At 49.0% G+C, this 243,793-nt stretch overlaps 2 protein-coding genes across 6 annotated transcripts; one reads left to right on the top strand and one right to left on the bottom strand.

Moving 5' to 3' along the window:
* The first annotated feature begins 16,876 nt into the window (after window positions 1-16,876).
* Window positions 16,877-44,381, top strand: SMAD7 (SMAD family member 7). Of its 2 annotated transcripts, none has more exons than XM_049794688.1 (4): window positions 16,877-17,677; window positions 18,261-18,314; window positions 23,422-23,493; window positions 42,671-44,381. In XM_049794688.1, exons 1-4 carry the CDS (start codon window positions 17,128-17,130, stop codon window positions 43,207-43,209), a joined length of 1,215 nt encoding a protein of 404 aa, XP_049650645.1. In that variant the 5' UTR covers window positions 16,877-17,127; the 3' UTR covers window positions 43,210-44,381. The 2 variants fall into 2 exon arrangements, with proteins under 2 accessions (XP_049650645.1, XP_049650644.1); XM_049794687.1 differs by having other exon boundaries at window positions 23,419-23,493.
* Window positions 44,382-68,765: 24,384 nt separating this feature from the next.
* On the bottom strand, window positions 68,766-210,369 carry CTIF (cap binding complex dependent translation initiation factor). 4 transcript variants are annotated; one of them, XM_049794680.1, is made up of 13 exons: window positions 210,129-210,369; window positions 182,009-182,221; window positions 177,720-177,803; window positions 166,927-167,049; window positions 162,473-162,546; window positions 161,460-161,564; window positions 158,170-158,245; window positions 132,035-132,111; window positions 107,636-108,077; window positions 105,566-105,895; window positions 88,186-88,341; window positions 73,431-73,484; window positions 68,766-71,625 (listed from the first exon to the last, which is right to left on the bottom strand). In XM_049794680.1, exons 2-13 carry the CDS (start codon window positions 182,186-182,188, stop codon window positions 71,410-71,412), a joined length of 1,917 nt encoding a protein of 638 aa, XP_049650637.1. In that variant the 5' UTR covers window positions 182,189-182,221; window positions 210,129-210,369; the 3' UTR covers window positions 68,766-71,409. The 4 variants fall into 4 exon arrangements, with proteins under 4 accessions (XP_049650637.1, XP_049650638.1, XP_049650639.1 ...); XM_049794681.1 differs by having other exon boundaries at window positions 105,566-105,865; XM_049794682.1 differs by lacking the exon at window positions 166,927-167,049.
* Window positions 210,370-243,793: the final 33,424 nt, after the last annotated feature.

Below are 243,793 nucleotides of genomic sequence, written 5' to 3'. Positions count from 1 at the left end.
GCTCCTGAAGCACGAGAGAAATAGCTGTCAGTGCTTACACAAGGAAGAGTTTGTTAGGTAAATCTGAATGCAAAAATAGCAAGATACATGTCAAAATCATGTACTGGGGCTCAGTACATACAAATCCCGGTATAAAGATAAGCCAGCCTAACCATCTGGATACGTATGTCATACAACAATCTATGCAATTTGGTTTTTGCTCTTAAATCCTTCTGTCCTTAAAAAAAAAAAAAAAAAAAAAAAAAGCAAGTTAACTTTAAACAGGTTTTTTCTACCACAAACATCTAAATTGGAAAATCCTCGAGCAAGCTGTTCCTTTTCTATTCCAAATCTTAAAAAAAAACCCCAAACCCCTGAACAATTAAATTTTGCCACAGAAATCAATGCAGACAGGCCTCCTCTCAATGCTAGGTATTTGTTTTCCTGTATTAAGTGTTCCTAGTAGACGCGTGAAAGAAAATATCTCAATTTTTGCCTTTCACAATGTGACTTCTAAGAAGCATTTTTTCAGTGCCAAGAAAGATCAGTACATTATCGCTGGCAGTAAGTAGCACTCCCACAAGCTGTTAAATTCTTTACCTGCAGACGAGTGGCTCTTGAATAGGTAAAAAAACTATTTCCTGCCTTTTGAAGATATGAAAGAGACCCAAAAGGATTATGAAATCGCTGTAACTGATAACCTTCAGACAGCAGCGTTATCAAAAGGCAAGGATAAATGACGAAATTCATCCAACATCTAACTGTTTAAAGTCAGTAAGTTCAAACTGGAGATGAATTGCCTTCAGCAAAGCCAGGGTCTACAAGGTGTTGTGTTAATGAGTACAGCGAAAGGATAGCAGATATTATGATTGACAGCAGTAGTATATATATATATATATATATAAAAATATATGTGTGTGTGTGTATATATATAAATCTGGAAATAGCATACAACACTTCAGAGGAATGAAACCACAGATCTGGGGTAAAATTAACAAAGGTGCCAGCATGATACAGGAGCCTATTTCCTGATTTAAAAGGAAAAAACCCTACAGTCTAGACTGGGAGTCTGGAGCCAAGAAACTCCTGGGGTCGCTTTGTCCAGAAGAAGAGACAAGCTCGCCCACAGCGTGCCAGCTCAGAAAGCGTTCATTCGTTGTGCCTATCCTACAATCACATACCACCAGGCGGTTACCCGAAAAGATTTTTGATGGGTTACTGTTGTATTAAAGCCCGTAAGTCCAAGTCCTACGCCTGCGGTGAGCGTTGGGACTGGAATTGGGCTGTAGACGTGTCTCTCCCCTCCTTCTTGCTAGGACCTACCACCTTCGTTGCTCGTTTCATTTATGGCTGGCCCATGGTTACCCATCTGCCAGTAAGGTCAACATCAGGAAAATGAGGTCCGTGCCACCATGCACTCCTCATGGCGTGACACAGACCAAACCCAACTTTGCAGGCAGGGACGGCTCTATCTTTAAAAGCGCTGTGCCCCCAACAAAAGTTGTAAATACTTTCAAGGTCTCCCTGATATCGGCAGTAATTGAGGACGCTCTACCTCCCATGGGAACAAGCTTTGTTTCCAGGCATATTAAAAGCGCTTCAGGTTATTTTGGCATCTCATTTGAAATAATCCCATTGGGCTCTTGCTTTGACCATGCATACTAGGTTTGTCCGGCACTCCACAGAGCACGAGGCTACGGCACGAGGACTAAGTAACTCAATCCTCTGCTTCTGTGTTATCGTCCTCTCACCCGTGATATTTTGAAAATTCACAAGAAAACCATAACTGGTGTTATTTATTATCTGTCAGTGTTAGCACCCTCACAATTCTGGAGGATTTCTTCATTCTCAAGAGGCAGCAGTTCCTGCTCCAGAAATGGCTTAGCATCCAAGTGGCTGGGCAAGTCAACAGAGGACTGTGAACCAACACCTTGGAAATTAAAAGAAAGAAAGTGGCCTGTTGATAAGGCTTGAGGTTTTCTTGGCAGAGCTAACGTGTATCAGCAGAAATATCCTCGCAGTGGCGTAAACTTTGATTATCAACACAGACAGGTAGGTCCTCCTGTTCTTCTAGCTCATGCCATTTGGAAGATCAGTTTAAGCTACACATGAGGAAGAGTTTTAAAGTCCCCATTTCCCGAGCGAGGGGTATCTGGTTGCAATGGTACAGTTCTGCTGCTAACTCCTCTAAACATCAGCAAACCCAGTTCCTGCCCTACCTAGCCTCACCTGGAGGGCTAAATCTGCTGAAAAGGCCTGAATTCAGAACGATTCACCTGGAGCCACACCTGACCGGAGTTTGCACCAACGACCGAGCCAGAAAAAGGGCAGACCAGGCAGGGAGAGGGACTGGGGGAAGAGGCACTTTGCAAGGACCCTATAAGCAGAGCTGCAGGAGGGCAAGGAGAAGCCCTGGTGACAACCAGCATGTTTTCAGATGTCCTTTGATCCCAGTCCAGATGTTCTTCTCTCTGTGCCGTCCACATTGCTCCAGGAACGAGCTCTGGATGAGTGAAGCTGAGCGAAGGATGGCCTATGCTTGCCTTCACAGAGGATGAACCGTGTACCAGCAGGTAAGAGCAGGCCAGCAGTTAGAGATTAATATTCTGGTAGCTAATATTTTATCTGTCATAGCTAACAGGGGACTTGCAGACAGATGTGTCGCCTGCAGTGACAAATGAACTCGTATTTTGAAGCTAGCAGCTTCCCTTGTGTTCCTCTCTATACCATAGACTGCCATCACGTTATGGACGTCTTCTCTTGAGCCACCCCTATCAGAAAGACTGGATTTATTATTATATCACAAAGTGACAGGAGGAGATAGTGATACGTGTCCCCTCTACATGCCATTTCCCACGAGGCCTAGAAAAGATCCTCATACTTTATTTTATGATCGGTGGGTCATTTATCTATATCTGCTTTGAAGCCACAGTAGACTTTTTGCCAATCACTAATAGAAACTAAATAAACACAGCCAAACAGTGTCATCTATCTGTGTAGTGAGTAATTATGAGGGATTCCTCTTTAAATAGATGCTTAAGTAAATATAGAAATATCATTTTACAAATGCTGGCTCAAGAAGAGATGTTGGGGAATTACAAAGAAGGGACACCTCACGTATGTACATATATAAGTGCAAACGTGAGCCTACGCTGATATCAAGTACACAGCAAAGGAATTTATTTCTACTTTTATAGTCATATGTGTGCTTTCTTCAATGCACCATGTTCAAGATGGAAAAGTACTTTTCTATTTCCAAAGCTTCATTCATAAAAATGACCTTTTCATTGAATGTTTTCGTTCTAGTATGCAACATTATTTAATTCCCAAGGAGGCTACTGGGGGACTATTTCATATAATACATTATGAGTTTGTGCAGTACGATGGAGGGTTATAACGCAGCTGTATGATCCTTCTATACCCTATATAGATATATATGTGTGTGTGTGTTCATTAATGACCTTGTAGCACTGAGCCCAAAGCACTGGGTGTTCTGGCTGACCCAAATTATGTTGCTCTGCCCACTGCAGTCCTCCCTCCGTGTCACCGGGACGCGGTATTCGCCCTCATCTCTGCTCCTGCAACGTCAGGCTGGGCTGCGGGCCGAGGTGTGGACGTTTCTCAGCGCCATGCGGAGCCGTTTGCTACCTGTAACGCAGTAATTTAAATATTAAGGATGGGTTGGTTTGGGAAGTTCAGCTCTTGGTGAGCAAAACTCAATTCACTGCGGGAAGAGGGAAGCAGGAATAGGGAAGGGGAAGCAAGAAGGGTTTCAAATGCCTCCGTAATCGCCTGCGGATCAGACGAGTGACTGGTGACTCCCATTGACGCCTGCCAGCATAACACCACGCTGGCTCACCCGGCCAGCTGAGTTCGACTGAAAGATTTATCTCCCAGACAAAGAATGGAGGTGGTGGTATAGAGGGAATGGGCAGACGCGCAAGAGAGAGCGGGGCACGGAGAACCGCTGCCAGGCGGAAAACCAGGGCACCCCAATCTGGAGAGAGAAGGGAACGGGTCCCTGCCATGGGCAAGCGAATGGATGAGCTTGGAGCATCGGGGGGTTGAGCATTGACTGACGTTGTATTTCTACCGTCGTTGTTCTTCCCCTCCGCAGCTCAGTCCCTTCAACCTCCGTGCGCTCACGGTCCCCTGCTATTCCTACTGATAAAACTCTTGAACCAGAAAGGAAGAAAAATGCAGACCTTTTGCAATATCGCGGCCGTGGCATGAAAATAAGTTGGCAGGGAAGCCAGGAGTCAGGATTCCTGGGACTCGCAGCCACGCAGAGGGAGACGGCAATAGGGCACGGACTATTGCGAGAAGACGTCCCCGCTTCTCCAGCGCTCGGTGGCTCTGAGCTCAGCAGGATTACGTGGCGAAACACCATATCATCGTGTGCTTTCCATCAAACGGGGCTGTGCCATCACTTTTTTTTTTTAGGGAAACAGCTGCTTTCTGACTGCCTGCAGCTGTGGCTGGGGACACGGGCCAGGCACAGCCCGGACTGTGACCAGCAGGTTGATGGAGGGGATTCTGTTCCGCTCTGGTGAGAGCCCACCTGCGGGACTGCATCCAGCTCTGGGGCCCTTGGCACAGGGAAGACGTGGACCTGTTGGAGCAAGTCCAGGGGAAGGCCACGAAGATGATCGGAGGGCTGGAGCGGCTCTCCTGTGAGGACAGGCTGAGAGAGTTGGGGTTGTTCAGCCTGGAGAAGAGAAGGCTCCGGGGAGATCTTGTAGTTGCCTTCCGGTACCTAAAAAGAGCTTGGAAGGAAGATGGGCACAGTGGTTTTAGTAGGGCCTGTAGCGATAGGGCAAGGGGTAATGGTTTTAAACTAAAAGAAGGGAGATTTAGACTAGGTATATAAGGAAGAAATGTTTTACAATGAGGGTGGTGAGGCACTGGGAGAGGTTGCCCAGAGAGGTGGTAGATGCCCCATCCCTGGGAACGTTCCAGGTCAGGTTGGACGGGGCTCTGAGCAACCTGATCTAGTGGAAGATGTCCCCACTCACGGCAGCGGGGTTGGACGAGATGACCTTCAGAGATCCCTTCCCACCCAAACCGTTCCGTGATTCTGTGAAAGAGCTGCTCCCAGCTGGGCAGCGGTACCATCTCCCCCCACGCTGCAGCAGACCTCCCGCGCATCTCCTGGGAACGAGCAGGATGCCACCAAGGGTGCCTCACCCATGCTGTGATGGGTGTTGAGGAGAAGGGAGAGGAATTGCCCTCTGGAGGGATTTGTCTCCTCTTAGGGACCCTGAAGAGATCCTAGATGACAGTAGACCAGAAATCTAACTTTCTTCTGGCCAAATTTAGGTAAGGTGAACACCATCTTATAAATGGCTCGGCCAGGTAAGTACCAATAGTGACATTAATTATTTCAATCAATGTCACACGGTCTGTGAGTTAATTGAGTTTTTCCTATCGAGTCTAGAGAGTAGAGATGAAGTGCCTTGGAAGATGCTGGAACAGAAATACACACTGCCCTCAGGGGTGCATATAATGGCATGGGATTACTGTACGTTACAACATTCCTTTAAAACCATGTCATCTAATGACAGACTTTCTTCTCTTTGTTTGGGGGGAGGGAGAGAGAAATTAGCTTTGTTATACGATTCCCTCCCTCTTAGCTATTTCTCATTTTAGTTTTCAGACAAATGCACGCCATAGAACGCGTGTTAACTGCAAATAAAAAATATGTTCTGCTTTGTAGTACCTGCCTTTTGAGAGTCTTGGGGGAGTAACTGCATCTCTGGACTGCAAGCAGTTCATCAGCCTTGGAGTAATAACTCGGCGAGGTGCCTGTTAGTAAGCAAGGTTACAGCCTGGTAAACTGAGGCAGGGGTTTGGCCCTATTAAAAAGGGGTCTCATGGACCAGGGATTAAACCAGCAATTCTGTAGAATGTATGAAAATCTCTCTGAATGTATGAAAATCTCTATGAATCTTAAGTTATTTAATACAGTACGACATACTTTCAATCTGAAATGAATATTTATTTTTTTTTTTAATATTTACCTGCTTCCCCCCACACCAGGGCAGTCAATATTCCTTCTTAAACGCCGTGACAATTCCACCCCAGCAATGCAGCAGCATTCCCCAGTCCCACCAGCGCCAGCAGGGCTGCACCAGCCAGCGATTGCTCAGACAGACGGACGACAGACAGACCCCGCAGTGGGGCCGGGGAGGCAGTGGTGGTTCTCCCCACCCAAAATAAGACCCGATGGGCAGGTGGTCACTGGTTCAAGCTGCACCCAGACTGGCAGGGGTCATGTGTGGGGCTGAGCAAGGCAAGTACCATCGGTGGTAATTTTATTATATGTTAAATAAAAAATAACTAATTTTATTATTTAGCTTGCCAAATACTTCATGTTTGTGCAACTGAAAGGTGCTCTGAAGGCGTGGAGCAGCTTACACCTGGGGTTGCATCCCAACTGGTGCTGTGCAAGAGCCTTGGGGGGGTGCTGTCAGCAAAATTTTGTCCATGGGGAGGTAGCACTTAAAATAGTTCAGACCTATAGAAAGCACATCCTTGCTTCTGCGACTCCGAGTAGCCTTGTGTTCACGGTAAGTCAAAGCAATTAAGAGGGCTTTCTGGCTTTACTTAATCTAATTTACCACATTTTTCTGTAATGAATATGTTGCAAAATAGTTTAACTAGTCCAAACGAAACGAACCTTCAAATCGATGCCAATTTACCTTACCTGCTGTTCTCGCTCACCAGTGCGAGATGGAGGAAGATGATGCGCTCAGACTCACCCTAACACTCACCAGAGGAATCGGGACAGCGTGTCGTGATGTTTCTAGCCTGAACTTAGAAGCTGAGGTCTTGCTGTCCCTTCTTTTTCTCTCTGTTCAAATTTTGCGTTGAATTTATGGATTCAGTTATTGGAGCGGAACGCGAAAAGTTTGCAAGCATAACCGGCCAGCTGTATATTTGCTTGCCGTATATATGGGTCAAATCTGTAACCAGGCTGATGTAACCGGTCCTATCAATTAAGGCCGTGTTGGAATTGGTGCTGCAGTCTAACAAAACTATCTCCCTAAGCAGGACCTTGCTGGTGGGGAAGCCCTGAGAGCTCTCAGCTCCCATTGACACCCTTTGGAGGTGAGGCTACTCCCAGTAGGAGTCACTATGGTCTTGAGAAACCTGAGCTGCAGACTTCCTAGCACATCCCTATAAACAAAGGGACTAATAGTAGTAATAATAATAATACTTAGCGCGTAAGGACAATAGCTGTTGGGGCTGTGAATGGGATGGTTCTCGCAAACCTCTCTCTGTGGTGCCGGTGATATCACTCCGTCTGGCGGGAGGGCTGCTGCTCCCATTTCTTAAGGCCTTCAGGAGGTGGGAATTGTCTCACTTTTGCTTTAAACACAGTGTTAATTATGTTTTTTTAACAATGGCTATGAACTTGTCCTTTAATTCTTTGGAAAGTGCTCTTCCCTGTCTCTATGATTTGGGGGGGTGAGTTGTTGGAAGGCATTGGGGGGGGGGGGGGGGGTTACAGTGAAATACATTACTAGGGCCATCAAAGGAGGAAAAAAACCCAACCCTTTTTAATTTTGCCCATTGTAGTTGATACGCTTTAATCTCAAAGTTGTGTCCTTCTTTGAACTTGAAGGCACAGTTAGCATAGGATTCATTACAGCGCACTTTCCCTCTTTGCTTCAAATTGGTTTTCTCCTCTATTCCATGGATGATGTTGGGTGGTTCAACTTTGTGTCATTAAATTATGCCAGCATCCCCCCCCCCAAATCATAAAATGGGGGGGGGGGGGGGAAGTGCCTGTAATATCCTTTGGATATTTCAGATCCAAGGTTACTTTTATGGCTTTGGAAAAACAAATATTAATACGTTTGGGAAATGGTGGGCCATGTTCTGCAGTCCCCAGAAGATCCATCCAGCAGCCCACAGGTATCTCGACCAGTATGGCTGCTTTTGCCTTCTCACAGACTGTGTAATTTTTCCTCTTAAACAAGGAGAACAAGTCTGGGCCTCCTTTGGATTAATCATTGCTATCAGATGGCATGCCTTCTTCCCTCCAGATGAAATGAATGTGCAGGTTTGGGTAATGTGCTTTTGAAAATCCAATCTTTAAATTACACTTTACTATTAATATCTTTTTTTTCTGCAGTTTATGCAATTTGAATTGTGAAATCAGGGTAGCCGGTTCCTGTCCGATCCTATATTTCTTGTTTACCTGAAACTCCCTCCTTTCAGGTTCAAAGGAAATGTCTCGTCCTGGAGGCAGCGACTATCAGATCGGGTCCCAATTTCATTTCAGTGCCGCTCTCCACTTCTCAGGCAATTTCTGTCACTTGGATATTTTAGAGAAAAAATTCAGTTCCGAGCAGGTTGTTTTCCCTGGAACTGAGCCATGTGGAAGACTGTCATGAAAGCATTTCTGTTGGGTTTAATATTTATAAAAAGCTATTAAAAAATCCCAACCCTACATTTAGACAAATGAGGACTTTTCAATTATCTGTTTTAATACACTGGCTCTACTAATTCATAAATTATCGGGTATGAAGGGCTATTCCTACTGTCTAGACTACCCACCCGAGTAACTCAGGGCAGAAAGACTCCCTGCATCCGTACAGGTTTAAACCAGCTGAAGCTCATCTTCTGAATACCACCAAAACCTCACTTCAAAATAATTATTGACAGAGCATCCACCACAACCAGTGGTTAATTACTCTACCTGGATCGTTACCGGTGAAAAATGATGTTTTGTTTCTCACTTGTATTCTCCTAGCAGAACATCCAGCTTTTGGTTCATCCTGTATCTTTGAGAGACTCAAGAAACCATTATCAAAGCCTTTTCTTTTTTTTTTTTTTTTTTTTCTCCCCCCCCCCCCCCCCCGCAGATATTTTGTGACTAAGTCATTGCAGACTTCTAGATAAAAGACATTACTTGTCTGCAATTGTCCTGATTTTGGAGCATCTTTTAATTATTTGGTTGCAGTTCCCTCTTAAGCGCATCATAGGGGTGTATCATACAGAGCCCAAAATGTTGTCATATAGAATGCTCCCATAAAAATGCAATATAAAGAAGCATCCAAGAATTTGTTATTTAAAATGAGAATTTGTATTGGATTTAAGGACAAGAAACCTAAAACATGTTCTTTAAAGCAGACTGTTGCACAACGTAACTGCAATGCACTACACTTAAAATGTCAGTGCTTTATAAAGTGCTTGCATTGCAGATTCCTGATCGTTGAATTTTTTCTTTTTTTTTTTTTTATGTCAAGCTGTAGGTCAGTATGAGGAACACCGATCCCAAACAACCCATCATAAACATGAGAATTTTCTTTTTTACAACAGGCTGATCCCAGTCTCCCTCTGGATCAAATTCCCATTAGCCTCAGTGGGAATTTTCCCTGGGAAAGTCAATGAAAAGCATAAGCTGGTATCTCGCCGCCCGTGAGGACATGGCTAATGTCTGAGGAAGAGAAACCACCTCCACAATGCATCTGGCCAGGCCGCCGCAATAAATACAGAAAGACACATAAATGATGGTAAGGTTATGACCTATCCCATTAAAAAGGAAGGAACTCCAAAATTACACCCCTACCTGCTAGCAATAGGAAATACAGAAGCTGGCCATTTTCCTCTTGCTTTGCCTGCTACTCTCCCATCCCCTTTACAACGATTTCCTTCTGCCAAAAAAGGGGTTCGGTAGTTTTGTTTGATCTTAAGGAAGGAACTGTGGGTTCCTCCCGCTGGTAAACTGGTGTGCAGAGCGGTGGTGCCACCTCAGTCCCCTCTTTCTGGGTAAGCAGCTGATGCTGAAGAAGGGCACAGCCCTGCCTTGTGGCTGCCAGCCCAGCAGCCCCACTTTCAGGATCTGATAAATTCCCCTAAAGCTCGATACCTCCCACCAGAAGTCAGGGAGCAGCTTGATAACGTTAGGACTGAAATGCTGCTTTTAAGTGATGGACACCCCCACCCTTCCTCAGCCCCCTTGGGCATAGGTGTTGCAATGTGGTATAGACCATATATTCAGCCGTTCCACGTGTGGGATGTACCCTGAGGTCCACAGGCAAATTGGGACCACTGGTTGAAACCAGAAAGTAGCTGTCTCCATCTCCACTCTGGACTCTAGAGGTTTCAGGGGAAAGGAATTGTAGGGTAACAGACCCCCACCCCCCTATTTCCCATGTCAGCCCCAGTTCTTTATGTGTACCCCATTATTTGGTCCAGAGCTTGCCATAGGTAATTACAAATAAAACATTGCAGTTCATTGTACTTACTTGAAACAGGATTTTGATTTATGCCACTGAAACTAAAATGCTGAAAGGGGGATACCGGCTATATTGTCCCCTTGTGCCTGCCTTTCAACTGTGCCAGCAAAGCCACTTTGCTTTCTGTTACCCTATAGAAAAAAAAAAAAAAAAAATCCCTTTTTGAGAGCTTACACACCAAAACAAGTCTGAAAACATATATTTACTATTTCAGACAGCTGAAACACAGAAGTACAGGTACAATACCAATGAAGCAAGAGTTACAAGTAAGGTGGTGCATTAGGGCTGTATATTTCATATTAATATTGAGCCTCCCACTCTGCAAGATCCTAAGGCGCTCCACAGAATACACGCAGATCCCAAAGGCATGGGGATCTCTGGGTCGGACTGCCGGAGGAAGAAGCCGGTCTCTTCCTCAGCATAGTATGTCCCAGGCAAAAGGGATTTGCAGGCTGTCCTTCACCTGTAAAGTTCAATATTGCTCCCGAACGGCGTCACGCTCTCCTGCGCTGCCATCCCCGGCTCCTGGGTCATCCCCTCCCAGACTGCCTGACCTAAATCCTTTTCCTCTCACCTCCCGGTCACAAATCCCACCGGTGACATTCAGGGGGAGCTGGGGGCCGAACCTCGACCCCCACTAGTGACACGGCGCCGCGGTCGCGGGTTATGTGGGGGGACGGCGGTGTGACGTGGGCAAAGACGTAGATGTGACACGGATTAAGGGATGCTACGGCTGTGAGCGACTGCCGGAGATGCCACGAAGGGCAGGCACGGCTCCTCCTGCCCACCTCGGCTACCCCAGATTCTTTTTTGCGGCTCCGACGCCAGCCCCCGTTCGTTCGTCCCTTCCCTTCGTAGAGCGCTGGGTCCGGCCTGATCCCTGCACCGTGTATATTCCTCTTGGATGGGCGTCGTTATACCAGCGTCTTCTGTTCAAACCAGCAAACTGGGGAGAGATTGTACCGATTTAATGTATATTTTTATATATATAATTTCCTTTATGTTGGCATGAGGGAGTCCAGGTAAGGAGACTGCCTTGCGTTTAACCCCTCTCTAGCCAGAAAACCTAAGCAACACAACATTTGTGTGGTCGAACCATAAAGCGAACAAAATTTCAGCGAGCAAAGCACATATGTAAAGTCAGGCACGTGTGAGTGCGTTGACGGATCCAGGTATTCCCGTGACTGATGAGTCCTCCCGAGCCAGTGCCGATGGACCACTCGATTTGGCTGGAGAAAGGAGTTGTTTTCCCCATGCCTGATCAGCAAAGGCAAGGGTCCACCTCGCTACGCCTTTTTCTTTTGGCTCATTTATTCTACTCCCTTGCAGTGAATCTCTTTCCAACAGATGCAGCCTTGGAGTGGCTGAGAGCACCCAAGAGCACCAGCACCGAAATGATGATTTTTTTTTTTTTTTTTTTTTTTTTTCCACTTGCAGCGAATCTCTTTCCAACAGATGCAGCCTTGGAGTGGCTGAGAGCACCGGCACCAAAATGATGATTTTTTTCGCTTGCCGCGATGGGTGAGAAGAGCGAGAGCGTGTGAGGTCCGCGTGTCCCCGTGACCTACCGCTCAGCACGTAGCAAGGTTGCCCGGCGAAGAGTTTTCTTTGCAGACCTGAGGTCTCGCAGCTTGAATTCGCTGTGTCGGTGGGAGCTGCTGGAGCCGAAGGAGACCTCGGATACAGCCAAAATGGCATCGTAACCCAGACTTTGAACGTTGCTTGAGAGCTCTGCTCTGAAAATAATGCGTAAAAATAGAAGCAGGGCCACAAGCTTAGCTATTCCTAATGTGCACAAAAGGATGGGAGAGTGCCAGGAGCCTGCCTGCACTGCCTCTGCCCTGCCTTCAGCCCGGGTTGTTCTCTCCTACCTCCCCTGAATGGCTTTTCAGCGCTGTTAAAAAAGAGAGACATACCCCCAAAAGAGCAAAGTGTGTTTGTTATTGACCCTCGCCTCGAAAGAGTATGAAGAGGGATCAGCTCTGTTTGTTTGTACCCGGTAATGATGTCAGTAAATGTTTTTTTTTTTCTTTTTTTTTTTTTTTTTTTTTTTTTTTCCCCCCCCCCAAGTCTGGTTTTATCCCCTTTGTTGGAAGTGCCTTTGGTGAGTCTCACACCCTGGTGCTGTTAGCAAAACAATTAGGTTAACAGTGCCTTGGCTCCAACTGTCTGTCAAAGGCTGAATTGCAATGCAAATGAACTCGGCTTTAGCTCTTCAAAGACAGCTGGGTTCAGGAAAGGTCCCCAGAAACCTCCATGAGAATTGAGGGCTAGGGATGGGGAGCGTGGGCTCGGTGGGATTTTACACGCGGGACCTAATGCATTTCGCGTGAGGGATGCGATACCTTACACAAATACGTTATACAAATGCGATATATCATACAAATCCTTCCAGTACCTAGAGGGGGCTTAGCAGAAAGATGGGGACAGAGTTTTTAGTAGGGCCTGTAGCGAGAGGACGAGGGTAATGGATTTAAATTAAAAGAGGGGAGATTCAGGCGAGACAGAAGGAAGAAATGTTTTACGATGAGGGTGGCGAGGCACTGGGAGAGGTTGCCCAGAGAGGTGGTGGATGCCCCGTCCCTGGGAACGTTCCAGGTCAGGTTGGACGGGGCTCCGAGCAACCTGATCTAGTGGAAGATGTCCCTGCTCATGGCAGGGGGGCTGGACTAGGTGACCTTCAGAGGTCCCTTCCGACCCAAACCCTTCCGTGATTCAAACAGGTTTTATTCCTTCTCTTGGGTTAGCAGCAACCCCGATACGTTTTGGGAGAGGTTTCTGGTCCGGGCTGACATTTACCTGCCCGTGAGCAATGCGGGGTATCGCCCCGCTTTCAGAGCATCTCCCCAACCCAGGTCCCATGCTCTTTTTTTATCGGCTTCATTACGCTTATTTCTGTATTTTCCATATGGGCACGTACATATGGTCTGTTTAAACAAGTTTGCAAGGTTAATTAGAAAAGAGTTCTTTACCAGTTATTTTTTAGCACTTTTGGAGTAATTTTCACCTGCAGACATCACGATGACAGCTGTACGGATGGGCAACCAGAGCTGCCAGAGCCCAGCTCACGGGGAAAGGGATGTGCCCAAGATCCCCTAAAGTACCTATGGCAGGGCCCAAAAAAAATGTATTATTAACTCCCGGACCCCCGTTCCTATTCTCCGTCCCTTCACAGCATACACCACGCTATGCTTTTTGTCACTCCGCTCATGACAATAACCGCGGTCATCAAGTCATCGGTGAGGCAAGAGGACCGCAAAAGGGAAAAATAAAAAAAACCCCTAAAGCCATCAATCTCATTTATAACAGCCTGGAAAGTTTTTAAAATTTAAAAAGTATAATGCATGTATTAATGGGCATGTCCAGCGTGTCTTTCACCAGCAGATACGGGAATGAGAAGGAACTCTTCTCCCTCCCCCCCCCCCCCCCATCAATTTACCATATGCATCACAGTGGAAAAGGGATTGAGGTTCTCTAAGGAAACAGGGAAATCGGCCTCGGTGTACGCGAGGTCACTCCGGAGGCTGGTGAACAAGATGTTAAACTAAAAAATGTTATCAAATTGCCATTTTTCAGGATGCAGAAGTGACCATTTTAAAACCAACGGGATTTTTCCGGCGAGCGCGGCAGACCCAGGCGCTGATGCCGGTCCGGCTTTGGCACCTTCCTCCGTCGCCCCAAGGCCAGATGGCTGCAGCCCCCCCGACCTCTGAATCGGCCTCGGCTGCAGCATCAGTAGCTCCAGAATTCGATGGGTCGTTTCATGAGCAGCTTATACTCGGGCCGTTAATTATTTGGAGGCGAAGAAGTGAGGAGGAGTCCATCCCCTTCCTCGGACTCCGGCGCGATAACGCACCAGCCTGAATTTTTTATTTTTTTTTTTAAGATGCCGGTAAATAAGGTTCTTACTCTCCTCAATTTTTTTTCATACTATTTATCGCAAAGCAGATTCCGGGCCTGGGCAGGTGTAATCTCCTCAACATTTAATAAGGCTGCCCCAAAATCTAGCCCCTTTCTCCCTAATTTAGCTCCAGATTCAGCCAAATCCCTGAGCCTCCCCGGCCCGCTCATGTGAATATTTGCAAGATGGGGCTCTAAAATTATCCCTGCGCTCCTGCCTGCAGCAAAGGAGAGAGAACCCCGGGAATACCTGTGTTTTACGGCTGGTCTCTTGTTTAGTTGGGTGCAATTGTTTTAGAATTGGATTTGCTTATAGCAGCCGTGATTTAAGAGCCTTGGCTCCTACTTCCACCGCGATAACTGCCTTCCCGAGTGACCTTAAGCAACTTCTCCGCCCGCGTTTATGAGATGAAAAAGGAGCTACTCCTCCGTGGGAGCGCGCGTGGGATGGGGACCCTCCGGGACTTCTCCCGTCCCGCAAAGCCTGGCGCTGGGAATTCTTAGCCTCGTGTGCTGGACGAGCCGCGCAGCCTCTTGGTGGCTCAGTTTCCCCATCCTCTGCAGGTTCTCGCGGGCAGAATCGGGCCGGGGGATCGGTGGAAGTACCCCCGGGGACGCCAAAAATGATGCCGGCTGGGAGGACCCGTAACCGGACCGGTCCTAGCGCTACGTGCTCATCGTTTCTGCTTCTCCTTTCGTGAGGATCGGGAGTAGACTTACGCTCGACGAAATACTTTCCCTTCTTTTGGCGACAGGTGCCGTAAAAGCGCAAAGTATTATTAGCGCGATCGCTTTTTGCGCCGTGCCCTCTTTCGATGCCCAGAATCGTATATATGTGGGTTGTTCGGTTTTGTTTTTTTTTAATTTTTTTTATGGCCGGATCGGCTTTAATACTTCAATATTTACAACCTCTCCAAGTTTCGGGGGCTCAAACCCCCCTTCCCCCCCTTCCCCTTTCCCTGGGGTGCAAGCGTGGAGGAAGCACCCACAACCTTTCAGCAACCCGAGCAGCCGCTTGGGTTTGAGATAAATATAAAATATATATATATATAATTTTTTTTTTTTTTTTTTTTTTTTTTTTTCCCGGAGCGACACGGTGTCTAGACGCCCACGTGACGGGGCCGGGGCCGGGGCCGTGCCGCTGCGCACTGCGAGCCGCCGCCGGGGCGGGCGGGGGCGGCGGAGGGAACCGGCCCCGGGGCGGGGGGGGGGGGGGGCGCGGCCGAAGTGCGGAATTACCGCGGGTGCTGTGGGATCCGCTGCCGGGGCTTCCCCCCCCCCCCCCTCCCTTAAAGGGGGAAAGAAGAAGGAGGCGGTGGTGCGGGGAGGAGGGAGTTGTGATTGAAGAGAGCGGAGGGAAGGAAGGAGGGGAGGAGAAGAGAGGAGGGGAAAGGGAAAAAAAAAAAAAAAAAAAAGAAGAAAAAAAAAAAACCAACCCAAAAAAAACAACCAACCCAAGAAAGGAGGAGGAGGAGGAGGAGAGGCAGGAAGGAGGAGAGAGAAGGGAAAAAAAAAAAAAAAAAAAAATCGGAAAAAAAAAAAAAAAAAAAAAGAACCACCGAGCCAGACGCGCCGGCAGCACGGAGAGGGTCGCCGGCGGGCTGCCCCCGCACCCACGTAAGTCCCGCCGGGGACCGCGGAGGGAGGGAGAGGCGGCTGACAGCGGCCCCGGCGCGGAGGGGCGCGGAGCCGGGGGCGGGCAGGCCGGCTCTGCCCCCCCCACCCCCCCCCACCCCGTCTCCGCCGGCGGTAGGCTGCTGGGGAAGGAGGGGACACAGCCCCACTTTTTCTTTTTCTTTTTTTTATATTTCTTTTCTTTTCGTAGCAGCCGGATCAAGACTCCGTGTGTGTGTGTGCGTGGATTAAAACCTTTGGGAAGAAGGAGGAAAAAAAAAAAAAAACCAAACCAAAACCAAACCAAAAACCAAACAAACCCCAAACCCCGCATCAGGACGACCTGGGCTTTAAAAAGGGATACAACACTCTGGATGCGCTCGTTCTTCTCTTTTGTGACAGATGCTTGAACCGAATCCGACGTCCAAATCTTAGGGTTGGTGTTTTGGGCTTGCTTTTTTTTTTTTTTTTTTTTTTTCCCCCCCCCACCCCCCAATTTTTGACGATTTTTTTTTTTTTTTTAAACAGGCATCGCTTTGGCTTTTTTTTTTTGTTTTAATTTTTGTATCTTTCGATTCTGCCCTGCGCCGCATCAATCCCGGCTCTCTCTCTCTCTCTCCCCCCCCCCCCCCACCCACCCCGACCCCCCCACCCCTCCGCCAACCTCCGCCTCTCCACCCCCCCCCCCCCCCGAACACCCCCCCCCTCCTTTCCCCAGCACTGGCGGGTTGATGGGAGCTGCGGCCCCCGGGAGGCCGAGGATCCCCCGCGGCTCCAGCCGCGCTCCGCAGCCGCGCAGGGCGGCGCGGCGCCGGCAACCTCAACCCGCCTCCCCCAGCGCGATGCGCCCCACACTGTAGACGGGGCTTTTTTTTGTTTTTAATTCTTCTTCTTTTTTTCTTTTCGGTTTTGCGGCCAAAGCCAGAGCGCGCAGCGGCTCCCCCCTCCCCTCCCCTCCCCCTCCTTTTTTTTTTTTTTTTCCTCTCCCTCCCCTATTAAATTTTGGGTTTTAATTTTTCATTTTTATTTTTTTTTTTCTTTTTTTTCCGCCCCGATTTTTCTTTCCTTTTGGGTGGTGGTTGGTTTTTTTTTTTGGTTTTTTTTTTTTTTTTTGGTGGTTTTTTTTTTTTTTTTTTGGAAGGGGGGGGGGGGTGTCTTGGCAGCGGGCAGAGGCGCGGGCCGACGCAGCCCCCCCCCCGCGGGAAAGGCGGCGGGACCCGCGGCCCCAGCGCGGAGACTGGCGCATGCCACAGCCCGCCTCGGCCCCGCCGCCTGCCGCTGCCCGCCGCCGCCGCCGCCGCCGCCGCGTCTCGGCTCCCGGCCCCTTCATGCGCGGCGGACGACATGCCCGTTTTGTAGCCGGGGGCCCCTCCTCTCGTCCCGCATGTTCAGGACCAAACGCTCGGTGCTCGTTCGGCGGCTTTGGAGGAGCCGTGCGCCCGGCGGTGAGGAGGAGGAGGAGGAGGCGGCGGCGGGGGAACCCGGCCCGGCGGCGGCGGTGGTGGTGGCCGAGGCCCGGGCGCATGTCTGCGGCGGCGGCGGCGGCGGCGGCGGCGGCGGCGGGGGGCGAGGGTGCTGCCCGGGCAAGGCGGGCCGAGGCGGGCGGGCGTCCGCGGGCGCGGAGGCGGAATTGAAGGCGCTGACCCACGCCGTGTTGAAGCGGTTGAAGGAACGGCAGCTGGAAGGTTTGCTGCACGCCGTGGAATCCCGCGGCGGGGCGCGGACCCCTTGCTTACTGCTCCCCGCTAAGGCCGACTCCCGGTTGGGGCAACACTGGTACCCGTTGCCGGTGCTGCTCTGTAAGGTGTTCCGCTGGCCCGACCTCCGCCACTGCTCCGAAGTGAAGCGGTTATGTTGCTGTGAATCCTACGGCAAGGCTCACCCCGAGCTCGTCTGCTGCAACCCGCACCACCTCAGCCGGCTCTGCGAGCTAGGTAGGCGGCGGGGATGGAGCTGGGTTGGGGAGAGGGGGGGGGGGGGGGGGGATGCACTCAACTTTAATTTTTTTCCAATGAAAACCAAAAAAACCCACCCCCAACCCTCAACCCCCAACAAACTTCCCGTCGCCGTGCTTCGCGTGTATATATATATTTTTTTTTTTGTAATTATTATTTATTTAGGGGAGGGGGTGGCACACACACACACCACCCCCCCCCCCGCCCCGGCTTCGTCCCCCGTCCCCGCTCGGTGCCGGGGGATTAGGGGCCGCCTGGCGCGGGGTTGGCCGGGCCCCGGCGCTGCCGCGGCTCCGGCGAGAGCCAAGGAGGCCCCGATCAGACAGCCCGAGCGGCAGATAGCAGGGAGACTGGCGCCAGACGGCCCCTTTTGTTTATCTGACAGCTAAATATCAAGGCAATCACCGCCTCGCTGCCCTGCCTCCAACCCCCAGAGCTAAGACAAACAGTTTTGCTAAAAGAATGCCACTGTTATCATAAGTTCCTATCTTTTTTCTTTTTTTTTTTTTTTTTTCTTTCTCATGGCTCTGCCTTTATTTTCTCTGTACTTTTCTAATTCCAGAGTCTCCCCCTCCACCCTACTCCAGATATCCAATGGATTTTCTCAAACCAACTGGTAAGTGGACTTTTTCAATGCAGACTGCAGACTTAAAAAAAAAAAAAAAAAAAGGGGGAAAACGGCCTCTTTTCTCAGGGGAAACGTCTCCCCGCTTTTGTCACGCCGTGACGCGTTTCGCTTTTGGGCTGCTTGCGTGCTTCTGCGCCTCCTGATACCCCTGGAAGAATGAACATGTCATTTATCTGAGACACCCTCTGCACAAAGTAGGATTTTAAAAACTCTGGCAGGAAACTTTAGGAGGGATTGCAATGCAGCGCAGGCCTTCGCTGCTCCGAGTCACTTGGAAAGCCGGGAAAAACCCTGGGCTCCACTTGTAAATGGCAGTGCTCCGGCACCCCTGCGCTGAATTTGTAGGGATTTAGGTTGGGATCCAGCACAGCTCGCGTTAGCATCTCCCTGATGGCTGGGAATCCCAGTCAGCCTTGGCAAATGGAGTTGGTAGAAAACTGTCTGTGTTTTAAAGGAGCCTCATCCCGCCTCATCAGGCTAAAAAAATTTGGAAAAGGGGTTTGAAAAGTTGGTTTTTTTGGTTTTTTTTTTTTTTTTTTTTTTTTTTTTGCATGCCTGTTGCTTGTAATTGAATGTCAGGGTGCCAGGGGAGAAGCCCATTTGAGGCTGGCACCAGCTCTTTTGCGGTTGTCTGCATAAACTCATGGTTGGCAGCGAGCTCACCGGGTGTGAGATAAATCGGCCTGGAAGAAGGAGGAGAGGTGGGGAGAATGGGAAAACGGGGGGGGGGGGGTGGGGGGTGCTGGGGGATGAGCAGCTCCTGGCTCCCCGAGGATTAGCGGGTCTGGAGCGTTGGCTGGAGCGCGGTGGTCTCTGTGATCGAGTCCCTCGGTCCCAGCAGGCAGGAGGGACACGGTGGTGCAGAGAGATGGCTTTCTGCAGACCGATACCATTTTTATTTTTTTAATTTTTTTTATGGGCCAAAAAAGCAGTTTCTGTAAAATTACCGCTCCTCAGTTTCTCAGGACTAGAAGAAACCCCAAACTTGAGGTTGCTTTGGACACATTGGGGTACCGTTGCGGGGTCCCATCCTGCCCGCTACTCCCTCGGAGGCTGGACTGTTGTTTTTCCCCTCTGCAAACTCTTCAGAAAGGCTTAACGAGTCTTTTTGTGCCTTGTGGAAATAAGCAAAGCTGTTTAACAAACAGTCGGGTCGCGAAGACTGAAATATTTTGTCTCGGCGTGAAAAACCAGGAGATAAAGGCTCGCGAATGAAAGAGGGTTATCGGGAGGAGGTTCAACATCCCGAGCACGTGCTGGGATGCAGAAGGGTTGTTGCCTGAAAGACTCTATGAGGGTCCGCTGGGTCGCAAGGTTTCGTGGGTTTGGGCGAGATTGGCATCGCCTTCGCCTGCGTCCCTGCCGGGGGACGCTTCCCCAAAAGTTTACATTTCTGCCTTTGGAAGCCTTTTCTTTCCACCCAGCGATGATCCCGGCGGGGGATGCGAAGGGGTTTGGAGGTGCAGGAGAGAAGGGTTAAAGCTTGCCTTGGGTTTCCTGTAAAGATGTTAGGATAAATCTATTAGCAGGGTTTAAACATCCAATCTGCCGCTGCCAGGACCTCATTTTCAGTTAGCCGAGTGATATATTTATTCATTAGCAAGTGTTGACATAAGGTAGCAAAATGTGTGTAAACAGAAAAGCCGCAGAACATGAATGTGCCATTTCGAAAGGAAAAGTTATTCCTATCGGCCAATAGGAAGTGATTAACGCTGCCCATCGGAAACGCAGAAACAACTGGGTTACTCACCAAAAAGTCCTCCTTTTTTTTCCTTTTTAAAAGAAAAATCCACTTGGCAGCTGAACTCTGACTAACGGGGCCGCGACAGGCACAAAGCGGAGCCTGGGAGTCTGTTGTTGCAGGTGGGTTTTGCAAGCTCAGGGTTTCTCGGCGTTTCCTCTGCGGAGGGACCGAGGGTTTCCCGTCCCGGCACCGGTGCCATCTCCTGCGGCACTTTCCCAGCTGGATGTCGAGGATTGCTCGCCGCGGGCTGGCTAGAGGGAAGAGGGACGGTAGATGACGATGGGAAGGTGTGAAGCCTTTTACCTGGCTGATGCCCGTGAGCCGTCTTCTCCCCTGGGACCTCGGGTGGGAACGGTCCCACCTTTTACACTTGGGCCGCTGCATCTGCCAGTGGAGCTGGGAACGTGCATCCAGCGGGAAACTTGCGCTTTTTCCATCAAGCGTGATGGTGGTCATAAAAATATTTAAGCATTTAGCGCTAGGTCTTGTAAGTGCTTCGTATGGGCAGGCGGACAGGAATGCCTGGACCAGCGTGGGCTCTGGCAGCGGTCGCCGGTGCCCATGATCCTAGAATCACGGAACGGTTTGGGTGGGAAGGGACCTCTGAAGGTCACCTCGTCCAACGCCCCTGCCACGAGCAGGGACATCTTCCACTAGATCAGGTTGCTCAGAGCCCCGTCCAACCTGACCTGGAACGTTCCCGGGGATGGGGCATCCACCGCCTCTCTGGGCAACCTCTCCCAGTGCCTCGCCACCCTCATCGTAAAACATTTCTTCCTTCTATCTAGTCTGAATCTCCCCTCTTTTAGGTTAAAACCATTGTGATGGAGATCACAGTCTTTTTTGGAGGTGATGGAGGTTGGGAGAGGCTGTGTCGCTGGCTGGAGGAAAGCAGGGATGGGCAGGGAGCTGCGGGCAGTGAGATGGTCATACTGGTCTGTGTGCTGCTAGGATAGATCTGGTGTTTGTATGCTTGCCGTAGAATGGAAGGATCTACCCTTGACAGCCGGTTTATCTGCGGGCAGGCTGTAGGACCAGGCTGGCTTGCTCTTTCATCAAGGAGAGGACTTCTCTTCTCACAAGGGCCGGTTGCAGGGATGGATGGCGGTGGCTTGCACGGGGCCAGGCTGGCTCTGCAGTGCTGGAGGCTTGTGGGCGCTCAGCATCCCCGCTATCCCGGCAGGAGCTGCCGCCTGGGGCTGTGCTGGAAGCGAGATGGATGGCGGTGCCCCCAAATAATTTGAGCACATCTTCTGACCCATCGTTAAGTGCGACAAGGGGCTGCAAGTCGCTGTGTCCATCGTGCTCCAGGGTGGCTGGTCATGGTGGTGCTGGATGACGCACTGAGATGTCGCTGCAGAGCCCAGTGCCCTCCCGTAGCATTGATTTTTCCGGGGAGTTGGAGGTTTGGCAGCCTCCAGGAACTATTGGGCCCCTTGCAAGGTTGGGCTGGTGACCACCAGGAATAATTGTATGTCTGAGATGGTTTTATATTGCGGGGAGGCAGTTTTGGGAGGAGATTCCCAGGCAGTTGGCTTGATCCTACCTCTGATCCTGCGACCTCTCTTGTGCTGAAAATAAAACAAGCCCAAGGACCCGCTACTAGCGAGAGCCCTCGACAGATCTGTGGGTGACGGGAAGAGCGCGAGGATGAAACCAGCCACGCGTAGGGCAGAGAGCCCAGGAGGGTCCTGCTTTTGGGCTTATCCCGCACCTGGCCATCATGCTTGGTCTAGAGTGAAGGTGCCTCAGCTCTGTGTTCTCTAAAAGAGTCTTCAGAGGGTAATTAAGTGATCAAGGGCACCGGCTGTTGGATGATGGGACACGGGGAGGGAGCCGACGGCTGTAAAGAAGTCATGAAAGCGCCTCACCCCATCGCTAGGGTTATGCATTTTAAGTCGGGGTAGGATTCTCTCCTGCCATCCTGTCCGATGTGCTAACAGAAGACCTGGTCGCGTACGATGCCTAGAGCAAGAGAACGTGGAAAAGGCAAATGATGTCCTTTATCCCGGAGGGACTCTCCTCAGGGAGCTGTAACTGGGGGCAGACGGAGCCCAGCGCGGGGCAGGGTGGTCCAGCCTGCCTTCAAAAAGCATCTGTAGTAGCCCAGGCAGTGGAAGGCAGCTCAGGGAAAGGGCGTGGGGAGTCTGCTGTCTGGCTTAGAAAGGGTTAAAAAAGGAAAAAACCATACTTCTTTGAAGCATAGAAAGCACTACAAGGCATTTAGAGAGTGTATCGTATACAGTATTTCACAAGTAAGTCCATTTCCTGTCTCCCCTATTGTTTTCGGTTTGATTAAGTATATCCTGTTAAACTGTATATTCCTGTTAGGGCTTCTACTTTGCTCTGATAAAATGAGGTTATGCGGACAGGAATTTCTTTTTCGCTGGGATTTCAGGGATGAAATCTGCAAAAATGACTTTTATCAGTAAGGAGAAAGTTATCTCGGCTCTCCTGGTGGTGGCCCTCGCTTTGAGATACAGCCGTGAGCAAAATGATGTCGTCAGGGAGCCCAAATTTGATGAAAGCCAAAGTCCCCGAGAACCTGCTGAGGACCAGAAGGTTCCGTGAACTTCACGGATCTTCTCGGGCTTGTCCTTGAGCTTGTCTCCCCCGTGGTAGTGACCGAAAAGCTGGAGTTTGCCCGTAGGACCAGGGGGGATCGGTGTTGGCTCGTGGCTGTTGTCGCCCGGAGGACCGGGCTTGGGGTGGAAAGGTCCAAACCTTGAGCTCGAACACCTCCATGGCACGAGGAGAAACCTCTGATGGGGCGGCCGGTCTTCCCCTGCCCTTGCCCTTTGGGGGTGCACGGAGGGGTAGATCCAGTCGCCCACTGGAGGTGACAGCAGGGTGTAAGATCTGCCAGCAGCTGGCGGTGACAAAAATTGAGCGGGGGAACGCAAACGTAGACCGCTTGCCGCAAAAGGGCGGCGATGAGACATTTCCCTTTCGGTTCCCATTTCGGTGAGTTACAGGTGTTGACTAAATCGGGTGCGTAAAGCCACGATTTAAGCATTTTTGGGAGCTTGCTTACATCAGAACGACGACAACCTTGATCTCGTTACCCGGTGACTTGGCCGGAGAGGTGGCAGCCAGTCTGTAATTTTTGCCGGTCTATAATCAGCGTTGGCTGGTGATGAAGCGCAGCGCGCAGCCTTGATTGAGGCGACGAGTTAGGGTGGATGCTTCTTGATGAACTACCGTCTCTGAGCGGACAATTAGTAATCGCTTCCTGCTAAACCCTTTGGAATGTGTGTTCTGCTCGCGGCGATGCTGGGAGCCTGCGAAGAACCGCCTATATACTGATTTTTTTTATTTTTTTATTTTTTTTCTTTTCCTCTGCTCCAGCAGATTGTCCAGACTCTGTGCCTTCCTCCACTGAAACAGGGGGAACTAATTGTCTAGCCCCTGGGGGGCTTTCAGGTAAGACATCTCTTGTTGCCCTTGATTTTTGGCCGCGGGTTGCGTTGAGCGAGGGTCCTGACGGAAGGCGAAGTGATGCCGGGGAGTTTTTGGGGATGCGCGTCGTTGAGAAAGGCATGCTCGAAGGGGGAGTTAGGTTTCGTTTCAGTAGCAGCCGCGTGCCTCTCGTGCAGAGGATGTGTTGAAATCCCAGGCGAGGTTCTCCATCCCCGAAAGCCCATATTTCCTTTGAATTCCAGCCTTAACGCTCCATTAATTTTCGGAGCGAGGCAGGAAGAGGCGTGTTGGGGAAGGCTAAGCGATGTCGGCCACCCGTTCATTCGGATGCATGGATTATTGGAGCAGGTGCGGTCGTGCCGTGCAGAAGGATTTGGCGTCAAGCTCTCCTTGACTTGGTGGTGGTGGTGGTGGCACCTCTTGTCTCTGGGACGAGAGCCGGGCTTGGGCTTTGCTCCTTGTAGGGTAACCGGCGTCCCACATCTCACGTGTGAGGCCCGTGGTGCCTGGGGAGGAAAGGTGACCCTGTTTTTTGTAGAGGGAGTTGGACTCGATGATCCCTATGGGTCCCTTCCAACTTGAGACATTCTGTGATTTTTCCCTTGTTTTCCCGTTCGCCATCTCCTTTGGCCTCCAGGTGCCGTTACGGGATGGGGGTTCGGAGTGTGGTTCCCCCACCCTTCTTGGGCTTTTCATGGAATGCTTTGGCTTGGAAGGGACCTTGAATGGTCATCTCGTCCAACTCCCAACACCTCTTCCAAGGTGCGATGTCTCCAACACCTCATCTCCCACCCCATCCCGGCCGACGCTGTGGCTGGGCTCCGTCTCAACCAGGATTAAAGCGTCTGAAACCATGTACCTGCGTGTACTCGCTGATGTTTGAAGGTGCTTCCCTTTGTGGGGATGTCTCCCTGATTTATGATTTATTCATCGCCCTGGAACTGGAATTTCAGAAATAGGTCGGCGGCGGCCGCACGCGTGTGTGCATCTGCCCCTGCCTCTCTCCAGGAATTGCGTTTGGTGTGGATGTCTTTAAGTGAGCCTTGTTTGTTTTTCTTTGGGTGTAATATATACCCTGTCTGTTATTTGAGAGGGGAGCATATTGTTTGTTCAAAGGCCCTAATGAGAATTAATCAAACGGAGGGGGAGAGGGAACAGAGAAACTTGTCGCTGTTGCTTTTTTCTTTTTTTTTTTTTAAATGCAGAAGTCTTTGGGGTTTTTCTTTACTTTTTGCTATTGGAGCCTATAGCTTTAGGGAAGAAAAAAAAAGAGGCTGTAAGAAGAAAAAAGACAAGAAGCAAAACAACACAATAAGGATGTTGTTAGATCCTTTTTTTTTTTTTTTTTTTCCTTTTTCCTCCTGAAATACACCCGTTGCGGAGGGGAGGAGAGAGTTCAGTTCCACAGGATACCACATGAAATAAGCAGAGGAAGTACTCGCTTTTAAAAGGGGGCTTTCTGTAAGGTTCAGCCTATTGATAACATCTCGTCTGGCTGCTCTGCTCCCGAAGGGAAGGCGGGAGGTGGGGGCTTGGGCTGCAGGAAATAACACGGCTCGTTCCTGGTGCCTCCCGAAGGGCCGCGGGAAGGGGAGCCCCAGCTCCTTGGTAGACCCTCCTCCCCAAAAGAAAGCATGTTCCCCCCGGAAAATGCCTTTTTTTTTTTTTTTTTCTTATTATATTTTTATTATTTCATTGGATTGGGGTTGGTTTTTTTTTTTTTCCCTGGTCTTCCTTATCAAAGGTTCCCCCCCTCAGAGCCTGGAAACAGAACCTTTTACGATCATTAACCGCTCTTTTTTCCTCCCCAAATGTAATTGTAGCCATTTAGTTTAATGAGGAGCTGATAGGAGAGTTGACTCATGAAGGGATACGGTTAGCTACCCAAGCCCTGAAACAAAGCCGAATGCCTCCACATGAAAGAGCATTTGTTTTGAATTTGCTCTGATTTACTGGCATCTCCCTTCCGCGCGCAGAAGTGCAGCGCTGAAAATTCCCAACTGGAGAGACCCAGTGGAGAAAGGAAAATAAACGCACTTTGCAGCAATCCTCCAAAGCTCACTTTCTTCTTTTTTCTACCCCCTCTGCATATTTTAGTTAGCAGAAGGGTGTATTTGAAGAGGGCTTTAATGAGTTATTGGCAGGGTACGTGGGGAGCGCTTCGGCTTGGTCTTCTCTGTAGGTTTGGGCATCTGGGGATCGGTGATGCCAGGTGGAGAATCCAGCATCCCTCATCCCCTCCGGACCAAGGCTGGATTTGCGGTTCCTTGACGAAAGGATGGCTTTAAGAAAAGCAAAAAACCACCCCCCCGCCCCCCCAATTTTAGTAGATTTGGAGCAGAAGGCGGTGGGAGCTATTGTGGGTGGATGGTGGTGGTGGGTTCCTGTAGCATCATGGGCAGGTTTGGCTTTGGCCACCAGCGATGGGCGGTGGATGCTGATATGGTAGCGGTGTTCCAAGTCAGTAGACCCGTTTTAACGTCTCGAAGCTGGAAGGGTAGGATTTAGTGAGGCAGATCTCTCTCTAAGCACTGAGAATTTGGGAATGGGGCCAGCCTGGGGTTCACAGCTCCTCTGGCAGGGAAACGGCATGGTGGGGTCGAAAGGACGATGGCAAGAGGAGCATTAAAAAGGGGAACGAAGCGAGCGCCCTTGCAGCTCTCCATGAGGATTCTTTGATGATGAGGAGTCTCGGGTCCGGCCACCGTTGGGGTCGCAATCTCCTTCTGGAGGCCGAAGGCAGTTTCACTGATGGATACCAGAGGCGCTGGAGGATGTGGGAGGGGGACCGGCACGGCCAGGGGGGATGTATGGGGAGTGTTTTCCCTGTGCGATAACTGATCCGAGCCGCTCTTGCCCTCCCTCCTCTTTTTGTTCTCCTTTCTGGCCCAGGAATGCGATATTGAGTAGTCCTTCACGCCGTGCTGGTGTCTTCTTCTCATCCCACCTCTGCTGTCTCGTCCCCAGGCATCCCCTTCTCCAGCTGATGCACCCCTCGCTCCCGCCGAGGCGCTGGCTCTCACTTCCAGATTCTTGCCTTTATTTATTTTCTTATATCTATTTTTATTGGTGGTGGCTCCGTGGGTAGGTCAGTTCTCCTCGCTCACGGTGTCTCCCACCGAGATGGTCGTGCTCAGGTATTACCAGTCCAGATCCTTTCTATCCTTGACGTGGTTAAAGAAGAGAGCAAAAATACCCCATTGGAGATAAAAATAATTTCTGTAAATAGGAGACGGAGGGTGTTTTTTTCCTGTATTTTGAGCTGACTCGTTCTCAGCAGGTGTGTTTGGTTATGACTCTTCTTTCAAACAAGCAAAGCCATGCTTGGAGAACCTGGAGGTTACCGGCCCGTAGTCCGGTGGCATCTGATCGGTGAGAGCCGAATTCCCGTACGACCCACGGAGGAGCTCTGCTCCGAGGGTAGAAGTGAGCTGATGGTGCTTGATGGTGTTGGTGCTGGGTCTTCATGGGATGCTCTCCACCCAGCCCTGGATGTTTTCCTCTTGACCTGTATGTGGCATGGGACTGGTGGCTCTTGGCTGATGGAAGGTTGTGGTGCCCGTGGTGGGTGAGAAGGTGGTTCTCCTGCAGGACGGACGAATGGTGCTGGACCTGCTGGTAGAGCGAAGCTCTCCAAGGCCATCAGAGAGGGAAAGCAAGATGAGCTGGCTTGTGTTCTTGCTACCTCCACTGCTTTTTTATTTATACGGGTTAGTCGTAAAATACCAAAATCAAGAGTTTACCCAGATTTCAGCCCAATCCTGTTGACTTGCCCCGACTCTGGAACCACCCCAGGGTCTCCTGGAGCCAGTGGACGTTGAGGGACGATGCTTGGTGGGTGCTGGACCATGGTTCTGCAAGGCTTGAGGCTGGGAGACCTGCAAGGCTCTTCTGGGGCAAGCGTAGCCTCAGTTTCTCCCTTCTGACTCCTCTGCACCGAATAGTTGGGAAAAGACCACCGGAGGTGGGAGAAGCATCAGCATCGCTCCCTGCTCCGCCTCTCCTGGCGGTGGGACCTCGTCTGGTTGAAGGGACCGCTTGGCCGAGTGACATTTCATTCCGAAATTGTGAGCAGGCTGGGAATGTTTCACTATGCCTCTTATCCCCGCTGGTATCTGCTCGCTGGGGAAGAAGCACCTTGTCCAAATCCGGAGCTATTCGCCCCCCGATGCGGCTCCCCATCGCTTCCCCCCCTCCCCCCCCCCGCCATGTAAACAGGATCCCACACGGTTTCTCCGGCAGAGTCCTGCCTGTGTTTTCCCATTTCCCCCCTCCTTCCACCTCCCTCTCGGACAGAGTTTATAACCTCCTGTGAAATGCCTTTATTTACAAATTGGCATCCTATTATAATCTGAAATTGAGACATCTTCCTGTGGAACTAGGATTGTATATTTGTCCCAGGGATAAACAATTGCTTGGGTATTTTTTTAAATTTTTTTTTTAAAGTCACTTCTTCTCGGTTTATTTTTGAGCATACGTCCTTTTTATTTATATATATATATATATTTTTTTTTTTTTTTTTTAATTTGCTTTGAGCATCGCAGGGCATCGCACCCTTTCCTTCCCAGCCTCGTTGAATCCGCGACCCCCTACCCCGCTTACCTAAAAAAAACCCACCGTCCCGTCCTGGAAAGGACAAGGTTATCAGGGGTTAAAGCCAAGATGACAGCACTGGAGCCTCTGGAGCAAAGCAGGCTGCCTGCCAGGCTAGGAGCCTCCCGGCTCGCCTCGCACATCATCTGACCGTGGCCGGCGGGGAGGAGGGAGCCGGCGCTTGGCACGGACCCCGGGGCTCTTGGCTTGGCCGCCCGCTCCGGCTCCTTCGGCCCCGTGGGTTTTTTTGGGCTTTTTTTTGTTGTTTTTTTTTTTATTAAGGAGGATTTCACCCTGCGGGGACCCCCCCGGGGACACGGTCGGGATAGCCCCCGTGCTGCTGTGGGGATGCTGGGGGTATCGTCCTCCTGGCTCTCAGCTACTTAAAATCCCCCCGCAAGCAAATAGGACCCATTTAATAATTAATTTTAAGTCTTCCAGAGCCTTCTGATCCTTTCCTAGATACTCTTTGAGGATGGGTTTTAAAAAAAAACCCTGATGGCAAAGTGCTCCCCCCATTAAAGACCGGGTGTTCCAATCCATCCCTGTACAACCATTAAACCCATTTTGCCGGCCGCCGGCGGATTTTCCCACCCAAACGGCGCCTCGAGAGCGGTTGACGATAAAACGCAGAAGACGACCCCCACCGCCGACGAGCCCTTCGTGGCGGGGACCACGACGGGGACCGCTCGGGTTTTTGTCCCGGCAACCTGGCGCTTTTTAGGGAGGCAGAGGAAAAAAAAGGTGAATTTTGGAAAGTTGGGCGTCAATTCAAACCAGGCGCTGCTCGCAGAAGATGAGCGCCGGCAACTTGATCGTTGGGGACATTTAAAACTCGGTGGGACAAAAACACTCGTAGGGGAGCAGCCCCGGGCTGGCAGGGATGCGGGCTGCATCGTTTCCATCCCCGCTGTCTGCCAGCGGGTATCACTTACGCTAGAGGAACCAGTAACATTAACCACATGCATTTCCCCGCCGCCGGCATGGGGAGGGAGGGGGATATGCCTATTTCTAACCGCGGCGGCCAAGACCGTAAACGTCGACGCTGGGTTAGAACGGGGCGCGTCCCCGGTTTTGGGGGCACGGGGGGAAGACTGGGGCGTACCGAGCATCCCACCCAGCTTTAACTGGGTGCTGTGGGGTGGGTGGCGGGTGCTGGCCGGAGCCCGGCGCGGGTGGGTGCCAGCCCCACCGCCGTCCCCGGCCGGCTTGAATGACCCACGCCGCAGGCTGGCCGCCTGCCTACTGTCACAAAGGAGCTTCCTTTCCAGTTTATTTTCAGCACGGAGATATTATTAACCGCTGAGGCACGGTCTCTGTTCTAACCACCCTCGCTTTTTGCCTAAATCGCTTTGTTTTCACCCCCCCGTCGGCGTGCCGAAGCCGCCGGCTTGGCTCCGGTGCCGCCGGGGTACCGGCTGCGTCACGGCTGCTGTTGAGGAACGGGAGGGCACGGAGAAGCGAGCGGCCTGATCCTGCACGGGGCTGAGGTCGGGGAAGGGAAGGAGCTCGGCGTCTCGCAGGATTTCCGCCCGCTGGCTTTGGATTAGCCCCTTGGTTTTGGTTGTTTCTTTTTCTTTTTTTCTTTTTTTTTTAAATTTTTTAACTACTTCTTTCAAGAAAAGCAGCATCTTGGGTGTTGCCGGCTGCTTCTTTCTCTGCAGTTTATATTATTTTATTTATTTATTTACCTTTTTCTTTTTTTTCTTTTTTCTCTTCTTCTTTTTTCTCTTTTTCTTTTCCTTCATTTCTTTTTCCTTCATTTCTTTTTCCTTCATTTCTTTTTCCTTCATTTCTTTTTCCTTCCTTCTTTTTCCTTCCTTCTTTTTCCTTCCTTTCTTTTTCCTTCCTTCTTTTTCCTTCCTTTCTTTTTCCTTCCTTTCTTTTTCCTTCCTTTCTTTTTCCTTCCTTTCTTTTTCCTTCCTTTCTTTTTCCTTCCTTTCTTTTTCCTTCCTTTCTTTTTCCTTCCTTTTCCTTCTCTTTTTTTTGAGAAAAGAGCTTTTCTGGGCAGGAGGTGCAGGGATTTTCCATCCCCTTCCAGGGCAGGGTGGGGGCTCGCATCCCCTGTGCACGGACCTGCCGCAGGAGCCACCCTTCGGGGGGTCTTTGCCAACGGGCTCAAGTCCGTGGATCCTTTTTCCAGGGGAGTTTGTGCTGTTGGGGATGTGATGTGGTGTTTGCTAACAGCCAGCCCTTCTCTCCCCTTTCTCTTTTTTATTTTCCTTTTTATTTTTCCCTTGGTTTTTTCCCCTCCCCTCTTTTGGGTAGCCATTTAAATACGTGATGATAACTTTCACCCTGTTAATTAACAGGAAACATTGGGACAAGACAGGAAATTACATCAGTCTTTTATGAGGAAAGAGCCAAGAAAAAAAAAATACAAGAAAACATAGTTATTAGTGAAAGCAAAGAAAGTGCTGGGGGAGGAGGAGAAAGAAAAGGAGAGAAAAGGAGAAAAAAAAACCATTCCATGGGCCCCGCTTTTCCGAGGGAGACTGCTCCGGTACTTGATTTTATTTTTATTATGTCGAAAAATATTTGACTAGCAGGGTCACCTTTGCTTGAGCGCGACGCTTGAGCTTCCCGAGGAATCTTTTTTTTTTTTTTTTTCATGCCTTTTCTCAGCTTCCTTCCCCAAACTGTGAGGCCTAGGAAGCTCTTGGCCGGGAGACTAATTTTGGTTTGGCTGCTCAGCCCTTCAAATTGGTCCCCACCCAGTGTCATTATCTTGGTTTTAACTTGCAAGGGGAAAAAAAAACCCAAAAAAAAAACACCCTGTAAGAGCTGGCTCAGCCCTTCTCTACCCTTTTAACCTCGCTGCATAAAAAAACCTCCCGGCTTCAGCTCCCCGGTTGGGTTGTGCCGGCAGCGCTGAAGAACCCCCGGGGTGGTTGCAGGAGGTCCCGGTGATGCTCTCAGTGATGCTCCTCCATGGTCCTTCCTCATCCTCCCTCAGGGATGAAGTAAGATGCCTGGTGGGGTGATTGCAGGAGGTCCTGGTGATGCTCCCGGTGATGCTTCTCTGCGTGCGATGGCCGGTACCCGGCTCTGTGGTCCTTCCTCATCCTCAGGGATGAAGATGCCTGGTGGGGTGGTTGTAGGAAATCCCGGTGATGCTTTCGGAGATGCTCGTCCATGTGCAATAGCCGGTAGCCGGTACCTGGCTCTGTGGTCCTTCCTCATCCTCCCTCGGGGATGAAGTAACACGCCCGGTGGGGTGCTGGGTTTTGGCGAGCCGTCTTTGGGGTGAAGTCTTGGCTCCCGTGGGCTTTCCTGGCTTTTCCCTGAATACCTGAGCAGGTGGAAAGGCAAATTCGGGCATTAAATGAATAACTCGGAACCACTCAGGCTGTTAAGCCTTGTTGCAAGTATGTACCCTATATGTGTTCACAATAAGCGAGGCTATAGATGGTTATATATTCAACAAAATCTATTCAACCTATATATAGGTATAGGTTGAATATATATCTCTCAAATCTATTCAATATATTGAATATGTGTAATTATATATAATATGTAGGATATATTAAATATATAATGAGTATTTGTATATATAATTATATAGCTTGAATATACTATATACATATAATTATATATAACATATATATAGGTTGAATAGATTTCGTTGGTAGAGCCACCAAAACTGCAACAGTAAGAGCTGTCTTTGCATTGGAGAAACTCAGATGTTGGGAAGGTGGTGGAAGTTCACACATCCTTTGCTTTTACAACAGGTGAAGTTGGCTCCGGATCTGGTGATTTTTGGTGACAGAAACTGGTGGGTCGAATTTATAGATGCTAAAAATTGCCGGGCATCGCTGCTGAGGGGGAGCACCCTCCATGGCGGGTGATGCAAAATAATACTGGAGGGGTTGTGTGTCTGTTTGCACGTTGGTGTGCAAGGTGAGGTTTTGAGTAGAAAAGCAGGGAAAATAGCAAAATAGTTGAGGAATTAAACTGTAAGATGGGGTGCTGGTCGCCCACGCGGGACGGCTGCTGGTGACCCCGTGGCTGGGCTCTGGCGGCACCTTCCTGGGCAGAGCGGATGGAGTAAATAACTCCATAAAATCATCCTTCGAGCAGAAATCAAATAACAGGAGTTTTATTTGGAAAAGGAGTTGGGAGCCTGAAGTTACATCACTGCGTTTGAACTGATGAATTCATTTTCTTTGGAAGCCGGGCTGAGACTTTTTAGCTCATTATAAGAAACAAACCCATAAATCTTCATATGCAGAGGCCCATAGTTTTCCTGTTCTTTGTCACTGCCGAGCATGGAAAATGTATCCCGGGTGTCAAGAGCACGAAGCCGTGACACACCTGAGATGTCGCACCACGGTTATTTTCTGGAGCAGGCGGCGTGGTGCTGGGTTTGCCGAGCGGCGGTGCCGAGCCCCAGATCCCCTGGGCTTTGTCCCCATGGGAGGATGCCGTTGGGTCTTGGTGATGTCCCAGATTCCCTGGGCTTTGTCCCCATGGGATGATGCTGCTGGGTCTTGGTGATGTCCCAAGTCCCCTGGGCTTTGTCCCCATGGGATGCTGCTGCTGGGTCTTGGTGATGTCCCAAATTCCCTGGGCTTTGTCCCCATGGGATGCTGCTGCTGGGTCTTGATGATGTCCCAAATTCCCTGGACTTTGTCCCCATGGGAGGATGCTCCTGGGTCTCCGTGATGTCCCAAATTCCCTGGACTTTGTCCCCATGGGAGGATGCTGCTGGGTCTTGGTGATGCCACCCCGGCTGCGGCGTGGTCCCCGCCTGGGACAGGGCTCTGCCGCTGCCACCAAAAGCGGGGTGGGATGAGCACAAGGAGCTTTCTGGGGTTTTGTTGGTGGGGTTTTTTTTGTTGGGTTTTTTTTTTTTTTTTTCAATCTGGGTGCTGCCGACCTGCCCCGTTTTATAGCCTGGGGCAAACTTCTGCCGGCCTCCGTCTGCAAAAGGGGGGTGCCAACTCCGCCGGAGCGCCGGGAGGGTTAATTACTTAATGAATGTAATATTCTCTGTAATTGCTAAGCGTTATTAATCCAGAGCAAAGTGAGAGGTGAGGGGAGGGGTGCGTGCGTGGCCAGGCTTGTGAACTCCATCCAAACACCGTCCATCCCTTACTTGCCCCCGACCCGGGTAGGGACTGATGCCATCCGTCCGTCCGTCCATCGGTCCGTCTGTCCGTCCGTCCGTCCCTGGGCGGCGACCCTGCCTGTCCGCGAGCGTGCTTTGCCGCCTGCTCTTAGGAATAGGCGTGATTAGATTATGAAGGCAGACAGAAGTAATGATTAACTTTTTCAGTCTGCATGCTGTCTCCAGTCTGGCGCTGGGTGTTTTTTTTTCCCCCTAAGTAGGCCCTGGCCCCGCGTCGACAGGGTATTAGGTTGTAAAGAAAGCCAGGAGGAATGAAGGCAAAGGAGGGAGGGGAAAGGGGGGGGAGCCTTTTCCATCGGATCCGGGACTGGAATTTATTGGCAGGAATGCAGTAAATGCTCCAAATGCCAGCCCAGCTAAACAGTTTTCATAATTGTTACGGAGCGGGGCACGACGAGCGTGAAAAGGACTTTTGTTCCAACCCTGCTTTTTCCATGGGTTTACGTCCCTGTGAGGGATGCTGCTCTGGGAAAGGGAGCTGGGGGAGGTGGCTTCTTTTTTTTGGAAGTGGGGGGGAACATATATTTATGTCTGTTTTTAGTCTTTGGGGAGAATTCTAGGTCGGTGTGCTGTGGGGAGAGGCTTTTTTTTTTTTTTTTTTTTTTTTGGTATTGAAACGAGAGCGGCAGCGATGCCGCGTGTGTGTGCGTGGAATGCAGTTGGGGGGGGGGGGGGGGAAATCCTAACACACATCTGTGTATTAGGTATCCGTTTGGAAATCCTAGACTGCTCTGCTTCAGGTTTTATTAAGGTCTTTACAAGGTTTTTAACGTGTAACCCACATAGCTACATGTTGTCAGTGGAGAGCTGCGGCTTTCCTGGGGGCTGTATCCCTGTCTTCCCCAGGGCATCACCGGGTACCAGGCGACCTCCTCCCCTCACCAACAGCGGAGCTTTATTTTTAATTGCAAAAAGTCTTCATCCTCTAAAACCGAGCTCGGTGGCCACGTTGAGGGGGGGTGGCATGGCTTGGTGGCTTCTTCTGGTGGCTTCAGCATCCGCGTCGGTGATTTATCCCCGCGCCGAGGGTGATGGGCAGGATGCTGTCACGGGAACCTCCGGCACAACCCAAGCCAGGAGAAATATTTTGGCAAGCTCATCCTCGGGTCTGATCGGTGTCGTCGTAAGTCAGGAGCCCTTCGTGTGCTGGTTTCTCCTTCTCGGAAGGTTTCTGGTTGAGATCTGGGTTGGGTATGGGTGGAGAAGAGGTGTGTCTTGGTTGCTGCTGAGGACGAAGCATGGAGGTGTTTGCTCATTTTGGGGAGCTGGGGCTGGTACCAACCCCCAGTCGCTTGGTGGTTGTGTGGCAGCATCTCATGAATGCTGGCTTGGGCTCCCTGTGTTTTCCAGAGGAGCCTCTTGGCTGATTGGCATTAAAATGCGATTATTCTGGGTTGCTATCAAGGCGGGGGAGGAGGTCGGAGGGTGCATGGGGCTGCGGAGCATCTTGCAACACCTCCCGAGCCAGCAAATCCTCCCAGGACATCCCCACCAGCACAGGGGAACAGCAATGGGGACACGTGCAGCAAAAATAGGATTTCTGGGGGTTTTTTTCCATGTGGACCTGCATGCCGTCATGCCTATCTGGGTGGCCTGGGGGTCTTAAAATCCTCATGGATGTTGGGAGCACCCCTCTGGAAGGGTCTCCCCTCTTGAAGCGTCCCTTCGTCCTACCTCCTACCCAGCCACCGGGTTGGAGCTTGGGGAAGGGATTCCCGTCCTACTGCTTTTTTGAAACAAGGGAAAAGTTTTCCCACACCTTTGAGGAGTGCAGGAGGAGAGGCAGATAAAGAAGGTTCTTTAAATTAAAACTTCAAAAATAATTAGACTGACTGTATACTAAACAACAGCAAAGAGGCCCATTTACTGTAAATATTATGAATGGATTTGGCTGGCTTCTTCATCCCCACCCTTCCTCTAAGGCTTTTCTCTGAGCCGAGTCGAAATTCGGCCTTCAGACAGCACGGTACTCTATAATTTGCATGGCTGATGAGGCCCGAAGCCTGGTACGGAGGAAACTGGAGTCAGCTGGCTCCTCTCTAACCGCTGGAGACAGGCAGACAGGCATTTTTGGTGTGTGCCTGCGTATTTTTTTTTCTCCCTCCTTGTAGCTGCAGCCTTGCTTGGGTTTTAAAGAAAATGGGCACAAAAAAAGGTTCGTCTCTTTCTCGAGTTGTTTTTAGCCATGGTAATTGATTAATCACCCTAATTAGACAGTAGCAGTGACTAATAGGATGTTTATGAATCAAATTTCTGGTTTGGTGGACTCCATGAACTCAGCAGTTTCACTTTGGTTCTTTCTTTGCCATCCTTCGATGCAGGGGACATCGGGGAGCTGGGCTTCCTTCACACATATATATTGGTCACCCTGTATTTCTCTTGGACATCCCTCCTGGGCCAGCCTTGGCGTTTGCCATACTGGTGCCCGCTCCTGAGGCTTTGTAGGTCTGCCACAACGTGCTGGCAGGGACCCTTTTTTGGTTTGTTTTCTTGCTTTTGTGTCCCATCCCTGAATTAACCCTCAAAAGGTCAGGGCTGAGTTCCAGGCTGGGAGAAGGTCGACTCAAGGCGCCACCAAGTTGGGTTGGGAACCTTAGGGAATGTCCTCAGGGATCAGTCATCTCTACCCACTGTCTAACCCGACCTCGTTTTTGTCCTGATTTCACAAGAGGGGTTTCCCAGCCATGGTGAGGGCGATGGAAGTTCTTGGTTGGGTCACCAGGGGACCGAGCAGAGCGCTCCCAAGCTTGTAGGTCGCCGCTACTGTGAGTGAACCGAAGCCCTAATTACAAATACCGGGAGACCCCAGGCTCCTTCCCCTGATGGGCTTCTGCCAGATTTTATCCTCTGTCTCCCCATCAGACTCGCAAGGTTTCAAATCTGGTGGCTTCTGGATACCAGCCCTTTGAAAACTCCAGCAAACTGAAGTCTTGCGGGGGGAACTGAGGTGGACGTTTATTTTCGTGCAAGGTTGACTTACTTTGTTGGGAGCGAGGAGGCATTTCAGTGATTGGGTGGACAACTTGTTAGTAAATTAAAGAAATAATCTTAAGGCTCTTTAGCCTGCATGACTACTGTGTATGTTGAGTAATAAGAGCTGCCTAATTAGACATAGACACAAATTTATGGTCTAGCCTGTCAATCCGCGGATTAAGGACTCCATAAGTACCTACTGACATGATGGGCTGTAATGGCTCCTAAAGAGATGTTATGGTCTATCGTGTCAATAATCCACAGATTAAGGGCTCCCTAAGCATGTGTTGACGCGACTGACTGTCCCAGCTCTTTGGGGGCTCTTGTGTTGGCGCGGTGGAGGGACCCCATGGGCCAGCTTGGGTGGTGGCATCCCTGCCGTAGGTAAGGGTTTATTTTCTCTGCAAACAACAGGAGCTTAACACATGACCATCCTCTAAATTAGCCTTTCAGAAATCATCCCAGCCATCACAAGCAGGGGGAGGGTGAGGAAGCCGAAGCTGTCTAGGCCTTGTGTGCAGGGAGATATAAAAGGGTTGGGGCAAACATTGCCGTGGGTGGTGTCTCCAGGCTGCCCACAAACTCCGTTAAAGGCACAAAGGCCCTTTTCTGCAGCAGGATATATCCTTTAATTTGGATATTTTATTTTTTTTCTCTTTGCTTTTGCAAAGCATACCTGGAAATCTGGCTTTGAAGGATTTTTCTTGGGTTTTTTTTTTGTTTGTTCCCCCGCCCAAGTAGCCTGTAAATCACCCAAGAGACTAGAAAGGAAGTAAAATTTCCCTTTTTGGTGCCCGTTTTTCTTTGCTTTGATGAGCTGCGTGGTTGCACGTCATGCTCGGTGTTCTCCTCACCTTGATGTAATGCCGGTTCGCTTCTCGAGTAGGAGTCGAGGGGTGTGTTTTTCCTCAGATCCCGCAGAAACAGCATTTGCCAGTAACACAAGGGGCAAAACTGCAACTGGCGTGCCCCAAGCTGCCCTGAGGACCCTCAAGAAGAGCACGCAAAACCCCATAAAAAGCTCAGGGGTTTGCGTCTCCATCTCTTCCATCTCGACGAGCAGGAGAAGATGGGGCCATGGCTCTGCTCCGGGCTCGCAAATGCCGCTTAAGGTCAGCCAAGAGAGATTACCGGGCGCGAGACGTGCTGAGCTTGGTCTCAGCCTTGGCCCTGGCCAGACGACACATTGTGCTGACATCAGTCCAGCCAATTTTTTTTTAAGCACAGATGCCCTCTGTGTGTGCTGTCGGATAAAGAAGGAAGGACCGTAGGTTCATCTGCTCATCGGCGGTGCCCACATCGCTCGTTTTCCAGCAGAAAGCTGCCTCCTGGGAAGCCAGGCAGGGATCTCGCCACTTCTCCAGGTCTCCTTGGTGGCCCAGGAGCCTACGTCTGGGTCCTGGTCCTTTGAGTAAAGGTCCATAAGACCAATTTTTTGGTGCTACGATTTCTTGGTGGACATCTACATTAATTTATCTGTTGCCTTTACCAATTTGTGTTGGGTTATCGGTCATGCCTGCGGTGTCACCTCCGCAGGTGGCTCAGGTGAAGGTAGCGCAGAACCCGAGCAACCTGATCTAGTGGAGGATGTCCTCGCTCATTGCAGAGGGGTTGGACTAGATGACCTTTAAAGGTCCCTTCCAACCCAAACTATTCTACGATTCTGTGAAAACGAGGAGACTTTTGTTAGCGGTTCAGGTTAGGTGATGCCACGTTGAGTATTGCGTCAGGGTTGATGTTTGGTGGGAAATCCAGCCGCAGGGATCACAGAGGAATGAGGGAGAGGAGGGGGTGTGATAGTGAGAAATTGAAGAAGAGCATGAGAAGATGCTCTGGGTCAAAGCTGCTCTTGAAAAAAAAAGAATAATCTATTAATACATATATTAAAAAAAGTAAAAATACATAGTTTGAAACACTTCTACAGTTGGATAATTTAATTTGCGTCTAATCCTAATACCACTGAGGAAAGATCCAATTACAGGCATTTAAAAACCTAATCAGGAGCGCAGTTGTATTCCCATTTTCAGCGACAAGTTGTTATTATCGCAGATATCCGTGACAATTTAGATAGCTCTTGACTTGATCAGATGGGAGTAGTCCCGGCGGGTGAGATAGCTCAGTGTGTGTTAAACTTGCTGTTTTCTTTAGAGGTCGGTTGATTACAGGAAAACCTTTAGCTATGTCAAAACAAAACAAAGCAAAACAAAAGATCCCCAGCCCACCTCCCCTCTACGTTCATGAACTTGGCACTGGGACAAGGCTGAGATCCAAAAGCTGGCCAGGAGCTGTGGTGTTGTTGGTTTGTTGTTGTGTTTTTTTTTTAAATCCAATTTTGCTGAAATGTTTCAGTTCCTTCTGAATGAAAAAAGAACTTTTTCATCCCAAACTCCTAATAAAACTGCCAGAGCTCAGAAAGAAAAAGTACAGATGATACGGTTTTATCATCTTAAAAGCGTTCATGTGTTGAGGAGAAAAGCCACACCAGAAATTTCATGCCGCTTCCAAGCGACATGAGATGCGAGTCCTCCTGCCACAGCTTGGGAGAACCAAGCTATTACTGATAAATTTGGGTGTTTCCGTGGTGTGAATCTCTCATACCTACCTTCATCTGGACCTCCTTGGTCTCAGCAGCTTTCAGGTTTGGGGGGTTATTGCTTGTGGTGTCCCATCCTCCAGGATTTCTGTATGGATGTAGCTTTTCCCGCAGCATCCCTCCCTGGAGCAGGATGATGCCCCGAGCCCACAGGCAGCACGTGTACATCCAAAGCTAGAGAAATCCTGGCTGTGGCCTTTTATTGAGCAATTTTGGGCAGGACTTGGTGTTCACGAGGGTCAAGGCGGGTGCTGGGGATCCTCGTAGCCTCCCGTGCTGGTTGGTGTGTTGGGAAGAAGCTGGGATGATGCTTTTGTGGAGGACACTCCTTCTTCTCCAAGGGATGCACCAGTAAAAGTCAGGGCAGCCCTTTCAGAGGGTGTAAAAAATAGGGGAAAAAAAAATCAGTTTTTCAGTGGGAATGTAATGTTGAATAACATGGTTGTGCTGGGGCACCGCCGTCTTCGTCACCATCCACACAAACCTTCCAAAAAATATTATGCCAAAGACTTTGGGGTACCAAACTATCGCCTTAATTTCTCCCTTTCATGCAGAAGGGTGCTCTGCTTCAGATGGCTGTTCTCTGTAGACCCAACTATAAGTGATCAATACGACCAATTCTCTAAATTCCTGAGGGCAGACTTGCTTTATTTTCAGTTATTTCTTTTTTTCTTTTTTTTTTTCCTCACAATAAGCTTGCACAATGCGCTGGGGGGAGCCTGGTGGAGCCCCTAGGCAGGCTGTAATGCAAACCATGGAAAATACTAATAAACCAGCGATAGCAGCAAATGGAGGGATGCTTAATAATGAAATAATAGTGCGGATGTTTATAGCATTAAACATTATCATTGTTTGCTGGAATATGGGAACGCTCCCGGTTTGCTGGGAATTTTCCAGGCATTTAGAAAGGGAGGTATTTGCTCCAAGGAGCTCATAAAAACGATGCTTTTAACTCAAAACAAGAATCCCAACGCGTTTCTCAGCCGTTTCTGGGCTGTCACACACGAGGATACGTTGCGGGTGATGTGGCCGCAAATTTCCCAGTATCTGGGTTTTGTGGGGGTTTGCGGCAGGTGGAGATGGGCGTTGGATGGTGGGTCCACATGAACCCAGCGTGGCGTTTTGGGGCAAAATCCACTATTTGCTTCATTTGCCCACACCCATGGTCATTGCCACCAAAAAAAAGCCTTTTGGGGGAAAAAAAAAAAAAAATCTCCATCGCTGCAGGAAACATCTCTGCGTCAATTTTTTCTCCTCTCCTGCAACCTCCTCTCCTGCCTCTGCCGCCCGAGTGATCCCGCCGGCTTTTCCCACCCCTTTTCCCAGCAGATGCCAAAATCAGGGAGGCGGGTGGGAGTGGGGAGGCTCCGCTGGGGTCCCAACAACCATGAAAAGCAGCTTTGGTGGTGGCTGGCAGGGAGGCCTGATCCTGTTTATCCGAGCTCAAGCCTTATATTCTCATGGCTTTTTGACTAGACATCCAGTCAACAGCCGAATCCCGCAAACGGAAGAGGCTCTGGCATATTTATACTGTGTGCTGGCATTGGCTCCTTAAAAAAAAAAAAAAAAAAAATCCCGGATTACCTAAGACTTGTCCTTGAGGTCTGGTCACCCCATGTCATTGAAAAACCTAGTGGGATTCATTCATGAACTTCCAGCCCTCCATAAAGGTCTGTTCATTCATAGCCAAGGCAGTTTTCTTTTTTTTTTTTTTTTTTTTTTTTTTTTTTTTTTTTTAGGTTTTTTTTTAATGCGCTGGCAATTAAATAACTCTTTGTAAGCGGCAATGAGCTACTTGTTAAGTGGTCTTCACTAATGCAAGCACAAATATCAGGTGAAAAAGTCTTTTTTTTTTTTTTTTTCCCCTGCCTCCTCCTGAAAGGGATGCTTTTATGTTCATATAAATGAAAACCTATAGGAATTTCAGCAGGGTTCAATGGCTGCTGCTCCAAAATTCCCTCAGCTGATGTAAAACAAAAAAAAACCCAAGAAGCTCTGGGCATCGCTGGCAGGCAGTCGGCGGGGAGGGTGCGGCGGAGGGGGGCGATGGGTGCACGAGATGGGGACGGATCCGGAAGCATCTTCCCCCTGGATGCAGGAGCATCCCCCTCCCAAATTCCTCTCTCTCTCCTGGGCATCCTCCTCCCAAATTCCTCTATCTCCCGGGCAGGTGGCGGAAACACCATCCTGGGGGTGTTTCTTGCCCCACTGGGTGCACCCTTGGGTGGGGGGCACCCCATTTTGGGTTAGGGAGGAGGTAACCCATGCCGCCAAGTCTGTCCCCCTTCGGTCCCTCGCACGATGCCAGCTTTCAGCAGGATGTAAAGTTATCCGCAACAAAGTCTTGGGAGGCACGGAAAAGGGGGGATGGAAGGACAAACCGGGGCAGACCTCGAGAGATGCTGTCCCGGGGACTCCCCCCCCCCCCCCCCCCCTGCTTCTCACACCGCCGGAGCCCCCATCCCCGGTTTCACCTGGGAGCGAGGGTCCTATTTTGGGGCGTAGACAGTCAGGCCCATTTTTAGTAGCTGCCTCCAGCAACTGGAGAAATATTTTCCTTGCTGGCATAGAAATGAGGAAATTAAAAGTGTGTGGCTGGGCTTTTTTTTTTTTTTTTTTTCTTTTTTTTCTTTAAAAGCACAGTGCAGGGCTTGAAGCACGATTCGGAGACGGGAGAAGAACGCCTGGGCTGGGGAAACTGGCTTATTAATAGCAAAAAAATAGAGAGAACAGGGCAGCTGGCGTGCCGCTGCCATTGCTCGTGCTGGGGGGGGTGGTTTGGGGGGGCTGCCAAGGTGATTGAGGGAGAGCTTTGGGGTGCTGGGTCACCCACCATCCCTGGTCCCATCGCTGTTCCCATGGTGCAGGGGATTATTTCGGTAGTGCTCACTAACTTGCATTCCCAGCTTGATTTTTTTTTTAAATATATATTTCTTTTTTTAAATACAATTCTAGAGATGACTAGTTCCCAGGTCTTCACGTGCTTACCAAGGCTGGAAGGAATTACCTGCTGAGTAGCGCCGAGCTGCTAGGGATCCTCCATTATGAAAAGGGGCTTTTTTGTGTTTCTTAGCCGCCCCCGCTTGCTTTTTCCTCCTAAGTCGTATCCTTGCTGCTCACACGGGGTAGCTATGGGCAAGGGAGTTGAAAGAAGGGCTACAGGAACGAAGCTCTGGGGTTTTGGGAGGTTTTTGGGACCATTTTTGTTAAGAAGCGTGAGATTTCTGGTCAATGCCCTGCCGCCGTCTGATGGTGCTTCTTGTGGGTCGGAGCTTCATCCGACGTCTCCATCCTCTCCATCACCCGGGCTCTGCCTACGGGCAAGGAAAAGCCCCATGAGCTAGAGCAGGCGAGTCCTTGTCTTCCATTCCCTTGGGGTGACCTTCAGCGTGCTTTTCTTGGCAGCGTCTCGGCTTTTTTGGTGTCTGTGCACAGTAGATAGTTGTTCATGGAAACGGATCCGTCGTTTGGTGGGTGTAAATAAGGGGGTTTAGGGTGTTCGGTCTTGCTGCATGCAGCTGGCTGGAGCATCTTATCTCCTGTTGGTACTGAAGGTGGTCCTAGGGATGCGTTGGGTGAAGGATGGCTGCGCCACGGGTGCTGCTGGTGGGTCTCAAGCCACTTTTGAAGGCGGACCTGGTGATTTAGGACCCGTAACTCCAGCCAGAGCTAGGCACTGAAGCAGCACGGGAATCCCCCAAACCTGGGTCAGCTTAAGTGGTCTTAGTAGTGGCCTTAACACATGGCTTTTGGAAACGGTGGCTGTGCTGCGGGCATCGTGAAGACACGGGCAGGCAAGGACCTGCTGGCGTTGCGTCGCTTTTGGGTCATATTACCCACCCCCGGTGCTCAATTTTACCTTTTCTTCCTTTTTTTCTCCTCTTCTGTAGATTCCCAAGTTCTTCAGGAGCCGGGGGATCGGTCACACTGGTGCGTGGTGGCATACTGGGAAGAGAAGACGCGCGTGGGTCGGCTGTACTCTGTCCAAGAGCCCTCCCTGGATATCTTCTATGATCTACCTCAGGGGAATGGTTTCTGCCTCGGACAGCTCAACTCGGACAACAAAAGCCAACTGGTGCAGAAGGTCCGCAGCAAGATCGGCTACGGCATCCAGCTCACCAAGGAAGTGGACGGCGTGTGGGTGTACAACCGCAGCAGTTACCCCATCTTCATCAAGTCGGCCACACTGGACAACCCCGACTCCAGGACGTTGTTGGTTCACAAAGTGTTTCCAGGTTTTTCCATCAAGGCTTTTGACTATGAGAAGGCGTACAGCTTGCAGAGACCCAACGACCATGAGTTCATGCAGCAACCATGGACCGGATTTACTGTTCAGATCAGCTTTGTGAAAGGCTGGGGCCAGTGCTACACGAGACAGTTTATCAGCAGTTGCCCGTGCTGGTTGGAGGTTATTTTTAATAACCGATGACTCGAGACAGAGTGGACTCATGACATTTATACTACTTTGCTGCTATTATTTCCTTCTGAGTGCTTGCTTTTCATGCAAACTTTTTGTTTTTGTTTTGTTTTGTTTGTTGTCCCCCCCCTGCCCCGTTTTGAGAAATAGCTTATGGAAAGATTTTTTTTGCCTTGGGTATTTTGATAAATATATCTATTTTTTAAAAGTGTGAATGACCAATAACTCAGAAGGGCGAGAGAAGGGTGCGGGGGGATGTATCGCATACGATAATTATTTCACGCCTCTGAAAGGATTATCCTATGTGATCGATGGATTCGGAAGCCACTTGCTATATGTTACAGCTCCTTCTCTTGGATAAAACAACGAGATACCTGTATTTTTTACGCACCACCTTCCCCTTGCCACCAGCCATCCCCGGTGACGGTGACACCAAGTCCCCTTCCCCAGCGGTGCTAACCCCACGTTGCCGCCGAAGGATGGTGCAAAACCTTCCCAACCAGGTCTTTACCCACCCTTTTAATTTTTATTTTACTTTTCTTGTTGCTGGGTTCACGTCTTGTCACTGTGTTCATCCTTCCACTGCCTTTTTTTTTTTATGGTCATGGATTGATGCAAGGGGAGAAAAGAACGGCGGAGAAACCTCGTGCATGGCCCGTGCTTTATAATTTGAGCTGAGATGTGAAGCGACAGAAGCGTAAGCCTAAAAAAAAACGAAACAAAACAAAACAAAACCAACAAAACAAATGAAAAACAAATGGGAAAACAAAAGAAAAAGTGTTCACGATAGTTGGTCTGTTGTAACCTGCTTAGATCAGGTTATCCCGGTACCATCCTATCTGGAAATGCAGTTGTGCTTTCATTTCTTCTTGAATTCATACACGAGTATGATACTTTTACACTGTTCTTAGCTCAATGAGCATGTTTAGACCTTAACATAAGCTATTTTTCTAAATATAAAGGTTTAAATGAACAAGAGAGCATTCTCATTGGAACTTTAGCATTGTAGTGCTTTGGAAATAAAACACACAAAAAAAGGACTCCTTAAAAAAATCCTGAGATTTATTAAAGAAAAAAATGTATTTTATGTTATATATAAATATATTATTACTTGTAAATATAAAGACGTTTTATAAGCATCATTATTTATGTATTGTGCAATGTGTATAAACGAGAAAAAAATAAGAAAGATGCACTTTGCTTTAATATAAATGCAAATAACAAATGCCAAATTAAAAAAAAAAAAAAAAAAAAGAACACGAGATTGGTGTTTTTTTCTATGGGTGTTATCATCCAGATGAATGTTTTTTCTAAAGGAGTTTATGTTCCATTAAAAAATAAAAACGTACACTTGATCCCAGGCTGTGCCGAGTGGCTTTTTTAGTGGCGGGGATGAGGCAGGCAGGAGAGATGCTGCTCTAGGTGGGTACCGCGTGGGATCGGCGGTGAGGGCACCCACCCCAGCCCTGTGTGGGACCTCTCCGGCACGGGTAGCACCCAGGTAGGGTCAATCCTGAGCTTTGGGCTCCGTTGGGCTGATTTTGGCGCACGTGGCTCTGGGCTCCCCAGCTTGGATGCACCCAGTCGGTCCCAGTCTGGAGGGGCTGGCTGGATCTGGGTGGGTTGCACAGGGGTGTCTGGCTCGCTGTGCAAAATCTGCTGGGGTTATTTTTGTTATTATTCCTGCTTCTTGTTATTTCAGCTTGAAAGAACCCCCATGCTAGGGACCAAGCTCCCATCTGACACTGCCCCAGTCCCTGAAATACCACGGAGGGCCAAACTTCTGCTCTGTGCTGGGACACGGGTGGCCCATGCCACCAGGCGAGGAGAAAAATTCAAGAAGAGGGGAAAGCCAGTCCTCGGTGGGTTTTCCTCAACCATTTTGTGCACCCTTCATCTCCCGTGCCTCTGGAAATAAAGGTGATTTTTTTTTTCCTTTCGCCCTGCTCACCCTGCCTTCAGGCGTTCACCGCTCCACTGCGTCGTATCTCTCTTGCACATGTCCTCTGCCAAGGAGAAGGACCCTAGAGCTGGTTCCTGCCTTTTCTGGAGGGGGACCTTGAGTGGAAACCACCAGAGCGCTGGAGACTGAAGGATTTGGAGAAAAGTAGACTGTCCGGATGGGCTCGTAAGCTCCGTCGCTGCCAAAGCGCCTGGACCCCAGGAATGTGACTTCCAGCCTCTGCTGTCCTTCATGTGGTTGATGGCCGTGGCAGTAGGTGAGGCTTTGTGAGCATCTGGACCAGGTCCGCTCAGCGCTGTGCCTTTTGGGAGATGCACCCAACCCAGAGGGATTTATTGAGGTACAGTATACGGTTTGCTCTGAATGGACTGTGCCTTCCGCTGGGGTCGTGTCGCCGAGCCCACGAACCAGCTTCAAAATGGCTTTCGATTGTGCGCAAAGCTTGCATGGGAATTTCAATTTCCAGGCTTTCGCCTCTCGTCCTTCAGGTGGGAGTCGGCATCGAAGGCTGAGGGCATGATGGATGCACCCACCCTGTCATGCTCGATGTGCACTAAGCGACACCTGAAAGGGCAGATGTTGGGACGCTGTCGCCTACGCTACAATTTGGCTCATTTCCATTTCATTCTGCAGCAGCAGACTTGGAATATCCAATAATCACATCATACCTTCGTGGTCCAGCAGCCAAGTTAGCATTGATGGCTTGCATCATCAGAAGCTCAAGGAAGAGCGCGCCCGCCCCTGTCCCTGATGCCCACCCTGGGAACACACCATCGAAGGCTCTACAGATGAAGAAGGATGAAGCAGACGACTTCATGCCAAAACCGAGTGCAACTTCTCTGAGCTTTTGGAGCGTTCATTTGCTGTGCAGGCCGTAGGGAGGTGGGGTTAGAAAGATCCCTCCAAGTCTAGGAGCCACCAGGTCAGTGGCCACACTAGGGTTACAGTCAGATGGCTGAGAAGCTGGCTTTTACTCTCGAGTAACCAAAAGGTAGGGAATATTGGGCTCACTCATACTTCTCCCACCTCCAAGCTGTTGTGCTGGCAGCTAGAGGTGAGATGATAGTTTTGTCCCTGATGTGTGACACCAAAGTAGCAACAAGCCACGTGGGCACACCAGAGGCCTCTGCGTTTAAGAGATGTTTTGCAGATGGTTTCCACCTTATTCCATGAGGTACATACCATATCCTGGTGGTTAAAGCCCTGAAGCCAAATTGTAGCGTAGGTGGCGTTGTCCCTTGAATTGAGGTCTGGGTTCTTGTCCCCACTTACTGGTCCGTGAGATGGGACCACATCATTTAACCTTGCTGCAGCTCAGGGTTTCCACTTGTGAGATACAGAGGCTACAAAACATTGCTCCTCCCGAGAGCCGAAAGCCGAGGATGGAAATACTGTACCCCTAAATGAACACTCTTCACAGCAGCTTTCCAAAATACATAAGGGCTACAAAACGACTGGAGCACCTCTCCTGTGAGGACAGGCTGAGAGAGTTGGGGTTGTTCAGCCTGGAGGAGAGAAGGCTCCGGGGAGACCTGATTGTGGCCTTTCAATGCTTAAAGGGGGCTTGGAAGAAAGATGGGGACAGAGTTTTTGGCAGGGCCTGTAGTGATAGGACAAGGGGAAATAGTTTTAAACTAAAAGAGGGGAGGTTCAGACTAGATAGAAGGAAGAAATGTTTTATGATGAGGGTGGTGAGGCACTGGAAGAGGTTTCCCAGAGAGGTGGGAGATGCCCCATCCCTGGGAACGTTCCAGGTCAGGTTGGACGGGGCTCTGAGCAACCTGATCTAGTGGAAGATGTCCCTGCTCATGGCAGGGGGGGGGTTGGACGAGGTGACCTTCAAAGGTCCCTTCCAACTCAAACCATTCTATGGTTCTATGATAATGCAAAGAGAAAAAAACAATCCAGCAAAGCCCAGAGGCTGGCTGTGGAGGTGTCTGTACAATGGGCGCGGTGCTGGTGGGCTCTTGTATCACTTGCAAGGTGTAGTGAGGCCCCTGGCCGCGGCTGAAGACACATTGAGCTGGCTGGACCTTCAGCTGGACACGGCTTTCCAGGTCAAATGGTACAGTGATCATCTGGAGAATGAGCTGAAACACCTTGCGGAGCACTTTATTTTATGGGATCTTTACTTGCATTCATCTGTCAAAATAATAGACCAGGCGACGCTGTTCACAGTAAGAAAGCTGGGAAATAATCAGCAAAACTACGGCTTTTCAAAACTACGGCAGCTTTAGCTAAAATGTTCCAGTCTTTACCTCCTGCCGAGCTAATTTTAGCTCTCATTCAATGCAAAACAAAAAAAAAGAAAAGAAAAGAAAAAAGAACACGACAGAAGGATGCTGAGCACCAGCTCATATGTGTCGCCATTCACCCAGAGCTTGTTCAGCTCTAGGGCTGGTAGATGCCGGGTGGGAAGTAATCTGAAGGTTAAAATACAGATTGGTGGTTCAAGCGAGGAAGAATTTCCCCTTGGCTGGGGTTTGCCGATGATGTAAAACCATCTTTAGGGCTCAGAAAAGCTGCAGCCACATAAAGCAAAAAGTGCTGACCTGGTATAAACCTGGTCCGACGTGGTCCTGCTGGCGTTGACGCTGCCCGGCCAGAGTCTTCGTCCGGTTGTACCACTCTTTACGTGAGTCCCTCTGCAGCTGGCGCAAAGCCAGGCTTAAAACACATGCGCTTACATAAAAACTGAGTGCTGAAGGTAATTTGTCAGAAATGCAGTTATGTGGTTGCTCTTGATCTGGTCAAATTTGGATGATCCAGTAATGCCCAGATTAAGGAGCAGAACCACAGCCCCGACCTGCCCTTGGATGGAGGAGCTGTGGGTGAGGCTAGAGCCAGCTCCTTCCCAAATGAAACCGCTCATGTCCAGCCTCCAGGTCACTCCTGGCCAGCAACATGATGTCCTTCTTGCTCCATGCCCGCAGCACTTAACTTCAGGCACCTCCCCAGGTATGAGCACCCCCAGCTCCATGGACATCTTCCAGCAGAGCCGTGGTGGCCCTGGGACCTCACGTTATCGTCGTGCTCTGTACGGCTTAGCTGTGCTTTCCACGCTTCCCTCCTTGGAAATCACCTTAGAGAAATCTCATTCACTTAAGAAGCTCAGACATTAGCTGGTTGAGACAGTCTGAAGTCCTGATTTCCCAGTGGATGGCGGGACGTGTCTCCCTCCTCCCTTACTTATGAAAGGATTTCTCTGGAAATTTGGGATGTCTGAAATCAGTCTGGTCTAGTTAACTGTACTCTTGCTTTGGACCACGGCTCCAGCATAATCAACACTAAATCTTCTAATGATACACTGCAACACAGTAAATTACAGCACGGTTGGGCCTTTTTTTCCCAACGTTGCCCAGCAGTAATTGAAGAGTGCAATAAAGAAGGGCCAAATGATGTAACTTTTTGCCGCTAAATCATATGTGAAATACGCTCAAAGTGTCAGCTGCTGATAAAAGATAGTGTCTATAATGGCTGATGTACTGCAAGGGAAGGAGGTAAAACTCCACCATCTTGAGATCGTGGTTTTCCACACGGGAAAACCGTTTGCAAATGGATTTCCACTGGGATCACGGTGCAGAGCTATGATCCCAGTCTCACTTAGGCAATGCTCAGCATCTGACTCCTTCCCCATCCTCCCCAAGGCATCCCTGGGCTCTTGAATTGCAGGTTGTTTGCAAGCCCATTAGATGAATGGACCCTTCTGTCCATGCAGCCCTCAGGACGATGTGGTGGTTATGGGTTGGCGGCTCCAGACAATTCAAAGAGTGAGTCCTTGGAAAGGTATTTGCTTTATGCTGGTTGCACTTTGCTCTCACTCTTTACCGGTGTAAAGTTGCCCCAGTGGAGCTTAACTCAGTCTGCGAATGGTAGCTCAGTTGGGTCTATGAATATATCTGCATGTCCTGGTCTGCAGGAGCTTCTGGAGGCAAAGCGGTGAAGAACTGGCTTAAGATGAATTAATAAAAACCACCCCTACATGGGAACAGCGTTTGCTTTGCGTTGTCTACATGTGTTTAAAAATACATCCTGGTTCAGCGGGCACGGGGTTGGCGACAAGACGGCAAGGTGGGGATACATCTCTGGTGATTTAAGGGAAGAGATGAACGTGGGCTGGGAAATCCGATTGGGAGAAATGGTCACAGCAAGAGCTGGAGCTTCTCCTGTGCCATTTATTTGTACAGTAGTATGGACTCAGATGGGGTCCTGAGCCTTTTTGGGCCAGGTGTTATAGAGAGAAGGATCTTGCCCCAAGCAGCCTATGCACAAGCAGAAGTGAGAGGTGCTGTGCTGGGGATGACAGCAAGGCCAGGATTGGACCTGAACCCCCAGCCCAATGTCGGGGAGGTCTATCCCCCGTGACCCCACTGTGCCAACCAGGCTTTGACGGAAGGACATCCCTGCCCAGCCGTTGCACATTTGCACAGCAGAGCCAGAGGGACATCCCTGGGCTCTCCAGTGAGTCATTGTAGAAATATTTGGGCGGCTTAAAGATGAACCGAAACAAAACTTGAAACACTTGAGAGGCTCAGGTAGCTCTTGTGGTTAACAGGGAAGTCACCGCTGTGTCACGTTTACCAGCTAAGGTCTCTGTCATCAGCTTCGGTGGAAAAGCCCAGGACGTTTTGTCTTCGTCATGCTGCCTGGACCAGCATCAGAAACTGCCAAATTACTCCTGGCGATGAATCTGACCATCCTCTTTTTTTTCTTTTTTTTTTTTTTTTTTTTTTTTAAACATTCTGGTTTCTGAAAGCCAAGAGGCTGCAATGCTCACACGTCCGTCTGGCTGTCAGATCCACACCTAATAACTCCTGAACCCTGTGACAATGTCGATCAAGTCTGATGGAAATCTGAGGGTGAATTCAGTTCCTGCTTTCAGAAACGAAAAAGATTGGGTGGAGGGAGAAGACCTGAATTAGCAGCTGTCCTGGAACAGAGGCAGGCTGAGCTGTGCCATGACTCGTCCTCCTTGAAGGACCCTGTGGTGACAACAAGGGTGGGCTCTGCCATCCGGGCTGGGACAGTGGTCCTTTGGTGGCTGGGCTTTTGAGACGTTCATTGGATCTGGGAGCAAGGAAAAGCAGGACTGAGCAGGACTCTGTGGTTAGGACACCCTGTGCAAAGGGACATTGACGGCCCCAAGCCAGCCCCGGCGTGTGCCTGGTGCTATATGCAATAGCGAGGTATTTATTGCGGAAGATGGGAAGTCCATGCCTTCTCTCCGGTAAACGCACACCCATTTGAGCTGAGACACCCACCCGCCGTTCAGTTTGTAGGCACCATCGAGAGGTGGGGGCTCCGAGCTCCTTCAGCCAAGAGGTGTTGAGCCCCTCGGCTGATCCCGTTGTTGTGGGCAGATGCTCGAAGCTCTTGGCTCCGTCACTTGCAGTCTCGCATCTGTGCAGGGTTAGGGCTGAAGGAAGGGAGGTTGAGGCCCGCTGGGTGTTAGAGCGGCTCTGAGAGTAAAATCTGGCTGGTTTCATTAGCTTTCAGCGTCGGTGAAGTGTTTGCAGTCTTTCTTCATATCAGAGGGGAACAAAGCAGCGTAAGTCAGACGACGATATGGGTGCTGTCGGTTACCAGGGTTACAACACACATGGGAAAAAGGGGAAAAAAAATCTCATATATTGCAAGGAACTAACTATTAATTTTGCTGTAGTGGCAATACTTAGGATTGGCATTACCATGGATGTATTTATATCCTCTGTCCTGTAGAAAATATGTAAGTTATTCTGAGGCATGTGCGTACCCGGAGCTGGAGCTGGGCCACCAGAGACCTCTGGGGAGTTGTTGTGCGAGAGCTGAGGGGGTCCCCTGTTATTCCCTACAGCTGCCCAGACGAGAATGCCAATCTGAATATGCTTAAAATAAGGAAAAGTCACATTCTAACCCCAAAGCTATCTGTTTTGCACAAGGCAACCTGCAAAGAGAGGAGTAGGACAGCTCAGGGTCCCATCATTCAACCAGTGAAGGGACATAACTGGCCCCCAGTATCCCACCCACTGAAGCTTGTTAGTTCAGTTTAGAGGCAGCGTCGAGTGGAAAAAAGGTCAGAAAACAAGTTTTGCCTCCCATCAGCAAGGCAAGCCACGGCTGAGAGCTTGCAAGGGGGGGAAAACAGAAAATAAAGCTGTTGTAAAAGGGGTCCAGTGAAAGAAAGCAGAAACTAGGTGTCGAGGCATTTGCTAGAAGCCGATGGAGGTGAAAGAAGGGCAACCAACCTTCTTGGTCTAGACGGGAGCTGGGGCAGCTGAGAGGACGGTGGGACCCCGCAGAGCAGTGGGTGGGCAGGGTGCTCGGCCGAGGCGGCCGCGGGAGCGGAGGGGGAACGTTGGTGCCAACAAAACCAAACCCCTGGAGATGCCCCAGGACGCCAAAATGCCCCACTGGAAGCGGTATTTACTCCTTTCCCCTAGAAGCGCAGGCCCTGCGGTTTGATTTTTCCAGCCCAGCACGCCGTGGGGAAGCTGGGCTGAATTTCATGGTTGGAGAATTTTCTGGTTTTAATAATTGATCAAGAGCGAGCAGTGGGACAGAAAGGCCTCGTGCAGCGACTGGCTGCCTGCGGGCTCCCTAGCCGAACCGCTTCCAGCGGGGAGACGAAGACGAGCGGGGCTGGAGGCGAGGCATCGCCTCCGCAGGACGGGCCATTAAGGGCTTTAGTGCCTCCACAACCAGGCAGAGGGGCTTGCTTTCATCTGCCTGCCTGCAACATCTGGAGCCTGGACTCGTAAAACTTTCATTGTTACTTTAACCCTTCAGGCTCTTTTTTTTCCTTTTTTTAGGGGTTTTTTTTTTTTTTTTTTTGGCGGGGGGGGGGGGACCCAACATGAGGCTGCAGTTGGTGGAGCACTGAGCCCAGGCGGCAGCATCGCTGGTTGGAGACGCTGCCGGCTCTGTCTGCTGCCCATGGAGAGAAGGACAGCGGGACATCAACCCACAACTGGGATCATCCCATGGAGACCTCTGGCCTGAGAAAGGCTGTCGGGCTGGACCACTAGCAGGCCCTACCACAGTGGGTATCCTATAAAAACAACAGTTCTTGGGACTTTTGTTAGGTCTTTTGCAGGGATGCATCACGACTCTTGGCACCGCGGCTCCGGGGTTGGATTGATTTTCAGCACAGTCAACCCCGATGCTCCTAATCCAAAGTATTTCAGCTCTTGGAGGTCACGCTGAGTTCAGGAGGCAAATTTCTCACCTGGGGCATATTTTTGTTGCAGGAAAACAGATCTCTAGATAGGGACCTGCTTTGTTACAGGAAACCAATCTCCAGATACAGACCTGCTCACGGCTTGGGAAACTCCAGGGAGACGGAGACAGGGCAATTTTGGTGGTCAAGAACTCAGAAGCTTCAAATACATTCACCTCCTTCCAGTGGAGAGGGACAGTCCAGCTAAACAACGTCAGCTGAAGCAATAAGGGGCACAGGATGCTGATAAGGCAGAATCCAAGGAATGTCTAAAATGGGCCTGGAAGTGGAGATGGTCGACACGAAATGCAGAAAACCAAAGGGAACAGCAAATCTCAGTCACGTGTTTCTGCCCCAAAGTCTCAGATGCTTTTTTAAGCTCCGTGCAGTGTTCCCTCCCACCCGTGGGCTCTGCTTGGTGGCTCCTGGGTGTCTACCAGAGGCTGACAAGCATCTGAGAGCTCCAGGACCTGTGGGGACATGAAAAAGCTGAAAGCACACACAGTTGTCCAGTCCTCCAACGGTGGGAGAAATTTAAAAAGTGCAGGCTGAAAACTCAGAGGCTGGATGGGTGAGGAAAAAAAAAAAAAAAGGTCATTAGGATCTATCTGGACTTTTAAGTCAGCCTGAGGATCTCTGTGATTTTTTTTTTTTTTTTTTTTTTAAATGGTTGGCTCTGGGACTCCTGCTGGGAGTAGCTGAGGGACAGCCTCAGGCTCGACATGACAAAAGCTTCTCCGTCAGGCACAGAAACCTCCTAACCTGAATGATATGGGAGATTCACCTGGTCCAAGGGAGCTGCGCTGGGCTGAGTGATGGGGGAGGAAGGAAAAAATGGGAGATCTTACACAGAGACGAGAAGTCCCACTGGATATGGTTATATCCTTCCATAGCCATCATCTCCTGAAGCAACAAATTTCTGCCCCTCTGTGGTTTTAAGTGGTTGTATCTCAGGGTCTGGCCCAGAAACCTAAAAGCTGGACTTTAAGCTTGGCTTTTGGTATCTGGCCCATGGACGTGATGTCTCCCTCGCATCTCATGGTTACGTAGTGGTCCATGGTCCGTGGTCCATGGTAGCCTCGCTCTGCCAGTTCCTCCCACTGCTGCATCCCTAAGCGTGTCACATCACAGAAACGCTCTGAACGACCTCGGGCAAGCTGGTCCTGCCTCAGTTTCCCCTTCATCCCAGTTATTAGCCCCTGTGCCTTTGATGGCATCTGGAATGACTTTCCTCCACCAGCAGAAATTGTTTATTTTAGAGGCTGGTGATGGCTTCTCCCCAGTCTATTTATACACCCGTTGCCCAACCGAGCGCTGGAGATGAAAGCTGCGTGGCTTCCCAAAGGAGAAAGAGCCATGGGAAGGGGAGTTGCAGCAGGCACATTAGTGCTGCCGCCGCCGACTGCCGGTGTTTGTAAAAACCTCCACGCCAGGAGACATCAAAGAGGGTATGGCACCCTCGGCTCCCAGGCAGCGGGGAGGTGAAATGCCCTTCCAGTTCAGGCATGCTTCGGAGTTTGCTAAAAAAAAAAGAAACAACAACCCACTTCTTATTAATCTGCGATTGAAACCGTAATTATGTCATCGCTCTGAACAACCCCATCGACAAGTTCGGGCACGGGGAGAGCCTGAACGGTCGAGGCTGGCGTGCCGTGCACAGCCCAGCCTGCCCTTCTCTCCCGTGCTCGCTGTCGGGGTTATTTATTTGGGCTGGCGGATTCCACCGTGGTCCACGGCATCCTCTCCACTGGGGCCAAAATCTGTGCCGGGGTCCTGGGGCAGGAGCTGGGGGAGCAAAGCTTCTCGTGGGAGGCGTGATGGACTCCCGTGGTCACTGCCGTAGTCTTGTGGTTGTCCCCCCACCCTCGTGCCACCAATCTGGGCGCCCATCTATCATCACCGCCTTGCCTTCACCAAGGTTGGCTTCCTCTGTTTCACGCCTGTGTTGGCATCCCTTTGCGAATGCAGGGCTCAATTGCTTCTGCGGGGGGCTTAATCCAGACAGCAGACCCTCAACGCACCCGGCACCTCAGCCTGGGGGGGTGCCTGGGTCCCAAAAAGGCCTCGGTTTCTGATGCTGCTGGTCTCCTACCTCCCTAAACGCCACCTCGGGTGGTCGGTGTTGCCCCTACGCCGCGCACAGCCCCAGGAGCCAGCACGCAGGGGGCATCTCTCATCCCAGTAATCCCCCAAAACCACCTCTCGGAGCTTTTCTCTCCCCAGGAGCTGCCACCTCTTCAGGTGCCACTCATCCCCCGGGAAACCAACCCTGCTCCCCCAGCCCCACGCTTGCCTCCGTTTGCTCCAAAAATGCTGGTTTCAGCTTTCATTGCTCTCAGATGTTTTTTTGGACCTTATTAAATAACATTGCAAACGCTGATGTTAATTAAAATTCCTCCTAACCGCTCCCTGCTCACCCTCATCTTGTAACCCCTCCTTAAAACCTCATTCATTTTTGGGACCTTCCCAAGCCGAGGCTCTCCAGACCCAGCTTTATTCGGAGCGTTTCTCCGTGCCACATGTCTCCTCCGTAAAAAGCTCTGAGATGTAAAGCACGGTCTGCTTTTTCTTCATCACCATCTTACTATCATTTTGTCTGTCCTTGGAGCTTAAGCTTGAAGAACATCAAAAGGATTTATCGCGCTTACGCTGGTCTTTATCTGTGCCAGGAACGCAAGAGCCCGCGCTATCGACAGATACATAACATCTTGTGGAAACAAGTCTTCGTTTCCCGCGCTCGGGGTTGGTACTGGTTACATCTCTCCGAAAGATGACATTTTAGGAACCGAGTTCCCATCTGTTCAGCATTGGACCTTAAATATCTGGAATAATGTCTACTAAATCCCTGGGGTTTGCCATTAGTAATCTCTGCTGTAGGTTTTTTTGGTCCCCTGCGTGTGCGGGCTGTGTGTCCTTTGGAGATTTGTTAGCCTTGCTGGAGGAGAAGACGTCTTCCTTGCAGGAAGACCGGTCTGCAGACAAGGGAGAAAAATGCTAAAGAAGTGAGACATTTCCTTAAATTTCAAAATGCAACCCAATCAAGGAAGAAAAATAAACTGAGTAATAGAAAATGGGGCTGGAAGAGAGCACTGAAAATCGGCTAATCTACCCCTAAACCCAAGGGCAATTCAGCTATCCTTAAACCACCTGTGATCAGTGTTTTTCCAACCTGTTCTTAAAAATCTTAAATGCAACTCGACTATTTTTTCAGGCAATTTTTCCAGGCCTTCATTATCCCCTCTGCTGGCAAACTGCCCTCCGTCACCCCGGCTGCATCTTCCTTCCTGCAGTTTAAGCCCGTGACTTCTTAGTCCTTCCTCTGTGATTATGAAGAGTTTATTTCCTTTCTCTCGGTAGCTATATTTTACGATTTACTATGTCCCCTCGCTGTTTTTTTCTCCTCTAGACTAAACAACCCCAGGTCCTTCAAGCTTCCTTTTTGGGATATCTTTTAATTTTCTAAGCACTTTACATGCCCGCCTCCAGACTCCCTCTATTACTAGTTCACCACTTTTATTACTAAATCATTATCTAGCATTCATTAGACATTACTTATTCAGGTAAATGCTATTTATTATAATATCTTTATTCTTCTCATTATTATAGAATATAATAGCTGTTGTCCAGCCATCTGCCAGCTCTTTATGGCTTTGCAGAGGTGAGGGATGGGTGTGTTAAGAGCAGTTATTCTCGGCACCAAATTGCAATAGGACCATAGGGAGCTCAGAGGGTTTTAACGAGAACCAGCTCAGCGGTTTCCAGACTTGCCAACCGTCGCTCAGACATGCTTGAGGACCCCGTTCCCGAAGAGGTGTGAAACACGCACCCGAAATTTGTGGTTCCTCTGAGGTCTACATGCTTTTGGGGAATCTCTGGACCGGTCCAGTCCCGACTTGCAGGGTCCCATGGAAAATCAGGGTGAAGTCCCCAGATTTGTGCTAGGCAGGGAGGAAAAGAGCAGCCAGGCCAGGCGCTAAATGAAAGCGGGGACAAGAACACCACTTTTTATCTGTTTTCAAATGATGTTTTTCTCCACAAAGGCATTTTGATAAGAAAAAGTATTTTGCGTTATTTATTGCAATTAGCTCTGAGTGTACAGTTGACTCCGCTGAAGATAAGGACCCTGGAACTGCCGAAACAGCATCACCGGTGAGATAAGCAACAGCCATCAGTGCACAGCGGGTTTCCGTTTCAGACAGAGGACGTCAGACCCCCCGCTAGAATAAAAACGTCCAACCCTACCCAAACACACGCAGCTAGAAATATTTTTTCCAGTTGAAGACCTGGCCTGGGATCTGTACGATAAAGCAGCGAATTGTTGTGCGTGCACTGCGTATCTGCTAAGGATGTTTTGAATGCAAAAACAACACAGTGCCTTTTTTTTTTTTTTTTTTTTTCTGCTTGGAAGGTATGGTTTTGGGGGAGATGTCTGCACGCTTTGCGGAGGTTTTGGTCAAAGAGCTCTATTTAGTCTCCTGCAGATTTTAATTCAGGCCATTTGAGACTAAAATACACACTAAAATACACCTAAGTGCATCTTCAGTAGCATTTAATGGTGTCACCTCCATCAAGGGTGATGATCCTGAATCCGCCTTTCTGAGGCTCAGTTTCAAGCCACCATTGCTTAAAGAGGTGGCAGGAGATGAGGTGTCCCTGGAGGGGACATCGTTCTGGAGTAGAGACATCGCCATTAATGATGGGCAGAGCAGTGAATTGCCCCCAAAGTCCTGCTTGCCGGAGCAAATAAGTCGGATCTGGGAAAGGGTGCCTGATCCCAGGGGAGTTTGGGCCTCTGAGATGCTTAGTCGTGTCCTGTGAGCCCGTTACGTGAGAGGGAGAAGGTGTTCAGGTATTAGGGAAACGGGGGGGAGTGGAGGGCTGGGGAGGAGACGTGACTTTTCCTGAGGGATCCTGGTGGTTTTCTCACTCCTTGCTTCACCTTCCTCCTCTTTTCCCCCCCTCTTTCTCCCTTCCTCAGGCCAAGATCTTTTCTTTTTTAAGTTCCAGGTACGTTTGTGAAGTGACCCTTAGACCAGGCTGGTTTAGGTGAGCAAAGCCCCCGCCAGCCGCTGCCGATTAATTATTACTTCCATCCTCCTGCTTCTCAACCTTGGGAAACTGCTCTCTATTGGGTAATTCCTTTTTTTTTTTTTTTTTTTTGTTCACAAATGGACAACAGTCAAAATATAACTTGCCTCAGGCTTAAAAAAACCCATTTCCTACCAAAACTGCGGGGCGGAGACAACAGACCCTTTTGGAAAGGGGTCCATGGATGGAGGGATGCCCACGGGGATTTCCCACCTCAGAAGCGTAAATTAATCTGCACCAGGGCAGCAGTATTTGGGAGTAAGATTTTTGCGGTGACATTAGTGGCCTGGCAAAGGGACATGGCAGAGGCTGGTTGTTACGACACTGAGCACTTCAGCCCTCGGCACGATTTCCATTGGCACCTGTGTCGGGAGCCAAGCGGGAGACCTTTGCTCAGCTTCCTATTAACCATTTAGTTTTAATTAAAGCCATTCACCAGGCAGCTGCCACTGACCAGCTGGGAGACTAAATGGGTGGTCCCTAACCATCACGTCCACCTATTTTTTTTTTTCCCCCCCTCACTAATCTGGCCGGTTTTGGTTTTGCAGAGGAGGGAAGGAGATGGGTGCAGAGGGGGTGCCTAGGAAAAGAGGTGTGAGGTTGCGCTGGAGCTTTTGGGGAGAAAAGGGATGAAAACCCTCACGCTGCGGCGTGCACAGGGATGAAGGACCGAGCGACGCAAAAGCCCTCTTAGTCCAGCCTGAACTTGAACCCTCTCCCTGTATATTATTGTGAATGGCCGGTTTTGGGTGTGCACACCCAAGAAGGAGGGTGAGTGTGTCACCCCAATCTCCCCCGAGTACTTTGGTCCCGGTATCACCCCGCTGTCCCAAAGGACTGGGGAGCTCGGGCTGCCCACGCTGCGCCCATCCACCATCCACAGGGGCTGCAAGTACCACTCCGACGGTGTCCCCGTGTCCCCCCCTTGCACTGACATCTGTCCCTTGCAAGTTGAGGAGGGACAGCAAGCAGGGTGACCAGGCTGCTGGCCAGCCCTTATCTCCTTCCTCTGCCTTATCTGCTTCCAGTAGAAATTAGATTGGGAACGGGCGCCCCGGGAGCAAGGTGGGGAGCTCGAAATGGAGCGGCCGATGGGGGAGGCTGATAACGGCGTTTCCTGGAGACGGAGCACTTGGGCAAGGACTGCTAGAAACGGATCGCGGGGACGGCGAAGCTGAGATGGGCGAGATTAAAAAAAAACCAACAAACCCCTTCTGCAGTGCTGGATTCCTCATCTGCCTGCAAAACAGCCGGCGCTGAGATCCTATCTGACACCTCGGAGGCGAAACAAAGTGGCGAGAGACCCTGAGGACCTGGGATGACCCTGCGAGGTTGGGGAGGATGGACGACGCTGGTGGCCAAAGCCGCAGCTCCTCTGAACTGCGAGCGAACAGGGCAGCTCACGCACCCAAAGCAGCGCAGGAAAAATGGGTCACGGCTGGTGATCAAGACTTGTCCTAAAAAAAACCCACCCCACCCTGAGGTAGCAAGGTTGGGGAACTGCCCGTGGGGTGAGCGATGTGGGTCAAGCCGTGGTAAATACCCCTCGCAGGTAAGTCCAGGTACGGTCCCGTGGGACCAGCGACGCAAACGTGGGAGGGATTCGCACCAGGGCGACCCGCCGCGGTGTGCCCTCGTCCAATGCGTAGGTTGTCCCTTGTGGTAGGGTACAAATCACCCCCGCCGCCCCCGGCGAGCCCTTGGGCTGATGTGGGGTTAGGGTTTGCACACACAAGGGTGACAGTAAGGGACAGAGGCCACCAGTTGTCCTCTGAAGACCCCGGCTGGGTGCCCTGGGTGGAAAGCGCGGCGGTGCCCTGCCGTCTGGGCTCCCTTCCAGGCTCGTCATGGGACTCCCAGCAAATCCCCCGGGGCAATCCGATCTCCTGGACGCCAGGCACCCGTCCCTCCCTCCGACACGTCGGGTTTTCCATGGTTTAAGGTGCCAAAGTTCATTGATAGTCCCGGCGGCTCGGGCACACCCACAGCCTGTGCCACCCTTCATGGGACAACGCGGGTCACCCAGCGAGGAGGAAAGAAAACAAGGTGCAATAGGGATAAAGCCGCTTTGCACCCATATATAAAACCCGGGGTGGGGGCGAATCTCCCTCGTGATGCATCCTACGCAAACACCAGAGAGCTTGTATCGCTGCTAGTAGATATTAGCCGGTTTTATTTCACGGAGCAGTCAGACTTGATGATGAAACTCTGTCTGAAGCTTCACGGAGACAAATGACACATGTTTCCCAGTAGTCCTTGAATGGCTATCAAATGTGTCATAGTTAGGAGCCAGCCTGGAGGGACTTTTTCTCCAGTAGCTCCTATTCCAGGAAATGAGTCTGCCCTGTGCATTCCCTAAATTTGTCAGTGATCTAGGAGGCATCTTTGTTAAAATTAGAAGGTCCGTTTTGGTAAAGCTTCTACTAACTGTTGAGTAATTTAGGAGGTGAAATAACCGTACGGTAAAAGTCTCCCATCTGTTCTGGGAAGAGATGATGGGCTTATTGGGAAACACAACTTGCCCAGGAGTGATGCGGTGGCATTTGTCCCTCTGCAGTTCTGCTAGGGGGTCCGATGGGAAACCTCCACCACCGTGTCCTTGTGCTGCTGCTTGCGCCAGCTCCCATAGGGGACCGTCACCCCCCCCCCCCCCCGGGAGGTGCACAGCCCCGTACGTGCTCTCTACACCACCCACACACCTTCGCGTGGGTGCCAGCAGCTTGCACAACCCACGGTGGGTCAGGGACATGGAACACGGCTCCGGCTCCCAGGTCCCTTGGCACGCGTCCAGGAGAGCAAATTCATCTCCGCTATGGGGTGGCCACATGAAAACTGAGGATTAGGAGTAGTGTCAGGTCCATATGAGCCCCTCGGAGATGTTGGAAGGTTGCCTGGAGGCCCAGCTAGTTGGCATGGGACAAAACTGTGCCAAAAAGCCCTCGCAGCATCCCCAGTGAGGAGTAGTGTGGTCCTTTCGCACAGCGTGGTACCCACCAAAACCACTCCGGTTTTCCCCTTTGCCTTCCCATCCTCGGCTGGGACAGACCCAGGGCTGAGCTAAAGGTGGCACAGGGAAGGCTTGGTCAGCACTGCATTACCCCAAGCCCAAATATGTGAAAGAAATAGATGCCTGTGGCAGTATATGAGCCACCTCATCACCACCTCGAACTGGAAATACTGCGAGAAGAGCCTTTCTAAGCAGATGAGACAGTCAAACTCCAGCAAAATCACAGAAAGAGCACGTTAAAAGAAAAAAAAAAATCCAGTCCCCCCCCCGCCTTGCCTCCCTCCCCATGAACTTTTATGAACTTGGAAAAACCAAAACAAAATAGGGCTGAGTTCAGCCTCAGTTCAAGTTGTAGATAAAGTTCAACCTACTTCTAATTTTATCCCGATGGTTCCCACCAGAAAATAGGCTCAGGCGCGGCGCCGTGGGGGTAAGCCAGCCCTGACCCTCACCCCTCTGCCAGCCCCCCTGGGTGTCCCCAAAACCCCTCTGCCCACCAACTGCCACGTTCAGCATCTCCTGGAGGTGACCATGGTGCATCACCATCCCACGGGGCTGGTTGTCCCCTGCCGTGTCCAGCCAGGGCCACGTCTCCGCGTGATGATTGCTGTTGGCTCCTCTGGGTTGGGTTGTGGTTTTTTTTTTCATTGCTTCCCTTAGGAGGGATGCTTTGATCCAGCATCGCCAGGGGCAATTAGGTGGAGGAGAGGGTAATTAGGGGAGGAATTGGGAGGCGATGGGTTGCGCATGGAGGAGCAGGGAGATATGAGGCTCCCTGCAACCTCCTCACAGCGTTTCCATGGGTGACATCGATGCCCACGGGTGGTGGTGATTGCCTGGGGTGTGCTAGGTTTGTATCCCAAAATCCCACCAGTAAAGGGTTTGCAGCAGCAGAAAGTGAAGTCCCTATCCCTGGAGGCGTTCAAAAAACATGTAGACGCGGCACTTCAGGACATGGTTTAGTGGGCATGGTGGTGTTGGGTTGACGGTTGGACTTGATGATGTTAGAGGTCTTTTCCAAACGTAATGATTCTATGATTCTATTCCAAGTGTTAAAAAGAGAGAAAAGCCTTGTGCAAGGTGCTGGGGATATAAATGGGAACTGCATGGCCTGGCATGGTCACCTGTCCCCAAAAAGGTGAGTGCAGATGGGGACTGGCACAAGGACAACTCGTCATCCCCGAGGAGGAGACATCCTCGACTGTGGAAAGGGAGCCGAGGTGGCCAAAGGTGACAGCACGGAGGTGGAGAGGGGAAGGAGCCCTGTCTGCAAACATAGAGGGAGCGAAGGGAAATTTAAGTTACAGGACAGAGAGCAAATGGGGGAAAAAATGGGTAAATTGGGCTGAAAAACATAACTCAAGCAGCAGAGCTGGGTTATTTGGGCTTAGCCCTCCCCAGGAGATCCCCTGCAGCACCACTTTTAAGTGCTCACAAAACCAACAGAAATGCAGTTTTATATAAAGAATATATACAGGAGGCTGTGTCCATGCAATGATTGTAAAAACAACTTGCAGTCTCCACATGGAACCCAATCCCTCTCCCAAATGCTTCACTGCCCCCCCCCCCCCCTCCCCGCAACGAGACTGCATTTATCTATAGAAAATCAGCAAAACCCCTTGTTTTCTAGCAAATAAGCTGCATTTTTGTGCTTTAAAAGAAGAGCAGAGCAGACCTGCGAACCGGGGTTTGATTTCTCACATGAGTTGTAAAATACAGCCCTAGGGATAGAAGTTACCTTAGCTGTAAAATAATCCACGAACTGGATTTCACAACCTTTGTCATCCTTCTCTCCCCAGAGCAATATTTTACAGCGTTTGCCCTCAAACCAGTTTTTCATCAGACGACATGTGTAATTACCACCAGACAGGTTTTTGGTAACCCATCTCCTGACGCAGTTTTTCCTCCCACCCTCATGCTCCGTTGTCGCCAATTTACCGCATCTGGCCTCTTCCAGAACTGCTTTGAAAGGTGAATTTGAGATCTTTTGGAGCTCAACATTTTAAAATATCAAAAAATGTAATTTCAGAATTGAGCTTGAAGGGTGCTCTTCTCACCCCAGCGTGCAGGTGGCAATAACTACTGGGAGAAGTGGTGTTGCTTCTCTGTCCACGGGGCTGATGGACGAGGAGGAATGCCTGGAGGTTTCTGTAGGGTCAAGGGTTGGGCTGGGAGTTTCTGGGAGGGCCAAGTCCCAGCTATGGTCCCTGATTGCCCAGGAGGTTTGGAGAGGAGATGATGATAGGTGAAGAGGATGGCCCTGAAGGCTGCTGGAGGGGACGAACCTCCAGGAGACTGGCTCCATCCCATTGCTAGGGCCCCTTCTGCAGTGCATTAAAACACAAATTTCCCCTCGGCACCAGTGCTGGGACCTGTTTGGGACACACTCACCTGCAATGAGGCAGATCTGCAGCTCTGGGGCACGGCTGGACAGCACACAGGAAGATTTCTCCCTACCCATGATAGCTCCAAGCTGTAGGTGAACCACGAGGATTCAGGAGATGTTACTAAGGCGGGGAGTAGCAAACGCCGATCAGGATTTTTTTTCAGGTTTTATCCCGTGGACAAAAAAAGTGCCAATGACAGATAATTTGGCTGTGGTTGACACATGGGACCTGGGGAACCGCCAGCTCAGCCGATGCCTGACCACAGCACGTCAGGCTGACGCTGCTCCTGTCCCACTTGTGCCCGGCATCCTGGCTCCAGATCCTGCACAGGGGCTTGCACATCTGATGCCGGAGCACTGTGTGCCAGGAAAGCCCAGGCTCCTGCAGAGCTCACTATTATTATTTTTAAAGCTAGGAGCGAGCTGCTTGTTCCCCATCTCCACGCATAGCACAACAGCCAGAAGGAACTCCTCTCTGGTGCGTGCGTGAACCGAAAGCCGATGGGATTTGTCTCTTGGACCAGGAAGCCTGGGGATCCCACTGGTACCTCCAAGCACCCCCCAAGTAAAACCCACGCTCGGTGCTGCCTGCAGAAGCGTGGAAATGGTCTCCATAACCACCCATTTGGACTCTGCACAGGTCCTAGACACCAGAGAATCTCACGGACCGCTTTCTCCGCCTCTCACGCACATGGAGACACTCGCTGCCGGTCAGTTCCTCAGCTGGCTCTACTCACCACATCTCCACCAGTTGCAAAGGCACTCATCTGCTCCGGGACCCGGTTTCTTCTCTACAGCTCCACCATCAATGACTGCCGTGGGGTCACCAGCAGCACCAGCGGGGTCTGTGCAGCTCCCTCCCCGTCTTGGCATGTTCATGTCGTGTGTTTGGACGTCTAAGACTGACACGCGTGGGGACAGACATTAAATGCCGAAGCATTTCCCTCTGGCAGGTGATTGCTTCCGTCAGACCTTTGCCACCTCCCGGCATCGCTTTCCCAAAGTGGAAACTTTTGATGGGAAAGGTCTACGGGAAGTTACTGAAAAAGTCTGTGCTAATAAAGTCCGAGCACTTTGTTTAAATGTTATTGCTACAGCAACATAACATACATTGAAACAAAATGCTTCGGTGAAAAACTCGGACAATTTGGGACAGAATGGAATTCTGAAATCTCGGCATTTCTCTTGGGAGGCGCTTCTCATTTTTTTCCCCATTAACTCCGTGGCATGGCTACAACTGGTGGGAAATGGTTAGCCAGCTTTGATCCGGCATGGGATGAGGCATCGGCTTAGCATCCAATCCACCAAGGCTTTGCCCTTCGCAATGCCACTAACCCCCCTCGAAGGCTGCAGCTCCGAGGGGAGCGATGCCTTTGCATGGGCTGGAGGAAGCCAAACCTCCCCAAGAAGGCTCCGTTTCGGTTACCTGCCGTGGGACCATCCATCCCTGAGACCCTCCGCTCATCTTTAACAGTGAGGATAACCACAGCAACTCTCCAAGAGTTCCAGGCAGTGTCTGCATCCCTGGAAATGTTTAAATCATTAAATTATAGCCCAAGGATGGGATCTTTTTTGCAGAAATCCGGCTCTAGGAATTAATTCGGAGAAGTCCTGAGGAGTAGGATAGACATAAAGCTAGGCTCAGTAGTCACATTTATGTAGCCACAGAAGTCTCTGGCTTTTTAATTAGTGATCGCAACATAGGATCCAAAAGGAAGAGGCCATATAGTCCTGTAATGTGCATTACTGTTTTAATATCACTGTTCTTCTTGTTGCACCCCAAGCAATAATCATTTAAGCTACAGTTCATCTTGCAAACACGGCAGCAATGCTGTTACATTAAGTGTGAACGTACTTTGTCACTTAGGATTTATCTTTGTTACCCATTTTGCCACCAGCATAAGCATTTAAAAACTCTGCTTATTATTCACGATTAGAAGTGGAGCCGCTGGAAGAGGAGAACATCCTGGCTATTTGCCGGTTTGCCGTGTTTTAGGAAAGCCAAGCAAACTTACTCTGATTCCTGGGGTTTCTTTATTTGCTGCTGTCTGGGGTTTTGGCAGCCACGAGGAATTCACAGAAATATTCCTGCATCTTGAAAGCTTCAGATCTGCTGCAATGACGATCCATTTAATCCAAAATCTTACGTTTACTGCAGGTTATTTTCTCATTTAATGTATCTCAGTGGTCCCAGGGCCCAGAGACCATCCCCGCTCTTGGCTTGGCTGCTGCCAGCCCAACTCCAGTGCTGATGAGCTCTTTCTGAAGCTGGTCCAGATGCTCACAACCTTGATTTGGTGGAACAAGCCGATATTCAGCTCCAGCACACCCTGGAGCTGTAGGGTCTGGCTGTAGGTTGGGGCGGTTGATGGGGATGTTTAGGGATGGATCCATGGAAAGGGTGGCTTTGGAGGAGAGATTTGGATGGGTTTATCCTTCATTTACCCACCAGCAGTGATTTGTCTCACTGCAAAACCTTCTCCCACCCAGCTGATGCAGCAACAGAAAATACGGGTAGGACCCAGGAGTAACTAGAAGTAACACGACAAAACCAGTTCATACTGGGTCAGCTTTTCAGCGGTAGATGTCACAAACCAGGTTATTGTTTCTCCCTGTGCTAACACCAAAATAACCCAAAGCAACGTCTGGTGATTGTCCGAAGGACTAAACAGGGGGTTTATATATTTCTAATTTATAGCCCTACGCAAACATCCAGGAATGACCCCCTTGTCCATCACAAGACATTTTGGAGATGCAATGGGCGATCTGCCCTCCCTCACCAGAGGTTTTATGAGCAGGTTAGACAAACTGCCCCAGGAAGGGTGCTGGTGCGGTCGGTCCTGCTTTGGGGCAGAAGGATGGATCAGGTGATGCCCCACATCACGCGTAACGCTGCTTGGTAGGTCACGTCATCTACTTTTTGTGGCACTACAGAAAAGATCAGGTGTGGGGACACCGTTGTCCCCTGGGCAGGGGAGCCAGCCTGGGTGTGCCACACCGGGGAGCTGCACCAGAAATGGGCTTTGGGGGGCAAATAAAACACAAGGGGTTATGAAAAAGGAAAGCAAGCGTCATGGATCGACTCAGTGCCATTAAGGACGTGGGTCACTCTCCACCACCTGACCGTGGCTATGCCTAATTTACCAACGCGGATGTTGCTTATGATGGCTGAGACCTCGACTGCAGGTAGAAGAGCAGAAAAAGTGAGCTTTTGGGCAAATTGAGTTTAACTCATATAAAATGCTTTGCATGGACTTTGAGGTTAATGTCTAGCTTCTAGGAGATGCAAGAGGAGATGATCCCGAAAGCCACGGCCCCACCTTCTTCCACCTCCTTTTCATATTTATTTCGCAGCTCGGCTGCGTTGCAGTGAGCTCCGAGCACACACACGCGGTCACGGATGGCATTTTTCATGACTACTTCTTCAAAAGTGGGAACCGTTTCATCTCTAATTTTCTGGCCGGAGCCCGATGACGCACAGGCACAAACCGCTCACCTCCAGTGACATGCATGGCTTCCCAGGCCAATGCACACATTTCAATTAGCCAAAAATTAATTGGCTTGGGCTAGAGAAGGGTTTTCCAGAGGAGACTTCTTAGAAAAACTGCTTTTTTAAAGTTTTTTTTTTTAAAAGGAGGTCGAACGCGGTAAAAGGCAGAAGTGGTTTGCGAGCCCTCATTGCTGCTGCCTGCTGTAGTGTTGGGTGAAATGGATGTGATAAACGGGGGATTCTCCAACAGACCCCCAGGTCCAGCCATGGTAGGACATAAATAGATGGGCAATTCCTCTAGGACAGAGGCTGAGGAGCAGGGGAGCGGCTGGCTGGGAGGCAGAGCCAGGAGATCCAGCCCAATCCATCACCCATGGACCTCCGAGCCCTTTACACTGCTCCCATGGGCTTCATCCTCACCCCCATGAGAAGTGATGGGGAGACGGACCAACTTCAACCGGAGCCGCAACACTGTGCAGGATCCAACCCGGTGCCCGGAGCGTGGGATGAGCCATTGCCACAGAGGGAAGGATCAGTCCCTCTGCTACATTTCCAAGCAGACACCATTAAGGGATTTTTCCCCTCCCCGCCCCATATCTTCCTTTTTTCCATCCTAAACAGAAGAAGGGTCTCTCCCATACCAGCACAAGTGATAGCGCGTACCCACAAAAAGATGGGGAAATGTCAAGCTTTAAACATTTATTACTCAGATGATGCATTTTATAGCATACAGTGGGTCTGGATGTTCTATAAACAAAGACTGAATTGCCACAAAGAGTTATTAGCTCCCTTGTTTTAACAGTCTCTGAAATGCTGAAAACGATGAGTTCATGTTTTCTCTAGTATGAATATCTAGTCTTTATTCTCCCCAAAACCTTCTTCCTTTTTTTTTAATTTTTTTAAATTTGTTTTTAAAGCGCTTAGTTTAACAAATATGATTAAATTAAAAATGTCGCTTTTTCAAATGCAAATAAATACATTAAAAAAAAAATAATGAATTACTAGCGTTCAACTCCGTGTTCTGCAGGACACCGCAGCTCCCTTGGCTATTGACAGTGGACTTCGCAACCCTTAGTGTCATTTCTCCTGAAAAAATACTAAAAGTAGCACTGGGACTGGCTAATAGCTAACACCAAAAGAGCAAAGTTAGTGTAAAGCCATAAAAAATCCGGGGTGGGGGGTGGGGGGGGGAAATCGTGTTTAAGATTTTGAGAGACTTCCAAGTGAGGGATGTTATAAAAATAAGCATGAAAATAAATCATAAGTTATTCTGACAAGTTTTCCTTCAAAGCCATCAATCATGCTAAGAATAGATACTAATTAATCTCCTCTGGGGAAGAGGGGAACTAAGCAAATCGCTTACTTTTCCCTTTTCTTCCCCATTTTTGTTTCACCTCCATATACATGAGACTTCTCCAAAGAGGGGTGAAATCCCTCTTGGGAAACCGAGCAAATCACTTGGCGGGTAGCAAAAAAACTCAGTTTTGAAAGAATTTCACCGTGAATGTGGTGAATTAGATGCTGGGGAGTCTGGCAGGGAGCTGGCAAACCTGCTCTGCATCCGAGGAGGACCGGCACAGCGGTGGTGCAGAGCATCACTCCTCGGCAGATGCTTCAGACACTCGCCTTTACACCAGCCCAAGGTTTGGCCCCACACATATTTGGCCCAAGGAGGTTATTTTCCCCTTTGCTGATGTAGCCGTATGGGGAAAATATATTAAAACCCCCAAGTGGATAGTTTTATTGAGCAGCGAAGATCAAATCTGGCTAACTCGGGGAGATGTAGCCAGTGGCTTCACACCTTCAAAAATGCACATTGTAGAATTACACTCTTTGGCGACTGTTTCTAAAGAAAGCCAAAAAAAGAGAAGAAAATACTCGATGACATCCCTAGGTGCTCTCACCAGGAATCCCCAAAATGTCCCAGTGCTGTCCCCCATCCTGCCCCATCAAATGACCTCCTGGTACCTCTTTTCCCAACACAGTACCGTGGTTAATGATGCCACGTGCCCACCGACCTCCTATTGATAGACTTCAGGAAGATACCATTGGCAGCACATAATTTTGGGGAAAAAAACCCCGTTTTGGGTCAACATTTTGATTCTCATATCAACGGAGCAACTGACGTACCAAAGCGGTTAATGGCTGGATGAATGTACATTAATAGCGGAGACAAACAGCAAGACATTAAAAACCCGACAGATTTCACATAAAAGTTCTTCGGTGGGAGAAATCCTGGTGTTGGAGGGGAAAAGTCAAGGGCAAAGCCTGGTTGGTGGGGGTTGCAGGATTGCACCCCAATGGGAAAATTGAATAAAGCCTCATGGCTGGTAGGGGTAGGGAAATGCTTAAGCACAAACACTGCCACGTGGCTTACACTTTGCCTCTGAATGCCTCCTGATGCACTGATGGGTAAAAATTCACATTTTTAGAAGCAATATCTCCAATTCTCTGGGTTTTTCTTTCTTTTTTTTTTTTTTTTTTTCTTCTTTTTCACTACAACCCGAGAGTGAATTCTGGGGGAAAGGGAAAGGAGATGATGCAGGGGCCGGAGCAGTGGTGTGGATTGCTGCCGGCAGGATCCCTGGCACCCTGACCGATCAGGCTGTGCCTCCGTTAGAGGACTTTTCTGTTCTTTTGAAAAAAAAAAATCAAGACCAAACTCATTTTCAGGTCTTCTCCCAGAAGACTAATGCTGTGCCTGGGCATGCTGCAATGGGTGCTAAATCCCCTTCTCCTCTGCTCCCTGAGAAATCAGGGAGCAGGAAAAGCCAAGAGCAACGGGCGCAACCCTGAGCCTTGTAATACTGATGGGCTTTGCTGCCTTAATCAAGTTCAGCTGCTCATTAATACTATCAAACCCCATTGCTACTAACAAAGCTGACCCAAAGCAAGGCGCCGTCACCATGCGAAGCTCCCAGGCTTCAATCCACGAGGCAGAAATTAATTTTCCTAGACAAGTCCAGCGCAGTCAGCAATAATTTTGCTGCTTTCTGGGTAGACGGGAAAATTGAAGCTCCTGTTTCCAGCTTGCTCCTCTTGCTCCATGTGCGGATTAGAAACCGCATCAGCAGCCAACCAGAAGAAAATTCAAATAATATTGAACCGCAGCATCAGGACTCTTGTCTCCTGCAATGCATTTTCTGCTGAAAATTCCTGCCCTTTGTATTTTTGCAGCGAAAGCTTCCTCCCCATCGCGGACAGACCAACACATTCATAAGGCACCCGAGAACATACTGCACATCCAAAGAGGTTGGGGTGAAATCTCTCTTCTCTACAAGCCACCAGAAATTCAACGTTTTGCTTGGAAAAATGGGTTTGAACTGCTGAGATGAGACCCAGCTTGCCTGGTCTGGGATCCATGCATGCCGGTACTGCGGCATAAATGCTCTTCTTATCACTGGGAAAGTAAACTGAAAAATGGGATGACAACAGGACGGGCTGCCGGCATCATGCCTTCCTTGGCTCCTCTTCCACTGTGCAGATGGGATGGGGCAGCTCGCACCCCCATTAGGCTTCACCGAAATAAGAACCAGAAGTGATTTAGCAGGTAAAAGCATCGCTAGCAAGCAAATGAGACCACCAAGTCTTGTTCATGATTCGGGGAGCGATGCAATGGTGTGGTGCGTCCCTCCATACCAGCCTCCTAAGCCTCCGGGCATTTCCTCGCCCACGTGGCATCTCGGCATCACCGCCCCTGCAGCCGCTCTCTCCCTCAGGATGCTCCAGCATGGAGCAACCTGGGGATCCCAGAGCAACCCAGGGATCCCTGAGCAAACTCTCCTCCGCTGAACACGTCACCCATCCCTTGAGGACACGGTGCCACTTACACCAACCACAGGACAGAGCCGCTCCTGCACACCGCACACCTAGAAACACTGGATAGCAAATTCAGCTAGTTAGACGCCAGGCTCAAAACCTCTATTTTTGGCTTTTCCTATTTTTTCCTCTTCTTTTTTTCCTCCTTTTTGCTATTCACATCTTGTCTTCTCTTTCCCAGTCTCCAAAGAAGAACATCAAACCTTCATTTCTCCCTCGCCCTGTACATTATTAGGCCCGACTATAACAGGCCTGGATTTAAATGTATAATTACAACCATGACAGTAATTACAATAAAGCACTCCTTCAATGGAAACGAAAAAAATTATTACAAAAAAGATAGATGGGTTATAGTGGCTGAGGGATAACGGCGACTTGAACAGCAAGAGCCACAGAATCCCCTGTTTCTTAGAGCTCCCAGCTCAGAGGACATGTTTCTCAATCCATCGAGGAGTTTACTGGCAAGACGATGGTGGCTATGTTACTTCTGCAGTGGCTTTTGGACTCCTTTAAAATACTCCTTCTGCTTCAGCATCTTCACGTAAACCATTAGTCAGCTCGCGGGAAGGCGTTGCTATCCCCGTCTCCGAGCTGCTCGCAATTGTCCGTTCAACGATACAATAAAATAAGAAGAAAATACAAACGCTCGAGAAAAAGAAAACCCAGTGCAAATAAGAAAGTCATCCCGCTCTCCGATCTGCTTTCGAAGGGGTGGCGAATAGGGGGGACACACAGAAAGTCGAAGACAAGGAGGGGGGGGGGAACCTAACGCAAGCCCCGCTCGACAAAAGCCATCAATTATGAGCGTCTGGTGTAGTGTGTGTCTGGCTTTGTCCTCCCGAGACATCTGCTGCCTGCTGTCTCCTGCCAGTTGGCCGGGGCAAGGCAGGAGGACGGCGTGAAAACAATACTAGCCCCCACTTGGATTCAGGGGTTTTTTTGTTTGTTTGTTTTTTTTCTTTCTTCCAAATTCTCCATCTTCTTTCGAAAGCCAAACAATAACCCGGCGGGATGCGTTGCTGCTGCTTGAGCAATGTGTTCAGAAAAAGAAACCCCTAAAACAAAACCACGGCGGGGAAGAGGGGTGGCACTTGGCGACGCAGCTGAAAAAGAAACATGCTTCTCCCTCCCCACCCCACGAACGTATTCTCGAGCATGCTGGGGTTTGGTCTGCTGGGGGATTTAAATCGGAAAAGCTCTTGCTGGATCCCGTCAAGGTGCATGTCTTCTTCTCGTCCCTTCCCACCCCACCTTGCCCTGCCCCTCAAGCCGTCAGTTTTTGGATGGTCTTGTTGTAGTACTGCGTGATGGTGGGCGTCAGGGGGTTCCAGTTGTTGGCGTGCAGCTCGATGACCTCCAGCAGCAGGGACCGCGTCAGCATGGACTCGGAGGGACACAGCATCTTGTCGCGTGCTATCGCCAACAGCTCCGTCATCATCTCGGGCAGCTGCTCCTCCAGCAGCCGGCCGGTGCTCTGCAGCTGTCAGAAGAAGAAGGGGTCAACCATGGCATATTGATCCTTATGGGTCCCTTCCAACTTCAGATATTCTATGATTCTATCATTCTATGATATTAAAACACCTCGCTGGCTTTTACTGACAACCTCCATCCCTCCAGTTCTCCCCTGCTCGGTGCGGCAGGGCGAACAGGCAAGGTTAAAGGCGTCGTGGTTTTTGAAAATCAAAACCACCCGGCAGCAGGCTCCAAGAGCCGAACACGAAGGGCGAGGTTTTCAAAAGCATCCGTGCCGGGCTGCTGGAGGAGCGAATGGTTCAGCTCCCACTGACTTCAAAGGCGGCAAAGCTGGATTGCTTTGGAAAAAAAAAAAAAAAAAAAAAAAATCCCACCTAAAAATCATCCTATTGTCAAAACAAAGTGCAGGCTGTGATGTGGTATTCCTGCCTTCTACCTGGCCCTTCATTTACTCGCTGATTCACAGCTGTCAGTGACTCCCAGTCATTAATTGGAATAAGCAGAGCCCTCCTGTATGCATAACAAATCCTGCCCTGCCGAGATCTGCATTAATACCCGTCGTGCTGCTTCTCTGAGGACAGCCAAGGGTTTTTTTTAAACAATTGCTTCTTGGAGAGCCTCCATGGAGCAGCATAAGCCCTAGGTGGTCCCACAGAGGAGAAGGTCCAAGCTTGGAGTGGACAGCGATGAGTCCATCATCATGGAAGGCTCGTGGGGCTTGAATGCAGAGCTTCCCAAAGTCCTAACCTTAAAAATTCAAACTCCTCCTTGGTTGCCTGTTGCTTTGCTGAATTTCAACCATTCAGGCTGCAATTTCAACCGCTCTCTGCAAGGAAAGCATCCATCCCCACAGGCCAATCACTTCCCCAAAGCGAAACTAATGAAACTCTGCTATATTTGTACCAGCATTTCTCCGCAAAGCTGCTGCTGAGCACAGCAAACCTCTCCGTGTGAGCCACAGGGCAGCTTTTGCTCCAATACAGGTGTTTTTGTGCTTAAAAAATAAATGCAGGGTGAGATTTGAAGGAACCAGGATGATATAATTTTGTGATGGGGCCCAGCTACCAAACTTTTTGCATCTATTTACATGCATCAAAAGTCCAGTGATAGAGTCTCAAGGGCCATCTCTTATCTCATGGTCATGTCTTTTATTTATTCCGCTCTGGTGAGAGCCCACCTGCAGTACTGCGTCCAGCTCCCAACATGAGAAGGACACGGACCTGTTGGAGCGGGTCCAGAAGAGGACACGAAGATGATCAGGGGGCTGAAGCACCTCTCCTGTGAGGACAGGCTGAGAGAGTTGGGGTTGTTCAGCCTGGAGAAGAGAAGGCTCCAGGGAGACCTTATTGCAGGCTTTCAATACTTAAAGGGGCTTAGAAGAAAGATGGGGACAGAGTTTTTAGTAGGGTCTGTAGCGATAGGACAAGGGGTAATGGCTTCAAACTAAAAGAGGGGAGATTCAGACTAGACAGAAGGAAGAAATGTTTTTCGATGAGGGTGGTGAGGCACTGGAAGAGGTTTCCCAGAGAGGTGGTAGATGCCCCGTCCTTGGGAACGTTCCAGGTCAGGTTGGACGGGGCTCTGAGAAACCTGATCTAGTGGAAGATGTCCCTGCTCATGGCAGGGGGAGTTGGATGAGGTGACCTTCAAAGTTCCCTTCCAACCCAAACTATTCTATGGTTCTATAATGCAAAGAGGCAACATGGCTGTTTGGGTTTGGAAACATCTAATAGTTGCTTGGCACGTGCATAGCCAAGGACAGAAGGGGCAAAGCAATGAGAACCAGGGTGGGTGGTGCAGGTGCTTCCCTACCTCCATGGAGCAGCAAAGCACAGCGTCTTCCTTCACATCCTGAGATTGCAACAACTGCAAAAGAGAGAAGAGAGAGGCAGTGAGAAATGCATGACCTCCTCCTCCTCCTCCCTTATGACCTTTCTTCCATCTTTTCGTCCGGCTTGGCTTTTGCCACTTCCAGGACAGGAAGAGGGGAGGAAAGAGATTATCGACACAAAAAATTTAGATCAACAGTGATAAAATGCAGGGTAAAGGGCATCACCAGCATATCCACTGCAGAGAGAGAGCAAGTGGGGCAGAATACAGAGAAACTAGATTAACAACTTTCAAAATAGATTTTATTTAGGTTACCTTGCTTTTTTTTATCTTACGGCAGGCAATGAGAAAATGCACTCCTTCCACGTACACAGCGACTAAATACAACCATCAGACGACAACATTCGAGCAGCACGGCCCTGGGAGCGGCTGTTTGGAAGGGAAGGGCTCTGCCCAAGAGGCAGCCACCCACCACCAAACCTCTCTGTCCTTGTGGGGACACTTCTAACAGCCACAAAATTACCCGATGGGAGAGCGTTACATCCAATACACCGTAATTAATACGGCTCCTTCTAGACTGATGATACAGTGGTGCAAGTGCAATGGGTTGCAGCGAAACTACAGTGTCTTAGGTGCACCAACTCCAACCCTGCTCTGCTCTCCATGAACTTTGTATTACAAACATGAGCTTGTAAGCACAAGCAACTTTCAAGAGAGATCCAAAATGTTCCTGTGCGTGGCATGGGATGGTGAAGGAAGATGCTTGCCCCTCTCCGTTCAGACTCGGGGCGTGCAGTGAGGGTCAACAGCTCTACCTGGCAACGGCAAAGTGTAGGAGCTCAGCACGTCTCACCCCACAAACCTTGAAACCACAAGCAAGGACCCTTGAAACCAGATCAAAAATACACATTTTTCTTTGTTTTCATCTTTATGACGACTTTGCCACGCACACAAAGATGCTGTTTCAGGTATTTTGCTAAAACCACAAGACAAAGCACAGTTGTTCTAGATGTTTTTCAAGTAGATAAAATACTGAGATTCTCAATCAGCCAACAAAGTGAGCTGAAGCATCATGAAAAACACTGTACCATGAGGTGGCTGATAAAATTACAAATGCTGGCAATAATTGAAGCTATGACCACTTCCACTCCGGCACTTTGGGTTGAACAAACCCTGCTGGCCCTGAGCTAATCCCTGTGCACAGTGGGGAGCTGAGTGCCTGCACTGGACACTGAGAAAAAGGAGAAAAATTGGGAAAACTGGCTTCATTAGTATCTGAAATTCAGCAGGGAAAGGCAAACGTTGGAAAAGTGGTTGGACTCATTAAAACTGCCCATATAAAAATTGCCTAGCATAACTAAATGTGCTCCAAAGTCCCATCCTTTAGTTAAAATCACAATTCTGATTCTCAGCCTTATCATCCCTCCTTCCCATTCATTTTTTCATGTTTCCTTTCCTTTACAAATAAATGCTTATTTGTTTAGCACCTCCACAACTGCTGGAAAATAGCTAGGAAAAAAAGGGGTAATTCAAGGAATTATTATTGCTCTCAAAGTTTTGTCTTCACCCTCTTCTGTTTTCAGCAGACAGAAGTTTGTTTGCTTTGAAGACGATGTTTACAGCATCTCAATGAGCATGTGGTCCATCGGTTTTTATCTCGCATTAGCCAGAGGTTCAGCCGGGGTTTTGGAGATACGCAACAGTTCCCCCCCTCCCCAGTTTATCTTTCTGCTGAGCTGTTTGGAAAATGTTAGTTAAGCCCAAGCCGCATGCTCTGAGATAAGTTCTCACAAACAGTTCACAGATTCTTCGCAAAAAACCCATGAGATTATTTTAAACCCAAAAACAACAAAGAAAAAAATATCAATTAGGGGGAAACATAAACAGGCAGTAGTCCAGAAATTCACTCCTAGGGTATTTAGCTCGAAAGCTTGGCATGAAGCAGGGCTGCAAATTAAATGTATATTCACCTTTCCTATTTTTGCTATTCTTTAGTGAAGAACATAATGTGAAAATTAAAGGAAGAAAAGTGGAGTTAGGATTGATCAGGAAGGACCTATCATGGCCCAATTCCAGCCCTTCCTCTGCTGTGGTCTCCTCGATGATCCTGCTCTCTGCCAGGGATATGTGGTCAGGGAATGGCTGCAACTTCACTTGGGCTTTCCTTGCCCCATCTTCCCACCTGCAGAGTTGGGAGACGCTTCCCTACCTCAAAAGGTGGTTGTGAGGATGAGTATGTCACTGTCAATGCTCGGATATTTGGCTAATGAGGAATAGTCTTACCTACCTATGATGAAACCGTGACTATATCCTACCCCCAGACTTGGGAAGCCACCCTCTGCCTTCACGCTGCCCTCCTGGACCTCATCTGACGTGACTTGGCTGAACAAGTAGAATTCAGGAGCTCCCCCTTGTCCACTGAGGGACCATATTCTCCCCCTCGTCCATCCAGGGACCTCTCCTCCTCGTCCACTGAGATGCCATGCGCTCCACCTCATCCATCCAAGCACCACACGCTCCACTGCTCCATCGAGGCACCGTGTGCTCCACTGCTCCATCAAGGCACCAAGAGATAACCAGTCCCAAGGGCCACAGTTCAACCTCTGCTTGTGATATGTGGGCTGGGGAGGTCCACATCCTGCCCACCAAATCCAGGCTTGACCCTGTGCAGCAGATCTGTTGGTGCTCTGGGAACCAGAGTCCAAGTCCATGCCCACAGACAGTTGTCAGCCACCTGCATCAGCGCAACGATCCGAAGGCAGGAGGATCAGAAAGACGTCACTGTTCCTCTGCATGTTCTTGATCATAACTATGTTTCTAGGATGCTGGAGGAGGGCTCTGGAGCTTCCCCGGGGTGTAGTCACCAGCTTTCTGCTGCTGACCCCTGCATGTTGGGACAGGAGGAGATCAAGGAGCCCAGTTTGCTCTCCCTAGCCTGGCATGGGCACTGAACCGCTGCTGAAGGCAGACAGTAAGGGTTGCACCACAAGGACCGTGCTGCCTAGGGTCCAGCCATCGATGTCCTGACCCGCCGATGACATCTTGCATGTATTTCTCAAAGGCTGCTTCGCCCCATGCGAGCACCAGGCAGTCCAAAGCAGCGGGGTGGTTGCTTCAGCAAGAGCACAGCCTTTCCCAAAATTCTTTGATCCCCACGTGGGCCCTGACAGCACTGTAAGAAAAAATGGTGCAAACGCTTCGAGACCTCCAGGGAAATCACAACCCTGAAGTACCGGCACTTGCGTGACCATAAACCTGAACCCAACCAATTGCATCCATCATTTGCAATCTCATTCATATTTACTTAAAATATTTTAATGTACCAATGCTATACCCATTAAATTAGCACTCCCACATTGAAATTATTATTTATTTAACTATTTATAACCGCTCCTCCCTGCCACATGCATCTGCCCAAATCCAACCATGGGCACCATCCCATCCCTCTCCACCGGGTTCCCACATGGTTCAAACCAGCTGATGAACGTGGATGAGGGAATCAAAAAAAGGAGCACGAAGCAGACGACAGGGCAGGTGAGCTGAGACTCACACGCTTCTCGGTTCAACCTGTAATCATCCCCCGGAGGCTGGGGCTGTCTGCGAGAAAAACTTCCCTTTGCTCTCCAGCCGGTTTCCCCCGTATCGGGCGAAGCCGGGCAATGAAAGCAGCAGTTCCTGCTGGAAAGCAGACAAAGAGTCTGCTTGATTTCCTAAGAGAGGAGGCTGCATGCCAGAATCTGCCCGGCCAGTCATATACTACCCAGCCTCGGTTGCGAAAGGCTTCTCACTTTGTTTCTGGTGCTGGACTAGCAGCTTTGTAGACTGGTAGAAGATACTGGGCTCCTCCTCTTCCAAATTTCTGTGTCCTGCTGAGAGATGGAGCACTGGGCAAGGTCATCTGCGAGGCCAGCATGCCCAGGGCGGCTCTGGGTGCTAAATATTTTTGTAAGCAACCCAAAATAAATTGTAAGATCTGCTCCTGGAAGTGCTGCGTGTAGTGGGGGAGCTGCAGTGCCTTCCAGGGTGGCTCCTGAGTGCAACTGGTTTCCGTGGCACGCTACTGGGACCAGTCTCCCCTGGCCTCCGTGGCTCCAAAACCTGCTCTTTACATCTTTGCAGAGGTAAGCATGGGGCGGGCGTGCAACAGCAGCTGATGGGGCAAAGAAGCCCCAAAACTGCAGCTGTGCTTCATCACAGAACCAGCTTGGTCCTCCTGAACAGCAATGGATGCACATGCATGCGGTGCAGACCACAAGGAGCAAACCAGAGAGCTAAGCCGATGGGATTCACATATCCACAAATATTTGGGTTTATTATCTGTTTTCTGAGATCATCTGGGCTGCTGAGAAGCTAAAGTGCTTACTTGGTATTCTCAGGGGTGCCCACGCCACGAGCAGGACCGGAGAACCTGCCCCACCGTCCCTTATCACCAAACCACGCAGGTTTAATTGTGTTCTTCAGCAATTCTCCCCGAGAGATGGAGTGGGAGCAGCCCAGTGCATACATTACCCTTTCCAGCTGCAACGATATTTCTCCTGCGAGGCACGGTACTAATTATTGTGTATGATATCGCTTGCAAAATGACATATAAGCAACGTTTGCCACAAACTACCTCTTAGCATGCAGTGTTTTCTGATGCTTTGGTGATGACTCCAGCGTGAAAGCACAGAAAGCTTGAAAATATCCACCCAGAGCCACGAAGACGTTGGGATATCTTTGAGACCCAGCGAAAGCCGGACTGACCACAGCCCATGTGCCGCTTGCCCTGGCGTCCCGACGGGCATCTCGGGTTCATCCATCCAGGTGGCAACACACGTGGACATCCAGACAGCCTCGGGCGTGAAGCTCCAGCCTCGCAACCGCTCTGCGGTCCCTGCCCACAGGTATGCTTTTCATCTAACGCGTGGGTCACGAGGAGGTGCCTGCTGGTATTTCCCCAGGGGAACGTGGACCACGACCGCAGAGGAACCAACGTGTTGCAAATGCGTCATCCTAGTGTAGCAACCAGCTCACTGGTGTAAAACGAGGCAACGGGTGAAAACGGAGACACATTTCGGTTAGGGAGAAGGAAAGAACCAGCTACTTGTGCCACTTGGAGCTTAAGCAGAATGAACGTACTGTACTTGAAAGGGTGCAGGAAAGATGGTGTTTCCCAGTCCTGTTTTTAACCAGAGGAGCCCTTGGGAAAGGCCGTGGTGGACTTTGTCCTCAACAAGATGGATCTGCTCCAGCTCTGCGGTTGGGATCATCATGGAGACCTCCTTTTATAAGGGGGCTTATAAGAAAGATGGGGACAGACTTTTCAGTCCCTGCTCCCAGCAGCGGGGTTGGACTAGATGACCTTTAAAGGTCCCTTCCAACCCAAACCATTCGATGCTTCTATGGTTCTATGATCATCCCCTACAACCGGGAGTACTGTTAAGGCGCAGGGTATGCTGCCCCGCTGACACAGCTCTGCAGGCACTCTTGGTGGTCTAAGGGACCACAGTTGGGGAACTCCTGCCCCCAAAACCTCCTGGAAGCCTCGCAGTCTGCTAGATGGGTCCTCCTAGGAGCACAAGCCAGTTCTGCTGCACTTCACAGGCTCTCCGCAGAAAGACATCAATAGCGATTTTCTGCTTTTCCAGCGGCCCCTTATCGACCTACTGTCGCAAGTCTTTAAGGAAGATGCCTGAGATAAGATCCATGGGACTGCTTGGCTGCTCTGCATGGGGAGAGTCACGCACTCCTCTGAGCTACGAGCAATTGCTACAACTCCACTTTTCTTATTGTCACACAGCATGGGGTTGTGAAAACAGCCAAGACTGGGGAAAATGCAAAGTACAAATGAGGGCGTGGGGGATGAGTAATTACAAAACACTCCACCAGCAAGGCCAGTTTCAGGATTTCTACAATCTGCTCCCATTAGAAGTATCAGCTTCTCGACCCAGGACATCAGAAGGTCAGCTGGGCTGATCCTGCACCCACGAACAAGCTGTGCCAGGTGCCACCCTCTCTAAAGGGGTACCAAGTCCCTCTGTGGGCATACCCTGGGAGCTAGGGAAGTCAGGTGAGACATTTCCCTAGAGAAGAAACAAGAGAGCACTTGGAAAGAGAAACCCTTTATAAGTCATAAAGTGTCATAAGTCAGAAGCCCATAAGAAGGCATAAGCGGTATCGTCTCTGCTCACCCATTTGATGCTAAGGTTGCCCAAACACAACATTTTAGGCAAAACCTTTCCCTTACAGAGCTGCCTGTGCTGATCTCTGCATGAGGCACAGGTTCTGCTGTGCTCCAAAACGTTATTTGCCAGGCTCCGAAAACACAGCTGAGCTTGGCAAGGCAGCCTGCGTCGGGCTGCATCCACTGGCAATGGCGTTTGTCTCTGCACGGCCTTCTGCTCACACCTCTCTGGGGATCTGGTGAAGTCCTCAAGTGCACTGAAGGTACACAAGGTGCCACCAGCCCATGCATCTCACAGAGGGGGTCCCTCTTCCCAGTTCCCTGACTGGGGTGGCCTGGTCTCAGCCCGGGTGAGAACATGCTGACAGCAACTCACGCTGCTCCGTTAGGGACAGGCCACCAGCATGGGTCACTGCTGGTCCCACGAGCAGCTGCCCAGAGGAGATGGCACAGGGGGGAAGGAGCTCTGGGCTGGAGTTGCTTGCACCGGCACGGCTGTGTCCATAGGAGGCACTTTCCCTAACGTATTTTGGACAACTTGAAGGAGTTTGTTTGGTGGCAGCTACTCCTTTCACAGTGACGTGCTGCTCTCTGCTGAGGAGGAGACTTCTGTTCTCCTGTTACCCAACCAGGACTTCCTGGGAGGATGGTAAGAAGAGATTAGTTTGTTTATTGCATCGAGTAAACCAAAATGTTGGTTATCCTCCTTGTCAGGCTCCTGAGGAACTGAGAGATACTTAACAGCAAATTGAATTAAGGCCAGAGGAACAAACCCCTGTACTCAATCGTGGGAAACTCCTCCTACTCCTTTCCACTGTAGACAAGGGAAACCATGAAACATGACTCTCTCTCCCCTGATCTGGAACAGCAGAAGGGATTCCTACAAAGATGGAAACCATTACGAGGCAATTACTGGAGACAATGATGAAGAAAATCTGGTCACTCATCAACCGAGATGCTGCAATCCAACAGTAGCCTGGTGGTTATACGTCTCCTGGCTGGAGGTGGCCCTTCAGGACCCAAAGGTGGGTGAGACAGGGACAGAGCCACCCAGTCTGCGTGCACAGGGAGACCGAGCCACCCAGACGGCTGGCTTCATCCTGCCCGGCCGAAGACATAATAACCCTGGGAGAAGAGGATGTGATCTCATCCCAAGGGTCCTGGGGAAACACAAAACATGGAAAGAAACAGTGGCAAGACCATCGCGCTTGATTGCAACGGGCTCCACCCTGGCTCGCCGGACGCTCTCCGCTTTCCTGGCTCTGCAGAGGGAGAGAGCGCATGGCGGCAGATGCAAATAGTTGTGTTTACATCCCATTGAAAGGGTTTTTGGGAACTAACAATGCCTGGTACGGAGGGTGAAGGAGAAAAACAAAGCCACGCGAGGAGGAGGGACCATCCTGTGAGATGGTATCTAGCTTCATTTCTTTATCTGCCCTAATTGCTTCCTCTGCCTTCTCCATGGGTCCCAGAGAAACTAGGGTGGCATTTCCCCTTCCCTATTTAAAATATGCCATTACAGTTTTAATGCTGGGACTAAACGAGTCCTGTAGCTTTCCAAGAATATATGTTCCTCCACACAAAATACTCAACAGAGCAGCTGGGCTCAAAGGCATCACCCAGCCCTTCTCATTTTGGTCTGTCCTCATCCGCTTCCAAATAACAACCGATCTCCTTCACCTTAATTCTGCCCTTTAACCGAAACAATGCCAATTAAAGGGATTTTTTTTTTCCCCATACAAGCTGCATTCACAGGAGGGTTTTTGCCAGCACAGCTACAGGGGGTCTGCGTGAGCTGGAGCTTTTTACATGGCTATTTATTTATTTATTGCACAGCAGGCGTGGAGGCATGGGGACATCCATCCCTGCTGGGAGCATGGTCCTACAGACAGACACACGCCCGTCCCTCCTCTTTGCAGATCCCGGCTCCTGCGCGCTACCTGCTCCCATGGCTCTGAAGGTCCACATCGCCCCACGCATCAGTGTACCCCGCTTGCTCTAAATCCCACTTTTCTCCCAGCTCTTCAGTCCTCTCTTCTGGATTCCCACAACATTTCCCCACTTGTTTGCTCTCCCCATTTCTCCTTCCTTCCCATGTCGCGGACGCCCAGTCTCCTCTTTCTTCCTCCTTCCCTGGCATCCCTTCCCTCCCATGCTTGCATCCCTCATCCCTCTTCCATCCTTTCCCCCTACAAACCACGTCCCAGTTTATCCCAGTCCCGCCGGACTAAAGACCAAACCACTGATTTTTGCAGAATCAGATGGGGGGAGCAGAAGAGGACTTTTATGAGGAAATAGGTCCCCTTCATCATAGAGGACTTACTTTCTCCAGTCAGATCTGGCCTCATGGAGCTATCTGAGTGGAAGGGTGGTGCGGGGTCAGGATCTGGCCCCCTTGGTGCCTTTGCTCATTCAATAAAGGAAGAATTCTGTCTCATTCTCTAACTAGGAGAATGATCTTAAAAATCCTAGCATCTCATTATACTGACAAAGACCCTTTTTTGACTCAAAAGGCTGATGCTTTTTAAAAAGTGAGTGTGATTAAAAAAATTAAAAAAAACACGTTAAAAGATACAATTTTCTTTTCCAAACAGCACCACCCTCCTCGCTCATCTGACTGCAGCCGGGAAGGTTTTCCTCTCTCTTCCTCTGAAGGAGACAGTGAAAAGGCAGTGCCCTCTTGAAGTTTAGACGTTAATTACCGTGTTAGAATATTTTGCTAAATTACACAGCATGGCCCCAGGAGATAACAGGCACTAAGAGAAGGGAGGGGAGTGGATACCCGTCTACATGCTGCACCGCAGACTCAGACGTGGGGGAAAGGCAATTAGACGGGGAATATTTATCCTCCCTGCACCACCACCCCGAGGCTTTCAGTTAGCAGCGTGTACCAAGGCAGGGAAGCGATGGGAGCGTGCCAAGATTTTAAACGATGCTGAAATGGGACTGTCTCTGCCAACCAGACTGGAGGTAGGAGACAACTCCTGCAGAGGAGCAACTGTCCTGCCTGCTGCCAGCCTGCCGGGTCTGCTCCCTGCTGACTCTGTGGGGCTGATTCACTGCTCCCGGGTGCTGCCCTCAGTCCCCAAGGTTGGTAATAAGACCATAAAAGCATCTGTCGTGGGTCAGGCCAATGGCCACATCTCCCTTATGGGTGGTGATGCTCAGGGTGATACCCCCAGGGTACCCAGCCAGCCCCAGCAGCAATAACCCCCTCAAGCTGCAGGGACGTCCGTGAATTAGTCCTGCAGCCACAGCCTCCTGCACGAAGGAGTTCTGCAGTTTAATTAGTCTCTCTGTGATGCGGGGTTTCTCCGAACCTGCCCCAACAGCCCCGTCCAATGCACCCATGGGTGCTGAGAGTGGGAGGGGGCTGCAGCAAGGCTGCTCCCTGTCACCCCTGGAATCCAATCCCCTTCTATCCAAGCCAGGACATCATGGGTGGATAACCAGATGGGTAAAAAACCCCATTGGATAGTTGGCCTCAACGGGTTCCCAACTCTGCCTGGAGGCCAGTGATGAGGAGTACTGAGGCGTCTATCCCAGGACCTGCCTTGTTTAGCATCCTTATCCATGACCTGGAGGAGGGGAGAAGCACGGTCTCGTGAAGTCGGTAGATAACACCAAGTTGGGGGACCACTCAATGTGCTCAAGGAGCTGCCGTCCAGAGGGACCTCAGTGGACTGGAGGACAGAATCAAGAGGAACCTTAAACTTTCAACAAGAAGCAAGCCCTGCGCAGGAGAAGAGCACAGGGACATGGGTGAGGAGTGGGACAGGGTTATTATGGGGGGTGAGAGGGGGCAGAGCCCAGCCTGTGTTGCTTGCCCTTGTGGGACCCCGATCGGCAACATGCCTTGAGGGGACCACAGTGACTTCGTCACCTGGCATCTTCTCGAGCTTTAGGTCCCGCAAGCCAGTTTTTCCACCTCCTCGCTCTGCTGCCGTAGGCAACTGCTCAGGTTACCTGGCTGTAAAGCAAGGTCTGACTGCTGAATGGCGTCATAAAAATAAACAAATGCATCCAAAGCAGCACTCGACACCAACCACCTTGGCTGGAAGCGGCTCCTCCTGGCAGAGGGCTGGCAGGAAGGTGGCAGCTCCCAGGCCCAGAGGCACCTCCTGGGTTGGCGTCCCAACAACATCCGCTGAGGATGAGATTGAGACACAAGAGGAGCCAAACTTCCCGACACCACTCATCTGGCCTGGCTTCTGCAGAACACAACCATGGCTCCAAGCTGGCTATGATCCTTCCTTCCCCGCAGACCTCAGCCACCACCAAGAACTGGGCCAGGTCCCTTGGGACCCAGTCCTAATGCTTCTCCTCCCCAGCAGCACTGGGGGACGAAGCAGGGAGGGCAGCGAGCTGGGCCAACCCTGGTGACACAGATGCAGCCGTGGGCAGCACAGAGCTGGATGAAGAACAGCCAGCTCCAACCATGCTTAGGAAAGAGCTAGGAAATGCAAAAGTGGTGATAATCAGTGAACAAGAGATTGCAAATAATATTATTTATTATCTCTACGTCTTCAGTAGCCATGGGGCACTTGCTGCACCAGGCACAGGGCTCTGGAGTCCTCCTGCCCCACTGATGGTTCAACTGACATTTACCAGTCCCTGGTCTTAACCCATTTTCTATGTTTTGCTGACTCTGCTGAAGGCCACAGAAAAGAAGAAATAAGGCCAGGCTGCAAAAAACAAAGTCCCTTGGTTGTTCTCCCGGTTTTAGTTGCTTTTGAGGGACGTGCAATGTGAAGTATTGTTGGAGTGGGGCTGAACATGGTCCTTGGTGTTTGGGCATGGGGCAGAGGCTTTGGGGCAGCAAGGATGTCAGCACGTTCACTCCCCATCATCCTGGAGGGGCAGAAGGAGACCTACAGGGACACATTTGATGTGGTTTTGTGAAATACAGTGAGGCCAGAGCTGAGAGCACATGGGCTGTAGGGCTAGGAGAAGACTGTGGGACATCCCTCTTGCTTAGACCATCAAGCACGGGAGCGAGGACAACTTCCTAAAACCGCTAAAAGTGTTTTCATTGAGCCAGATAAAGACTCACGGAAGAACGTGGTGCTGGAAGATGCCACCACCGGTCCCACGTGAGGACAGCCAGGGCTGGAAACAGGCAAGGGCCAAGCCTGCAGTGCCCTGGCTGCAGCACAACCATCCCTGGGGAAAGCCTTTCCCTGGGAACAACGCCCTCTTCCAGCTCACCCTCGATTCCCCAAAGCTCCGAGGGAAGAATAGGAGGAAAGCTCTTTCTTTTATTTCTATTTAACTTCTCTGCTTTGTTATTCTTTTCCCAGGCTCCCCAGATTTGATGGCTGCAATAGTCCTCTGGTTCTCATCTGCAAAAGGCTCTCCTTTGGTCACCATAAAAACCCCTCCTTTCCCCCAGCTGTCCTCAATACTGACCTTTAGGCTGAGCTTGGGTATCCACTTCCCTTCTCCAACCTAAACCACACACTATTCCAAGCAGAAAAATGTGTTTTGATCTAAAGCACCATCCAAACTCACAGTACACCATCTAACCATTTTAATGAGAGCTGGACCCACCTTTTACTTCTCTTGGCAAACCATCTCTTTGCCTAAAATCCCAACATTGACCCCACCAGACCTTGTGAAGATGCTCTCCGCCCACATAAATCTCAACCCAAACCCTCAGAATGGTTCTGGAAATTAAACTTTTTGATTCTTTGGGGATCCAGCTCCTGGGAGAGGCAGTCACCATGTCAGACATGGTGGTAGACCCTTCCTTCTCTCCCCACCCTGTTTTCCAGCAGGCAGCTCAGGCGATGGATGCAGAGGAGGATGCAGCAGAGCTCTCCGACATGGGGTCTCGGCGTGGACCACGTTTGTGCCAAGGAGCACAGCCACTCCCTTGGTTCCCAAAATGCTGCCCGGGCGAGGCGGCAGCTCTGACCCAAATTTCCTTTGCTGTGTTTAATCACCCATTCCCATGGCTGACATCAAAATGCAGCGGTCTGCCTGCTTCCCTGAGGACGGTGATGAACGCTGGTTCGATTAACCAGCAAACCCCAGCATTTATCACTCCAGCCTCGCCTGAAATGAACTTCTCTTTTGATTTTTTTTTTCCCAGCCCACAAAACCAACCCATCCACACCGCTCAATAAATAACACCGGCATTGCCACCCGATGCCCCAGCCACGTCCCCAGCTCCTCCTCACCAGGCCACCCAGCACTGATGTCCTCACTGCCATCCTCGCTTCCTCCCACCCAGCCCAGCTCCACAGCTAACGATGGTGTTAATAAGCTTTTATGTAGGGGGAAAGGAAAGGAGCTGGAGAGAGGAAGCTTTGCAGGGGGAAGGGAAGAGACATTCCTGCCTCAGTCATCAGGCAACTTTCCCCTTCCTCTTGCTCACTCCCTCACTGACCTTTGGCTGAGTCTGCCAAAGCTATAAAGGAAAAGGGAAAAAGGAAAAAAAAGAGACAGAGAAACTAAAAAGCAGGAGGAGCTGAAAGGACAGGCAGAGGGAGAGATGTTATCTTGCCTCTGATAATGATTTATCATCAAAGGCTGGGTGGATGGAGGCAGAGAGAGCTAAGCAGCACGGAGGGGCTTTGCTGGGGGATGCCCAAGGGGAAGGAATTAGGGGTGAGGGGCTGAGATTGTACACAGGGACGTATGTGATGACCAGCAGGAACAGGAAAAAAACCCATGATGAGCGCTACTGCACCTTGTGAACCTGTCCTGAGGTAAGTGGATGTCCCAAACCTTATAGGCCATGGTGACACCAGTCCCTGTACTTCATGGAGCTCACCAAGGGATGAGCACTCTGCACAATTAAGGGAGTTTCCGCCATCTCATGGAGCACCTAGCAGGGCCATCCTGTGCAAATGTCCCTGTCCTCTCCTGGCTGCAGCTGGAAGAACCCATCACCACCATCTACAGCCTGGCTTTGGCTCTGGCAACCATCGCAGAGCCTGGCACCTATCACTGCTGATAAATAAGCAGTCCTGTTCCCCTGAGTTGGCGCTGTGCATCAGGATTAGCTGACGGCGGCAAAAAACTGCGGCAAGATGAAAACCCATCCCAGAGCCATGGAAGTGGAACAGTGTGAGTCAAGGTCACAACCCTGCAGAATGAGCAGTCACAGATCAACCATTTTCGGGCAGGAGAGCTGGAAGTCTCAGGCTCACCCATGTCAGCTAAGCTAAGTCTTCTCCTCTGACAAACAACATCACGGGGACGCTGTCCTGCTAAGGAACAGGGAGATGTATTTTTAAGAAGCAAATTTATGCACGATGTCTTGATATAATTAGTAAAGGCTTTTCATGGAGCTGCCCTGTAGCAAAAAATATCCCTGATACATGAAATTCATGTCCTTCCACGCACCTCTAGATTGCCACCATGTCCCCACATACCGGCAAAGTGACAAGAGGGACCATGACGGCACAGCGAGGGCAGACAGGAGTGGGCAGGGAAAAATCCTGGCAGAATCAGGGCTGGGTTGTGTCACGACTGTGATGGGAAGTGAAGGGGAACAGGGACTTTGCCAGACGCCAAGATCTTCCCCATAAGGTGACACATAGTGCTGTGGGCAGAGGTTTGGGGGAAGTTAGGCTATTCTTAGCATCCCTCTCCCACCTCCTCCTCTGGATATGTGTGCCTCGTCACGATGCCTGGACTCTTTCTCACTGCTACAGTCACCGTCTGTGAACCCTACCCACAATGTTACTGTGAAGACAAAATGTTTATGATGTGTTTGCATTCAGAGAAAACTTCCCATGTGTGTAAAAAAGTCATTGCCGGCAGTTTCTTTATCCTTCCATTGCCCAAGGTCTAGCAGAGAACTGATTTTACAGTGAGTTATTTATGGCCCGACAGAAGCACTAATGACAATTTGAGATTCACAGCTCCAACCCTGGGCAACAAGGCAGATTTTTCTGAGAAAGTCTTCTACAGGCAGCAGCAGGAGACAAAACTATCTTTAAAACAGGATGGGGGAAAGCCCTCTCCTGCTCTGTTGAGCATGAACACTTGAGTTGTCTTTTCTGTTTTTTCTCACTGAAGCTTCTGCCACCACACCAAACCATGGGGAGCTCAGGAGCCCAGGCTCTGAAATGAGCTCATCAGAAGCTCAGGTTCCGAAATGTCCCCAACCCCGGTGACAGGGCTGGGTTTCTGCTGCACTAGGTGGGGAGTAAGGACATATGGGACCTCACATCTCTCCCTCCTTCCTCCCCTCAGTCTGTCTCATCTATTCAGGTGGCTTCACTTGCTTTTAAGAAGCTTTTTAAGACCCTTCGATGGGGATTTTTGCAAGATTGGGATTTGCAAAAAACATTGGGTGTGCAATCCCAGCTGTTGGGCTTTGCAAACCCTTGGACAAAGGGGTCTTGCTTGGAGCACAGGCTTTTAATTAGCAGAAACACAATATGCAGGAAAAGCCAAGCATCCCTGCAGATGTAGGTACTTTTGGTGTGAGAAGTGTTGATGCTGGCAAAGCAAACCTCCAGGAATTGTAAAGCAAACATCTACAAATCATGGGCACCTCAACACTGCAACACAATGGCTTGGCCCACAGATGGAGAAGGACGAACTGAAGGCATTTACCTCCCTGAGGCAGGTATAAATGGGGCAGACAAGGACTCGAAAGGGCTCTCCGGTGCTGCTCCTCATGGTGCCGAAGACTTCACAGAGAAAGGTGATGAACCCCAGCCAGCGCTCCACGTCCCGCTGCTGCAACTCCTCCCGCATGGTGAAATCCTTCTGCAAGAGGGACAGAGACAACAGGCTGCATCAGCAAAACCGCATCGCCATGGGAGAGGCAACGGCTGTCTAGAGGGAGAATTAGGAGGAAATTGAAACTCAGGGTGGGGGGAGGAAGACAGACAGACTGACTCTTTAGTAACAGCGGGGAGATTACTCAACGCACGCGGAGTGGCTGGAATTTCAACACAGCAAAGCCACCAGAAAGCAGGTACTGTAGAAATATCACCAACCCCTGCAATAACTGTCACGGCTTGCGCTAGAGACGGCATCCCCCATGCCCTGCCCTCCCCCTCAGACAGGCACGGGGACTCTTTTCCATATTCACAACCAAGATCGAATAAAAGCAGCAACAAAGAGGTTAAATGAAATGCAGGGGAAATGCAAAGTATGCCGGTGGCCATGCTGGGGCTTGGTGGTCCAGGTGGACCTGCCCAGCCCATTCATTCCAGTATCTTCAGCAGAGCCAGTGTCTGGTTGGGGGCATCTTAATGGCCTGGCTGTTCCCTGGGGTCTCACGAAACTACGGCAGAGGCTGGCTCCCTGCCCGACCAGAAGATCAGGGCAGCCTGGGCTTGGCATTAAAAGGTCACCCTGCTCCTGAGCTGATGGTTGCCATGACCAAGGATTATCCGAATGACGTGATTTATGGAGCAACATCAGGAGGAAGTGTGCAGGGAGATAGCTGCCTCGCCATCAGTCCTCCAGCTGGGGAGAAAAAAAGGGATTTGCCCGAAAGCAGGATATGAAAAGGGATGCGTGTGTGGCAAAGAGCAAGGGGCAACAGAAAAACAAATGAAAACCTTTCTAGAGGGTGGCACAAGAGAGTGCGTCGCACTCAGAGCCAAGAGGGTTTCCCTGGGCTCTCAGCAGTGCCTCAGAGCTTCTTGTAAGTTGTCCCACACGATTTTGCTTGTCTGTCTCCATAGTGACCTTTCCTCAGTATTAAAAATTAGGAGACACTAAGTAGGGGAAAATTAAAGAACAGGACAAGTTCGTTCTCAACACCATGTGTTCCCAGTGCAGGTTGCACAACATTTGAAATCCAGCAACTAAATAAATTATCTTATATCTTTTTAATCTCAGTTTATTCCTACTGCCTGAGACAAAGGGCTTTGCTGCTGCGAATGCTCCGACCCGCAGCTGCACTCTGCAAAGCCAGGGAGATATAAAAGCCACCACACCAAAGTTTTCTCTCATGCCCCGGACAACACACGGGAGATCTTTCTTTTGAAATGAAGGTAAGTAAAGCCGCTGCTAAAGAAAGCCAGGCAAAAGTGCGATGATTATTTTCATGACACAACTGTATGCACAGAAGATCCAAGACAGGAGCTATTTATATGTTTCATTACAAAAGGAAAAAAAATAATATATTTGCATATGCAGGAAAAAGGCTTGTAAAATAACCAAGGCACTTATTAACCAAACAGCGATGACTAATTCCTCTCTACACCCATTTCTATAAGGCAATTGCCCAACTGTGTCTGTGACTCCGAAGGCAACCTGCAGCCAAATCCTGTTGGGTCTTTTCAGACTCTCTGGGGGAGTTTGCAGAGTTCGTCCTTTCATTAGCCAGCCAGTCCCAGGGCAGTGATGGAGGAGAGAGTTATTTGCCAGCTCTGGTTATCACCCCAGGGTTACCAAATTACTCGTTCTGGAGTTTTCACTTGAATGTTAATAATAATAAAAAAAAAAGTCAAAGAGAAATGACCTCCTGACTATTGAGAAATTAAAAAAACCAAGCGAGAGCATCCTGTGCCCCTCACCTGCACCGATGGGGACCTCAGCCTCGCTCATCCACAAGGTCACCCACTGGCCACCTCTGCCCTGGGACAAAAAGTGCCCTTTGAACCCTGGAGCTCTTCCTTGATGCCCCGAGACCTCTCCATCCCCTGGCACTGAGCTCTCTCCTGCATCTCATGCAGCATCCTACCTGGCTCCTGCCCTTCCCAGGCTGGATTCCCCCCAGCAGCACCCCTGTCCTGCCTGGGAAGGTCCCCACTGATATGCCCCAGGAGCCAGGCCGTATTTTGGGATCCCTGGGACATGCTGAGAAATTCCTAGCAGCTCGGGATAACCACGTGGGCTCTGCGGTCCCAGATTACTGGGAAAGAATAAAAGCCACTGCAGAAAACTCTCCTTCTTCCCGTTCCTGCTTCAAACACATTGCCCTGCTCCGCAGCCTTGCAAGAGAGAAAACTGATTCTTCAACATTTTCTCTTAAAAAAATATTTTCTGTAAAAAACCCCATCAAACCAACCAACCAAACAAAAAATTCCATAAACCAACCACCAAACCAAACTCATTAGGCCTGGGACAGGAGCTGGGCAGGAAGGGATGCCACCACCCAGCACCCTCTTTTTCATCCTATGGCACCCAGTGGGTGATGCCATGCAGCAGAGACATCAGTAAACATTCTGCCCCCAACTCCGCAGCTGAAGAAGACCTTTGAAAAAGAAAAGGGACTGGGGTCCTCTCCCAACCCCCCCGAGTCACAAAAAAGCTTGTGCAGACTTTGATGGACCCCCATGAAGGATGAGAGCAAGGGATGGAATGTGGGATGGATGCAGAGGTCACCGTGAACATTTTCACTCTGAATGTGATACTGCAGCAGGAACAATTTTGCTCCATTTGCGGCCTCAGGTTGGGCCAAATTTCGCAAAAGGAGATCGTTTCCATGTACTCTGCAAAAGGGGGGAGGTCATACCGATTCCTTTGACAAAGTAGGAAAAGCACCTTGCCAGAGGTAGGAATTACCTTTTTTTTGGACCATGCCTGCCTACAGGCAAGAGTTGGACTTGCCAGGAGCTGAACTTCCATGGTAGCCAGACTTGCAGCACCAGGGCTCTCCTGAAGCATCCTGAGATAAGCATCTACTTCGGCCCCTCAGGGCAGTGCTACACCAGTGTCATGGTGCGCATGAGGAAGGTGGCCCAGGGAGCTTTGTCCTTAAATTTGGCCTTCAGACAGCAGGTTTGACCAGTACCACGGTACACAGAGATGGGCAAACCAACTCCAATGTCATCCACGCAGAGGTGTCCCACCTCCCTTGGCATGTCCATGTTCGAGGAGACCACTGTTGTCATCTAGGTAATTTGGTCAAGGGAGTTATGGGCGTGATTCGCCTGGTTGCACGTCGGACGTGCTCCCAGCAGGACCCGTGACCCATCGTGCCGGGCATGGAGAATGTTGAGAGCAACTCAATCGCTTCTCCAAAGGGTGTGCAACCAAAACGGATGAGCCATACCAAAAGCGTGGGAGAGGTGAAGATCTGGCCGGTGGTGAAGAGTGGCTCAGCAGAGAACAAAACCCTTGTCCCATGTGCCCGGGGCACATCCGATGGAGCCGTGCCCTGACCTGCAGACCTCCACACCACCGATGAGAAGCCTTGAGGAGGCTGAAGAGCGCTGAAACCAGACGGCCGGGTCACTGCCCTGCCCAGTGAACTTTATTTGCTCTGGAAATGCCTCACGGAGTTATATAAAAATAACCTGTGGATTGGCTTGCCCCATGCTTAGGTGGTGATGTCAGGGCAGTAAGCAAATTATCTTTCATCAGTTTGGCTGTATTTTTAAACACGAATTGTATTACTAATTTGGGGGTGCCCTAGCCTGTAGATAATCTGGGCGCGTTTACTGGATGACCTTCCTTCAGTGCCTATAGTTTAAAATAAAATGTATTTATACCAGGTAGCAGGGCTGACCTCCCTTCTCTGCCTGGTTTGGGAGAAGAGTTCATTGGGAAACCATGCGGCAAGTGGGGGGATGCCAAGGGGACCTCTAAAGAGATCTTGTGCAGGACAAGTTTGGGGCATAAACCTAAAGGCTAAGCATGTTCATCACATTGGGCCTCACCAAGCGTGATGGGTAGGTCAGGTGTGGCCCGTGTTCATGCGTGATGGAGATGGGCCACAGCTCAGCCCACTCTCTGACATCCCCCATTGGACCCTTTCTAAGCTTGGCTGAAGTTCCTACCAGCAATGGAAAGAGAAAAATGCCTTTATCTTGGGGCTCTCCACTCTTGCACCCAAGTGAAAGCCCACTCCTCATCTCAGTGTAGACACAGCTCATGCAATGCTATCCTTTCTTGGTCCAGACGTGAGACCTCTCCAAGACCAGGACCAAGCTAGACGAGCCAAGAGAACTGGCCACTCCATGGGACAGGAGAAAATCCATCCTCTACCATTTTTGGTGGGCAGCAGAGTCAAGCAGGATGAGAAGCATCATTTTGCCATCGGATCTAAGCCCTTGCTCCAGCCCGGACAGCTGCAGCCGAAAATTCATCCCTTGGGAGTTCGCCACACTTTTTTTAAGACGAGTCCCAAATAACTTTTCCCCAGATCTGGGCCCACCGACTCATGGCTGACTCTGTCAGCAGCAAGTTAGAGGGCAAAAGTTTAGTGTGGGATAAAAATGAGGGTTAATTTAAGCATTGCCACCTTCTGATGGAAAAAAAAAAAAAAGACACATTTGGGCTTGTTGCTCTGTAAACACAGGGCTCTTCCTCTGGCAGCTCTGCTGTTTACTCAGTCATTGTCAAGGAGGCAGGAAATACTGAGTCAGAAATACTGCACAAAAAGAAATATATAATGCTTAGATATCAGTGCTAGGCGCTATATAAAAAGCTGAGAGGCTGTGCTAAATACTTGATCTTACTGGCAATGTGCTACAAAAGGTTGGAGCCTTAAATGGCTCTTTGGAAAGGGCCTGAGACAAATAAAATGGGTTGGAGGAGGGAGCTGGCGGGCAGAGGCTGGGACAGCATCCGTCCCTTGTTGCTTCCCTGCAGAAACACACCCTCTGCCTGCTCCCTCCCCAAACTCTCCTAGAAAGGGCTCCAATAAATGACATTTTGCACACGTAACATTGCTGCATTATTCCCTGTTTATAATTTAAATAATACTTGTATTTAAGTCCTGGCTTGGAGGAGGCTGTGGAGCATAGCTTTGCTTTCTGGGGAGTATAACCCAGTGAGATGAGTAGTTTATAGCACCAGCATTCAGAAGAAGCTCAGGAGGTGCCGGAGAAACCTGTGGCAGCACCAGGGAGCGATCGAACACCTCTGCTCATGGATGCTCGGAGTCTCACCGAGCGCCTCTGAAGCGGAGGTACCACCCGCAGCTTCATCAGGAAGATCTCATTCCACATGGACACCACTATACAAGCTCCTTTTCTGTACTAAACCACCAGAGATGGTGGGACATGAGGTGGGACCATCAGCTCTTCCATGGGCTCTGCTCTTCCTCCAACCACCCACAGCAACACTCCCGGCCTCGCTGCCTGCACCTTGCTGACACTCCCTGAGGACTGAACCATACCGAGATCCCACCACACCATCCCTGCCTATGCTACTGCCAGCACGGGGACAATAAGATGAAGCAGAGTAAGATGATGATAGAAAACCTACTTTGAGCCAACAGTTTCCACACAGGACTGGGAAACAGCAGCACAGGAGACTGAGATTTATTTCCAGTCCTGTTTGGGCTCCCATCACCTCTGTACCCTGATTTCCCAGCTGGTAAACGGGAATGATTTACTCATCTTCCTCTGCAAAGTGCTTTGGGGTGTGTGACTGAGACACGCAAATCACGGCAATTATTATTACTCCAACAAAGGAGCTATTGACATTTAAAGCAGATAAAGCCTTTAAATTACAGATGACACTCTGTGCCCAGCCTTGCAAAGGTCCTGGCTTCACCCAGCCATGAGGCATTTCACTCCCACAGATTTTCATCACTCTCTTTCCTACAAGCTGGATCTGCACCAGATGAACATGCACCAGCTTCTTCTCAGGGTGTTTTGGCCACTTTGGGAAGAGCAGCAAATCCTACCGGTGGCCTTCAGGGTGGATACCTGGTTTCATGATGGCCACAGCTCTGTGAATGTTTCTTATCACAGAGGTCTCCAAAATGCATCACATGGTGAAGGACCAGGTTACCAGGACTGTGACCACTATCCTGTGGGCACCTACCACCCATCAGCCGACCACCAGATGATATAATGCAAGATGACTTGCATTAAATGCCACCGACCAATTCTTACAAGAAAAATTCACCAAAGATCCTGCAGCCATTGAACAGACACAAATAGTGCTTATTCCTCTCAAAAGGGTTTGGGCAGGAAGGGGAAAGTAAGGTCGGAACACTCCTCGTTCTTCTAAAGGAGATGCTGAGCAAACTCCCAGGATTAGGAACATCCATGAATTTTAAATTCCTCAGGTTTGGGTAACCAAGGCAGCTGATAACCAGAGCTAACAGGAGCTGTGGGTACTTCCCATGTCTCCAAACACCCCGAGGTGACCAAGCAGGTGGTCACTTGAACCTCCTGCCCCCTGGTCTCACCATGACCTCTCCATCTGGCTCCAAATCTGGGATCAACAGCAGCTCCCCACCCACCGGGGGTGTCTCATGGCTTGAGCTAGCCATGTCTCTGAGGTCCTTGGGGGCTGCAGAAGTGCAAGTAGTTAATTATTAATTTAGTTGAGGTTTAAAGCACACAGGTGGGGACATACTGATGGATGGGCAAACAGAAAAGCATTGCTGCTAACCTGTTGCTACAGATCTTGGAGCACTGTCTCAGTGGAAGCTCTGAGATGACCAGGAGGGTGAAGTAGCATGGTCTGCACACCACAAACAGCAAACACCATTTTGTCCTGATGTAAAAATCTTCTTTAATGACCCTCTGAGTGCAGAGAAAGCAGAGTGAGGAGAAGAGAGAGCCCAAAGGAAATCCCCTGGTCTCCTGTTCCCTCCTCCTTCTTTTCTCTCATGGAGGAGAAAATATCAAAATGGAGATGTGGCCATGTCCTGGGAGGACACCACGTCCCACACGTCAGCAGAGCTTACTGCTGAACTGGAGCAAATCTCATTTCCACCAGTACACATTCACCTCTCCACTGAGTTACCAAGGCTTATACCATGTTATTGCAGGACTGTTTCTCCAAATAATTTTCAAGTGGGATAACGCACAGATCAGAAATACTCTGGAAAAGAGAGCAGAATGCTCTGGGAGCTCCGGTTGCTTCACCGGAGGATGTTTGCCAGCACCTCCTTCAGCGGTACCCAGGTGACAGAGTTGTCTTCCTTGTTACTTAATTTTTATTGCCGTCTTTCCTATCTAGCACCTTTCTGGATTCCCAAACACGTGCCAGGGTGTCAGCTCAGCTGGATAACAGCAGTTTATCACCACTTTAAAGCCCTGTTATCCCATGAACCAAGACACAATCACACAGCAAAATGTCACTGCTGGTCCCAGCCAGACCTCCTTTAAAAGAAAGTTAAAAAAAAAAAAAAAAAAGACGGATGCGTGAAAACGTAGTGGGTGGGAGAGCACAGGGGAGTCCTGCAGGCAGCTGGCCAGATTCATCATGGGGTGGATTTTCCCCTTATCTGCTCAGAGTTTGAACTGCACAGGCAAGGAGGGAACCGGAGGAGTTAACAGACTCTCAGCCAGAGATATTCGTGGCACCCAGAGTTCGTGTAAAGTTTCATACCGGGACCCTTTTCTAAATTCTTTCGGTCATGGGAGAAAACATTGCAACTGTTTAGTCTGCAGGGAGGTGGTGGCTCTGGCCCAGCACTCAACGTCGCTGAGCAAACATGCTGGAAAGCAAACGGGCTGACAATCCTCTTATCTCCTCCGCCTGCTTTTCACCCCGTCTCTCCCACCGTGGCCAAACATCCGATGGGCATTGGGTACTGGTGCTGGAGGCTCCCTGCTGGAAATGCAGCTCTGGGCTCCCTGGGATGGGGGACAAGTGACCACTGAAAGCCAGGACCTGGAAGTGAAGTACCACTCTGCTAAAAAATGTTATTTACACAAAAGAGCTCAGAAAAGTCTTTCTCAGGGGCTAATATTTACAAACCCTATGAAGCCAGGGAGCTTCTGCTATAGCAAATGTTGTATTTGGCTATTTTTTTTTTTAAATGGATGTAAAGGATACATTAATCTTTTCTGCTCATTCCCTGAAGCATGCAGGTATAGAGCACCCTACAATGCCTCTGAAGCTGCTCATCTGTGCCAGAAAAGCTGAGATTACAGAAAAGAGCTGCAGAAAACAACATTAACCTGCAAACCCCCTCGATCCCTCCAAACTTTCTGTCTCTAAAGGGATGCTCATGATTACCATGGCATATTTTGCATCATATTGGCAGAGCAGCTGACTGTGAGCATAACTGTATAAGAACCACCGGATGGCATGGGCTGGAATATTAAAGAGATGCAAGGAAACACACCTTACTCTTATTAAAGAAGCAGAAATGGAAAGGTACTGTTTTTCCAGCCTGACACCATTTCCTTAGCCGGCGCACACTTTGCTCTCTCTGTCTTTGCTTTCAGTTCCTGCTGCTCCTGGACTGGAGGCGATATTGCTGGGTTTGGGTTCCCAGTGCTGCCAGAGATGCTCCTCCTAGGCCCTCTTTATGAAAAAAACCCATGTAGAGCAATAGTAATTAAAAAAAAAAAAAAAAAAGAAAGTGGAGGAATTTATCACTGGGAGGGGAAAAGAAAGCATAGGTTTTGGATGCTCGGTGAGGTGGGGAGAGCATGGGGGGACCCCTTGGGTGGCAGCACCGCTGATGAGATGAGAGGACATGCCACGATGGGATGGCATCATCCAGCCACGCATCATTTGCTCCCATCCTCAAGACTCGGATGCTGTGTTTTGCACTGGTATCAGCCCCGGCCAGGCACGGGACAGGGACCTGAAACAATTCTCATGCGTCTCATTCCTCACCCGCCGCTTATCCTCTGATGACTCCACTCCCAGGACTCATCCCACCAAAGCCACTTCACACCATCATTTTGCATTTGCTTGTTTAAATGTCGGCAGTGGGAAAAGATGAGGCTGTGCAAAATGATACCCACGAGGGAGGTAAAGGGGATGCAGACTCCACAGCAGCACTGATTCTCCAAATCCAGATTTTGACACGTAGGTACACACAAAAACATCCAGCAGTGAAAAAACGGAGACTAAGCCTGGCCGGGGCATGCTGAAGGTGCCCGTGCTGTGACACCCACGCTGCAGGTCCCACGGGACCATCCCTCTGGGGTGCTACTGAAGCACACCAGCTGTAAAGACCAGCCAAAATCCACTCAGGGCAGCCTGTGCTTGAGCACGTCAATCAAGCCCACTCGGTTGGAAACCAAATCTGGTACAAATTCTTGCGGTTCAGCTAGAAATCCTTAAAAAAAAAAAGAGATTTCCTGCTGGTGAGCACAAGAGCATTCCCCATATCTCGTGTGCCCGTGGCCGAGCAATGCCAGGGATGAGCGAAGTACAAGCTATCCCATTTTCCCCCCTTCCCAGGAAAGAAAAAGAGGTGCTGCCCTCTCCAACATCCTTCTACCCAAACCCCAGGTCTGGGCTGATGCTGGTGCCTCCATCTGCTCTGGCCTTGGCTTGGGAGGTGATGTTCCCGGCACCTGCTTCTCTAGCATATTCCTTTGCCAGAAATGATGCTTCAACCCCTAGCAAAGTGTCTGCGGGACGTGGGGGTTTGCAGGATGGATCCCAGGCAGGGCGATGCATTGCAGGGTCCCAATGAGCCTCTGAAAATCCTGTCCGCAGGTGAGGTGAAGGGAACCAGCTAAATGCAGGGCTGGGGATGGCAGGGCGGCTGCCGGTACTGGCAGCAGGGATCTTCCGACCCCGCAGCATCCCAAAATCCTCACCCCGGGGTGGCTGCAGCAGCCTGAGCCGGATTTATGTCGGAGCAGGCAGGAGCAGATGGTCTGGCAGGAGGGTGCCTTAGGCCAGCTGAGTCCCTGGGCTGGCAGGAATGTGCTCCTGCATCCCAGGGTTGGATTTGAGCCTTTCAGGAGAAAACGGGACAGCCGGAGCTGATGCCAGTCCAGCCTGGTCTGAGGGGATCTGAACTCTGAAGTGCCCCAATTGCCTCCAGTGTAACAGGTGGAGGGGAGTCCTCAGGCATTTCCTCACGTCTCAGTCAATAGATAAATGGATTTTGAGGGGTTTTGTTTTGTTTTGTTTTTTTTGCTGCCTCTCCTACCAAAGCCCCAGGGGGACCCTGCATTGCCCCGAGCATCCTCACCCACCAGCAATGGCTGGGAGCAGCTCGAAGCCCACCCCACGGGTAGCCCGCTGCCTGGATCTGGCCCAGAGCTGCAGGCAGGCTGCAGGCAAGCTGCAGGCAGGCTGCACAGTCTGCAGTCTCCACCTAGAGCCCGGCAGAGCCTCTGCTCCGCGTTGCCTCTGCGCTGCAGCCCATGCAAAGGGCGTACGTGGATCCCACCACCTGAAAGCCCCTGGTCTGAACTTGGCTGTGGTTTTAACAGGCAGCAGGAGCAGGCAGCAGCTCAGCCAGGGATGCTCCTGACGTTGTTCCGAGAGGAACCTCCGCTGAGTCCCACCACCACTGGAAGATGCCCAGATAGGGCATTTGATGGCCAGCGGACATGATGGGACACGAAGTGCCGACCCTGAGGTCACACCAGGCGCTGGAGCAGGGGCTGGACCCCACCATGGCCTTGCAGCCTTGGCCCCTCCAGGGTGAAAAGGAGCCAGGAGAAACCACACACAACTTATTTACAGAGAAAATACGTTTTCACGACGCATCCGAGCGTTGCAATATAAAATCTTGCCAGCACTTTGAATACAAGCCAAATCTGCCATTCTTTAAACTCTAAGGGTTGGGGGTTTTTTGCAGCTTAGTCCTGCTTCCCATCAATCTCACAACCACACAACGCCCTGCTACTCAAAACTAAACACCTTCTCTGTGCAAAGCCACCAGCGTGGCCGTGTCAGATGGACTCCAGCCCCCAGCTACCTGCTGGGCAGTGGGGACGACCCCCTTGGCATCCCCTGTGATGCCCACTGGTATGTTGGTCGCCCTGTGGCCACCTCCAGCTCCAACTCAACTCTTCGAGGGGCTGCGAGCCCCCAAACCCACCCCTGGGCTCGGGCTGAGGACTGATGTGCAGTGCAACCCCACAGCCGATTTAATTTGGAGTCTGGCTCAGCTATTCCCAGCTCAGAGGGCCCCTAATACTTGCAGAGCACAGCTCCTGTCCCCATCCCCTACTTCCTATCAGTGGGAAATTGTTGCCTTTTTTTTTTTTGCACTCCATTAAACCCCCAGATCTTGGGTTAAACCCCTTTTTGTGCTCCATTAAACCCCCTCCTCATCTCACCATCAGCCTCCAAGGAGGTGATGTCCGGCGCTCCCTCCCCCCCGCCACGTTCCCGCGTCACAGAAAAGCTGCGAAGGAGCCGGACGGCTCCTACAGCCACCGCTCTGCTTGGGAAAAGCGGCAAGTTTAAAGCACGTAGCTTGATATTTAATCCGGGGCTCTCCAATAACTCACAGACCCGCATGGGACCTGTCTGCCAGCAGCTCCCGTAACCTCAACGGCAAAGCCGAGCGAGCTTTATTACTACGGGCAGACGGCGATGGCTTGGCCAGACTCATGGGCAACGGCAGGGCCAGCTCTAATTGATGCCCGGCTCTGCCCTTCACCTGCCGGCGTGGGCAGGGTGCCAGTCCGCTCCCCTGGCTCCCTCTCCTGCCGGCTGCCGACAGTTGCACGGGTTACGTTTGGCCCCGGATGACTATGCAAAAGAATAATGAAAAATGATAATAAAAGAATAAAATAAATAAATAAAATAATAATCAATAAAATAATAATTAAAATAAACGAATAAATACTCTGTTACAGAATTACAGAGCATCTTCAGAGACACAGCTGGGGGCAAAAGAGAGGGAATGCGTCTTCTTCCCACTCTTCCTTTTCTCATGCTTGAGACCCGGAGGATACAGGCAGTTGGGGATGCTCCTGGGAGCCACCCATGGGGCTGTGCTCCTACTCCCCCTCCAAGCCCATATATATACTACGTATATATGTGTGTGCATGGATTTAGAATTGCCTTTGAATTCCCTGGGCATATAGAAATTAAATCCCATCTGCAAAGCTGCATTTAGCAGGCAGCTTTCGCTGGCGAGTCCCACCACGGTTTACAAAACCAGGACAGCGTTGTCAACATCAGTGCAGAAATGTACGGAAGAAGGTTTCTAAGCTCTGCAAGTTTCTGCAAACCCATAAATGAAGGTGTTTAAACAAGGGCAGCATCATTTGCTATTTCTCTGCCTGTGCTGGGCTCCTGTGGGGCTGGCAGAGCCCACGCACACATCAACTCTGAGGTTCACCACCGAGATGTCCCTCATCCCCCCAGAAGAGCTGTGGGGAGCAGCTCGAGCCGAGGAGGCTTTTCCCATCGAATCACCACCTCACCACGGGAAGAGCTCATCAAACTTCTGGAAGACAAACCAAAGGCAGCGATGTCAGGCTCATGCACAGATCAAAAAGATGGATGTAGTGCTGCTGCTCCACGTTGCTGAGCGCACAAACCCTCGCCGCTGCGGCACTCGAGATGCACACCTTGATGGCTTTAGGGTTTGCTCCAGGCACCTTGGGACCTTTTTTCCCCCCCTACCTTTCAGTGAAGCAACCTCTCTGATGTCTCCTAGGCAATATCTTTTCCGAGGTAAGCGGTACCACTGTGTTTTCTGTGCACTAATTGGACCATCTGTAATTAAATTAAATTAAAAACAGCCACGGAAAGAGGACCAATGGGTTTTGAAGTCAACGTGGGACATGGCGTACAGGTCAGGTGCTCTCCAGCTGTGCTTGGATCCTCCTGCCTCCACCTCTGTCAACCCATAAACTGTTCCCCACCGAAGATCCAGACCTTAATCATGTTAAGGGGGAAAAAAAATCTGCCTTTCAGCATGTGTATTACTTCCATGTCCTAATTCCCGCAATATCCACTTGAGTTACAGTCCTTGGTGTCTTCATTCTCAGAATCCCTACGAGGCAGAAAGCGCTGCTATCACTGGGAGGTTAAGTTGTTTGCTCAAATAAAGGAAAGGAGGGATTTCAGCTCATTCTTCCCAAATCCTCATGCTCAGCATGGTAAACACTTTCCTTTGCACCCAAGTTGATTCTCCAGTACCTTATGTCACAACTTCTACAACCCAAGAAGGGATCCAATATAAATTTTCCTCTTCCATCCTCCACCTGGGCTGACAACAGATTTTTGGCCACCTTCTTGGTTGAGCCCGTCCAGAAGTGGTCACACCGACCACCTCAAACCCAGCCGAGTCCACCAAAACCCAAGTGCAACCTCTGCCAAAACCCACCGGATTCGACTCAAGTTTCTACAAGAAACAGAGTGAAGCACAGCACCGAACCAAGGAAGGGCCATTCCTGGGGCATCGAGAAATTAAACTAAGACGATGAAGAAACCCTGCACGGGTACGCCATAGGGTATGAATTAGGATGTGCAATAGGGCATTAGGACATGTAATAGGGTATACCATAGGGTATGCAATAGGGCATGCAATAGGGTATACACTAGGTATGCATTAGAGTATGCAATTTGGTATACGTTAGGGTATGCATTAGAGTATGCTGTAGAGTATCCAATAGGGTATGCAATATGGTATGCTGTAGGGTATGCCGAAGGGTATGCAAGAGGGTGTGCAACAGAAATAGCCCTTCTCCACTGGCACCAAGGCATTTCCAACCGCAGGGATGTACCAGGCACTGGCTCTGGCTGTGTGCCGGCGTGCGCTCTGCAGCGGGCTCTGCTGCTCTGTGTCGAGATGTGCATTTCGTGGTGCCTTTTTTTTTTTTTTTATTAAAAGAAGGTATCAGCCTTCTGTTTGATGTGTTGTTGGCCGCGGTTGCTAAGGGGAGCAGTGTACAATTACAGCCCCAGTGATGTCCACTCTAATAATACACTTGGCTCTGCATAGCTCAGATGCAGACACAGCTCTGCTATAAAGAGCACGGCCATTTCAACAGAGGAATACTCCAACTTATGTTACATATGAAGGGTTTGTGGCACATTGCTTAAGAACCCCCCCACCGAAGAAAAAAAAAAAAGGCACCACAGCCTGGACGTGCCAGTGAGTGAAACTATGACAAGCAAAAACCTCTTGCAGGAGACTTACTTTCAATTTGTTAATTAAGAAGGCATTTCTAGAGGGGTGAAGAAACCATGCAAGTGTCCACCAAGATGTGCTTGCATGCCTCCATCAACCCAAGCTCCCTGGGACTAGTTTGGCCAGGTTTATCCCAAGGGCTCACGAAGCCCAAAATCACTCCTTGAACCAAACTCAATGAGCATAAAATCAAATCCAAATGACGCCTCCGCCTCCGCTGAGTGCTGAGCCTCCCCATGCTCAACCAGCCACCCACGCCACAACTCCCCTTTCCGCGTCTCCCTTCAGCATCTCAAAAGGTTCGCAGCACCCAAATTCAAGACTCAGCCAAGATTTGGGACCAAAACACAGAGTGAGGGATAAATTCAAACCAGAGTTTTCCTGATAGATCCCGTTAGAGCCTGAAATGGTGCAACGCCGGCCAGGGGATGCTCTGTAGAGGAGCTGCTGGCAGGGAGGGGGATGTCATGACAGCATTCCTGTGCTGCGGAGCTGGCATCTGTTTTGGGATCAAAACAAGTCCCCCGAGATAAGCTGCGAACACGTGCAGCCCCCGAGCGCAAGCACCTTGTCAACAGCTGAAAATATAAGAAGAGCCAGGTTAAAAAGACAGTTTATTCAGTTTATTACCTGCTCTGCAGGAAAACCCCTTGCTGCATGTTTTAGGGTCCGGCGGGGTATAGGGATGCTGTCTATAGGTACGGGGATGCTGGTAGGGTGGCTCAATGAGTTAATGCATTAATTTATGAGATCCTCCGGTGGGGCTGAGCCGTTGCCATCGCAGTCCCGAGAGAAAGGGACAAACAAGCCCCTACAAAACAGAAGCATCTGCTGGGAGCAGATGGGGGGGCGAGCGATCAGGCCCCAGGCGCCAGCAGCGCTGGAGGGGGGGATCACGTTGATCCCGATTTATCACACCCCAGCAGAGTAATTCCCCAGCTCGCCGGTGCCCGGCGAGCCGAGCTCCTTACGTCCGGGGATCAGATTAGTCTGAAAGGTGCTAGAGAGAAATAAATCCAGCTCTGGAGCAAGTGCTTTATTGAAGTTGTTGGGTTTTTTTAATTAATGGTAAATTATCTAGAAATGGCTGATGGAAAATACTTGATGGTGGAGGGGCCGGGACTGGAGCTGGATAATGTTATATCATCAAACATGTATCAATATATCATATTGATATATCAATATGGTATCCATATTATATCAATATGATATCTATATTATTCCATAATATCAATATATTATCCAATATACCACATTGATATTGATAATATATCATATATCAATACCATTAACCCCCTTATTTCACATCAAGGCAGCTGTGATGAGTCTTTTGCACTTCATACTTGGGTCTGTCTCCAGCCAGGGCTGTCAAGCCTGACTGCATCACAAAAATTCCCAGTTTAGGGCTTGACCAAAGTATTTAATGAATCTGTGTGAATGCATCCAATTATTTTGGTTGGAAAAAGAAACTGTGCTTGGAGACCAAGTCAAAATCCTTTACTATCAGAAAGGAAATGTTAAATTATTTAATTTCACATGCCACTTTGCTTTTGACCTGTAGTGATCTGTCACCTTTTGCCCCATCAAGACATTTTTAAAAGATGTGCAGTTTGGGGCTCAGTAAATCACTGTTGCATATTTTTTTATGCTCCAGCACATGAACTCAGTCACCCGCACACCCTGCTCAGTTTTTGCATTTAATTTCTTCCCAGCTTTCCACAATGGACGTCGTGCTCCCATCACACCAAGACTGGCTACATGTTCCTGGGAAGCACTTTGAGACTCTCTGGAGATCTAAGATATATTATTTATCATACATTCATGCTATGAAGAGCTGAATATGAAGCCAGTTATTACTGCACATGACACTGCAGTATAAATCAGTCTACTGGGTCTGTTGGTAGGGGTGGAAATGCTGGGGCAAGAGAAGAAAAAGTTAGAAGATTCCTCCTTAACCCAGAAGGACTGCCATCATCCTCAATTTTTGGATAACACCATGATGCTCCCTGGCCATCGCTGCTGGACTTTATTTTGGATTTCTCTGCTCAGCCAAACAAAGGAAAAAACAAGCATGACCTGGCATGGGAGGAGAGGGATGCTCAGATGGGTTAGAGCCCCCTCCAGCCCTTTGCTGCTAAATCTGGGACTGATGTCGACTGATTTATCTCCTCCTGCTTTATAATAGCTTTGGAAATAAATCAAATCAGGAAAAAAAAAAAATCACTGCCTGGTACACATGATGGGCAGATATGTATTGTGCCCAAGGACTTCCCAGGGCAGTGCAGAGAAGGAGTGGGTGCGGGGAGAGATGTGGGGTTTGATACACCCCCAGAGCAATGAGAGAAGCAAAACTGGACCAGTGACTTTGCAGAATTATCTTAGGTTACGTTAAATATTGATTTTCATTAGTTTATTTTGCTCTTTATTTCCCTGCTTCCCATGTTGCCCAAAAGCCAAATCAGCCCACACAAGGTACAGGCAGCCAGACACAGCATCCAAGGGATGATCTCCAACAAGAGCAAGGAGAGCAAGAAGATGTGTCAAAAACTGGAGCAATGCTGGGCACCTAACACGTTCAGAGAACAGAGAGACAAAATGAGAGTTTTGTCCATGTCTCAGATGACGTGTGTGTGAGGGAACGGCCAAAAGGAAACGCATATTAAATTAAGGATGGAAATTCATGGTTAGAACTCTATATGCCCTCTCTCCAGAGAGTCAGAAAGACAGAGGTCCCTGTGACACCCTCCCCAGAAAGCAACCCCTGCTTTGATGGTGTCGGTACAGTAAAACACGCTCCCCCCAGCAGACCGCAGGCAGGTGAGGACAGTCCTGTTTCCTCATCATCCACCATTATCATGGACCAGTTATCAGAGCCACTGCTTTTTTCTCCCCTCCCAACTTTGCTGTCACTGATGGTTTTGGAGCAGAACAATCAACCGATACTGCGTATACCAATAAACAAGTCACGCAGAATAATTAGCAAATACATAAATTATTCCAGTCTGGGTTGCAATCAGAAACCAGAAGCGAGCCCTTCAGCCAGGTGATGCAACCAACAGCCTACTCAGGGACCATGAGTTATCTTGATATCTCTGGACTTCAGCCAAAAAGAGCGGCAAAGACCCTCCACTGTAAGAACCTCCGAGTTCACTTCTCTTCAAGCCATGGGGATGCTACCACAAGCAACCCACTCATTTCACAGATGGGCCCTGGCCTCAGATACCATATTTCCACATACAGCTCATAATTTTATCTCATTACCTGCAACATGTTGAGGAGCAGACTCCGGAATTTGGTTCCTTCCACCATGAAGAGGGCCATTTTGTCACAGAGCTTGGCTGCTGTGGAAGCAAAGCTGCGGTCTGTCACTGCTTTCTGGTAGATGGTTTTGACTATTTCCCCCAGCATCTCCTCAGAGTTGGTAGAGTTCTGGGCTTCCTCCATGAAGGTGGTGAGCTTGGAGTCAACGTCGCTGCTGTTGTTCCTCATGCTGTTGAGGATTTCAATTAATTTGTCCATTTTGTTCTTTTCAGGATTGGTGGTTTCCACCGTGACTTCGTCCTGGTCCGTGAAAAGGGAAAGACAAGGCGTCTGTTACACAAGGAAAAAACAGATATATCAGCCCTTGTCCTTCCACAAACAGCAAAGGGGGAAGGGGATTGGGGAGACATATAAACAGACATAGAAAAATCAAAGCATCTTTTAGAGGCACAATGATTTCATCTCAGCATTGAAAACCACAAGTGAATGAGTCCCATCCCAGAAATGTTCTCTTTCCCCACTTCCCACAGCACTCAGTCCCAGTGTCCTCCCCCTCGGCTCAGGGAGAAGGTGTGCTTGAGGGTCCTGAGCCAGGATGCCAAGGTCTGACCAGCCCTAACTACCTTCAGCATCTTGGGCAGGTTTCTGAGGGTGTCTGCAAAACGGTGATAATGGACATTTTTTTGCCTCTATTTTGAAAGTGCACTGATATTTGCAAAATGCTCAGATAACAATCCTACAAAAATATCTACTTTTTAATATATATTTAACAATCTAAATTGAGATCAAAGATGTCACATGATCCCAGCATTAGAAAAACTGTTAACTTTTCCATCTCTTGGCTGTTACACTTTTCGCTTCATGTCATTACCATAGAATTTATTGCTTCTTTTCGACATTTAATTATGCATTTGCCCCTCTCTCCCAGTGTAAGGTATGCATCCTGCTTGCTCTAGTCTACTCCATTCTCCTCCTCTAGTTCAATCTTAAAATGTGCTATACAATACAAACCTGTAGCAATTTTTCAGGCAACCCCAATGCCAACCAGCAGTTGGAGTTGTCCAAAACTCCCATCAGGAGGCCAGTTGTGTTGACAGCACCCAACCAAGAGTGGGTGCTTACGTGATGTGTTTCTTATTAGACTATAAATTAGCAGGGAGAGCATTAAAATGAATACTCTGAAAGTCTCTGCTATACTCCTATTGCTTTAAAGAACATAAAAATAACTAACAAAATCTCTTCCTCCGCCTCATGCCACATACATAAATAGTAAATGCACATGCATTCAAAGGTATACATTTTCAACATGCACTCCCATGGAACTGTATATGTTCAGGTTATTTTTGCTATGCATTTTGGAAATCTCATTGGAGATATCCCCACGGATGCATTTTCCAGTCTGACAAAAGAATCTCGAGAGAAAGAATAAGAGTTTCACAAGGGCAAATGGAGATATCATCTCCAAATTCCTCAGAAATCTGAGGCTGAATATTATTTCCAAAAAGGATCTCTCCTCCATCACTTGCATGCAATAGTTTTGTTATTGTTCGGTTATTAGAAGGAAGGGGGAAAGATAAGGGCATTTCAATTCATTGCCGAGATAAATGGATATCAACTTTTAAGTAGCTGACTGCAACGTCAAAGCTCTGTAGTTGTGGAGACAAATTGCCTTTTTTAGACCTCTTTGTAAAGCGGATGAGCTCTGCAGACCAGGAGGCATTCAGTTGGGATCAGCCGCCTGGGAAGGAGCACCGAAGGAAGGAACAGCTCACGTGTGCACCAGCCTTCCCCAAGGGTCTTTGTGTGTGTAAGGGGAGAGTTGCCAGTCTGTCTTGGAGAAGTCAAGCTGGTAGCAACCTCAACCAAGAAGTCAAGCTAAGAGTCTTAGCTTTGTGTCAATAAAAGGCCTCCTGAAGAAGTGTGAAGACACTTCAAGAGAAGTGTTGACACTGGGAGATTAAGATAAGTTGGGTGCATTCATGGAAAGGTCCCTTAAGCCCAACCCACCCTTTGTATGGAGAATGGCCAACAGCCAGACTCTTGGAAAAAGTGAATAATAAGAAATAGTACCTTTTCTTTTAGTCTCCTCCGCAGCCTGTCTTTGGAAGACTGAAGCAAATTGATCTTGGGTCTTTCCCCAATGCGCTCGTGAATACTATCTTTCCGCTTGGTCTCCGACTCCTGGATGTACTGCTGAGACTGCTTCTCCACAGCCTCCGGGCCCCGGTGCGTCTCCACGGGAATATGCACCGTGCAGACGGAGGTGTCCTCGATTTTCAAATTCTCAGTCTCTTTGGCGTTTCTGTGCGTTTCTTTGTCGTTGGGCGAGTGCTTCTGGTTGTGGTGCCATCTCCGGTTCTGGCTGTAGCCGTGGTGGCCCGTCCTGCCTGAGGAATGAGGGGCCTGGCCTCCTTGGTAGAGTTTCTGGTGGTCCCTGTTGTGTTTGGTGCCACCTTGCTGATGGTCTGTGTGCTGCTGAGACTTGTTCCCACCAGGAAGTCTCTGCTGTCGCCTGGAAAGTCAAAGAAAGTCGTTAGTTCACCCTTTCCTGCATGGTCCTGTTTGGTCAACACATCTGTCCCACCAAACAGCCTGGCCCTTGGTGGGTGGGCTCTGTGGGTCTCCCTGGCACAAAAGGCGAGCCAATTTCTTGGTATCTAACACAACCTCATACCAACTCATGCCTCTAAATCTCTTTCAGCAACAGGCATATTTTAGCTGAAAGTTTTCATGAACAGTTAGATAACATGACTTTGGTTCTGAAGAAAATCTCACCCAGGTTTCTGCATTGCTTCCACACTAGACCAGAGAAGACCTGGTTAGTCCCAGCTGAGCAGTGGGAAGTCAGTCAGGCAAGAAATATCAGGAGAGATTTTTTTCTGAACACCTAAGGAGCTCCTGATACACCCGGCCTACAGCATCACTTGCTCCTCTTGCCTGCCACCTCTGCTGTATCAACACAGCACATTGCTGCATTGGTTTGCAGTGAAACATTTTAAGTGTATGAGGAATTTCTAAGTGGAAAAAAAAAAGCTAAAAAGCAAATTACCGAGTAAAACAGATGCCCACACCAAATGGCTTTGTTTGCCCTTTCTTTATGCATGTCCTTCATCATTGCTCCATCAGGACAGGACGCGTGCATGGATGAAGAAGCTGAGGGCCACGCTTGGCTCCGGCAGCATGGTGAGCCAGTACTATTACCTCCAGATAGATACATCTGGATGTACAGCTCCAAATAGATAACATGGAAATTCAACAGCCACAAAGAAGAGGAATTGCCTGCAAATGGTTTGATCGAGAGGCTACAATGGCTCAGAATGGGTGAGCAAGTCCCTGTGTGCTGGCTGTAACCAGTAGCCGAGATAGCACTTCCCCCAAAAAAATCAATGGTTAGATGGAAGAAATGCTTTGGCAGCCTCGGACATTTACAGATTTCCACGTGGGCTGCAGTGTGGCTGTCCCAAGCGGAGAAGATAGAGCCAGAATGCTATTGTCAAGGATGCAATTAAGATGTAGATGGTCCCGGCATCGGCTGCCTTCACCCGGGACAGTGCCGGGTTAGCCCTAAGCACGGTGGCAGCTCCCTGCCTGCTTCCTCCCTTTTTAACACTCAGTATTGGCTCCGAGAGCACGTGGGATGCTTTAATGCTCGGCTCCTTGCAAGGCTGCTGGGAGCAGCGCTGGAAGCTCGCACAGGACACCTCCCCAGCATCGTCCCCCAAAACTGGGAAACAACTGTGAGCGCTGCAGTGACCACACCAGCCTGCATCTGTGCTGGTTTTGTAGCTGTTACAATCCCCCTGCTCAGTCTCATCCCTTACCCCAAACCCCCACCTCCGTTCAGATAAATAGCAGCATTTATTTTAAACCCCTTGCATAGCACTTAATTTTATTTTCACCATCTGCACCGCTCGGCTAAGGGCGCTCGGATGAAGGAAGCAGCCATTCACAAATACATTTCAATGGTCAGTGGCTAAACAGTCTCCAACCCTGCCTGCCAAAGCCATCTGCCCATCAAATCTGTATTCCTTGGCATCCCCAGGAGTTAAAACCTATTTTCCGAGGCCAACTGGCTCTTAACCATAAAGAGCGAGGGCTCGTGTTTGGCGAACGCGGGACTAAGAGGCTTGCTCATGGTGGCAGTGGAAGGAATTTGTGTTTAGTCTTAGACCACCAGATCCGGTTTTCTGAAATATTCAACGTGGGATTTTTTTTTTTTTTTTTTTTTTAAGCTCAATGGCAGGGAATTAAAAAAAAAAAAAAAAAAAAAGAAGGAGATGGGGGAAGCTTTCCTGTTTGCTGGAGCTTAACAAGCATTTTATGAGTACAGATTCTCCACATCAAGTTTTCCTGGCATTTCTTTGTTTCCTCTCAGTAACGCAATCACATAAACCGCTCTGTAAAAGAGCAATGCTTATTAAAAGGGGAATGTCAAAATAAAAGTTAGTTAAAACCCTTATCTAGTATTAAGCCCTCACATGCTTAAGCATGCAAGAGTTTTGCTGATATAATTCAGCATTTGCTTTCTGTGGTTTTGCTCTTCTCTCGTCTCAAATGTCTGACTTTAACTGTTTGGGTACACTTTTAGTCTTGGGTTATTAGCCAGACAGGCTGCTACTGTATTTAGGTTGCAAATATTGCACAGAAATGATAAAAGTTGCACACAGACACAGCTTTAATTTAAGCAGGGGTAAGGCAAAATGATTGGAAATGAGCTCGGAACCAACCTCTATTGTAAATTCCTGCCAGAAATGCGTGCAGGGACATTTTTTTCCTAAAGACATAATGATATTATAAACCAAACTGTTTCTTTTTAAGGGCTGTGAAAGAAAAAAGGTTTAAGATTAAAAAACCCAAACAGTTAAGCCAATGTGGAATGTGCAAGACTGTTCAGTTTGGGGCTTTTGCAATAGGACAGGGAGAGGACAGGCAGCTCCATCCCTGCACAGGACAGCTAAAAGGCAATATCCCCATGGCAAGGGGCAGAGCAAACACAAACTGAAGCTCTGCAGTCATTGACCACAGGACAGAAAGCACCAGAGTTAAACAAGTTAGGGAAAAAAATTTGCAAGAAATAAAAGGCAAAGGAGAATGGCAAACAAGAAGCAACGTCCGTGACTTGGCAGCAGGCAGGGGTCTAGACGATCATCCAGCATTCAGGCAAAGACTCGTTGTGTGCTTTTATCTTCCCAACACCCCAGCAAAGAAGAAAAGCCAAGAAGAAATAGGACTCTGCAGCAAAGAAGAGCCAAAGCAGGGAGAACGGGGCCCAGATCTTGAAACTTTTTTTGACTGCACAGCAGTGCAAAGCCCGGGAGGTTGGGATGACCCATCCTTGCTCTCAGGTGTGACCAAGGTGCTGGGGACACAGAGAGCCCCAGGAAGGGGCAAGATGGGGACCAGGGCACCCCACCACACACACTCGCTGTGGGTTGGGTTGATGGCAACAACCTTCGGCTTGCTCAAGGGCAGGAGTGTAGGTGCCAAGATGGTGGCTTGGGGTGACCTGCCAAGCTTAGGGAACCAGACCATGTAGGAACCCAAAGACACTTCCCAGCCCAGGATTTTAGGTTTGCGATGCTGAAGGGAGAAACAGGTGAAGCTTGAATCACACAGCAACATCTCTAAGAAAAGCAAGAATTCACTCCAGGAAAATGCCACAGTTACTGGGAAATCCTTCTGTCCCTCTCTGCTCAGCCGTTGCTGTAAGGACACAGTGCCTTGCGGGAGACCCTACTTTGCCTAAAAGAAAAAGTATTTCGACAGCACGATGGTCTCTTACCTCTTGACTCCATTTAACATTAAATAACTATTTTCACTTCAAAGGCCAAATTCTGATTCAGCTCAGAACTCCCCCTGACTTCAGTGGGACTGGGGATTTGGCCATCGGTCAATGTGGAAACTAAAGATACATTCAGAGTCACAAAGAAACTGCAGAAGAACTAAAACCCAAGGGGAGACAGTCAGGATTGCCAAGCTGGAAATAGGATGGTATTGCTTGTGCTATCGTTTCTCCACTGATTTTTTTATTTAATTAACAAAATGAGATACCTTTCAACAGAATTTAGATCTGACATTTGTCTGCTCTGTTGGAAGAGCCTACGCAAACAAATCTAAGGCTTCAGCTGTCTCAGTGATTACAGCCTACGTGCTCAGAAATATGGGATTCCTGCAAGTTTTTACTACATCGTTTACTCCCAAGGAAAGGGGCTGGAAGGCACAAAGCTGGGAAAAATAACTCCAGACACGTGGACAGCTGTGGTCTAAAACACAGTTGCTCCGTCCCGTCAGCCCTGCTCATATGCCCCCCCGAGCGAGACCAGTCCTCTGAGAGCCCCCACCATTTGTCTGGCATGTGGAAAGCCGGAGGACAACGCGGGGTTACATTCTCCCGGTGGTTGCACGGAGATTTGGTTAAGCAATTCTTACAAACACTGAGAGGTAAGGAACTACATCTCCAACGGCACTCGAGACGGCTACCCCACAGTGCGGAGCACCCCGTATGGCTGAACGGACCGAGATCCCATCTGTGGACTCAGGGACTGGGTGCTCTGGACCTCCTGGCTCTTGCCTTTGAAGAACCTGCCTGGACACCACGCTTGCCCCTCAATCCCACAGGACAAACTCTCCAGGGCACGCTAAGCTACTCGCAGGGAGGGATACTGGGTTTTGTCCTGCTTTTGTGCAGAGCCTGATACGCAGTGGGCATGGCCAGGGCCGCCCAGCAATTAACAACTAATACGGACTCGCAGCCACTCAGGGAAGAGGTTGAGAATGAAGAGCAGTGCCATGGCCAAGGTCAAGCCTTCTGCACCCCCTTCATCATTCTGGTGCTTGAATGAAAACATTCCTCGCTGCATTTTGCAGACAGAAAGTTTCTCTCCACCCTTTCTTCTGCCCAGGCAGGATCTCACCTCTGTGCCAGGATAAGGCCCAGGAATGTGATGCTAAGTCTTGGGAGTATCTCATGATCAACTTTGCTATTAAAATGCCGACAATTAATTAGCAATTGCCATTATAAGGGATAGATTAAGACCTGCTGCAGAAATGAACTCTGTGGGACCTTCCACTCCCATGAGAACCACAGATCCACCTGTCTGTGACACCCCTCAAAGCTGGAGGAGCAGAGCACCCCCAAGGCACGTAGCAACTCTACCTGCGAATAGAGGACTGGTGGGGCGTGCTCTATGGGATGAAGGGCCACCTCTCCCCGCCTTCTTTTTGAAAATCCCACAGTAATTTTCCACTGAGGGAAGGAAATTAAAAAAATCCTCTAAGACTCACCACTGAAAGAGTTAAATTCACAGAGATCTATAGCAACTGGGTTCTTCCCGCTGTACTAGCTAGCTGCCTGGGATACTCAGCCTGAAAAGGGAAAGGGCAGGAAGAAGCAAAGTCCTCCAAAACACCCCCTGTGCAAACCAGTTTCTCCAGGCCCAGCCTTTCTGAACTAAGCATATTCCAGCCAGACCAGCTGCTTCACCTTGCATGATGCAGCTCCACAAATATCCGGACTGGTACCCCCGAGCAGGCGCTGCTGGAGGGGTTTGGGCACAGCAGTGCTGCTGCGGTCAAAATCGCCCATCATCACTGGCTTTGGACACCTAAGGGACATCGTGGTCCAAACTGGAGGGTCTGAAGGATCCCAGTTAGGAGCTGGTGGAATTTTATAGCATCTAAAACTGCTCCCAGAGGTCTGGAGAATATTGCTATTAATATAATGAAGAGAAAGGTTTGAATTTCTGTTCTAGAGGCCTGACTTCACCCAAAAGTATTCTTCACCAAGCCTACCTCCATCACAGCACTCTGATGTTTTACGTGCATGTATAATGATAACTCAACCTTCCTTTGGTGCAGGGAACATCGTAGCCCAGCCACGGCCATTTTCTATCCTCATTATAACTGAGAGTGGGAAACACTCAAGTAAGCTTGACGGTTCCGCACAATTTAATCAAAAACCTCAAAACCCCACAGAAAGCCACAACCACTAGCTCCAAGCATGAAGAACACAGAACTTCTGTGTGTTTTCCTTTTGGCTTTCTCTCTCAAACTGATTTCGCTTGGCTCCAGTTTCATTTTTGTTTGCATTTTTCTCAGATGAGAAGGGAACAAGATGTCATGTTCACTCCTGAAAACAAAAATGAAATTATTCGCACTTCTTTTATGCCTTTCTGCCACTAGGGTTAAAGTCTATCCCGATCACTACACCCAGCCCACATCTCTGGATGGACACAGCATTTTGAAAGCGTAGAAAATCCACCTGTCAAAGTAGTGGTGATCAGAATCTAAAATCATCTTTGAACAGTTGAGAGGCAACGCATACTTTAGGTCTTACACGTATGCATCCTTGAAAATATTCAGTGAACTCCAGAAGACAAGCACAGCCAATGAAAACAACGCTATGAGGGTTGAGATGGTTTTGATGAGGCTCACAGCATCTGGCTGCTGGCAGAAGCATTATGAAACCTTCAGATGAGCTGCCTACCTGGGCACAACTCCTCTTGTCACCACCTTAGTCTTGGGGTACAGCTGCTGATGACAACCGTCCCTTGGGCCTGGACATCACATCTGTCTGTTTGCTAGAGATGATTTCGTTTGACCTTTACAACATAACTAGTCTCACTATAAACCAACAGGGTAGCATTGATTTTTATGGTGAGGGTGGTGAAACACTGGCATAGGTTGCCCAGAGATGCTCCATCCCTGGAAATATTCCAGGTCAGGCTGGACAGGGCTCTGAGCAACCTGATCTAGTGGAAGATGTCCCTGCTCATGGCAGGGGGGTTGGACTAGGTGACCTTTAGAGGTCCCTTCCAACCCAAACCATTCAATGATTCTGTGATTCTACAATTGAAGGGCTTTCACAGAGACACCCAAGGTGCTCATGCAATAATGCATCCAAAAAATGGTCGTAGGATTGACGCAAAGCACGGTTCATCATAGGATGCGCTATCTTCTGCTATGGGATGCTGACTGATCTGGCCTTTCCAAATACAGAAATGGACCCAATTTCTCCCTGTGCCTTCCTGCAGCATCGCTTCACATCATTGGCGTCCACTACTTCTCCCACCACAGTGATGGAGACCCCATTCACAAGACCACCAGATGAGCACCCAGTCTGCAGGCTGTGCTGCAGAAGCAGAGACAGCGCTGCTGGGCTGAAAGGACATGGCACAAAGTCCACTGGAGCAGACTCAGCAAAGCGTTGAAGAGCAAACTTGTCTACTGCTGAAGTCCAACGAAAGTCCTCGCATTCTGCAATGCTTGGCCGCACAGGCTGCCTGAGTCAGCTATTTTCTTCTAAGCTTCATGGAAATGAATCTTCAGGAGGAATTTAAGTAGCTGTTTTGCAACACCAGCTTGGGAAAGACATCCCAAGTACAGATGGCATGCGAGATAGCTCCAAAACAGCTCTTTAAATGCTTTGCTGGATCTCCCACAAATCATTAGGGATGTCCAGATCGAGGCCCGTGTTGCATAGAGCGGGCAACCAGTTAGGAAGACACCCCCCGGACTTCAAGGCTGACTGCCCAGACTGGTGTAGAAATCACGGCAGTGATTTCATGTAGAAATTGCTTGGAAATGGTTCTCTTCATAAACTGCATTACTTAGAATTATGTTTTTGGATTCTTAGCATACTGTAAACACGATTGCAAAAATTACATGAAAACCATAGGAAAATACAGCAACAAGGAACTGAATCCAGTTTAGTTGAAATAGTTTAAACCTGAAAGACACAGCCACAGTACACAAAGTTTCCCAAAAATCTGCTGAGCACAAACATACATGGATCCTGGACTCCTAGTAAGAATGCGACTTGAATGAATATAGATTCATCTTTTACTACTTTGCAATAAAAGAGCTTATATCTCAGACTCCAGGCTGCCTCCTTTAAAAATACACCAGGGCTGATCAGTTATCCCGAGATCTGATAATCCTCTAAGAGATACAAACTTTAAACCCATGCCAAGATGCACAGACACAGCCCACCACCATCCCTCCATCGTCCTGTCCCTCAAGACACATTCTAAATAGTACGTACGAGCCCCCACCTGCTGCCTTTTTGTTCAGCTGTCTTCCTTTAGACCTCTGTGACTCTTTGACCTGTAGCAAGGAGACGTCCTAGGTTTTTTCCATATCCTATTTATACCAGTGCTTTCTAGTGAAGAAATAAATGTCTTTCCTGTAGAAGCTAAGGCAAGATTTGACAGGATCTCCTAGCAGCTGTCCAGACATATGAGATGACCCAAAGTCAATGGCAAGCAATTACTTCCGACACGGGGATCTGGTAAAACACCAACCCAAGGAGCAGAGATGCTTTGGACTTACGTGTGCCAGAAGCCTTTATCAAACACATTAAATAAATGTCTTTAAAAATGATGCAGCATGCTAGAGCATTTAATGTGGAGCTTTGGGAGCTAGGATCGATCTGGACATTGACTTATTGGAACCCAGTGACGATCCTAAGCAGTCTCCCAAATGTTTACCTAAGTCTGTCCCACCGTTAAAAGAAGAATTGTCTCCTCTTGACCCCATTCCTGCCTCCTCTCTCATGCTACCCCTAAAGCTCACGTGGGTGTGCTGAGCTGTGCCAGGCTCTGATCCACTCCAAAAATTTACTTTCTCTTGGATGAGTTTCCACTCATCAGTTCGGATGGGAACGTGCTGCTCGGGGAGAGGCACAGAGCTGGGTCACCTTCTGCAGCTTCAGTGCCATGTAGCTGTTGGCCCTTGCTGCTTGGGGACCAGCACCCCCAGCTTTAATCAGGAAATTGGGATGATCTATAGCATCTGCACAACGCTGGGAATGGATGGAGCAATGTTAGTTTAAATGAAAGAAAGAAGCCTGTTGTCCACTCGTGCCCTGGAGGCTGTCACGCTAAATAAAGACATTATCAGAGAAAGAGCAGATACTCAGCGCCTTCATGCCTGTTAATGACCTCGGCACCTTCCTAATCAATCTAGGGACTCTTTCCCACAGATGGTCCCTTGGAGACAGACTGCTGTGGCTTTAGTAGGAATAAATGGAAACAAAACAGTTAACAAATATCCAAAAATAGAGTGTAGTTAACTTTTTTTTTTTTTAATATGGAGATGAAAAATCCCTGGGTGATTTACATGCCAGCAGAGATATTAGCTGCATATAATAGATGCAATATTTTTAATGCTAATATTTTGGGCTGAGACAAGAGCGGGAATGGAAAGTATTTCCAGTGCCTTGACTTCTTTATTTTGCAAACATCAGTTGCTAACTGGGGTCAGACAGAAATATTGTTTCTGCAACAAGAGCCCAAACAACTCGAGCTGGCAACTTCTTCACGCACTAACCATGCCAGGAGGCCCTGCAAAGCTTCAGCATGTTGCTCCCTCCCAGGTCTCCGGGGCCAACGTCCCCAGCTTGGGCTTGCAGGGAGAAGGGCTGGGTGGTAAATGCTCTCCTGCAGAGGGGGTGGCTACTTGCCATAGCCAAAAACTGGAAGTCACCACCCAAACTGTGCAGCCACACTGCTGAAGTGCTGCTGGGCTTCTTCAAATGGGCCAGGTCTCACGGAGAGACCTCGTGTGACACAGGCGATGCCATAAAACCTTTTTTTACCCATTGAAAGCATCAACCTCTGCTTGCCCTTACCTCTCAGTTCAGTTGCCAGATAACTTGGGAGAGCAACCTGGCAGCAGAAGGCCCGCGGTGCTCGTTCCAAGTGATCACCAGCAACAGCACATTTATATTTGAGAATTGAAAGCAGGAGAAAGAAACAAGTTATTTCACTTTATATTTACTCCAGCAACCAGCTGCTGACAACACCTCCATGAACTCATGCTGGAAAACAACGTGTAGATGGATAAACCCATTTCCAGTACTGAGGAGCCGTGCCGGAAACACTCCACCAAAGAGAAAGCCATTTCAATAACAGATCAGTTTCCTAGTGCAGAGGAACCTGCCGCTATATTTCCTTCCCTCAATTCTGGCCGGCTGAAATAGCATCACGTAGACGGTTGTGTTTTGCACTACTTGACACTGAAAGAGCAGCCTTGAAGGACGGTCTCATGGGTGAAGGGGTTCGCACATACGAAGATCTGGTGGCCACGGGTTCACTGCAAGGTCTGTGGTGGGGGAAGGTCCAACCACAGCCCCTTCCCTCTTTTCTGCCTCAGTTTCCTTGCAGGGAAAGGGGGGATGCTGAAAGCAGCCCTCTGCCAAAAAGCACTTTGAGGTTGCTGGACAACAAACCACCACAGCACTGTTTAATCTCTGGCTGTCTTCCCTGGGGACAGCGCTTGCCTTGCTTCCCTCTGACTCGTCCTACAGCTGATTGACCCAATAGCACCCTATGCTCGCTCACACAATGAGGACTTTCCTGCCAGGTTGATTAAAAATAAGCCAGTCACATCATGAGCTACCAAAGCAACACCAATACAGCCAAGATGACCAAGGTGCCCTGAGTGGAGGGCCACAAAAATGACCCGAGGGCTGGAACCCCTCTCCTATGAGGGCAGGCTGAGAGAGTTGGGGTTGTTCAGCCTGGAGAAGAGAAGGCTCTGGGAGGACCTTATTGTGGCCTTTCAGTACTTAAAGGGGGCTTAGAAGAAAGATGGAGACAGAGTTTTTAGTAGGGCCTGTAGCGATGGGACAAGGGAAAATGGTTTTAAACTAAAAGAGGGGAGATTCAGACTAGACAGAAGGAAGAAATGTTTTACGATGAGGGTGGCAAGGCACTGGGAGAGGTTGCCCGGAGAGGTTGCCCAGAGATGTGGTGGATGCCCCATCCCTGGGAACATTCCAGGTCAGGTTGGACGGGGCTCTGAGCAACCTGATCTAGTGGAAGATGTCCCTGCTCATGGCAGGGGGGCTGGACTAGGTGACCTTTAAAGGTCCCTTCCCACCCAAACTATTCTATGATTTTATGACCTCAGAGCAGGTACTGCTGAATGCTTCTGTTGATGGTCTTGCTTTCAAAATGGCAAAACCTGTTTTAAATGCCAACTCCCACTTTGCTGAACACAACTGAAGAGCTAAGGTAGTGCTCAACAGGCACTTAGTCTGCAGGCAAAGCCACGGGAGCACTTTAACTCTTGTGACATGAAAAGAAGGATGGTTCAAAATAAGCAAAAGGAGGTATTTCTTCACATATTGCACAGTTAAACTGTGGAGCTACTCTACATGAGATGCGAGTACCAGGCATTTACAAGGTTTCAAAAAGCATGTTGCCACATTCATGAAAGGAAAATCCATCAGGAGCTACTGGACACAGGTGAGAAAATGTGGTCCTGCAGATCCTCAAAGTGTAAATTCCTGGAGAATCACAGAAGCATTTCGGTTGGAAAGGAACCTTAAGATCGTCAAGTCCAACTGTTAAGAAGAGGGGAGCACTGCTGGGAAGCAGCATTACATGGATACCCTGTTCTTCTCACACTCCTCCTGGTATCCATTGCTTGTCACCAAGCCAGGTGGTCTGGTGTGACCCATCACAGCTCTCCTCCTGCTCTTACTGACCTCCCGACCAGCTCCAGCCCACCACTAGCAAATCTAATTGCAAATGAAAAACTCCTGCCCCTCTGCTAATGCAGGACCACATGGCAACCATAAGATAAGGTGAGTTATCTCCCAGCTGGGTGGAGGGGTTGCAGCATTAGGCACTCTGCACGCACAGCCAGCAGCATGCACAGGCAATTACTGCTGCCCAGCTCACGTGCCGTAATTCATTAAGCCGCAGTAACGCAATCACCCAGCTGAGCCCTTTTAGGAACAAACCACCAAGACAATATTGTCCTCTGGGGACCTGCAGTTCGGAGAATTAATTTAGTGTAATAACTCCCAGCAATGTTGTGGACAATCAAACTGAAAGAAATGATGATCTGTCTCTAAATTGCCTGTAACCAACCCCTCAGCTGATGCCCTGCAACCGCTGGCTCTGCTCAGGCAGGAGGGGCACGTGCTGACTGTTTACTTGGGATTTTCATGCGTATGAACACTTAATCCTTGAGGAACCTCATTGTGAAGGACCAGCACACCAATAAGGAGTTCTTCACCTTGTTGTCCAGGACCCTCAGCTTCAGCCAGCGCAGCTTTCTTAGTCATATAGTTTAGCTTTAGGTAGTCCTGCAAGGAGCAGGGAGTTGGACTCGATCCTTGTGGGATCCTTCCAACTCGAGATTTTCTATGATTCCTTTCTGAGATGCACCTTTAGTGCGGTTGTTCCTGAAAACATGGCCTGTCCTTCACCACTGGTTCAAAGTTTCTAAATCATAAACAGGACAGCAGCTATTATTTTAATAGCATCTCTGCTTAGGTGCTTTCAGCTGCCTAGAAGAGTTTTTTGCATCATTACACGGTAAATACTATGATTTAGCTAGATGCTAGCATTACTACTCATCATTGCAGGCAAGTACACCACTAGAGACTTACTTTTTCCTCAAAAATAAAATAAAAAAATATTATTGGTCCTGAGTTTGCTCAGAAGAGGTTTCCCATGAACAGCAGCTTTCCACAGCCACCATTATGCTGGCTCAACTCCTCTGCACCCTGCTCAGCATGGACAGCCATGACATCCCCAGTGGGTTTGGGATGTTCCCTCAGCACCCCCAAAGAGAGTCTCCATGGTGGCTCCAGTAACCCCCATCAGCTCCCAGAAGGGCATAGAGAAGACAGGAGTATAAGGAGGAGGAGGATGAAAACCTGACTTCCAGATGCTGCTTCAGGGGTTCTGACCCACGTGCCATTAAACCTAATTAATTTGACTTGGAAATCCTACTGAGAAGGAAAAGGGTGTTTCAACATTTTCAATTCCTTCCCTTCCTCTCTCCTTCTTCTGTTTCAACACCATTTGTTGAGTCCAATAAATGCACTGCAAATCATTTAGCTTGATGCTAGTTTTCAGCAAGTACCCAGTCCATCCAAAACATTTTGTTTTGTTCCAGCTAGGAACAGCACTTCGACACTAAAATAACGTCTTGATATTGTTGCTTTCGTTAATAAACATCCTCTCCTCTCACTGCAAAGCTCTCAGTAAATGACCCTGGAAGAACAAAAGACATTTCTGTATTGTTTTAAGTTCTCTTCCTCTCTGAAAACCTCAATTAAAATGGTGAAAAAGCAAACGTGTTGCTACTATACTCTGTAATTATGAACTCATTTCTATTCACTTGCCCAGCAGGAGAGGTTTGTCCTGGTGACCTCTGAGAACGGGTTTCTAAGGCTCTTCCAAAATTTCACAGCCTTAAAAACAACACGTTCATGTCAGCCGTAAAACACGTTCACCTTCGCCTTCACCCAAAATAACTTGCAATCTTAAAATCCAGGGTGAGGGCCATTCCTGTGCCTATTTTTATTTGTGAAAGGAGCCCTAGCACTGGCCATGAATAGATCGGCATGGGAGCGGCTCTGGAAATAGTGCAACCCTTCAAGATAGCGTGAAAATTGCATCAATACGGGCTGCCAGCTTATTGTAAAGAGTTTTCAAATAAATATCTTGCATGGCACGCTCCCAAGCGATGGTCGGGCTTTTCTTAGTAATCTTTCCAGCACAAAAACTACCTGACCGAAAGAGGATGCGTGCAAGTGTGATCCCAACCTCTTGACTTGCCCACATGATGCATGTGGGAACAAGTGTGGAGTTTTCTTTCGGTAAAGTCCCACTGAGAAAGCATTTTGCGAGACAAAACGCTGGGACAATTTGGTTGTATATATAGATATCTTGGTTATATATGTGTGTGTGTATATATCTCTAAGCAGACAGTGAAAGATAAGGAGGGGAAAAACAAGAGGGAAAACCATTTTTCTATGAGATGAAACAGTGGACAGGAAGAAGATGCCTGACAACTCAGAATCAGATAATAATGAATGCAGAATAGCAGATTTCCATGGAAAATGAAGTAATATCATCCTTTAAATACAAGCTAGAAAATAGGTTTAAAATTCACACATAGGACTACAAGCCACACTACTTTAGCATCCATTCCCAATCCTCCCATGATTTCATGCGCCCATGACCCCCCAGGCATATATATTTCTTTTCTCTTAACGTTTAGGACCAAATCCAAGGGAGAACATATACATCCACAATACAGCTTAGGCAGAGCTGAGGACTCTACAGCTCATCAACCAAATCCCCAAATCCCACCCAACTCCAAGGGTTTGAGTCAGCTCACGTTTTGCCTGAAACATAAGTGCCAAAAGCATCACTGCCATGCATGTCCTGAGATACCACTGTCTCCTCAGACCTCCCCCAGTTCAGCCAGCTCCTGCCTTAGGACATACCAGATTCATCAACTGGGCATCCACCCACCAGCTCCCTTGTAGAAGAAACCTTCTAGAAGAAGGTGCAAATTGTTAATTGAAGTGAAAACGAGTTAGGGATTGTAGTAGGAGTTGGCAATGCCTTTAAGGGGCTCAGGGCTAAACCCTTCCACCTGTGATGACAACCATTCTGTTGACACCTGTTTATGAAGAAACGAGGGCAAAAAAAGCCTACGACACACTTCACCCAGGCTGATGAAACACCAGTGACTGGTGTCAACTCCTGCTCATTAGCAGCATCAAGCCAGCTTGCCTGGTAGACCTTGGCAGGGTCTACCTACCCAGCTGATGGGTAAGGGGGGCTTGCTCTGGCCAGTGAAGCCAGGCAGCCTCAACAAAGGGTTGAACTAAATGCAGGTGAGGGATCTCATCAGCCACGTGCATCTTCCAGGTACAGACACAAGCACATTTTCTTCAGACACCAGAAATACTTATGGCAAGCATGGTCTGAAGTGGAGACTGCTGCCCCTAAAGCTTCTCAAGAAGTGCCAAGGTGGCACTCTCTGTGAGCATGAAAATGTCTCAGTGGAAACCCTTGCTTTCCTTGGCTGAGAAGAGATTTCCACTCCATGAGATGGGACACAATGGGATGCCCAGTCTCAAGTCTTTGTTCTTGTTGAAGAGAGCCGAGAAACAAATCCGTGTCCCAGCGCTTCCTCTGGTGTGAGGTGTTTTGGCTCAGGTCCTCCCACAGCTCTTTGTTTTTCAGACTTCCTTGGTTCTGGTCAACATGGGAAGGCAAAATAAAGCAAGGAAACCTGTTCTCATAAGATGGCAAGACTAATTTTTCTTATGTGGGGGCTGGAAGGTCTCGGTGAGAAGCTTTCCAGGGCTCTCCATGCATCTGTGATTGCCACCTTTGGGAATTCCCACCTTGTCCCAGGGGAAGGGGAATCCTTCCTCCTCTCCACACAGCGCTGGATTATTGTAGGGTTGCTCACAAAGTTCAGTCTTGCGCAGGACTTTTACTAGGGTGCCATGGTGGAGACCCTCAGTCCCTGTGCCTACATGCTCAGCATACAGAACTGCTCCCCAATCAGCTTACAGCAGCGAGATGCATTTAACGCATGGAGGACATAGGCATGAGGAGGGGGTTACACAGCATCACGCAGAGGGTGGGTTCAATTTGCCCAATTTTAGGTGTCTGCGATGTCAGAGGACAAATGCGAGGTGGGGATCTAAACTCCGTGGCAGCCCAACCAGTTACAGGTGGTGGAGACTGGGGAGGGACTCACCTGGCCATAACGCCTGCTTCATGCTGAGGTGAACCATCCTCCGAACTCCGCTGACTGCATCCCCTCTGAGCGTAACGGGAACTTTGGCACCCAGTTCTTATACGGTCAACATAGTTATGGACACACGCGGTGAGATTCAGCTGGTGGTGTCACTGGAGATGCTTTATGGCATCTTGTCTGGCTCCCACCCCATTTTGGGGCAGGTTTCACAAGGTCCGGTGTCTGCTAGCTCCTTGCATGGATTTCACAATATGCTAGGACATGTGAAATAGCACCTGCGATCAGAAAGGTGAAGCCCAGCAGTCTCTGATGAAGCTGAGAACTAAAATGAGGTCTCCCATGTCCTCCCCACCAAGGCCCTGGACACAAGAGCAGTTGCCTTGCTAACCTTCTCCCTAGTTGTAGAGCCACCATGAGCTCCTGCTCCCCGTTCCCTAATGCTCACAAGAATGGGCAGCAGCAGAAAAGGAGCAGCAAAAGAGCTGTCGGTGTTAACAACTCACGGTCCTCCAGAACAGCCCCTGCTGCCGCACAGGAACAAGATACCTAATAAATACCGAGTTTTGATGAAATCAGGTGTCCCTCCACCACAGCCACACACTGAAGTTCTCCCAGATTTTTTGCTGGAGCAATTATTTTGCTTTCTGTGAGGTAACATCATAAGATCCTGAGCTTATCCAGCAGGCCATTACATTTCTATTGAGGTTTCATAACGGTAAAATGTTTTGCTGATGGTACAGAAAGTCTCAATCAGCTGCAGAGATGGAGAAAAACAACCTGCAAAAGCCTCCTGATGCCATAAAGTCTACTGGCAGCTTGGCAATTCAGGTTAAATTTAGTCTGCAGGACAGGGGTCACTTCAGTCGCCAAGATCATAAAAAAAAAAGGGAATAAAAAGTCTTGTGTTGTAGAGTTTTTATGTAATGACAAAGCCGCTCTCAATAGAGAGGTGGCAACCCTGCAGCTGGGAAATGCACCCGGCTCTCTCCTGCCACTGCCTCCTGGCATTAAAAAAAAAGGAACAATGAAAGGAAAGGATTAAATTTGCTTAGATGAGAATCTTTTAACCCTTCTGCACCATGTTGTTAGCTAGGCACACAAGGAGGACGAAGCAGATATGGAGAATGGTAATGGATACGCATCTCCTGAAGTTCTACTCATGTAGAGCGTGTCCTGTCGAACTCACGAAGGTTTATCTTTCTCTTTACATTAGTCTTGAGCCTGCAGAGCACTCTGATATTTACAGAAGTATGTTTTCCCCGCATCACATGAAATGCAAAATCCTTTTAGTTGTTGCTAGCGTCGAGAAAGGAGCTGTAAATATGGCATCGCCTTTCGTGGTGCGTTTTGCCGGCGTGATCGCAGCCGCACCATCTGCCTTCAGGGGTGACTCATGGCTGGGCATATTTTCACCAACACCCTCAAGTGCGTAAGGGCTTAGCGCTGATTACCACGGCAGAAACAAGAGCAGCTGGGTGGAAAACCCCTACTCACCCCACCACAGACTGAGACATGGGTGACAGGCAAAACAACGCCCCCCCCCCGATAGATGCTAAATACCAACTGCTCCACCTTACTGCTACTGGTGTTTCACATGGACCGCTCGGCTAATGGGAAGACCCTACGTGTGCAGCTCTGAGGATGGTGCTGGGGCAGGCAAGTCACTCTTAGATGAGCCAGTCTAGGACTGATGCTAGATATAAACTTGGTTGAACTTCAGATGGCTTCTGCAGAGCTATTAGATCATCTGTGTCCTGTAGGTACCAGGGCTGGGATTCCTGCACAGGGATGGCGTTGGACTATTACAGTCCCATGCCATGCTGTGTCCTGTTCACTAAGCCCAGACTGTGGTGCAAAGGCAACAAGGGGTCTTGATGGAGCCAAACCACCTCCAGATCTCAGCTCCAAGAGGTCCCTCTTGACAAGAAGCTGCAGTGCTGCCCAGCAGCTCCGCCCGTGGCTGAGTCACCCGCAGCCGGATGCCCGCGGGTCGTCACGAGGTGGCTTTTTGATCATTCAAGAACTGCTTCTTCAATGGCGAGCCTGGTGCAGGCTTTGTTCTCAACAATCTCCTCCCGGGAATGGCGTCCCAGCATCATGACCCCTGGCAGAGCCTGCTCCTCGATGCCTGGAAGGAAGGGCAGCGGGGCTGGGCGATGCCAGTGTGTCTGGCCAGCGCGGCTCCGCGGGTCGAAGAGGCTCCTGCTTGTCCCCTCCTGATACCATCTCTGCCCTGCTCCATCACCGCCTTGCCCAAAGAGCAGCTGATAGACTAACCAGGTCCCGGTGACACTACGTCTTGGTACAGATCTACCCGATAGCCTCGCGAGAGGGCATGGGAGTAACTACAAACACGGGGAGGAAGGATCTTGTGCCACTGCAACCCCATCCAGTTCCCTACAACTGTTACTCCCTTGGTGGCAATCAAGGCAGACCTTCCTCTGGTTTCCAGTATTAATTAATTCAATGACCCGTTTTATCCACTTGCTGTTCACGGCAGTACGCTTCTTCGGCAGAAATAGCCCTTCTCCCCCTGCGCCGTTTACCCCCAGGTACCTCGAGAGCATCTGCATCCGCTCCCAGTCTCTGCCGGGCAAGGCTGAACCAGCCGATATGTGAGAAGCAGCATTTCCTTCTCTGGGCTTTCAAGTTTATTTTATCCTTTATTTCCCTGGGTGACCCTGGATCCTCACATTAACAGACAGCAAAAAAACCAACCAGCAGAAAACTTTTGCTTTATGTCTCATCTCATCTCAAATTCCCCCTGCTAATGGCTCCATCATGCAGTCCTGCAACTCCCACCCGACCCCATACCTTCTCCCTCAATGAGGAGATCTTGCCCTTGAAGGAGCAAGCTGGGCAAAGCTGATTCCTGTGATGTTTTATGACAGGGTAAAGTGGTAGAGTGCCCTTTATGGTGTTTTGAAAGGAAATTGTACAGGAACAATGTCCCAAGCAGCGTGGCTATTGAAAACCCTTCACAAAAGAAGTTTGCCACAAGAGGAAAAGCAGCTTAATCAGCTGAACTAATCACTGTAGGTGGTTGAGTGTCCCTGAGGGTCTGTAAAATCAAATATAATGGGAAAAGAAATGTATCACAGCTTGCCTACGCTCCTCGACGGAGCCACCGGCGGATCTGGGACATTCCCTGCCTGGCCCTGAGCCCGCCGTGACCGTCCTTCGGGCCGTCCCTATGCAGGACCACGCTCGCCTCTGTGCGAGACCCTGGCCGGGGCCACGTGGATGGGTTGGGATGAGCCCCGGGAGGTCCCTCAGCAATGTGGACTCTGATCGGGGAGTCAGGACAGGGGTGCCCGCCCCCGCGCACTCACCCCAGCTAACCCGTTTTTTGGCGTGGGCGTGAGCAGGAGGGGTCAGCGGTGCTTACACAACCCTCCTGCTTCAGGAAGAGGAAACTGTCCCTGACAGCCACCCGGGGCTCTCCGGGGAAGAAGGATATTTCTGCCTCCCCCAGCTCTGAATCTAATTAAAACCAGAAAACAACACACACACACACACACACAAAAAATCCAGACTGTTTTTTCCTGATCATTTAAGTGTAAAGCCAAGTTAACGGTAGGAAGCAAATTGGGACAATGCATGAGAAAACTCAGGGACATTTCTGTAATCCTGTTGTCAAAAGCCATAAGTATTTGGGGCACGCTGAAGGGACGTGGGGAAAGCACACGAGCCTCTTTGCTCCCACCCCTTCTCTCCATGTATGAACCAGGAGGACCTACGCAGTGTTCTGCTCCAGCTCCTTATCCCCATGCAAAGGCTTTATGAAGGATGGATTTCCCAAGTGCAGAAACACCCCTCTTAAACCTCCATCCAACAGGAGAAGGAGGAGATGACACGAAGCTCAGCCACAGCTAAGGGTGATGGTCGTTCACCCGAGGCTGGCCGTGGTCCCCAACAGCCCTGGCTGGGACAGGCAGAGCAGCTCCTTCTGGCTCTGGTCATCCCAAATCCTGGAGACACACCAGCTGTGCATGGAGGAAGCACAAGAGATCCATGCCTTTTCTATTGAAAAGAGGAATTCAGATGCCTTTTGGAAAGAGGGGATTGATTAACTCTTCGGCTTTTACTCCATCCTCCACAAGACATGGGGCTGCAATTCCCTCTGTCCTCCTCTCCTTTCTTTGCCCATAGATTGACCACTAAAAGCCCTGTGAGATATCAGCCAGCACCTACACACACATGAGGATTTCCTTTTGGTAAGGTATTCAACCTAATTTGACTTTTGAATCCAAAAAGAAGTCATCGAACCAATGTGATTACAATGGCGCAACCTTTTTAAGACTTTCCCAGCAACCTTTTTCTGGTCCTCAGCAAAACTGTCCATTTCCTTAGGTGATGCTGAACAATTTCAGTAGTCTGTTAACCAGAAGACCAAGAAGTAGGTACAAACTCACCTGTCTTAACCCATTGCAACTCCATATATTCCTTGTAAATCCTGTCTAAGCTGGGCAACATTTCTTATCACTCCTACAAGGCTGGGGCAAGCCTCTGTGCGTGCATTTCTGGGCCATGGGGTTGTGCCGGCCAGACCCTCCATCCCAGAACACATCATACCAGGATGCCATGGGAACTGGAGAAACCCTGTGCAGCACGAAACTGATTTGCAATACTTCGATGGAAACTTAAGAAATGGCTTTTTCAGGAACTTTTTGAAAAACAAGGGGCGAAACTCAGAGCCCACCTGACCAAGGAGACCACATCACAGCACAGCTTGTGCTCCACTAGTAGAGAGGCATTGGGTTGGGAAAGGTCAGAGGAGAGGACTTGAGAAATGGGTCCGTTGTGCCCCATATCCCAGTCTATTTTTTTCTCTCGACTGCTTGCAGTAGAGAAGGGCAGCAGAGGTCCTGCCACCACCCAGGGAAAGTCCCTCCTTCCCCAGAGGTGCTTGCCCATGGGACGTCAAAACAAGTTGCCTTTGGTGACATCTACGTAGGGTGGGTCTTGTGTGGCAGCAAACGGTGGATTAGCGTTTGGGACAATAAAACCCTCATTGGTGTGTAACACTTGCTCACATGGACATCTATGAAAAAACTTGCCTCTGCTCCTCTCCTTCAGTGATCCCATCAAGCAGTGATGCCCTCTATCACCCTCATAAGGAGGTGGCACTTATAGCTCGTGTCTCTAAACCAACAGAGAAAACACCCGGTGTGGGATTTCTGCAGGGTGAGGTGGGGAGGTTGATATCTCTCCCTGGTCTCCTGCTCTGATTATAAGCTCTTTGCAGCAAGGACCTCACCACCTCCTGTAGGCTTTTACAACACCTTGTGCAATCAAATCCTCCACCAGATGCAGCTCTGATGTTGATCGCTGTTACCAAAAATGTGTCCAACAGACCCATAGTGGTCCTTAACTGGGAAAGTCGAAGCCTGTTTTAATGACACCTCTAATTTGCTCTTCCAATATCTATCTTATGTAACAAATGAAGCACGCATCCCATGGAAAAATGACTTGTGGAATGTAAATACATAACATATATGCAAGGAGAGAGCTATGGTTGCACGCCCATAGGGTTGTTTCTCCCCAGGGGAGTGAAAGGTGCACGGCAGAGACCTCAGGGTAGGTGAGCCGCGCTTCTCCGCAATGCGGTGACAGCATTTCCCGAGGAAAGGTGACGGGAAGGAAGCGGGGATGGGTGCTATTTACAGCACAGCCGGACGTCAGCGTCGTTTTGCATGAGAAACAAAAGGTGCTTTGCTGTCCCAAGATGTGGTCCCTTCTGAATGTCACCATCAGGGAGGGGAAAGGAGCCTGCACATGCTCTGCGGGGTAGCCAGTATCATTTATAAGACCAGCTGGAAAAAAATAGGCAGATTTCTGGGTACCAATGTATTTTATCAGCTCTTTTATAATAGCTTTGTTATATAAAGTACCAGCCAACCTGAAGGTCAGCTACAACCAGGCAAGGTCAGCTGGACCTGTGCGTCATGCAGAGGTCAGCCTGGGGGTCACTCCTCAACCCAAGCTGGAGGTCCACTTGCGACTCCTGCACATGGCAGGAGGATGCCTACCATGGTCACCTGGGATGTGTCCCCTTTCTTGGCTGAGATGGATCCTGGGCGGGGAGAGCTGGTGCACCGTGGACAGGCATTGCTTGTGGGGTGTGGGGTGCTGTTTAGGGCCCATTGCTCACCACCTTCAGGAGAAGGGGAAAAGCTGCCTGATAAAAACCAGACCCAACTGTGCCAAGGCTTTGAGGCCACACCTGCTTCTAACCAATGGAGCAGGACAATCTCTTTTCTTCTTGCAACTCCATTGCACGTCAGCCCTGCTCCCATCCTCGGCTGCTACCAACCCCTTTCTAAGAAATGAGCTCTTCTTCCCTTGAGTCCAGGCATCCAGAGCTGCTTCCTAACCTCCCTCCCAACCCACGCACCACCAAATGGCCCTGCTCAGCTTCTCCCAAGCTTCATTGCCTCCCATGCCCCATCCACAGTCTTGCAATTTTGAGTCTCTCTGTATCCAGATGAGGTTTAAAACAAAAAGCCTGTAACTCCCAACTGTTTTTCTGGCCATAAAATCTCATCCTGAGGGATGTTTATACCACCTGTGTGGCCCCACCAGCTCTGAAATAAAGCCTTTCTCCCTCAGAATGATGCCTGGCACATTAAGATAATAGCACTGCAATAAAGTGTGAACAGCTTTGTAACCTGTTTGTGCTCCAGTACAGTCTGGGGTTTTTTTCCTATTCCCTTTTTCCCCCCTATTTCTACCACGTTTTTCTCATAAAATAACCATTCTGAGACCTCACTTACTGATAGAAATCAATTTTAAGGAGCGAGTGCTCTCTGGGGACATCTCAAGTGACACTAGAAGGACTAAAACTGCCCTCCTAGTCCCAAACGCACCGCAGAGGTAAGGGGACCCTGAAAACCCCCATCATCAAACCATGTGGCACAGGGAGAGGGGGGCTGCTGAGGTCCCCAGCTGAAGTCTAGGCGATGGGACTGTGCCTTTTCAGCTTAAATAATTATTTAAGAGACTGTTGTTTCACTCCACTCCCTCAACCTGGGCCTCTTAGCTTTTTTGCAATTAAAATAAGTATGTTTTTCTGTCTAAGCTTGGACACCGCCATGGGTGTCCATGCAGAACTTGGGCAGGACTGCATCCCCTCTGCTCTTTCCATTTTATTTCATTCATGACCACTTAGGGCTGAAACTGTCCCATGTCTCCTCCCGCATGATGCGATAGCAACTGGGTTTTAAGGCTTCCATCTCTCCTCCTGGGATATTATCCCAGTGCTAGGTGGTCTGGGCTGTATCTCACCCCACAATCTTCCAGCCCCAGCCCAAGGCAGTTTCTTTTGCTATCTCTCCTTGCCATCTGTGTGGGAGACAGAGATGCCCTGTGGGGCTGAATGCTTCTGTCTGCTGATGGTTTATCTGAAGGGACCAGAAGGAAAAAGAAATAGAAATACATGTCTGGCGTGAACCCTTGGACCAGCTGGTTTTTCGCTTGGGAGGGAAGAACGAACATGCAGTTCCATGGCTCTGGTCCAGTGCAGCTTTGGGCATGGGGCTTCAGGCAGGAGACCCCTTGGCTCTGCAGGTCTCCTCTCCCGCAGCATCATGCACTCTTTGGATGGCGGAGGAAGACCCCCTCAGTGAGCCAGGATGGGAGCAGGATGCTCCAACCTCCACTGCATTTCTCAGCGAGCCCAGCCCAGCACTGCAAGAAAGCCTACCCAGCTCTCTCTTGCAAGACAAGCAGACTTCAGCTTGGTTTTAACTATGTTTCAGCGATCACAGGGCTGCGACCCAGCTGAAACAAGCTCTTTTTTTTCCCTAAATCACAAGATGAAATTGTCTTTTAAATTACATACAAGAAAAAAAAAGGAGGGAGCCCCAAAGAGGACAGAAAATGGCATTTGCTGCTGACGAACTGCCCTGCCCACAGAAGAATGTTTCTAGGATGCCTGAGCAAACTCCGCTCAGCTGTTTTTTGGTCCCTCAGGAAGATTTGGGAAAACCAAACCAAGCACAGAATTAACTACATCATGGCTGATCACAAGTCGAGAAGTGATGGGGAGATTTGAGGACATACTCCAACAACTATTACAGGTGTCTAAAGGACTCCCCAAAAAATCCCCCTGTGAGGCATCACAGCTCAGACACAGATTTCAGATCACTCTGGAAGAAAACATTGGCCACTTTTTCTCCTGTTAAATAACATTAACCTTGCAAAGTCCCTGTTTTAGAAATGCTTTATTGCCCTGGTTGTGTCATCTCAGCCACAGCAGAACATGCCAGCAGAAATAAAGCTGCATGTACAACTAACTCCCTTATTCCCTGCTTATTTTCACATTTAACCATAGTCACGATTCCTATCAAGGACTCTAGATGCCCTCATATAATTAAATATGTAATTTACACAATTAAATATCCAATTGACCCAATTAAATTAACTCAATGGATTGAAATCACCAATGTCACAGGAACTCAGCTGCCTATTTAGCACATCCCCTCCTTCACACAGACAGGCATCTGATGCTTGCTGCACACCCCTCTCAACCATACCCACTTTGCAGGCGACCCTGAAAGTCAGCAAATTTTGCTTTTCAGTAGAAAAAGAGGAAGCAAGTCACAAGGACTCAAAGCTTTTACAGATAATACCTTGCCAGCTGCCTCTTCTAATACAAGTGGGGAGATCTCGCTATGCTGGAATAAGTATAATGGGAAGAGGAGGTCCTTAAGATACTCCTGGAGCAATACAGGACATTCCCTAGGTTTAAAAGACAAACCAGGGGGATGGACAGACTCTGCATTTTCAGGACATTAGTGCTCAAATAAGGGTTTATGCATTAATCCAATGCTGGCAGCTGCTAAACAGCAGTATTGTCCAAAGACACTCCATGAGACAGTGGGGGAAGATGTGCAATGAAGAAGAGATTAAAAAAAACCTTAAAAAGGTTTCACCTACCTCCGGTCGTTTCTCCTCCTTCTGAACAGCTTTTTGGTGTGTGCGATTTCAGCTTCATGAGGCAACGGATGGTAACCCTGGAAAACAGAGGGAAAAGCAGCGATCAGCTCCAAGATAAAAGAGGCATTAATATGGAAGGAGTCAGAATGAGACAGAGCTGTACAGCCAACACGTGAGCATGACAAAAGAAACAGTTTCCAACCAAACATCTTTACAACATCTCAGACCCTATCGAAGCAGGTCTGGAAATCCACAGACTTGTTGTACCCTCTCAGGGCCATTGCAATGAGCAGGGAATGATGTTATCTGCAATTGCTGTACGGGCAGAAAGCACACAGAGCGAATAACTGCACCACATATGGATGGATCCCAATATACACAATCTACGGAGAATTCACCCACTTCACACGCAACACTGCTGATACTGATGCACTTAAATCATCTACTTTCACTGGGTTGTTTCCTTCAGGTTTATTTATTTATCTAAAACTCCGCTGTAAAAATGTCTGTAAGGGGACGATGCTCAGCAGCATTTTGAGGATACTGGAGTAAGGAAACTGAGCCACAGCTAGCTGGTCTGTTGGGGCTGTGCCCCCATGCCTTTAGCAAGCTGACAACTTTGTCATGAGCATCTTGCTGTGCTTGTCCACTGTGAGCTAGTCAACCCATGCCACCCCTGGGGCAGGGACGGGTGGCATCCACCTACTGGAAACAACTGAGATGACCAGGACGTTAAATAATTTGCCCTGGTCACATCAGTGGAAGAGCTGTGTGTAACTCAAGCTGCTGTCTTGTCCTCTCTCCACTGAAGGTGCCGACTCTCTGACTTGGTATGTTCATCTGATAAGGGGGATGCTGTATTTACCATCCTACTATGGACATCGTGAGGCTTCGTTAATGTGAGCAAAGAGCTCTGAGGTTCCTGGATGAAAGGCGCTATGTAAGTGCAAAGTATTATTTATTTTCCAGGGACCACAGAGCTGTCATAACCGTAATGAATTTTATTTATGCAGTATTGTACCTCCCCGGCTGGCAATAAAAGCCCTGTAAAAGTTGCTTCTTTTATTTTCATCACAATCTATCTTAACGTTGGAGCCCCAGCCACTGCTGGTGAATCACCATGCGTGAGGGGCCATGAAGCAGCAGCCTGGGCAAGGCCAAGGGCTGGGTGGGAATGCGTCTCATCGAGCAGCTGCTTTGTCACATTGGCATGACAACATAACACACCAACTTCAAAAAAAAGGCCCTTTCTCTCTGTGTGAAGAGCCTTAAAAATGACGGTTAATTTTAGTAGCGATTACTGAGACAATAATATTTTGAGGTCCTCTGGTGGAAGATGTAACAGAGGAGAAAGGTTGCTGGGGATGGTAATGAATTTAGGCTTGCAGACCAGAGAAGACATCCCCAAGTCCAAGACCAACAGGGTTCAGTGTGACCATCCACCCTGGCCATCTGCAAAGAGCCTGGAGAAACTGCTACTGTGGTAACCCTACAGCTCCCACGGCAGCTGGAGCCTTCGACTTCAGAGACCTGCGCTCTTCGAGACTTCAAACAATGAAGAACTCACCAAGCCCTTGCGTAAGTCCTGCTGCTGGCTTGCACGTCCCCATTTGAACCTTGCGTGTCCCCATTTGAACCTTGCTTTGGCTGCAGTCTTGAAGCGTGCTTCCTGAGAAGGTAGCTTCCCTTTTAACTTTCTTCTTCACTTTTAACTCTTCCAGTGAAAATCGGATGCACCATGATTATGGTTTAGCACATGCATTAGAAAGCATGTTCAAGAGTAGTACCCACTCTTGGTGACCAAATTATCCTTCTCTCCCACTAAAACACCCTTAACACCCAGAGGTGCCACACCAACCAGAGCATCCTACATGATCCCTCATAGCAATGGTACAGGGGCCATCATTACATGAAGTTGCTTTAGTTTTCTTGCAGATCTGCTCATTCAGAGAGGATCTGCTCAGCGACGCACATTGTTCTGTGGTCCTCTGCTCATGTCCCTGCACCCAGCACCAGGAATAGCCCTCCTCATGCTCCCTAGATCTTATCTCAGCACTCAAACATAACCCATCTTTGACTAAGAGGAGGTAGTTTAGGAGTAGGGAAAACTGGCAACCTGCTCTCCTGGGGCTGTGGTTGGGTTATCACCTAGTTAACCAGGTCAGACTTGGGCTTCTCCTGCAGCCAAACACCTCATCGTCAAGGAGTCTTGGAAGTATTAGACATCTTTGATGTGTATGAGATTAGAATCATACTGAACCTTCTTCATTACTGAGGGCTGTGGTTTGAGTCTTCCTCATCACTTATTTTCCCAATCACTTATTTTCAGTGAATACATAGGAGGAGCTTAATATCTCTGAGATCTCTGTTCCTTTGTAAATTTGCTTGAAATTGGCTAACAGGTACCAAAGTGAATGAGAAAAGGAAGAGAGGAAACAGACGCACACAGCCCAATCACATCAGCCACGCTAGTTTAGGAAATCAGGCTAAAAATAGTACAATACTCAGTGAGGCTGTTTCCAAATGTTGTACTACCACAGCAGGCTAAAGCTTGGGTTTTTTTTAAGAATTTAAGCTGCATTGCAGACACATGTGCAAATACAATTACCCTGGAAAAATGAAACTATCCCTGCAGAACACAAGGACCTAAAGCACCAATCTTCTCAATGTGAAGCCTCACATTAAAGTCTCAGGAGCTGCCCTTCTGCTCTTTCCAGCTAGAAACCGTATGTATGGTGGTGTGTTGCTGCATGTCCTCCTTGCAGAGCATCCCTGTGCTTCCTCAGACCTCTGCCCACCAGCAGCAGACCACACTGGGGTGAGAGATGGATTAAATACATGAGAATAAGGCTCCTAATCCAAGCAGCACTCCTGGACACTGCCTGTGCTGGAACAGAGGAGAACTTCGTGTCCCCATTAGGAAAGTCAAGCATCTCCCTTCTTCAGCCGAGCAGTTCCTTTCCTTAGTCCTAGTCATGAGACAATGTTTTGGAAAAAAAACAGTCACCGACCCCTACTCTTGTCTATTTTGGTGCCTAAGAGAGCTAAATTTGGAAGGGACAAAAGTCCACTTTTTTGTGCAGCAAGCTGATGTAAAAGGAAATATCAGCAACTTGTAAGAAGTGCGGAGTGGTTGGAGAACGGGCCAAAGACCCAAGAGCACGGTGAGTGCCTGGAATGGCTCTTGGGTTTGTCTGGAGGCTGCTCCCGTCCACGGGTCATGCAGGATAGCAATGGAAGTGCCTTCAATAGAGCTGGCTCGCTGAGGACAACGTGGATCTGAAATGCAGCTCTTCCATTTTTCAGTGGATACACTCTTTATGAAGCTGAAATCCGTGAACAAAGGGAAAAGTCTTGCAAGGCAGAAGACCACCCTCTGCTCCGCAATGGGTCTACAAGAAGACCTAGACAAGAGGGATGGGTTTTGCTCCTGCTTGGGCCAGAAGCCACCATTAAGCCCAGGTGCTCACGGTTTTCACAGGCGAGTTTGCAACTTCTCAGTGGGCAGCAAAATCACATTTGGTCTCTCCCACATCAGTTTTATTTTGATATTTATTTTCAGGTGGCTGGAGGAGAACATAACAAACCAACATTTCAGTGTTGCTAGTTCTGGAAGCAAGGGGTGTGGGAAAAGCAAAGAACAAGGAGCCCATCGTCTCAGGAAGGATTGCTAATAGGGGTCATTTTCCATTTTGGAGCTAAACACTCTGCGGTTTACGTGGTGGGAAGCTTGGAGCTGAACCTGAGAAGCCCACGGGATTCCTAATGCATGTACATGTATGTCAAGTTTAAATCATAAACATGCATGCTCTAACAAGAAAGGCCAATAGCTCTGGAAAAGAAGGGGCATTCAAGACAGGCCTGCTCTTCGGGCCAGTCCCCTAGAGATCAGCTATTTTGTGATGTGTGTATTAATTTTTAGATGTTTTGAGGAAAGCAGCTCTGGGAGAAGGGAAGGTGATGTCTGGCAAGCTTAGGTGACTGTCATATGGCCAGCTAGCATACATCAAGGGAAATCTGTCATCTACCAAAGTTGCTGCAGACGGCAGAAGGGAGCAGGTTCGATGCCCACGTGCACTCTTTTTGTGCTTCACCTTCCTAATGAAGGTGTCAGCCCAACCTTCAACCCCGTCCACCTGCCCGTGGGAATGCAGAAAGCCGGCAGCTGCCTCTCCGCTGCCCCAGACCCATTTACATCAAAGTTTAATGAAAGAACAAATAAAAAGCTATCAAGATCTTGTTGGCAATGTGCAGCAACCCAAGAGCTTCTGCCTCTCTCCCTACCAATACCTGTCCCTCCCCAGTAACATCCCTCTCCTGAGCCAGCCCATCCTACATCTCAGCCCAGTAACCTGCATTATACTGGCCTGGGAGGGACACAAGGAAGTGGGGCAGGACCAGAGGAGGGAAATGGTTGGGTTTAGAGCTGTCCTGCTACGAGCAGGAGCTTTGCTATTGTTTTTCTCATGCCTTCTCTGCAGCAGCAGCAGCTGAAGAAGTTGGAGGAAGACACCAGCTTTGCCTTTTACTGGTGATGGTAAATCATGTCGCAAATCACAAGGAGATAAGCAGAAATGAAGCAGGGGGTTTTGTTGCTGCTGGTCCTTCTGTGACCACCTTTAGGGAGCGAACCCCAGGGACTCCTTCAGCATCCGACAACAACTGCCTTATAAAAGGGATGGTCCTATTTGGGACCAACCTGCACCCTCCCTCTTTCTCCTCCACTTCTGCCCTTCAAAGGTGCAACTGTTGCCTGGGATGACCAAATTCATGGGCGTTTCACAAAGACCTGTAAAATTCTATGCTGCTAGGAGAGGTTGGGGTTCATTGCTTCGTCCCCATGGTCTTCATGTCTGGTTAACATAGCCTGACTGTCAGGTGTGAAACTTTGTCCCACAAAGTGACTGTCTTCGCTCATACCCACTCATTCAGCCTTTTCTGTAGACAATGCCCATGCAGCAGAAATGCTCCCAGCCTATGATGGTCAAGCAGGTGCAGATGCCTGAATGGGAAAAAGCGACACTGAAACCCTGAGAGTGAACAGAAGGTTGAGAAAAGCAACTGGACTGATGGAAAAAAACAATGCTGGGGTGATGAGAGAAGGAAAAGAAATGATCTGGCGATAAGGCAGGATCAGTCCGCATAAGCTTTATCTCAAGAGCCTTTTGTGCCCTCGAGAAACATCTCCACCCTTGCTTATCTTAAACAAATGGTTGCAGAAGGCCTGAACTGAACAAACAGGTTATTAGGCCTGCGGTAGGCACTGCGAGTTTCACTCAGTTTTATTGCACACAAAGTTCAGGGTGGGATTTATTTTCTGGGGAGGTGGGAAGGGTGAGGTGGGGCTGGGTTCACGGCAGCCCCAAAGACGCCCCATCTGCCTGCGCAAAGGTGACAACAGAAATACCGAGGTTGGAGGGAGAGTGAAAAAATATATTGTGGTTCCAGAAATGATCCGCAGAAACCAACCCAGCGACTTGCAACACACCGCGATAAGGCTTTCATCTGCCTATAGGATGGATTATCCGTGGTAGGGAAGTCTGGGACAGCAGGTATATTTAACTGCTGCTGCGCCAGTCCCACACTCCTGATGCCTATGGGATTGAATGTGCCAATGCTCAGTACAACCATCCCAGCCATCCAATTGCACATGAAAAACGTGGCAAAGGTGCTGCTACCTCCCCACCAGCATCATCCCCATCACCTCCACCCAGCCCCTGCCAGCATTTGTCAACACACATAACTCCTGTGGGCACTTCCAGTAGAGCCATCTCCATGGAGGCTGCTTGCTGTTGCCTCTTCCCCTTCCAGGAACTCCCACTGTGCTGGCCTGCAACCCATTCTCCTCTCTTACACGAGGGGAATTTTTTACCTCTTGAAAGGAGAGGGCTGAGCAACAAACCAAAGCCTTGACCTGCTTTGGAAGCCATGGAAGAATACCAAACAATGTCAGGAAGCCGCCTGGAAATGATTTCCTCTCTGTTAAAATTTCAGTGATAAATCTGTTCCTTCAAATTGCAAGCTATTCATTTTTCCTGGAAGGTGCTTATAATAATAGTTGCTTCTGTATAAGGAATCAATTGGTGCTCAACTTCAATAGAATAGAAAGTGCAACGATTTTACAACATACTCCTCACCTAAGATAAAAGGCAGGTAAATCCTTACAGCACTTCACAGTTGTGGCTCTCCCACCACTCCTCACCCACAACGCAGCACACATGGGTCCTGGCCACTTCCAAGGATGCTTTCTTCAACCTCAATCATTGGAGCCAGGGCTAAATTAAACTATAGCGTTGGCAAAGAGGACTTAGTTTCCAGCCACCCAGGAGCTGGAAGAGGAGCAAAACTCCTCCGGCTTTGCCACTGCTGATCCGACAAGCCCCACGGCAGAGGAGGGATGCTCTGTGGGACCTTGACAGTAGGACGTGCTTGCCTGATAAATCATGGCATGGCACAATGTGCCTCAAATGGGAGGCATAGGAAGTTGTTTCTTGGGAGATGTCCCAGTTTGGAGGATTTCCTGATTAACTGCATCTTTGGGGAGCACAATTTAAATCATACATTGCCAGCAAATGCTGAACGCGTAGCTGCAGCACGCGTGCCTTGGTGATGAGCACCTTGGAAGAGACTCTTTTCCCAAAGAAAGAGTGGGAGCACAGAGGAGCGATGGCTGTGACGATGACAGTCACAGCTAAACACCACTCTCTAGTTATCATTAAAAACACTGGTGCTATTCTCTATAGGGGTCTGCCCTCCCACGTTGCCCCAAGGATGCAGCCTCCTGGATTTCCACTTGCTGAGTATTAATGCTGGTTTATACGTCCCCTCTCACGAAATGGTGGGTGTTTTAATGAATTACAGACTCTACACATGCAGTCTCGGACCCGAAGAAGTATCATTTAGACCCATATCTTCCCACCACCTTTCCTTGGTGTTTGCTGTCAACTCCTGGCAGGCAGCAGACACACAGGTAGAGGGAAGACAGCATTTAAAATGGCATTAAATAGTTGGTGGCATTAAATACTTGGTGGCAGCTAAGCTGTCCCACCTCATCCCTCTGCAGCCAGCTCTGGGATGAAACAAAAGACACACAGAATGGCAGAATAACCCAGCATGAAACTCCCTGTGCGGGGTGAAGGATGCAAATGCAATTAAAGCATTCGAATAATTAGGCAAAGCATCCCAAGTGAAACATACCCTGAACCTTCCTCAATGCCTTCTGCTGATTACTGACAGTGAGTTTTCCGGGGTCTATTTTTAACTCCTGGCCCCTAAGCTCCTGAATTATACATAATTCAGAGATAATAAAACTTTAAAATCCAGGACAAAGTCTCCTAGGAGGAACTGCCTCTGCAAACACACACGTGCACATCAGTGCAACCAGAATGGGCAGGAAGAAATGCCCAACCAGTGCCACCAAGCCCTGGCTGAGCCACCGAGATGGGGACAAGCTGGAAACGCTGCTGCATTGAAACAGGGTGCTCCAGACACAGCGACACGGACATGCGGTGCCATAGGAAGAGTATAAATAACAGACAAAAGAAATCCCCTTTTGTTACAAGAATCCGCAAATCCAGAATCGGTTACAAGCTGACTTAGGAAACGGAGTTTTTTCCCATGTTATAGCAAAATGGGAACAATACTTTGCAAGTGGAAGTAACTCTAATTGTTTTAACTGATGTTATTTTAGTGTTGTTTAGGTTTATTGTTTATTTGTATGTATTTCCTCTACCCCGGTCAGACTTAAAAACAAACCTTACTATCAGCAGTAAAGCATCACATCCATAAATAAATACATTTATCCAGTAAATATAGATATAACCACACCATTGCTTGGAGTCCTTAAATGTAGAGTATATAAAGAATCATCAAAATAAATAGCATTGGTGACCTGGGTTTGCTTTCCCTGGAAAAGGGAGCCTTTTTCAGCTAATATTGGGAATAAATACCACCCACAACACTTGCAACTAGGAGGCACCACACCTGGTATTTGGTTTGAGGTCCGACCAGGTAGCCCAAGCTCATCCTGAGAAAGAGCTGCACTGCTCTGAAAAGTTTTTCCTAAATTTTCCTTGGCCTGTGCTAGTTTGGGGGTGAGGGAGGAATTGCTTTAGCTGGGACTTACGAGTGTTATGAAGTTGCTATGGGAATATTTGTAACTTGAGCTATTTCAGTCCCTCTGGGACCTCACATTTCTTTAAAATATACTTTTCCTCTATATTTTTCACGTTCCCCAGTCTGGTTTTCCCCATCTCTTGTCCCCTTCAAAGCTTACCACCCTTCATTCGCCATCCACCCTCAACACCCCCCATTTCGTGCCATTGTGGTGGATGGCGACGCGAGGAAGAAACCTGCAGGCAGAATAGGGACCTCCCTGATGAATTTTTAAGGTGACCTCTAAATAGACCCCATAGGACACCAGAGAGTTTAGGACCAGAATCCAGGTCATCATCTAAACTGGAGAGTCTGTTGAACCTCTGTGCAATCCACAGCATCAGTACAGCCTCCTCTGGCTGGGTGTGCTCACCTCGAATCTCAGCATCGCTCTCAGCAGAAGGTAAGGGCTGTATGCAAGTATACTTTCTTTTCACCCTTATTATTACCAAAAGATTGCATGTTTTCCACATGCATTTGTGCAGTCCCCCAGAACCAGGCCCCCACAAATCTTCTCCTCTTGGGTAGACTGGGGTTTCAGCCCATAGGAGCTCCAGCTCATGCTAGATCCCAGGAGTTGGGACAGTCCAACAGTGATGAAACTCCTTATTTGCAGAGTGATAACTTTGTAACCTTACAAACAAGAGGTGGCTTCTCTTTTCTTTCAACGTGGGTAGATCCAGAGGTGCTAGGAGAACTTTCTCACCGCTCAGCCCTTGGCACTTCCCGTTGGAGGCCTTCCAAGTGCATGAAGTTTCACAATACCCTAAGATTGCAGGCAATAGTTAATAAGTCAACGAGCATTATTTGCCATGATCCATATCGCTGTGATCCATACACTGCACCACTGAAGCAAAAGGGAATTTTGCCATCACCTTTAACAGGGTCGTGGTGGTGGCAGCCCCTTTTGGTCTATCAGCGGATCTTTCTCGTAGACCTTCAAGGCTGAAGCACACTGTGCAGAATATCACTATCCTCTCCTTCTTCAAGACCCTTGTATTGTACTAGAAACATTTTCACACAACAGATACTCCTGTTTGCAGTTGGCTGAAGACACAGCCAATGTACTCTCCCTGGGACTATACCACAAAGAAATGTTTTTTCTCCTTTCTGAAGTCTCTGCTTAGTCTAGCTCAGCCCGGAGAGAGCAAGCAAGGATCCCATGTCACAGCCACCCTAGCTCGGAAAATACCCCGATGTGCAAATGCCAATTTAATCCTATAAAAGCCTCATTCTTCCCTTTGAAAAGTCCCATTCCTTTGCAGGAGCGTGGGCTGTGCAACACAAGGGCTTGACTTTCTCCTTGCCAGGTTACTGGCAGTTTGTACCTGGATGGAAGAAACTGCTTCTTGAGTGTCTGTCTGCTCCCTCCCAGGATTTTCTTTTTATGCATCGAGGACTAAGATTCCTTCTGCTGTAATGAGTTTTAATACAGGGATGAGCACAGAAAACATTATGCACTTGCCACAGAACATCAATCATATCACATCATACATTAATTATACCGGTGGTTTTTCACTGGTGCTTTGCAGACTTCTGGGAGCCATGGACTACTTTGAACAGTAAACTGAGGAAGAATAAAAAAAGCAAGTTTGTTGCTGCTTTACAGCAATCTCCAAATGTGACACTTGGAAATGGATCTGGCACTTCCACCAAAAAAAGTCCTGAAAAACTGCTTTTTATCCAAAAGCTGCTACACGACAGGCAGCAAGATGGCTGTATCCACTCTTCCCGTGTCTTGGAAATACTGAACATCAATGATGACAGCTCCAAAGATACTGAGAAAGTGCACGTTCTCCAGGCATTGTTCAAACATTAGCTTTCCTGCCAGTGAAAGCATAAGTTATGGCTGCTTCTGTGATGACTGCCAGGAGCTGGGTGAAACCCCTTCAATTCATTTCACATTGGCCAAGACGTGATGCGCCTTCAGGTGTTTCATCAGAACCAAGTGGGAACAAAGAAGAACCAGCAACAAAACTCAACAAACCAACCCAACTCCTGGATAGTTTCATGTGCCAAGCGACCAGAACCAAAGATCTTGCTTACTGGGATGTCTCGGGTCACATTGCCCCTCCTCATTAGGGCTTTTTTAGCTCCTTTCTCCTTTCCTTGGTGCCCTTCTTGCTGGCAGGATCATGGATGTGTGAAGGGCAGTACTGAGCTCCAAAAGCTGAGAAGGATCTGCGATAGCAGTCACCAAGAGCGGTATGACTGCTGAGCAGAAAAGGACACGACGGGAAAACTGCAGGCAGCCCTGAGCAGATGCACTGCCTTACGAACAACTCAGGAGCAGCTGTCAAACTGCTCACTACCAAAGAGAGCCAGGAATTTTGGCAACCAGCACATCCCCCGTGTCCGTTCAGCCAGCTCCTTTCTCTGTCCAGCACCCCTGCCCGCCACCGTCAGCACTGTGGCCATAAGCATCCTACAGATGCTATGCCTTCACAGTGGCTCTGAAGTCACGCAGGGACCCTACGGCAGCCCCAGGATGCAAAATGAGGTCTCCCATGCTACTAGCTCTCCTAAGGGTCTACCTATAGCTTAAATTAGGTAGCCAAGTACCTTACCGAAAGCAGTTTTAGACATCCTTGCGTACTGCTCTTTGCCCGCTGTATATAGCTACACCCAGGTACAAGAGGACGTGGAGTCCTTCCTCCTGCCTGCATCTCTGCTGGGATCGGAGACAACCCGGCAAGCCTGGATGGCTCAAGCCTGCCCTTCCCGAAATCAAGTCATCAGACGCCTGCGTCTCTGTGCTTGGCAGCTTCAGCCTTTCTCTCCTTATCAATGCCAAAAATTATTCATTTAACATCCATGGCCTTTTGCCAGCAAGAACGCCACGTGAGGAGCAGAACAGTCTCCTCCACTCCTCTGACAAACCGAAGCAACAAAAGTGAGGCTCTTCCTCATGCAAAAAAAATAATAATAATAATAAAAAAAAATTCCCACCAGCTAAGAAAAGCTGGAGGTTAATATAAATTCCATGGGTTTGAGGGGGAAACGGAGCTGCATTCAAAGACTCGATGGCTAACCACGCTTCCTTCATCTGGCAACTGCCCGCTCCCCCAGCAGAGTTATTGAGGAAGTTAGATGAGCGCTGTATTTGTTCCAGCTGCAGATTTCCCTTAACCCCTGGTAGTGGTGTTTTCAGAAAACACAGATCTTGTTTTCTGATGGTGGCTTTTCATTTTCGTGCATGCCACGGCTACAGTTATTAGCTTTAAGTGCTGTCATTCATAGATTAAAAATAAAGAAAAAAAAACCCCTTTGCCATTCTAAGAAGTCCAGGCTGGATGAGCAAAAGGGGGATTAAAAGAAGGCTTTCAGGAATTAGCTTGGAACAGAAAAGAAGAAGATAAAGCCATTATAAAAGCTTGTGTTAATACAGGAGTCCTTTTTGTTATAAGTGTTAATGCAGCCACGCAAATTCCTATGAAGATTTATTAGTCAGGTCATATAATCTGCTCTCCTTCCTCTTCTGATGATAAAATCAAGGCTATTTTCCTCCACTAAAATGTTCCTCTCTCTCAATTAAGAGGAAAAAATTAGATTTTTTTCCTAAGACTGGTTTGTGGTATACACAAGGCTACGGGTGAGGCCAGTACCTTCAGAACAGTGAAATACAGACACTGAAATTAAGGTACCCGTTCAGAGACTACACTGGTAGGATGCTCCCCGTAAGGCGAGCCCAGCCCCAGGTCTGTGGTACCCAACGCTGAATAACTTGACGGAGCTGGGATATGCAGCATCATCCCCTTCCATCATCCTAGACCTGCTATAGCATCCGCTGTCCAATGGGACTTCAGTCCAGTAAAGCATTTTACCTTATGCGAATCTGCTCCTAAATCTACTATTTCCCTTGGCCCTGCGCCAGCCAAGCACTTAGGCACATGCTTAAAGTTAAGCACAAGAGTAAACAGATTGAAGTCAGGGGGACTTAAAATTAAGCACATATTTCAAGGATTTGCTGGATAAGGGCCTTAACCCTGGTGTGTGGTGTTTAACTGGGATGATTCCCAGCTGATTAGCTCCCCCCTTTCCCCAAACTCCCCTCCATCGGACCAGGCAACAAATGGTTTCTGTTTTGCCACCACGCTAAAGGCTTGGTTTTAAAGAAACCTTGTCTAGCCTCCAGGCAAAGAATGTCTTTCTTTAATTATACCTGCCTGTGAAATACCTTCCAGAAATCCCCACCCAAACAAAGCCTCAGGAAAGGAAATAACGGAAATTCTTGATGGTTTCCATGGGGGAAACGATCCTAACCAGTGAGACGAGGTGCACGTAAGATGAGGCTGATGACTGTTCCTACTGTACACGGCTCCCAACGCAGACAGACTCCTTAAAACTCCAGCAGAAACCCCCAGCTACCACAGTCCTCATCTTCCAGGGCAGAAGCCTCCTTGAACCTGGCCCCTGGATGTGGCTCTCTGCACATGTTAAGATCTGAAAAGCCTTTGGTGGACACGTAGGGGAAGAAGAGACATGTGGCAACACAACATCCATGAAACCACCATGCTCTCCCATCTAGCAAAGTGCAGCACCCAATGGGGAATCTTCCAAGAGCTTCTAAAGGGCTGGAGGTCACCTGCATGACTTTTTATTTTTGTATTCCATGCCCTTTCATACAAGATTTTTTCCTTTCTTTCAATTGCATCTACCCATGCTAGGACCTCGGTGGCTGTGAGCACGTGTGCAGTTCTGGCAGATCGAAAGCCCTCTTGGCACAGAGAGGCAACCACTCTAAACAGGCAGCACAGGAAAGACTTGCAAGATATGCACAAAACGCATGAGTAAAAGACTAGAAACCTGGACACAGAAGATGAAGATTTGCTGTTGACTTCTCCAGAAACAGGATTGCTGTCATCAAGAAGCAGCAACTTGCCCAGACTTGACAGTGGACTAATGGAACTTCACCGAGTCCCACTCTCGTCCCTTACCCATCCCCATCCAACTCACTTCCAACCATCCTCTGCTGCATTATCATCTGCTCCTGAACTGTCAGTCCTTCCCACCAGGGCATGAACATCTGATTTGACTGTGCTATGCATAGCAATGGCACTAAATAATCAAGTACCTTTGGAAAAGCACCTGTGAAGGATGCCTGGATTACTCCATCTAAACTGCAAACCATTCTAGGCAACCCCTAGATCACCAATTTTCACTGCAGCACACACAGAAAGACTTCTGTGCTGCCAAAACACCTACTCTTTTGATCCAACCTCATGTCAGGAAAGCTACCTTAGACCTCCCAGAAGAATCACATGGCCATCAGCTGCTGCACCGCAGCCTTGCCCTTCCTGAACCAACAACTTCAGAAGTTGAGGACTGGCAGAATAAATTCAAGTCCTGTCTTGTATGCAAATCGCACCGTGAAAGGATGTGGCAAGTATGAAGCCAAACAAGGCAATCTGCTTCCACTTCAGACAAGAACAGCAGGATGGTCAAGTAGTCAAGGAACTCCACCTCTAACGCAGCAGGTTCCCAGCCTCATGTACACTTGCAACCCTTGGAGCTACCTGCGATATATTTTTGTGGCCTCAGTGGCCATGGGCAGCTTGGCACTATTTCTTTTTCTAGATGAGGAACAGCAGCAAAGGAGCTGTATCTTGGAAGTCTGTCACAGTTCACCTGTCCTCCACCAAGGTCAACATAGCCCATGTAATTATCATTTATTACCTGCGTAACTACGCTGCTTGGAAACACCACCAAAATCCTGGAGCTAGATGCTGTACGCAGAGATCAGAAAGCTGCTCCAGCACCAGGAGAAAAGCAGCACAGTACCAAGGCTGAAAGAACTCGCAGCTTGCTTGCTTTTACCTTCAAACAAGGGCATTTGTTTAAAAAAAAAATCAAAAAAACTTTAAATAACAAATCTGTTTGCCTAAGCATTTATAAATTGAACTAAAAATAGTTTTCCTTTCAACTAAAGGACCCTGTAGCGCGTCGAGTCCCAACACTGTGGCACTGCAAAGGGGTGGGTGTGAGACCCTGAGTTTCTCCCTGGTCATGAGTGTTCCCACCACGCCCTTGGGATTTCAGGCAAGACATGGGACAACTGCCCCCCATCTCCACTGCCAGGGGTCCCGGTCTCTGACAATTTTCCATAACCAGGTTTGGTCTTCCTTCAGCCCTCAGAGTATTTGCAGAAGGAATTCCCACCCGTCTGCGCTGACGAAGCGGACGAGGGGAAAGAGGAGCCGCCGTGGTGCTCGTCAGATCATGTCAGGTCGCACGTACGTTTGAAGTTGGCTCCCCAGTTCTCAGCAGCCAGGAGCAATCTCATAACGGCTACTTCCTCCACCATTTGCAGAGCTGATCTTCAGGAAAGCTCTGTAGTGCGAGGAAATCCTGACCATCGCCACCAAAGCATTATCGACACAGCAAGGAGATAATAACGACAGGAACTGCCTTACGGCAAAATCACCATCATGATTCATGCGACTGCTTGGTGCCAAGGTCCAACAAGCTGGAACACAGCGAGAGGAGGTCACACATGCTCTTAGCTGGTTATTGTGTAAAAAAAAAAAAAAAAAAAAGGGGGAAAAAAAAAAGAGGCGGGTTCCTACAATTTGATGAGCATCATCCACTCTCCCTCTGGCAAATAAATCAGGTCTTCAGTGCTGCATGGAACTCGCCCTCTCATAGAAGGCCCACAGGTCCCACCTTCTCCTTTGGAAAGGTAGGTGGTATCTAGCCTGGCAGATACCAAATACTACCTGGAAAAAGTATCACCATTCATGGTGGCAGAACCTAGTGCGGTCTGTGGGTTTTGTGACTGCTTTGGATTCACGAGCAACATCACAGAAACCACAGCAACCCTCTGATCCGTCTACAACCGCCTTCAACAGAGACATGCAGGCTGCCTCAATGATGGACAGGACTGGTGGGCACACTGTTATGGGTCAGGCCCCGTAGCACTTCTCCAAAGACCTTTTACTCCAGGGATTGCTGGCTCAAACCTCCGTGGTCTGTGATACGCATCTGAGGAGTAGCAGGCACGTCATTAAAGGTGCCGGCTTGAAAACCTGGGTGCTGCCAGATGGTGGGCAATCCCTGGAGCAAGCACAACACGGCAAGCAGCCGTTCCTCCTTCAACCCCATCCTTACTGGAGACCATACACCACCAGCACACAGGCTTTGCACGTGCACTATGAGAGCAGCAGAAATTCCCCGTCTTGGACAACCAGAGAACTGGAGGAGATCAAGGGCTGGCAAGACACGAGGGTTCACCAACCCTCTGTGGGGATTTGGCCACTTGACGAGCAGACGCTGGGGAAGATGCTGCCATGGCATCGTGGAGGAGCACCTATGCATGGCAAGGGGACAGATTTCCCCCCACCATGAGAAACCTCCATCGGTACCTTCTCCAAGTGCAACGCTACGCCAGAAATAGAGCACCTCAGAGAATTCATTTTGTTTTTTCTTTCTTTTTTTCCTTTAGCAGCTCAGGATTACTGAGTTCGCAGAGTCTCTCTTTCATGTCACATGTGCGGCTCAGGTCCCTCAGGCCCCAGCAGAAGCAGCCTGGGATATTTGCACAGACCCCTCACAATGGAAGGAAGAGGGTGTAGGAGGGAGGATCAGGCTGCTGACCCCTTTATTGTTCTTGGGCCAGAAGAAAGCTTCCTCCTGGCTTAAGAACCACGGCGCTGAAAAAGTTTTCCAGCCAAAACGAGTCAGATGGAGTCACTGGGTGGTGGTTTTTATTTTTTTCTTTCTCCTTCCCCTGCCTCCCCCTTCGGTCAAGCGACGGGGAGTCACAGGGTTGTGCTCCATTCACAAAATACCTGCTGCACATCACGTAGTCCTTCCCCCCCGACGGCGGGGAAAGGCGCTGTAACCCAAGCAAACGAAAATAAACCTTTTTTTTTTTTCCTTTCTCTGCAGATTTGAAAAAAAAAAAAAAAAAAAAAAAAAGAAAGGAAGAAAGGACCCTGCTCCCAGACTGACGCCTCCAGCGTGCGCCCGCCGGGGAAGGGGTAGGCGGGGGGGAAACAAGACGACGATATGAAAGAAAACAAAACCAGCAAATTCTGCTTCGAAAGGATTAAATGGAGGTTTTCCAAAAAAACACCGCGCCATTATATAATGAGGCTTAACTCGGAGTCACCGGGGTCACACGATGCAGCAGACTGGAAAAACCAAAGCGCAGTGTAGCCTTTTAATTGTTAAGCCAACCATAAAAAAAATAAAATAGAAAAACGATATTGTGATTGTACAACAAGGTGGCCGCTCACACACTAATGGTCAGGGTATTTTCTTACCCCCATTGCTCTTTCTGGCTGAAATACCATTTTAGTGTGAGTTCAACTCCTCGCCTTTCTGCTTATCGGGGTGGTGACCTCTTTTGCCGGGACACTGCTGGTGCTGGGCAGCGATGCCGTAGGGAGCACAGGGACCGCATCGGCTCCCGAAGCCTTAAGGCACATGGGGCTGATTTGAACCGAGAGCAAAATAAAGCACAAGTAGAAACTTCACCCCAACAATTCAGGTATCAAGACCCATCGTTGGGTTTCCAGATCAAAATTTGCATGCAAGGAGATGATTTTTTTAGCATGCCAGTTGCATCTACAAGTCCAACGATGATCCATGGTCACTCGCTCAGCCCCCAGGTTCTCCACAGCCTTTAGGCTGAGTTGGTTGTACAACCACAGGCAACCCTGAAGCTCCTCCATCCTTGACATCTCCCAGCACTGTCTACACTAGAGGTCCTAGCTGCAGGGCTGAACAAGTTCCACAGATGCAGTGGCATGGATGGGAACAACCCAAATGAGAAAAAAGCTTTAAAAAAGCCCACCCTAGCCCTCTGCTCTTGGAAAACCAAGCTTTCATTGACCACAGGCCCAATGGCTGGAGCAGACCAGCCACCACCATCACGCCACGACATGCCCAGCAGCAGCGGTGGGACCTGTTAGTATCATCAGGCTGAAAACCTGGAGATCATCCTGGACTCGTGTTTTCTTTTAAATTACAACAAATGCAAATTTGTGCTTCACATTTCAATCTTAAAAACTGACTTCAGTCTAGATTATCACTGCAGAGCAACCACAAACCAACAGGACAGGGTGTCTCATCTGACCCGCTGCTGCTTCAAACCATGTCCGTGCAACTACCAACCAACCCCAAACCTTTTCATTCTTATCTAGTAAACATGCAGCAACCCAAACTTAAGGAACACATATTTTTATCCTGTATTTATTCACAGCCCCAAGAGAAAGGCTGGCCAAACAAAGGCATACGCAGCCCACTGGCTTTAAGGAATAGTGTCGCTCACAGGCGCGTGATGGAGTAAGTGTCGGCAGCTCCCTCCCCAGGACCAGCAAGTAGAAGCAATCCATATCTTATGCGATACCTGCTTATTTTGCCCCGCCAAGGGGTCTTATTTTGCCCAGCCAAAGGGAAACAAGGGCTCCTATAAGCATACATATTTTCTTTCCGTTCAGACAAGGCGCCTCAAAAGAATATACAATGAGAAACGAAATAATCAAGCGGGTCACAAAAGCAGGAAGAAATGAAGCTTTATCATTCTCCAGTGGTTTCTTTGCTCTTACATTACAGGAATTAAAAAAAAAAAAAAAAAGAAAAGAAAAAAAAAGAATTAAAAAGAAAGCAAGCCAACAATGAGGAGTTCCTTCACAGCAGTATCAGCAGGTAAAGGGCAGAGCAGAATAACCCTGGGAGACATGGACACTGGGGCAGCAGCGTGTGGCCTAAGGCATGGAGACCACGTTCCTCTCACTATTTTTATTGGCCCCGAAGAAATCCTTCAAGCCCACCGTCCAGCAAAGGCATTTTGGGGATGGCATGGAGTTTTCTTTCAGTGACCGTGCTAGCGCATATACAGCCAAGAGCTTGCCATTTTTAGAGCCAGCAGAGAAGTTCATGGAGTATCTTCAAAAAACCCAAACAAACCCTAAAGGTAATTTTAAAATCATCAAATGAGGGACAATACGAACGTGGGACTAGAAAGCACCTCTGGGTCCTTACAGAGCTTGGTCTGCTACCACAGGCGAGGACATCATTTCATTCCCTTCATAAACAGTCTTTATTTTCCCCATGGAAGAGACATCCAGGCGTCGTGTGCAGCAATAAATTTCCCACTTAAAGGACAATCTTTAACCAAACCACCTTGGATTGCAATAAACACTTATCCTGCCACTAAATACCTATATTTACACGCATAGCTATATATACATTTCCCCAAGCTGGACGGGATTCACTTACCTGCTGCCTCCAGGCAGGAAATTCGCATTTTAAGAACTTCTGGTCTCATTTATTGTATTGGTTTCTATTTCCATAACATCAGAGAAAAGGCAGAAGAAAGGGGGGGGGAACATCTTCTGGTTAAGAAGAAATTTTTAAATGTGACAGGAAACATTAACCTCCTATTTTGTCAGACAAGGGACAAGGACATCCCCCATTAGCAGGATTTTTAGAGTGCGAAGTGTTTCTAGGCTCTGTAGGTCCTTCCGCCAACGGGGATGTATGCACGTCTCTCTTCTCTGGTCCTGTGGTATGTCTACTTTTTTTTAAGAGAAAGAAAATTCCTTCCTTCCCTTTATTTTATTAAAAATTCAGGTCTTTTACAGAGAGCGGGGAAGGGGATTAGGATGTGGAAATAGCCAAGCCAGCAGAAATAGCTGTTTGACCAAAGAGACATTGAGTTTTTATTCGGGATCTTTAGAAATCTGGATTTTTTTTCTCTGCTACTTTTAATACGTTTTTTTAACTTAATCATTACTCCACAACCGGCTTCAGGAAAATATTCAGCAAATTCGAGGGAGTGCTGCAAAAGCCCTCTCAGATTTCTAATGAATCCTCTGGGAAAACAAAGGAGAAAAAGATGTAACATTATTCAGAAGTTAAAATTCAGGCAGGATTTGGAGTGGGGGGTGGGCAGGGAGGGTGTTACAGTCTATAGAAAGACTGGGAAAAAAACAAAACAAAACCTTTCAGGCTTGTTTTGGATATTACATAGCTGCATAAAACAAACCTTTCTGAAAGGTAAGTCAACTATAAGGCTGAAAAAAGCCTGTCTTGTTCTCCACTGTGTTTAAGCCAGAGCTCTATGTGGTGACATTTTTGAGCCTGTTGAGTTGTTATTTGTACCCCAGTACAAGTACCCATACCCAAATCAGTTAATTGCCCAGAAAACTGCAGTTCTCGTGTCTAAAACTACTTGCAAACTCCTTAAAAACAAAACAGAAAATCTTTCTTCATCATCCTCCCAGGAACAGACTTAACCATCCAGCTCTCCCAACCTCTTCTCTCATTTCCTTGTGGCCCCTGATCGTGAACCCAAAACCGACCACCTCCTGTCGGTAAGCCCAGCCTAGTTCTGCCACTGAGCCGCTTTGTGTCTACCCCTCTATCAACCTGGCCCACGGAAAAGCTGCAAAGCAGCCAAAATCCCATTCTTCCTCTTTTTTTTGTAGCACAAACCGGTGCCTGGCAAACTGGGGTCTAAGGAACAGAGATGGTCCAGCAGTGGACACCACCATAGTCTTCATCTCCTTCCTGCTGAGGTTGGCATGTCCTTCAAAGTGGGGTCGGGACAACAGGGTAGATGGGGGACAGGGATGGGTGGACAAATGGAAACGTGGGTGTTCAGAGGAACATCCTACATTTGATGGGGCAGCAGCATCTTCCAGAGAAATAGAGGACCCCTCAGTACATTTGCTACTGGTCCTTGGTGTGAGGAGCATTGTTCCAGACTGAGCCCTGCCACAGCATCCTATAGGAAATATGCAGAGTGGAGGATTACATTTGGAAAAGTGGGATTTCCAAGAGGAGTCGGGGAGGTGTCGTAATGCAAGCGAGGGAGACTTGGGCTGTGGGGCATGTCTAACCCCAAGCCATCAGCTCACCTCAGGGTTGTTCACGGACATCTTGAGTTTTAACCCCACTCTGCTCAGGGCCTCCATCTGCTTTGAGGCTTAGGAAAATGCACAGTGCTAACCAAATTCAGTCCTGGGTGCAGAGCAACACCTTCCCCCTCCACAAGCCCCATGCTGGACATGCACCCCAAGCCTGAGGTGGGCACAGAGGGATGGAGAGCAGCATCATGACCTGGCGCAGGAGAGTGCGAGACACAGCCACCGCTGCGTGAGGTTTCTGTTTGGAAAAAGCCTTTGGAAAAAAGCCTCATTTCCTCTGTTTCATGTTTCGGGGCTGTGCAGCGAGACAGCAGTGCCCTCTAGTGCTAAAGGGCTCCCCTCTGCCACCAGCCCTGTCCCCTTGGCCACCAAACACCAAGCCAAACTTCAGAGCTGCAACGTAAGCCACGCTTGCCCTTTCCACTGACCCTCCTTGCACATCCCAAACCCGTGTCTCTGAACCCAGCCGACCCAACAAGGGTGCGAGAGCATCCCAATGCCTCCCATCCTGGCGGGAGCTTGTTACGGGTCCACCACTGTCCAAACAACAGGGCAGCCTGGCCCCAACCCTGCCCAGTACCAGCTCCAGGAACCACAATTAAAAAAGGCATCTCCATGCCCACCAGGTTGGGAAGACACCCCCACAAATTATGAGCCAGCATCGCTAAGTCTGCTTGAACTGGGTGACAGCCAGAAAAATAAAACCAGCCCTGAGAAGGGAGAGTCCATCTCATTTGTTACAATCAGAAATCATCTCTGAACCCTAACAAATAATAATGATGATGATGATGATGATGATAATAATAATAATAATGGAAACGTCTAAGCTCTTGGCCATTTCCCTGGTGTTTCCTTTGTGCAGCAAATAAATCTACCATGTGATATGGAAGACCATCGTAATCTGAAAAACCCACTGGAAGGTCTCCCCTTTTCTGCATGTCCGATAAAAACCATGGGGTTTATAACCTGGTTCAGGGCTCACAGTGACTGCGCTCTACTGCCAGATCCCAGGCTTGGACCTTGCAAGAACCTGTGAACTGGTGACCTGCGTGGAAGATAAGCCAGAGAGACCTCTCCTCTCCAGTGCCCTGGAGATGGCAACGGTCTCATCTGCCTTCCTTGGTCAACGGTGGCCTTAACTCTAACATGGGAGTGATGCTGAAGGGGTTACAGGTGACCATGGAAGGTTGCCCTCTCAGCCCAAAAAGACAGTCATTGTCAGTTGGGTTAAATGCAACAAAACCCAGGCCACAGAAAGACCGTATCTTACTGGAAGTGACAGCAAAACAAAAGCTTTTTACTCAGCAGTGGAGATCTGACTCCCAATACGTTGTGACCTATACTCAAGTAAACTTTGGCTCTTTGACAGGGACTTTCCGCAGTGGTTTTAGCAGTTACAGTATTGGAAAGACCCTTGGGATATAACAAGCTGGCTTGTTAGACTAGAAACCTTCACTGAAAGCAACGCCATGCCTACATGCTCTGGATGGAGTCCAGCAGGAACTGGAGGTGGGGAGAAGAAATCCCCCTAGTTTGGGGCTCCTAGGGAGCCACTCCAACTTTTCATAAGTGTTTGGTGGACACGTAAGGGATGTTGGAGTTAGACCAGGTGAGTGGCAGGAGCGACACACAGCACCCGTGGCACACCATATGGACCAGGTTGCTTCCAGTGGGAGGAGATGCCAGACAGAGGGATGAGCCTACCCCAGCTCTACCGGTGCAGAACAGCCTAATGAGGGAGGGCCACATTGTTGTGGCCAAGGCACTGAAAGAGGAGGAATCTGGGCTGGCTAACAAGCTGGCTAAAACGAGAACTGCCCAGCCTTGTAGTGCAGGAAAGAGCAGGCAAGAGAGGACATGGAGAGGATGAGGACTCTGTATGGTGATAGTAAATAACACCACTCACCAGAGCTGTCCCTGAGCTCCAAAGAGACCTGTCTCCCTGCTACCACCACCCTGAAAGCGTGAGTGATCCGTAGGGTCCAGGAGCAAGCCCTCACACCAGTGCTAGACACCAACCTCCTCCCCTCGCATGCAGAGTGAAGCAGAAGGGATGCTCACCCATGAGCCACCTTTCTTCCCCGGGACACCTGGGTTGATTTCATCTCTCTTAAGGAACTTACCATATCTGAACAAGTCCACATGTGACCTGGTCCCTCTGGGCTCCTTGCAGAGCTGACAGGGAAAGGACATGGGTATCCTCAGATGGGAATCATCCAGCCTTCTCTAGACCTCTACAGTGAGATGAAACAAATCATGCCGCAACGTGTCCATGCCTCCCCTATGGCAGGACCTCCAAGGGACCAGCCCACGCACAGGTCCCACCTTTACTCACACGATCTCCATGCTGAATTGTAAGGTCTGACTTGACAATACTTGTCAATGAGGAGGGGTCCCAAAGAGAGTGGGCAGAGATGCCGTTAGGTGCCTAAATTCAGGTGGTGCCAGCATGGTCAGGAATCTCAGCACTTCTAAGACTGTTTGGACAAAGTCAGGAATACAGTGGTGCTAAGAGGAACATGAACAACTTACAGAGTCTGCCTTTCTCCTAAGGAGCTGCTCCCTTGTTTCTCCTCCAACAAGGAAGCTAGATGACAACCATAGCCAGAAAAGAAACAAGCACTTTATTGTAACTCTAAGCATATGACAAAAAGAGTCAAAAATCAGTAAGGAGATGAGCTGCAGAGCAATTAAGATGCCAAACCAAATGATATCAATGCTGTCTTCCAAGTTTATCCCATAGCACCGGTAAAGCCGAGTACGCCTTTCAAAAGTGCCACATTATTTCTACCTCCTAAAACACAAGACAAGGAGCAGCTGGCCAGCAAAAGCACAGCCACACCGTTAGGAGGAGGGCAGGCCCATCCTGAAGGCACAAGTTCAGCAAACTGAAAGCCAAAACCTGCAAGATGCCAGTCCAGAAACCACTTGGTATGTGTCTGAAAACTCCCTGCTCGTGTCTAGCAGCATTCAGAGCACATTCCCGTGACATGCAGCCTCCTGTATCCTTCATGAGCTACAGCAGCTTCACAGGGAGGATGGGGGGTATCTTGTAGGACATGACCCCTTGGGTTGTCTTCTCTGCTAAGTGTAGAGTTTGCCAAGGGCTCGCAGTCTGAAGACCGTATCTGGGACTGGGGCATTCAGCTGTGACACATCCAAGCCTGAAAGCCTTTCCAAGTGTTTGCCAAAGGGAGCAAAAGCAAAATGCACTGACTCAGCCCTCCCCGTGACATCTTCATGACGCCAAGATGGTTACGTGGTCTCCTCCAACAAACCAGCTGAGGTTAAAACGGAGAGGATGATGAAGACTGGCTCTACATCTGAGCTGCACCTCTCTAACGCAGCAGACAACCGATCCTCCCTGGCGTACAATAAAAACCAGATCTTATGAATGGGGAATACTTATCTTAAAAAGATTATTTTCTTCCACAGTCACTTTTTGGCAGCACTTAGGTGAATTAGTGCCCAAATCCAACTACAGACTCCTATGAGTAAGGAGAGATGGAGGTTACAGCTCATGAGCTAAGCCAAAGCAATGACCTCCTGAGCTCCCAGCTTTCAAAGCAAAGCCTATTTACCAGTAAAAACAAGCACCCCAGATGAACTGTGAAAAGATGAGGCAGGAAGAAGGTTCAAAATACCAGTTGTCACAAAGGAATTGTGCCCAGTGCCAAAGCGGAGCCGGATTCGCCTGCCTGTGCGTGTCCACGAGATGGCAGAGCACGCCGTGAGCATCTCCGAGGAGTGGGATGCACGCATTCTCCAATTTCAAAACAAAAGGCTGGCAACGAGCATTTTTCCTTCAGACAGCTATGAAGAAAGAAGGTTTTGGAGGAGGTTGTTTTGGGTTTTGTTTATTTTTTCACCTTTTAATTGCCAAATAGTCATAGGCTTTCCTTGCAATATTTTGTTAGAATACTATGGATAGATTCCAGCAGCAAAATTCATCTATACATATTAACATCCAGATATCCAGAACATTCTGCTTAACCCATTAGGGATGTCACTGTATCTCTCTGTAGAGATAGTAATACAGACCTGGCTGTATACTGGAAATCAGTTCTAGATGCATGTCCTATGTCTGTCATACCTTACCATCAAAGGAACCCACATTTCCAAAGCAGTTTGCAAGACTTGCTACCTCTCTCAAACTTGGTGCTCTTAACCCTGCTATAGCTGCACATTCAGCAGAAAAAAATTTGCATCCGAGTCATGCTGGAGGATGCTCAGACTGGCCCAGTTGCACTGGAGGATGCTCGGACAGGCCCCAGCCGCGCTGGAGGATGCTCGGACCGGCCCCTCCATCCATGCACAGCTGCTGTAAGCACCCCATGAGCTCTTAAACACAAACAGAACATGAGTTTATGTGTCTCCAACCTGAAAAAGCCTCTTCTTCAGGCTGTGACACAAACATAACAGCAGCGTGGGAAAGCCCCATGGAAGGTGAAAGATTTTTCTTCCATAGGCTCACACGAATATTTTCCTTTATGCCCCCACGCACTGTGCTCCACAGAGCCATTTAAAACAAGGGACAAAGACCAGCAAAATCACTGTCGGCATTGCACGATCGCATTCAAATCCAGTTAACAATGATATGTCAGGATTAAACCAGCTGTCTGCGAGTATTTCACTTGTCAACGCCAAACAAGATAAATCCTCACCCAGAACTACCCAGCTTCTAGTTCCCACACATACATATGACTGTACGTGCCTAGGTAAGCGCGTCTCCAAAATAATGCAGCATCGCACGAGTCTGACCAGAGGCACAAACAAAATACCAAAGCCAGCATTCCCACTAGGTCTTCCAGCTTAGAGATGCCACACTAACAATTAAGCTAGATATTAAAGCATATATTGGAATTAATTCATTGGAGTCAGTGGACTCAACCTGGTGTTAGGACAGGATGAGATGACAACCAGACCAGGAGGACCCGGCTTATTTACTAGCTGTTGATTAGAAAAGATGTTAAACCCTGGAGAAGAAAGTCAGCTCCTTGCACCAAAGATGGTTTGATTCCTCATTTCCAATTATTCCCCAGGGAAAATAACCTTATTTTGGAGAATTACTGGGGTTTGTATCATCTGAACCTGATGTTTTCTCCCTGTGACCTAAAGCCCAGACATACCAAGCATGGAAAAGACTGAGCAGAAAGCAGCTGCAGGCAGCGCTCCTCCCTGCCAAAGTAAGCAGTACTTCTCCACTCCTTCCCCTGGTTTGTGTATTTAGTGTCAGCTAGCTCACCCAAAAGAAATAGTAAGGCAGATCATCACACGGTTTGCAGGATGAGCAAAGCTTTTCTTCACATGATGCATGAGCAAGAAGCCTGGCGAGCTCTTTGCTCAGCACTGAAAAGGGTAATGCTACCACAGCACGTGAGATGTCTCCGTCCTTCCCACTGGAGGCAAAGAGGAGACTTCAGCAAAAACACGCTGAGCATCCTCAGAAACTTGCCCGGCCCAGGACACTCAGCTTCTTTGAGGGCTAGGGCTCTGGAAAGTGAAAAATTATATGACGTTGACAAATTGACCTATTCAATTGGACTTTTTAACTGGGGGTCTCATCCTGCCATTCCCCAACATCTGAGCATCAAAGGTCATTTAACCAGAAGTACCTAAACTGGGCTGTAAAGAGAGATAAGGAGAAAGCTGGATAAAACATGCAAGTGGATGACCGCTACACATAAAAACACATACACCCCATAGGGGAAACATCTGGCTTAGCACACCTTCACTGCTGACTTCCTGGCAGCAATTTATTTTGAAGCTGTCAGAAGGGTTGATGCTTTTCAGAATCTCCTTTCCTAAAATATATGAGCCCTGTGTACATGTACATATTTGTATGTATAGATGTATGTATGTATACTGTCCTCAATATTTCACCTCTCAATGAAGTCTAAGTGGTAACTGCCCTTGCCCAGCACTAAGGTTCACAGCAAGGCTTGCTGAAACCACAGGCATAATTCTCCATTACAAACCCCAAGCTCAGCACATCGTGCCCAGCAGCTTTCCCACTTTTGGGGAGGGTTTCCTAAGGAAAGGTAAGGCAGGCAGCTGCTGGTCTCCACCGTACTGCGGGCAGGAGATGATGTCCTCATCACCTACCTGCCACACTGGAAGGACTTTCTCTATGTCGTTCAAGTTGATGCTGTCACCATCCTCGTATTTCCCTTTTCCAAGCCTGTGGCAGGAAGAAAACAAATAAAACCACATGAAACCTTGCTGGAGCCAAAGTTAATTTTCTATTATGGCACATGGGGAAGATTAGTTCTTATTGCAAAGGACCCTCATGAAAACAAAGAGTCTCTCTGAAGCGAGTATGGTGTGCCTCCAAAACACTCCCACGTGGGCACAAAGCCGTTAATACAAAATTAAATGCTTTTCTCAGTCCTCTCCACCTGCACCATCGACCACAGCATTCAAACACTTTTGGTAATAGCAGCAGTGAGAAAACCAAAGGCAGTCCTAAGCAGTAGCGTTGGGTGATTCAATTCCCAGACCAAGCAAAACTGAAAGCACAGCCCACCTGGGAAAAAAAAAAATGAGGACACAAAAACGTAATGAAAAATGTTTCCTTTGAAGCACTGCTCATTTGTTGGTCTCCACGGGAGCTCCAGTTCCCCTGCTGAGAAAGGTGTCGGCAAACAAGTACAAACATACATCTCAGGCAGCAAACAGCAATCGATATAAATACAAACACACAATTTGAAACGCAAAAAAATTGGGGTGAGAAGCCAAGCACTGACAGACCAAACACATAGCTGGCAGCTGAACGACTTTCTTGTATCAAGAAAGAAAAAAAAAAATCCCAAGATAATTACTAGCTGGATGCAGAGAGTTTGTAATGATACAGAAGAAGAAAAAATGCTCAATAAGCATCATCCTTCTGCATTTATAAACAATTGAGATCTATTCTTATTCCACAAGAATGATAACGTATTTTTTGGTCAACTAGTGACAAGATATTGTTAAGTAACATATATTAGACAGAAACTTCAATAGCTGCAGATGAAATAGCAACTTTGATTTACAAAGGCCAAAATCTAGTGTGTGTGCATATATATAAAAATACATCTGTATGAAAAAAATGTATTTTCATATATATATGAGGAAAATCAAGTCAAACATCTGGGGACAAATAATACCAGTTGCAGGTACAGAATGGGCAAGCATATTGTAGGAAAAGGTTATCTGAAAAGGATGAGCACTGTCCCAGGGTGAATGTCTTGATGCTGGACTGTGGCATAAAGGCAGGGGATGAGGAGGCAGGGTTGGGGGATGAAGGCAGCTCTCCTCTACAGGCAGCACGGCTGAGCCTGAACTACAGGACCGTAGGGAGCTCTGGCAGTCACATTTCAAAGAGATGGTAGAGAAATTTCTTAGAGCATGGGAAAAAGTGATATGTGGGCTTGGGAGATACCTGGAATGAAATGAAAATATCAGCTACGAAAGTTTGTTTGAACTGGAAGAGTAAAAGCACAGCAAAAGCTAACACTGGAAATTAAAGGCAGACAAATTCAGGTCAGAAATGAGGTACATTTCCCTGGTTTTCCTCAACCACTCCACTTTGATTATTCAGGATACCACCAAACTCAGCATCTTCCAATAAAATCAGATGTCTTTCTGCAGGAAAACGCTTCAGCCAAGCAAAAGACACTTGAGGTCAATTAACTGGATGCAACTGCATGGCCAACCCCGGGCAAGTGATAGGACTAAGGAATAAAATGGTCCCTTTGGTACTTACAGTATAGAACACACATCCTTTTCCTTTTCTTTCTATTAAATTTTTCATTGCACAGCCAGCATGTTAAAAACCCCCACTCAAGCAAGAAGGAAAATGCCTAGCTAGCAGGTAGAGATTCTTGGAGGTTCAGCCAGCTGAATCACAGCACAGATTCAGCATGGAGAGCTGAGGAATGCACAGAAGACAACTTTAAAAGTTAAAAAAATCAAAGCAATTTTGTCTGTGCTTCCTCTGTTCTAGTGCACGTTACTCATATGACCTGCATTCTGGGATATGCATTGCTTGTGCTGATGGCATCTGTTTAACTTCTCTGCATATACACTAATTCTTATTTCATTTTTACAGCTGTAGTATTTAGGAGTGATTAAATATCTCACCTCCATACTGCCTTCTCTACCTGTTTGCACCCTGGGCCTTCACAGTACACCAGGAACTGGAGGCAGACCACAAAGCAGACCCTGCTGCGTCCTCCCTATACGTAGCAGGTGTCGCTCATAGGATCATCTGGCAAGTGCCATCAACCATGGAGCACATTATATCTTATTTTACAGAGGGCCCTTCATCTCATTTTTCAAAACCATCTGTAGAAATGGGAGTAAACAAGACTAAGGCACTTAGTGACTTAGAAATTTAGCATTACATTGCTCCAAATATTCTTAAAATTGCTGTTTATATACCTGCAGTAAATACAGTGCAGAAAAAAAGCCTTATACAGTCGCGTGAGTCTGCCTGTCACTATACGGTACAGGAGGCTCCTGCAGATGCTGAACCTGGGCTGAGGTGGGATTCCTAGCCTGGTGTTTCTAAACAAGATGTGCAGTCCATGCATACGGCATTGGCCTGTACTTTGGCAAAACAACTTACCAACAGAAAAACTTCTCTGAGAGAGGATTTCCATCCCTACATACAACATGGCAATGAAGTCACCTGCAATTCTCTCAGCCCCATCTTTTAGACCCATTCTGATTTTTTTCCTTCCTCTGTACCCTGAATGATAAGGAGACGAAAATCCAAACTATGATGTTTCTCAATCTGCAGAGAAACGGTGACGTCCATCTAAGCAGCATCGGTGATCCACTTGATGCCAGTATACATTTATTTGGCTTGACCAACCAACAACCAAAGAGGAATCCAGTAATACCGTAGAAGCCCCTGGAGGCTGTCACCACCAAAAGGAGCTGTTTAATGTTTTCACAGTTTTATGACTAGCAGATGGCGGATGAACACTTGGATCTACATGGATCACATTGATGCTCTCTCCTTCCCTGAAGTCTTGCTGGGGAGAACAGCAGAAGCCCAGTCACTCATGGGAACTGTAACTGGGATCAGCACCAAGACAGAATTTTTGCTCCAATATTCAGAGATGTTTAAATCTAGAGGACTTGGATCTAGAGGACTTGGATCCAGCGTGGTTTAAAGACTGAACTCTACAAAGCAACGCAAAATACAGTGAGCAATTCTGCTCCAGCCCAGAACTGGATGATAGAAGAGCTAGATAGACAGATAGTGGCATCCTCAAACCCCAATACGTGGTCCAGCGCCTCTTCCCCATGTCCTCCACATGAGCTGTGCCACCAAGCTAGCATTCCTACAGCAAGGGAGAAGTTAGAGACCTTGCTGGAGAGCATGGTCTTGCACGTAGGGCACTCACCCTTCTCTGTCTATGTGAGGCAACGGGTGTTTGGAGGTGTTTCGCAGCTTCCTGTGAAATTGGGTGAAATCTAGTTTTTCAGGCTGCAAGTCCCACGTCGCACCACTAGGAGAGAAAAACAGGGAAAAACAAAGAAAGAAAGTCCACTACTAATTAAACACTACCAAGCTGAAGAGCAGAGGGCTCATCGGAGCCTGCAGATGAGGAAAGCTGGTACTTCTGGAAGCACCAGTCCCTGCCACAGAGCACATGGATGCGTGTCTCCAACCTTCACACTGCTGCATCATGTTTCTTTCCATTTATTCTGCTTTTCTGGAGATGCTGAGCTCCTGGTGCTTGCGCTAAACCCTTACTGTTGATGTATGATGCAGCATGATGCAGCACACACCTTGCAAGCTATACTTGCTCTCTGTATCAAGGGGATATCGCAACAGGTAGTGGTCTGGTCCATGCAATGGAGATGTTCTCTCTGGTCCCGCACAACCTGCCCACTCCAATGGCCTGGAGGAAGTCCCAGGTCAGAACTCAACCCCTGCAGACTCTTGCAGTGCTCCAGGCACAGAGAGATGCATAAAACTGGACAGAAAGCATATTTCACCACTTTCCCAGCTTTGAAGCAGCAGCTGAAGAGCTCTTCTCAGCAGCTGCAAAGCAAATGCATGATCGCACCACCAATTAATTGAAGAAAAAAGTCCTGGAGCAGGAGCTCAGAGCTGCCTGAAGTCTTGCCTGCACAGCTCTCTGATGATTACAAATAATCACATCAGTACTGATTTCGGATGTTTGGACTGCAAACCCATCCAGCAGCTTCTCCTAAGCATGTAGGATGCTTTAAGGAGATTGAGCGTGCTTAGCGCCATGGGCTAAATGGGGATGGGGAGAAGGAGGAGCAGCGATGCGAGTACTGGCAGGGTACTCACTAGCACCTGGGTACCGGCAGGACAGAGAGGCAGGCAAAGGCTAAGAGAAGGCACTGTCCATCTCTCCCTTAAAGCATTTTAAAACCAGCTTACCTGAAGGAGTCGAAGGTGTTGGCAGCCCAGATGTCTGTGCCCAGCATGTCAAGGGAGCTCTCCTTGTTGCCATTCTAGGAGGGAGGGAAAGGCGGTTACTCGCCCGAAGGCACGCGGGTCTATCTGGACCATGGCACAGCCCAGCACAGCCTCTCCCACCACCAGCCACGGAGGTGTCCTGGCTCTGCACGTGGGCTCCTCCGCTCCCCACGCTCACTGCAACGCAGAGTCCCCTCGCCCGCTGCAAAAGCGCACCGTAAAGGCAAGGAGTGACACAGTTTCAGCCTTGGGGACACTAAGCTGTGGACAAAACGGAGCAGACAACACGTAGGCTCAGCTCTGTCTGGAGCCCTATCCCGCTACCCTACCATCCACAACCTCCAAGACCCACCGAGGGCCATCGGGCAGGTTGACATCCAAGCCATGAAGACACTCAGCTTCAGAGTCACAGACCAGCTGAGGTGGGAAGGGACCTCTGAAGCTCATCTGGTCCAACCCTCCTGCTCAAGCAAGGCCACCTACAACCAGGTGCCCAAGATCACATACAGATGGCTTTTGATTATCTCCAAGGATGGAGACACTCTTCACCAGCAGCTACCAGAGCCTGCTGTCACCAATAAGGTGGGGAAAGCTGTCCTGCTCCTTCAAGGAGTCGTGGTGGCATGACTTCTCCTTGCTCTAACAACAGGCGGGCAATGTCAGAACCCTGCACTGTACCACCTCTGCCATGCACACCAGCAAATGAGTTCACAAGGTTATTTTGGTACACGACCCACCAACACTAAGGTGAAGGTTCCTTCCCCTGAGAAGCAAGAGCAACACGGTATAAAATCAGGTGGGAACTACAGAAACCTCCAGCAATCTGCAAAGCACCTTGAATTTTCCCATGCAGCTTCTTTTGGCAAAACTGTCAACTCAAAGCAACAGCATCTAAAGCAAAGACCTCACACCCATCCTTATGGCCCCTTTACAGTCATCACCCTACACGTGTCCTCCCCACAGAAAGAGGACTGCCCTCTCCACCCTTTACAGGCAAAGAAGTAAAGTAGGTTGGTTTTTGCCACGATCATTCAAGAAATCAGTCTTGACTCAGACTCATATGGGTTAGGCATGTAAATGCATTACAAATAGGGAATCCCATATTACCAATTCCCCCCCAACATTTCTTACATATATCCAGATTATTCATGATGTTACACATATTCAGATTATTTAACTATTTCAGCACAAATGCTCCCGCTCTGGTGAAACAAGTGCTGGAGAAGGTGGCTTTCACATATTCCCCATCCTATAACTTCTGCTGTTTTCAAATATTATTAACTGAGACACTAAAAACTCATAAAAAATTTACCATTTCTTAATGAAGTCCCAGTCTTCAATCTGCCTATGAAGTGAGCAATCTTTTCCCAAAGAGCAGGACATACATCCTCGGTACACACTACAGACGGTCACACTTCACAGCCATTCGCAGCAAAACAACAAATTTCGACAACAGATACTCCAAACACAGCTACATTGCTCCCTTTGTCACCTCCTCCAAGTGGTCTACGGATTACAATTTTAACCTCTGGGGATCTGGTCAACATGTCTCTGCACAGAAACAAACTACCAGAAATATATAAAATTCTCATGATCGGTTATGGAAGCAGAGCTTTTTATTTTAGGCAAATGTAAGCAAAGCTTTCTCCCACCTAGGAGAGAAATTAGTTTTCTAAATACTCAGAAACATCCTCATGCAGTACAATGAAAATATATGTGCAGGTCTTTATAGCTATCACCCAAAGAAGTGATACTTCTTGCAGACAGATGCATTTCTCTTTTCATTTTCTATGGACATGGAAGATTTTAAGTACCTGTCAACAAGCCAGCTACAATAGGATTTCCTAAGAGTAAAGTATTTGGGCTCAGGGAGTAAGATTAGGAACACATAACCAGTTGCGATGAGGCCGAGACAAATCACCAACAAAGATATTAAATAGGAAAAAATTAAGATAAAGTGGGTTCCTAATGCAACAGGTTGCATCCTAAAATCCTTGCCCAAATTCAGCTCAGTACAGGGCTTCTGAACAGGCCTTTCTTGAGCCCTGAAATAAAACACCTAACGATTAAACACCCTCCGACGCTCGGCTTGAAATCTGTTTGAATGTGGATGGAGAGCGCTGGCACCGATACCTCCTAATTTGCGGCATAAGCAGAGGCAGCACAAGCTGTCCCACCCGGCTCCCCTGCACCTCCTCGGCGCATCAGCTCATCCGTGCTCTACCGGCGAGCACAGGTGGGTCAGACCCGGCACTAATCCCAGCAATTAGGGGAAATTGCAGTGATGGTTCAGGTAGTGCAGGAGGTCAGACGGGTCCGAGCTTCTAGGCAGCGGTTGGATGCTCCCACCCAAACTGGGTTGTACCTCCTGGTCCCCATGACTTCTCGGAGACGCTCCAAGCATTAGCCAGACTCCATAAAGACAGCGCCGGGGCCAAACGATAATGCAGCTTGTCATTAAGTTGTGAGTCACTACGGTCATTTCGAGACGTCCTTTCAGTCTCGATGACCTGTCTTTATAACCGGTTTCTGTCTCGACTCACAAGGCAGGGAGCATGCTTGTTGCCCAAGTGAGCCTGCACTGCAGGGCGTTTACTAAAATGCTCACAGCACAGTACCAAGACTTAATAATAAGACTTTAAAAAAGCCAATTCTCAAGTCCAGGGACAAAAAAAAAATAAATAAAATTGCGTGTATTTAAGAAAAGAAATAACTTGCTGTCAGTTCCCCCAAGACTGCAATTATAACCATAAGCAGTTTTAATGTGAAGCTCCCAATGACCCAACCCTCAGCTTTACATAAACATTTTCACCGCAAAGGGGTTAGTACTGCTGAAAATTAATTAAGCCGCTAGGAATGATGATTGAGAGACACACTGACAAGAACAACATCAATACTCAGAGAGATCAGAGATCCGGTAAAGCAGATCCTACACGCAGTATGGTTTAAATGCACGTCCATAACCTCTGTCCTCCAGCCCCTGTGAGCACACATCACCTCCATCCACCGCCGGCCAACCCCTGTAGCTGCCCACACAAACAGAGGGATGGACCACGCCACCGGCTGCGTGGACTCTGACTGTTTACCCATGCATGCAGCTTCAGCAAATTCCCCACAAAGTCAGCATTTGCATGCACGCAGCAGCTTTTCAAAGCCCAGCTCAGCGTCCCACCGGTTCCTCCCGCCGCTCCTCATTACCATCCTCCAGCAAAACACGACAAATACAAAACCGTGCTCTTCGTCGCACGATTGCAACAGCATTAGCTCATCGCTGTGTTTGGCATGAACATAGAACAACGCCAAGTGGTCGGCTGAGTCTGTGGTATAAATTCGGGATTACCCTGTGTCACGTGTTACTCCTCAAGCATTTTTCAGTTCTATGTTTGAGAAGATTCCCCCACCTTTCCTCCTTCTCAGCTGCCTACAACCCCTGGCTGCACTTCGGTAGAAAACGAAAAACAGATAGATACCGAACTCTCTGAAAAGGCTCCAATTAAAGGTTTCCTTGACAAAACCTGCAAGTTTTAGTAAGAAAAATAGAGACACTCTGAGGAAGACAGTATTATCCCTGCTCAACAAAGGAAGGGTATGTTGAGTCTCATTCTCTTCAGAAAGGACCATCACTTTCCAGCAACAGCGTGGTTCTGTGTGTCCTCTCCCTCCACAGCATGGCTCAGGAGAACAGACTATTTTCTCAAACTCTCCAGGATGGATGAGATGGATTAATGGACCAGCACTATGACCACTGGCCCAAATCTCCCAGAGTCCGTCCTCCACTTCTGGCCCAACCAGTGCTCATGTGTGCAGAAGTAGAGCAACTCCAAGAAGAGAGAGAAGAACCGAGGCTGACTAAAATACGCAGAAGAGGTCCCTGGTCTGAGTTCAAGGCATGGACCTAAAACCAAATCAAAACCAAATTCTTAGTCTTTTGCAGGGCAGGAAGGTAATTCCCCATCTAGCCCTCCTGACGGCTCCCATGGAAAGCAGCTGGACTCAAGGTCACCATTTAACACAATTTATGCAGTGTCCACTCATATATCAACTTCTAATGAAGACTTGCCAAAAAATAATTACAGACATCTCTTAATGTCCCAAAATTAAAGTACTCCAAGACTTCAAATAAAGAAAAAACCCTAATTTCCTTTGCACTAAACCAGCTGACTAGGGACTTCTTTCCCAATATTAAGGCACTCAGCACACCTCAACAGACTTCTTGACACTGAAGGACAGCTACGGCCCTCAGCAGCCAGGTCACACATTACGTGTGAATTAAGTAGGTCTCTGAGGTGTCCTTCATAATTGACATGCTCTCACACCCTATCTGTAGACACACACACAAAACACATCATTAGGAGGATGCCTCTGATGAACAGCAAGCGAAGGACACTACTTCAGCACGCCGCTACCAGGTATACCTTGGTTGATTGCCCGAACTGGCTGCTTCTCCCACGGCTGCCAGGCCTGGATCCAGACCCACACCTGGAGCCCAACCCCGGCCGGGATCCTGCGCTCCCACTGCTGCTGTGATCCCACTCTTCCTGGAAACAACAAACAGCTCGCTTTAGTCAAGGGCAATGCCATCCTGCACCCACTAAAACCACCAACCTGGTGAGCCGGGACAGCTCCACCTCCCAGACCACACGTGCAAACACCTACAAAACCCTGCACAACACCCTCATTTTGTGGCTTTCTCGGAGTCCTTTAATGTGTTCTATTTAGGCATTGCAAAGGGATGACATTGTGGGAGGCTTCAATGAAGATAAGATTTGGCTCTAGTGCTCTAGTTTATAATACTTACCTCCTCTATCTTCCTGAGGATTAACTAGGCATATTCAACAACCTCACACTCTCTAAAACTGACAATGCCCTTAACAACATGCTTTAACTTTTCATCAGCCCTGAATTGGTCAGGCAGTTGGACTAGGTGATGGTTGTAGGTCCCTTCCAACTGAAATAGTCTACCCTAGTCTTGTCTAGTCTAGCCTAATCTATGCTATTCTATGCTATTCCGTTCTATTCTATATCCTTAATTCTCCTCCCAAGCCCAAATCAATTTCTCAGTCAGTTTTTCCCCCTGCTTAGCCCTCTGCTGGAGTCCAGCTACTCACATACATGAAGACATTTGTTGTTCACCAGGAGACACAATGTGCAAATAACTATTTTTGCCTATTAAGGAGCTGTTCCCAATGTTTTCCCTTCTTCTCTTAACACTTTTTCTGCTGTCAAGCAACCTGCAGGTTTCTTGTTCAGCCAGAAGCCCTCAGGGCAAGATGAGTCATCTGAAAACCAGAATAACTCACCCCACCAGCCCTATCTAGCCAAACATCCCACAAGGTGCTTGGGGAGAAAGGTGGATATTGTCAGCATAATTGCTCCAAAAGCTTTGCTTAGAGGCTTGGGAAAGACCTTTGAAGTGACCTAAGGTGATTAAAAAAACATGAAGTCACAGAGTGCAGAATATTCAACTCTTTCAAGCTCTCTGAAAATCTGGGAAATACAAAGGGGAGCGTGTGTTTCAGGACCAGTGTGAGAGCTGACACTTAAAAATGGTTTCTCATGTTTCAGACATCCCCGGGGGACTACACAATTCCCTGCAGACATTGCCAGGGGCTAAGACAAGGGGAGAGCCACCTTGGCCTTCAAGAGCCAAAAGGACTCACCAGCAAAGCAAGGCGTGAACTCCTCCTTGCACACAACAGCCAAGTCCGGGTCACTAACTTGGGGGCACAGACCAGGTCCCAGCTCCACCACTACCACCTGGGTTGGATGGGCCAGGGAGACAGCTACACAGCAGACCCTAAGCTACCTAAGGTGATGCTACCCAGTGGTCCAGCACGGACCTTAGCGCACATGAAACATGTAAGTATTTACCCAACACAAGGGACTGGAAGCAAAACCCAGTAGTACTGGTTTCTGCGTTGCTCCAGCTGCACGTTCTCCATCCTCAAACCTAGCAAGCCTCAAGCAAACTCAAATATATTGTGGTTGCTATAGCCTAAAATCAGTACTGACTTCAAAAGAGGTCAACTGGTTTTCAGGTTGTATACAGATGAAATTTGAGAGGTTGTGGTTATTCCCACTACATGTTACAACAACAGTAGAAAGCACCTTCTTCCCTCCTCATCACACCATGATCTGAATCTCCCAATAACTGAGAAATACCAAGTGGCACAAAGTTAAAGGAGTGGTTAAATTGGCATGGAGGGGAAAAGAACTTTGATGGATGCCACTTGTGAGACACAGGCAGGTGGCCACTTTCGGAAGCCTTGGGGAAGAGCTAGTCTTTCAGGCATCCTGAGGAGGAAGAAATATCTCATTTGATGTGGGAAAGATGCACACCAACTGAAAAGGTGGTTGGTAGAAATGAACCTTCACCACCCAGATGTTCGAAGGATTAATGACCAGTTTACTGTATCCTACACACTGAACATCTTGTTCAACCACGTATGCAAAATTTCTGTACCAAATGCTAGAATGGGACCAAGTCAGCATAGGCACCCTTCACTTTAAAAGACACACCAAAAATAAATATCACCATTCCGTTATATTGACTTGACCCAACTTTTGGCCATGGTTGCCTGCAGACAGCTGAGGTTATGCAAATTCCAGAAACGCAGCTGGCCACAATAAGGCCCTTGTAAGAAACGGGGAGATTGGTACCACCATGCATCAACATCCGAACTCATCGAGACAACCCAGTGCATATGGCACAAACCAATTAGATAAAAATCACAGGTACCCTTTCACTAAATCAGCTTGTCTCCTGGCTCTAACTCATGGCCTGGGGTCTCTTCCCTGTTCACGTTCCTTATCACACCCTATTAATATTTATATTTAAAACCAAATTATTTTAAAAATAAAAATCGTTGAAACTTCTGTTGAAGCTGAAACAGTCCAACAGAATATGGCCAAATACACTCATGTTCAAACTCACCAGCACAGCTAAGCTGAATATTTTACCTAAATTTCTGTCTAACTGCCAAAGATGAACAACTTTTTACTGCTACCTTACTGATGGGGGTTCAAATATCCAGAATAGAAATACGTGCACCAGAAACTCCCCCAGACATTTCTGGTGGCTTTGCATCCTCTAATAAAGCCATTTCATGCTAAAAGGAACACTCTCTGAAGACCTCCTTTCTCCAGGAGCAGGGAAGCTCACACCAACCTCATGGGTGATGCTAGAGGAACAGGGGGCAAGAGTACACAGGTAATGATCATTCCTTAAAAAACAACAACCGAACAACAAAACCCCTCGAGCAGCATCATTGCAAAACCCATAAAAACCTCATCCCAAAGGCATACAGGCAGCTGGGCTTCAGCCGAAAGCCAAGGCTCCGCGGCAGTCAGACATGGCACTGGCCACTCTCCATCTCGCAGAATGGCCACCTACACATTCCCCCTCAGTGCTCTTGCTAAATTAATTCAGCACGTTGCAGGAACAGATTTGTCCGCAGCTCTGACAAAAGCTGAAGAAACGGTTGTAATGGCACAAAGTTCTCCATCCCATGCCCTTGCCTCCTGCCAACCCAATCCCCCATCATCTCGCCCTGTTACCCCGTGCTGTACCCTCAAAAAACCAAGACTCTCCTAGTGTCTCCCAACACCCAAAACAACCCTTGAACTCTTGTTCCCTGCTCTTATTTGGGCTCCTCCACCTACCATTCATGGTGTACACTCACCAGCAGGAGATAGGACCTCTGAGCCACACTTTGGGGCTTGGAGGGAAACGTCACCCCCTCCAGAGACTGATTCCTAGCAGCTGCTCTCATCCATGCCAATCCTTCTGGCCAAGATCTGCACGATCTGGGGAACAGTGAGGCTTGTGCACATTAACACTGCCAGCCACCCTCCTTTGGAAACTAGCTGTCAAATCTAACATTTGCATTTTAATTAGCAATAATCATATGTTTCACTTACACTGCAATTTTCACCTTCACAGCTAGCTCTTTGAGGCATGAACTAATTAATCCTGCTCTCTTTGCCAGCTCAAGAGTTAATACTTTCTGCTGCTTCAGTGCAAGTTTTAAAATCCCATTTGCAGAAAAAGGAGATAACTTTCCCCAGTGCACAGGCAATAAATGGAAATGCAGTGACCACCTACGTGGTTGCTCTCAGTGATGGCGAAGTTGGCTGTGTTGGTAGAGGTGTAGACCAACCATGGCAATACCACAAGCTTTAAGTGGCCCAAAGACATCAGTGGATTTTTTATGAGATTCATCTTCAACTGTATGTAAAAATCTCCATATTCAGTCTACAGTATTCAGAGCCTAAGGTGGACCAGAGAAAAAGGAAAACCAACAGAAACCTAGAGGAATTCTCGGGACAAAAAAGCCTCTGAGATATCCCCCAGAATTAACAACGGTCTCACCACTGCACCTACAACCAGCTCCCTAGATCAAGTTGTGGGGTGTCCTTCAAATGACTCCCAAACTTTGAGTCTTAATCCTGGTCAGAACAGAAGACAGCTATCATGTAAAAGGTCCTTTTTGAGATTTTTCTGCAGCAGAAGTTTTCAGGCACCCACTTTGTGCTGCAGCTACATCTTCCAGTTATACAAAATTTTGACACCGGACTCCAAGTATTTCCCTGCTCTTCTAGACGTATTCAGGAACAACCACTCCAATTTTTCTATGGAAAAATGATGACTGAATTATTTTAATAATGTAAAATGCACCTTTTAAGAAAAAAACATAAGATTACTCTAAACATTTTAGTAGGGACAAATTTTCAGCTTCTTTCTTCTCAATGCATTGCATAAAGCTATAAGTAAGGAAACTTACCCTTATAAAAATATCATGCAGAAAACCCAGCCACTTTGGCTCTGCTCCTTCCCTCTCCAGGTCAATGTCCACCTTCCCCAATTTGGTACGGTACCTGATCACTGCTTTGGTAAAGGCACAGCAGAAGAGACACCAAACATCACTTGGAGCTCTTCTCCCACCAGGAAAAGTAAGGTTTTACTTATACCTGTGCCACAATACAGGACCAAAGGACCTTATGAGCTTGGAAGTAGGAGGGTAAGCCAACAAGATCTTTCTGGACTCCCCAGGAAAGGGCCAAGCCTGTGTGGTTGTGTTCCTTCTGGACAACATCAGAAGAGACATGTTAGCCAAGGATGTGCTAGATAGCTCATTTATGCACAAGGATGAAGATGAGAAGGACCACTGAAAGCACTCAGAATGGCACCGAGAACTTTAGATGTGCCATGGAAACCCAGCAGCAAGCCCCTGCCCGAGCTTTGGAGGAAGTGGCTCATGTCATCCCTTCCCTGCCAAGAGCTTCGGCACTTGACCTAGTCAACCAAATCTGGAAGAAGAATGGAGACCTCAGAGTTAACTCAGCTACTGCAAGTTTCACAAAAATAGAGTGCAAGGAGCTCTCCTTTCAGCCGGCAGACCAGCATCACCCTGTCTGCTCTACACAAATGGAAACTGAGGGTGACGAAACGTCCTCCCACATGAGTCACTAGTGACACCAGGCCTAGAAGACACCCTCCTCCATCCTCAGTAAGAAGCAACCATTCTCCTACATCAGGCTGCAAAGCAGTGAAGCATTTCACTCCCAGGTCTTCAGACACTCAAGCAGGTGTCTGCTTCGTGAGGGGTGGTGCTGCTTCACGAGGTGTATCCCAAACAGAAGTCCCAGAGAAAGTTAAAACCTACATATTAGCTCAAGTACTTGATTTCTTTCTCAGCAGTCCTCTCTGACCATAATTGAACAGGGCTGCATTCACTACAGAGGGAGTGTCACCTAGCAATTACAGGCAGAAAACCATTAAGTGACTGGTTTTCTCAGAGCTGCTCTTTGATCATGGGCAGGTCACTCCACTTAAAGATTTAATTTCTTCCTCCATCAGGCAGGGCTATACCAACCTGTGTTCACTGGCAGAGCCTCAAAGTATTCCCTGTCTTTCTCTTTTTCTTTTGGAAATGAGACAATGGCAACTAGAGCATCTACCAGCACCCACTTGTCCCAACAGGTCTTCAGTGTGATGGCCAACCTCAACCAAGTTCAGTGTACAAACCGGCCCTGGGCTATGATACAAGCAGGTCAGGGAGATGGAGAACCCCAAACTTCCCCCAGGATCATCCCTCACATTTTATTGAGCAAGAAAATCACTGTGCTTCAGATCTGGACCCAAGGGTGGGCAACTAAAGCCAGACACAGGCTGTCTACCAGCACAGGGAAATTAATTACATCTTCATCAGGAGATCCTGCCAGCCTCTTCGCAAGCAGCACGTGCCCACCCACTCACCAGCGCTTATCTGGTTAGCCAAGGATTTGGGGCATTACACGCTGCCTGCTGATGTCAGTGGATTTAAGCTAGCAAGAAGATGACTTCACTGCTGACTTGAGAAGTTTATATGACGGTGGTGCTGGTTGCAGGAGCCTCAGTCCAACTCTAGACCTAGTGACTTGGCTGAGACCATGATTCCTTGCCACCTGCCTCTGCAGCATCCATTGGGGAGGATTTCCTGATGTTTGACCCCAGCCAGTCAAGCAGCACAGACGCCTGCAAAAAAATAACCTCTGGAATTGCAAGAGAAACCTGCACTGATAATTTGGGGTTTTTCCGCTTTCTATAAAATAAAGCTCCACTGTGCACTGAAGTCTGCTGTTTCCGCAGAGACAACCTTCACACATCACCCCATCCCTACTATTGCCTTTGCTTTGGCAACATAGCAGCTTTTCCAGCCATGACTTCATATGGTTGGAAGCCAAGTGCTCATCATCGGAGGGGGTTTTGAGGTTCAGGCAAGACACATGAAAGAGGGACCTGAAAGGTTTAAGTAGATTTGCTCTTCTCCCACCCCACACACAGCAGTCAAAGACTCTTCCCCTGGCTGCATCTCCCCAAACGCAGGCAGGTCGGATGTCCTCTGCCTACAGTCTGAGCTCACACAACACGAAGCATCTCCTGCCTGGAAACATTTTGGCACTAGCACAGCACTGTACTTCTTTGAGTCACAGAGACATCAGAGGTAAAGTTTCACGTGATATTACATTTGGTTTTGTGGGAAATTCTCATGCTTTCCTTATCAGCAATGCTTGGGCTTGTGTTCAGACATCCTTTGGCAGGATGTGCCAGGCTTGGTGACAGTGGCACACAATCCCGGCAAAGCTCTCTACATCTCCATGCTACCGAACAGCACAGGACACTCAACATCTTATGCTGTTAACCTGACAGAGCAGCCCTTGGGATGCTCTTGACCCCGGCCAGCTAATTATCTCCAACCAACGGCCAGCTAATCATCTTCAACCAAGGCCCAAGAGTGGAAACCAACCACCTCTGCCTGCCAGAGGCGTGCTGCTGTTTCCACTGGCTTAATGGGAAGGCAAAGCAAGTCATCTCCACCGCCAGCTCCTTGGGGAGAACAGCAGAAGGGTGCTCCCAGTAGGGTGTAGGATAATCCAGTTGTAATCCACACACCCTGCCTGCTCCTTCACTGCTCAGTAGATAGTCAACATGACCATCAACTGGACAAGCCCCTGAGGTCCCCCATCGTGCAACAAGTCCCTGCTGCACCTGGCGGGACATGGACACACATGCAAATAAGCAATAAAATAAGTTGCAGTCCCATTTACTGCCAACAACACAGGCTTTTGCTTGGTGACGATGGGTGACAGCCAGCCACCACGGGGGAAGGGAGGGACTTGGCCAGGAAGGAGGATTTTCAGCTCTCCCTCTCCCACCGCCTGGAGAAATGGGACAAACCCGCAGAGTTGCTCTGGTTTTTGTTAATGCCCTTTACGTAAGGGGAGTCTGGGATGGAGCTGCTGCCAAGCCTTTCACGTACCAAGAGCTCCGCTGGCTCTCTAAATACATACCATACCAGAAGTCTTTTACTTAATGAATTGCTCTCAGAAATATATCAAAGAGCTTCCTACTTGCAACAGCTTCACAAGAGGAATGCAAATAAAGTATTATATAAAATCTTCCCACTGGGTCTCTTTAAAAAAAAAAAATCCAAACATAAAGAGATGTAAAATGATTCCATTATCTAAACTTTCCTCTTTTATAGAGGCAATACGGTGCTCAGATAGTATCTTGCATACATCGATGGAGTAGTCTTCACCCCAGAGGCTCACACGGTGCTAGCAGACCTTCTAGAGGGTATCGCTCAAATGCAGCGGGGCTTAGTGGAGCACGACGATGCCATGCAGCAAACGAAAGCGTTCACAGTAGGAAACAAGAATTATAGATGAGCTGAATGTAACTGTGAGGCCAGGATTTTCTCAGTGCACCAAGAGTTCACAAAATCTATCTCATGAGATCCTCCATGAGCAGACCGTCTTCTTGCAGTTGCCTGCCCAGAGAACTGGAAAGACCAGAGTAAAAGGTTTCCAGGGGGAATTTTCCCCATTTTTTAAGCCACTGTTTTGTACAGGATGCACAAGCGCCAGCCTATGGGCACTGACCCCCATATAGTCTCCCACAGCTGCTAATAGCAGATGTGTCACCAAGGAATGTAAGAGCAGGGAAAGTATGGGGTGGTCTTTTCCTGAGATACCCCACAGTGTCGGAAAAACAGCAATTTAGGAATATCCTGGACTGCAAGTTGCATCAAGACACCTTATTTTTACCCTTAAATTGCACATTATCCAGGAATTGCTCTCAGCCCCACACTTATGTATGTGTATGCGTATATACATACTTCTAATATATAAAAGTCTATATAAATACATAATACACCTATACACACAAAAAAAATAAAATCTTTCTTTTATTTGCCTTAACCTTGCTGTATCCTACAGACAAGAATTTCAAAGGCATCAGGTACTTAGGGATGCAGAGGGGGATTTTCAGGCACAGAAAAGTCAGATTCACTCTAGGCTCCCTTATAACTTTTAGGAAGCCAATTACTTCTGAAAAAGTGGCCCTGGACTACTCTGCCTTTGCAGAAAAGGAACCAGATGCTGAATATATTTTCAGGACTAACCTGGATTTCCATATAAATGCCCTTTCTGATCATCAGGTTAGAACTGTGTGAGGCATATCATGGTTACCGATACATAACCTGCATTTTCACAGTAGCTGAAGCCAGCAGAAATCTCACATCCAAGTATTTTTCAACTAAGACCGGTGCATATTGCATAACAAGCAATGCAGAAATCTCAGCTGGAAATAAAACAGGAAAAACAGGAATTCGATTTTCCAACCAAACCCCTCAAAATCCATAAAAAATTGCAACAAACACCACCCCCCCCTAACATCCCTTGGGAAATAAATAGCTTTTTCCTTAGCAGGTTTGAAGAGTGATTGATAGTTTACATTCAAAACAAACACCTTATTAATGACTATTTTTATTTTTAATGTTTAAAGCTACTAGTGAAAAGTCAACAGCCAGAAACGGTAATAAACTGAACCTAGTCCTCACCAGCAGTTTCACTCGTATATCAGTAACAGCAAGAGAAACGCTTGCCTGGACAGATGAACAATAGCTTGCAGCTCCCCTTTGGTGCCAAGGAAAATTTGTTACTCGCTGTTAAAGGAAGCCCAACATGGAGAGAGATAATTACTAGCTCCGCTGCAGGCTGGGAGAGAGCCCAAATGCAGGGAAAACAGCTTGGGCATCGGCGAATGTTATTTGTATACAGAAAACAAGCTCCGTGCTCGAGGAGATCAAATAGGTTTAATGTCCAGGAAAAAAAAGAAAAACAATATAAAAAACGCAAGTTGGAACAAAAGAGAGCAAGGCACAAGGTAGATGGAAGATGTCAGGGCTGCATTGATTGGAGTCAGGAAAGCATCACTCGTGTGTGACTCCTGCATCCTCCTGTGGTACCCACCAGAGACTGGCACGTCAGCTGAGCCCTTGGGTGAAGAGCCAGGGACCTTCTTCCCCAGGGAAAACACCCAGTCCTGCTAACATCCCGAGCAACCCAAGGAAGCTCGATGGAAACGGCCAGCCTCCCAGCTGAATTTCAAGCAGCTGGCTGTGGCGGTGGGAGGGAGCCCAGCCGGGGTTTTGCTGCTGAATATTTCAGAGCAGATCAAAGCTATAATAAATTAAATCCACAATTCCATCTGTCACCTTCAGAGGTTAATATGAAGCAGCATTTCTGTACAGCACGCACCTTCCTACACAACAAGACCTTGCCTTTGTTATGTGCAGGTACTTGTATAGATGCTACCAACATCCTTGCATCCAGGCACAGGGCAGTGAGGGGACACGTAAGCCCCCATCCCACAGCCCAGCAGCTTCCAGCACGGCTCTGCATGGGAAGAAACTGTGCCCAAAACAGGAGCTGCAATACACACTGCTCAGACTGGCACGGCCTCTTGTGCCACCCTGCAAGGGGCTCCCAGGCTTCTTCTCACAGATCCCACACCTGGGTCTGAAGCCTGGAGGACATCAAGCAGGGCAAGGTCACCAAAACCACCAGCCTGAAGCCCCTTCTCCAGGTGGGACATCCATCAGCTACAGCAACTGCAAAAGCCGCTTCACCCTTTCCTTCAGATGGCATAGTCTCCTATTTCCTCAGGCGAAAACTGCTCTTGCAGAGTTGACGGTCGCATGGTGGCACAGCAGCTCCTCAACCAGGTGACATGGTCAAACCCATGCCTTCACCCTACCCAACCCTCTGCCAACCTGGTGCTCACACGGAGGGACAGCTACCTCCTATAATGCCAGTAGCGCTTGATAAGTACTCCTCACTGATGTCCGCACCTCATACAACCACCAAAACCGACTCACACCTGGCTTCTGTCATTGCAAACCCAACACAGGCTCTCAGCATGTGCAATTTTGCTTCTTCTGCCAGTTCACCCTCTCAGCTATTAAATCCTCTTCCCTGCAACACCATCCTTGTGCTGCAGCCCATAACCAAGAAGCACAGCTACACAAAGATCCCTCATCCCAGCTACACCTCATACTTCCAAGTCAGCTTTGATGCTCCAAATAGGTCCCTTGCACAGGTGACAATAAGAAGCTGTTCAGGAATAAATGGGACACTCCGTATTTTTTCCTCTTTATTGCAGAGCAATAAGCTCCTGGGTGAAGCATCCATCCGCACATCAGGATATTGCCCATCTCCCACGGTTTCGGGGGGAGCGAGCTTTCAGATGCCGAACGCAGGGATACATCTCCCCTTCCATGGGAGAGGAAAAGCTGGCAGCACGAGCAGGCAATGCGCTGCCAGATGAGGCAGTACAAGAACAAAAGCAAAGGTTTGGTGAGGAAGAGCTAAACACAACCCCTACCTGATTATGTTCGTGAGACGACGAGCCCTTCCCTCGGGATGGGGAACAGCTGCCATCAAGCTGCTCGCTACAATCCGCCGTCCACTGTAAAAGGGATAAAAAAAGGGATTGTGTAAAATAATAGCCAGGCTGGGGAAAACTGCTGTGTCAGTCCACAGCACACAGCAAACACCGTCCAGCCGCGGGCATCACTGTACGCGTGCAGTCCCCCCTCCTTTTCGAGGATGATCCCAAAGGCTTTGGCTTGGAAACGCTCCACCCACTGCCCATCACTCTCCTGTCACCTCTGCTGACCTACCTGGAGAAGCACACGATGCTATCACGCTTGAGAGCTTTCTGCTAGACTTATGCCTATCTCCTTTAACAATTTTGAGTGCAACCATGCGCCTGGAAAGGTCTCCCAAAGTACAGCTCACCCATTATTATGGCCATAGCCGAAAGAAAATTGCATTTCCCCTTGACTTTCCTCTTTTTCCTGGTGGGAGCAAGGTTGGAGACATCCCCACCATGGGAACATCCACACTTTGGGATTCTCTAGACTGGTGATGGATTCAGCTCCCCTGCAAGTGGCGTGGAGGATGAAGCGGCGTACAATGAGCTTTTCCTTCCTTGCCCCAGCACGGAGAGCAGTTATCCAGGGATGTGGTACCATCTGAGCATCTCACACACATGGGTGAGTGGATTTATCCTCTCTCAGGCAGGGAAAACATTATTACGGCCACAAGGAAATGAACCGCAGAGAGATTAAATAACTTGCCCAACATTAAAGATTAAGTTGCTGGCAGAACCATGCAGTTAAAAACAATTTTCTTGGTCTCGGTTTAGAGCCTTCCCCCTAAACCCATCCTTTTTCCTCCAGCGTTCATTAAGAGGGAACATGCCACCTTCAGTCAGGCTGGCTTCCACCAGGGTTACTCCAGAAAGCTGGAGGATACATGCATGTTTATTCCTTGCTTTGATAAGAAGTGATCAGGAAGAGAAAATCAGAAATAAAAATTCCTGATTATTTCTTACACAAATTTGGGATACAAGGTGGGAAAATTAGTATCTTTGGGAGACAAGAGATAATTCCTTCTTAATGCACCCCTGAAGACATGGCTTGATAAAAGCACATGAGCTATGTAAAAGCCCATCCTCACTTCTTGTCCCATATACAGCCCTAAAAATAGGAAATACTGCATTTTGCTGGAGTTTCACATAGAAATTAAACTTATACACCAACGGTCTGGGGTACAAACACATTTAGCTGCTGAATTTGAGATGCCTCTAAAAGTGGTTTAATTAAAAGGTTCAATGTTCAGATGTTTCATTATTATTCATTTTTCTTTTAAAATATAACTTGACTGTCATTAAAGACAGCAATCACAGAACTGACATTAAAAACCCAGCAGCTCCTTGTTTTCAAGATAGGCCAGAGAGGAAAGCTAAAATACCATTTCCACAGCTGGAAGATGTATTTGGTTGTTGCAGCCAAGGATCTTGATGCAAAAATTGTACCCAGGCTGCCAAGAAAATTAGTAGGTTTTGTCCTTAAGATGCAGAGGGAGCCCAGGGCTTACGAGCAGAGGTGTGGACAGGCTGCAAGTGGTTGTAAAACTTCGACTATTAATTTATTCCTAATTCAATAGTATTTCTAAACTTGACACATTAAATAAAGCAGCACTTGCCTGTTTGACCTGAAGCCCCTCCAAAGCGTCACTTCAAACACAGCCATTTTCCAGCCTTGGGTTAAAAAAATGCACTATAAAGTACGTTGGATCACTTGATTTTTAAATTTATTTTCTCCCAGTTCTAACAATTTTGATCCTCAAACTGTAAAAGACCTCTTCAGCAAAATCTGTTCTTAAAACTGTTCCTTTGATTAGTAATTTCTTTACACTGAGCTAATACATAAAGGGTCCAAAGCTCTGGATCAGATCCTCAGCTCCAGGAAACCTGCATAGCTCAGATAAATCAGATAAACACTACAATCAGATAAGGATCCACATATAGAATCACAGAATGGTTTGGGTCGGAACAGACCTTCAAAGATCATCTAGTTCCAACGCCCCTGCCGTGGGCAGGGACACCTTCCACCAGCCCAGGTTGCTCCAAGCCCCATCCAGCCTGGCCTTGAACGCTGCCAGGGATGGGGCAGCCACAACCTCTCTGGGAAACCTGTGCCAGTGCCTCACCACCCTCACAGGGAAGAATTTCTTCCTTTATGTCCAATCTAAATCTACTCTTTTTCAGTTTAAAACCATTGCCCCTTGTCCTGTCACTCCAGGCCTTGGTAAAAAGTCTCAGTCTTTCTTCTAAGCCCTCTTTAAGTACTGAAAGCCTGCAATAAGGTCTCCCCGAAGACTTCTCTTCTCCAGGCTGAGCAACCCCAACTCTCTCAGCCTGTCCTCACAGGAGAGGTGCTCCAGCCCTCTGACCATTTCCATGGCCTCCTCTGGACCTGCTCTAACAGGTCCATGTCTTTCTTGAAGAGGGGACCCCAGTGTTGGATGCAGTACTGCAGGTGGGCTCTCTGGGAGTAGAGGAGGACCATCCCCTCCCTCGACCTGCTGGCCACGCTTCTTGTGATGCAACCCAGGATGCGCTTGGCTTTCTGGGCTGCAAGCACACATCACTGGCTCATGCCCAGTTTTTCACTCACCGGTGTCCCCAGGTCCTTCTCCGCAGGGCTGCTCTCAACCCATCCATCCTCCAAGCTGTGCCGATGCCGGGGATTGCCCTGGCCCAGGTGCAGGACCTTGGTTTTGTTGAACCTCATGAGGTTCACATGGGAGAGCAAGCTTTTCTCTGCTGGACTTGGGGACACTGGCTTTTGCACGCCAGGGTGCACAGAGCAGGGGACGGGAGAAGCAGACACCTCTGGTAACTGGGAGGAGAGCACCTTGCCCTCATTACCCCAACCACTTCTCCCAATTTAAAGGCAAAACAAAGTCATAGGGAGGCAGGGCCTCATTTGTAAGCAATTAATAGACTTGAGTGTGAAACGAGAGACAAAATGACCTGCAACAAAACTTCTCTGCATGCTGGAGGAAGTCATGGTCCTGGGCAAACCCTGCTCTTCTCCCCATCATTGTACCCCCAGCTCGACTTTGCCATGTAGTCTCATTAGCTGTTAAACTAACATTAAGGCTTAATGCAGAGTGGTCTGGGGATCTCTGCTTGGGATCAGCCTCCCTTGCACCTCATATAAAGACACGAAGACCCAAATCAGACCAGCAGACCCCTCCAGCAGCTCAAACACAGCTATCCAACAATGGCCATATCCTTACCCTTATGACCTTTCAGTCTTATTCTCATTTCATCCTCATAACCATTATGTAAGTACTCTCTAACCTAAATATTTTATCCTACCGGGAGGCCTGCAGGGTAGGAAAGCACCTCTATCACAAACGGAGGATCACGGCAGCCTTACAAGCCCATGGGCACAGACTGAAGCTCATCGCTCCCTGCATCATGGGCTCCTTATCCTTTCAACAGTTCACATCTTCAGCACACATCTGGCACACTGTGGCACCAGAATACAAATGATTTCCCTCCGAACATCAACAGTAGTTCAGGAGGTTTCATTTCTCCTTGTGTTGAACCTGAAATGTCCATTTTAGGAACAAACCTAACTAGGACCACGTCATTCCTAATGACAACACCAAACCACATCCCCACTAAAAACATTCCTTTGTTTGCTAGGTATTCACATCCTCTGAAATGCAGCAATTTCATTCTCTGACATAACAACCATGAAGCAAGCAAACAGGTCATAACGCATATTAAAAGGCCCACAAAACCCACAGTTTTGGAGAGCATTTGGGGCTTTTCACTGACCTTCTGGACTTGGTTGTTTCATGGACACCCCTGTGCATATGGACAGGAGCACATCCCACTAGCGAGCATCCCCCAGCTGCAGCCCCTGCAGCTCTTCCCAATCCCTCCAGGATTTTTCCACCCTGGTGAAGCAGCACGCTGTTTAGGATGGAGAGAGGCACCCTTCATCTAGAAATGAAATGCCTTTCATTTATAAATGGGAACCTTGGAGAAGTCAAAAAGCTTCAGGGCACGCACCTTGAGACCATGTTAAAACAAAACCCAGTTGGCAGGAGACCTCTACCAACTGCTGGGACACCCCATACATGGCTGAACAAGCAAGCTGCCCCAAATCCAATCTTTTATTATGTCCTGCTTTACACCTCAACGCTCAAAAAGCTGCTTCAGCTAGACGTGCATCTCCAACCCAGGCGACAAGCCACAGGCGTCCCCCAGCCCCTCTCCCACCCCACGCTGTGCCCTTCGCCCACCTGTGAGACATGGGACTGCGTCTTCTCGCTCTCACCGTCCACCTCCGTTTTATCTGTCAGCAGCCCCTGGACCTGGTACTCCAGGACGTAGCTGTCTATGAAACGTTCCAGCTCCTCGATCTCCTGAGAGCGGCTGCTCCCCGCCTCCGAGGAGGCTGATGCCACCGACGAGTTCTCCATCCCTTCAGGAGAGATGCCAACAATGGAGGGGGCCTGAGAAAGCAGAATAAAAATAGGCAAGAAATGATTTCCCAGTAATTATAAAAAGGTTAAAAAGAAGCAGTAGCCAAAGCCTATCAGTTACCACAGGCAGGATACTTTCACTGTATATCCAATAACATTTATAATAGTCCTAGGTGGTCACACTCAGAGTTTCCAGGCGTGCACAAACAAAAAAAGTTCCATTTCTGTAATATTCCTACATCTAAGGACAACAATGCTTATCCTCCTTCTTAAAAACCAAACTACTGAAAACCTCCAGACACATGCACAGGAGAAAAACAAAATTTAAAAGCTTAATTTAAAAAGCCCACGGCATTAGCTGTGCTAGATAAGGGTAATAAGCTGGGCATGATGGACAGGGGTATGAGGAAGAGGATGATAATTGAAAAGCTTCTCTAAAACGGCGGCAGTAAATGATGCTGAGTCAATGGCGTGACTGTAAATGGTCCAGTGAGGAGGTTTGCACGTGGAGGTGAAACAGAGATCACACCAGAATCTATGTTTAAAACCTCCCCCTCTGCAGGCAACAGCCCTGTAGAAGATATAGATGGTTTATGATGCTCTCTTCCTTCCTATTTCTCCATGGCTGAATGTCAATCACACCTTAAAGTAAAGAAACCATCAGCTCCTGTACCGGGGCCGGACATGTTTGCACACAAATTAAGCTTTGGACCAGTGTCTTGTCGTAAGACTCATATGCCTCCTCCCCTGAAGTTGGGAGGGAAAAGACATGGGAGCTCCCACCACACTGCAGGACACAATGACTTTATCCCTCACCCTCTCCTTCACCAGGAACTAGTATTTACAGTCTGTTTTGAGACAAGTATAAAATTACCAAGCAAATTCAGAGTGAGTCACATGCCATCGGAAGGAGGAAAAAAAAAAAATAAAAAAAAAATCTTTTCCCAGCTGATGTAATTTCCAGCTCCTGAACTAATGCTCATCTGTCACTTCTGAACAATTGTGGCTTCATTTGGAAACTGCCGAGAACGAGCAGTTCTGGCCTAAGGATTTCATCTGCTCAAGGAATTATTCCCAAATGTGCCCGGACTGTCAAAAAGGCTCATTATGTAGATCAATATCACACATTAGCTCCTGAACAAAAATCATGTGGTGTATTAAAAAGGAGAAAGGGAAAAAAAAAAAAAAAAGACAAGAAAAAAAAAAAAAAGGAGCCCAAGAGAGCATGGAGCCCTGGAGGAGGGCAGGCTTCTCCCCTTTTAGCTAATTAGTGCCAATTACCAAATGGAAAGCACCAATTATTAAATAGAAAGTGCTAAAGAAAGAGTTGGGAGAAAGGTGGCTGCAGTGAGTCCTGGAGGGCACGACGGCGTGGGGAGGTGACTGCGTGAGGTAGGGGACAGCTGATACAGGTGGCATCACTTGGGATGGAGCAAGCAGAGTCCAAGGGTATCCTCCATCCCCTGGGGCCACACAACACAAAACCAAAGGTTTTTTGCCTATGTTTATGGGTTGGGTTTTTTTGAAGGTGGCACTGGAGGAAATCAAGCACAGGGTGCTGCCCTGGGGATGCTCCCCCTCAAACACCCATGATAAAGCATAAAGCAGAGCAAGGGTTAAAACATGACGCCACTTTTGGGGTGCTCACGACCATGCCCAACCAGCATTTTGCTGATTAGCAACAGGAGAAATGGTGGACTGAAAGGCAATGGGTTTGTCAGAGGTCCCCAGGTCCAGCAAATGAGCACAAACCATGTATTTGAGGTGATCTCTAGTAGTAAACTCTAAAACCAAGTCATCTTGCAGTACCTTCACCTCTCTTTAAAGGAAACCAGAACTTAGGAGGAAGAGAACTCCCCTATGTTTAAGGGTGATGGGTTACCACATACACCTGAGATAGGATCATCACTGTACACAAAGATCCCTAGAGCAGATGTCCAGGCATAGACAGCGAGTTGGTTGACCTCTAACCCTTCTAATACGATAAAAGACTAACAAGTCACAGTCTATAATCTTCTTTATATGTTTAGTCTGCACCAAGTCGGTGTGAATCAGGTAATGACACAGAGACCGGCCACCTGACATGGACATCCCAGCGTGCCGGGGACACTGCCAATATGCCACCGTCAGCCAACCCAGGGTGTCAATAAAGAGGCTCAACAAGCAGAGGAACTTCTTGACTTTGTGGCATCTCCTGGTACTCCCTGGTAGCAACCAGCTCTGGGTTCTCTGAATTTGGCCTTTGAATTCCCCTTCTGACCACACTCCCTTCCCGTATCGGGGTTCACAGTTAGGACCACACGTGCCTGATGACTACGGCAGCGAGGTAATGTCCGAACTTGATGCTGAGACTACTTTGGGCAAGTGGTTGGACTAGAGACCTCCTGAAGTCTTCTCCAACCTGAGCGGTTTTACAATTCCATGATTTCATTGACTAAGAAAGCTTCCTCTACTCTCTCAGCCTACTTTCCATAGCTCTTTCTGAGCAGTCTCACCCATTTTAGATGAGTCTCTCCCAGTTATCATGCAACTGCCTTCCCCGATTCCACCAGCCTGCCCAGAGATTACCCAATGCTCAGATGGGCCTTGTTTTGGTCACCATCCTCTAGAAGCTTTTTCAAGGCAGGGCTTTTTCAGCTGTTACCCATTGATTTCTGGACTCTACCTAATTCTACCAAGTGTGAGATGCACATGTATAAAACGTGCTTGACAAAACAAACCCAAGATGATCACAGGTTTACAGAGGCCCATTTGCTAGGTCCTGCAAGCTGGTTCCTGGTTCAAGCAGCCTGGCCCTTCAAGAAGGACAGATTTTGGAGCACAAATGGTAGCCCTTCCTCCTTGGCGGGAGGCACCTTGGGAAAGGAAGCATCCACCTAGATATACACCCATTCAAGTCCCCCGCAAAGGTTTAGTCTCCACACTAACGCTAAACCTTCTCTCCCTTTCCCAAACTGACCCTCTCCACCAGGAAGGCACCACAGGCTGGATGGTCTCCTGCTCTTCTTGGTGCCACGTGTCAAGAAACGTCTGTGCCTGGACCAGGTTTCCCATCTCGCCTTGGCTTCAAAACATGTACAAACAAGAGGTTTTCAAAGAAAAACCCAAACCCACACTTGGGCATCAAAGTGGTTGATGACTTCCCAAACCCAGCAAACACATGTTCTTGAGACCTCTTCAGGGAGAGGTGATCCCTTGGATCTCTGTTGGCATAGCACCTACCACCAAGGATTCCCAGACCCCAGGTATATCCCTTAATGATAATTAACAGAGATCAACCTCAAATCTATTTTTTTTTCCTGTTCCTCCCGCCTCCCCCTACTTTATCAAAGGACAAAGACTGTAAGTTTTGGGGGTTTGAAAACTACCTTCCAAACCTATCCTACGAAGCCCATGCCGTGCTCATTACTATGATCATAAAACAAGGAATCATCAGCAGAAAAAGTCAATAGATGTGCAAACTGCTTATTATAACTTAGTAATTATCAGCATTACTGTAATGTATAATTATTATTAATAACTGTTATTTTAAAGAGGGATCTAAATGGGGCTCTTGCTCTAGCAAGATTATACAGTTTATGGCAATTATACAGTTTTACTCTTAATCAGCAAACGAACTCAATAAGAACAAGCATTTTTTATGACTTTTGTACATTCATTCCCCTTCTTCCCAAGGTGCTCCAGGCTTGTTGAACTTGTGGAACCAAGTGGTGAGTCTGATAGGCGAAGAGCAGCAATGGGGAAGGAACCCATTTTGGGCAAGATGGGTGGAAGGCAACAGCACAGGGGAACTTGCAAGAAAAATGATGTAAGAAAAGGTCAGTCCATGATGAGAAGAAGAGAGACATGCAGGGACAGCAATGCATTTCCATCAGCTCACTGCAGTCTGGGTGAGAGGACCCCATACGTACATCCTTCCCCAAGGAAGATGCTCCAGCCATCCTCTCTTTGGCACACCAAGACAAAGCTTCTCCAAAACCTGGACTGCGGCAGCCCGGCAGTGCCAAGGCAGCACCACAGGGCAGCCTGGCACAACTTTTCCCCTGGGGTGGGACCCACCTGTGCCCCAGCCATCCCAAGCGAGCAGGGACTCCAGCCCCATACAAACATCATTCCCTGAAGTAAGGCGCAGGGGCTTTTGGTCCAAAACATGCTGACATGGCAACCTTGTCAGTAAGGCTGCTGCCCGTGAAGAAATCTTCCTAAAGCACTTCTTGCTTCAGTTCAGCAAGACAAGCCAACAACCGCACACCTCGCTCCTACCCGAAGTCCAACCTGGTCGAGCATCAGCAAAGGAAACAAAATAAAGAGGTTGCTTTTGCCATTTTTTTTGCTTCCACCAGATGGATGCTGAAAGCCTAAAACGCTTTCTCACACACGACAAGTTTCTTTGAAGGTTGTGGCCTTCAAATGCAAGAGAACCAGGAGCACCACGCTATCACATGCACCCAAATAGTGAAAGTTGGAAGTGGATTTACCCAACAACTACACTGCCAGAGTTAATACTCAACACTAACACCTGGGTAAGGTGATTGGAAAAGATCTCTAAAATACACAGTTCAGGCAGAACTGCTTAACGCAGTGCTTAACATCAGGCTTCTCCAGATTTAGTCACCTGTATCAAAATTCAGTTATCAAAAGGTCTAATGACCACCAACTCCCAATAAATTGCAAGCATCCAGCCCACCTTTCCAACCACCTGGCCTCAGCTGTTTAGATATGGTTTTAAATGACTCACTTAAGGCATCCGAGTTGGAAAACCCATGTCTCTTCCTTACTTATCCTGCAATTAAATGCTGAAGTGGTTCTCATGCTAATCCTCCGCTCCTCTGCGATTCCAGCATAGGGCAGGAGAAACACAGATGCCATCGCAGGCCAGCTGCTGGAGAAGCCGGCCATGACAGACTCCAGAGCTACCCCGATAGATCACTGAAAGCCTTTTTCTTGCCATATGGGATTTATCATCCCAGTTTTTTCTAGGAACAAGAGATCCTTCCTATAAAAGGCAGTTATGGTGCAAATTCTTCATGTATTGACGCAGCCACCTCCTTCCAGAGTCTTCTGTGGTAGGACATCCAGTATCCCTCTTGTGTTCGCTCTCCCAGAAGAGTTTACAACAAATAAATTTTAAATACTGCTGTGATCCAGCAAGTCCCTTCTGCTCTGAGACACAAACCAAGAAGCACCCCAGCAGCACACAGATTTATTTATCTCTGCATGGGATGATGGTAAAACCAAACTGAAGAGACTCCCAGCAAGACCCAGGGAGAGGCTCCAGCCCAGCCCCAGCCCGCATGTCCTGCCCCACGAGCAGGATGACACCCTCTTCTGCTCAGTGCCTCTCTGGGGCTACGCAGAGAGAAACGGAACACGGCCAAGCCCTCCACCATCATCTCCCTCACACTGCCTGCCCGTTGTCTTCTCCAAGCCAGGCTTTCCAAAGCCTGCACAGGGAAGGAGGTCCCTTCAGCCCCAGACCTGGGAGGTGAGGGATGCTTTAACCACACAAACCAGGGCACAGCAGCTGGTGCAGGACACCTCTCCTATTTCTTATCTGCTCCTTATCAGCACCTTCAGGTCAGGTGAAGCCTTCTGCATGCTTTGACTCAGCAAATGACCGTCCACCAGCTAACACTCTGGCAGCAGTACAGGCAGAAGGACATTTGACCGTCTGCATTTGGCGTTTGAACTCCTGCCTATCAGCACAGCCACAGCCGGCAGGCAGCCGGCTCACTTCCCAGCATCTCCTTTTAATGAGCTCCTTCAGCAGCAATATTTCCTCTCTCCTAATCCAGCCCATTTCCAACAACAAGTAATTAGCAATGTGTCTTTCGAAAGCGGTGAGAACATCTCGGTGAATGAAACGAGCAGTTTATCTTTATTGCTTTGTACCCAGCAAACTGCAGGAACAGTTACTATGGAAAATGAAGGGAATCGAGATGAACCATGACTCCCCGCATCGAGATATTGCCGCATCTCCACAAGCACGTATGAAGCATCGCGTGTCTGGTTTGGATTTGCTGCTCCAAAGCAGTATCTTTCCAGATGCCAAAACATCAGGCACAGCAATGTAAGTTATTATATCCTGGATCTGACCCTTTTCTAATTAAAATGTAAACACCTTTGAAAACCACATCGAGCAACTGCTGCTGGAGCTAGCCTTGGGCTTTTCAGATAGGGATGCATCCATGGCTGGCTGAGCATTTCATATATTTCATTATCCCTCCAGTCTCAGGTCTGGTTTCTGGTAGCTGGTGATGCAGAAAAGGCCAAGTGACAGGACAGGAGCCCAACAGCTGCCACATGGCAGTGCCATCCATGAGCCTGGCATGCAACAGAGCAGGCAAACGTCATAGTGCATCAAAACAGAGCCATTAAAATAAACACAGAAATAAATGGGTGGGGAAAAAAAAAAAAAGGAGAGAGACAGGAGACAACAAAGCGCAAAACGTCACAGAATCCAACCCAAAACAGCCACCTTGACACAGCGATCCAGCAGGGAAGGGAGAGGAATAACCAGAAAGCCAGAAATCCCTTCTTCTCATCCAGACAATAATTTATTATGTAGTTTGCTTCGCTGCAATAAGGAATTTTTTGTGGTTAGGAGATGGATTTGCTTTTTTCTTTTTAAACAAAACCAAAGCCTCATCACCTTTAGAAACACAAAGTCTTTTAGTATTTCAAATCTGTGCACGAGGTTGGAGTAGTTTTCCACCAGATGGGCTTCCTTGCCCAGGAGGAAGATGCTACCTTTGGCTTGTGACGGATGTTGCCAAGAAAAAGAAAGGAAGAACCAGTATACAACTAAGAAAACCACTGTCTGAACTTCAGGAGGTGAATGGAGGTGCGTTTATGGATGATCTGATGGATGCTGGTCCCACCCCGTGGTGGGATTCTCCACTACATGGGATGCCAGGGCAAGGAGTCTGCTGGAGCATCACTGGCTGCAGCACAACAGCAAGGCACACTCCCTGTCCCCTGATTTTTATACAAATTCAATACATGGAAATACATCAGCATTTCTAGAAATAAAACCTGAAACAGGTCATAACAAACCTCTAACCACCAACCCCTGAATCAAGAACAGCCTGTGTTTTATAACCTATTTCTACATCAGCTGAGACTACAAACTGTGACTTAAGTCAGACACAATCCATTTTCACATTCCCCTGCTTCTACTAAAAGCTAATGGAACAAGAGCCGACATTACATCTTATCCTTGTTATTTTTCACCTTTACAAAGGAAACATTACCAAATAAAAATATTTGAAGAAATAGCAAAAAAAAAATGCAGATTTCACACATGCTGCACGATCTCCTCTTTGGAGCTGCACTGTTTCTCCTCGGAGAGCACACAGCATTGCACCGGCAGGCTGGATAGGACATGACGGCTGCAGGAATTATGCTAGAAGACACGAACAAAGGATGTTCTCCTGCCAGAAGAGCTTGCACATGTACACCGTGCACACGCACGCACCCCCCTCTACGATGCACACTGCAGGTAGCAATCCTCAGGCAACCAACGCGTGTATTTTGCCCAGCTCCTCTGCAATCCCAAGGGTTGAGCCCTGATCCCATAGAAGCAGCAGCCAGGGTGCAAAACTCCCTGTGCAGGCAGCGCTCTGCAGGCAGCACTCTGCAGGCAGAGAGCACAGCCCACGTCCTAAATAAAAGCATTATAATAACGAGCTGATCCATACACTTTGCAATCGCACGTTTCGACCGCGTGCTCGCGTACCGGCGCCGGCCACCACGTACTGTCTTTTGCAAATAACTGAAGGGAAACCATTATCAGAAAGTAAATCTTTTCTTTCCAGGCACCCAGGCAATATAATGGGCACTTGGGCTGTGAAAAGCCCTGTAATCCTAAAAGACACATCCAACTCTAAGTTGAGATATCAACCTGCTGAAGTAATCCATCCCACGGGCTGCTGCCGGTGGGGAGGGATGGGGTGGGAGCGGCATCCCCCGGTCAACAGCAGGGCAGGCGTGGAGGGTGCTTAATCCTTATTAAACCATGCCCATAGTTTGCTGGCAAAGAGCATTTTTGCGCCCGTACGCCAGCTTTTAGCAGCATTCAGAGGACATAGCTCGGCTGCCAGCCAAAGTGCTGGAGCTACCGCTCCGGATGGATGGAGGGGATTTTATGCTAGGAGGAGCCAGCTGGTCCTCTCCTCCCAGGAGTCATAGAATCATAGAATGGTTTGGGTTGGAACAGAACTTTAAAGGTCATCTCGTCCAGCCCCCCTGCCATGAGCAGGGACATCTTCCACTAGATCAGGTTGCTCAGAGCCCCGTCCAACCTGACCTGGAATGTTCCCAGGGATGGGGCATCCACCACCTCTCTGGGCAACCTCCTCCAGTGCCTCACCACCCTCATCATAAAACATTTCTTCCTTCTATCTAGTCTGAATCTCCCCTCTTTTAGTTTAAAACCATTTCCCCTTGTCCTCTTGCTACAGGCTCTACTAAAAACTCTGTCCCCACCTTTCTTCCAAGCCCCCTTTAAGTATTGGAAGGCCACAATAAGGTCTCCCCAGAGCCTTCTCTCCTCCAGGCTGAACAACCCCAACTCTCTCAGCCTGTCCCACAGGAGAGGTGCTCCAGCCCCCTGATCATCTTTGTGTCCCTCCTCTGACTCACTCCAACAGGTCCATGTCCTTCTCATGTTGAGGACCCCAGAGCTGGACACAGAAATGCAGGTGGAGTCTCACCAGAGCAGAGTAGAGGGACAGAAGCCCCTCCCTCAACCTGGTGGTCACGCTTCTTGTGATACAGCCCAGGACACGGTTGGCTTTCTGGGCTGCAAGAACACATCACTGGCTCATGTCCAGCTTTTCATCCACCAGTATCCCCAGTCCTTCTCACCAGGGCTGCTTTCAATCCCTTCGTCCCCCAGCCTGTATTGATACCGGGGGTTGCCCCAACCCAGATGCACAACCTTGCATTTGGCCTTGTTGAACCTCATGAGCCTCACATCCCCATGGAACGTCACCTCCATCCCCACTGATTGCTTCCCCTCATCACAGCCGCCTTCTTTTTTGGAAATGAAGCTCTCCAGTGCGACAAGGCTGGGAGTAGGAGAGTCTCAGGTGCCCCCCATATTCAAGGTCTTTGAAAGATGAAATGAGAATGAAGCAGCAAGATGCTTTTTGTAGCATCAGCCACCTTCTACACCGTCAGCAATGGAGAAAAGCAAGTCATCCCCGGGTTCCTGCTGCTCCAACCAAGGGGAACAATCCTTCCCGGCCTTGGATCTGGTGATGCTTGGTCTTGGGTTACATAGGAGCAGATTTCAAGGAAAGACAATTCCCTATGACCCAAGGCTGGCTCGCTCCTAGCGGACCTCCCGTGTCTTCTGCCTAACAGGAGCTGCTCAACTGGAACTGGAAAGAAAAATCATCCAGTAAACCTCTGCCATTTTGCAGAGGAAAGGGAAAATAAACAACTTACCACACCCCTTCTGAGCTAGCTGAACTCATCTGAAAGACTCCATGCACAGATAAGTATATTCAGAGATTTTCTGAATCTTTAACTACCTTCAGTGCTAAAAAAAATCCCTAAAAAACCCCACTCAACAACACCCACAAACAAACAAAATTTCCAAAACCTGCCTCTGGATCCTGGACCCCCGCTCCTCCACCGCATTCAAATGTTCAAGTTATAAAACAAGCAGCAGATTGGCTTTTACATCACAGCCACCCTGGGACCATCAGTCGTGGACCTTATCAGTTCCCATACCAAGAGTGGCCATGGCATCGCCATCGATGAGATGTTCTAAATATTCTAGTGGAAAAGGACAAGAATTGGGGAAATTGGTAATTCTGTACACGCAGAAGGAAAAGAAGTCCATTCCTCATAATGCTTCTGGTCTAATAATAACAAATTAAGAGGTGGGGAAGAAAACAGAGCCCTGGGGAAGCACAAGAGGACAGGGAATGCTATGGGATGTGTTCAACACCATGCAAGCAGGCCCACCATGGCACAGAGCTGGCCAAGGAATAAGGACATCAGTGTCACAAGAGCTGAGATTTCCAGGACTGCTGTCCCTATTTCTGGCTTCTTCCAGATTTAAATATACCAATATAAGAGCTGCAGCCACTTGCACAGACAGGGAAAAAGCCATGAGCATCATCTCCCATGTCCCACCTACTTGTTGAACCTTCTGCTTGGGAAAGAAGGACACAACCCAGCACATAGCACAGCAAGGTGTCCAACCCTCACACATTTTAGGACAGCTTTTTGATCCAGGACTGAGTTGGTTGCCAAAGCTTTCCCTTCCACTGGGGCTGGACACAGTGTTCTTCTTAACTCCTGCTTCTGGACATGTGGACTGGATGTAATCTAGACAAAGTGACTGCATTTTGGAGAAGTGATTCTCACTTCAACCAGAAGGACCATCCAAATTAATTCTGGCTCCCTGAGACTGCTGTTGGCAAAGAGCATCATCTAAGACAGCTCGCACAGCTTGGGAAGATGCTCTTGCAGACTCCAAATCCATTTTTCAGCCTACAAGGATCTCCTGCATGCTCTCCCACGTAGTTTCCCATAGCAATTAGGAGAGCAAATGGGATACCCAGCTGGACCCAAGGTTTGCACTGGGTTCCCAATAGCTGCCCCAGGAAGGGACATGACCCAGCGCAGACACCACAGTGTCCACCAAGGGACACCATGAGCCAAGGGATGCTGCCACATGGCACGGATGGGCTCCAGCTCCCTGTGGACCCACCACCCCACCATGCTGGCCAAAGCCACAGCAGCAAGTGATGCTCAGCCCTGGATGGGTGGGGGTCAGACCCTTCCAAAACTTTGCTTTGCCCAAGCAGCGTGGACCAAGCCCACGAGCTTAACCCTCCTCTCAAATCCATCCCCAGCTTTTAGATCCTTCCAGCAGCTCATGAGACAGCTTGAACCAATTCGCTGGGATAACGCCTCCCTTAAGGAACTGGCCCTGCAAATACCAAGCAAAGCACCTCCCCAGACAGGAATTTTTGGGAGTTACTGGCCAGCCACCAGCCTCCTTTCTGAGGCTTGAAGTGCATTTTTTCACAATCGCTCCCAGACTATAGTTCTGTTCTCTCTGCAGCAGCAACACAACCACACATCTCTCCAAAAGCCCCTTCTGGCAGCCCCACTCCCCCTTGGGTTATTTCCCCCCTAAATCACAGCAAGTGAGGGGACAAGAAAAAGAAGCCAGCAATGGGGATGAGAAGAAGAGCAGCCTGCCAAACCCCAGGGGGTAAAGATGCTGCAAGTATTTGTGCAGCTACCTTTATTGCCCAGGGGACCGCTGGGTTTGATTAATAAGAGGTAAATGAAGCAGCTCAACTCGACTGAGCCCCAGCAGGCAGGAGGAGGACAGGGAGGTTTTCATTAATACAAAGCAAACAGAGAGACAGGTACTTCCAGGACACGACAGCTGACCTATTTTGAGATGAACATGAGATCAAGCGAGCTTTGGAAGCGTCTATTTACTTCCACCAGCAGCGACGACAGTCTAGACAACTGGCCCAGATCAAGACAGCTCATGTTCAGCCTTGGGATCCACCAACCCTACATCCTAACGTGCCTTGCTGGCAGTGTCCTTGACATCAGTCCCTTCTGCAAACCCCTTCTTGGATGCCCCGCTGAGCCCCAGAGTTGCTGCTGGTGTACTGGAGACAAGAACCTCAAGTTTGTCCCAAAATGTCCTTGAGATACTCCTTGGGTCCAAGTGCTCCATCCATCATGGACCCAAGCACGCCAAACACTGCCTGTGTGATTGGGATGTATTGCTGCCTCCTCCACCATACCTCGCTTCCCTCTCTTGTAAAACGCAACGAGGCCTATAAGAACTTATCTTAAATGCTTGGCTTTCCCTTCTAGCTTGGGGAGGAGGAAAGAGGTCTTAGAGCTTCAAAGTGCTACCACTGGGAAAGCATCACAGATCTAGAGGATCTTTGATGAACATCAGAAGCTTGGCCTTAGTTTTCAGAATGCCTCTGGGGTGACTGCATTGAGTAAATACCCAGCAGCTCAAGAAACCAGGCCAAGAAGGCACTGAGAAAAGCTTTTTCTCTGCAAATACAGCTTGGCCAGGCACAGTGCCAGAAATACTTGTTTTGATAAGTTTGCCTCCTGACCCAAAAGGAAACGCTGGGGCTAGATGACGACTGGAAGACCCAGGACCACCTGCAGACATCAAAGACCAACAGGATCTTTAAGAACAGCTGTGACCCCACTTGCAGTGGAAAAACCCACCAGCCATGCCTAGGACTGACCACCCCCCAGCAACTGGGGGACCTGCAGGCATGAGGACAACCCAGAAACACACCCACAAACAAGTTTTACACTATTTTTTGTTCTTTTGTTGAAGGGTCCTTCATGTTCATCATGAAGGTCTTCCCATGTTGACCTCCACCACACGGCAGCCCCACCGAATATGGCTGCAGGGTCCAAAGGCGCTCGTGCCAGGCCACGTCAGCATCTGAGGAAGTTCCCTCTGGCACCTCCCTGCACCAGCCAACCTCTGCTTACACCCAAGGGATTAACAGCCCCAAAGTTAATCGTAACGAGAATATGGGGGGAGGACTGTAATTGCAGCAAAGGGGAGCAGTTTCAGCAGTTTCAGCAGAAACATCATAGCAGGATGCCTGCTATTCATGTACCTTTGACCTCAGAGACGCAAATAAAGAGCCCAAACTATTTAGCTTTGGGAAAAAAAGAAAATAAAAGAGGTAAGGGAGAATTTGATTTATCAAGAGACTGTATAACACTATATAGCCAGATGGTATCTCACATTAAAGGGCCTTGCAGGTGGAAGCCCATCATTGCTGGCTCTCAGATGCCTGTACAGTGCAGGTCAGATGAGGGCATCTAAGGGATCTTTATGACCCACCAATTAAGTAGCTGAGCTTAACAAGGGACTGGAAAAGGCACTTCTGGAATAAATTACACAATATGAATGATCAAGAAAATAAACTCCGCTCCTAACCCTGAGTTACTGCAAGCACTTGGAGACTTCAGAGGAAGATGCAACAAATGCCAACATAACCACAAAACACCAGGGCTTGGGGCAGGCTTTCCCCACTCCTGCTAGAGCTTTCTTCAGGGCTTTTTCCCTCCTGGAGGGACCCTGAAGAACCTTTGTGCTTGCTGAGGACCCCCAGCCCACAGGGACACCCTGCTGCTGCTGAGCATCCCCACATGTCCATGAAATCCAGAAGCCCAATGCCTTCCAGCACCAGGAATCAGAGGTGACACCTGGTACTCAAGCCCCACATGTCCTGTCCTCCACCGTGGGACAAGGGTCATGTTTCTCCCCTGCCACAGTCACTGAAGGAACTGAATCCACCTTTGCAAAAGCAAAAGGCTGAACCCATAATAATAATAACAATAATAACAATAATAACAATAATAATAATAATAATAATAATACTTGTTTGCCAGAAGCCTAGCTTTGGTTTGGTGAATTTTAGATAGTTTTAGTCAAGTCATTCTAGCCAAAACACTGGGAAGAAAATGCTGGAAAAAGTTATTTTGGGTTTTCTTTTTAGTGTTTGGTATTTTTAAACAAAGGATTTTTACTTTTATTTCATGGTGACATATACCAAATTTCCACAGCTCTCCATTATGGTGTAAGATACTTAAAAACAGATTTTGGTTTGGATTGAACAAAGCCTCTTTGAATTCACATTATCTTGTTTCCTGTTTTAACAAAATAAAAATATCTATTCCCATTGACCCCAGCTAAAAATCCTCTTATCCCCCACAACTACCCTCACTACGATGATTTTGCTTCAGGCTAATTAACTGAAGAAAATACAGTTACCATCCACTATTTGTTCTGTAGACTGATACTTAGGAGTATTCAGAATAACTAAGGATAATTTGGGGTACCCACCCAAAGGACGCAGCAGTGCTCCAGGACAGAAGACATAATTCATATATATTAGAAACTCAGAAACCTCCATAAAGTTCACATGTATCACTTTCTTTTAAAGACAAGGGAAATACGGAAAACAGGAACTTACATCCCCCCAAAGAGAGGGGGGACTGCTGCAGCCCCAATTCTGCAGGCAAGGTGCGACACAGGGCACAACCCCAGTGCCAGCCCTTTCGGGCTTTATCCTCCCAGTGATGCCTGTGCTTTGGCTTGTTCCCAGCTCCTCCACCGGCTGCTCTGCCCCAGCAGAAAATATTTACTCTCCAGAGACTAATCAGTCATCGCACAAGATAACACCCAGGGCTGCAGACACCCCAATGCAGATAAAGCCTCGTAGATGCTCAGATGATGTTCCACTGCATCCTCTCCCTCTCCCTTTCAGGTCAAACTGGATCTTGTACATGAGGAGGGGATAAAACCCCCCAGGTTTTCAGGATTATGCTGCTGATTTCTTGTTTTTCAAACCCTCTGCCACCAAGCCTCTGTGGTGCTGCTAACCGCTGTTGATCCCATCAGGTGGTTTAACCGGGGAGCTTAGTGGTAAGCCCTGTCCCTACAAGGAGGCACTGAGTTATGTCAGGTTATTCTCTGGCAGATGGGGACCGCAGAGGCTATCAGACAGCACAGGGGTAACTCCCAACTTCCATTTTCAGGAAGAAAATTAAGTTTATGAATGGAGGGAACTCAGGGCAAGATACAGTGTTTGGTTGTTGGGTTGGTTTGTTTTGGTTTTTTTTTTCTCCTGGGCTTTGTTTTATTTATGCTGAAGTAGCTGTTAAATCCTGTTAATGTGCTGCAAATCCCTGTCTTGCTGAAAAAAGAATTTGGCGCCTTTAAAGGTAGCTGGTCTATATCTGTACCCAAATAAACCCTTTATGGAAAGGAAAGGGGCCAGGTAGGGAAGGCAGCATCGGCAGTAGGAGGGGTCTGGCAGAAGGAAGAAAAAATGGCATAGGGAACAACAACAAAAAAAAAGGGATAGGCAACAACAACAACAACAAAAAAGTGATAGGCAACAACCCTGCATCCATGAGGAGGGCAGAAAGTGGTAAGGCACCACTTTCTAGTGGTGAAAATAGGTCATTTTCACCCATTAACTTCGGCAGCCAGAGGATTTCCGCAGTAAAGAGGATGCACGTGTACAGTCAGGGCAGAGAGAAGAGGAGGGGGTTGCGATGAAGAGCAGGGATGCAAGCAAATGCATGCAGGGCGGCTGCCTAGAAGGTCTGGCAGGCTGAAGCCTCAAAACCCAGCAGGATGGCCATTGGAGCAGGAAAGGTAGTTCACAAGTATTGCTCTAGATCTGGCTACAAACCTTATCCTCTGGCTTTACCTAGCCTGAGCAAATGAAAAATATCATTAAAAGACAGACGAGAAATCAAACAGCAGCTTGGAGAAACCAGGGAAGCCTCCCGAGAGCCAAGGAAACCTGTACTATCTAGGGAAGAGCGAGATTATAATAATTAGGTCAGTTGGCGATAAGCCTTCTCAGTGCACACAGGCACACATGCGCTGCTGCCTTGCTAGAAAGTGGCGATGTCCCCGAGGAGCCGAGAAACTCAACAGCAATATGCCAGGGGCATGGAAAAGTCTGGTAGCAGAAAGCCTTCTCCAGCAGCAAACCACAGCAGCTGCTCACCTCAAGGTCTGAGGATCAGTAGCTGCAGCATGGGAAACTGATGGGGTATTAGAAAATTCCTTCACTGTGAGCGTGGTTCAGCACCCCACAGGCGACCCAAGGGAGTGTGCGGTCTCCGTCCTTGGAAACAGCATCAAGACTCAGCCGGATGAGGCCCTGAGCAGGCAGGTCTGACGTAGAAGCTGGCCCTGCGCTGCATGGAGAGCTGGACCGGAGGACCTCTAGAGCTTACTTCAATCCAGAATAACTCCAGGATCTTGCCTAGGGAGGCATTCCCTTAGCCCAGACTTCCAGGACAAAGCCACCAGGTCTTACCTCCAGCTTAATCAAAACTAGAAGAAACTTCTTCCCAGCAGCAAATGGCCTGGAAGTCCAGGCCAACCTTTAGGAGAAGTAACAGAGGTTGATGTGAAGCTCAAATACATGACAATCACTCACAGCGAGCAAAGCCTTCTGCTCCAGGAGGCAAAGAGGATGGTCCCAGGCAGCAAGCGCTGTACGGGGTATGTATGCACTTTTTGCTGTAAAAAGGGAGCCGGAGGCTTTCTATTACCCATCTCTTCCTTCCTCATGGTCTGACATCAGCTCTGCCCATCCTGGCAGCACCAGGGCTCAAGGACTTAAAAGAGCCCCAGCTATAGACCCAGACCAGAAGCCAGACTGAGCTCACATCCAGATGTTTGACACCAGACCAAGCAAACAGGAAAGGGAGACCAAAGAGGAGGATGTGCTCACTGCCCTGACCCCCCCCCTTCTCTTTTCCTCCCCATCTGTACCAGGCAAGAGCCATCACCTGTCTCCAATTTGGCCGTCCAACACAGGGGCCCAATCCAGAAGACAGAAACCAGTCACCTATTGCTTGGGTTTTAGGGTCTCCCTCCAGATGGTGACTTGAAGCAAACACCCACCTTGCAGAAGCCACTTGCTTTTGTTAACAGTAGAGGCAGATACTCCTTCACTGGTCTCTCCAAAATTTTTTCTAAGCTGCTTCTCTGTGAATACCTCACCAATATTCCCACTTGCCCCTACGACACACATCAGCTCCCTGGACAGCTCAGGGCAACCCACACACCAACCAACAGTACGAGATGCTTTTGTGAAGCCTCACGCTTTCAGACCACACAGCTATTCCTCCAACAAGCTGTGTTGATACCAGCAAGCTTTTCCCACCACCCAACTGCCAAGTAGCCCACCAATACATGAAGTCCTTCCAGGACATCAGTACTTCACTGACTGACTGATAGGAGTTAAACCCAATCTTCACACAAGAAGAGCATCCCTACAGAGTCAACTGTCTTGTGCATGTTTCATGCAACCATCAAGTTCCTGCAGTCACTACAGTTCACTAGCCAAAATCCAGCAGACCCCCCTTAAATATACACAAATATTTTTCCATATTCCTAGGTCACACAGAAGACCTCATGCATGATGCTCATGTTCAGCCTGCAAACTCCTCTCGTTAGCTTCCCAACCGATGCCCTCATTTGGTTATGTGCTCTGACCTCCTTCCAGCACATTAGGAAACAATGGCTACAGTTTCTCATGCACTTTGAATCAAAGTTCACTGCTTTTTTGTTAAAATAATTGGCTAATCAAACCCATTGCTTCCAAGCTGACATTCCTTCTAATGCTTTAATCAATAAGCAGAGATGCTCAAAAGAGAGCTAATATGACCTGAGCTGTGTAGGTGCTGTGAGGACAAAGCCACAGCTTTTCATTCGTGTCACTGGATGATGTGGAAGAGACCCGAGAAGAGAGAAGCTGAAAGCACATGATGGATGTGTCTACTGTAATAAAGTGGATAAACACACAGAAGTAAGGAAATAAGTGGAAAATTACAGTCTGAGGCTTACTAGCCTATGGAGAGAAGGAGAGGAAGGCTTTACCAGCTGACACTTCCCGTCAAGCTCAGTGTAACACTTGTAGACATGTGGAAAAGGTCGGAAGCATTAAGGGATGGAGGGGAGGACTCGCCAACAGATCCACTGCTTGACATCCAGTTAGACAGATCCAAGAGTCACACCACTGGATGCTTTACAACCACCACACTGGTTAACTAACGGCCTCTGAAAGGTTCATCATTTGGTTGGGTTTCTTAAAAGAAAAGAAAAAATATGAACACAAGCAAGGAAAACCTAAGTTGGCTTACTGAAGCATTTCTAGGTAATGGCCAACTTCAGGCTTCCCAGCATACCCTACAACTCCACGCAAATATTCACCTTGGCTGCTAAATTTCCAAAACTCCTCAATTACAACTTTTTTCACTACATCAGACACCACCTTACCATGAAGCAAGTTTAAAGCACTTCCCATAAAACTTGACTTTAATGCCTGTATTGTCTCACAACAGCCAGAACTGGACAGAAAAGACAACACGATCCCCCCAGGCACTCACGCTCTACCTCCTGCAATGGGCTGGCCCAGGGCAAGGGCCAAGGGACTCAAGGAAGGAGAAGAAGGGTGATCTGACATGGGTATTACAAGAAGAAATAGGCTCAGTTTTCTGGTGTTTCTTGTAAAAATGTCTGGAAATTCTGGGTGGTTACATTTACTTACTAGAGACAGCTTAACCATCAGCACACCCATCAGTGTACCACCGTATTTGTTGACTACCAAACCAAAGAGATGGCTTCCTACCAAAGTGCTTCCTTCATCTTTCCAAACAGCCTTTTTTCTCATGTATTTACGGCTGGCACCACCAGGAGAGAGCCTCCTCCATGCACTTCCCATGGCAAAAAGCTCCTTGAGAAGGTAAGTAATGCCAGGGGCAGGTGAAACTTGCTTACTGCAAGGCTACCACACCTTCTCCAGAAACATCTGGCTGAACTGGACAGGTCTGGTTCAACATAGATCCCAATAAAGATCAGACATAATTTCTGGGTCCTGGTCTCTGTGCTCCTTACCCCAAGATTTTGGGCTAGTCAAGGCCCTGTTTTGGGGCATTCAACATGATACCTTTGCTACCAGCAAACCGCATTAGCTGTTCAATATGTGGACTCCCAGGTAGCCCCTATGCATTTGGAGGTACCTTAGAGGTACTTCAGCCACACTGCAGAAGCTTGGTCTAGCCCTGTTGAGCAAGCCTAGTATTACCAAGCTATTAAAAGCTCTGCTGGCACTGATCCTGTGACATGAGACCATCACCCACTGTGCCAAAAGGCCTTGCTTTTCAGTTCTTCTCAAGCACTCAGCACAACAGGGTCACGATGAAGTTCTGTATCAATAGCTACAATCCTTGGTGCCAAATGAGGTGTTAATATACACCAAAAAAAGCTTGACTCTTGTCACCACCAGAGAAGTCCTTGCTCACAGCACACGAGCTTCAACAAGGCCATATCTGGAGTTACTGATGTTCTGCCAAAGGCTTGTGGAACCCTAAAATTCACGACTCACTGAAATTCAGCCGTGTCACAGTGGGATCAAACTCCGCTGCATGCACCACGCAGACCAAGAGTAAGGACAGACCTATTGCCATAAGCTACTGGAGAAATAGTGCCCAACCTTCAGCAACACAGGCTCACAATATATTGCTCCCAGCCAGAGCCAACCCAGGAGCTGAGACCACTCAGAAGAGCCGACCGTCAGCAAAGGACAGCTGCCATGGAGGTAAGATCTGTCCAGCAAGGATTCCATTACATACATCCTCTGCAAGGATCCTATCACACAGAAATTATTATTCCTGAGACTAAAAATTTGAGAGAAGATAAATTTCGAGAGAAGAATAATTTGAGACAAAGGTAATTCCTACTCCAACAACTTTATAAAACAAAGGAATAAGTGGTGCATGTTGGAATTTCCTGAGCAGATCACAATTGCCTTCAGGGTTTCAGTCTCTGGGTTTTGGATGGGAGAGAAAGGGTTCTGGGGGGCTGGGGAGTTTTTTCTTCTTTTTATTTTCCCTTCTCCCCTTTGAAAAGAAGCAGAGTTTGCAGCCAGCTGTGCTGGCTTCCAGGATAGGAGAACAATTAACCTGAAACTAACATTTTTAATACAGTACATGGCACGCCAAATGCCTGGTATCACTTAGAGTGGCAGACGATTTAGTGACTCCCTCGCTGAGCAGCAGTGTCTGAAAGCCCTGCGGAGAGCAAGCGATGCTTCCTCCCCAGTATTTAGCAGCCGGTTCAGCTCTGCCGTGAAAGGCAAGCTGGCAGCAGTCCTGCATGGAGCAAACGTCATCATCCATCCATCATCCACGCAGACATCTCCCATCAGTGCCTAGGCGAAGCATCCTTCAGCAGTGCCAGCAGCACGACCGGAGTCACCTCCTCTCCCTAGTGAGTCCATGCCATCAAATTTCATCAATTTTTTTTATAGTATGACTAGGCTAGCCCCCAAAATTTCAGTTGGCTGGACTCGCCTGCCTCTCTGCAGATGTCTGTGCTCATGGATGAGGAGCAGAGCAGGAGACCTGGAGCTGCTGCAGGTCTGGCAGCATGTCCTCCTCGCTGCATTACTCTCTTCCTGGCACAGGGAAAGCTCCTGCCAACAGCTCGTCCTCCCCCACCGTGCCCTTCCCCACCAAAACGTGCAGTGAGGAGGCAGACAGGCTCCTGCTGAATGAAGCGAGAGTAACTGGAGGTGCTCAAGGAAAACCTCGGCAAAGCCAGCAAGAGATGACTGTGCAAACCAGAGCAGGGGAAAGGCTGAGTCACTTCCTCCCCCAGAGCCCTAAATAGAGAAGAGCGTAAGGAAAATCATTCTCCAAGCTGACAAAAAAGGAAGAGAATCCCCAGTTTAAAAAAAAAAAAATAAATCAAAGTGCATATAGTGATGGCAGAAGGGACAGAAAAGGCAGCCTCATGCTGCAGCTGTAATGGGAAAGGCTGTCAGGAGCAGAGAGGGGCAGAGCATCATCCCTGGCTCCTTTGGGAACCAGGGGGTTCACTAATCACATTGAACAGCAGCTCCAGCTCCAAGGCAAGTTCACAGGCCATCGACGGTGCCGAAAAGCCACCGCGCTGCTGCCTCGTCTCCTCCAGGCGATGCTGCTGGCCACAACCTTGGTCTCGATGGGAAACCGCAGCGAGCATGGGCAGAGCCTGGCCAAGCTTTTAGGGACAGATTTTATCCACCCCTCAGTGTGGAAACGCTCTACGTGAGCTTCTCGGTGGCAGCACGTGAAAATGCCACTATTAGGAGCAGCAACAGTATAATACCCGATTATCCATCCCAGCAGGTAAGCGGCAAGGCTGGAAAACCCTTTTGAATGGTGGGATACCAGTACAGGCAGGAGACTCTGGAGGTAAATCAGCTTTTCACTGCAAGCTCGGTGGTCATGCACAAGCACAAAGTCCTGGGACAACGGCGTGGCAGCATAGAATAGTTTGGGTTGGAAGGGACCTTTAAAGGTCATCTAGCATCATCCCATCACACCCTCCCTGGCAGCATCCCTACGGCCAGCTCCTCCTTCCCCATGTTCAAGAAGATCTGGGTTATTTCCTTAAAGAGAATTCAGTGAATTATTAAAGGTACTCCTGAGTTAACCTACCCGCTTGCACCCAGACAGACCATATTCAAGCTCACGACTGCTGCAGCCTCTCCTTGTAGGCAAGAAGAAATTTGGATTTCCCTTTTCCACCCTCTTTCTTACAGCCTGTAAGTTCTTATCTTTGAGACCTGCACTCCTCTGTCAAATTTGGCTGAAATTAGTCCCCGGGTTAAAAAAGCTTCTGGAGGAATAGCAAGTGACAGCCAGTCTGAGTGCATAAGCCTCATTTCTGTTAATTAAAAAAAAAAAAAGCAAGCACAGAAACAGAGGAGAAGCTTCAAAGTGGCTGTTTGCAGTCAATAAATAAATTTTTCACCCCATGTAATGCAAATGTGTTAAAAAAAAAACAAAAACATGCAAACATCCTTTCTAGGAGCCAATTCCGAGAAAGACTATGTGTGCTCTGCAGATGCTCCGAAACCTGGGAGGGAGGGAGGGAGAGGGACCAGCACCCTGGGGTGAATCTTTGCATTAAAAGCATCCAAGCAGGGAAGGATGCTGCGGCTCTGCTGACAACCAAGCGCTCCATAGGGCTACGACATCCTGCCCGCCACTGATGCTGCTCCAAGCATCCGCAAAGGCAGGAAAAAATGCTCCTCTGCCTGCGCCAGGCCGGCACAGGGATGGACAGAGCAGGGATGCAGGAAGGGATGGAAAACTCAGCATTCACCAGAAGAGCTTTCCAGAAGCGTGCGTTTCATTGCAGAGCTGCCACCAGGATGAAAGAAACTGCTGGTCTCAAAAGAAGGGGAAAAAGCTGTCGGAGAAAGCCATCCATCACCTCAATGCCGCTGGTCCCCTGCAGCTCTTCAGCCTTTTCATCCACATCCATGGCTGCCTCTTCCTCTAGAGGCATCCGTAGCCATCGTGGTGAGATCCTACGGACCCTGAAAACTCCACCTAACTCATCTACTAGCTCGCAGTGATGAAATATGCACGCAGCTAGAAAAATAAAGAAATCATTTCCAAAAGCAGCCCAAGCCTCCACGTCCTGCTGTAAAGCCTCCAGCTGCAAAAATTATTGCTGCAAGTTTTAGGATCGCCAGCCTGGCTTCCCGAGCCAGAGAAAAATGTAATCAAAGATGCCTCCAAGCTGATTGCCTGGCTGGGAAGAGGCATTTTTTGGATCACCGCTATGCCCTGATCTAAGGGAATACAGCTTCTGCAGGTGCAGGCATCCACCCCCACCTCTTCTCACCATGCAAAGCAAACACCACCTTAGACATAAAACATTTCTCTGTTACTAAACTCCAGCTGACAACCACAGCACAACCACAACCCTTCCTGCTTTCTTTTCCTCTCTTGCCCAGTCACCCAAGACGGTATTTCTGATGGCACGTTACTGAAATCCCCTCTGGCTTCCCTGCAGCCAGACACGGTGCCCCGGAGCCCTCCAGCTCAGGGGGTTTGCTTCTGGCTGGGTGATGGAGGGAGATGCCAGCACCCAAAAGCAAAACAGCATCTGCAGCCCACTGCTTCGGGCTGGCTTGGTTGGACCCAGACTACACCATAGTCCCGCCAGTGACAGGAGCACACACTTGTCTGCAGGACAAAAACACCTTTTAAAATTCACCCCACGATTCCTCCTGCAAGATCCCCCATTAGCAAACACTAAGATGTGTTTCCACAGAACACCCTTCAAAGCCACCTGCAGAAGCTGGTGGCCCCAAAATGACATCTCCACGGACCACATAGCAGGAGCAGCTTGCAGCCATGGCCACGGGTGAGCCCAGCTCTGCAAAACAGCTGCCCCAGCCCCGATCTCACCCAAGGCTGTGCCACCCGTGACCAGCTCCATGCTGGCTGGCAAACCTCTGGTTTCACAAACGAGATGCTCAGTGCTCATGACGGCTGAGACCCCTGAAACATCTGCAGTGTATTTAGGTTCTAGCTCAAAAGCATTGTGCTTGCAAAGACAGACTTGTGAGATTTAATCAAACGATGCAAAACACTTGGGATCGTACCTACATATTTGTAGAAGACTCTCTTAGTGATAGCCTGGAGATGGACTGGGTGCTATCCCTGCCGCGTGGCATGGCACAGCTGATCGCAGAGACCCAGACTGCTGCAGTATGCCACACTGCCGTGCCACAGCCTCCCATGCCAGCCTTCCCACGCCAACCCAGCCGCTCGCTTCCCGTGCTAGCTATCACCCAACGCGACTGGCGGCAGAGGGGCGGCGACAGCTTGGTTGTGAACATCAGCTTCTCCCAAGTTTCTCTCAAGCTTCTCCCAAGGTCCCGCGGAACGCAAGCCAAGCAACAAAGCTCCTCCAGGATTTCATGAGTTCACAAGTGGTTTTCAGATTTAATTACAAACCCTGTTAACAGTTCCCTGTTGCCGGTGGCTGGGGAAGCTGGTGGCAGCTGTGTGTCTCCCTGTAGCTTCTGCTTCGGCACGGGACAGGCTCTAGCGGTGGTGTAGCCTTCCCAGGGTGGCACAGGCTGTACAAACCGGTCCCAGAGAACTGGGCCAGCTCCAGAGGGAGGGGGAAGGTTGGGGATTTTTTTGCATTAAGGCCAATTAAAATCACTGGTGAGAAACAAGAAGCTTGCGGGTACCCGCATGCATCCTCAGGTCACCCAGACAGGACGTGACACCAAGTGATGGGGCACACCACACAGCCGCCCACCCCTGCTCCCCATCATGCCACCCATAACCCTTTCCATCCTGCCATCTCAGAGATGCAGATGACTTCCACCACCACCCAGTAGCATGGTGGACACAACCATGCTGGGGAAGAGGGCAAAGCTGAGCTAGTGCTGGTGGCCACAGAGGAGACGCCCTCGATAAATTGCTGCACATTACGAAATACTCCTGCAGCAGGCTCCTGGCTGACAAGCACGGCAGGATTTGGTCCTGCAGAGATAGCAGAGGCCGTTTAGTTGTGTCACCACAGCTTCTCCTACCACCTAAGAAACCAGGTTTTTCTTCTGTACCACGACTGCTACGTGCCTGGGGACAGGACAGGGGAGGCCAAAGGTTGTCTCTCTAGGAGAGGAGACAGGAGCAATGGCTTTTCTGAAGTAAGCATGAGACTACTCCTAATCAACCTGTGATCCCTAAAGCCTCAGAGGTCCATGGACTGCCTCAAAGGAGTCTCTAAAAGCTAACTCAAAACAGCAAAGATCTCAAATCCATTATAGAGACACCATCCCCATTCCTGATCACTGTTGGGGTACCGCTACTTTGCGGAAGACAGGCAACGACGATGCAGAGTCCAGCAAGCCAAGACCAACCATGGCACAGCCCAAGGCAGACATGGAAGAAACAAAACCTCTCTTTGCAGCAGCAAAGTTGACGGTTAAAAGCACAAAAGTTTTGAGAACATCCAGTGTCATCCCCACTTCAGCCTGAACTGAGCAGCAAATGTGTTTCTCTTAGGATCACCAGCACGGCATCTATGTTTTAAATGACTACACATATATGCACACACATATATAAATAAATAAAAATAAAATAGCCGGTCTCCCAAACAAACAGAAAATTATTGGTTAGCTACGCTAGCCCTTTATTTCAGATGACTTGGTAACGCGCTAATTATACTCAGGTAGCAGAACTGCACATTCTCCGAGGAGTTTCACAAGAACATCCCCAAGCATTTATGGAGATTACTTGTCCAGAAGCCTCAATGCTTCCAGATTTTCAAGACAGCAACAGTTGTCCTTTCTCCAACCTGATGAAGACCGTGAGCTACCCCAAACAGAGCAGCAGCCTGTTAACTCTGAAACTTAACAACAGCACGTGCAACGTAAATGTCTTAAGACTTCTGCCAAACTGAAGAACAATGAAATCATTAGCAGCATTTAATTGCTCCACTGAAATAGTCACACAATATGCTAAATGTGCCCCAAAAAGCTCCTGAAATAGTTCATCTGCTGCCCCCAGCTTCCACAGAAACCATAGGGTCTTGCTATATTTTTAGGTATAGCTCCTCACAAATGCACAGGACCCCAAAGACTCACTTGAGAAGCAAGAACATGAAATTAAATAAGGTCCAGGAGCATTTTCTTGCTGCTCTGCAGGGACCTATGGGCAAAAACTCAACCAGTGATAACTACTGCAATTTCACACCATTCCTGCTGGGAAAAGACCAAGCAGCAGCAATGATGGCTGCAAGGAGAAACAGGAGAAAGAGACCCAAAATGAGAAGGAAGGGGAGAGTCAGTGTAGCAAAATTTGTCCTCCCCAGGAGACCACTGTAGAGTGAACTTAACCGAGCACTTCACCCCAAAATGAGGATGCTCAGAGAGAGAAAAAAAAAAAAAAAAAAAAAAAAAAAAAAGAGTATTTTTCTCTTCCAAGACAGACAGAGTGCTGAAGGAGGGACGTCTGGAGATGAAGCTTAGCACCTCGTCATCTTCCCTTCCACAGTTTGGATCAAGGGCTAACAACTACGAAGGATGTTTTCACGCTTTGCACACTATTTTTCATGGCGCTCAGGAACCCTGCGTAGACCATTGCCACCCCGCTTGTGCACGAGGCTGACTGAGCTACGGGAATGAAGGTGTCAAAGCCAGCCAAGCCCCCCAGATAGCTCACTCCTCTCCCACATCTCCCTGCAAAGTCAGAACTGGTGTTCAATTTGTCTCCGCAAATGGTTTCTCCAGTATCCCGTTGGCTGAGGAGCTCCTGGGTGCTGAGCTTTACCGTCCAGCTCACCTAAAACAAGCCGCATTCCCATGTCACCTTCACTAAACAACCACTGCTCCTCTGCTTTCCTTTAAAAGCAACGTGAGATCTTATAAATTATTAAAAAAAATGCTTCCTGAGAGCTGGACAAGTCCCACAACACTTTAACCATGACACCTTAAATTGGCAGAGCCCTCTGGTTCAGTACCCACATGGCAAGGAGGGCTCGGACAGAAAGCTCAGAGGGCAAGAGCTTTACATACAATCACAGCCTGAGCTTTCCAAAACAGACACCGCTCATCTCTCTGCCAAAGATAACACACTTAATGCGGGGAAACCACAGCCTACGAATTTTACTCAAGGCTCGAGGGAATAAAATCCGGTGCGAGGTTTTGCTCTTGGACCTCAGGATCAGCAAGGGCAGAGCAAAGCCTTTATGGTCCTTACGGGGAAAAATAACGTGGTTCGACACTATGAAATGGGTTTTTTTCCACGCACTGGAGACAAAGTGTAAATATTTGCTTGTCAGGGTCACATAAGCCATAAGCGGAGCGGGATCCTTCCCTCTCCATCCTGCGTGGCACACCCCACCAGCATCTGGATGCTCAGAGGACGGTCCACCACCAAAAAGCCTTCCTAGATTTTGGAGAAGAGGGACTATTAAATCACCTGGTCTTATTTTGTTATCTTTGGGTTGAGAGAAACGGCCTGGAAGCTCAGTGTGTCTCCTGCTTCCTCCTATCTCTTTCATTTCTGTTAACAAGGCCGTGACTTCAAGCTTCGTCCTGTACCTGCCTGAGTGGTGGAGGAAGAGGAAATGAATGCGGCACAGATGGACATGCGGAAACGGTCTATTTCAGGGGAGCCACCAGGTCTCCAGAGAGGCCCGGGGCTTTCCTCGTTGTGCTGGAAAAACGGCACTTGCCCCTTTCCAGTCTAAAGGGATTGCCACCTCATCCAGTGTGGGGTCTTACTGGTGGGGGTCTCACCCCTTCAGAGGAGCCTGACGCAGGGAACAGCCCCGGGAGATAAATCTTAGTCTCATTTTATGGAAAAACAACTCCCAAGGACCGAGTTTTGGGGCACTGGGAGGCCAGGGACACCCAGCAACTGTGCCTCCAGACATACGGCATCGCTGGGGGCAGCTGCAGCAAAAAAACGTCCCGCGACTGCCGGCTGCTCCGCTGCCACCAACATCTCCTGTCCCACACTGTCACCCCCGGTCCCCGAGACCACGTGCAGCCAGGGTGACTCTGCAGGAAAACAATAATCATAAAACGACAATAAAATCTAGTCCCTGGTGAGTCCTCTCTTGCTACACCCAAACCCAACCCCACGTCAAGGATGGGGAAAGCACCTCCCGGGAGGTGGGAGATGCTCCCACCTCTGGACCACGCAGCATCGGACATCCCACCCGGGGGTGTCCGTGTGTCCCCCCGCCCAGCTCCGTAAAGATGCTCAGGATTGAACCAGGCGGTACCTTTGTGCCCGCGCACGTTGCCGCCGCTCTCCTCCTCCCGCCCCGGCGCTTTGCCGTGCCCGGACCACCGCCAGCTTTGCTGAAAAGGGGGTAACGAGGAACGACGTTTATCGCGACAGGGACGGGCCGAGGGTTTCCATCCCGTGGGTTTCCCTCTCCGTTTTGTCTGGTGGGGGTGGCGGGGGGGGGGGTGTTCGGTGGAGGAGACAGAGGCCAGCCTTGCCCTTCGTCAGGGCTAACGAAGCGGTTTGGGAAGCTTCCAGAGGCCGACAGCCGTACCCGAATCCGGCCCTCCGCCACCCCCCCACCCCGTTACCGCCCTTCCCGCCGCTCGTCTTTGCGAGGAGAAATATTGGGGGGGGGGGGGGGGGGGTCCCCTCACATCCACGCACAAATTGTCAGCGAAAGGAAGGGGGGGAAGGAAAAAAAAAAAAACCCACAACAAAAAAAAACCCAAACAAAACAAATACCACACGGGATGAGGCCGCTCATACAAGGCGGTTACCGAAACCATCCCAGAGGCCAAATCCCCAACCGGGCTTCATCTGCAAAATTCAAAAACCCCCCCCACCACCACCTCACGGCGGCCCTGTTTATTTTTATTATTATTATTATTTCTGAGGGGAAACAAAAGGCGGGACGTGCCCCCCTCACACACACACCCCACACCACCTCCCGCCACAGCGCCGGCTGCTGTGTCATCGCCCCCCCCCCTTCCCTTTTTCCCTTCCTTTTCCCTTTTCCCTTTTCCCTTCCCCTTCCCGGCCTTACCGTGCCGCGGTGCCGGGCGGTGTCAGACCCCCGCCGGGAGGCTCATGGGCGCCGCGCTGAGGTGAGGGGCGGGGAAGGGGAACGGGGAAAGGGGAACGGGGAAGAAGGAGAAGGGGAAGGGAGGGGAGGGAAACCCAAAGGGGTGGCGGGGAAGGGAAGGGAAGGGGGGGGGAAAACAACAAGGGACGCCGCCCGCCCGGGAGGAGACACCCGGCTTCGGCTTCTCCGGAGAAGGGACGGGCCGGGGCGGCCGGAGAAGTGACGCGACCGGCCCGGCCCGGCCCCCGCCGCCGCCGCCGCCGAGCCCTGCCGGGAGTTGTAGTCCGAGCCCCGCCGCCCGGCCTGGCCGGCCATGGCGGGCCGGGGGGGGGGGTGGCCCGGGGTCTGCGTTGAGCCCCCCCGAGCACCGAGCCCCCACCCGCCTCCTGCAGGTTGGGGGTGGGTGGGGGGGGGGAGACCGGCGCCCTGTTGTCAGACCCTCTTTGGGTTTTGTTTTGGTTTTTGGGGGGTTTTTATCCTTGCCGGGTTGGAACAGCGTAATTCTCATTTTCCCACCGCCGGATCATCTCCCTGGCCAGCCAGGCTGGATCCTTCGGGATTTAGCCCCAGAATCGCATCCTCCGCCCCAGCCACCTTCCTCCTCCGCCACGGTCAGCCGCATCCAGCCGAGCCTCAAGGAGGTGGGTTTGAAGCTGAGCTTACAAGAAGGAGACCGCCAGTGTTTCCATATAAATCTAGCGTTTCCATATAAACCAAGCGTTTCCATATAAATACACAAAACTCGTGAGTCGAGAAATGTAAAAACCAGAATTTAAACACCTTTTAAACGCCCTTCTAGCCAGCTGGATCCGTTTAGCCCCTTCAGACCTGCTCAAACCCGCTTGGAAACGTTCCTCCAAGAGATTTAAACCACCTTCTCCTTACCCCATCAGGCTCCCAAAACCACCAACCCGCCTAATCATTCCCCTTTTCTTCTTGTTTGGGTTACATTCAAGAGGTAACTTTATTTCTAGCCATGAATTCTTTGTTGCTCTCCGTCTAGCTCTGCCGTAACATTCATCCGGATAAATGGATCATGTTAATGAACATCAACGGAAGAACCGCAGCCATAAATTAACCAGGAGAGCTGGCCTCTGAAGAAACCTTAATTCTACTTTGACGGCAAAATCGGATTCAGACGATCTCTCTCCCCGCTGTGCTTTATTTTTGGCCGTATCGTTTGCTGGGCAGGTTGCCATGACAACCTTATATTCACCGGAGGGTGGCTATAATTGGGAGAGCACATTGTTAATTTAGCTCCAGATTTTTTTTTTTTATTTTGTCGTATTTTAAGCAAAGGGGAACTGCCTGGATTTTCATATTTGTATCTGTGATCATACTAGGGTTTAATTATTAATCCGAGCGCCAATAGCATCGCTCCAGCGAAGGCTGAGCCACCGTGCAGAGCTCACCGGGGCAGACAACAGCTCTGTCCGCATCCCATTTCCCCAGCTCATCTCCTCCTCCAGCACCCCCTCCCGCACCTCTCCAGCCCCCCTGAGCCCCTAAGCTGAGAGTCCCCAGGACCAGGATTTCCCAGGGATGCTCCTGGTGTATGGGAGCAGGGTTGGGGGAAAAAAAAAAAGGTAGGCTCTGCTCTTGCATTAATGACCATTTTTTGAAATGCTAGCGTGACTGGGATTGTCAACTTTAACCTGATAATAATTCATCTCAGCTAATCATTTATGGCAAATTGCCCTCTTTGGAGAACACCGGCCCGTAATATTAATGGTGTGAACACGCTGGCATGTGTAAAGTCCTGGGTGGGAACATCAGGTCCTGGCCCCACGTGCTGGGACTTCTCCATGCATCCCGCTCCTGCCCCAACCTGCTCAAGTCATCCTTGACCTGGTGACATCGCAAAATGCCACCAGGCATCCCGGGTGCTCACCCCCAGCCTTGCTGGAAGCAGAAGGGTGGCTGGGGACTGGCCGCTCTGGTTCAGGAGCCCAGATGGGTGCTGGATTGGGGCACACAACTTCCAGCCTGAGATTTTAAGGGGGTGGGAAATGACCCATCCCGCAGTGCGTGGTATCTGCAGGAGCGTGGGAGGGAACTGGATTCATTCCTCTAGTAGGTGGGGGTTGGAATTTGGACCGGGATGACAGCAGGGTGACTAAAGGGAAACCCAGGGAATGTGGCACATGGGATGGGTGCCGGGCAGCATCAGCCTCGGACTCGGGAAAAGGTGCCATCGCTGCCATTTCGCCCCCACCCTCACGTGGGTCTGAAGCTTTACAGCCACACTGGACATGGCTCATTATTAACCTGTCCCAGCAGGAAGAAAGTGCAGCTTTACGGTAGCCGGGGACTTTTCTCCAGGATCTGGTGTGGCTCCAGGTCCAAAGAGCAAAGTGGAGTTGCTCATCCCATCCCCATGCGGGTGCAACCCTGCTCCCCTCCATCCTGGTGGCTCAGCCCCTCCGATGTGCACACTCAGCAGCTTGGCCTCCTCCTTTTGTCCCTGCTTCTGGCTTAGAAAGTAGAGAAATTGGGAAAGGAGAGGGTTTCCACTTTAAAAAAAAAAAAAAAGAGACGAGTTGTGAAAAGCCGGGGATGGAGGAGGGAATGGAAACATCCTTCTTTCAGGCAAAAGATGCTGTGGCTGCTGTTCTGGGTACCATACGCCAGGTAATAACATGAGATGACTCAGTGCTTGGGAAATTAAATTGGCTCTTTATTAAAAGAGTGTGTTTCGGGAGGTGGTGAGGCATCAGGGGAGTTCCTCCATCGCCTTAGCAGAAGGAGTCGAGGCAGGCTGCTTCGCTCCTTATGCTGCCAAGCACATAGTCCACGAGATGCCGGGACCCACGCGGGCAGCCTGTATCCTGCCTCAGCATCCTCCCAGGGCTGCCTCCAGGAAAGTGCTGAGCATCTCTGGGAAGATGTTAAGAGCCTCCCTCAGCTCTCTCCTAATTCAGTAGGAACTGGTGGATCTCTGCCAGTGGGAAATGCTCCAAACTCAAGATTTTTGTCCCAGGAAAATAGCAAGAGACGGAAAGAGCAGCCAGGGACGCAAAGATATTTGAAAGCACAAACTGTAACCAAAAAGATGCCGTGCCAAACTCTGTCCTCGCCCTGGCAATACCCTTTAAAATGGCTTCGCAATGATGGGAACCTGCTGCTTCGAAGGGGAATTATAGAATATTTACAAAGTACCTTGCTCATAGCTGCGGTGTGCTGGTAGCTTGGCGCTCCCTCCCTAGCTTGGAGCAAATCCTGGCTTCACAGAGTGTAGCTGAAGGCAAAATTGAACGTACTGTGTTCTGCTCAAATTATACATCCCCTGTGTGGAAAGCTCAGTTATACATACAGATAGGTACTGAAAAAATAAACTAAAGGAGAAGAGAATTCCTTTCTTCTTCCCCGAGTACTTCTGACGTAGGTGGGATGATGGGGATGTCTCCCAGCATGGAGACACAGTGGTGCCCTCAGCAGGTTTCTGAGAAGCGACCATCAAAATGCCACCGTGGTCATCAAGTGCTTAGATGCTCCATCAGAGAATCCTGCAGGAAAAGAAACCCTTAAAACAGTTGGGTCAACAATTTTCCTGCCAGAGTCAGAGAGATCATTATTCTGGCCAGGCTGCAGTTGAGTTGAAAGCAAATAGACCTCCTTTAAAAAAAGCAAATAATAGACCTACTGTAGAAGCAAGGACTGGAGACAGACATGGTCTTTATTCCCATCCCGACAGAGCCTGAGCGAGCGGCTCTGCCCTCCTTCCCGAGCGCGGAGACGTCTATCCGTGCTGGGGGGACCGGTGGTGTTGGACGTGGGTCTCCAGCGGTTCCTCTTCCACCCAAATCCTATGGGGTGAGATAGCCTGGTTGGAAAGCTAGAGAGAAACTGAGACAATGGGATGTGTGTGTGGCCAGCCAGGACGTTTGTGGCAAAAGAGACAGCACAAAGCTGTCAAGACTCTCTGTGATGGGTTGGCCCTGGCTGAACACCAGGTGCCCACCAAAGCCGTTCTATCACTCCCCCATCCTCAGCTGGATAGGGGAGAGAAAATATAACAAAAGGCTCGCGGGTCGAGATAAGGACAGGAGAGATCATTCACTATTACCGTCACGGGCAAAACAGACTCAGTTTGCAAAATTAACTCAATTTATTACAAATCAACCAGAGCAAGGTAATGAGAAATAAAATGAAATCTCAGAACACCTTCCCACCACCCCTCCCTTCTTCCCGGGCACAACTACCCTCCCGGATTTCACCACCAAGCCCCCCCAGCGGCACAGGGGGACAGGGATGGGGTTTATGGTCATCACACGTTATTTTCTGCCGCTTCACCTCCTCAGGACGAGGGCTGATCACACTCTTCCCCTGCTCCAGCGTGGGGTCCCACCCACGGGAGACAGTCCTCCACGAACTCCTCCAACGTGGGCCATTCCCACGGGCTGCAGTTCTTCATGAACTGCTCCAGCATGGGTCCGTTCCACGGTGTGCAGTCCTTCAGGAGCACACTGCTCCAGCGCGGGTCCCCCACGGGGTCACAAGTCCTGCCAGAAAACCTGCTCCGTGGGCTCCTCTCTCTACAGATCCGCAGGTCCTGCCAGGAGCCTGCTCCAGCGCGGGGTTCCCACGGGGTCACAGCCTCCTTCGGGAACCCACCTGCTCCGGCGTGGGGTCCTCCCCGGGCTGCAGGTGGAGATCTGCTCCACCGTGGACCTCCCTGGACTGCAGGGGGACAGCCTGCCTCACCAGGGTCTTCACCACGGGCTGCAGGGGAATCTTCGCTCCGGCGCCTGGAGCATCTCCTCCCCCTCCTTCTTCACTGACCTTGGTGTCCGCAGGCTTGTTTCTCTTACGTGTTCTCACTCCTCACTCCGGCGGCTGTTTCTCCTCCGTCCCAACTTTTTTTTTCCTTCTTAAAAATGTTATCACAGAGGCGTTACCACTATCACTGATGGGCTCAGCCTTGGCCGGCGGCGGGTCCGTCTTAGAGCCGGCTGGTGTGGGCTCGCTCTCTCTCGAACACAGGGGAAGCTTCCAGCAGCTTCTTACAGAAGCCACCCCTGTAACCCCCCCCCCCCCCCGCTACCAAAACCTTGCCAAACAAAACCAATACACTCTCTCAGTCTGATATATTAAATAATATAATCTGATATATTAAAAAATCAGATTTCAGTGCAGAGTACCCATGGGTGAAGCAATGCTTTGCTATGGCAGGAGGAGAAGCTGGTTTTGAAACGCTGAGCGTGGGGCAGACTTCTTCCGCCACTTCTGAGTTATTTTTAGAAGGGCACTTGTATCCAGCGCGTCGATCGGTGCCAAGGCTGTTTTCAAGTCAAGGCTAAATTCAGCGGTATTTGGCAGAGGCCTGAAACAGGATGGGTCCGGGCTCCTGAAGAGCTGGGTTTATGAAGACTGCTTTGCTGCAGATGGGTTGAAATCCAGCTCTGATGCAGCTTCCCATACTGCAGATGAGAAGATGCAACTCAGAACATGTGGATTTTCTCCTTGACCTCCCGTGTCACCTAAAATCATATCCTTAATTTTCCATATTTCACATAACTCAGCTGCTTAATGGGCTACCTGGACATAATTCATGACTTTCCTCCCCTGATTTAATTCACAGCTACATCTTTGGATTAAAGAGTCCTTAGAAATGCAAAGTACAACTACCCAGGTAAGAACAAATTACCGGTTTAAAGGATTGCCACTGTTCTAGCCCCGAGGAAACACATGGGCATTTGCAAAGGTCAAGCTGCTGAGGAGGCCGAGCCAAGAGCTGGCAGAGGCATCGCAAGGACTTGAGATGGGTGATGAAGGATGTCCTTCTACACCAGGCAAGGCAGATCCTATCACATGCCTCTGCAGGGTGATAGAAAACATCCCTGACAGGGCCATCAATAACTCCGGGTTTGCTGGAGAAAGAATTCAAATTAACCATTGACAAGTGAATTTTGCAGAGGTACGGCCGGCAAGGAAATATTCCCATAACCCAGAAATCTCTTTTTCTTCCTCTGGTTGCAAATGGGATTTTTTTCCATAATGCCTTATTGTGAATATTAATTGCATCAGAGGATTGTTATGCTGCTTAGAGGGGTGCAGCGGGAGGGAATTGCCAATCGGTGGGGTGGGAGAAGCAGCAGGGGAATTTCACTGGCATTAGGGTGAGGGGTGTGGAAAATCCAGGGTGCTGGATGGAGAACGATAGCAAGGCAGTCTTCCAGTTTGAGTCTCCAGGGAGACCTTATAGTGGCCTTTCAATACTTAAAGGGGGCTTAGAAGAAAGATGGGGACAGGCTTTTTAGTAGGGGCTGTAGCGAAAGGACAAGGGGTAATGGTCTTAAACTAAAAGAGGGGAGATTCAGACTAGACAGAAGGAAGAAATGTTTTATTTATGAGGGTGGTGAGACCCTGGGAGAGGTTGCCCAGAGAGGTGGTGGATGCCCCATCCCTGGGAACATTCCAGGTCAGGTTGGACGGGGCTCTGAGCAACCTGATCTAGTGGCAGATGTCCCTGCTCATGGCAGGGGATTTGGATGAGATGACCTTTAAAGGTCCCTTCCAACCCAAACCATTCTACGATTCTATCATTCTATGATTCTATGACTTGGCCGTTTCATCACTTAGTATTATATCCCATACAGGCAATTTTATTGACACCATTGACTTTTAAGCAAGCTATATCCCCAAAAGACAACCCGGAATGAAGTAGTAGCAAGAAGGACACTAAAACTGAGACTCTTTGGAGGAAAGCCATGATTTAGGCAAGCTGGAGAGCTAGCACTCTGGTCCTGGGCACACTTTTCATTAGAAACAAGGCTGAAGAGAGCAGGCTGGGCACCACACCGAGCTGCGATGACTGCACCATACGAGCCAGTTCTGCCAGAGCCAGGGCACGTACCGCTGCGGGGCTGGTAGCCCAACCCTTGGCTAGAGAGGGATGGAAGGCAGTATGACTCAATGGGCTTGGGTTTGGATGACCCAGGCTACACCACTGGTGGTGATGGATGAAAACCTTCAGTTCCCAGCTTCAGTTTTCCTCCCCTGAAATGGGTACAGCTCTACTTACCCTGTTGGTAAAGTACTTCTTGAGTCAGCTTTCACCAGGTGTAAATCACCACCAGTGTTTGTAGAGTGGCCAGCAGCCCCGGGTTAGCAAGGACTGAGAAGGACTCTGAAGATCTGTCTCTGGTCCTCAGGACAAAGTCCTAGGAGAAAAATCTTCCTCTTTGGGAAAACGAGACGTGTCTCTGGGTGTTAAAGTAACTTGCGCCTCGTCTCCTTCAGGGTGGTGGCAACTTCCTTGCCTGACCTTGGATCTGGTGGGGAAGAACATGAAGCCACCAAGGAGGTTTTCACCACACGCCTACTCACACCAGCAGTCCAGCTTCTTGCTTCTCCTGCTCCTGGGAGCCCACATCCTCTGGCATCACCTTCCTGCACCCTCTGTTATCTCCCACGCATCTTCTAATGATGCCTTTCCTGGCCCTGACTCACCTGCTGGTATGGAGATCCTCCCTTTCCCCCCCAAATCCTCTCTCATCTCCGCCTACCAGCAGAACCACCACAAACAGGAAGGACGGTTGGCAGCAAACATCACTCCGGCACCCATCAAGCATGGGTGAGCTTGGAAAGCATCTACGTTTTTGTCAGATGAGTATAGTTGATATATTATGTGCAAGGGAGAAGCCGTCAGGGTCACTCAGACTCCGTTCCTTCGAGGGGAAGGATTTACACACCTACCTCCACCAAGGAGGTGTGATGTCTCGGAGCACCCGAGTTTTTCATCCTCTTTTTCCCACTGGGCATCTCCACACTATGAAATGATAGTCCTTAACCACATAATAAAACCCCGCTCTGGCAACTTGTGGTTTCCACATGCCAGCAGGTCAGGCTGAGCAATGACAAGAGCCCAGGATTTATCCTTGGTCTGCTAATAAAATAAACAAGCTTGTCTTCATGTGGGCTTTGCTTCTTATCACGTCGCTTTGGTAAAAATACGCCCGGCTGAAGTCCTCCCCTCCCTTCCCCAGCAGCTGCCCAAGGGCTGGTACCCCAGTTTAGACCCCTTTGCCTTCCCAGTACGGTGACTGGGGAGGAAAGGGAAACATTTTAATTCCCTGCTTGCTGCAAAAGCTGTTAGAAGAAAAGGGCTTGACATGCTCCTGCTTTTGACAGAGGAAAAAAAGGAGATAAAGGTATCAAACCACAAGCACACCGTGTGCATGGCAGGTATTTTATCATGCTGTGGCCTTCAGGAATCAGAGCGGGGCAGATTTATATTAACCACCCTGGGACAGAAATATATACATGCTATAGATATCCTCATACACAGAACAGCATGTACCTGAGATGGAAATTTGCAGCTGCCAAATCTCCAACAACGTGAAGGTACCTACTGACCTGCTCAACAGTAGTTATCCCCTCTAGGATAGGCACTGGTTAAAGATTTGGCTCTTTGAGAGCAAAAGTTCTATTTATTTGCCCCCAAATACACCGTGCCTGAAGTCTGATACAACAGAAATAACGAAAGATCTTTTCACCTGGGTCCGACCGACACTGTGAGCTGGAGTGTGTCCCGGCAGCTCAGGGCACTGAAGGACCAGAGGGGCTGGGGGAGTCTCCCACCTCCCCATCACCCGTGGGTGCTGCTGGCCACCCACCCCTTCCTCCGGTGGCTGAGCATCACCCTGCCATCAGGCTGTCTGGCACATATTAATTTGTTTTTCAAGCAGAGCAACTCTTCCCAGCTAACAGCCTCTTCCCCCCCCTGCCTTAGCATCCTTCACTGCTCTCACCAGGGGGATCTTACCTGTCACCTTTCTTTTTTCCTAGCTCTTCCCCCAAAAGCCTCGTTTGACCCCCAAGCCATGACTAACACCTAGAAGGGAAACCGAGGCATTTACAACAGCCATTAAAAAGCAGTACCTGGGGCTCCCTGCATCTCCAGGGCGATGGGGAGCTTTTGCCCAAGAGCCTCAGGAGTTTATAAACATATCACTCTTTAGCTAAATCACGTTGTTTTACCCAAATCTCCTCAAACCATCCCATTTTGCTGACTGGAGGAGACAGGAGGAGCTCTGTGCCTGGAGGATAGCTTCCAGGATGCTGGGTTGGGACTTCCCAGGAACATGAGGATGACCAGGAGCCTTCATCTCCTGCTACTTCTTCTTCATCTCTCTCCCCCCATCAGCCAAGGACAACAGATAAGCTCCAGGTGCCCGATGGCAAATCCATCAGCCCCAAGGTTTTCTCACCCTTGAAATACATACCCAAGAAAGATGCACTCATCCCTTCTCCCCTCTCCTGCCTCTCCCTCCCTCCCTAGCACCTCCAAGTTGCCTGTTTCCCAGGTTTCTGGTAAGAAAAAGACAGCTGAAGGACCACTGCCGTAAGAGAGCTGCAATTCAAATCATATCCGCAGCTGTCCTTAGGACGTTTGAACTCGCACGGTTGCTAAATATTTTATTGGGTTTCCCAGCTCAGGCAAGAAACCAGCACCCACTTGCTGGGAAGGGACATGTTTCTCCAGGATATCCCTCCTGGGGAAATGTGCGTGCATGGGTGGAAACACTGAATGCTGCACCCTGTTTCGCTACGGGCTCTCAAATTGCCCATGCTTTTTCCCCCCAAATCATCCAAATGCTATAAAAAAAGAGGCACGCTTTTTTCAGAGCTTTTTCAGAGCTTTGGCTGTAAAATAAACTTGCTTTTCTAATATGTCACTATAGCACGATGGTGCTCTGACCCAGCTGGGGACCCCCAGGCAGGGCTGGTCCCACAGCACCCTGGCTGGCTTCCCTGTGTACCAGGACTCGACCATTTTCCCCAGGGATGGGACACAAGGAGGTGTTTTTCCTACATTTCCTCCCTACGTTGAGTGAGGAAATTTCCTTTGTTTCAGAAGCGACAGTAAAATCTGGGAAGATGCTGAGTTCATCTCTCCTTAGCTTCACTCCTATGAATAAATATTAGCAGGTCTTTGGAGCTAGACCAAGAATGAACAGGCACAGCCCTTCAGTCAGCAGTTATTCCAGTGTCCCCTCTTCTTCTACGGCTGAAATAAAATGTTTAATTTAACTTAATTTCTAAATTATCCTAATTAAAAAGGGCTAGTAACACAATTAAGTGCACTCCACAGAGAGAAACTGCTTTCTTGAAAGGAAAGGAATCATGAAAGACCTGCTTTTGGATTCCAGATAATATAATTTCCAGCAGATAATGTTTAATTTCTGTTTAATAAACCCATGTTCCCCAGCTGGGCTTTGTTCACAGGGGCTGAAGTGCAGACAGTTACAGCAAAAGTAGACTCAAACCTTTATTAGCATCTTTCAGGTCCTGAAGCTGTGAAAAACCTTATTGATTAGAAGTCCATGAAGTTTGCAAGGCACTTCTCACCATTTGGAGAAGCAGAGTATTGCAAAGCCAAGCACCTCAAAATCCTCAGCATCTTCTGGAAAACCAGGAGATTTTGGGTTCTAGAATAGAATAGAACAGTTGGAAGGGACGTACAACTTCTCTCCTGCCCAAGTTCTGAGCATTTATGGAGCACTTAGCAATTGTACCAGGTAAAATCCTTTCTTCGTGATATATTTGATCCATTTCTGGATTCTAGCAAGTTGTAAGGAAAGGCACTGGATCTTGCCAGTCATGCTACAAATCGCGGGAGAGCAAGGTGATGGGAAATTATTTTCTCCAGTTTTAAAGAAAAAGAAGACTGGTCACCTCTCCCAAGTGACGTATCCTCCCAGGAGGGATTGGACTTCAGAAAGGGCTGAACTTTGCTGCAAAGATAGCCCTGAATAAATCTTTTTCAATTTGTTCTCTCCAGGACACAGCAATTATAATTGACAAGAAATTACAAGAAATACAGGGATGCATGGCAGGACATGAAAGGCGGACAAATTTATTTGCAAGCATTTAACAGCAAAGGTAATTAAGGGTTTGGGACCTGGGGCTGTGGTGGATTCCTCATCAGCTGGAGTCTTTAATCAAAGTTGCTGCTTTTTTGTGTGTGTATTTAATACAGGCTTCTAAAATAGTGTGCTGGGGCTTAAACTAAATGGTGGACATTGTATGGGGATTACCAGGTGCGGTCCTTTGAGCTGCATAAGAGAGGGCATCAGAGGAGACCGTCCTTCCCGGCCTTGAGCTCAGCAAGTCTATTCCTGCTCACCTTAGGAAATATCTCCATGCAGACATTGCCTCAGATAATCCCGGATAAATTATTTGGGTGCGCTCGGATGCAGAGGGAAGCGTCAAACCTTGTGGCAACACCCTGCGAGGGCACTGGCCAACTGAGGGCACCAGGGAGAAAATGCGTGAAGGAAAATAAGTCTGTCTGGAGAGACAAGAATTTTGGTTTTTAATAGATTTGAGTTTGTATGAATTAAATGGGCTCGTTGGAAGAGATCTATCCATCAACCAGATCTCAGGCACTGGGAGTACCTGAAGATCAGATAACATATCTGCTGGCCCCAAGTAGCTAAGACACTTCCAACATATATAAGGAGATTTCTGTTTTCCATCTTCAGCATTAAATTACTGTTTGTGCATGCCTTTGCCTTCTGCTGCCTGACTCCCGTGGGGTCAAAGGGTTTAGCAGAGGTGTTGGTAAACCACATGCACATAAAATATATGGGAATATATTCTTCCCGATAATAATGGGAGTGTATACTTCCCCATAACATATATTATTCCAGCATAAGAATGAGAATATATCATTCTCCATAATATATGAGAATTGTGGGAGGTTGTCTCAGAGCAGCAAAGGTCCTTTCTGTCCCTGGGGCCACAATACCTCCAGCAAGGACCAGACTGAGGAGCTCCTCCTGGGTCGCAACTGGACTCCTTCACTAGCTCCACGTCAAGCACGTGCCCTTCAGACCCACAACACTGTGAGCCCCATCTTTCCTCTGCTTTTAACAACACAACGTATTTCAGACGAGAGCGGGGAATTTGCTGCCTGTCCTGCCCCAGCAGCACCCCATCCCACACCACATCCAAAGGCAGCTCCAGCTTTGAAAAACCAGCACAGACAAAGCAGGCGTCAGCCTTTGAAACCGCCGCCCTGGGCTCCTGTTGCAGTTCACGGCAGGTGAAAAGTGGCAGCAAACTTTAAATAAAGCGTAAGCAAGCAGAGCTGGGTTTCTGCCTCTGAGCCATCGACCGGAGCAACTGATATTTTCTTGGCTTTCTATAGGCTTCCTGCAAGAGTTGACCACACGGAGAACAAATTATAGGAATGCTTGCGACCACGGTGAGAAAAGGTTCTCACTACCGTGACCGTGATATACCGGTAGCCTCCCCTTCCCAGCCCTTTTCCCACATCTGAGCCTTTGCCGGCAGCAGCCAAGCCCCAGAGCAACCTGAGTCAGGTCCTGAGTTGTCTCGCTCCCCTGCAGCTGTAGAGCACAGCTTTGTCCCAGCCTTGGATGGTTACTGCTCGTGAGATGGAGGGGTTCGCTGACGTGGGTTATTCCCGTTTGCCGTCTGGCCTGAGGAAACCCAGGCAGAAACACAATTCCTGATGCATTCACCCGTGTGTTCCAAAAACTAACCCGGAGCCACATTGCTCCATGAATGCTCCTGAAGCACACGATTTATTAGACCATTTCTCTTAGACCATATCTCTTAGAGACCCCCACCCTCAGCATCCCCAGCCACGCGGTAACATACAGTACCGCATCCCTGCCTGGTACCCTTTTCTCACACAGATATTGTTCCCATCGTTCCCGTACCCATCCTCTGTCTGGTTGAAATCACCAGCAGCGGTGACGAGTGGAGCGGACATCAGGACATTTTTCTTTTGGATTTGGGAGAGCAGGGAGAGAAATCTCATTTTGGAAACAACGAGGGTTTGTTTTGTATTTAAAGCTTTTCCTGCTACTCAGGGTAAGTCCGGCGGAATCCCTCTTTACTGAGTTGCTCTTTGGTTTAGCACATACCCAAATATTCCGATGTCTGCAGAACGGCACTTGCCGTTCCAGCGTGAGTCCTGGAGACGCCGGTTTCTAGCCCAAGTGGCATCAACATAACAAATAGAAAGGACTCTATTTAATTGCCCAAACACCGGTATCTCTCTCCAGCCGAGACACCCTAAGACATCTGCGTGGGCACATGGGTGACACGGGACCTCCGGTACCCATCGGTTTGGGACATCTGAGAGCTGCCGAGCAGCGGTGGCCAGCGGGGAAGCTTCTCCGCAGCCGCGGTGCGAGCCCGGAGCTTCGGCTCAGCGTTACCTCCCTGCTTTTCCTGCTGAGCCTGCGATGCCGATGTCTGTGAGAGGCTTGAAGAGAGGCTGGTTCTGTACCCGAGCCTGCGAACAGGGCCAGGGAGAGGGGCTGGCAGCCTGTAGGGCTGTTCTTGGAGAAAAGACCCCTTCGCTGCAGGTCTCGGGGACGCAGAGAAGGAGGGAGGAAAGAGATCTCGGTGCTGTAGGTCCCAACTCCATCCCTGCGCAACACAACTTTGGGCAGGGCGAGAAATCCTCCTTAGGAGATGCCCAAGCTCTAATTTGGGTATCCCTGGGGTCGGTGGAGAGAAGCAGGCTCCTCCTTCGGCAGGAACGAGCCTCTCCCCGCAGGGACCCGGGAGACGATTAGACGCCTACGAACCTCCCCTGTTGTTTGCCTGCCATGAAGCTCCCTGCCCCTTTGACCCCATCAAGCTTTAGGATTTGAGACACACTAAGTCAGCTGAATCCTTTCACATCCCAAATGCCCGGACCCCCCGACTATGTTAACAACAGCACTATTGCACAAACGCTTTACAGTCAGATCAAGGCCAAAACCCAAGGTTTATTGTTTACCCTACCTACAAGTTAGGGGGATAGAAAATCGGGAAAGGGAAAAATAGAAACTACAAGTTTCAATATTGAGATTCTTAACACTGACTACTTAAGAGAGTGGGAGGAAGCATATTGTATTTTAAGTAAAAAGTCCATGCTTCTCCATGAGTCTGTCCTCGAACAGAAGATAGGGTTAAAAATGCAATTAAATGTAGAATTAGTATGTTTATATATGAGATAATATTTAATGCGTTTGCTAGATACAAGAAAAAAAGATCACCAAGCAAACCAATGCCTTCAGGAGAGGTTGCCATTAACTACTACACTGAATTGAATGATATCTTCATTGAACGACCTTGAATGATCACAGCCTTTGGGAATTCTGAACAAGCAGATCTCGTGCTCAACCCTCTCGGTCTTGAATTAAAAAAATATAAATTGTGCTTTCCTGCTTTTTCAGCTCTCAGATTGTTTCCTTACTGAAGGCAGGAACATGTTCTCTCTGTCTGCTGAGGAAGCCACCACTGTCAGACCTGGGTGTTTCAAACCCTATCCTGGGGCTGAGCCAGCTCAGGTCCAAGCTTCTGCACCAATTTCTGCAGCAAACACGCTCCGCTGTCACAACGGATACAATTTGAACCAGACAAATGGGTATTAAGGTCAATACTTAACTCCCACGTGAAATAGTTTTGTTTTAGGAAAGACCCTAGCATGCTACTTAAGCCAAACCGCGTCTTATATTTAGGACTCGACGCATCTGTATTTACGGCGCTGTATTTCCATCCCTGTCTAGAACGTTATCCTGAAACCAGGGTGCTCCTGTTCCCTTCATCTTCATGCAACAATTAAATCCCTGGGTCTGCATCCGTCTGTGCCTTGCCATCCTACTGAGACTGTTACGAGTCACGGCAAGTTTTCAACCTGCTGAGGGAAGAGCTATCCCTAATAGTTTATTGTGGGTTTGCTTTGGTGCAAAGCTGCAGGAACCTCCCAGAGCATCTTTCCCAAGCATCGGTGGCCGGCTGGATCTGCTCTCGGTGGGACAACCTGCAGTCACGCAGGCAGTGAGCGTGGGAGATATTCAGAACACTTTACCATGTGAAGGGCCAGCTCTCCTGCTTGCGAGCACCCCCTTCAGCAGCCAGCACTCCCGGGATCTCGGAGGGGGGCTCAGCAGCAGCCAGAGAGCTTCCAGGCTGGAGCTGGCCACGGCAGCCACCATCCCATCCTATCCCATCCCATCCCATCCCATCCCATCCCATCCCATCCCATCCCATCCCATCGCATCCCATCGCATCACATCGCATTGCACCACATCACATCCCATCCCATTCCATCCCATCCCATCCCATCCCAGGCGTTCAGGACTTTGGTGTTTCCACCCTTGTTTGCAGCATGGAAACACCAGCGTATCTCCATTTCCACCCATCCCTTCTCCTGCAACATTTGGTTCCCCCGTGGAGACCAAGCCTCCCCTTTTGGCTTCTTTGGCTGTTTATTACTATCTCAAGCGAGCACCTTCATGCTCCCCTTTCTGAAGACTTCAGAAGGTGTCGGTGAACGGCACCAACCACATTCTCACCACATTACGGTGAGAATCAGCTGCATTTTTGTATCTCCATGCCACGCTGAGAGCTGAGCGCTACATCACGGTTGAGGACCGGAGCTGAAATGGCTGGAAAGGACCCCCAGGGCTGAGCTGGCACGGCTCGGAGCAGCAGCTGGCACAGCCACCAGCGAAGCGTGGTGAGACACAACCTCTGCTATCACGATACCGCTGCGTGGGCCTTGGTGCCATGGCCAAGATCGATGACAACCCAGGGAACTGTAGAAACATTTGCTAAACCCCAAGCGCCGGGCACGAACACAGCCCCGCACCCTGCTAAACCCATCCCAGCTCTCCCACGAGCAAACCTGAAGAGACATTGAGCCTTTCTCGGCCAGCCTGAACACTTTGCACTCGAGGCATATGTTTTAGGTCCATCTTGGATTTAATGGGACTTGAGAACTCCCAGCACTCAGCACCCTCTGGCCTCAGCGTTGCATTTTGCTCAAAGTCCCCATGAGCATCTATCTACGTGCTGGCACGTGGCACGGAAGCTTTATCACCCTGGACTCTTGTTGCATGTACTGACCACCTCCACGAACAGCTGATACGGGAGTTCAGGTCCCTACACAACAAAACAAGTTTCTCCTTTGAGCCAGGAGACTCTTCTCTAGAGGTTAGAGGCAGCCCTGAATTTCACATGGAGTTACCGGAGTTTCTCTTCTGCCAAGGCATCTTGGAGATGAGTGGCATTTCCAGGGGGGACACTAAGATTAAAGTCTCATTTTTAAGGAGCAATCATCTGGTTTTGGCTCGTGCAAGGGGTTACAGCACAGCAGGCCCGTGAGGACCACATAAACAAGTTCTTTCATTCCAGCTATGTTGTTTAATATGTAATATCCTCCCTCGGAGGCTGTTAAGCCACTGTTAGAACAGGAATTGTTCTCAAGCGCTGGGTTTAGTGATGAATCGGGTTCACCCTGGCCATAAGCTTCTGCTCGTGCCTGCGTGTGGCGATGTCACCACTTGCTGCTATTTCCCAGCTCAGAAAGGCTGCTTTGAGGTCGCATTCAGAGATGAGGCGAGGTCTACCTGCTCCCCCAAGTCACAGTGTCCCTCATCCTGCCTCAGAGCTCCTAACGGTCGCCGTGATGCCCCAGCCAGGACAGCCTTCATCCTCCGGGTCCTCCTGGATAAACCCAGCTCAGACATGGCACATGCTCTGGGCACGGGTGGGCAGAGGAGGAGAGCTGCCTACCTCATGCGTGGAGCGACAGGATCTGTGAAAGACAAGAAAAACGGCTGTTACAAGAGTGTATTTGGTATTTGCTACAAGCTGAGCAGAGCCTTTGGGTACTTTGCAGAGCACACATGCAGTTGGGCACCTCACGGTCATCACCAGGTCTTCGACACCTCACCACGCACCACGGAGCCCATCCATCTCCGTGCCCTGAGCCAGTTATTCCATCTGCAGCCTTTGTAATAGATGGGTTGGGAATGGGCTTGTGCCTGGTGCTCCCGCCATCCCCGTGCTCCTGCATCCCAGCAGCCCCCCCATCCTGATGCTCCACATCCTGGCGCTCCCGCATCTCTGTAATCCACTGCCCATCCCAGTGTTCCTCCATACCGGTGCGCTTGCACCCCAGTACCTTCCTCTATCCTGGTGTTTCTCCATCCTGGTACCCACCCTCTCCTGGTGCTCCCCATCCCAGTACCCCTCCCCGATCCTGATATCCCACATCTTGGTGCTCCTCAGCCTGGCACCCCCATCCCGGCACCCCCATCCCAGTACCCCCATCCCAGTACCCTCACCCCGGCACCCCCATCCCAGTACCCCCATCCTGGCCCCCCCCATCCCAGTACCCCATCCCAGTATCCCCATCCCAGTACCCCATCCCAGTACCCCATCCCAGTATCCCCATCCCAGTACCCCATCTCAGTACCCCCATCCCAGTACCCCCATCCCAGTACCCCACCCAGTATCCCCATCCCAGTACCCCATCCCAGTACCCCCATCCCAGTACCCCATCCCAGTACCCCCATCCCAGTATCCCCATCCCAGTACCCCCCCCCCCCGGCCCCGCCCCGTCCCTCCCGGCAGCGGCGGGCCGTGGCACCGCGGCGCCCTCTGGTGGCGGCAAGAGCGCACTGCGGGCAGCGCCTCTGCCTGCACCCACCCGAACCCTGCCTGCACCCCCGAACCCTGCCTGCACCCACCCAAACCCCTGCCTGCACCCACCCGAACCCTGCCTGCACCCCTGAACCCTGCCTGCACCCCCCGAACCCCTGCCTGCACCCCCAAACCCCTGCCTGCACCCCCGAACGCTGCCTGCACCCACCGAACCCCTGCCTGCACCCCCAAACCCCTACCTTCACCCCCAAACCCTGCCTGCACCCACCCAAACCCCTGCCTGCACCCACCCGAACCCTGCCTGCACCCCTGAACCCTGCCTGCACCCCCCGAACCCCTGCCTGCACCCCCAAACCCCTGCCTGCACCCCCGAACGCTGCCTGCACCCACCGAACCCCTGCCTGCACCCCCAAACCCCTACCTTCACCCCCAAACCCTGCCTGCACCCACCCAAACCCCTGCCTGCACCCACCCGAACCCTGCCTGCACCCCTGAACCCTGCCTGCACCCACCGAACCCCTGCCTGCACCCACCCGAACCCTGCCTGCACCACCGAACCCTGCCTGGACCTACCAAACCCTGCCTGCACCCACCGAACCCCTGCCTGCACCCCCAGAACCCTGCCTGCACCCCCAAACCCCTGCCTGCACCCCCGAATCCTGCTTGCACCCCCGAACCCTGCCTGCACCCCCCGAACCCTGCCTGCACCACCAAACCCTGCCTGGACCTACCAAACCCTGCCTGCACCCACCGAACCCCTGCCTGCACCCCCAGAACCCTGCCTGCACCCCCAAACCCCTACCTTCACCCCCAAACCCTGCCTGCACCCACCCAAACCCCTGCCTGCACCCACCCGAACCCTGCCTGCACCCCTGAACCCTGCCTGCATGCACCGAACCCCCGCCTGCACCCCCAAACCCCTGCCTGCACCCCCAAACCCCTACCTGCACCCCTGAACCCTGCCTGCACCCACTCGAACCCTGTCTGCACCCCTGAACCCTGCCTGCACCCACCTGAACCCCTGCCTGGACCCACCCGCCTATGGCACCATGGGGAATGGGTGCAGAGGGGCCCGGCAGTGTTCCAGAGCATCCCATGGGAAGGAATGAGAGCAGGAGGGATGCTGAGGGTGGTGGGGATGGGAGCTCAGCAGGTGGGTTTTTCGGGAAGGGCCCCTTGGGCTCAGCGGCCGTCCTCCTCTTCAAACCAGACGCGTGAAATCTTCTGCTCTCGCAGCCCTTGCTTCAGGTCACCCGTCCCTCCCTTGTCTCCAAGTTTTTCCCTTGCCTTGGAGCCAACGAGGAGGGACAGCGTGTTCCCGGCTGTCCCTGAGCTTGTCCCTTTCCCCAGTCACCCACCGCCCCACAGCCGTGACAAGCGAGCGGGTCCCTTTGCCACCCCGCCGTCAAGACCATCCTGGCAGCGTTCACATACGATTGGAGAAAGGTTTTAAGATTTCTTGCTTGGAGCTTTATCAGGTAGCTTTACTTTGCGGAAAAGTTCGGGAAAAGAAATGGTCAGCAGGGAAAAAAGCACCGGCTTGGTGATGGAGGTGGGGACACCAGAAAAGCCCACAGCGCCTGCTCCCATCCCAGCTCCCACGCGCAGCAGGTTGGATTTACCACCGGCTGCCTGGCAAAGCCGTTTGTCGGCTGGGCTGGATGCGCCAGCGGCCGAGAGTGCTCCCGTCACTGCAGAAGATGTTCACCACTGAGATTTCAGTGCCCAGGCAGGGTCCCGAGCCGTGCGCTCCCACCTGGAGCAGTTTGGGGGTTGTTTCCCCTACCCAAAGGTATCCCGAGGCTGAAGACATCCTTATGAGATGCCTCCAAGTGTAACTGTGGTCAGACCTACCCCCAGACCTGGTGCCAGCCTGGCTGCAACGGGCTGCAGAGCTCAGGGTGGTAGAGCAAGTTCTTCCACGGCCATGGGGACAGGTACCATCTCCTAACCCTTTAGGGATGGAAACTGCTTGGAGAAATGCTGCCAGGAACAGCACGGTGAGAAGTGACCTAGCTTCCAGCAGCCACGAGTTAAAGGTATGAATTGGATGCAGCTCCCAACTCAATTTCTTCTAACCACCCCTTCCTTTGGGAATATGGCTCAGGGCCTTCCTGAAGCCACGGCTGGAGATGAAAAGGCAGAGACAACCTGCAGCAGCAAGTCCCATAGCTGCATCTTTGCAAGAAGACGCTTTCAAGTTTGTTTTAACTTGATCCTTGACCTTCTTTGGATGCTGTCTTGTTCTTCCCCTGGAAATAATGAGTATTTTGTTCTCTAGAGGCCATCTCCATATCCATATGTGACTGTATCTTCTCTGCTCTCGGTCATAAGACATCATGGGCATAGCTTAAGACCTGTTCCACTTCCCTGAACATCATCTCCACTGGGGAAAGCGCTGCGAGAGGTAATTGGGCTGCAGCTTATTTTGAATAATGACAATATTAAAGTACAGAACTCTGCCAGCAAGCTAAGAACGGGACTCGGGCATGAAGGTCTGGTGGGACACTAGGACGTTCTTCTGTGCACAGGAGAAAGTCCAGGGCTGCATCTCCGCGGAGCAGCCGGCCGTGTCCCAGCGACGCAGCACTGTACCGGGAAGAACGAGGCCCAGGAGATCTCTCCCGGGTTCCTGTGCATCCACCCACAACCCAAAAGCATGAGGGCCTTTGCTTTTAAGATCAGGACCTCGCCTCTGCCCGTGACTGACGAAGCTTGCTCAGCACCGGCTGGTGGTCTGCTGGGTGGATGGCGCGCAGGTTCCTCTACTTGGCCTCTCAATAACCGTGGGGCCACACGGAGGGTGGCATTGAAGTGACACTGAGCCCACTGCCATCTTTTCCTCCAAATGAACCTGAGACAAGGCCCTGGGTCCCTCTTTAAGCCCAGGGGCTCTTATCTACACCCTCCCCACCATTTGAAGAAAAGCCCTTCCAGGCTCTTCTTGCTCCTGCCCATCACCTGCCTGAGCAGGGCTGCTCCAGGGACCCCCCCCCCCCAAAACGCAGAGACCTGCTGCCCACACACGCCACATGCCCACCGCATCTCTGGACGTGGCCCAGGAGATACCGATGTTGGCAAGGGTCAGCCCTGCGCCAGGCTACGGTCAGCACTTGTCCAGAGGCAAGAAATCTGGGTCCTGCTTCCAACCCTGACACCTCTGCAAGATGGGTCTAACCCCTTCGAGTGCTTCCCAGCCTCTCCCAGGAGGCACAAAGAGGGGTAGGAAATGGGGTCGGGGAAAATCCACCTTTCCCGAGTTCCCTCGGAATGGAAATTAAATTCGGGAGTAGCCTGAGGAGCAAATGTAATGAAAGGGCTGGGTTAAACGGCAGGATAAGCTGGAGGCCAGATGAACGAGGGTGGAAGTTGCTCCTCGTTTCTCTGAGCCAGGCACCATGGAAGCAGGCGATGGGGGGGACTGGAAGGGCACTGGGAGGCCTCGGGGATCCCCTAACCTCGGACAGGAGTGGGGGGCTCATCCCTCTGCAGAGCTTCCCACCCGCAGTGCCCGGCTGTGCTCCCCGATGCCGGTCCAGCCGTGGGCAGCCAGCTTGCGGGACTAGAGTTGTATTTTTGGTTTCTCGGCTGTTTTACCAAGGAAATAATTTGGGAGGATGGGCAAGAGGGTTAAACCCAGATAACAGCATCACTGCTGCACCTTATAACATAGCCTTATAACACCAGCTTTCTGCTATTTAAGTCAGGTTACATCTCTCACCAGGAGCTTTCCATGCAGATACAGTTCATATCTCCACGGATAGCAGCGAATCGGCGTTAGAAAAAAAAGCTCATTTTCTCACTCCCCTGCCCCAGCTGTAGGAACACAGCAGCAAGGGTCGTGCCTAGGCACTGAAACCCAAAGGCCTGGTCCCTTCCTTAACACTCTTTTCTCCCCTTCCCAAGAGGCTGCTCCCTGGGGAAGGCTGTCGTTTTCCCCCCCAACCCCGGGCTGTGATTGTGCAGGTGGCCACACAGGGGTGCCAGAGACTGCTTGGCTGCAGCCAGCCAGCCACCAAACCCATCCCAGACAGCATTCTGCTGCTGCAGCCCCAAAACTTGTCCTTTCCAGAAAGGGGTTCAGCATCCTGGACTCTGCAGACCCTTCAGATTCTGCAAGCTGTGACAGCCAAGCACGCAAGGCTGCTCGCAACATCAGAGTTAGGGTCTGCTGCGAGTTTCACCAACCGTTTTCAGCGCAGAGCAGGATGGGGACTACCAGGATTCCCTACAATAGCCCCTGGTAGTGGCAAGTCAGCACTTCAATAATCCAGGAATAAGAAAAGAATAATGCTGAATGGTGTTTAGTCAAGTTCTGTCCCTTTGGAGTAACATTTTCCTGTTGTGTTATCAGAGGGTAGTAAGTATTTGCAGGTAAAAGGAGTTGTGTAAGGCTTGGAGCAAGGCATAAGGAGCAACCCGTGGTTTTGAGGAAATCCTCAGCCCCAAATCCTGATCTTCAAGGAGACCTGAGGAAGAGGAGAATGGTTTTTTTGGCCTTCCATGAGGAGTTACAAATCTTTCTCATCAAGTCCTACGAAAGAAGAATTAACCAGTCCCTGGTATGAAGCTCATTTTAGAGTGTGCATTACAAATACAGGCTGGAAATCCCCCAGCTGCAAGCACGGTGCATTTCATGCAGCTGAGAGATGCTGCAAGATTCAGTAGACTCATGCGTGCTGCTTGTTGCACGCATGCTGTATCCTGGCAGATGCTCTTTCTTTTTTGAAAGAACTTGCTGGATGTTCTCTGGGCTCCGCTCACTTGTCTTCCTCTCTGCTTCTTTTCCCCTGAAAGCTTCAGAGGAAGAATACATTTCCTGGACGACAATTATTAAAATATACCAATTTTAATGAGCATTTAGGATGGCCAGTTGCTGCTGCAGTGAGCGTGTAGCTGGCCAAACACGTGTTTGAGCAGAGGCATTGCATAAGGCACTTTACAAAGGCAAGGAAGAGCAGAGTCAGCTGAAGGAGCTCAGGATAGGGGAGAACAGCTGTAACAGCTGGATGAATAAGGAGGACTCGCTGGGAGGCAAAGACAGGGGTGTTTTTATAAACTGAGTATGCACCCACAAATCACAGAACTCCTGCCAGTACCTTGACCTCTTGTGTTAATGGCACGGCAGGATCTGCAGGCAATTAAATAAGGAGCCAGGCTGAAGCACTGCCAAATTGCCCAAATTTATCATCAGTCACATAACAATGTTTCTTAGGGCCCTGCTCCAGGGGTGTAGAGCATTACATTTTCTCTTCCTTTTAGATGCACCCACTCGCCCAAAAAACAGTTAAGTTTCTAGCCTTCCTAAAAGGTGGGGGAGAAGAGGAGCAGAGAAACCTGGAAAATATGAACCAAGTTTAACCTCACAGTTAAAAAAAAAAAAAAAAAAAAAAAAAAATCCAGAAAGGAAAGAAGACTTGGAAGAGTCAATTGGGGGGTGGGGGGGGGCTGACTCATGGTGTTTGAATGTTTGGGGTTGGCAGCGCTGCCTGTGGCATTTCTGTTTGAGTCCAGCTCATGAAATCCTGGAAGTTTTGCAAGACACTGTTATATGATTTCTAGACCAAAACTATGCTTCAGTTCGGAGAGTCCGCCCAGCCCTGCTCCGACTGTGGCTTGTGACATTGATTTTTCAACCTCTGGTCGGGGATTGAGTGGAAGGATAACTGTAGGCTGGCATCCCTGCCATTGCCTTTGTCCTTCAGCCAGCACTGGAGACCCAGAGCAGCGTGCTGGAGTACGGTTTTGGCACTAATTGTGAACGGCCAGTTTTCTAGCACACCAGCCCCTCCAAAGGCCACGTGGTCATTTCAGGCACAGTCTGACTTGGGGACAAATCCACAGACAGTTTTTGTGTCCCTCCCCCAGCCCTTGTGGCACATTAATAACAACTCGCTTCTTCACGTGATGGAGGAAAGCCTGTGGGTTTCACAAGAGATTTTTGGAGATCTCCGCACTGCGAGGTTGGGGCAGGGTACCACAGCCACCAGCTGGAACCGTCAGGAGGAGGTGGAGGCACCAGTCAGTGGGAGCAAGAGGAGCTGGGGAGAAATTACTGAGTGCAGGCTAGCTATCTGCGTAGGGAATGGCTCAGAGCCAGCTGATTAAATCTGGAGATGCAGGTCTCCTAACGCTACTGTCTGAGTTGTTTTGCTGACCCAAGGCAGCTAAAAATAAAGGCAAGTAGACAAAACATCGCCTGCTCTACTGACAAAGCACATTAGTAACTAAGAGCAGCCTTAGAGAACCAGATTGGTGTGGCACAGCTGGATTCTCTGCAGCCTGCCCGATACTCGTCCTGTGGCCAAAGACTTCCAAAACACTGTTCTGCCCTGTTTCAGGGACCTCCCCTGACAGCTTTCCCTTTGCTGGGACATTGAAAAGATCTTTATCATGTTCTGCAGAGCACCTTATTTCCACCCAAGGCATAAATGTGTCTTTGGGACTCCTAACCCTTTGCCAGCTTGAAATATATCTAATAGCTTTAGAGGGGGAGACAGGCAGAAGATGGAGTTTCTTTAAGAAGGGAAGTTTAACCCTTATCCTACCTTCTGCCTCACCATAAATGAATAATTGCGGGAACACGCACCACTGCAGAGTACCAGGATGCTCCCAGCATCATTTCCAACACCACATTTATCAGGTTTAAGTGAGTCTTCTCCCCTGGAGACCCCAGCACAGGTCTCAGTCCCTGAGCCTCAGAAGACGGAGAGGTAATTTATAGCAACCTGCTCCTTCTTCCCCCAGACTTTGCCCTTCGCCTGCTCTGGGGGGAGCACAGGGTTCTCCACTGCCTCGCTGCAGAAATGGGGAAGCTGCCGCAGCCTTAAGGGGCTCCTGAACCCCACTGAAAGCCAACAAGAGTAAAACCTCCTTCTGCTTTTTTTTTGCCAGGCTCATAAACGGGCATTTGCTGAGCCTTGTCCTCAGCCGGAGCAGCTCGCCTCTTTCCCTGGTGTCTCAAATTATGCATCTCTTCTTTATTCCTCTCTCTTTTTGCTCCTCCTGGGCCTCCTCCTCCAGTCCAGGGCTGCAATTAAAAGTCCAGGTCTCTTCCGTTTCCCATGGAGAGAGTTGCAGAGAGTCACCCCTGCCAGAGGGGGGATTTCAAACCTTCATCTGTGATGTGTCTCACCTCCAGTCCTTGGCCTTGCCTAAACTTTCCCAGCCCTTTCTTGTGGCTAGGAGGAGAGCTCTTCTTAGGATGCATCATCAAGAGACTTGAGTAAATCTGGAATGCAGGTGCCTTTTCCAGCAGTGTTTGTTTCTTCCCTGGAGCATTTGGCTGCCTCCTAATGGGAAAATTGTCTGCTAGGCTGAATCCAAGGGCCCAAAGCTCTGAGCTCTTTGAAGAACATTGTGCCTGAATCTACCATTTGAGGCAGGTAAGTAACACAGCTTGGATTTGGGAGTTTTTGGTAGAAAAATAACCAGCGGTACAAAGATCCTGAGCTACACAACATACCCAGAGCGAAATTTTAGCTATCTCCCGGGCTTCTTTTTTCTGTCATCCTTTCCCATTTCTTTCTGTTGCACTGCAGAAATGCTGTACGCAGCTGGAATACAGCTCGCATGAAAGATGCTGTGTATAATATCCTTGCGCTGCACACCGGCACTCACCAATGTGACCTTGGTTAAAATTGGAAGCCATCCCAGATCTTTCTCCTTCACTGATATATTTAGAATCCTTTGCTGAGCCTGGCAGAGCAGCACTAACCTGCACACTCACAGGGGTGTCAGAATAAATGTGCTGTGATATATAGCTTAGGAATCGCAAGGCTACAGTAGAGCAGCAGGCGTTGAATTGGACTGGGCGTGAGGATCCAAGAGTCATCATCTGGACCTTGGGTAAAGGCTCACTGGGAAACAAATGACATACTGCCCATCCCAGAGGACGCGTAGGCTGGGTTTGAGGGAGTCTAAGGTACTCTGTTGGTGGGAACTCCTCAAAGACACCTTTCTGAGCTGTACATGCCGATGCTCAGGTTTTTGAAGCCTTTCTGAAGCCCGAGATGAATGCCAGGATTAGCCTCTCTTGCGCACTTCCCAAATCTCTTTGCCAGTAGAGCGAAATATCTTGGCAGGAGATTATTTCTCTTTTGGGAGTATGAGAGCTCGGAGCAGCAAGCAGGGAGCTCTCTGGGGGAGGTCTTCCCACCTTGGCTGTTCTGGAAGTGCCTGATAATAGTTACGAGTTCTAACACTTCAGATTATCAGGACTCAAAGGAAATCTGCAGGTGACAGACGCAAGGACTGTCACCACTTCCTACCAAGACAGATATATCCATGCATCACCTTCCTAAACCTTGCTCAGGGTAGACACCATCTGAAAAGAGGATAGAGAAAAGAGAAAAAGCTCTCACCAAGCTCTCCAGCCCTTTCTGGTGCAACCACCATTTAAACAGGAACATATAGGTGTGATATACCGATACATGCAGGGTAGCTATGTTTAAAATAAGGAAGCTGAAAGCGCAGGCATAGCTAAGTAGAGAAATCTAATGATATCCTGCCACAGCTGAGTAGCTGTAACTGTCCTCGTGCATGATCGAAGCCCACAACAAGTTTCAGGTATTCCAACCTACTAACTAGTGGTCACTAACCGGAGGGATATAGGTGTAAAGCATATGCATAGAAACTACAGCTTGCTGGTGAATGGTAACTCATGTACCTCAGTGTTCAATCGTTTTGACTATCAGAGATGTGCAAGCTTAAAATCACTCGGGGTGCCGCCTCCTCGTAGAGCCTCACTGACACCTCCAAAGAGCTCTACCTGTAGGCACTGGTGGTACGATTACTAACGGATAAGTTTGGAGGACTCCTCCGTGAATAGGGTCTAGCTGGGTGATTGGGGGTGACTGAGACAAATTCTTTTCTAGCCCATATGAAGTAGGTTCACGAAGGGCTTTTCGTACACAGTGATTTATTGGTGATGAGAGGTACCAGCCCAGTCCAGGCTATATGGAGTTGTATTTGCTGTGCTCACACATGCTGTTTGTAACAGCACGGAGCACCTCCTCGGTGCTGGTCACAAAGTGATGGTAATCAGGGGCAATGCAGACTTTTACATGCTTCAATCAGCCTCGAAGAACCACCTCAAAGCTCAAGGTGCTCAGTTTCCATGCCGGTTTTGTCCCTTGGCCTTTTTCCCTGCAGTATTATCACCAAACACAAACCACTTAGCATGTTATTAGTCTGTTCCCGGCTGTGTTGAACCAGCCACCAAGCCCTCTCAGGCACCTGACAATTGGTACCCATGCTCATCTGGTTGCTGCTATCCACTGGCTGGTTTTATCTGGTCTTCTGCTTGCATCTTATCATTGACACCCAACACAGAACTTACAGAGCTGTTTGCGCCACACCAGGCAAATCCCTGGCTGAGATCTGCTTGCATTGAGGTAATGCTACATCCAACTCCAGTGAAGCAGGACTGAGAAAGTGACACCAACAATGATGTGCTTTACAATGAGTCATTAATAAAGACAAAAGTGCTCAGAGGTGACAAAGTTCTTATTAAGCTTAACAACATTAGGCCTGTTTAGTTAAGTTTAAGAGATAATTGCTATAGTGACATGCTCACATTTCTAAAGTGCAAAAACAATAGTTCCTTTTTGCAAATGTTAAGACATTTCCCTTAGAAAAGAGAAGGGAGGAAGGAAGGAATGAATATCATCTTGAGGAAATGAAGGCACATGCATCACTGAAGAAAAAATGAGGATTTTAGCTTGGAGCATATTTAAAAATAGAAATAGGAAAAAAAAATAAATATCCAGAGATCTTCTCTGTATGAGGTTGTGCTCCTGCTGGAAGAAAGGGCTGTCCGCTGCAGTCAGCCCTGCTTGGGAGTGGTTTGGTACCTCTGCTGCAGAGATAACTCTCCTGAGCATGTTATCAGGTGTTGGAAACCTTCAAGGTCACAGCTGCCAGTCCAGGCACTCTGTTAATGCCTGGTAATGACCTTGAAGGACCTTTTCATGGCAGCTTAAACTGATGGAAGGGGTTGCTGCTGCAGTCCCACCCTTGGCCATATGCCAGTTGGAGACGAGATGTCATGTAGTGAGTCAGAAGCTAAACTGGTCCAAAAAAAAAAAAAAGAATTATTTAAACATCATAGAACATAGAATGGTTGGGCTTGGAAGGGACCTTGAAGATCATCTAGTTCAACCCCCCTGCCATGGGTTCAACTAGATCAGGTTGCTCAGAGCCCCTGACCTTGAACACTTTCAGGGATGGCGCATCCACAGCTTCTCTGGGCAACCCGTTCCAGTGCCTCACCGCCTTCACAGTAAAGAATTTTTTCCTAACATCTAATCTAAATCTCCCTTCTTTCAGTTTAAAACCATTACCCCTTGTCCTATCACTATCACCCCGACAAAGAGTCCCTCTCCATCTCTCCTGTAGGCCCCCTTCAAGTACTGGAAGGCCGTTATAAGGTCTCCTTTAGAGTCTTTATGCCAAGCCAACCCACCAGACAGTTAGCTCAGGGTTGCCCTAGCCAACTACTTGCCTCTGCCCACCTTCTACCCTACTCTGTCCCTCCTAGGACATCTCACGCACCTCCTGGCTTCAGGTGGCCCAGATAATTCCCTGGCCTGAAGAAAGGTTTGCGTGCCTGAGAGCTTGTCTAGTTTTTCTGACTCTACCAGTTGGCCTAATAAAAGATAGCATCTCTCCACACACACCACTGACTTCAAGGAGACCTCGCATGTAGCTGGTTCTGCCCAAGATAACCTGTCACTCCTCCAGCTTTGTGCTTATCTGTGGGAACAGGGTGTGTGCAGCGGGAGCCTCGCCTGGGTCTCTGGGTTTCCCTCCCTCTTCTGCACCTGAATGCGCTTATTGTTTGTGCGTCTTTGTCTGTTGGAGGGGAAGAAGGAGGCCTTAAATGAATTGGGTCAAACAAGTTTTTCAGCTGCATGCAGGTTAGGAGAGGCCACAAGAAAAGAACCACAGCCCTTTGAAGTCAGGCTGCTCCTTTTCTTTTTCACGGGCTGTTTTTTAGTTCTGACAGTGAGTGATACTTTCTCAGATGGAGATCAATTCACTGAACACAAGAACAAAGGCTCTCTAAACACACCACTATCTAAGGGCTTGCATTGCAATGACATATCATTGATGGAAGGCCAGGAGGCAGCTCCAGCTAAATGATGTTTATAATAAGGGCAAACCTTTCCTCCAGGGCCTTTCACACTAAAAAATGCAGGAACTGGGCAAAAATGAGGTTATCTGTCCATTCCTAAGAAAGTAATCCGCCATCAACAGACATTAGTAACTAGGAAAAAAAATTAATTAACTGTTCCATCCAAGTCAGGCTGGTGACATGCCTTCCACTTCCCGGACATCATCTTTGCCGTTCAGAAACCGAGCGGGAACTCCTGAGCTTCTGCAGGACAGAGCTGCATTTATGCTTCACCTCATCACCACCAGCTGGACCTCTGGACCTGAAGTTGCTGCTCCAGAGGACAGAGACAATGTCAACCCACTCCCTGCCAGAGACAGTGCAGCCAAAGAGCGACAGGGAAAGACAGCCACCACCAGCGATGACTCCTTCTGCCAGAACCCATGCGGTTGTGGAGGAGTTGTCCCAGGAAACCCCCTGCTCCCTCGCTCTTCTGTCTTGGGGGGGATATTCTGCTGGGTTCTTACTAAGGGAAATGAAAATTGTCCTTTTAGTTTTATCACTTGTGTTTAGATGTCAATGTGGCAGGTACTTTCAAAATGCTTGATAATGTTGATGACATTCAATCCATGAAAAGACTTATGGACCAAGGTCCACAGTTGAGATCTGTGGTCTCCAGGCTTTGCTGATCCCTGGGCAGCGATGCTAAGGAGGTCACTGTTGACCTGGAAACTCCACACTCATCTCTCCTCTTTAGTCTTGGTTTAACTTTCTGGTTTCCTTTGGGTACAAAGAAGGTCCTTGGGCAGAGTCTGTGGAGTTATGCACAGTTTTCTGTTTAACTTAAAAAGTCTTAAGAGCAGGGATTGGGTCTTACCCTTCTAGATAAATGCCTAAGCAATGAGCTGTAAACTCACATGTTCTCTCTGTCTCTTTCTCTCCGCCAGTTAATTATTTTATACAAAACAGAGAAAGAAGCTGAACAAGCCTCACTCCAGAACAACTTGCCAGGTGGCTCATCTCCTCGAAGCTGGGAAGGGGTCTTCAAGGCCGTCTCAAGCACTTCCAGATAGGTGCGCTAACCCATGGGTTATTGAGTAAAAAGCTTCTCCATGGCACTATTTTGCAAGAAAGGATTAGGTTGTGCATTGATCTGCAGGAGATGGTCCAGCACAGACCCCTCAGAGGAAGACTGCACCCTCCTTGCTGCCTGCTAGTCACCTGCTCCCCATGGTCTCATCATCCCCATGGTCTCATCATCCCTATGGTCTCATCATCCCTGTGGTCTCATCATCTCCTCCCAGCCAGCTAAAGCAGCTCACATGAGCAGCCACTCAGGCCACGACTATGTGATCAGCTAAGCACGCATCCAGACCTGGTCTCAGCATTAGATTTGCCCACTGTCTTTGCTGCAAATGCTCATGCTCAGCCTAAGACGGCATTAGGCTGATCTCTGACGCTCTTCCCCTTGTAGTATAGATGTAGCCCAGCTTCACCCACACAGACCATCTCACTTGGGACTGAGGGTCTCCTACAAACGTGGTGCAGCAATGCTGCGCTCTCTTCTAAAGCATTTTCATGCAGGCAAATGGGGCTCGGCAGTCCTATCTTGACACAGGCTGAAGAGTTGGCATTACAAACCTAGGATTTCTTCCAAACTGCCACTGGGCCTCCCTATGGACGTTTTGGAAATGCCAGGACTCTTCCTTGGGGTTTTTAAAGAGCCTTTCTCGGATAAGTAACAGAACCTGCAGAAAGGTTAGCTTCAAAATAGCTGTGGAGCAAGAGCATCTGTCGGGGACCCGTAGCCAGGGGTTCAGTGTCACTGATTCTGTGCAGCTGTCCTATGGTTAATGTAAAAGTCTGTATTCTGAAAAGGTCAAAAAGGCAATTAAAGAGACAAAAGACCAGCCTTTTCCAGTATTGAAGCAGATGCTCAGCCAAAACATTTGCCTGTGAGATTGTATTTCCTTAAGGTTTATTAACCATTAAGTGTTTTTAGGGACGGGATTATGAAGATAATGAACTGAACGACAAGTATAGTCAGGATTCCTTCGCAAATTATTCCCGTTGGGTTAGACAAGCGTTTGAAAAGCAAAATGCTTTGTTATGATTTTACAACAACAGGAGACCCTGAGCTCGTCCCTGGCAGCTTGTCTCCGCTTTGACTTGCTGGTGAAGCCAGGTAACCTGCTGGGTTAAGGGAGAGCTGAGCAAAGCAGCCGCATTGAAGCAGCGGCAGGATGATTTGCAAGGACTTTCTCCCTTGCAGCAATGCCAGCTTAAAAAATTTCTGCTCTCCCCACCCTGACGGCTCACTACATCACCCTGTGCTCTTCAGTCGTCCTGGCACTAAAGCAGATCAGTGAACTGATCCAGGTTAAAAATAGTGAGGGGTTTTGGGGTGGGGTCTGGTGCCAAGGACAGTTTCAATCAAATTACATAAATTTTCAAATGCAGTCGTGTTTGCAAACATTATTTTAAATCTTGTTTTGCAATGAGAATTGTCTATTTTTTTCCCTAGGACATTTACTAGTAACTACTAAAATATGCTGATTTCCAACTAAATATAACTTTTTGTTAAATTTTGGTTAGTAGGTGGGTATGCGATCAAAGCAGAGATGGTGGAATATCCATCACCGGAGATCAGTAATAACAGGCAAGATGAAAACTGGGCCAGAAATCACAGCTAACCTTGTCTTGGGTGTAGGGAATGGATAAGCTGAACAGCTGAGGTCCCTCCCAGCTCTATTTTGCTGTGACTCTAGGACAGAAACACATATTTAGGTCACCATATAAATGAATACCCATTTTTCAGAATTTTAAAACATAGATGTTTTACATTATAGAACAATGGATGTTGCACATGTATTTACTCATTTGTACCAAATCACAGAATTTAATGGAATTTAACTAAAATCCAGTGGGAAAATGAATTATTAATGAGCGTATTCAGATTTATTTTTATGGACCTGAGACCACTGCCCCAGCAAGCAGTTTGTAGAGGGCCACCCTGTTTTCAAGGATGAGACGGTCAAACAGCATGGACACGGGTTGCTCCTGGCCAGAGCTCTCAGGGATGAAGCCTAAATGTGTTGGATAAATACAAAGTGAAACGTCAGTTTGTTTAAAACCAACTTAAACGAAGAAAGTCCTGCTGTCAGTGACCTGACTTGACAGATGCACGTAGTGACCAGAAACAAAATTTATAGAACTAGTGGATTTTCACACCTCATTTTTTTATCCCTGGAGGATTAAAACACTCTTTGTTGCTTATTTCAAGTGCCAATTCTCTTCTGAGTCCTAGATGAAGAAGTCATTGAGCTGAGCTACACAAGCAAATGGAAATGAAGTAAATAGTCTCCCTGCATCTGTGGAAAAGTCACCTTCTGTCAAAAGGTGCATTAGTTCCTCAAGAAACCAGGGCTTCATGTGCTTCGCCTTGACCGTGACTGCTCCACTGATCTGGTAGCATTTGCAAATTTGGTAATTAAGGAAATTTTAATAGAGTGTAATAAGCCCAGGACTTTCAAGAAGTTGCAATCCTTTATTTTTAAAGGTGTATGTAATTTAAATACAAAAACCTGCTCTAAGTAAAACCTATTAAAAGATATTATTTTTGGTGGCCATCCTGCTGGCTTACTGCATCTCAAGTAGGAACTGGGGATGTCTGATCTGTGCGCAGGGGAGGCCAAAGTCCACGGGGAAAAATGAGGCTTGTTCTGCTCCCTCACCTGGATCTTGGGGTCATCATCTGCAGTGGCCAAGCTCTGCAGCGCTCTGGGAAGGGGTGGTCGAACATGCCCACCACCTTCCCATTGTGGACTCATCCATGGCTGAACGGAGAGCCAAAGAAAGTTACTGCCGAGCCAAGCAGCAGAAATGGCATGTCTCAGGACAGCCTGCGTGCAGGACGAATGTCAAGTGCTCAATTCAGTTGCCTAAAGGAAGGTCTCCGAAGCCACGTGAGATGCTCTAGGTACCGAGATGGAGCCTGGTGGGCATGACACAGGGCTCACAGGAGACATGTCACGGAGTGGTGGCTAAAGGCAAGGCCAGAGATGGTCTTAAAGATCTCAGCTAACACAGGAGACCCTCGTTTCGGCAGCCCAGAGGCCTGAGCTACAGCCACGCTCCTCTCCAGTGAGGATGGGAGCCATGTGGGTCATGAGATTCCAATTGTTGTGCCTGTTCCAATTCACTCTTCCCCTCGCAGGGCAAACAGTCCTGAAACCTGAAGGACTTCTGGGCAAAGCAGCTGGGTGCAGCCAACAGAGAACCCTCCAGGACCTCTCAGCTAAAGCAGACCTCTCCTGGCTCCTGCCTCATCCACCACCCAGACCCAGGGGCAGGGATGCATCCAGGGCAGCAGGGGCTGGGCAGGGTGGAGGGCTGAGGCTCTTTGTACTCTGATTGTTCCCAGATACCGCATGATGCATTAAAATACTTGGCACGGTGGGGAACACGGGCTTGTGTTCGCAAAGCTCGGAGCGTGGAGAGAGTAGTCATCCTAGTCTCTGCCTTCCTCTCCTCCCCATCGGGGAGATGCCATTTGATCAACGTGGGCTATTTCATATAAGCAAATTAAATCCACGGGGCCCTCCTGCCTCTCTACCCCCACATCTGTATTTCTTGATTGTACCTGCTAACGGCAGCTTTTGCTACACCCAGGGAAGGCCAGTAACAAGCCCATCTGAGGAACTGGCACCCATCCCTTTGCGTGGATGAGCTTAAGAGGGACTCTCGGCGGAATTGTGCTAAGCTCTTTTTCTCCTGGAGGCAAAATCCTCATTCCCAAAGTACACTGCAGCCAATTTACCCTGGCCCAGAGCCTGGGAACAAGAGACTATTGCTAAACTCAGACAGCCTCTTGAACTAGGGATGCCGCTCCGTGCCATTTCCCCCAAAGGCAGTTTGTGTCAACGCCTCCATTCTTAACAACCTTGCCTCCACTGGATGGCAAAAGTGCGTTTTTGGCATCTGGTTTGCAGTGTTATAAAGGAAGACAGTCTTCTTGCCAGGACAAGAGCGAGTCAGATGCTATCTGCGCTCCAGTCCACGGGGCACGCTGTGGGGCTGTGTCCAG

Source organism: Accipiter gentilis, chromosome Z (assembly GCF_929443795.1).
Source record: "Accipiter gentilis chromosome Z, bAccGen1.1, whole genome shotgun sequence".
Lineage (NCBI taxonomy): Eukaryota > Metazoa > Chordata > Aves > Accipitriformes > Accipitridae > Astur > Astur gentilis.
Note: the sequence above shows the minus strand (reverse complement) of the source record. Positions and strands in the feature narration are given on the sequence as shown.

Bases quoted from the DNA above. Each gene is read 5' to 3' on its own strand.
- SMAD7 (XM_049794687.1), top strand. From the start codon at position 17,128: ATGTTCAGGACCAAACGCTCGGTGCTCGTTCGGCGGCTTTGGAGGAGC. The intron at 17,678-18,260 runs GTAGGCGGCGGG...TTCTAATTCCAG, and splicing joins CAGCCGGCTCTGCGAGCTAG to AGTCTCCCCCTCCACCCTAC. The intron at 18,315-23,418 runs GTAAGTGGACTT...CCTCTGCTCCAG, and splicing joins GGATTTTCTCAAACCAACTG to CAGATTGTCCAGACTCTGTG.
- CTIF (XM_049794680.1), bottom strand. From the start codon at position 182,188: ATGGAGAACTCGTCGGTGGCATCAGCCTCCTCGGAGGCGGGGAGCAGC. The intron at 167,050-177,719 runs GTAGGGGTTGTG...TGTTGTTTCCAG, and splicing joins CGTCTCACGAACATAATCAG to GAAGAGTGGGATCACAGCAG. The intron at 73,485-88,185 runs GTAAATGCCTTC...TCTCTTTTGCAG, and splicing joins TTTATACCTGCCTCAGGGAG to TTGTTGCAATCTCAGGATGT.